The sequence below is a fragment of the Toxorhynchites rutilus genome, chromosome 3 (genome assembly GCF_029784135.1).
Source record: "Toxorhynchites rutilus septentrionalis strain SRP chromosome 3, ASM2978413v1, whole genome shotgun sequence".
Taxonomy (NCBI): domain Eukaryota; kingdom Metazoa; phylum Arthropoda; class Insecta; order Diptera; family Culicidae; genus Toxorhynchites; species Toxorhynchites rutilus.
The window spans coordinates 222,489,166-222,777,523 of NC_073746.1; the positions used below are offsets into that span (position 1 = coordinate 222,489,166).

Sequence of the window (288,358 nt, forward strand, 5' to 3'; positions counted from 1 at the left end):
TGTTACAGTCAACCGTCGCAATAAATATGTTATCATAAGCATAACGACGAAACAGATAAGAGCTACCATAGCATACTTGAAATCCATTATCAGAGTATTCGGGCGCCAGTCAATATAATTTTGTTGTCATATGTTGGATTTGGGAGACCGACAACTTGTTACGAGTGCTCATCGTTTGTCAACATTAAAAAAATTACCATATTCTCCCGATTAGCAATTTGAAATAAACGGACAGATAGAGCCAACCCAAAGAATACTCCGAAGACAGGCGAACGCCGCATATACAAATGGATAACTTCGATTCACAAATCGATTCTATGCAAATCATGTTGATAATGGTATGGTGAATTTTCGTTGTTCATTCCATCCTGTGTGTGTTTATCTAAACTTCTCTTAAGTATAGAGAAGCAAATGAGAAATGTTTATCTTTCCGTATTAATAAATATTCACATCAACTAAACAAAAGGAAGTCGTGAAAACGATCTGCAGAAAATTGGATTCCGAACACAAAAATAGAAATAGTATTGGTATTTGAACAAATGAACAAATCATCGTTCTTGTATGCGCGCAAAGAAAAAGAAACTATAACGCTACACAAATACACCTCTCGATAACTGCTAAATTAAGCTATTTATATCGGGGTTACTCACCATCTTTATCTTTACAGATTTCTTCAAACAGCTGCTCGCAGAATCGAAAGCGGAATTTCATGCTATGTTTAAGCGAACGTATGGTACAATCTATGAGCAGAACGCATATGTATTCGCCGATCTATTCACCGAACTAGAGCGGTACTATGCTAATGGCAAAGTGGATCTAGGTGAAGCAATGGATTCATTTTTCAACATCCTTTACCAAAAAATGTTCACCGTACTCAATTCGCAGTATAGCTTCAATACAAAGTAAGAATTGCAGAAACACTTTCTCTATAGTTTCGTTAACTCGATTTGACTCTTTATCAGATATCTTGGATGCGTAAGCGAACATATGAAGGAACTTAAACCATTTGGAGATGTTCCCGATAAACTATCGGTGCAGATAAAACGTTCGTTCGTTGCGACACGCACTTTTGCCCAGGCACTCAACTCGGCAGCCGATGTCGCCAAGAATATGGTCAATGTAAGTTTCCACGAGAATAATTCCAATGAGTACAGCAAAAGTGATATAACACTAACATTTCGCCCACAGGTACGGTTATCCGCGGAATGCACAGCCACTCTAACTAAAATGAGCACCTGCAACACATGTGCGGGATTTTTGGAAAAACCATGCTCTTCCTACTGCATAAACGTGATGAAGGGCTGCTTGCAAAATTACATAGAGCTCGACAACGAATGGGATTCGTTTGTGGCCACGATGGAGCGTGTATCGGATCGATTATTGGGTCCGTTTAATATTGTTATGGTAGTCGAACCCATCAATATAAAGATTTCCGAGGCTATCATGAACTTCCAGGTTTGTTTTGAATGAAAAAAATGACGGATTTCATGCCAACTCGTCTTAGGAGTGAAAGCTGTGCAGTGAAACGTTGTGGGTGTAAAGGCATGAGTGATTTCAGCAACTATGCATACTTGAAATCTTCAAAAAAGAATTAGACTATTTTTTGAAAACGGTGATTTTTTTGACGTAGGACTACGTCTTACATTAAGGGTGCCAAATCAGGAAACAGGTCACGTTCTTATGAAATAAAGTTAACTTTAATAACTATTTTTGCTGCGAACGGATTTCAATGATTTACATACCAATCGAATCGGAAATTTTCTAAGATTTGTTTAATATGCTATACATTACAATCCCACTGTCTGTATATGGTTTGAAATGATGAAAACTGCAAGTATTCCCATTTCCCCATACATTTGTTCTGTCCATTTGTGTGCTTTCCCGAGCTGTCAATAACGGGCAACTTATGCAGTCGCTAGAATAGAAACATCGAAGAGGGATAGCGAAAAGAGAATATTTGCGAAGTAAACTCCACTCATGCATAGTAAATTAGCTATCGCTAGCGTATATATATTGCATTTCCTCTGAGGAAAGTTCTCAGAATCTTTCTATGCCCAAAACAACAAAGGTCGCTTACTCTGCTCGTTTTGTTTTTCATTTTTCTCCACGAGCTGTGAACACTATCGAATATTTCACATGAAGTGTGTTTCGATGTTTCATTTCTATCGCTGCAACTGTGTGCATCTGTTATGGCGGGTTTACATTAGGGAGATCTATAGCTATAGATGGATTTATTCACGTGAAAATAGGTGTAAACGGGTGAGAATAAATATGATACACTTATTCGAGGTATATATAACATGAATAAGTTCAGCATATGTAAACGCTTGTGAATTTCTCACTGGTGAGAAATCACTAAAGTTGGATGCAGTTCTTCTTCTTCTTGAATGGCGTTCACGTTCCCTGTGGAACTTTTGCTGTCTCAACGTATGCATTAACTAGCGTCATTTTTAGTAATACTAAGTTGAGATTTCTTCAGCCAAATAACACGCCTTGAATGTATTCCGAGGGGCAAGCTCTAGAATACGCGTGACCACAGTGCAAGTCGAAGGAAATTTCTTTGACGAAAAATCCCTCCGACCAGAACGGGAATCGAACCCGAACACCCGGCATGATAATGTGAGACGCTAACCACTCGGCCACGGGTGCACATTGGATGCAGTTCTACTTCAGGTGAATAAATTCACCGAAAATATGAATATATTCATTATAGAAGTTCACGCTAGTGTAAACGGTTGATGCGATTTCTATAAATCTCATCATATTTCTTCACATGAATATATCACTAGTCTAAACCCACCCTTAGACGCGTGTTTGATGCTTGTTGAATGGCGATGCACGGAAGATGACTCTCGTTAAATACTCAGCGCAATGCGTGCATTGACATAAAGAAAGAAATTGCGACAACTGACCAATTAGTATATTGTTCTCGCAAAGGCAAAAAAGATTCGTTGCTTCTCGAAATGATTCTACAAAACGACGCAAGCCATTAAACATTTTCAGGCTCCTCGGAACTTTTTACTAAAAAGTTATTAATGAATTTTCGACTATTCGCAAATAATATCCGAAATGATAAACCAACAAGTCCTACGTCCTAGGCGGTCGTGTCTCGGATACAACCCATCGATTTTTTTTTCTAATTTTTTACAAAAAATTGTAACTTAAACACTATAATATCTACAAAATTGTGGGCAAAGTATCAGTAGTAGGATTTTTTTTATATATTTTCATTATAATGCCAAATTTTTTTTTAATTTGGCTGAAAAATTATTTAAATTAATTTTAATTAATTTTTCTAAAAAGACGTCAACCTTCTATCTTTTATAGTTTCTGGAATATATGGCATTTTTTAATGGAGACTTTTGAAAAAATAATGTTTCACTCGTAAGATTTTTGTGTGTGTAAATTCTTGCGTTTGACATGTTCTTGAAGTGTTTATAAATAGAAAAAGTTTGCAAAATATGTTGATCGCAATATTTACACGCTAAAATGGTACGAGTTAAACATTAAAAGTAATTTTTCAAAGAAAACTTGAAAAAGTTGTCAGAAAAACCTTTCTCTGTAAAAGTGCCCTTCTTCCGATGTTTGACTTGTTGGTAATTGTATGTGTTATTCATATATTATTTTATCGGGGAACCGGGGAACGTTCTTATGATGGTTCAAGACCACTCCCCCTCTCAGCCATTCAAAAGAAACAAAAATTCTGCATAACTCGAGAACTAGCCGATCAAATTGAACCAAATTTGGCAAAAAAGGTTTTAGAGGACAAGAAATGCTTCTATGGTGATTCGATAATCCTCCCTTCTCTCTAAAGGGGGCTCTGCCACACAAATTTCTGCATATCTTGAGAAATAATCAAGCAAATATAACCAGATTTGGTATGTGGAAGTTTCAGAGGGGGAGAAATGTTTTATGATGATATGGTAATGGTATTGAATTAAAGAGACTTTAAACTCTGAAAGTTCATTCGTCTCTAGCTATGATTATATGATATTCCTCCCTCCTTTCTACGGGTGGGCTGCCATACAGAAAAAAACAAATATTCTGCATAACTCGAGAACTAGCCAATCAAATGGAACCAAATTTAGCAAGTGAAGGTTTTAGAGGACAAGGAAGGCTTCTATGGAGATTCGACACTCCTCCCTTCTCTCTAAGAGGAGGGCTGCCATACAAATGAAACACAAATTTCTGCATATTTCCGAGATATAATCAAACAAATGGAGTCAACTTTGACATGAGAGAAAGAAATGTTTCTATGGTGGTTTAACACTCCTCCCGCCTCTCTACGGGTGGGGATGGTCTGCCATATAGAAGAAACAAAAATTTCGGCATAACTCGAGAGTTTTAGAGGGCAGGAAATATTTTTCTGATGTTTCGACACTACTCCTCTCCCTCTTAGGAGGGGGCTGCATAACTCGAGGATTAATCAAGCAAATGGAATCAAATTTGACAATAAATATTTCTATAGTGATTTGACACTTTTCCCCTCTCTCTAAGGGGGTCGCTACCATACAAATGAAACACAAATTTTTGCATAACTCGAGAACAAATCTAGCAAATGGAGCCAAATTTGGTGTGTGAGGGTTTTTGGGTACGATAAATATTTCTTTGATGGTTTTTCATACCTCCCTCCTCTGAAAGGGGGGCGGTGCTCCCATACAAACAAAATACAAATATCTGCATAACTCGAGAATGACTAGAGCAAATGTAACCAAAATTGGAATGTGAGGTTTTGAGAGTACAAGAAATGTAATGTAAATCCTCTGGAAGGAGAAGGAGGGTCCCATAAAAATATTACACATATTTCAACAAAACATATTAACAATTGAAAATTTTCGGAAAACTCTGAATGAAAATAAGAAAATTCGGAAAATAGAATTCCCAAATGTTCTTCAATAACATCTTGATAAGCGTTTTTAGTACATTTGATGCGCTAACGAAATTGAGCTTTGTTCGAAAGTGGAAATTGATTTTCAGGTGAAAAAACGCACTCCTATATCTTCTAACTGTATAAATAAAAATGGATCGCCGAATGTGTTGACAAGAGCAAAACTCGAGAAAGGAACAGTCCGATTTGAGCTTTCTTCATTTTATTATATTTTTTCTATATAAACATGTATTCCATGTAACGGAGAAACATATTATTTGCAAACAATTGAAGAATCTTGAACGAGGATTGTGTCTAAAAATAATTTTATAGTATAATGAGTTTTGGTAAAAGTACTAGGAAATTTATAGTAAAAAGAAATTGTAAAGGGTCAATTAGAAGATCAATTAATGCATAGTTCTGCGATGGGATCCATGAACGTTCGTTTAGTAGGAAAACGTGAATGTTTGAAAGTATTGATAACGAAAATCCATTTTGGGTGGGACGAAGTTTACCGGTATAAATATATAATTTGCACACAAAAATGTTAGGAGCAAAACATTATTGTTTCAAGAGCCTCCAAATAAAAATACCATATATTCCAGAAACTATAAAAAATAGAAAGTTGACGTCTTGGAGAAAAGTTCATATTTTAAGAAAATCTAAAATTTGTCGAATACACTATATTGCTATCTTTACTTTAGACAAATAGCCATTCCATGCCAAACCGATATAGTGGTTCTCCGGTTTTCATCAAAATTGATAGTGTTGTTTCTTATCGCAAAATATCAGACCCGTATTTTTTTATTTTTCCGTTAGGGTAACCATTCCGATTTTAGGGTTGTCCGATTTTTTTTTCAATTTTTTCCAAAAATGACTTTTTTCATATGAACCACTAAGCCGTTTCAAATGATCGGCTCAAAGAAAATAAACTAATCTTTTTTGAAAAAAATCTACACTTGCAACAAATTTGGATTTTGTTTTCGTAATTATTAATTGTATCTGTTTTTATAGTTTACATGGTTTTGGGACCATGGGCGCTAAATAAAAAACAAATACAAATATAAATATACAAATAAGAAGATTGAAGTTGATTAATGACTAATATCTTTATCAGTTGGCATGAAATTCGTCAAATGCAGAATTTTAGCTTATCCATTAATTTAAAAATAATTTGTTTGCATTAGGAAACCGGCCAGGATATATCAAACCGCGTTTTTCAAGGTTGTGGAAAGCCAGCCTTAGGGCGAAGAAGAAGGGATACGGGACCACTCGTTAAGCCGAAGATCAATGAGAACCGACCCGATCCGACGAGAGGTGTGCCTATCAAGTCGCCCTCATTTGATGATAGTGATTTATTTATTTTCGATGAAGAAAATTTCGTTGGCGATAAACAAATAACTAAACGATCAACACCGGACTCAACAAGCCGCGAATTGAAATACGACCCGGTGCAGTTTTCCAATGGGGAAATTCAATTCACGAACAGCAATAATCCGCCTACCCAACATCAGGCGCAGAATGAGAACACCAGCAACAATCGAAACAATAAAAGAAAGAACAATCGAAAGCAATCCAATGAGGAGGAAAACAACCGCGAGCCGATTGATAGACTCGTGAAAGACATACGTCAACGAGTTAAGGATTCCAAACGATTCTGGTCGAATTTGCCATACATGATTTGCAATAACGAGGAAATGGCAGCCCCACCCAGCAGCGATGGAAGTTGTTGGAATGGACAAACGGTTGACCGGTAAACGACCATTGTACTCATCTAAAGTTTCAATCTCTAATTTTTTCCATGAACTTTCCCAGATATCTCCAAAATATTGCATCCGAAAGTGACAAGAATCCGGAGTTTCCAAACCGCTCAACAAATACACGACAGAGCGCGATTGTACAACAGCAGTTGTATGTTTTACGCACGGCCATTAGTCAACTTAGGAATGCTTATAATGGCCACGATGTCGAATGGACCGACCAAGGTTTGTATGGCTGCATTTACACTTGCTTAGTACTCAAATTAAAAACTAATCTAAATTGCAGAAGACAATTACTACGGCAGTGGTTCCGGAGGAGGTAGTGGATTCGACGACGAAGATGAAGCAGGCTCTGGTTTAGGGCCGTGGGAAGTGGATGATCGTATCCACGATCGCATCCCGAGTGGTGCAGAATCTCCTAACGATGTGATCGAGGGTGAAAGAAACAGTAGTAATAATGGTAAAAATGAAATTGACTACACAAGTCATAGAAATATCCCAGCGGTGGTAGATGGCAGTAGTGGCGGAACATCTACTTCTGCAGGCAGCGGAAGTAAGAAGTCGCCACACTTGTCAATATCCCGGGCATTATTACAATTTTTCTTGCCACTCATAATGGCTTGGTTTGGCGGAATTTTTGCCGATTTGCTGTGATTTTAATGAAAGTAGTTTCGTAGTATGTATATTTTATCTCATTGGATTTTAATTTATACCAACTATCCAAAATGTCCGATTATAGGGGAAAAGCGAGATAACCTTTTATAGAATGCGATGCATAATTCAAAGAATGCGTTGAATGAAGAAGAGATGTGCATATATTTATAGCTAGCGTCCTTTTCTAAATTTCAATCCACGGTATTTGTTGCAGTACACGATGCGAAGTGATAAAAAATTTTGGGTTCGATCGAAACCCTTCCATTACGTACAAAGAAAATTGGATTCATTGACTACTTATTTCTTACCCAGTATTCGGAAAATTGTGCCAGGGTTACTTAATTCCATCCTCACAAGCAAACTTGAAAACATAGCATTTACTTTACATATAAACATCGCCATTTTGCGAAGCCATTCCGTTTGTTTTATCATATCGACAAATTTCTTTTACCTAAATGCATAGAAAGCATAAGTGAAATGCGATTTCATTACTGATATATTTAGGCCTTATTAAAACTCTAGTCAAATTATTTAAATAAAACTTACTTTCTTCGCGTATCCTAAAAATCTGTTATACAATCAACAAATAAGTTTTGCAGGAAGCAGTATAGGAATCCTACTTTAACCCGTTGTCTAGAACTTTACACCATATGTTCAGTTTAATTCTCATACGACTGCCCTTCAAACCTACTTATTGCCAATTCATTGGATAATGGTAATGATTTTCGTACGTTTAACAGTTTGTATATATCTAATTTAAGAAAAATAGATAGCTTGACGGAAACTAATATGATGAATTGAGGGAAATTAAATTGTTTGTTTTATTTATCCTTTCATTAGTAATCTTGATGTTCTCTAGAATATGTAGGCAATTTTTTGTTTAATTAGTGCTGAAGGCATTTCTTGATTTATTTTAGCGCGTTTCTCCAGTCAATAATCCAATATCGTAAAATAATGAATCCTGCTGCATTTAGGGTAAAATAAACTTGTTGAATTCATTATGATAATGAAAAGCACGTTTATAATACAGGGGTTCTAGTAATTTAAGCTATAAGTTTATGTGTGCATGAGTTTAAAAAAAGGATGAATGTTTAATAACAAGGCTACTTGGGGCGCAATATTTACTAAAAATGAGCGTACAAAGCAAAAAAAAACTTCAATTTTCTGTTAGATTATCCTTAAAGCTACAATAGTGAATTCATATCAATGTGTTTTGTTGGAAGTATACTTCAAAGTATAGAACCTCATCTGAGATACGCGATTGCATAGCACAAAACCACAAATCGAGTATAACTGACTTTTGTCCCACTTCCTTACCTAACCATAAAGCCTCTCAGTGATGTAAGGTGATAACGAGAATAGAATATGTATAATAAATTCAACAATGAAGAGTATTAATTATATAGAAGAAATACAAAAAAAAATAAATAAAACAATTTATGAGCAATTGAGATCAGCTTCAATTCTTGTCAAATATTGTGAAAAGTCTTTCTAAAACGTTGAGGCTGACTAGTTCTAATGCTAAATATAGTGGAACGCTTGCCGAAAGCCGGAAGCCGCAGCAACGACAAAAGGAGTGCCCAGTTTCACGTGGAACCATAACCTTCGTTCGAGGTGTCTCAAACAAGCAGGGAGTGTTGTCTACAATCGTGCATAAAGCTAAGAAAGCACGCCGGGGCTGTCGACTTATACGAATGTAGTGAATCCAAATTGCAACGATAAACAAAAAAAGACGTCCAAAACATGATCCTAACAACGGAACATCAAGACATATTTTACACAGCTTCCAGGGCAGGAGTTTCAAACGGCAATCGAAAAAGGAAAGGCCACAGGCAAGGTCAAGTACAGTAGAACCCCGATTATCCGTGGAATGGTGTGCCAAGGTTACCACGATCACCAACGAAAATCGCAGATAACGCAATAAAAGACCAAAAATGAAATGGAAAAAAATCAACAAGAAACTACACTCGTCAAAAAAACTGAAGGAACAAAGTGCGAAGTCTAAAATTTTGAGCGATTTTTGACATGCTGTAACTTCGTGAAACATCAGCGTATACAGATGAGATATATATTATTTTAAAGCTCTAACTGTCAGGCATTACAATATTTTACGAATATTTTTGGTGTGTGTAAATGTAGCGGGCAACAATATCGGAAAGAAATGAAAACTCGATTTTTTTCTGTTTTTTTCAAAGATTCTGTGAACTAACACATTGTTTTGCTAGCCAACTCAATAGCAAATCCAATTAACCTTATCAACCAGGTTTCATTTGGTTCCTAGAACGTTCCTGTAGGGCCTTTCCATACATAGATATTTTGCGAATATTGCATCAAGTTCAAATTTGCAGGAAAATGTTTAGCCTAGTGTATCCCCAAAACACCTGTGGACGTTTCATATTGATACGTTCAGCCGTTTTCCTTAGCCGATTTTTCAAAGTTTGGAGTGAATTAGAGGAGAGATATTCGTTTTTATGCGTTTGTAGGTACGAGGATTGCAAAAAGTGATGATACTAACACGTATACATACGCATTCCCATATATACACCCGCAAACTCATGAAAACGAAAGTTACGAATCGTTCATTTAGAGAGTCGTATAGCATTTTGTACTTCTGGTACGATTTGCGATTAAGTGCTCCTCTAATTTATTTCAAACTTTGAAAAATCGGCTAAGGAAAACGGCTGAACGTATCAATATGAAACGTCCACAGGTGTTTTGGGGATAAAAATTTACCTGTAAACATTTGAACATACTCCAATATTTGCAAAATTATAAAAGAAGTGACTAGTCTGTCGTCCTGGTTCAAAAACCCGGCTTACAAATTGTTGCATTCTGTAAAGATCCTCAGTTGAAGAAGAAGGAGAGAAGAAGTTGGGGTCGTTGGTAACCCAAAAGCTGCAACCTTACTATTGCTCAGTTCGTCCTTTTTCGTCTTTTCACTGAAAGTAGCCGTTTGCGGGTAACCCTACAGCAAAGTGGAGAGAATAGAGGAGAAAGAATAGACGAGAAACTATCGAAAGGAACTCTTTCCGTTACTTAGAACGTTCTTCTTTTTCTAGTGCGTTTTATCCGTAGCTTGCTTCCGGATGCGATGTACAGCATAACTATGGGATTTTTCGAGTTCCTTCTTGATGTCCTCCGTTTCAATGGCAGGAAAACCTCCTAGTACCACTTTAAACGGTTTTTTTCCGATGGGATATCATGAGTTTAAAAATAATGAATTTTTGATTCCATTAACGATCCGATTGTTTTGTATTGAACCAAATCGGGACTAATAATTTCAATTTTACGCTGCACATTTTAAAAACTGGGTGAATTTTCAGCGCTAACACTTCAGACTTCAAAGTTCCTATATTTCTCGGTGTTGTAATATAAGGTTTTTTTTCTTTTTTTTCTCTCTATTATAGTGACTTTCAACACATTTCGGCTGGTTCGTCACTTTTACTTCCATTTTTGGAAGGATGTCGGGAGTGAGAATTGAACTCGTGATCTCTGCGTGAGAGGTATGGATGTTACCACTACGCCAGATCGCCTCCTGTAATATAAGGTGATATTTTCATCTTTTACTCAACATTTACTTTCTCGGTAGCTCCCAGCAATCATTAAATCGTATAACTTGACACATTCTAAATCGTATATAACGTGGGATCGTATCACAATCGTACATAATGACTATTAAAGCATACATCGTGTACATCTAAAATCGCATAAAATGCGAAAAACCTGATATTTTTCATCACAACTGATTAAGTCGTAATTGGGTAAAATAAACATCATACATGCATCCCAGCAAACATTGAATCGCAAAACTTGGCGTATTCTAAGTCGCATATAAGGTTAGATCGAATCAAAATCATTTATAATATCGTTCAAAGAATACATTGCGTACATCTAAAATCGTATAAAATGCAATAACCTCGATTTTATTTATCACTACAAATTAAGTCGGTGTAACGAGCATCGGCTTATGATATACACTATCGTAAATTCCATCAATACGAAATCTTATAGCTCATGCAGTTTGTGAGTCGCATGAACATTCATTCTTATTCATAGAATCAATGTAGTACGGCGAACTGTCTAAAATTGTTCAACAGTAAATTATATTATATCGTAATTGAGCTCATATTACATCATATTAGGAATTTGACACATCAAGATCCGCTATGTCGTATGTACAGTGTCGACGTCTGGTAGTGATTTAGGGAAACAAATTAATCTCTACCAGATCAGTAAACTCGGAAGCAGCTTCAAATTAGTGATGCTGGAATGAAAAATTTTAACTTCACGTTATTTGATTACTTAAAACACGCAGTAATAACCTTATTTTACCATTGATCCAGACATTTGACAATGATTATGTCCGGATCATGCTAACCAACTTCAAATTAGAATCCAACATTTGGATGAACTTTGGAGGGATTTCCAGACAATTCAAGATCAAATCGAGGAGCTAGATGAGCCCGAGGAAGATTTTAGTGAGGATAGACGGTATTTTCAAAATCTTTACTTCGCACTGAAAGCATCCCTGTTGAGCAAGGTTCCAGCAACTCCTCAGATACCACAACATGCCGCTATAAACTCTCCACCTCCGACATCAGTGGCTAATCTCCGCCTTCCGGAAATAAAATTAAAGGAATTTTCGGGCAATTTTGACGAATGGGAATCATTTAGCGATCTTTTCATTTCCCTAATCGATTCGAATCATCAGCTGACGATGGTACAGAAACTTTACTATTTGCGAGCTTCAGTTACTGGCGAAGCTGCTCGAATGATATCTTCCCTCGACATCACCTCAAACAATTACTTGGTCGCATGGAATTTGTTGAAAGATCGGTTCGAAAATAAACATATGCTTATTAAAAGACATATGGGTAGCTTGCTTTCTATTTCTCCTCTCAAGAAGGAATCGGCATCAGATCTTCTCGACTTAGCCGATGAATTCAACCGCCATGTTCAACTTCTGGACAAACTAGAAGGCATCGAAGACCATTGGAATTCGTTCTTGGTCGAACGATTGAGTAGTTATCTTTATCCCGTCACACTCCGTGAATGGGAAACTCAATCTGTTGGCGAAATCAGACCAACTTACAAACAAATTCTCGAGTTTATTCAGAAGCGATCTCGAATCTTGCAAACTCTCAGGCTCTCCCAAATATGTACCAATTTAACAACGGAAAGCAAGCCCAAACCACGTGTATCTACGACTCACGTGAGTACATCAAACGACACTAAGTGCATTTGTTGCCAGCAAACACATTTCCTCTTCATGTGTGATAAATTTGTAGAACTTACACCACATGAACGCTTCAATTTGACGAAGAAACATAGCCTTTGCATTAATTGCTTGAAAGGAGCTCATATGGCGAAGGATTGCACCAGCGGAGTATGCAAAACTTGTGCAAAAAACAGGAAGTGGGTTATATCTATGGTATAACCGCAAGGGTGACGTAGGACTATCGTTGATTTAGAGATCATTTGTATGAAGTTGAATCTGAATTCATTCTGAATGAATGAATATTTGGAAAACTTCGAAAACGAGAGCGTTACGTTGGAGGCACAAGGTTTTATGCATCCAATATTGGATACGGAAATATCCTACTGATGGGGAAGAATAATCTTCAGAAGCTATCCTGTTAATTGCGATTGATTGAAAAACCACAAAACCAAATGTATTTGGTCACAGTGTTACATGGATAGAAAACATTCAATTAAACTCTTTCACATGAATATATTTTGAAAATTCCCAAAGGAACTGGTAGATTATTTTCAGTAACGATTAGATATTTCCACATTTTCCTCGATACTGGAAGCCCACCAGTGGTTAATGCCAACACGATAACCACCTGTTAATAGCACTTGATTGAAACATATTTGGTCACAGTGTTACATGGATAGAAAACATTCAATTAAACTCTTTCACATGAATATATTTTGAAAATTCCCAAAGGAACTGGCAGATTATTTTCAGTAACGATTAGTTATTTCCACATTTTCCTCGATACTGGAAGCCCACCAGTGGTTAATACCAACTCGATAACCACCTGTTAATAGCACTTGATTGAAACATATTTGGTCACAGTGTTACATGGATAGAAAACATTCAATTAAACTCTTTCACATGAATATATTTTGAAAATTCCCAAAGGAACTGGCAGATTATTTTCCAGCAATGATTAGATCTTTCCGGAACTTTCTCGATGCTGAATGGCATCCTAACGAAAAGAGTTCTGCGCGTGTATGTGTCGATCCTTCGCCGTCCACCTCCTCCAGCACGTTAGGCAACGATGTTGTCTTGTCGATGTCCTCACGAAAAATGAATGTGTCTCACCACCAGAATATCGCTTAAGTATGCTTTTTGTGTGTGATTGAATCGAGAGAAGGTGTGGTTTACGATGGCAATTTGGAAGGCAAACTAGAGGGGAATGAAGTCTCTGAGCTCGGAACTTTCGGCGACTGAGCAATAATCGATTGCGGGCGCATACAATATTGGATACGGAAATATCCTACTGATGGGGAAGAATAATCTTCTGAAGCTATCCTGTTAATTGCGATTGATTGAAAAACCACAAAACCAAATGTATTTGGTCACAGTGTTACATGGATAGAAAACATTCAATTAAACTCTTTCACATGAATATATTTTGAAAATTCCCAGAGGAACTGGCAGATTATTTTCAGTAACGATTAGTTATTTCCACATTTTCCTCGATACTGGAAGCCCACCAGTGGTTAATGCCAACTCGATAACCACCTGTTAATAGCACTTGATTGAAACATATTTGGTCACAGTGTTACATGGATAGAAAACATTCAATTAAACTCTTTCACATGAATATATTTTGAAAATTCCCAAAGGAACTGGCAGATTATTTTCCAGCATTGATTAGATCTTTCCGGAACTTTCCCGATGCTGAATGGCATCCTAACGGAAAGAGTTCTGCGCGTGTATGTGTCGATCCTTCGCCGTCCACCTCCTCCAGCACGTTAGGCAACGATGTTGTCTTGTCGATGTCCTCACGAAAAATGAATGTATCTCACCACCAGAATATCGCTTAAGTATGCTTTTTGTGTGTGATTGAATCGAGAGAAGGTGTGGTTTACGATGGCAATTTGGAAGGCAAACTAGAGGGGAATGAACTCTCTGAGCTCGGAACTTTCGGCGACTGAGCAATAATCGATTGCGGGCGCATACAATATTGGATACGGAAATATCCTACTGATGGGGAAGAATAATCTTCTGGAGCTATCCTGTTAATTGCGATTGATTGAAAAACCACAAAACCAAATGTATTTGGTCACAGTGTTACATGGATAGAAAACATTCAATTAAACTCTTTCACATGAATATATTTTGAAAATTCCCAGAGGAACTGGCAGATTATTTTCAGTAACGATTAGTTATTTCCACATTTTCCTCGATACTGGAAGCCCACCAGTGGTTAATGCCAACTCGATAACCACCTGTTAATAGCACTTGATTGAAACATATTTGGTCACAGTGTTACATGGATAGAAAACATTCAATTAAACTCTTTCACATGAATATATTTTGAAAATTCCCAGAGGAACTGGCAGATTATTTTCAGTAACGATTAGTTATTTCCACATTTTCCTCGATACTGGAAGCCCACCAGTGGTTAATGCCAACTCGATAACCACCTGTTAATAGCACTTGATTGAAATATATTTGGTCACAGTGTTACATGGATAGAAAACATTCAATTAAACTCTTTCACATGAATATATTTTGAAAATTCCCAAAGGAACTGGCAGATTATTTTCCAGCAATGATTAGATCTTTCCGGAACTTTCTCGATGCTGAATGGCATCCTAACGGAAAGAGTTCTGCGCGTGTATGTGTCGATCCTTCGCCGTCCACCTCCTCCAGCACGTTAGGCAACGATGTTGTCTTGTCGATGTCCTCACGAAAAATGAATGTGTCTCACCACCAGAATATCGCTTAAGTATGCTTTTTGTGTGTGATTGAATCGAGAGATGGTGTGGTTTACGATGACAATTTGGAAGGCAAACTAGAGGGGAATGAACTCTCTGAGCTCGGAACTTTCGGCGACTGAGCAATAATCGATTGCGGGCGCATACAATATTGGATACGGAAATATCCTACTGATGGGGAAGAATAATCTTCTGAAGCTATCCTGTTAATTGCGATTGATTGAAAAACCACAAAACCAAATGTATTTGGTCACAGTGTTACATGGATAGAAAACATTCAATTAAACTCTTTCACATGAATATATTTTGAAAATTCCCAAAGGAACTGGCAGATTATTTTCAGTAACAATTAGATATTTCCACATTTTCCTCGATACTGGAAGCCCACCAGTGGTTAATGCCAACTCGATAACCACCTGTTAATAGCACTTGATTGAAACATATTTGGTCACAGTGTTACATGGATAGAAAACATTCAATTAAACTCTTTCACATGAATATATTTTGAAAATTCCCAAAGGAACTGGCAGATTATTTTCAGTAACGATTAGATATTTCCACATTTTCCTCGATACTGGAAGCCCACCAGTGGTTAATGCCAACTCGATAACCACCTGTTAATAGCACTTGATTGAAACATATTTGGTCACAGTGTTACATGGATAGAAAACATTCAATTAAACTCTTTCACATGAATATATTTTGAAAATTCCCAGAGGAACTGGCAGATTATTTTCAGTAAAGATTAGATATTTCCACATTTTCCTCGATACTGGAAGCCCACCAGTGGTTAATGCCAACTCGATAACCACCTGTTAATAGCCGCGCGTGTATGTGTGTGTAGCGATGTCTTCCCAGGGATCCGTTTGAGGCATCACTCTCCTCCTGATAGATTCCCTTCTGGCCTAGGGTGCACAAACAGGCTCTTGGTGACACCGTTCATCCGCGCTTTCATGATAAATAAAGAGCTTCACCGCAACAGCGACAACATGCTCCAATCGCTGTTCAATTAGAACTGAGTGGATTTCCGAGCGCCGCTCGCTTATATACCGATTGGTGATTTCAATAGCCTGTTTTGAAAGCAATTTTAAGACTATTGAAAAAAGTTTTTGGATCAAAAAGTAACAAATATAACGCGTAGACATTTTATCTTTCGAATGAAGTGTTTATCATACCATTTCGTTCAGTTGTTTAGGAGCTATTAACGCTCAAAATCTCGGTCTCCGGCGTAACGCTTTCGGTTTCGAAGCTTTGATTTTACACCCCGGTATAGAAATGAAAGACGTAGTCCTACGTCAAAAACACCACACACTCTTACATCTGCCACCACTGACAACGTCTCTAGTTGGGCCCAGCGGCCGTCAGTCTCAGCACAGTTCCTTCGCGGGTGCAAGCGATTCTCAAAATTGCGAAGTGTCGGAAATTGGTTCGGTCGGTTTGGCAGAAAGCTCGCGGTCTTTTAACCTTCGAAATGCCTCACCACACTCGTCGTCAACTCTCGGTTACACTCCTCCCACGTCGGTTGTATCGTCTAATCCAAATCCACCTCCTAACGTCTGCCAAAGCGTGAAGATGATCCACGATCAAACTACAATACTTCTCTCTACCGCAGTGGTTACAACAATTTCCAGTTGGCCAGAGCACTTCTGGATAGTGGATCACAGCCCAGCTTCATTTCGGAAGCTTTGTGTCAGAGGCTTGGTCTCAAGCGGACAAAAATTAACACGCCGATTAGTGGCATCGGACAGTCAATGGTCAACGTACGTTATGGAGTGACGCTTCCGATTGCTTCTCGCTTTGGAAATTTTGAATCCAGCCTAGAATGCCTCGTTTTACCGAAACTCACCGTCGCGCTACCCAGCCACAATATCGATATAACTCATTGGCGTATTCCACCACACCTGCTTCTAGCGGATCCGCATTTCCATATCAGTCAGGGAGTTGATGTCATTATAGGCGCTGAACTGTTCTTCACATTGTTGGAAAAAGAGCAGATCAGTATCGACGTTGGATGTCCACTCCTCCAAAAAACTGTTCTTGGTTATATATTCTGTGGCAAGTTTACTGAAAAAGTCCCTTGCACTCTTGCGCTGGCGAGCCACTATTGCTCTGGTGAATCTCTCGACTCACAATTGGAACGGTTCTGGGAGATCGAGAGCTTTGATGACCACAAAGCTTACACGGCAGATGAGCAGTTTTGTCAAGATCATTTTCGTCAAACAGTTATGAGGGATAACAATGGTCGTTACATTGTACGACTGCCGTTGCGGGAAGAGCTGTCTTCGAAGATCGGTGATTCGTACACTCCAGCTCTCCGTCGTTTCTTGTCCATGGAAAAAAGGTTTGCCGTCGATGAAGGTCTACAGACTGAGTACACAAAATTCATGGAGGAATATGAGCAGTTAGGGCATATGGAGGTGAGTTCGCGCTCGTTTAACGGTCCACAATTTTTCCTTCCCCACCATGCCATCCACCGCCCAGAGAGCACAACCACGAAGATTCGAGTGGTGTTTGATGGATCTAGTCGTGCATCTAACAACGTGTCAATCAACGATGCTCTGTTTGTTGGCCCTTCGGTGCAACCTGTACTATACTCTACCGTCATCAATTTTCGAATGCCACGCTATGTTGTAACCACCGATGCAGAGAAGATGTTTCGGCAGATTTGGGTCCATCCGGATGATCGCCGATTCACACAAATCCTGTGGAGAAATAATCCGTCGGAACCGATTCAAGTATACCAACTCAAAACCGATACATACGGCCTCGCCAGCTCTCCGTTTCACGCCACTCGTGTTCTTGAACAGTTAGCTTCAGATGATGGAGAACGATATCCTTTCGCCGTGCCAGTAATTCGAAAAGGAATGTATGTTGATGATGTTCTGACTGGACACGATGATCTTCCTACTCTACAGGAAACCTGCAGGCAATTAATTTCCCTTTTGGCGGGCGCAGGTTTCGTGTTGCGAAAATGGGCTACTAATAATGTCGCAGCTTTGGCCAACGTTCCAACAGAGCTGTGGGAGACTTCCAACCCACTGGAGATCGATCGTTCGTCTGCTGTTAAAACACTCGGCTTACTTTGGTTTCCTCAATCCGACAAATTCGCATTCAAGATTCCAGCACTTCAGGATCTAAACATCATCACTAAGCTAGTGGTGGTGTCCGAGATGTCGAGCCTGTTCGACCCCATTGGCCTCCTTGGTCCTGTCGTCATCACTGCTAAGATGTTTGTGCAAACCCTTTGGGCGGAGAACCTATCCTGGGATACCGAGCTTTCGAAGGATTTTCAAGATTGGTGGTTGAACTATCGTACTGATATCCAGCAGTTGCGGTCTCTGAAAGTACCGAGAAGAATTCTGGCCAACACTGTTCGCCAATATACTTTACATTGTTTTTGTGATGCTTCCACGAAAGGCTACGGATGTTCCGTCTACGTCGTCTCGGAAGATGACACGGGAAAACTCGAAAGTTATCTTCTTACTTCAAAGTCGCGTGTCGCTCCATTGCGGGGTCATTCAGTTCCAAGATTGGAACTCTGTGCTGCTTTACTGGGGAGCCAACTCATTGATACACTTCGCAAGACGACAGAATTCACAGAACCAGCGTTTATGTGGACTGATTCGACTATTGTGTTACACTGGATCAAGTCGAAGTCCAATAACTGGAAGGTTTTCGTATCCAATCGTGTGGCTGAAATTCAACGATTGACGAAGGGATTCCAATGGAGACATGTGCCCACTGAACTGAACCCTGCAGACCGGATATCCCGAGGTGTCATGCCGAGTCAAATCCTGCACGATGACCTGTGGTGGCAGGGACCTAGATTCCTGCGATTTAGAATGGAACAATGGCCTGAGCAAGTTATTATGGTTCCAGAACGGCATATAGTTAACGAAGAAGCTCGGTCCGTTTTGGCACTACACGTTTGCGTCAGCGGAGATGAACTCTTCGATCGCTTCTCCGAACTATCAAAATTAATAAAATTCGTCACCTACTGTCACCGTTTTCGAAGTAACTGTCGTACTCCAAAAGATCAACATTCGAATGGACCGCTTTCGTCAGACGAATGCGAGATTGCATTGAAGAATTTGATTCGTATTGCTCAACATTCAGCCTTCCCATTAGAGGTTAAAAGCTATGCTCTTGCACAAGATTCGCCGAGAATACCGAAATCACCACTCCGTAACCTCAACCTATTAATGGATAATTTCGGACTTCTGAGAATTGACAGCCGAATACGCAACTCTAATGCTCCATTTGATAGCCGTTTTCCAATTCTGCTACCATCGAACCACAAACTTAGTTTCCTGATTGCACGAGCAACGCATCTCAAGACATTACATGGTGGTCCATCACTCCTGCTTGCCACGTTGCGTCAACGTTACTGGCCGCTCCGGGGTCGCAATCTGGTACGTAAAGTCGTTCGTCGCTGCGTGACCTGCTTCCGATGTCAACCAAAACCTACCACACAGATCATGGCACCTCTACCAGCAGTCCGCCTCACACCAGCCCGTCCATTCTCGTATACGGGGTTGGATTATTGCGGGCCGTTTTACGTTCGTCCATTGAATGGGAGAGGAGTGTCGGTGAAAGTGTACGTAGCGCTCTTTGTATGTTTAGTGGTGAAGGCTGTTCACATCGAAGTCGTCGTCGATCTCTCCGCTGCGTCGTGTATCAACGCCGTGAATCGCATCGTCGCACGCCGTGGCCGTATTATTGAGCTACATTGCGATAATGCGACCGCATTCGTCGGAGCAAATCGTGAGTTCATCGCGTCGCGTAACGAGTTCCTGCATCAGTTCAAGGGCGACGAGTGGCGACATCACTGTTTGCACAACGGAATCAGGTTTCGATTTATTCCTGCTCGTTCACCCCACTTTGGAGGACTCTGGGAGGCGGGAGTCAAGTCATTTAAGCACCACTTCCGTCGCATTATGGGACCGAAAGCGTACACAATGGACCATTTTCTCACGATTCTTGCTCAAGTGGAGGCTACACTCAACTCTCGTCCTCTGTCGCCTTTGTCGGACTCTCCTGATGATCTTGATGTCCTCACGCCGGCACATTTTTTAATCGGTGAGCCACTAGTTACGATTGCTGAACCCGATCTGAGTCACATAAAACCCGGACGCCTGGATCGCTTCCAGGAGATGAAGAAATCAACGCAGGATCTCTGGACCCGTTGGTCACGGGATTACCGAAGCCAACTGCACCAACGAACTAAGTGGAGAAATTCTCAAACCAACCTGAAGCCAGGACAGCTGGTTCTGCTAAAAGATAACACTCCGCCGCTCCAGTGGCCTTTGGGGCGCATCGTCGAGACCATCCCTGGAAAGGATGGCCATGTTCGTGTGGTCGTCGTTAAAACGGCAACAGGGCAGTATAAACGAGCTGTCACTGAGGTCTCTGTTCTGCCAACGGATCCTGATGCAGAAGACGAGTCAGAAGATGTCATTTCTGGTGCTCAAAAACAGTCGAGTGTCGGTTGAAACCGAACGTTTCAACGGGGGCCGGCATGTTTAGGAATAATCAATTGTAGCCGCCTGAACAATTATTGACTTACAAATTATATCTATACAAAATACAAAACAAACAAGAAAAAGAGAACACATCATACAATACATACCTAGTGCATATCAGCCTTCAGATTCACCCGTTGCCATGCCGACATGGTGTTTGTATACACACTTTTGTTCGAACACAATTTTCTCTTCGCCTTCACACACACACGCACACACTATGTAACACTCACTCAGCTTAGCCCACTTTTGTACGAACACACTTTGTAGAACGAACACGCTATGTGAAACTCGATAAATGAAAAATAAATTATTAGTTACCAGACCAGCAAACCAACAACACGTTTTTTCTACGCTAGTCCGAATCATTGTCAGCATAAAAGATATCGGTGTGACTTGCCCTGTAGAGCAAGTAGTTCCCGAACAACCATTTCTGTATAAATTTCAAGATATTTCCACTCAAATACAATAGACGACTGGGAATGACGTATACGTATGTACGAGTTTCAACTGCTCTACAATTGTATTCCAGATAGCCGTGCGAGATAGCTGTTGCTTATCATTCAAACAACCGGAGTTCGAATTCCATCGAAACAAATTTTCTTAACCATCATCACCACTCATCTATATATAAGTTATAGATGCTGGGCAACGTTCGGGTTTTTTAAAAAACTAACACTTGACTGCGCCAGGTCCTAACTAGAACTAACTAGATTTTATTTTCCAAAAGCATTTATTAATCACAAAACACTTCGTCAGCATTCCATGCCGTTGTTGTTGTCCGTCCGTTGTTTATGTTTATCCGATGATGAGAACCGATGCTGTCGAGATGTTTATGTTCCCATTTCCAGTCTCCGGGATCGCTGAATCTGCACCTCGCGCGCTTATCTGTTGGCGGCAATTATGCCGTTCGAATTTGATACCGCCATGGGTGGCGGCAATGCAGCTGCTGTTGATAATCTATTGTATGGTTCTCTGACACACCTGTCCGTAACTACTCCCCCCCTTGGAAACGCAACGTCCCGATGCGTTTGATTCAATAGTTCCATATTGAGTTGTGGCTCCTGATTATTATTTGAGGATTTTTGTGTAAATATCCTGATTCTGAGATTATTGTTTTTCAATAAACAAATTGCAATTATTATAACGAGCATAAAACTGCATGTGGAAATCCCCACTGTTGCTATAGTATGTTGCTTATGGTTTTGTGTTATATCTTCTAAAAAATGTCTATTTTCATTTTGCAGGTCATCTATCGTTTTCGTTTTTTCGAATTTCTGTACGGAAATTTGCAATACTTGGAGAAGTAAAACGATAGCTGATTTTTCTCCGTAAATTCTAGGCTTGAGAACTTAGTGTCGTTTATTTGAATGGAACAGTTATGATACTCGATAAGGGCCGTTCCTGTTAGGTTTCTTCCAGTAATTCCGCAGGTGGATGTCACATGTGAATAAGTTTCTTGTTTGATTAGTACATGATTATCTGTTATGGATTTAATCACATTGTCCGTGCTGCATGATTCAAAAGTGCAGTTACCTGGTAATCCACGTAGAAGTTTCGAAAAGCAATTATCTTTGCTGAAGTCCAAAACGCTATTTTTAGTACAGATTTTGTTTCCTTCGACTTGTTCGCATTCCTTCGTGATGAAATATGTCTTTCCTGTGCTGATGATGGCAATCTTCGATGGTAACTTAAGTGTCTTGTGATCTCTTGGTATTGTTTCTAAAATTAAAGAACTATAAGGTTCTTTTTCAATTACTGGAATTTCTATAACAAATGTTAATTTTGACTGATTAAAATAAGCGATGATATTTAGAAAATCATAAATTTGTTCATAGTTGTTGATAGCAACTCCCTTTTCTTCTAATTTTTCTAAAGCAAATTCTAATTCATCTGGATATAAAATGTGTTTTGATATTATTTTTTGTTTTGCTAAATGAATCGATTCTATGATGCATTCAATATGGAATTTCAGATGATCGAGGTTTACATTGATATTGAGTACTTCTTTGAGTACTTTCAAATCCATACTGTAGCCTGTTTCGTTTCTACTCCCTACTAAATTTTTTGTTATCAATGCCTGCTGATATTTCAATTGCTTTATAATGTCGTTTATTCTATCTTGCATCCTTAAATTGATTTTTATTTGCCTGTTGTTTTCTGTGATTAATTCTTGGTTGTTGAATTTCAGTTTATTCAAATCGTTAGAGATTTCAATGAAGTCCTCGTGATCCATATTTCCTGTGATTTCCTTTATTCCTGTTCCTACAAAATTTAGTAATCCTCTTTTGGTACGTTTTCTTGGGAGAAGGCCGAAATAGAGACTTTGAATATTACTAAATTTAATTTTTAAAATATTCGTAAGTTCTGAATAGTCTTTAAACGAGGCGAGTCCATCGATAATGACTTGCAGTTTATCGAAACTTGGCCGAAAGTCCTCTAAGTCTATCATAGGATAGATTTTGTGATCGCCGTCTTTTAAAAGGCTATTTCCTGTTACCAATATGAGCAATCCGGGATTGTTGCTAAGATCCGTGACCATCTACCATCTTGGTTGCGCATAGTGGGCTACTACAAAATACAAGATATAAAATTAGCTTGATGTCCATGATTATCGTCGCCTATAAAATAAAAAAACATTAGAATGTTGTTCGAGGAAGTAAGTTTGATATTATATTTGTTTTTATGATAGTTTTTTTTTAATGAGAAAAGGTTACTCTCGCTATTCTCTTACTCTTCGCATTTTTTCTTTGTGTAATTTTCTGTTATTTCCGTCTATGTAGGTTTGGTTCTTGTCTTCCGTTACAAGAGCAGCTTCGAACCAATTCTTGGTTTTAGCTTTAATGCCTTGTCGTCTGTTATAGACTACCTGATCAATTCCTAATGGTGGGGGATCTTCTCTGGAGGCATTATGCTGTTTGTGTTGCGTCGTCTGTGTTTTCGTAATTTGTTTTGCTGTTTCCTCATAGAATTTGTCGCGATATTCTAGGAGTCTGCCACGGTCAAGGGGCCTTTCTTCACCCTCTCTTATTCCATAAAACACTTCTCTTGGTTTCAATTCAGTGGAGCTATGGATGGTATTGTTATATAAACTACATGATATTAAAAACATTTCTTTACTAGAAACGTTTTCGTACTTGTGTTTGTTGCACCTATAAATTTCGCTTAAAGTCGAATGGAAGCGTTCAACGATTCCATTTACTTCACTGCGATCTGTTGGAGTGAAATATTGTTGAATACCTAATTTATCCAGCATATTTCTTATTTCAATTGATTTCAGGGCTGGTTCATTGTCCGAAACGATAAGTTTCGGCGACCCATACTGTGAAATGAATTTTACGATGGCTTTCCTAATGTCCATCGTTGTCCTGGATTTTATTGGAATTAGAAACCCGAATCTTGATAGTTTATCTACCAGACTCAAAAATAAATTCGGTTGCGAAATGAAAATGTCGACATGAACAATGTCGAGGGATTGCTTGGGAATTGGTGTTTCACCCAATTTCACTTTGTATGGTTTCCGTTCATATTTCATTCTATTGCAAATACTGCATAGAATGATGAATTTTCGGATTTTCGCCTTCATTTTTGGAAAATAATGGTGCTTAATAATTTCGCTGTGATTTTCCTTTATACCTCGATGAGAAGTCTCATGGGTATCTTCAATAATTTGGTCTTGTTCGGCTTCATCTTGAACGTCGTGTAATAATTTTAGCGAAATTTTTACCTTAAATGTTTTGCACCTGCTGAAATAGTTTTTATAGACAGTTTGAATTATGCCGATTAATCTTTCAGGACAGTGAATACAATTCGTCTTTCGTGGATCCATACATTCCTTGAAAATTCTTAAAATTGCGGGGACTCCAAAAATTACTTTCGTTACGGTCCTTCTATGGACATTCGGAAAAACTTCTTCGTATGTCTCAGAATCTTCTCCGATTCGAAGAATAATCTGATTGTGAAAAAAAATTACAGGTAGTTCAGTACAGGCTACGAATTCGGAATCATCCGTATCAGCGCTGTGTACTGTTGCATTGTCGGAAGAGGTGTCGTTTATATTCAATTCATCCATCTCAGGTACGATTCGGGACAAAGCATCTGCCACGACATTTTGCTTTCCTGGCCTATGTTTTATCTCAAAATCAAACTCCGAGAGTTGCAATCTCCAACGTACTAATTTAGAGTTGGGGGTCTTCAAATTCATGGCATATGTCAATGGCTGATGATCTGTGTAGAGCAGTGTTTGGATTTCGATCAAAATCAAATGATACACAATGTGTCATGCAAGTAAACTCTCACGAACATATAACCAAATATGAGAGGATCATTCAGATACTTGTATGAATGTCAGCAATCACTTTTGTAACATTTAGTGATTAAACTAAGAGAGGAACGAAGACTGTTGTTTGCATATTCGAGTTGTATCAAACATGGCACACTATTTTCGAAGCCTGCATACAAGTTTGAACCGCATATATCGTCTCATTTTACTATAGCGAAACCTACTGCACAGACAAGTGTAAAGCAATAATTGATACAAGAAAAATTACGTCATCATTACGTCACCATTTGCGGAGAGCAGCGAATGGAAAAAGAGATAAAACGCGAGAGTTTTTGCTTCTCACTGGAGCGGTGTTGCTAGTAAAACTATGCGGTCTATATGAATATACACATTTCAAGGGATAGCGGCGTTAAAAATGGAAAATATAATCTGACTACCCTTCCCTTAGCCTCTATCGAGCTAAATAATCATATAGTTTGCACTCTCTGAGACTTAAAAATCAGGATCTGCTACATTAGCTGAATATGAATCTTTCGCTTTGCGTTGTCCGTATGATCCTGCTGTTTCATGATGCATGGAGAGGTCAGTATGCATATGTTAGAGGCAAAGAAGAAAATAAGCTTTCTGCACTGAAAGCGTATATGATAGCTTTGCTTGCATGCTGGTGTGCAATGAAGTGCGAGCCGATGCAGAGTTGTGTCGTGATTTGCAGCACATAGCAATAATAGAATACCGCTGGGGGAAATGTTTCCTGAAAGATCATATTTGAACGAACGAAAGCGATTTTTTCAATGAGTGGATCATTTGGCAAACACTGGTGTAGAGAGTAAATTTTCTCCCAAACAGATACGGCCGAAAATACTAACAGGCCCACACAATTGCCAAGAGCTCCTTTTCGATTGCCGAAAAGTTCTCTTCGGACTTTTTCAACGTGCGGGATGCATATGCAATTGGTCTGTCACTACCAATTGGGCCTTGCGATAGCACGGAGCCAAGAGCAAAGTCGCTGGCATCAGTGGTTAAAACAAACGGTTTATCGAAGTTCAGATATTGCAAAACATCGCTGTGCGTAAGCAATGATTTACAGAACTCAAAAGTTTTCAAAAACAATGGGGTGTGTTCAATTTTTTCTCCTTTACGCAATTGTGAAGTTAAAGGCTTAGTAATCTTGGAAAAATCGCGAACGAATTTTCTGTAGTATCCCAAAATGCCCAAAAATCCTTTTAGCTCTTTTTGATTTCTTGGAATGGGCCAATTTTTTATGGCTTCTATTTTGTCAGGGTTTGGTTTGATACCTTCATCTGTTACTATGTGACCCAAAAATGAAACTTCTTTCTTTAGAAATTCACTTTTGGACAACTGAATTTTTAAATTGACCTTTCGCAAAGCTTCAAGAATTTTCTTGAGGTTTTCCAAATGTTCCTGGAGTGATGTTGAAAATAGAATTATGTCGTCCATATATACAAGACAACACTTTCCAATGAAATCCCTCAGCACGTGGTCCATGACTCTTTGAAACGTGGCTGGGGCGTTTTTAAGCCCGAATGGCATTCGAAGATACTCGTAGAGTCCGTGCTCTACTGAAAAAGCTATTTTGGGCACATCCTGTGGGTCAACCTCTATTTGATGAAACCCAGAGGTTAAATCTAATGTCGTGAAGTATTGACATTTTCCCAATTTGTCTAGAATTTCAGTAATATTAGGCAATGGGTACTTGTCATCTACCGTTTTTTCATTTACTTTACGGTAATCAACAACAAGTCGCCATTTATTTTTGCCTGAGGAATCTGACTTTTTGGGCACAATCCATATTGGCGAACACCAAGGGGATGTGCTTGGTTGTATGATTCCTTGTGAAGGCATTTTAGTGATTTGTTCCTGAACCTCTTGCTTGTGGCAATGAGGATACCTGTAGTTTTTAGCATGAACAGGTATTTCATCTTTAGTCACAATCTTATGTTTAATTGCATTTGTGAATGAAAGATCAGTGCCATCCTTATAAAATACATCTTGGTACTTCGAGATCACGTGCAAAAGTTTGGATTTTTCCTCTGCATTCAAATGGTCAATACGAAGTTCATTTAGCAAGTTCATTTTTTGGTTGGCCTGTTTTTCGAACATATGGAATGATTCAAAATTATTTATTTCAACATCAATAGGATTGGAAATTTCTGCAAATGCTGCTGAGCGATTTGTCACTAAGAGAAATGCTTTATTTTTATCAGCATGATAAAGACCTGAGTGAATGACGATGTCAGGGGAAATTTTGAGGTCATCTTCTAAGAAAAAATCTCCATCGTTCGAGATTACTGGTAGTTTAATAATTTTTGTTTCGTTAGCATTGAGTCGAACTTGTACTTTGTCAGCATGCTTTCTGAACATCTTGATTTTTGATCCACATGGGAAATGTAGTTCGTTGACATTTGTCATGATGTTAGCTTGAATTTTCTGCAGAGATTCATATCCTATCAACCCATCGAAAAAGCTATGAAACTCAAAAACATAAAAAAGTAATTTCTTAGAACTAGGTACTTGTGGTAATGGATTAAATTCTACAAACTGATTCACCACAAAAGTACCATTTACATTTGTAACTTGTGATGGTTGAGTGTATCTACATTTTTCAATATTTACATGCCGTGGGCTGATATAATTTTTATTCGCCCCGGTGTCAATCAGGAATTTCAATGGTCCCTTCGTACTTTGTATAGTTATAAATGGAATGAAATTATTCAAGTCACGGGAGGGTTCACCGCGACCATTTGAAAATTTAGGTCGTCGCACGCCGAATCCTCAGTTGGCTGCTGTTGTTTCGGGATTGGTTCATCTTTTTGTTCCGATTCAGGTTCATAATCAGACATTGATTCATAGTCATAATAATAATGATAAGGGTCATAATAATATGGTTCGTATTCATGTTCTGTATTTCTCAATTCCTCATTGCGGAACCTTGGTGGTCCATAACGCAATTGTGCACTTGTTCTTGGTCGGTTTATATAATTCATTTGTCGTGAACGTAAGGAGGGATCTACCTCCATTGGTTCCGGCTTTGGTTGGGGTTGAGATGTAGTATCTGGGCGGGGTGGAAGTAAATTTCTTGGAAGTGGTTGAGAGAATCGGTAAGGTTGTAATTGCCTTGGAGGCGGTTGAGATGTCGATGGCATTAGACCGGGTGGCGGAAAATTCCTTAATGGGGTTGGTAGACGTGCTGGGGTTGTTGAAATATTCTGTTTTGTGTACCAATTGGTCTAGGGGGAACCACTGGTGTCTGTTTAAAAGGGTGCTTTACGTAGTTGTAATTCTTTTCCTCAAGACACAATCTTAGAGCCTCTTTTAAAGAACTTGGGGATTGGGCCCTTATTATAGGTCCTAGAGGTTCTTTTAAACCTGCTAAAAACACTTTCAATCCCATTTCTTGGTAAAGCGCACTTTTTGCTGCTTTAACTTCTTCATTATTTGTGCTCAAGTTCAACAGATTGATTAGAAGAGAGATAATGTTGCACACTTCTCCGTAGAAGGTTTCGACAGTGGTCGTTTGGCAGAATTTGAACAAGTCTCTGCTAAGACTCACTTCGTCCCTTCTGTCGCTATAATGCTTTATCAAGTTGTTTTTTATTTCGGGCCAGTCTAAATTTGTCCCGTAAAGTTCGAGTACATTGTCTGCTTCGCCTTGAATTTTGGCTCTTATTGCTTGTATCCAGGCCCTATACACGGGGGTATTCCTAGCGGCTTCAAGTAGAGGAATAAGATTATCAATTGCTTTAATAAAGCTATGAAGTTTAACTGGGTTGCCATCAAAGCATGGCAAATCCCTAATTATCTGTGGAGTCTGTAAGGATTTCAAAATCCTCTCCACTGGAGATAATTCTTGATTAATGTTAGGTACTGCTGCTGCTGCTTCTATTTCAAGCTGCTGGATGTGGTCATCCCGGTCCTGAACCGCGGCTTCTAATTCAGCTACACGTTGTTGGAGCTGGTAAGGATCCATTTTTCAAAATTGGAGTTTTGTTTATATCAGTAGTAATAATGCTTTGGAACGTTTGCGTGCGGAGAACAAAATTGATAAATTCCCACTATTCAATGCACTGGTGAGTAAAAGCAAACGAAAAAAAACTTCGAGGAATCCACTGAATTTCTTTTACAAAAAACAAACAGACCGTATGTGGTTTATTTCAGAATGAATAAAACTTTTTCACCAAGGGAAATTTAATTAAATTTACTTTTTTTTTAAAAAAAGATAATGTTTTATTCAGCAACTAAAAAAAAAATTAATACCATTCACGAAATTCACCGGAAAATTTGAATTGATTAATTATAATTCACGAAGTTCACAAAAAAATCGTTGAATAAAATAATTGCAACTAATTACATTCACTGCAAAATTTTTCTTCGAAAACTGATTAAATTCACACAATTCGGTAATAATAACTAACACTCTAAATCAATCAATCAGTAATCAATTATTTCTGCACAAAAAAAAAATATACAACCAAATTTCACTCGGTTGGGAGAAAACTTAACACTAGCACTATAATCCGCTGAAAATAGCTGCAACGCTGGAAACACAACTTTTAACACCAACTACCGACACGCGCCAGTTATAGTTGCTGGGCAACGTTCGGGTTTTTTAAAAAACAGGAAGTGGGTTATATCTATGGTATAACCGCAAGGGTGACGTAGGACTATCGTTGATTTAGAGATCATTTGTTTGAAGTTGAATCTGAATTCATTCTGAATTAATGAATATTTGGGGGACTTCGAAAACGAGAGCGTTACGTTGGAGGCAAAAGGTTTTATGCATCCAATATTGGATACGGAAATATCCTACTGATGGGGAAGAATAATCTTCAGAAGCTATCCTGTTAATTGCGATTGATTGAAAAATCACAAAACCAAATGTATTTGGTCACAGTGTTACATGGATAGAAAACATTAAAATAAACTCTTTCACATGAATGTAATTTTAAATTCCCAGAGGAACTGGCAGATTATTTTCAGTAACGATTAGATATTTCCACATTTTCCTCGATACTGGAAGCCCACCAGTGGTTAATGCTAACTCGATAACCATCTGTTAATAGCACTTGATTGAAACATATTTGGTCACAGTGTTACATGGATAGAATACATTCAAATAAACTCTTTCACATGAATGTATTTTTAAATTCCCAGAGGAACTGGCAGATTATTTTCCGGATCTTTCTCGATGCTGAATGGCATCCAAACGGAAAGAATTCCGTGCGTGTATGTGTGTGTGTAGCGGCTGCTTCGATGGTCACCTTCTCTTCTCCTGAAGGTCAGGCTTCTCTGTGCTCCCTCACAGTTTCAAACAAACTGCTTGCGTTTCAGGGCAGATCTCGATCCTTCGTCGACCAGCACCCTCAGCAACGATGTTGTCTTGTCGATGTCCTCACGAAAAATGAATGCGTCTCACCACCAGAATATCGCTTAAGTATGCTTTTTGTGCGTGATTGAATCGAGAAAAGACGTGGTTTACGATGGCAATTTGGAAGGCAAACCAGAGGGGAATGAACTCTCTGAGCTGGGAACTTTCGGCGACTGAGCAATAATCGATTGCGGGCGCATACAATATTGGATACGAAAATATCTTACTGATGGGGAAGAATAATCTTCAGAAGCTATCCTGTTAATTGCGATTGATTGAAAAATCACAAAACCAAATGTATTTGGTCACAGTGTTACATGGATAGAAAACATTAAAATAAACTCTTTCACATGAATGTAATTTTAAATTCCCAGAGGAACTGGCAGATTATTTTCAGTAACGATTAGATATTTCCACATTTTCTTCGATACTGGAAGCCCACCAGTGGTTAATGCTAACTCGATATCCATCTGTTAATAGCACTTGATTGAAACATATTTGGTCACAGTGTTACATGGATAGAAAACATTCAAATTAACTCTTTCACATGAATGTATTTTTAAATTCCCAGAGGAACTGGCAGATTATTTTCCGGATCTTTCTCGATGCTAAATGGCATCCAAACGGAAAGAATCCCGCGCGTGTATGTGTGTGTGTAGCGGCTGCTTCGAAATCTTCCCGGGGAACCGTTTGTGGCAGAGGAGAGTGTCCTGATGGATTCCCTTCTGGCCTAAGGTGCACAAACAGGCTCTTGGTGACACCGTTTATCCGCGCTTTCATGATAAACGAAGAGCTTCACCACAACAGCGACAACATGCTCCAATCGCTTTTCAATTATAACTGAGTGGGTTTACGAGCGGCGCTCGCTTATATACCGATTGGTGATTTCAATAGCCTGTTTTGAAAGCAATTTTAAGACTATTGAAACAAGTTTTTGGATCAGAAAGTAACAAGTATAGAACGCGTAGACATGTTATCTTTCGAATGAAGTGTTTATCATACCATTTCGTTCAGTTGTTTAGGAGCTATTAACGCTCAAAATCTCGGTCTCCAGCGTAACGCTTTCGTTTTCGAAACTTTGATTTTACACCCCGGTATAGAAATGAAAGACGTAGTCCTACGTCAAAACTAACACTTGACTGCGCCAGGTCGTAACTAGAACTAACTAGATTTTATTTTCCAAAAGCTTTTATTAATCACAAAACACTTCGTCAGCATTCCATGCCGTTGTTGTTGTCCGTCCGTTGTTTATGTTTATCCGATGATGAGAACCGATGCTGTCGAGATGTTTATGTTCCCATTTCCAGTCTCCGGGATCACTGAATCTGCACCTCGCGCGCTTATCTGTTGGCGGCAATTATGCCGTTCGAATTTGATACCGCCATGGGTGGCGGCAATGCAGCTGCTGTTGATAATCTATTGTAGGGTTCTCTGACACACCTGTCCGTAACTTATATATAAATGGATTTCTGTCTGTCTGGCTGATTCTTATGGACTCAGAAACGACTGAACCGATCAATATGAAAATTGGTATGTAGGGGTTTTTGGGCCCGGGGTAGGTTTTCGTGATAGTTAGGGTGCAATAAATATTTATATGGTAGTTAGACTCTCCACCCTCCTCTCTAAGGGGGGGCTGCCATACAAATGAAACACAAATTTCTGCATTACTCGAGAACTAATCAAGCAAATGAAACCAAATTAGGCATATTGAGGTTTCAGGGTGCAACAAATATTTCTATGGTGGTTAGACTCTCCACCCCCCTCTCTCAGAGGGGGCTGCCATACAAATGAAGCACAAATTTCTACATTACTCGAAATTAATTAAGCAAACGAAACTAAATTTGGCATGTGGAGGTTTTAAGGTGCAATAAATGTTTTTACGGTGGTTAGATACTCCTCCCTCTTCTTTAAGGAGGGGCTGCCATACAAATGAAACACAAATTCCTGAATTACTCGAAAATGAATCAAGCAAACGAAACCAAATTTGGCATGTGGAGGTTTTAGGATGCAATAAATATTTCTATGGTGGTTAGACACGCCTCCCGCACTCTAAGGGTAGGCTGTCATACAAATGAAACACAAATTTCTGCATAACTCGAAAGCTAATCAAGCACAATTTGGGATGTGAGGGTTTTTGGGTATGAGAAATGTTTCTATAATGGTATGGGTCCCATTAAAATATTACACATATTTCAACCAAAAATATTCCAATATTCCAATATTCCAAACATGACAATTGAAAATTTTCGGAAAACTCTGAAGGAAAAAGAGAAAATTCGGGAAATTAAATTCCCATGTGTTCTACAATTACTTAGTGACAAGTGCTGTTAGTCCATTTGATGTTTTCTAGCGAAATTGATCTTTGTTCGAAACTGGAAATGGATTTTAATGTGATGAAACGCACTCCTATATCTTCTTCTATCTATACCAAAAAAAAAGGATCACCTGATGTCAGATTGATAAGAGCAGAACTCGAGGAAGGAATTGTCCGATTTAGGGCTGTCTTTATTCTATCATATTCTCTGTATAAAATATTTATTCCATGTAACGGAGTTGTTATTTACAAGTGGTTGCAAAATCTTGAACGAGAATTGTGTCTGAAAATGATCTGATATTATAATGATGAGTTTTGTTAGAAATACTAGGAATTTTATAGTAAAAAGTAAATTGAACAGAAACGAATAGAAAATCAATCAATGAACAGTTCTGCGATTGGACCCATGAACTTGCTCTTAGTAAGAAAGCGTGAATGTTTGAAGGTATTGATAACAAAAAACAAATGTTGGGCGGGACGAAGTTTGCCGGGTCAGCTAGTTTTAAATATTTATATTTATATAGGTTATATAGGTATGAGTGGTATGAGTTTATATTTATATAGGTTATATAGGTATAGGTTATATAGGTATGAGCTAGTGGCATCACAGAGGAATCTACTGCCGGTCGGGCCATCGCCCTCCTCCATTCGCGTGGTGTGTGTTTGGTGGTGTGATTTACGTCCGGTTGTACATGTTGTTATCTTTTAAGTATGCAATCACTGCAGCAATTGTGGATGTGTCATTGCCTAAAGCGTCTCTGATATTTTCAGGGACCCCGTGTAGTGTTCTTGACCCATCGTATTGTGGACAGTGACATAAAACATGTTCTACTGACTGGTGACTGCGGCACAAACCGCATTGAATTCGGAAGCTGTCTCTGTTTCCGCCCATGTTATAGGCAAAAGCGGCATGCCCGGTTCTGAGTCTGGAAATAATCTGCTGATCGCGGTGTCCCCGGGGATCCTTCCATTTAGAGATTGTCGCTTTAATCTTGCGTAGAAAGAATTCCCGTGTTCCACGTCGACCAGCGTCGTACCATTCTTGAGCCCATCTCTGCTCAATTTGTTTGGACACCCATGTTTTCACGTCATCTGCTGGAACTAGACTTGTGAAGTGTGCCCTTCGTCGACCCGATGCTGCAAGACGATCCGCTTCTTCGTTCCCGGGTATTCCAGAGTGGCCCGGTATCCACATGAATGTGGTATCTGGAGGTGTGTCCATGAGGATTTGTTGAATCCACGGGTGTGTCGGTCTTTCCGAGTCAATCGCTGATATCACACTGGCCGAGTCGGACAGCACCAGGACGGGACTGTCCGATGGATGGGTTGCAGCAATGTACGCTGCGACCGCCTCTGCTGAAAAGACGTTGCAAGCGTCTGGATGCGATGACAGGTAGATATGTCTGAACCTGTCACTCCTATCCCGACTCTTTTTGAGGCTTTGGAGCCATCCGAGTAGCGAACAGTGTGTTCCGCGTACCAGGTATTTAAAAGTTCCGCAATATGTTTCCGAATGGCTATGGGGTTAGAACCGGCCTTGTAGTGGTCCTTTATCGTTGTATCCATTTTTAATCGTTTCATATTCCAGCTTCTCGATCCATTCCATTGGATTCCGGATATCGGCGGAAGTTTCTGACCGGTTGTTTCCTGGAACCTTCCCCGTTCGATCCTTCTGTCTTATTTATAAATCCGATCGCACGGTGACATAATGTTTTCCTTATATAGAACCGGAACGGGAGTATGCCACACTCAGCGCAAGCTGCGTCTGCGGGGGTAGACGGGAGAAGACCGGAGGTAGTGCGGATGGCGCGATTGTATGTGGGGTCGAATTTGTCCAGTAGGGTCTGGATACCTAATACCGTGAGTTCCAATCCATAGGATAGGCGGGAGTTTACTATAGCATTACAGACGTTCATCCTCGTTTTCCGATTAGAGTTCGTGTGTCGACCGGCAAGGCATCTAAGTAAGTTGATACGACTTTGGCAATCATTTTTGACTCTATCGCAGTGCTGGCTGAAAGACAATTTACGGTCTACGGTGACTGCGAGAATCCGGATTGTTTTTCGTCTTGGGATGATTGTTCCTTGAATCCGGATCGGGGTGTTACTAATTCTGTGATTTGTATTACATATGTGGGTAAACTCGCTCTTAGAGGGAGATAGTTGGAAGCCCACTGAGGAGGCCCACTTCGCCACCCATGAAATGGCTTGGGCGAGCTTCCGTCTAACAAGCTTGATGGAGGCGCCCATTACCATTAGCATCACGTCGTCCGCGTATACGAAAACACGGATGCCCCTTGGTAGGTTCTCGAAAATGCTGTTCATTTTTACCAGGAAAAGTGTCACGGCTAACACGGACCCTTGGGGAACTCCGGTTTCTTCGGCGAATTCCCTCGATTTTTGATTTCCAACTATTACTCGGAAAGAACGATGACTCAGGAAACCCTTCACGAAGTGAAGCATGTGGCCTGCGATGCCCCATCTGTACAGCTGCTGCAGAACTGCCGGGGTCCAAGCTCGGTTATATGCTTTGGCAATGTCCAGTGCCGCTAGTTCTGTGTGCAGGTTTTCCGTCCTTGCCTCGTTCAGAGCATGGCTCAGGGTGTGTTGGTCCCGCAGCCAGATCGGAACGCGTGTTGTCGGAAGTCTAGCAGATGGTTTTCGGATAGGTGTTGAGTCAGTCGTTGAGTAGTCCTCTGGCGAGTGTCCGGTTTTGTTTGGTTTTTTAATCGGGACGACCAAGCTGCTGGACCATTCTCGAGGGAAAAGCAATTTCGACTTGCCTGTTGCGGTGAGTTTCTCAAGGAGTGGGTAACCAACATCGTCCGGTCCCGCTGATTTGCCCTTTCCGACGGCCAGCGCCAGGTTAAGTTCGCGGATGTGGAATGGTTGGTTGAGATTCGGGTTTGGGTCTATGTCTGGTATTTTGTATCTCCGTATTGAGTCTGTCTTGACATCGTTTTTTCTTTTGAAGTCTTCAGAGTAGCCATCCAACGCTGATATAGAATGGAAGTGGTTTCTCAGCGCGTTTGCGACTACGAGTGGATCAGTGGTAGTCTCGTTCATCACGGACAGGGTGATGCCTTTGCATTTCCTTTTCCCTGAGAGGGCGTTAACTCGTCGCCATAGCTCAGCCGATGTGCTTTCACTAGACACACCGTCGATGAACTCTCGCCAGCTGTTTGTTTTTGCGTTGCGTATCGTTTTCCTGCATTCGTTTCGAGCTGTCCGATAGAGTTCTACCGCTCTAACTGCTGCTACCGTTCTAACTGCTGCTTTTACATCGGGGGACCACCATCGGGTTGCCCTCCTGCCAGGGACTGAGCTGCTTCTCGGTATGGATGTGAGAGCTGCGTTGAACAGACCTTTCGAGAGTTGGTTCATGGTTGTTGGGCCGGGCTCCCGGTTGAGTTGATCCAGGAAACTTTCGACGTTGGTTTGATAGGCTGTCCAATCCGCTTGGTCATACTGCCTCCGTGGCCGCCTGGTGAGCACTGAGGGTTTATCATCAGTCCGAATGATAATCGGGTAGTGATCACTCCCCATCGGGTCAGAGTGTGTTCGCCACAATAGGCGGGGAAGAAGATTTCGGCTAGAAAAGCTTAGGTCTAAGGCTATTTCGATACGACCGTGTACGACTACTACTTTTAAGGTAGGAGACCCGTCATTTAACACTACAAGTTCCACCTCCTCCATGGCTTCTGTGATGGTAACTCCACGCTGGTTGTGGTTTGGACTTCCCCACGTCTCGTGGTGTCCGTTAAAGTATCCTAGGACGAGGGTTGAACCGGTGATATTGCGCAGTGTGTTAATGAGCTCATTTCGTAGGTTGAGGATTCTCGGATTTGGTAAATATAATGAAACGATAGTCACCGGAAATGGTTGGTGAACTTTCACTGCAACCGCTGGAAGCTCTGTGCATAGACTCACTTCGGTGAGCTGAAACGGTTGACGAATTCCTATTGCGACGGAATGATAAAAATTGGAGTGCACGCCTAGGACCCATCTGTATCGGCCACCTAGGGATCTGTTAAGTTTGATGGTATCGGCTTTGTGGACTTCCTGGATGGCTAACACAATTGGGCAGTACTTCTGAACCAGAATATCGCAGTAGTTGTTGAAGTAGCCGTTCATGTTCCATTGGATGGCTTGCGTTGAGCCTGTAAGGTGGCTGTTTCTGAGGTTCCGCTGTGGTACTGGGTCAGGTGACGACAGTGAGCTTGGCGATTGGACGTTCGAGCTTGTTAGGCGAGTTGCGGACCCCGACAGAGCTCCACCGATGGAAGCAGTCCAGGAAGACCCCGCTACCGGCAGAGGTGAGGGAGCCGCGGAGAAAGTTGAAAGTACTCGTGAAGGTCCAGGAACTGGTGTTGTGTAGTTTCCGATAGTTGCCCTCCATTGGTACTTTTTGGCATCAACTGTTGCGTCTGGTGGCATGGTATTCCACCCCGTAATTCTCGCAGATCGTCGGAGGGGTGGTTTGGTTTCTGTGACTTCTGCGCTAGGAGCGCTCCGGCTGACCGGGACTACGTATCTCTTATTTTGTCCCACGTTGTCCTGTGAGGAATACGGGAGTGGGACCCACTTGTCCGTCTCGCTTCCGATCTGTTTATTGAAGTTTCCTTCGTTGTCCTGCGAGGAATACGGGATTGAGACCCGCTTGTCCGTCTCGCTTTTGATTTGTATATTCATGTTTCCCTCGCTGTCCTGCGAGGAATACGGAAGTAAAACCCGCTTGTCCGTCTCGCTTGTTTCCATTGGGTGTCGAGGGTTGTCTGTCAGTTCCGGTCTTCCAAAGACATCCGCACTGGCAGGGCCTCGGCTACCCAAGGTTGTGTTGTCAGTGGTGAAATGGGAGTTCGTTACGTCGGTTTGGGTGTGTGCATTGTCCTCTCTGTGCTTTCGAGTGTGGCTTTTCGCTTTGTTACGTGTGAGGACCATTGATGATTGCTCAATTGTGGTCTATTGTCTTTCTATTGACTGGAGAGGACATTCCTACTGCAAGTTACGGCAAAATCTCCATATGTTCCCGTGTTTCATCGTCTTCTGGATCATCAGAAGAGACGTTGAAGTCCATGCTGAAATCTCTGACTGATTGAGAGTTTTCTGCCTCTTCGTCAGAGATTTGTATGGCCTGGTCGGCTGTAGAAGATGTGCAATTCTTGTACTTTTTGGGGGCGGGTTTGTTGAACGATGAATTGTTTTGTGTGGTACCATTATTGCAAGAAGCGAGCTCTGGAGGTCTTTCCGCATTGGAATTTTCGTCGGTCTGACGTCCTTCCTTGCCACGCTTCTGCGAGTTTGATCGTTGAGAAGATCGGGATCGTGATCTGCGGTTAGATGTTATCAGGTTACTAGTGATGTTGCTGGTCGAGGTTTTTTCAATTGAAACAAATTCCTTTTTGGATTCTTTCGTCGTTGGTGTACTCTGTTTTTTCGAGGCAGTTATGATTTTAGGGGTTGAAGTATGTGTATTGGTGGCGTTTAGGACGGCCTCCAACTCAGCAATCCGCGCATCCTTCTCGGCTATTTGTTTGAATTTTGCTTTCATTGCCGTTATGAGGGCATCCATTTTCTTATCGCGTTTCGTAGCTTCCTGTTGGAGGAGTTTAATTTGTTGGTCCTTCTTCATAGTTTCGGAAAGTAATCGTTCAAATTTAGTGTTGAGTTCTGCAAAGCGAGCATCGTTGCTTTCAGTGACTACGGCAGCAGTGGTCTTAGTTCGGTGGGACGAGTCGTACATTCTTCTAGCGGCTGGGTAGCCATTACCCTGGTCTACCATGAGGTGCTGAATTTCGAACTCTTTCATGTAAACTGGACATTTCCTGCTACTTACCTCGTGTGAGTTGCTTGAGCAGTGTTTACAGTAGGGATTAGCTTTGCATGGGGTCTCTGGAGTAATTGGGTGATTACCACAGCATATGCCACATACTGGGATTTCGGTAGGACAACGCTTCCGAGGGTGACCGTAATCATAGCAACCGTAGCACAACATTGGTGTTGGATAGTATGGCCGGGTTCGAACTCTGATCCAACCAAAATTGATGGTTTGCGGTACCACGGTTCCACTAATAGTCAGTGGGTGTAGGTACTACCATATCGCTGTCTTTTTTGGTGATTCTTCGGACGTCTTTAACTCTTTGATCTTGTAGCTCTTTTTTTATCTCTTCCGTATTATAGCTAGTGGTTTCCGGGCAGTTGACGACACATCTACATTGGTTCAGTGTGGGGTCGTCGTTTATTGACGTAGGACTACGTCAAACCGGAAGATATAGGGGTGAAATGGAAATCTAAGCACTGAACAAGTAGGAAAAAATGCAAGATTTGGAACGCTTATAACTCGAGCATTTCTCAATAGATCGCAAAGGTTTTTGCATCAATTGATAGGAAATATATCTACGCATCTATCATAACGAATAACATTTCGTTTTTCTTGAGATAAATAATTGAATAATTGTGAAATATCAACCATTGTCAAAATGCACTATGTGCCCATTTTTGATTGGTCCATTTTGTGCTCCTCAAATCGTACCGACCAAAACGGGCAACCAGAGCAGCAGCGAAATATAATGAAGCACGATTGGAAAGGAAAAAGAAAAAAATGAACGAAACATTGGTCGCAGTCTCACACATGCGTAATTCTCGAGCCAGCCAGTCAGCTTAAAAATCCCCGCTCCGCTGCCGTAACGATCATTCTCATTCAAACCGTACACCACATCGGTTCTCATCACAACACATCAACAAACCAACCCAAGCAGCCATGTCTGGACATGGTAAAGAAGGAAAAGTGAAGGGAAAGGCAAAATCCCGCTCGAACCGTGTTGATCTGGAGTTCCCCGCAAGGGTAGCTAGGCCGAGCGCGTTAGTACCAGTGCACCAGTCCACCTAGCCGTCGTTATATAGTTTCGGCCGCCGAAGTGATCGAGTTAGCTGGCAAAGCTGCTCGCGACGATAAGAAAACCCGCATTCGGAACAGAACACATTCGGTTCGGTGGACATCAAGACAACAGGCAGTTGCAGCGAGTAGCGAGTACCAAACGCAATCGAAAAACGACAGCAGGTAGCAGAAGAAAAAAGTTTGTTCTTTATACAAACTGCTTTGTTGGCAAATCCAGAACAAGGCGTCATCAAGGGCGTTCGAAATGGTTTTTTTCAAAACCACGAGTACTAAGTTTTCTAAATTGGAACCATTCCATAAAACAAGGCGCTTTTCAGGGCCATTAAACCTTCCAAAAAAGAGTTTAGGAAATACAGTTCAATGCTTTCTAAAACATTATGCAAAATAATAATAAAACACAAATTGATTTTTTCATCATTTGTTTGCCAGGATCTGATGAGTATGTGAATTTGGCAGTTGTTCTGAGCTTATTGATAGTTGGGGACTTTCCTGATTATTCAATTTTCACCCATTCTTAAATTGTTTCCAGATTGAAAGTACAGTAATTTACAATTAGTTCGACATTTAGCTAATTGGACGGACATGTTGTAACTAAACGTTGGGTTACAATGCAAAATTTGGTGGGAAGGCCAACCGTCTGTTTGGACCTCAGCAACATTGTAAATACATTTTGTAAAATATTTGTTTGTGCTGTCTTGTCATTTGAGAAATTTACAGTTCATGTCCACATCTTGTGTTTGACTTAATGTTATTTCTCATATGACAATAAAAAAAAGTAGTATTGGGAGTCTGTGATTAACTGTCGTAGAAAAGATGACGTATGAGTCCAATTATTGCAATAAACCAAATAAACAGTTAATCGCAGACCCCCAGGTTGGTGTTTCACAATAGATTATTTTTTTGTTAGTTAGTTTTATTGTATTTATTTATTTAGTAGTAGGGAAGAAAGATATTTATTTATTTATTTACTTATTTATTTAGTTATCTATTTATTTATTTATTTATTTATTTATTCATCTATTTATTCAATTATTTATTTATTTACTTATTTATTTATTTATACATTCAAAGTTTATTTACAATAGCGTGTTTGATTTATTCAGTTCATTGTTTATTTATTTATTTATATGCGGAAAGCAAGTGCTAGGTTTAATTGTCCAGGTATAGCATGCTACCTTGAATGTTTAGAAGATAGTCGTGACACCAACCGAAACCAATATATTTAAGTAGTGTGTGTTTGTCGGAGTAACCATCGTGGGCCTCGTCATCGCAGCGGAAGAGGGACAGGGCGCCTGCATTGGAAACAGGACCTAATGGAAAATTACCAGGGTACCTGAATAGGGTCAAGAGCTTCGATTGTTTAAAGGAATAAAAAAAAGAGGAGAAAAAAGAAGACAGAAAGGATTGAGATGAGTCAAATCGATAAGAATGGGGAAGTCTTCGCGAAGATCTGGGAGTGCACGGTCGCAAGTGATATCACTGCGAATTATTTTAAAAAGTAAAATCCCGCAACCTAAAAGGGATAATTATCCGTGCATGTGAGCTAGCGACGCAAATTTGCTAGGCTCTTGAGAAGTGTTTTCGGAACCGGAAAAGAGTGGATTTTCCCGAGTTATTCGGTGCGAACCAATCCTCAGCCGATTCGACCCTCTGATCGATCAGTGTCGCCGGCCACAGCGATATACGGCCGTGCCACGTGAGAAGTTTGTTCCCGTCGTGTGATTGTTATCCTGTCCAGCCGTCTCGTTCCCGCCATCGCCTGTTCCAGCCCTCGAAGGTAACCCGAAAGTGCACCAACGCAGCGATCGGCCGCAACGTAACCGGTGAGCTCGAGCCATAAAACCAAAAATTTATAATAAAAAAATACATGTACAGAGAAAGAGATTTATTTATTAAGTGTTCATTGTGTGGCCATCCAAACTGCGGTTTTCTTCGTTTTTCTGTTAGATTTTGTAGTGTAAATCTTGTTTTCCGCCATCCGATAAAAGTGACTCTGTAACGTGCTTTTCCACCAAATAGTCCGTCATTTTGTGTCCACCATTGTTATGTGTCCAAGTTCCCCCAGAGATTCCGCAGCAAACGACCCAAGCTGCGTCGAAAGAACCAGCTAAATCAAGTAGAAAACTATCAATGTAATGCGACTTATTTAGTTGGACATTTTTGTAAACATAGAGATCCAAATTATGACCCCACATTGAAAGTAGACACTGTACCACTGTCATCGCAAATGTTCAATTACAGGTTAAAATCGCCTCCAATGCGACACTGAGTGGCGCGTCGGTACGTCGCATTGAATGTAATTTATAGTACAACATAACACAAAGCTGGATGGGAAGAAATTTTCCAACTGTGAAAGCTGTGGCGAGTGGCAACAAATCGCTAAACAGGAAGGTTTAACCGAACAAGATGGGGATATCGAGTGATAACAAAGCAATAAACTCTTTAGATTGAAGATAATTTTGTGATCCTGAAAAGGACCCTTTTTAGCCTGCATGTGAATCCAACGAGCGAACAAATCGTAATGAATGTATTTTTTTGCCATCGCTCCCTTTTAACGCTCATTCGTTCGTCTCGTTGGACTCGCCCCTCTGGCTGAGTCTGCCGATTTGTCTCTACGCTGTGAGTGTGTACCGCTAGAGTATAAAACACGCGGACCCCAAAAACAATATCTTATTTTCTTTCAAACCGTAAACCCGTGTGGTTGTACGGCATCGGCATCGTGGGCGTAACAAAGGAGGACAAGTTAAGGGAAAGGCAAAGTCTCACTCGAACCGTGCAGGTCTCCAGTTCCCTGTTGATCGCATTCACTGATTGCTCCGCAAGGGTAACTAGGCCGAACGGATTGGTGCCGGAGCACCAGTATACCTAACAGCGATTATAGAGTTTCGGCCGTCGGAGTGCTCGAGTTGGCTTGCAAAGCTGCTCACGACAATTAGAAAATCCGCATCAAGAACAGAGCAGGTTCGGTTCGGCGCTCATCAAGGCAACAATTAGTTTCAGTGAGTGGCAAAGTGTTTCTCCGGCACGTCGCATTAAATGTAATTTACTGAACAACATGTCACAAGCTGGATGGGAAGAAATTTTCCAACTGTGAAAGCTGTGGCGAGTGGCAAACGCAATAGCTAAACAGGAAGGTTTAACCGAACAAGATGGGAATATCGAGTGATAACAAAAACACAACACCAAAGGTTCTTTTCAGAACCATCAACATATTCATAAAGAGTAAACAGTAAACTAATCCATTTTTCAGGTAGATAGGTAGGTATTCACATAGGAGAAGAAAATAAAACAATATATTTAAAATATATATTTAACAAAAGCTGTCCCCTTTGTATAGTCCTACGTCACTCCGGTTATGTCCCCGACATTACCCACCCGTCTTTTTTTTATTTCCGTTCCATCAATAAGTTTGGTCATTGTTTTGATGGTATCGATAAGCTTTTGATTCCGCATTTTTATGATGTAGGAAGCCCCTCTATTTTCGGGCCTCGCGTCAACAATTTTGGTGCGCAAGAATGTCTCTACTGATTTGCGTATCTCGAAATGTCTTTTAGGGAGTGCTTTTGACACACTCTCCAGTCGCAGTATTTGCATTTCACCGTAATCGCAATTGGAATCACCATATTCGGGAAAGGTACGTCCCGTATATGACCCTTCAAATTTGTTTGTTGGGCCGGGATCCCCAGGATCCTCATGAGGATTGAGGGGGGGAAAACCCCCCGTTGCCATGTTGCACGGCTACCGTTGGGTTTTGTTTGTCTGCCGAAACTCGATATAAAAGAGTAAAATACCCGCGAAAAAATGTCCGATTATAATTCGAAAGACTTCACTTTTTATTCTCTTAATTCTTTCGCAGTTCTAAATTCAAATTTATATCAGCTAGTTGAACTGATGAAAACGCACCTTAAAGGTGCGTGTCAACTGAACTGGCAACACGGGTTTGGATCAGATGTATGAATAGTAAATATAAACAAGAGTTATGGCGTATGTTCACTGTGTTTTCTTTCACCCACCGACAATATATTCGGGATAAAATCACTATCCCACGCGTGACAACAGTTTATTTACCGGTTAGGAGATGTAGTTCCAATCCGGTAATACCTTCCCGGTAAGTTTTTAACGAAATAACACGGAAGCACCTGATATTAACCGGAGTAAATCGCACCGATAGAGAACGCGTATTGTCGCAACGAATGCATCCAAGACGAGTGCGCAAGCAATTGTCATGTATGTATATCACCTCCACTTTTGCCTGTAGGCGCATCACCCAAAATATGGGATATGTGATGCTGTATATACGCTAGTTATGTGATTTAATGTTTGCTGTGTAGATGATGAGTCGCGGGTAGACAATCTGAAAAGATAAATAAATACCTTTTTTAAAAATCAGATAATAAATGAAGCTCCAAACGCGCCCGCTTCTGCCGGTGTGTGGAATGATGAAAGCAACTGCGAAATTTATTATATAATATTTGATTGGCGGTAGAATCACAAGGGGAGAGGTTTACGATTCAATGTCTAGCTTGTATTCAAATTATATTCCGCTGTTTCTCTGGTTGCTCCATTTGGTCCGAACCTTGGTCATGCGGAGTCAATGAAGTATTTTTTCAAGATTATCTTGGAACTTTTGCAGGACCATTTTAATAGCAATACGTTGTTCCAGTTCAACCGAAAAGTCGTACAAGAGGACTACGTCCATCACCAGCACGTTGCTCAGATTGTTTTGCCGCTATATTCAAAACCACGCGGATTTCATTCGGGAAGATCCTAATCCATGGAGTGACGACAACATCGCAGAATCTGAGTGTGAAATTCCGAAATTTTTTAAAAGCATTGCGAAACCCTACCCACCGGTCCGGGGAAAAGTAAAAACACCAAAATGTTGTGCCAAATATCAAAGGTAGTTTTTCTTTTTGTATGATACAATCCTGATTGATACATTAAGAATATTCTTTAAGAATGTGGCGGCAGAAAGCTCGGTTGGAAGTCGAAATTCATTCAGCTGAGCAAGCAGTTCGAAGTTCCATACCGCCTCACTAAAGTGTTCAATGAAGACCAAATTCAGATGGCACGATAGATGAAGTATGTTCATTTAAATATTATTCATTGCTCCTGATTTTTGTTTGACTTTTGTATGAACTGGAATGGAATAAATATTGTAATATTGTAAATATTGTAAAATAATTGTAACTTATAACGTTCGAAAACACACAAAAAATAATAAACTTTGGTAGAAAGTTGAATTATAATTAATTCCTAATTCTAAACGCTAGCATTCATCGATGTAAAAAGGTAGTTCGTTCATTTTTATTAATCTCGATTTATTTTACCTTTGATAACAATACTTCATCTGTGTAGTGGATCATTATGAGGAAAGTAATATCGTTTTTCCCCTCCTGATTATTGGATCTTTTTTGACATTGCTATTGGATTCTTTTAGAATCATTTTTCTAAAATTTGGACAACCAATTTGATTCTATCCGCATTTGAGGCACTTGAGCATTTGAGGAGCACGAATTGGACCAATCAAAACGTGGCACTTAGCGCGTTTGGACAATGCTTGACATTCCAAAATTATTCAAAATTTCTCAAGAAAAATGAGATGCTATTCATTGTGATGCGTAGAAATAATTCGTATCAATTAATACAAATTTATTTGCGATCTATTAAGAAATGCTCGAGTTGTAAGCATTCCAAGTCTTCCATTTTTTCCTACATGTTCAGTACATGTATTTTCATCAGTGTTTGCCAAATGTTCCATTCACTGAAAAAATCGCTTTCGTTCGTTCAAATATGATCATACACAAATCGTTTCCCCCAGCGGCATTCTTTTGTTGTTATGTGCTGCAAATCAAGACATAAAGGGAACGAGACAGCTCTGCATCGGTTCGCACTTCATGATACACCGACACGCAAGCCAAACCATCATATACGCTTTCGGTGCAGAAAGTTAATTTTCTTCTTTGCCTCTAACATATGCATATCGACCTCTCCATGCATCATAAAACAGCAGGATCGTACGGACTACGCAAAGCGAATGATTCATATTCAGCCAATATAGCAGATCCTGATTTTTAAGTCTCAGAGAGTGCAAACTATATGATTATTTAGCTCGATAGAGGCTAAGGGAAGGGTAGACGGATAATATTTTCCATTTTTAACGCCGCTGTCCCTTGAAATATGTAAATTCATATAGACCGCATAGTTCTACTAGCAACACCGCTCTCTTTTTCCATTGGTTGCTCTCCGCAAAGGTGACCGAATGATGACGTAATTTTTCTTGTATCATTTATTGCTTTGCACTTGTCTGTACAGTGGGTTTCGCTATAGTAGAGCGGGCCGATATATGCGGTTCAAACCTGTATGCATGTTTCGGAAAGGGTTTGTGATGTTTGATACAACTCGAATATGCAAACAACAGTCTTCGTTCCTCTCTTGGTTTAATCATTTAGTGTAACACAAGTGATTACTGTCATTCATTATTCTCATATTTGGTTATATGTTCGTGAGAGGTTACTTGCATGACACATTGTGTATCATTCGATATTGATCGAAAAAACACTGATTTTCATTTTACACCCCATATAATCATGTTAGACGTAGTCATACGTCAAATTAACACTATTGATTATGATTGATTGTTTGAACTAGACTTTCCGAGATCTCGTACAGCACGCAAAAGAGACAGTCCCAGCAAACATTAAATCGTATAATTTTGCACGTGCCAAGTCTTACAAGAAATCCGCATAAATCATAATCGCATATAATATCAATCCAAGTATGTATCGTGTATATTTGGAATAGCATAAAATATAAAAACTCGATTTTATATACCATTATCAAATTAAGTCGCAATTCGGTATAATAAACATCAATTTTATGATGTACATTGTCGTGAAATATATTTAATCCGCATCATATGCGTATATAGGAAGTATCCCGTGTCGGGCACAGGTACAGATCATTGAAGACAGCAACATCACAATTACGAAAACACTTGTAATACTAACCTCGAGCCAACCGCGAGTAATCGGTTACATATTACTAACATAGTTATAAGGCAAACATTGTCGAAATATTGACCTCCCGGCCCCGTCAGGTTGACGCCATATGAGCCTTAATAAAAATATATATTTTGGATAAAAAAAAAATGCGTATATTACGCTGATGCAGTTTGTGTGTCGTATAAGCGTATAATTTAAATCGATTCAATACTGTAGTAAATCGTGTTGCATGCCGAAGAAAATCATGAAACAGTAAATCATATTAGATCCTAATAAAAAACATATTACATCATTTTGAAATGTCAATGAAATGCTGATGCACTCGAAAGTTTTAACTGCTGTTGAATTAAAAAAAATGAAAATAATTCAGACGACCGGAGTTCGAATCCACATCGCAGCAGTTTTCACCAAACATCAGTCTATGCCATTTCAAACATCCATATTCCACTCCCAACACAAGTCAATCAAACAATTATTATTTCCACAAACATAAATCTATATATAAAAAAATGGAGTGATGTCTGTCTGTCTGTCTGATTCTTATAGACTCGGAAACTACTGAACCGATCGACATGAAAATTGGTATGTAGGGGTTTTTGGGGCCGGGGAAGGTTTTCGTGATATTTTGAGACCCCTCCCCCCTCTCTAAGGGGGGGCTGCCATACAAATGAAACACAAATTTCTGCATTACTCGAGAATTAATCAAGCAAATGAAACCAAATTTGGCATGTGGAGGTTTTAGGATGCAATAAATGTTTCTATGGTGATAAGATACTCCTTCCCCCTCTCTTAGAGGGGGCTGCCATACAAATGAAACACAATTTTTTGCATTACTTGGAAATTAATCAATCAAACGAAACCAAAGTTGGCATGTGAAAGTTTTAGGGTGCAATAAATGTTTCTATGATGGTTAGACAGTCCTTCCCCCACTCAAAGGGGGGGGGGGGCTGCCATACAAATGAAACACAAATTTCTGCATTACTCGAGAATTAATCAAGCAAATGAAACCAAATTTGGCATGTGGAGGTTTTAGGATGCAATAAATGTTTATATGGTGTTAAGATACTCCTTCCCCCTCTCTTAGAGGGGGCTGCCGTACAAATGAAACACAAATTTTTGCATTACCCGAGAATTAATCAAGCAAATTAAACCAAATTAGGCATATGGAAACTTTAGGGTGCAGTGAATGTTTCTATGGTGGTTAGATATCCCTCCTCCCTCTCTTAGGGGTGGCTGCCATACAAATAAAACACAAATTTCTGCATTACTCGAGAATTAATCAAGTAAATGGGCGGGACGAAGTTTGCCGGGTTAGCTAGTACTCATATAAAAATGGCGATTCGTGATGCTATAATAAACATTTCACGAAAATATTTTGCGCCATTTGTTTTTTTTCTATGTCTGTAATAAAGCGTATATAAGTATGGCAAAAGTCGTATTTGGTGCATCGCTGTACATCGCTCATGTTGAGGTGCAACAAGGTATTCTTGAGCGCATCTCAATATTTTACGAAAGAGAAGAGATGGAATCGAACCCAGGCTCGTGTGATAGAGCCCGGTCTCATCGCTTGCACGTGAAGAGGTTGTGAGAAGGAGAAAATCAATACTCGTCTCTCGAAATTCAGACGCGCATACAGGAAGTCTGAACACATCTCAATATTTTACGAAAGAAAAGAGAAAGAGCCAATCCCAAGCCCGTGTGCTAAAGCTCGATCTCATCGCTTGCACATGGAAGGGTTGTGAGGAAGAGAAAATCGATACTCGTCTCTCGAATTGATCAGTTTCAAGCACTGGCTCAAACACCATCAGCATGAACAATTATTGTTAGTAAATAATTATTTGTCGGAATTTCGTCAAAAATATCTTAGCACAATAGAAAATCAAACTATGGTTTTGAAATTATGATTTAATTTGAGCCGAGATTCATTCTTCTCGACCGTTCGTTCACTCTTTTTGGTGAACTAGTTCTTTTAAACAGTTCATGAACGGTTTGCCCATCTCTACCTTATTGCTCGGTCGTACTTTTGTTACAGTACTCCTGCGTGTGTGTTTACTTTGTGGCATTGTTTCAATGGTTTCAATCAATTCAATGGACTTCAGAGGCGAATGAACTCTATGAGTTTAAAGCCTCTATAATTCAACAACGAACGAACGTATTCAATGGAGAATAAGAAAACATTTATAAAAAATGGTGAAAACTGAGAGTTGTGCATTATGTTTTGCAAATAAATCGAAAGGGTTTCTGGATATATTCTGTGTGGAAAATCAATCAATGAATATTTACTCAATTATTTCTAAACATTTGTGGTTTGACGTAAGCGATACGTATTTTTTTAAAAGTCGTTCTAATTTATTTTTGTTTCAGTTGAAGCCTTCCGACCAGTGTTATGTATGTGCCGAATGCTGGAAAAATGTTTACGATTTCCATTTGTTTTATTGTAAATTAGAAAAAATACATTTGGTTAAAAATGAATCCAATTCTAAGTCTATTCAACAAATTGAACAACCGGGTGGAGAACCATTATGTATTTATTATGTATCCATAAATGATATTTGCTAATCCTCGCTTTTTCTAGTCGACGATGGTCCTGATTACAACGACGATGATGATGATAATAATGACACCGATGTGAAATATGCTACCGTAAAGAAAACAGAAATGGCCAAAACCGGCAAACGTCTAGGAAGACCACCGAGAAACACAACCACCAAAAAAGATTCGGAAACAAAAATCAATGCATCTGAATATAGCCAATGTTCGAAGGATGGCGAGGAAAAACATGAAACGAAAAAAAGGAGAAGATTTAAGAAGGAATCTAGTGATGAAAGTTCAGAATCAGATACAGTCTCCAACTGTGGTGACCAGAGAAAAAGTTCTGGAAAACGTACAAGGGATGAGAGATTGTTCTCATATATTTCGGAATTTATTTGCCATATTTGCCCGGAACGAGTGGAGTTCGAACGGTTTCATCATGCAAACCAGCACTATCATGAAGTTCACCAAGAACCGGCGTATTTGAAATGCACGAAATGTGATCGAAAATGTTTCTCTTCGGGGGGATTTATCAATCATATGGAGACTCATGATGACCCGGAAAAGAATAAGTAATAAAAAAAAGAATAATAGTTATCAACCGTGATCTTATGGTGATATTATCATTCACAGGTGTCCCATTTGTGGCAAAGTCACAGACCAGAGAATAACACTCAAAAAGCACATGAGAGCACATAGTCTCCAGATGGAGGAAACATTACCTTTTTCCTGCAGCCAATGTCCGCGTCGGTTTGGTTTGGAAAAGGCCAGAGATAAGCACGAACGGCTACACGAAAGAAAGTTTGTAGTGAAACGAGAGAAAGGGCGCGATGAAGTGCTGATAACTTTTTACAAGAAAATTTCGTGCGACATTTGTGATGAGGAGAAAAACGATCACATTACATACGACAACTTTTGGGATCTCAAAAATCATATGAACTCCGAGCACAATAAGACACCCTATCTGAAGTGCCCAATTTGCTTCAAGAAAAATATCTGTCGGCAACAGCTGATAGTTCATATCGACGTGCACGAGAATCCGGACAAATACAGGTGCCACTTTATATTTATTTGAATCCTGAATAAGTTTTTTTTGCTTTATTTAAAAAAAGTCACATAGTACTTTCCATCGTTAGTTATAACATCTCCAGTCCCTTCTATTGGGTTGCCCGAAAGATAATTGCCGATTTCAATAATTCAGCGGCAAATCCGATTAGCCTTATCAATCAATTTTCATTTGATTCCTATAACGATCCTGTAGGACTTTTCAATACAGAGATATTGTTGTTTGAATGAAATTTTTTCCCTTCGTCTTTGATGATTTATTGTTCAATAAATAACGATCGCATCGCAAATCGAAAGGCAGTTTTGAAAACTCTAACAAATTCTGTACAATGACAATTCGTTACATTGACAAAAAAAGAAATTATTTAAAAAATTTGCATCAATTTCGAAAAAGTTTTCAAAACTGCCTTTTGATTTGCGATGCGATCATTATTTATTGAACAATTGATCATCAAAGACGAGAGGGAATTTTTCCATTCAAACAAAACTATCTCTGTATTAATACGAACTGCACCAAGGTCCGACTGAGCTTTAGCGAGCATCGGACGGCAGACGTTTGCCTGGTGCATTTTTGTTTTGAAATACAGAAATCAATCAATAACTGAACCAGGAAAGTCCAGTTATCAACATTCGCTTTCTAGTTGGACCGGCATGTGAAACTTCAAATCAAAACGAGGAGAACTTCAATGAATTGTGATTGGTGTTGATCTTGAAATAGAATAAACAAAAGATCCTTTGTTTTGCATTGAATGCGATATATATGTAGGTAAAGGAATTATGAAATTGATTCGTAAAACTCAAAATATGCGGAAAAAGTGATGTTTAATAATATTGATTTTAAGATTTTAAGATTTGATTTTTTTTTTCTAATTTACAACCCGATATCAGTATATTATTTTTCTGTAATTTAAGCTTGCTTCAGAATGAGCGAAATTTTCACTTGCGAAATTCGTCATTGCAAAATGTTTTCGCTAAAGTCTATCACATTGACTACGAAATCGTGCGAGTCTGTCAAACTATCGCCCTTACAACGAAGCAAGTTGTACGAAATTGGTGAAACAAATTCATATTACTCACAAATGTATGTAGGTTCAATTATATCTCGAACTCGATAAATTCAATATTAGAAATTCCAGTAGACTATAAATATAAATTCGGAAGATTATTTATTATCCTGCAGCAAGCTTGAATGTTGAATATGAATATGAATATGAATGAATATATCTTTTTTGCGTTGTTCCAACTTTCTGAAGTGGGCAGAGGCTACTGTCAAAACAACGCAAATTCGTATTTTTTCACAGCAAAAGCTTGGGAGGTTCTATCTTTTTCCGTTCTTTCGCAAGAGGTCCCGCGCTTCTTTCTGATTGGTTGGCGAAAAAAGTTCGTAAAAATTCGCTTGAATTTGTCTTCATTGTGAAGGGTTGGAAAACAAGCTTTAATCAATGTTTTTGTCACGCGAAAACAATTTCAATTTTTATAACACCTTTTATAACATGCATTCGGTCCAAACAATCGGCGAGTATTTGGATCGAATGTTTATTGTTTCCAAAAACGCTTGTAATTTGGATGACGATGCGAGTATTGAAATTGCTGCTGTAGCAATTATACTGATATCGGGTTATAAATTAGAAATGCTTGAAATCAATATTATTAAACATCACTTTCTTCCGCATATTTTGAATTTTACGAATCAATTTCATAGATCCTTTATCTACAACTTGTCATCAAATCAATCTGTCAAAGATAGATTCGGATGAATTAGCTAGCAGTGTATCGAATGCCATCGAGTGTCGCATCGAACGAATGACAAAAATCCTCTGACTCGTGCCAAAAAAACCCTCAACGAACGGATTGCCTATATTCCACGGCGATATGGCTCTATAAAATATGCAGACACAATGAACCATGTGTCGATTAGTTGTACCGGGAGTCTTCCTTATATCATGAAATAGAATACATAAAATACTGTTTTTCTCACTAGCTATCTTATTTGTTCTGATAAATTATATTTGGTTATACTCGTAAAACTATAACTACTCGAAAAAATGGCAACCAAGTGCTATTAGTTACGCTTAATGCTTGTTTTAGAATGAGCGAATTTTTAAGGTGAGAAATTGGTTCTTGCGGAATGTTTTCGCTCAATTCATTCACATTGAATTACGAAATCATGCAAATCTGTCAAACTATCGTCCTTACAACGAAAACAAGTTGTACGAGACTAGTGAAACACATTTATATTGCTTACAAATGTGAGTTCAAGTATATCTCGAACTCGATACAATTCAGTATTAGAGAATTCAGTAGAATATAAATCGAAATTCGGAATCAGGTTGGATGTCCAGAATTTTTCCTTTTTCTCAAGGATGTTTTTATCCCTGGCTTGTCCAGCAGAAAATATCGTTCCCTATTACTCTCTTTCAAAATAGGCATAAGTCACATATTGCTGCTATGCAAGGAAAAAATATACTCCTGTTTTGTCTTCCACAAAATTCATTTTAGACGGCGCCAGTGGTTGTATGGTTAGCGTAACAGCCTCACAATCCGATCGGCCTGGGTTCAATCCCAGCTGGCGTCGTTGGGATTTTCTGAGGCGAAAAATCTCTGGTTACGTCTTCCTTCGGAGCGGAAGTAAAAGAAGTTGGCCCGGCTCATGAGTTGTTGAGTCTGATAGGTAGGAACAGGTGGAGTCGCCTCCCTGATGTCGGTGATTGGCACTAAAGTGGCGGAAATAGGCCGACGAAAAATAAGCGAAGATAAAAAAAAAAATAAAAAAAAATTCATTTTATTTCATTTTCATTTTATTCATTCATTATGCTTGTAGAGTAACCCTTATAAATATTCTACAATCGGATATATTGTTGTTCACACCACATTCTTTTGAAAACAATCTAGGTGTATGTTGACCATTTTCAACACTCTTTTTGCTTTTAACAGAAAACATTATCAAATCTACTATTTAAAATGATTCATTATTATAACAATTTATTAGAATTAGGAACATCAATTAACGGAATTAGGAAAATGATGTTTTTGTCGGTTGGAATTAGGACCAAAAGGTGTAAAATGTTTTCCATCATTATTGGTGGTATGAATACAGCAACGCTCTCATCCGTATGTTTATCAGTAGTGGAACAAATACCAAGCAAGTAGTACATTTAAGAACATTATTGTAAGATATGTATGACCAGCAGTTAGGAACACTGTTACCGACAAGCTATCGTACTCACAGCACAGAAGAAAAGTGAAAAAGGTCAAGGAATTGCCAGCATAGAAAATCATGAGCATAGAAATCATAACCTAAAATTAAAAATGAAGTGCTCCGCGCGATTCTTCAGCTGTGATTTCAATTGCAAATCGTCAAGAAAGCTTCCGGATGGGTATCCAACCATCGCTTGCCAAAGGAAACTATTCAACGTAATCAAAGAATAAAATATATGACTCCAAACCAGGGGTTAGACATCAATTGAATATAGGCTACCCAAAATCAAAATCAATACGGCGTCATTTGTTTACCAACATATCATTTGCGAGGATTGAAATCGTTGAAATCACGGAGATAGTAAAAAAAAAGAAAAATGCGCTGCTTTATTTCTAACTGCATGAGCGATTTTCATATTTCGGTTTCACATGGAGGTGTTCACATTTAACATGGAGTTTAAAGTTAGCCACTATTCGACTATATAATCGGACCGAGTTGTAAACAATAATAATTAACAGAACCAAAATGTCAGTGAACCGCAGCAATATTGGGTACACTGGAAATATGAGGGATTTGACGTTTTAGTCATACCTCTGTTCCAAACATCAAACAATACGTGAGCCCCCTAAACGCGAGCCCTGCTTTATGCTGCCTACGCTCAATTTGCATTGGATGGGATAGGGTTGCCAGAGCCCCGAAATAGGCTTTCAGCCAAGGCGCCTAGAAGTATATCCTTAGGTGGGCCAACTTGCTAGAACCACCATCTTGAAAGTCTACTGTGTTCTGTTCGTAAACAAACCACAATACGCTAATGCCGAAGCTCGCTCCTGATCAGTCTGTCTCTTTCGCGCTTCAAGCAAATAATTCCCCTTCTGCTTTCTTCCGTACTGTTTTCATATACCGCTCCCCTAACCAACTTAGTGACGAAACGACCTCACCTTGGGATATACTTCTAGGCGCCTTGCTTTCAGCCATTCAATTATAAAGGCAGGTTTAGAGCTCTCGTGAACGTGAACGTGAACTGGTGGTGAAAAAGTACGATTATTTCACGGTGAACAACATTGCGAACAAACATCTCAGAAAATAATGGTGAATCGAATGTTGTTGTTCATGTTCACGTTCACATTGAATGCTCGCCAGCAAACGTGAAGTAAATAAACATCGAGCTTCAATGGAGTAATTCGGATAAAATATGAAGTTACGAATCAATCCGAAGCAACGAAGTTTTTCAACCCGTGCAGAGATCCGATGGAATGAAATTGCATCTATATCGAGATTTTCATTGAAAACTTGAAAGTTGCTAAACATATCCTTTTACAGTTCACGGCGAAATAATTTTCAGAATGCCTTGGGAAGGTAGGTTTAGAGTTCCCGTGAACGTGAACGCGGACAAACACTTTTTTGTTAATAATTCATCAGTCCATATATAAAACGCGAGGAAAACATCTTGAAACGATAGGAAGAAACATTTTCTAGTTGAAAAACATGTTTAAACACAATTCATATTGATAAAAGTGGATTAATTCAATATTTCACAACGATTCTGAATTTCCACCGTGGAATCGAGATGTTGGTGAACTCACCATAGTTCACCGACTTCGGTGAACGTGAACGTGAACGTGAAAACAGTGGTGAATATAGACGTCAAAATATTTCCCCGTTCATGTTCACGTTCGAATGTCCCAAGGCATTCTGAAAATTATTTCACCGTGAACTTAAAAGGATATGTTTAGCAATTCTCAAGTTTTCAATGAAAATTTTGATATGGATGCAATTTCATTCAATCGGATCTTTCCGCGGATTGAAAAACTTCGTTGCTTCGGGTTGATTCGTGAACAACTGTATATTTTATCCGAATTACTTTATTGAAGATCGATGTTTATTTACTTCACCTTTACTGCCGAACTTTTAATATGAACGTGAACGTGAACAAAATCATTCTATTCACCACGATTTTTTTTAGTTGTTTGTTCGCAATGTAGTTCACCGTGAAATGATCGTACTATTCCACCACCTGTTCAAGTTCACGTTCACGGGAACTCTAAACCAGGCTGGACATTCGAACGTGAATATGAACGGGTAAATATTTTGACATCTATATTCACCACTTTTTTCACGTTGACGTTCCCGAATTCGAAATTCAGAATCGTTGTGAAATATTGAAGTGTCACAAGAAAGGTCATTTGAAAGTGGTGTGCGATTACCAGCGTAATTTTTATGTGTCAGCGGACGAGCATACGAGCCCAGAAGACGATGAGAGGGCAGGCAAGGTGTGGATCAAGTGGACTTACATCGAAATTACATACGTAAGGATGCTACTATCAGTTTGAATAAAATATTTGAAGCGGATAGGAATGTAGATTGGTACAAAATTGAGGTTAGAATAGGTGGGAAGAGCTGTATTATGGAATTGGATTCTGGCGCAGGTCTATGTGTGGTTTCGGAAGAATTCTACAGACAAAAACTATCTCGGTGGCGTTTGGAAAAATCAGATCTGAATTTTCAGTTGTATTCCAGAGAGAGGATGAAAGTGCTGGGAGTTGTCACTCCTACAATTGAGTACAATGATTAAGTTCGGCGAGTCTTATTTGCGGTAGTAAAAGAGCGTGGCCCACCCTTGCTTGGCAAGAATTTTATGAAAGCCTTGAATGTTAAATTGGCAGTGGTACATAATGTGAATCTAAGTGAGGAATTAAAACTATCGCAAATTCTGAAACAGCATTCGAAATTATTCGAGGAAGGTCTAGGGCGTTACGAATGCGGTCAAATTAGTCTGGAACTGATCGATAATGCAGTGGCTACTTTTAAAAAACCAAGACAGGTTCCGTTCAAGTTCCAGAACGAAGTATCGAAGGAATTGGATAAAATGGAAAGAGACGGTATTATTACAAAATGTGATAGCAGTCAGTGGGGGGACACCACTAGTTCCGGTGGTCAAACCTGATGGTGACATACGTTTGTGCGAAGATTACAAAAGAACGTTGAATAGTTTTTTGGAAGATGTGAAACATTCGTTACCAACGGCGAGGGAAATTTTTGTTAAGTTGAACGGTGGCAGAAAACTTTCTAAATTAGATTTATCGAAGACCTACAACCAGTTCGAGTTGGATGAACGTACAAAGGAGTTGGGTGGTGTGAAAGGAATTTCAAATTTTTCGGACGATGTTATCATTACTGGATTCACGGATGAAGAGCACTTACAGCGTGTCGAACAATCGTTCGGAGTACTTGAAAGAGCAGGTCATAAACTTAACAAAAACAAGTGTCAGTTTTTCAAGGGCCAGGTAACGTTTTTAGGTTAAGTTTTTACAAAAGATGGTTTGAAGAAGACTGATGAGCGAATTGGTATAATAAGAGATGCTCCCGAGCCGAAGAATGTGACGGATGTAAGGGCTTTTGCTGGTTTAGTTAACTACCACGCTTAGTTTATACCGGGTCTCGCGGATATCACGAGTCCACTATACGTCCTACTTCGTAAGGGTTCGAAATTTCAATGCAGCGAGGAATGCAAGAAGGCATTCCAGACCATCAAGGATGAAATTTGCAGAGACGTGACTTTGGCACATTTCAATCCGGAAGCGGAGCTGTTTTTAACATGTGATGCCGAGGTGTTTCAGCTGTGTTGAGTCAAAGAGAGGGCTGAAGCTGAAGTGAATTATCGACCGCGGAGCATTGGCTATTATCTACGACGTCAAGAAATTTTTCTTATTTTTGGCTGGCAATCAGTTCTGTATCCGAACGAATCACAAGCCGTTACTGAGCATCTTTAATCCGAAGAAGGGTATTCCTCCTATCGCGGCTAGCAGAATGCAGAGATGGGCTAATTTCTTATCCGATTTTATTAAAAAAAAAAAAAGCTGTGGAAAGTCATCGCATTTTGGTGGAAGTTTATGGTTACCAAGCTTATTTTGACTTGGAAGACGACGAACATTCCGGACCGCCAAAAAGTTTGAAGATGAAGAGTTGGAGGCTTTACTCGATCAACAAAAACGCAACAAGAACCTGCAGATACACTTGGATTAGTTCAGCAAACTATATACGATCGTTTAAAAGCAATGGGAATGATCCGAAAGATAAGACATTGGGTGCCGTATGAATTGAAGCCACGAGACGTCGAACGCCGTTTTTTTCACGTGCGAACAACTGCTCCAACAGCATAAAAGGTTTTTTTTGCATGCAATCGTTACTAGCGATGAAAAGTGGGTCCATTACAACAATCCTAAACGTCGGACAACGTATGGATACCCCGGCCACGGCCGCGCGGAATATTCACAGTCAGAAGGTTATACTGTCTATTTGATGGGACCAGCTGGGTGTGGTGTACTATGAGCTGCTAAAACCGAATAAAACCATTACGGGGGACCTCTACCGACGACAATTGATGCGTTTGAGCCGTGCACTGAAGGGAAAACGGCCACAATACGAGCAAATCCACGATGAAGTTATTTTGCAGCACGACAATGCTCGGCTGCATGTCACGAAACCGGTCGAAACATACTTGGAAACGCTGAAATAGGAGGTCCTATCCCACCCGCCGTGTTCTCCCGACATTGCTCCGTCCGATGAAGTAAAAGAAAAGATGGGAAAAAGCTGTGACCAGCGATGGGAATACTTTGAATATAAAATTTGTAACCATTTCTGCAGAATAAAGCATTAATTTTTGCAAAAAAAAAAACGAAGAAACTTATCGGTAATCCTATTATTATTTTTCAACCTGCATGTTATCACAGGCAGAACGCAGAAAGTTTCAACAGGATTACTGAATGTTGTTCCGCGCCATGAGTGGAGTTGATGTTGATAACTGATGAAAAAACTAACTACATCCAAACTATAAACTAATTCTATGAAGTACTTTCCTATAGAAGCACTACTATTTCAAATTACACACACATAGTTTTTTAAATCTCTGGAAGAGGAGCTAGAACGTATTCAGGGCCCCATTACAATGCACAATGTTAATTTGTTTTTCTTTTGATAGATGTGATATTTGCGGAGAAGTGTATCAATTCCTGGAGAAACACAAGTTCAAAGATCACGAACGCGAAGCAGAAACAGTCCTTAAAAGCTATAGTTGCGAGCACTGTGGTAAAATGTTCCGGTGCGAAGGCAACCTCAAGTATCATATCGATTGCGTGCATGGTGTTAAGGATGTTGTGTGCGATGTATGTAAAAAATCGTAAGTTTGCTACAACCATCCATGTGTGATATCCAATTCTAATATATTGTGTTTTAAAGATTTAGTAAAAAGGCAATCAGCGCCCACAAGCGATTAGTTCATAGTGATAAGATGTTTATGTGCGAACAGTGTCCAAAGATGTTCAAAAATCGCAACGGTCTGGAATTGCACAAGAGTGAACATGATATTGAGCTGCGAAAGCCAGTGAAATGCGAGCTATGTGGCAAAGAGATGCGTCGGGGTTCAAGCTTGGCGAAGCACATGAAGGTGATTCATTCACAAGAAGATCCAGTTAATTGCAATTTATGTGGCAAACAGTTTCGAACCAAGTTCCACATGATCCGTCATCGTACCAACACCTGCTCTGCAATGATAGACTCAAGGCCCTTCAAATGTGAGATTTGCGGAAAAGGATTCGCGATGCGACTTACAATGACCGAACACATGACAACACATACAAAGACAAGTCTGTATCAGTGTCCGTTCTGTTTCAAAACATTTGGATACATTTCCAATCTACACAAGCATCGCAAAAAAGCCCACCCGGAGGAGTGGCAGGAAGTTCAAACTAGACCTAAATTGCTTGTTCCGTTATGAACACAAGCAAAAGTATACAAATATTAACAATATACAGCATACGAATGTTTTACCGAAACTCCTTTCCATAATTTCGCAAAATTTATGCCCCGTTTATTATGTCAGCAAGGGATGTGCAAGAAGAAAGCTAAACGGGAGCTAATGCTGCGTCCAGCCTAAGACAAGACCAGACTAGTGATCCCCAATAATCGTTCGATTAATCGATTAATCGAATACTTCCTAAAGATATCGATTATTAATCGAACGAATACTGTGCAACCAATAATCGAAGCGAACGAATAATTTACGTCGATTAATCGATCCAAGGTACGGCCGTTGCAGTTTTACCCTGAAATTCAATCATTGTCTTTAATGCTCCGCTAAACTCGTAAACGAAGCTCAATGCGGTCAACAATAACTGAACCTCGTTTATCAGTTTAGGGGAGCGTATAAGATAATAATTAATTTTCAGGCGGAATGAACACTGTTTTGGTCTCAGATGGCTTTCTAGCAAACGAGAAATATTAGTCTAACTAATTATTTTTCTCAGTGTGACGATTAATCGATTAATCGATTATTTGGGGCGATTAATCGTATCGAATAACAAACTGCTGAAAAGTATTCGATTAGCTGTTGAACGATTAATTTCAAAAATCGGGGATCACTAGACCAGACAACTGGCTTCTTACTCTTCTTCGTCGTCCAAAAACGAAGCCATGACATGAAGATGCCAGAGCTGCCAAATATTATAAAATATCGGATTTTTCAAATTTCTATTTTAATGAATCGTAACATTTGGTTGGTGCGAATTCAATGATTATTGCATATTTTCAAATAGACAATCTCAAAAATATGCTTTAAAAGGATAAAATAAGTCTTTTAAATACCCATATCTATAATATAATCGTTTCCAAAACAAATTTGGGATTTTTTTTTAGCAAATAAATCTAATCTGACAACCGTTACAGCGTTATGCAGATTCTCATTGTCTGAACCAAAACATTCTATCTTATTATATGAGCAGGAATACAACCAAAACAACGTTAGGAAGCCATTTTATTCATACAAAACGTAATTCAAAAATAAAAATGAAGTGTAAAGCCTTAAATTGTGAGCGAAGGACGGATACTCATCCTGAGTATAAATTTTATCGGTTCCCTCAAGACAAAAATATTCGGAAAGAATGGATTCGATTTTGCGTGAACAGTGAATTAGAAGTTCCATTCTTTGAAATCAAATCAAGCACAAGAATATGTAGCGTAAGTATTAAAAACTAATTCTAAAACATATCCTAATACTAGTATATATACAGGCTCATTTTGTTGATGGGAAATACAATGAAAATGGAGTTACGAAAATTCCGACCTTAGCTGCATCCGCGAATGAGGAATGGGAAGAGATACAAAGTATTGAGAACAATTATGATTTGGTTGACGTATATGAAGGAGATAAACAACTACAGGAAGAAATATTTCGTTTGAAACATCAAATTTCCAAGCTGAAAAGGTAGTGTGTCAAAAAATATGTTATTTTCTAATATTTTATATTGATGTAACCGTTAATAGAATTGTAAAACAATGGAAGAAAAAATGCGGATATCTGACCTCGAGAATTCGTGGAAAACAACCCTTGAAGAAGCTTTTCAGAGAAGATCAAATTAAGCTATTAACAGGAGAGGTTGAAAAAGTGAAACGTTGGTCCAATGAAACGATTGCGGAAAATTTACAAATTCGGTTTGCATGTCAAGGTGGATACGACAAGCTTATTCAAAAAGGCTTCCCATTCCCATCCACGAGGACTCTACTACGCCAAATTGAAGGAGTTCGTTTCAGTCCTGGTATTTAATTATAATCATATGTCTCATCGCATGTTAATATATGAAATGATATTTTGTAGGTATTCTTGAAGATATATTCGAGCTGCTACAACATAAAGTCTCCACAATGTCGGTTGAAGAAAAGGACTGCGGATTGGTTCTAGACGAAATGAGCATAGACGAGGCAAATGAGTTTTGCCAAAATACGAAGCAGTTTGTTGGAACAACAACGCTTCCTATGTCCCAAACTTTAGCCTGTAAAGCTTTGGTATTCATGCTAGTTGGAATCGCAGCGCGCTGGAAACAGGTGGTTGCTTTCGAGTACACCGGCAACTCTATACAAAAAGAGTTTTTGAAGAATGCTGTATTGTCTGCAGTTTCAAGAGCAGAGGGAATCAGTTTGCGTGTCCATTTTATAACAACAGATTCCGGGTCCGAAAACCAGCGCATGTGGAAGGATTTGGGGATCGGTATTCGTCGCAAAAATGAGACATTAAATGCTGCGATACCTCATCCAAACGCTGAGAACAGAATGCTATAGATCATACCCGATCCCGTACACGTATTTAAAAATACAGTACATGGCTGGTTGAACAATGTCTACCTGAAAGTTCCGGATTGGTATGTTCGTGAAAAAAAGCTAACATCCAATATTGTTCATCGAGACCATTTAACCACAATCGTGAACTCCGAAATAAACAACACGTTGCGGCTTTGTCACAGACTAACGGCCTCGGATGTGTGCTTTGATAACAGAACATCTTCAATAGATAAAATGAAAGTATGCAACGCAACAAAATATTGCAACAGAACGGTGGCTGCAGCATTGAAGTTTCATGCGGAAATACGAGAATTACCGGAGCTTCTTACTACCGCATGCTTCATAGAAGACTTTGCTCGATGGTTCGAGCTTATCAATAATAGGGCAGAAGAAAAAGTATTTTGTTTGAATGATCCTATGAAATATGACGAGGATATCGCTCATCTGAAGACCATGGTGCGGTTAATGTATGATCTCCAAGTAGGACACGAACATTGGAAACCATGGCAAACAAGTGTAATCGTTTGCACGAATGCAATTGTGAGGTTGACAGATCGGCTTTTGCATGAAGGACATCCACAAATATTTACATCGCGGTTCGTCCAAGATTGTCTGGAGAGTCTTTTCTCATTGATTCGTGCAAAGCAACGACGCCCAACTCCATTGCAATTCAGCAATAACTTGAAAATTGTGACTCTTTCGCAATACATGACCGTAGTACCGAATGCTTCGTATACAGCCGATACACAACAACATCTTATTGGATTGATAGATTTGCTATCAAAGCGGCGTGAAGAATGTTCAGCCCAGAAATTGATGGACCATGAAGCAGCATCGACATCATATCGAATTTCAGCTTCATCTAATTCTAGTGATAATGTGGATGATATGAATATTGAATTCGACTATGAGTACACCGTCGATGAAGCGAAAACTTTTCTCGACAGAACAGAACAAAATTCGTTGTTCTATATAGCTGGTTTCATCATCAAAAAAATTATTCAGCGGGAAAGAACATGTCAGCAGTGTAACGTGAGATTGGTAGTCAGCAAAACACAACCTAGATTGTATCAACCGTCTCTTTTTTCATATTTGCGAGCTACAGCTTCTAACTCTCCCATCTGCATAGTGAATGATGAGACTTTTAATTTCTTCTTAGCAATGGAAATTCTATTCCGAAATATGAAATCGCATTTGGAACCTAACGAAGCTGATTTGCCGAAGAAAATGGCAGGAGAAATGTATGTTTTGCCATCCACTTTATTCCATTGTGAAAAAACAAGGAATGACATTATAAAAAAATTTATATCTTTTCGTTTAAAAAGCGGAGAAAACAAAAAAACAAGGAAACGAAAATTTGATAGCAGGAGCATGGCATGGTAGAAATAAAATATATTAGTATCAGAAACCAAATAGATTATTATTAAACTAAACTTATGTCCATTTCCATTTTAGTGTTGTCCGAAAACTCATTTTTTCCACTTTTTCCCAAAAATGACTTTTTCAAAAAATCATAACTTTTGAACCTCTGAACCGATTCAGATGATCAATAAATCTAATTGAAGCCAATGAGGTAGATTTTTAATAGAAAAAATATTGAAAAAAGTATTGAACTTGGAAAGAGGGTTCTAGAGAGGTGTTTTTTTCGTTTTAGAGTCATTATTTTGTAAATTTAACATGTTTTAAGTCTTCGTTCAATATTCTTATGTGACTAGATTAGACCTATGCGACTAGAATCCTATCTTTCCGGTAAGTGTGATATTTTTTCAAAAAAGATTGGCTTATTGGCTTCAATTTAATATGTCGATCATCTCAATCAGTTCAGTAGTTCAAATGTAATAAATTTTTGCAAAAAATTATTTTTGGATAAGAGTGGAAAAATGATTTTACGGACGACCGGTTAACTTTGAAAAGTCACTCAAAAACACAAAAAAGCCTATCTGATATCGAGATATGTTATGTAATAAATCCTCAGCTTTCAAGAAAAAACATAAAATATAAAAACATAAAAACAAAAAACATAAAAATAACAAAAAACAACTACAATCAATAGTTACGAAAACAAAATTCGATTTCTTGGCAAGCCTAATATTTTTCCAAAAAAGATTAATTGGCTTCAATTTGATATATCGATCATCTAAATCGGTTCAGTGATTCAAAAGTTATGAATTTTTAAAAAAGGCACTTTTAGGAAAAAGTTGAAAAAAATGATTTTTCGGACCACCCTAAAATAAGAAAAGGTCACCCTAACGAAAAAATAAAAAATACGGGTCTAATATTTTGCAATAAAGAAAGAAACTACCACTTTTCATGGAAATCTGAGGAGCACTATATCGGTTTGACATGAAATGGATGTATATATATATATATATATATATATATATATATATATATATATATATATATATATATATATATATATATATATATATATATATATATATATATATATATATATATATATATATATATATATATATATATATATATATATATATATATATATATATATATATATATATATATATATATATATATATATATATATATTTATATATATATATATATAAATTTTTCTATTCAATCAAAATATAGTAACAAAATAATTAGGTAAAACGTGTATACAATTCCTTCACATTTCCTCTAAACTAAGTATCGTAATATCAATTAAATTCATTTTTTTTCTAAATTCAATACAAACCCAACGTAATTTATTTTTATTGGCAACACTGGAAAAATCGACTTTGTTTACAAAATTTATCGAAATCGACCAATCAGAAATCAGAACGACTGACAGAAATTTGGTCCGTATCTGACAGAAATTTGGTCCGTAAAAGACCCCCTATTGTCTGATCTTATCTTAGCGTCCAGCTACTCGTCAGAATGTGTATCGATATGAACAGGCGTTCAACTTTCTAACAGTTGCCACAACTGTTTTCATCATTTAATATTTTCGGATTATTTAACTACTTATTCATTATTGGTGTGTTGTTTATTTATTTCTATTTATTTATCTACAATATTTTTGTGTATATAATTATTTATTTAGTTATTTATTCATATTCTTATTTATTTAATTATTGGTTTGGGATTGTTAGGTCAGATTCAAATATTTAAATTCGAAAACTCACACTGAAACATTAACAGTGTACCTTCACTAAGCCACAACCAAAAGTTAACTAAGAGATACAACAGAAAGTATAGGCTTAAGAGCTTAGGTTTCCCCTCCCACCTCCCTGGACCAGGGCGAAAGCTCAATCGCCAAAGTTGTTCGGCCAATAAGTGTCTGTTCGCGCCAAAGTACGTAGAAGAGAAGGTAGTCTCCTCCCTGCTTTGTTCAAGTAGTGGTAGGCAAAGAAAAAAAGCAAAAAATTGTAATAAACCATCGATTGAACTCATATAAATTCGAACATTTTTGAATTTTTTTAAATTGTAACAAAAGAACTGTCTCAAAATATGTTTCCAGGGGATGAAACAACAGTTTACTTAATCATTTTAAAATTAAAAACAGTGAAATTATCGCACCTGTATTATAAAAATAACGCAAAAAACGATGAACAAATGTGTGGAGAGGTTATATCGAAGCAGTGTCGTTCCCGCAATTTGATAATATGATGAAAGATGAACACTGCTGATTTTTTTGCCTTTCATTGAAGCATCCATCATGAATCATCGCGACGCTTTCATTGGTCTCAGTTTGGAGTGTTCAGCCGTAGTGGGGCCACTTAAGGGACCAAATTGGCGTTTCTGGAAAACGAGAAAAACATTTCCTCCATCCCGGATCATCTTCCGAAGTGATTGCAAATAAATATTTTGCACTTTCGCATGAAGTGAATGTATAAATTTGGAATTTCGTGTGAAACCATTGAAACGGAACGTTTTGGAAGATCCAAGAAGCGAATGCATGGAACAGCTGAAAACATCTCCGATTAGTTTATCTCATCACAATTTATATAAAACACACTTACCTCCAGTACGAAGACGTCTTCTTTGCTGATTATAGGTTAAAACAGTATCCCCAAAGAATCCGGCGAAAAATAAAGCGAACAAACAAATATGTTTCGCGTATCGAACGAGCTTTTGTATTCGAAAAAGTTTAACCATTTCCGTCTCAACAATTTGTTGGTCGGAAAATGGTGGAAAGTTATCCGACTTTCTTCAAAATTTTTCTGCTCCGGCATCGCGGGACGTTGCACTTCGACATATTTCTGGAGTAAACAAACACTGTTCAGTATGAAATCGATAAAAAATCACATCAAACCTTACCTGCAGTGAAAATGCGGTACACTATCGTGATTATCGTCGGCTCGACCTACGATTTGGTCAATTTTTACGATTTTTTGAACTTTTCAAAACAAGCAAAAACTTCCGAACATCGAACAAATTGAGGATTGTTCATTACTATCTTCTTTGTGTGCGCGCTCCGTGTGTATACACAGGTAATATCACTTACCTTCTACTCTACGTACTTTGAACCCTGCCGGTCCTTTTCGTTGAACGTATGCTGACGGGTCGTTACGTTGCTGGTGTATGTGAATGTTTTCATGAGAATTCTCGCGTAACTTTTGAAAAGGTCCTATGTAACATTCACATCAACTCGAGAAAAACGGAGTTGAAGATCGGAATATTGTTCCGCGAATTGTTTCAAAAGGAATCGATCTTTATCACTACTTTTACCACTAGCAGTCAATAATAACTCTGAAAAACCAATCGTAACTGTTGTCATGTGATTTTAGTTAGAAATTCAAGCCTTCGAGCGAAAAATGTTACATTGGACGTTTTGACTGCCCGCTTTGTACATTGGACAAATAACGTTGCACGATGAGAATCTGAAAATAACTACTAAACAACGATCCAAATACTTGCACTTCGTGCTAAAAGCAGATCATTATTGTTATAACTCGTTGAATTGAACTAAAAACGATATCAACACCCGAAAATAACAAAAACTTAAAATGACCGAAGTGCGATTTCGTTTTGTATTGGTTGCTTTGTTACTTCGGATGTATCGAGCGTCAGAGGAAAGTGGTGTCCGAAGTAACAGTCGAGTGCTTAAAATTCGAATCTGTACATTGGTCATTTTTTGTATCGGCGATAAAAAGGTAAAAAGGATAGATACTTGAACGATTGTTTTCTCAATGCATTACATGATTGGTAACTAATAGTGTGCATCCATTAACTCGATTTGTTTACATTTGTTACTTAGGACATTTTCAAAAGTTACGCGAGAATTGCATTGTAGAATCATTGACGTATCGTGACGTGACGGGACGTGAACGTGACGTGTATGTTGTATGTGAATCGCACTTAAAATGGTCGAAGAACATTATAGTCCTCAGATAAACCGCAGGGTATCACGCGATTCAGAGCTCAAGACAGTCGAAGACAATTTCCCCAAAGCCATCTCCTTGTGTGTATCTTGCTTCGACCAACTATCCTTAATCCATTAGTGCCTAGCGTATGAAATTTAATACGCAAAAATGCCCGTTTTTGCAAAAACTGTTTTTGATTAAACTAAAGCGCATTTTAAATGATACCACATGACAATTTAAAAGTGTTTTTTGTGTCAGTGTCATTTTTGTTGTTTTGTTGTGTATTGAACAGTGTTGTAAACGGTCGACATTTCTCTCAACCATCACATACCGCCCTTGCTCAAGAGTTACGGCTCAATATGTATTGCGAATGTAACCAAGAATGCATTGCTCGGTTCTAACAGTCACATCAGAAATAAACACACAGCCGCAAACACGACTATCAATTGAACGTTTATATGTTTTCTCTTTCTGTCGACCGTACCCAGAAGAGCGATGAAAATATGCTATTTCCATTCTACCATTCGTGCTCATAACCATCCCTCAATTCCGGCTAATATGACTATAGTTTTAATGTCATTTGACATTAAAACTGCAGTGGTGTGCATTCTTTTTCTCCCTTTATTCTGCATTCAAGCGTAGCTGCACATATACATCCACCTGCTCACTCACACATCCATACACGATGGATGGTATTCAGACGGATTGCTATATCAAAGCAACCGTCGAACTCTCCCCTATCAAGTGCGAATGTGTTGAATGAACGTTTTCAGCGGTGAGCGTTCCCCGTGAACACTGTTGTTTAATTACTGGGCGATGGATATCTAATGTATAGGACGAAAAAAAGCCGAAATGTCATATGACATTTTTAGTTCGACGGTTGTTTGACTGTTCATTTTATGATGTTCATTAATGACACAGCACATACGTCTCCATGAACAGTCATACGATGGTGACCATTAGCAATACTGGTATTGAAGCTTGCAAAGTTCGAGTTTCCCGCAAAAATCGCAAAGTAAACATAACCTACACCTGGGCAGTAATGGGTTAAATACAGCCTTCTCATTTCTCTCCCCAAACTCAAGGCCACGCTGCTCGAACACAAAGTACGTAGAGTAGAAGGTAAGTGATATTACCTGTGTATACACACGGAGCGCGCACACAAAGAAGATAGTAATGAACAATCCTCAATTTGTTCGATGTTCGGAAGTTTTTGCAATATTTCTTGTTTTGAAAAGTTCAAAAAATCGTAAAAATTGACCAAATCGTAGGTCGAGCCGACGATAATCACGATAGTGTACCGCATTTTCACTGCAGGTAAGGTTTGATGTGATTTTTTATCGATTTCATACTGAACAGTGTTTGTTTACTCCAGAAATATGTCGAAGTGCAACGTCCCGCGATGCCGGAGCAGAAAAATTTTGAAGAAAGTCGGATAGCTTTCCACCATTTTCCGACCAACAAATTGTTGAGACGGAAATGGTTAAACTTTTTCGAATACAAAAGCTCGTTCGATACGCGAAACATATTTGTTTGTTCGCTTTATTTTTCGCCGGATTCTTTTGGGGATACTGTTTTAACCTATAATCAGCAAAGAAGACGTCTTCGTACTGGAGGTAAGTGTGTTTTATATAAATTGTGATGAGATAAACTAATCGGAGATGTTTTCAGCTGTTCCATGCATTCGCTTCTTGGATCTTCCAAAACGTTCCGTTTCAATGGTTTCACACGAAATTCCAAATTTATACATTCACTTCTTGCGAAAGTGCAAAATATTTATTTGCAATCACTTCGGAAGATGATCCGGGATGGAGGAAATGTTTTTCTCGTTTTCCAGAAACGCCAATTTGGTCCCTTAAGTGGCCCCACTACGGCTGAACACTCCAAACTGAGACCAATGAAAGCGTCGCGATGATTCATGATGGATGCTTCAATGAAAGGCAAAAAAATCAGCAGTGTTCATCTTTCATCATATTATCAAATTGCGGGAACGACACTGCTTCGATATAACCTCTCCACACATTTGTTCATCGTTTTTTGCGTTATTTTTATAATACAGGTGCGATAATTTCACTGTTTTTAATTTTAAAATGATTAAGTAAACTGTTGTTTCATCCCCTGGAAACATATTTTGAGACAGTTCTTTTGTTACAATTTAAAAAAATTCAAAAATGTTCGAATTTATATGAGTTCAATCGATGGTTTATTACAATTTTTTGCTTTTTTTCTTTGCCTACCACTACTTGAACAAAGCAGGGAGGAGACTACCTTCTATTCTACGTACTTTGGGCAGAGTTTGTAGAAAAGAATAATTGACGGAGACGGACGGCTCGTTTGGTTTTTGTCTGAGATTTGTGTCTCGGCTTTTGTTTTGATTTGGTTGTACAGTAATTTACATCTACATCGACATTAAGCTAATTGAACAGATCTGTGATGCAACACGTTTAATTAGACATTTTTACCTCTAGTTGGACATTTTTGTGAACATTTAGTTTGGGGCCCAAATTATGACCCTACATTGAAAGTCGCCACCAGTCGCAAATGTCCAATTACTGGTCAAAACCGACTCCAATGCGACACTGAGTGGTGCCTCAGCATATCGCTTTATAAGTAACTTACTGTACTTTTTATGCCAACATATCTCTTAGCTCCAAATTTCGGAGTGAAAATCATTCGCGACTAGTTGAAAGAATTATTCTATTTATTATTATTGTTGCATAATGGTCGGACTACGGGGTTTAAGCATTTAAATAATTGAATTCAATGATTCTCATTGAATTTTTCAAAATTTAGAACTGATTCTAGGCATGCTGATTTGAAAGAGGGCATTGCAATTTAAAATTGTTGTAGGTGGCGACACCATGAATAAAATTAAATAAATCATTCGTTTGGCATTTGACGTGACGGTGCTGGTGGAAGCATTGACTGCATGTGTGAATTGGTGGAGACGTTGACGGAACGTAGACGTTCTTCTCCGTAACGTGCTATGTGAATCGCACATTACTTAGAACTGTCCGACATCGCGGAACCATTGTGCGTTTTGTTCGCGGCCGTTAATTGTAAGTTTCTTTGTGTTACGTGAAGTTTTGTGACTATGAATTGAATTGTTTTCAGTGTGAGCATTGTGTTTCGATTAATTTGATAATCATTCCCCTTTACTCCGCGCGGCGAGTGGGGTGAGATGGCTCAAGTCACTGCATTCCCGTAGGCGAATGGCGTGACTACAGTTTGTCACTTAGTGAGATTTGAAGTCGTGTCTAGTGATCCCCGATAATCGTTCGATTAATCGATTAATCGAATACTTCCAACAGAAATTGAATATTAATCGAACGAATACTGCGCAGCCAATAATCGAAGCGAAAGAATAATTTACGTCGATTAATCGATCCAAACCCAGAGAAAGGAAAAAAACATACGGCCGCTGCAGTTTTATCCTGAAAATCAAATGAAAATTAATCGATTATTTGGGGCGATTAATCGTATCGGATAACAAACTGCCGAAAAGTATTCGATTAGCTGATGAACGATTAATTTCAAAAATCGGGGATCACTAGTCGTGGCCTCTTATGTTATCGATTCGGGTATCAAAAATAAGCTGAAAAGTAATATAGCTTCCACAATGGAGCGAGAAACTTGCGAGAATCTCACGTCACTCGCCGCGTGGAATAAGGGGGATTATTATTAACGAGCTAAAAAGCAACGAAAGGTACATAGATTAAATAATTTAGGGACTTAGCCTTCTTCGAACTGACCGTAGCTTCCGGGTTGTCTTTGGAAACCCGGTCCGCTACAACTTCCGAGTTCGAGCACGACAGGGTCCGAATAAGTGGTAGTGTAGTGATTAATGGCGATGAGTTGGAGGTAGTGAACAATTTTTTCTTGGTTTAATGGTAACTGACAATGATACCAGCCGCGAGATCCGGAGGCACATTATTAATGAGAGTCGTGCCAATTATAGTCTCCTCAAACTCTTAAGGTCAAACAGAATCGAAATGTTCCCTGTACAAAATGCTCATAAGACAGTCAAAAACTATGGGTGGGTTATACCTAAGCTGTAACCGCAAGGTTGACGTAGGACTACTGTTCGCGACCGACAGCGCGAAAGAGGAACAAGTGTCAACACAGTATTTTCCCTTCCAAAATTTCAATCCTTTTTCCCCATCCGAGTCACTCCCTTCCTATCAAAACGCATTGAGTAGTGTATAGCACGAACCCAAACTGCATTTTTCGACGTACAATGTAAAAGCAGCCGAACACATACTAACAAAGAGGTGAAGTGCATTCAGCTCCCTCACAATGTCAATTTCCTCATTCCAAATTCAACCTTTACTCGAGCAAGTTCGCGAAATAAACAACCCGTGTTTGAAAAATTACCTAAGTGTTTTTCCATTCTCCAACAAGCCACATATCAAATCCTGAGCTATCATCCTGGCCTCCTTCAGCCAAAGGAACCGCCGCATTCCTCAATGGTGTGATCCACCAACTACCGTTGGCTCAGTAATCATTTGAGTGTATTGATTAAACCAGCGATTGAATGAAACAATTTCCGAATTCAATTGCGAACAAATCCCAATTTAGGTCAATTCATGCATTGTTATAGATTACGTTCTTCGTTCTAAATCTGACGTATGGCATGATGCCTTATTCATTTCATTTATTCATCGTGGACTTCCAAAATATGTGAACGGAAGAATTGCTAAACGATCAATGTATTTTACATTTCCTTCTCAAGTCATTGCATCTCCCAAGTATACGTACTTCTCGAACCGCAAATTTGTTTGATTTGATGAACTTCAAGCACTCAGTTTTGATTTTGACATGTAAGTTGAACACATATTGTTCTATCGACGTTATCGCAGCAAACTGGTATCAACATTTTGCCAAATGGTATACGTAGATGTTCAGTGAGCTGAAGACATGAAGGGATATCTTCCAATGCAGTCTTGAATAACTGAGCCAGAGCGTTGTGTTGATACCGCTTTTGAAGTCCGCACACATTCCGGAGTGCAAAAATGCATGCGGGTGCAAAAGTACCTTCCCTCTATTTTGCAATGTCGGTTTCCCAATTGGTTTCGAAATATGTGTTAGGGTAAAACACAGATTCCAGTGATCGTACATCATCCGCTGCGCAATCATAACTGATTTCCGAGCGGACATAGCGGGCATAGCCTGTTTTCAAAGTAATTTTTAACCTATTGAAACATAGAGCACTTTTTTGCTAATCGTACCAGAAGTACAACATTCTACGCGACTCTCAAAATGAACCATCGGTCCGGGGAAAAATCCAAATCCAAAATTAAAACCAAAATGTTGTGCCAAATATGAAAGGTAGTTTTTCTTTTTGTATGATACAATCGTGATTGATACAGTCAGAATATTATAATTACAGGAATTCGTGAACAGATTCACTAGACATCAACATTATTTTATGAAAAGTGTGAAATGATATATTGTTGTATGCAAAAAAAAACGTTTTTATAACGTCCAAAACACATAATAAATAATAAATTTAGGCGGGAAGTAATATTGTACTATAATTAGTTTAAATTATCTAAATAATACTGAAATTTCCTGTCAACATATCAGCTGGATCTTTCTGATTCTGGACGCTAGCATTAGGCCATGTTCTCACTGCAGCGGGGCGTGTTTTATGAAAATTGCCAATATGTGTGCGTAAGAATGACTGACGTTTGGTTTTGTTTTGTAATATTTTAGCACCGTTGAACGTATTCGGGTCAAAACCTCAACGACGAAAAACGTATTTTCTATATTATACGTAACGTAAATTCGCTGCTCGATTTTTTTACACAACGTCACATTCTTGACTGATAATCAAATCATAAAAAAAATTAAAGAAAATCTTTCGGTAAACGTAAAATAACTATGATCTGCACTGATTTGTTTGTACATTGCAGTGTCGGGTGATGTCGGAGTGACCATAATTGTCGATGAAATAAAAAATCTAACTTTCTTATTTTTATAGATCGAGGTAAACATATTTCGACAACGTTGTAGCTCCAATTATTTGAGACATCTTTGTAGAACAAAGTTTTTCTCTATCTCTTGAAATAACCGATATAGCACCTTTTTTTACATTTTTTACGTTAGGGTCACCATGAAAAAAACAGTTTTTTTGCTCTAACTTTTATATTTCAAATTTTACATGCAAACTGTCTTCAAAAGACTTTTAGAGCTTACTAATACAAACATTTTTCGATGCAGAACTTGTCAATATTTCAACGTTACTCAAAGTTATTGATATTTCTTTCCAAAAAACACGCTCTTTTCATTTGTTTGTCATTCTTTCTGGGGCAAACATAAAAAAAAAGTTTGTTGACGAAATTTGAAAGAATAGATTTCACTTTATATAATATGTGATTTCCAAAACTATGTTATTTTTTGTGTTTGAGTAAATTAAAATTGAAATCATGTGTTTTTGAATGAAAATCCATCAATAACATTGAGCAGGATTAAGACATTGACATGTGCTGCATCGCAAAATGTTGGTATTGGTATTGATAAGTCGTACAAAGACCATTTTGATGTAGAATTTTAAATATAAAAGTTAGAGTAAAAAACTCGTTCTTTCATAGTTACCCTAATGCAACTCAGATAAAAGGCACTATTATTTACTAGTGTAACTAGTGTTTTTGAAACCCGTAAAATCACCCAAGGGATATTATCAAAAATCGAACTTCGGGATTTAAATGACAAAAAAAATTGAGATGACAGTATTTGGCATTGGCATCACAATTTTTTTATACACTCCGATTTCACGTACTCCCCTCTTGGGTGATTTGACGATTTTCGGAAGACTCAAACTTTGGCGTCTTTGCAACAATAGGAAATAAATCCGATAGAGCTGAAATGTTGTATGGTGTATTTTTTCGTGGGAATCAACAATTTGAGATGACCGTCTAATACCAGGGACAGACATACAGCTGTACTAGCATTGTACGTGTACAGTGTTGTACAGGTACCATGATTTGGGCCGTGGAGTTGCCGGCCTAGAATAGCACTTCGGGTCTTGGTCCCTGTCCCTGTCGTATGAGGCGACTAATCGGGTGACAACGCGAGTAAGGGCGCGGTAAAGCCTATTGGAGATTGCACGGGGGAAATACCGTGTACAGGAGCCACGAAAGGAGTGCCAAGCACATCAGGATTGACGCCAGTAAGATCCTGATTACGACATACTGGTTACGACATAGATAACGGACACGATACGGAAACGATTTCAACACGACGCTAAAGGCTGACAGTCGTACTATCCTGTTCCCTGAGTAAGGAAGGGTGACACCGTCCTGAAATGGCGTTTGGGCTAATAGTGCGGTTGCCCCCGTCCCGGTAATAACTTGGCAAGTCTTCGGGTACGTTCGATGCTCGTCTAGGCCCAGGCACTAGGTACTAGGCGTCAGATGTCACATTCCTGATTTGCGCTGATCTGGCTCTGAACACGGTCCCCATGAAGGACCGTGTCAACCCCTGCATGGCCTCACTGCTTGTATAGATAACCATGGGATCACTGGTAGCGACTATGTACAACGAGCGGAGATAGCGGCCCGAAGTTGGGACCCAGAAAAATATGAATAGTTGCAATAACACACCAACAAACGATGGAGAGGAGAATGTGTTCGCGAGAAGCGGACAAATGCTGAGGTCACCTGTCACTCGAGTAGCCACAACGAGTACAAGCAACACAAAACTACAAGAAGTGTTTGCTGCCCAAGCATTCCAAGGAGATCTTGGCTCCGTACAGAGCCAGTTGTTTACGCTGACCTCAAGCGCATCCCAAGAAGGGCAACTTGGGAGGCTCAGCATCACGGACGTTAGGAAAAAGGTCAACGAACTTTACGAGTTCGTAAAGGACAAAAACAATGTCCACTTAAAAATAAAACATCTGGTGACGAGCATCAGATCGGTCGTCATGGTTGCTGAACGCGAGCATAAGGAGCTGCAGATGAGAGCAGAGGGTGCTGAAAAGGCTCTGCTCGAGGCGAATGAGAAACCCGTCGAGATACTTGAGACGCCGAAGGGTCCTCTGAACACACGATCGGACAAGAGAAGGAGGGACACCCCAGGAGAAGAAGAAGAGCTGAAAAAGGCCAAGAACGATCTGAGTAACGCGAAAGGAGGTGAAAGCAGTGAATGGCGTACTGTCGATAACCAGGCAGAAAAACGCAAAAAACAGAAGGAGAAGAAGAAAAAAGTTGAGCAGGAAAAGAAGAAACTCGGACCTCGAGTGGAGCGAATCAAGGGCGATGCTTTGATCGTTGAAGTGACAGCAGGAGTATCGTATGCAGCTATCCTTCGGAAAGTGAGAGACGATCCGGAGTTGCAGACACTGGGCGAGAACGTCGTGAAAACTAGGCGCACGCAGAAAGGTGAGATGCTCTTCGAGCTTAAAAAAGATCCAGTGGTTAAGAGCTCTGCTTTCAAACAACTCATTGAGAAGTCACTAGGGGAGGAGGCGAAGGTGAGAGCTCTCTCTCAGGAATCAACCATCGAGTGCCGGTATCTGGACGAGATCACGACTGTTGAGGAATTTAGAACTGCGTTACAGTCACAATGTGACCTTGGCGATGTGCCAATGACAATCCGGCTGAGAAAGGCATACGGTGGGACACAAACGGCCTCGATACGGCTCTCGAAACAAGCTGCGAATAAACTGGTGGAGAAGGGTAAAATAAAAGTGGGGTGGTCCGTGTGCCCGATGAAAGCTCCCCCTCGTATGGCCAAGCAAATGGAGAGATGCTTTCAATGCATGGGCTTCGGTCACCAGGCGAAAAACTGCGGTGGTCCTGACAGATCGAAATTGTGCAGGAAGTGCGGGACGGAAGGTCACGTTGCTAGAGACTGCACAAAGCAACCGAGGTGCATGTTGTGCAAAGAGGAGGACGGAAACGACCACGTCACAGGTAGCTTCAAATGTCCGGCGTACAAAAAGGCGATTGCGGGTTCGCAGTAATGGAGGTTACCCAGCTCAACCTCAATCATTGCGACATAGCACAGCAATTGTTGTGGCAGTCAACAACTGAAACTAAATGCGACGTTGCAATGATCGCAGAACCGTACCGAGTTCCTCGCGATAACGGAAAATGGGTGGTGGATAAAGCAGGGATGGCTGCAATACTAGTGATGGGAAGGTACCCCATCCAAGAAGTGGTGGAAAGCTCACAGGAAGGTTTCGTGATCGTCAAAATCAACGGAATCTTCATGTGTAGTTGCTATGCACCCCCAAGATGGTCAGCGGAGCAGTTTCACGAGATGTTGGACGTACTCACGGATAAGGTCAGCGGCCGCAAACCAGTCATCATCGGAGGAGACTTCAACGCCTGGGCTGAGGAGTGGGGAAGCAGATGCACCAACGCCAGGGGGTACAGCCTACTAGAAGCCTTCGCAAAACTAGACGTCACACTTCTGAACGAAGGCACTAGCAGCACCTTTCGAAGGGACGGCCGCGAATCCATCATCGATGTAACTTTCTGCAGTCCATCACTGGCGGCTAATACGAAGTGGAGAGTGTCGGAGGGATACACACACAGCGACCACCAGGCAATCCTGTATAGTGTCGGCCAACGGAATCCCGCAGCGGTACGGAATACAAAAACCTTTGAGCGGAAGTGGAGGACAAAGGTTTTTGACAAGGAGCTTTTCGTCGAAGCACTACGCATAGACAGCAGAACTCTTAATCTGAGCGCCGACGGGCTGACAGGAACATTGGTGAGGGCATGCGATACAGCGATGCCGAGAAGACTGAACCCGACGAATGAACGACGTCCAGCCTACTGGTGGAACGAGACACTCAGCATCCTCCGCGCTAACTGTCTACGAGCCAGAAGAAGAGTCCAGAGGGCACGAACCGATGTAGAGAGAGAGAGGAGCACCGCGCGTCTTTCCGAGCGACCAGAGCCGCCTTGAAACGAGAGATACGTAGGAGCAAATCGAACTGCTATAGGGAGCTGTGTCGAGACGTCGACGCAAATCCTTGGGGTGAAGCATATCGAATCGTGATGGCGAAATTCCGTAATTCAACGACTCCCATGGAATTATGTCCGGAAAAACTCGAGGTCATTGTGAATGGACTCTTTCCGCAGCACGACCCACCGACGTGGCCACCCACACTGTACGGTGAGGACGAAGCAGAGAACGCACAAGTCACCAACGAAGAACTCATCGCGGTGGCAAAAGGTCTAAAGTTGAAAAAAGCACCCGGCCCCGACGGAATCCCCAATGTGGCCCTGAAATCGGCGATCCTTGCTTTCCCCGACATGTTCAGGGTGGTGCTGCAGAAATGCCTGGATGACGGTCTCTTCCCTGCGGAATGGAAGATACAAAAGTTGGTGCTGCTCCCGAAACCAGGAAAGCCACCTGGAGATCCAGCGTCGTATAGGCCTATTTGTTTGTTGGATACTTTGGGAAAGCTCTTGGAAAGGGTTATTCTCAACAGACTGGTGAAATGCACGGAGGATGACCACGGATTGTCGAAAATGCAGTTCGGGTTCCGGAAAGGAAAGTCGACAGTGGACGCTATTCGGACAGTTATCGAGAAAGCTCAGGTCTCGCTTAAACAAAAACGAAGAGGCAACCGTTACTGCGCGGTGATTTTGATTGACGTGAAGAACGCCTTCAATAGTGCCAGCTGGGAGGCCATCGCCGAGGCGCTACACAGATTGAAGGTCCCTAGCTACCTGTACAGGATACTGAGGAGTTATTTCCAGAATCGGATCCTGGTATACAACACAGACAGGGGACAGATAGTGAAGAATATCTCGGCGGGAGTTCCACAAGGTTCCATCCTAGGTCCTACGCTTTGGAACACGATGTACGACGGTGTTCTAAGGCTGAAGCTACCCAGAGGTGTGGAGATCGTGGGCTTCGCGGACGACATCGTAACAACGGTAATCGGCGAGACGCTTCAGGAGGTGGAAATGTTGGCGACTGAGGCTGTAGACATGATCGGTAGTTGTATGGACAGCGTAAAGCTCCAGATGGCACATCACAAAACCGAGGTGCTGTTAGTGAGCAATCGTAAGGCAGTGCTGCGGGCAGAGGTATTGGTCGGAGGACATACCATCGTTTCGAAGCGGGCGGTGAAGTACCTCGGAGTCATGATCGACGACCGGCTGAACTTCAACCAGCACGTCGACTATGCATGTGGGAAGGCGTCAAAGGCCATCAACGTGGTGGCGAGGATCATGCCAAATAGCTTTGGCCCAAGCAGCAGCAAGAGGCGTCTCTTGGCAAGTGTATCTTCGTCGATACTGAGGTATGGTGGCCCTGCCTGGTTGGCGGCTCTGGAAACCCACCGAAATCGGAGGAAGCTGAACAGCACATTCCGACTCATGGCCATGCGAGTCGTAAGTGCTTATAGGACCATTTCGACAGAAGCTGTGTGTGTAATCGCCGGAATGATTCCCATCTGCATCACTCTGGCGGAAGATAGCGAGTGCTACAAGCGACGGGAAAGCAGAGGTATCCGGAAATTGATGAGAGCGGAGTCGTTGGACAAATGGCAGTATGAATGGGATACGGCAGAAAATGGTAGATGGACGTACAGGCTGATACCGGTACTTTCGACCTGGTTGAACAGGAAACACGGTGAAGTTAACTTTTACTTGACGCAGTTTCTGTCTGGGCATGGCTGTTTCAGGCAATATCTACACCGGTTCGGGCACGCAGTTTCACCCATCTGTCCGGAGTGTGGAGATATGGAGGAAACACCGGAGCACGTCGTTTTTGTCTGTCCCAGGTTCACCGAAAGGCGCGAGGGGCTGCCTGCACTTCATGTCGGGAATATTGTGGAGGAGATGTGTCGCGACGAGATGATCTGGAATGCCGTGAGCAGTGCAATCACACAAATCATGTCGGAGCTGCAGCGAAGGTGGAGGGCTGACCAAAGTGCTGACAACGTCCGACGGTGAAAGGTGAACAACGGCGACGGCTGTTGCAAGAGATGGTACCTCACGAGAGTAGCTGTGACGGGGTGCGCGTTGTGTTGGAGGGCACCACCTAATCGGCTCTCCGCTGGGAAGAGAAATCCTGCGAGGGTGACTGTGACGGGGCGCGCATCAAGTTGGAGGGCGCTTCCTAATCGGTGCACGTCTTGACAGGTAAACGGATGCCGATTTAATAACTACGACGGAGTGAGTGTCAAGGAGGGCGTCTTCAAACTGGTGTATACCCCACGAGAGCTGCTGTGATGGAGTGCGCGTCATGTTGGAGGGCACTACCTAATCGGCGCTCCGATGGGAAGAGAAATCCTGCGAGGGTGACTGTGACGGGGCGCGCGTCAAGTTGGAGGGCGCTTCCTAATCGGTGCACGTCTCGACAGGTAAACGGATACTGCCGCGGAGAACAGCAAAAGGCCTGCCTGACAACGCCTGATCGTGGCCTGGATGGAGGAACACCGCGAACATTTCGAAGGAACGAGCATCAAGTATGAAGCCACGATCAAAATGGTGAATACCCCACGAGAGTAGCTGTGACGGAGTGCACGTCAGGTTGTAGGGCACTGCCTAATCGGCGCTCCGTTGGGAAGAGAAATCCTGCGAGGGTGACTGTGACGGGGCGCGCGTCAAGTTGGAGGGCGCTTCCTAATCGGTTCACGTCTCGACAGGTGAGAAACCCCGCAGGGTGGCTGTGACGGGTTGCGCGTCAAGTTGGAGGGCAATTCCTAATCGGTTCACGTCTCGACGGGTAAATTCAAAATGCCTGCGAAGAGGACATCAGCGCAGTGGAATTAATAACGAATGGAAAGAAAAAAATATTGAGAAAAAGGGAAGGACAACGCTAGTTAGCGTTGAAAACTCGAGAAGTGCATGAGCACAGCCGCCCCCTGAAGTAGTCGCCTAGATGTGGTCCCAGGGGGAATAAGGCAACGAGTAGAGGGCTTGGTTTTTGTGGGTGCGATCCCCACTCGACGTCTGGGTTAACCCTTCCCAGGTAAGGCTGGTAGAGCGTTCCTCACCTCTTTAAAAAAAAAAAAAAAAAAAAAAAAAAAAAAAACAGGTACCATGATAGCATGACACACATACTTTGGTTGTACATTGTACCGCATTTTTGAGCCGTGGAGTTGCCGACCTAGAATAGCACTTCGGGTTTACGTCCCTGTCCCTGTCGTAGAAGGCGACTAATCGGGTGACAACGCGAGTAAGGGCCCGTGAGGGCTATGGAGAATGCACGGGGGAAATACCGTGTACAGGAGCAACGAGAGGAGTGCTGAGCACATCAGGATCGACGCCAGTAAGATCCTGATTACGACATACTGGTATGACATGGAAAACGGACAAGACACGAAAACGGATAACATGCGACGCTAAAAGCTGACACTCGTGCTACTCTGCTCCCTGAGTAAGGAAGAGTGACACCTTCCTGAAATGGCGTGTGGGTTAATAGTACGGTTGCCCCCGTCCCGGTAACAACTTGGCAAGTCTTCGGGTACGTTCGATGCTCGTCTAGGCCGTGGCACTAGGTACTAGGCATCAGATGTCACATTCCTGACTTGCGCTGATCCGGCTCTGAACACGGTCCCCATGAAGGACCGTGTCAACCCCTGCATGGCCTCACTGCTTGCATAGATAACCATGGGATCACAAAAAGGCGACTATGTACAACGAGCGGTGATAGCGGCCCGGAGTTGGGACCCAACCAAAATGGAGACAACCAACAATCGCCTCTTTGTCCGGAGTATGGAGATGTGAAGGAAACACCGGAACACATCGTATCACACACATGTCCCAGATTCACCACAGTGCGCGAGGGGCTGCCTACCCTTCATGCTGGGAACATCGTGGAGGAAATGTGTCGTGACGAGGGCATCTGGAACGCAGTAAACAGTGCAATCGTACATATCATGTCCGAGCTACAGCGGAAGTGGAGGACCGATCAGCATGCAGATAAAGCCTGACCATAAAAGATGAACAACTGCGAGGGTTGTAGCACCGGATAGTACCCCCCGAGAGCCGCCGTGACGGAGTGCGCGTCATGTGGGAGGGCACTACCTAATCGGCGCTCCGCTGGGAAGAGAAATCCTGCAAATTTCCAATCTGAGTAATAACTCGAGAGAAAATCAATGAAACGAATATTTACCGAGTGTTTTGAATCGGTTTGTTCATGCTACCCACCACTACCCGTCTATAGCGCTGCGCACAGTTGGAATTGACAAACTGTAGCCATGTACAGCGGTAAAACAGGTCGGTACAGGTACAACGATTGTACCGAGTTGCTTGCATGGTTCTAGCGCTGTACATGGTGACAGACATAAAATTTTCGAAGTACAACACTAGTACAGCTGTATGTCTGTCATAAGTATAATGTACATCATTACTTATGAATTTGTTTTTAGACCGAAAAAAAATCATTCGTCAAACAAGTTAATAAACTTAAATCTATTCTGCGATAACATCGTAACATATGAAGATACTAATTTGACATCTTTTGAGAATCCACGGTCTCCTTATTTTGTATTCTTTGCAACAATCTCAACACTCCTACCCCAACTTTTCCTTTGCCTTACTACGTCCATGATTATTCGAATGATCATATTATATATGATACACTATGGATAACCGGATTTGAACATACTAAATGGACCCTGTTCATCCTAGCTACACTCATGTTTCATTAAATTATCATATTAGGTATGTTTAAATATTAAATCAATGTATTCATTTAAATTTGAAATTTGTAGCGTATATAAATCTACTGCGGATAATCAAAACTAGTTGTATGGAACAACCCCTATCCCAGCGTCATCCTCTACCTAGTTACGTTCAATTTTGTTCAAATAATCATATTTATAGAGTATATTAGTAAATTATTCAAAGTTTGTGAAAAAAAAACAAAACTGAAATACTCCGGATAATCGAATCCGACCTGTAATATCAAAATGCAGGCATGTATCTACATTCGGCAAACCTCCTCCCACATGCGCGTAGTTATAAGTTATGTCACTACTACATACAAACATATGCAAGAGAAAAGCGAAGAAGTATAAATATCGCCGGCGTGAAGTGTTTTCGTTTGCACGCCTGCAACAGGCCAACACCTCGCTCACGGCAAGTCGGCATAGTGTGAACACATAGGTGAGAACCACCTGGGTGACGTCTTCAGAAAACCCCTATTGAACTGACAGAAGCCAACATATCGAGTATCCCACTGACATTTTCCCTTTGTTTTCACACGAATTGGGTATCCCACTGACAGTTCTGCTTGAGATTTTGCTAACAATCCTAGCACCAATCATAGCACCCGGCTGGTGAGAACACACACGATTAATCGTAAGCGTCACACGCCCCGCCCAAGCCATGCTGTCGTCCCACTGCACTGAGAACATAGTCTTAATTGATGCAAAAAAGGGTTAATTAGGTAAATTAATAAAAAATAACAATTTTTTTTTATTAATTTTGATTTATTGTACCAATACTTTCTCCATGTAGTGGATCATTATAAGAAAAGTAAAGCTTTTCTCCCTTTCTCCTGATTGTTGGACATTGACATATATGTTGATTTTTTTTGACACCCAATTTGATTGTACAGTGCATGTTCGCTAATTGGGAGATGATTACTAACGAATATCATTCGCTAATTGGAGGGTATCGACAAGTGTCAAAATTGAGCTAGGAGCGCTCGAATTGTTTGTTTTGGCTTATGTTTTCGTTCGCTAAAGTTGATAAGTATTGGGAGTTCGCTAATTGGGGTGCGACCCAGATAAAAAACGGTCATCCGTCAGAATCATATGTCTGTTTTGCTCTGACGTTTAAAAATCATTTTTGTTATGGGTCTTTCAAAGTTTAGCTTCAAAAATAAAAACAAAATAATATTTTGTAAAAAGGTTACAACTCAATTTTATTCTTGGAATAATAATACAATACAATCAAATGCAATGAAATATAATAATTGAACTACGTTAGGATCTACGTTTCTTCCACTGTGCTTCCAGCATTTCAGACCGTAGGATTTTCTGTTTCAACGTTTGTGTTAGATTGTTCTGAACAAATTGCGTTTTTCTTCGGTGAATCCTGCGATATCGGTAATACATGAATTCATACGTTAACTTTATGTATTGGAGAATATATTTACCTGAACTTTATTCAGTTCACACCATGGACTTAATAACGTGATCACGCTATTAAGTGACATCATCGAAGTTGAGAAAACTATTCAGGTTCCACTTTTTAGCCTACACAAACACCTCCGTCCGTTGCGGTTTCCAACCGTTTCTACTCCTTACTGACTTATTGATCCGTGTCTGCCTGTTGGGCAGAACAAAGGGACGATTTCAGAAGTCTCCACTGTCGACGGTTATCTGCCATGACTATCACTTGCGGCCAGGTAAGATTGGCATCAACAGTTTGGAAGTCATTGGTAAGGCTACGCCGCCACGAGCCTCTGGGTCTGCCTCTTCTGCGCTGTTCTTGTGGATTCCAGTCGAGGGCCTCTCTGCAGATCTCGTTTGCTCCTCTCCTCAAGGTGTGTCGGATCCACTTCCACATCGACGATGGAGTTCCACATTGGATATCCAGTTGTGAGGCCACCATGCTCGAATTATGTAACGCACGTTTAACGAAAACCTGAAGTTTTTGCGTTGTCTCTGCCGAGATGAACCACGTTTCGCAGGCGTAATGTGCGATTCACATAGAACGTTACGGAAAAGAACGTCCACGTTCCGTCACCGTCTTCACCAATTCACACATGCACTCTATGCTTGCAGCAGCACCGTCACGTCGAATGTCAAACGAATGATTTATTTAATGTTATTCATGGTGTCGCCACCTACAACAGTATTAAAATGCAATGCCCTCTCTCGAATCAGCATGCCTAGAACCATTTCTAAATTTGGAAAGATTCAATGAAAATCATTGAATTCTATTATTCAAATGCCTTAATCCCGTAGTTCCGACCCTCATTCAACAATAATAATATATAGACTATTTTCCTCAGCTAGTCGCGAATGATTTTGACTCCGAAATTTGGAACTAAGAGACATGTTGGCATAAAAAAAGTCAAAGGAGGGTTGTGTCCGAGACACGACCGCATAGTTGACGTAGGATTCCGTTAGGCTTTCTGTTGATTTTAGATGTTTGAATTATTACATCGTTAAACTCTTTGACTATGATTTGGGCCATTTTTTTAGTTGTTGGGTATTGTTTGTTCACTCCACCAGAGTTTACCGAGTGATGATGACAGAAGGATGGTAAACAGTCGTTGGATGGTGCGTATCAGATAAAAGACACAGAAGTGGAACGAGATATGATAAAAACCTCTGTGATTTTGGACGAGATGCCTCCTGTGTTATGTATGGATGAAATGAAGAAAAAAAAAACTCACCAATGTGAAAATTAACACAACAAAACAGACAGCTTAAACCAAACGACCCGTTCTCAAGCGGGAACATACCTTGGTTTTCATTTATGAAAATTGAAATAAATCGTTTCATATATCAATCATTTTTAACTGCTACCATATACAATTTTACACTTACACTTGTGCTAAATTTTTCACAATACACGATCGATCATTGATATGAAATTTCACGAAGCAACCCACATTTAATTTCCAAATTTTAATTTTGTTTGCTAGAATTAATCGTATCACACCTTACTTGCAATATAAAAATACCCCCGACTTGCATATATTTGCAATGTCGATTTCCCTCGGGCACCTTGGTTTTGATGTCTCAGTTAGGGAATACATTTCGGCAGGAACGAAAACTCCTACTTTCATGTATTTGCAATGCCGATTTCCCCTAGGCAGCTTGGTTTTGATGTCTCTGTTAGAGACCCGCCGCATGTGTCGTCAATTTCGACCAATCAGAAGTGGGTGTTTCCGTTAGGATAGGGGTTGAGGTTCAATTGTTCGATAGTCAGTTTCATAAAATATATTATTTTCTTCAATATAAAAAATTGTGTGCCGAAATCGATTGACGCAAAAATTTCATCAATCCATCATGAAATGACTGAGCAATAAGCGTTTGAAATTGGACAATTTTCACGATGTGCTCGATTTTAGATTTTCAATTTGTACCTCAATATGTTCCCGAAAAACGTAATCCTACGACAAAAAACATTATTTAGCACTTCGATGTTTATTCAAAATTATATTTGACGTAACTTTTATCGATGTCTGGTCAACGAATATTCGCCCGATTAATCGAATACTTATAGACATTTCCACGAATGAATCGGTTATTGCAATATGCCCCTACGAAAATTTTAGACATTTCTAGACGTGATATGATGGTTCCCTGTTAGTTGTTAGTAGAAAATGTAAAAATAAACAGTATTTTTGATCATAGTTTTATATAGTTTTTGTGGTAAGTGGAAAACAGTAAAATAAACTCTTTTGTTTGAAAACAAATTGATAGTCCTGAGAAGGACTGGAATGGTTTAATGGGTTGTACGGAATTCGCTTCGTTTCAGTCAGATGTGCAGTTTAGTTTTGGGAGCGGTAGCTTTTACGGATTCGCTGATGCCCCAATATGTTCCCGAAAAACGTAATCCTATGTCAAAAATGCAACCAAAATCAAAACAAAAGCCGAGACACAAAGCCCAGGCAAAAACCCAACGAACCGTCCGTCTCCATCAATTATTCTTTTCTACAAATCCTTCCGGTCGTTTTCGTTGAACATATGCTGACGGGTCGTCACGTTGCCGGTGTATGTGAATGTTTCCATAAGAATTGCATGGGAGAATAATTGACGTAACGCAACGTGACATGACGTGAACGTAATGAGGATGTTGTATGTGAATCGCACTTAAAGCAGTACGGATTTAACGTAACGTGAATCCTGCGATATCGGTAGTAGGGGAAGGCGGGGGAAAACGGCCACCAGGTGTAAGATGACCACTCTCTAGATTATTGAAACAATCCACTATTGGACAGTTAAAATACATTATTTTAGTGTGTTGCATTACCCTCAATTATGTATAGTTATTTTGACGTGATACAAACTTAACGTAGAATATTAGAGCCCCGTCAGACTGCAGACTGACTTGTCGGTCGATAGTTCGGTCGGCTCCTTAATCAGTACGGAGAGGTATGCATATGCGCACATTACACCGATTCAGTTGGGTCGATTTTTGCATCAGTAGGCCGATCAGACCAAACTATCGGCTGAAAAAAAGTCTGTATTGTGCGGGTGCTCTTAATTGGATTGCTGAAGTATGGAACGAAATCACCCAGTTTACCATTGAGAGCTCTGGGAAGTTATTCGATGAGTTACCAGGATATGAATGGAACATTTCTGAGCAGGTGGAGAATTTTTCTGTGTGTATAACATCCCTTGTAGTCAGTGTTGAAACATTTAAATCTGTACCAGAGGGGTCAAAAATCTTTCTCATCTGTCCTTTTTTTCGAAAAATCTGTACCATCGAAAATATTTGTGTAGAGAAAAAAATTATTTATTAGCATTAAAAAAATACTCATTTATTGACTACAAATACTACATTTACATTTGCAAGTCATTCATGTGTTTGATGATGCCTATACATAGTTTTTCTGAATCTAGATTGCATACTATCATATTTTAAAATTTTCGAGTTGCCACCACGATGTTTGACCAAATCATTTGATCTCAAGATAGCGTTCATCATATCGTTGCTGAGCCGATTTCAAAGCTTATTTTTGTTCTGATTGTATCAGAAAAAAATCGCTCGACAGTTGCCGAGGAGTGAGGGATAGTGAGAACGTTACAAACAAGGCATCGAAGCGCCGAAAAGGAGAGCGAATCGTCAATTCTTTTTAGACATCTAATTTTTGTCCACCAACCCTGTACATGCTCTATTTTAGAAATTATGATTTCCTTACGGAGTAATTTTATCTTTAGGCTACAGAATTAATTCTTCTCGTCTTGTACATTCCCATTGTAGAATCCTGGAAACGCTTCTAAAACAACGTTAATGCTAGTAAAATTGGAAATGTTTTGGGATTTAACATTGCCGTAGACTTGAGCGTCGAGTCATCAAAATCGAATCTTTTTCTCAATCATTGCATTGTAAATGCTTTTAAGATCAGCAGCACCAAGCGATACTACGACGAAAAAGTCGTCATGTACCTCAATGTTGCTTTGTTCAAATGTAAGAAATTTCACAAATGGAAAAAATCTGTACCAATCTATACTTTTTAACGAAAATCTATACTCTATATCGTACATAATCTGTACCAAAAATAACGAAAAAATCTGCACCATTCCAGATAAATCTGTACGTGTGGTAACACTGCTTGTAGCATCGATAGCTGAAACAAACACGAAGGACGAGTAAATTCGACTGTGGCCTGAGGATAAGTTACTAGATTACGATAGCAAACCTGTTTCCATGACCACTGAAGTGTTAACTGACGAAGCAATAGTCAACTCTGTTCTAAACAGAGAAGATGATTTAACTTCTGTGGAGTAGAAACGGTTGGAAACCATCACGAACGGAAGTGTATGTGTAAGCGAAAACAAGGAGCCTGAATAGATTTCTCAACTGCGATGAAGTTACTTAATAGCGTGATCACGCTATTAAGTCCATTGTGTAAACGGATTAAAGTTCAGGTTAATATATTCTCCAATACATAAAGTTAACGTATTCATATATTACCGATATCGCAGGATTCACCGGAGAAAACGCAATCCAATACAAACGTTGAAACAGAAAATCCTACGGTCTGAAATGCTAGAAGCACATTGGAAGAAACGTAATTCCTAACGTAGTTCAATTATTATATTTCATTGCATTTGATTGTATTGTATCATTATTCCAAGAATAAAATTGTGTTGTAACCTTTTGACAAAATTTTATTTTGTTTTTATTTTTGAAGCTAAACTTTAAAAGACCCCTAACAAAAATGATATTCAAATGTCAGAGCAAAACAGACATATGATTCTTTTTTTTTTTTTATCCCATTTATTTATTAGGCTCATTAGCATTTAGCTGTAACAGAGCCGGGTTTAATCGTGTACATGTACATATGTTTATGTTTCTATGAATTGTGAATTACACAGTAGTTAGTAGTAGCCATTTAGGCGTTAAGTTTTCTGTTCCATTACATTATGGTAAATTACACAGTAGTAGCCATTTAGGCGTAAGGGTATTCTTTCTGTTCATCCATTGTTCAGCAGACCGGACAGCGGAGACAGTTGATATTGATCATTGTTGAGTTATTTATAGAACAGCAGCCCGATGTTTCTTGCAGAGCAGAGCAGTTGTATGGATGAATCGATCTTTGTTCCACCGTGGATCGATTTCCATCGCTGATGATGGTTGCGTGAACGTAGTTATTCTATAACAACACAAAGATGGTCAATTGAGGGCCCTGAGTTTGAACTCATGATCGATCGCTTGGTAAGCGAACGCGTAACCAAGTGGCTACGAAGACCCCCAGACATATGATTCTGATAGATGACTGTTTTTTAATTAGGTCGCGTCCCAATTAGCGAACTCCCGATTAAAAAGCATCCCAACCAAAAACCTCCAATTAGCGGACGAGTACTGTATCCGCATGACCACACTGAAAGAAATACTTAGTAAATCTAACGAATTTTTTGGTAAATGCTACACTGGAGAAAAACTTTAGTAAATGCAGCTACCAAATATTTAGTAGTCGAAACATTAGTAAAATGTACACATTTCTTGTAAATATTACCAAAACTTTGTTAAACTGATATGTAATGTAAGATGTAATGTACATCCCTACCAATGATTCGTACATTTTACTTCATAGCATGTGTAACCTTGAGTATTTTCATTTCAAGCAACTGTGTGTGAGCAACCGCCATTTCTCTAATGGAAGCGAAGCGATTCGGAGGTAAGCATTCGGTTTTTATTACGATTCATTCTACCTAAATATTTTCCTTTTTCAGCCTAAAATCGTTCAAATTCATAGCAAAGGTTTCACGCAGCCGTAAGCGTTTAGATAAACTAAACATCAGAGGCCAAAAATGGCAGATGTCGCTGTGCACAATTGATTGATGATCCGATTATTATTTGATTTTTCCCCTTATTCTATTATCCGCAGATCGCAACCAACAGCAGCAATGGACCGCCTCTCGATCGATTCGTTGTTCGAGGAAACGAAGGATATCAGTTGGGCCAATCGTCCGTCAGCAGCGAGGAAACCAACAACAACCATTTCACGCTGAGCAATCAACAGCTAGAAAGACTACCAGCTCCGATTCGGACAACATCGACTCGGATGAGAAGAAGCAGCAACAGCGCAGATTGTCGGTGTTATTCCAGTCATATATGTACTGTCTGCAGCAAAAACTCCACTAGCTGATGAACGATATGCCACGGCGAAAGTTTCACAATTTCAAACACATCGTTACGGAAAGCGATATGTGTCCTATTCGCGACACAATTTCCTCCACAAATCACGACTTCACGGAGCTCAACAACAGAAAATCCACGTCTGAGGATGGTGGGGAGAGTCAGTTTGCTTGGTAAATTTGCTTCAAGGCGCTTCGTTGCTGGATCGGTACATGCTGCCTCCGCTCGAATTTGGAGCGTCATATCAAGCAGTAACATGTTTAATTCTGGTCGTATTGTCAGCTCGGAGGCAATCATTAGAAGCGCGACTGGAGCATTTGATCGGCAATGAAGCAATCCGCCAAAGGAAGGAAGTAGACAAAGGTAAAGATCCATTGGTAAAGGCGGTCAATAGTGGCAATAATGAACACGATTTGGTGCCGGTTTCGAAACCGGTCGACAGCGCTACGAACCTTAGCTGTTTTAGATAAATTTCGTAGTTAGATGTGTGAAAGATTTTTGGAATATTATTAATATTATAACAAAGGTTTTCTTCCGGCAGATTTTGTTCGGGCTCGGGCAATTATACGGTGGACTGTATTTGGTATGTATGGAATTCCATAGACCTTTGTCGAATGTAGGTGTCCACACAGAATTACCACGGGTGGGGTTCTTGTGTGGATCTACAATCTTGGTCGGAAATGAATGACACTGTTCGGACTTGTTTCAAATTTATTTAATTGTTGTTGTCTTTAAAAAGGTTGGAATAAAACTGAAAACTTACGTCTGTACTAACTCGCTTATATAGCTATCGCAACCTATTCGATATGCTACCATCGGTTAATGAGGAAAGCAATGTTGCCACGTTTGCGCTACAAATGTTACCGAGGAATCTTACTGCTAAAACCTTACAATGTATATTTTAATTCTTCCGTTTAGAACGGAACATACTCCCCCCGAGTGAGACGTTATGTTTCACTGCTCTCCGGTTCGCGTTGATTGACTTCAATGGGCAAAACTGAAAGTTTGGTGATGGGATGGCGATAACTTGTACCTCCACTGCAGACATTCACAACGCGAATTAAGTTATCAGATCCAGGATGAACTGCTACTATTCGACCTAACTTCCACTGAAGTGGTGGACGATTCTTATCTTGTAAAAGCACTATCATTCCTGGTTGTATGTTTTCTGAAGTGATCCAATTTTTCTTACGAAGTTGTAGGCTGTTGAGATAGTCATTTGACCAAGCATTCCAAAAATGTTGGCGCATCAGTTGAATGTGCTGCCAACGGTTGAGTCGACCAATTTTTTCATTTGTGTAGGATGGTTCTGGTACAGCTGTTAACTGCCTACCTATGAGAAAATGTGCTGGCGTGATAACTTCCGGATCCGTTGGGTCGTTAGAGATAGCAAATAGTGGTCTTGAATTAAGGATGGCTTCAATTTCGCATAGAATAGTAGCCATTTCTTCGAATGTTAACAAAGCATTTCCAAGAACTCGCTTCAGGTGTGTCTTTGTGCTTTTTACGGCCGCCTCCCAGAGGTCGCCGAATTCGGGAGCGTCTGGCGGAATGAAATGCCATTCCATTTCTCGGTTCAGGCAAAACTTCTCTATTTGGTTGACTTCATTTTGATCCTGGAACAAGCGAAACAATTTGTGAAGCTCGGTGGAAGCACTTCGAAAATTTGAACCGTTGTCAGAATACAGCTCTGACACCATTCCTCTTCATCCTACGAAGCGCTGAAGGGCTGCAATAAATGCCTCTGTCGTGAGATCTGATACCAGCTCTAGATGGATGGCCTTTGTCGCCATACAAATAAAAACTGAGATGTACGCTTTCACAATCTTGGGTCTATACTTTCCTTGCTTTACCATAACAGGACCGGCGTAGTCTACACCAGTGATATTGAACGGAGGGGCAGGTGATACTCTTTGTTTCGGCAAGTCTCCCATTAATTGAGAAACACCAGTTCTGAAACATTTCACGCAGCTTCTTATGATTTGTCTTACCGTTGAACGAGCGTTGATAATCCAGAAGCGCTGTCGAGTTGCTGATACCAACCCTGAAACTCCAATGTGCAGAAGTTCGTTGTGCATTGTTCTAATTATTAGTGCAGTCACAATGTTCTTGTTCGGAAGGATGAGTTGATGTTTTGATTCATTCTTTAAATTGAAGTTTTTCAGCCTTCCACCCACACGTAGTAAATTGTTGACATAAATTGGATTCAGAGGGCCAAGAATCTTGCATTGAAGACCAGACTTGAGACGCCGAATTTCATCTCCAAACTCTATGTGCTGAATCACTCGTATGATTGTTGTCGTTGACTCTCGAATTTCTGCTACTGTCAAATGGCGTTGAATGATATGATTTTGATGACAGTTATTTTTGAATCGTAGAATCCAACCGATCACTCTTTGCAGCTTTCGGAAACAACTGTACTTGCTAAATACCGGAAGCAATTCCAATATTGTTGCTGAATGACTCATGATCACTGGTTTCATTTCAGGTAAATCTTCTTCCGGGACGTCGTTCAGTGTTTCAAGAATGATGGTTGATGTGGTAAGGAAATTGGGACCATTCCACCACATGTCGTTCTGTGCAAGGATCGTTGGTAGTTGGCCTCGGGACACCACATCTGCTGGGTTATCACACGATTTCACATAGTTCCATTGATACTCTCCCGAACCATTGCGAATTTCCATCACGCGATTTTTGACGAAGGTTTGCAATCGGTCGGGATTTTTCTTCAGCCAAGCAAGTACAATTTGGCTGTCAGTCCACAACATTATCTGAGAAAAGTTCATTTCTACAGCATCAATAATCTTCTTCGCCAGTCGTGTCAGCAGTAACGCGGCGCACAATTCCTTGCGTGGAATCGTCAATTCGTGTAGCGGGGCGACCTTCGATTTTGAACTCACCAGTCGACATTTTGCTGAGCCATCGGGAAACAAACTTCGCACGTATACACATGCGCCATAAGCTAAATTGGAGGCGTCTGCAAAGCCATGCAACTCAAAATCAATAGCTCCGTTGTATGTCACTTGACGAGGAATCGTTATTTTCTTAAGATGAGGAAGAGTTTGTTTTATATTGCACCACTGTTGAACGAATGATTCTTCGACTGAATCGTCCCAGCCGATCTTACATTTCCAAAGCTGTTGCACGAGTTAGCTAACACAACTGTTGGGGAATATAATCCCAATGGATCATACAGCTTTGCTACCTCGGAGTATATTCGTCGTTTCGTAGTTCGTCGTTTTTGATCTTCAATATGTTCTAACTCACCAGCAATCAGCAGTTCGTCGGATAACGGGTTCCACGTCAGACCAAGTATTTTAGTCACACTATTGATGGATCGGTCTTTCCAGGGCTTCAACGTTTCTTGTTCTTCAATAGGACGATTGTGCAATAGTTGTGTTGAATTGGAGCACCACTTGCGAATTGGAAAACCACCTTTCGCTAGCATTCTTCTCAGTTGATTGATAGCTTCGTTAGCTTCTTCGAATGTATCTGCTCCAGATATCACGTCGTCAACATAACAGTCCTTGCGAATGATATTGGATGCTATGGGAAAATTCGATTCTTCTTCTTTTGCAAGCTGTATCAGACATCTAGTGGCTTGAAACGGTGCAGAGGCAGTACCATACGTTATTGTTGTCAGCTCCAATACCTTTACTGGGTCGGATGAATTTTCTCGCCAAAAAATTCTCTGGTAATGAGTGTCATTAGGATGCACACGAATCAGTCGGTACATTTTCGTAATATCGCCCGTAAATACATATTTATGTTTCCGGAACTTCAAGATGATTGCCAGTAATTCGTGGTTTTCGCATCGGCAGCAATGTTGTCCATGATTGATTTGTTCCTATCGGGTTCGTCGGGAAATCCTCGGAAAATTTCAGATTCTCCTTCGTCTTGGTTCGTCTTTTTCGGTGAATGTTGGATTGGCATCATCAATTGATTTCACTCGTCTTCCGTGAAACTCGTTTGTGCACGGCTTCTTTGGCGCACTTTTCGGTTTTCTTCTTTTCGGGTACTTTTTCACATGTTGACGGGAATCGCACTCAGTAATCCATATCCGGCTCGTTCGGACCAATGTTCGGGCTCGGGCAATTATACGGTGGACTGTATTTGGTATGTATGGAATTCCATAGACCTTTGTCAAATGTAGGTGTCCACACAGAATTACCACGGGTGGGGTTCTTGTGTGGATCTACAATCTTGGTCGGAAATGAATGACACTGTTCGGACTTGTTTCAAATTTATTTAATTGTTGTTGTCTTTACAAAGGTTGGAATAAAACTGAAAACTTACGTCTGTACTAACTCGCTTATATAGCTATCGCAACCTATTCGATATGCTACCATCGGTTAATGAGGAAAGCAATGTTGTGTAGCGTGCAGAACTCACAGCTACGGTTTCGCCACTGTTCCGGGGATTCTTTAAAGGCGAGTGGCTTAAGCGCCACCTCTAGGAGGACCACTCACGCGAGATTTGCCCGGCAAAGGACCAGTCTTGAAACTGGCCTCTGAAAATTGTTGAAGAATCGCTCGAACAGTGACTCTTTACAAAATGTTTCCTAAATGCGTTCCTATGACTTGCTCGGCTACTCGCTCAAAGGATCGGAGGAAATTCGCAGCTGAACCTGGATAAAAAGGCACAATAAATTGCTCTTCACTCGAATCCTTCTGCTGTCCAAATATTACCTCTCGTTTCAGAAACAAGAGTGGGACTCCAAACATATACCCAAAAAATCAAACAGACTACAGTATCACGAACGATCATAAAACGTACGGTTTCTCCAAATAACAAAACTAAATATCATTTAAACATTTATTAACTAGCTAAATTACAATTTCATTTTCCCTAACATCCCTAACAATTCCGTGCCACGTGCGTCTCCATTTTCTTAAGCGTAAACTTTATTTCAGTGTTCACTGTCTCATCAGTTCCAAGTTTAAAAATACCCACCCACATGCGCATGTTATAACGGGATGGGTACTCACGTTTTGACTTTATCGCTCTGCTTGCTCTGTCCGGAGTGCTGTAGTGACGTAGCACTCCCTTCCGACGGAAATAGGCTTGTCGGGAAACTTTGACTCCAACCGTGGGGTCAGAAGTGCGTCCGGCTGATTGAGTGCGATGCACCGAGCTTCCAAGGAGTGTCTACCTGGGAAATAATCCCTAACAAACAGCCGTCGAACGGCTGTTCGACGCAATAAGAATTTGAACTTATGGCTTACAAACTAAACTTTACCTGTTTGAGCTTTATTTCACAAGCACAGACACTTAACGGATATCTAAAGTCTTCGAAAACTTTCGTTAAATTCCCTATCAAGAACAAACAACATTAAGCACATTTGAAAAAACCGTTTATACAGAATTTACTTGTAAAGTCACACCGCGACGCGATTTTGAAAAATCGCACTGCTGCCTCTTCCACTGATTGGATCAAAGTGGACGAGCAAAAGCGTTCGAGTCCCTTGAAACAATTAGCCTTTTTACTTCAGGGGAACAATATTTGCCGAAGCAAATAATGTTCTTTTTGAACCGCGAATTTCCTCAAACCCCCAGTCACGCAGCCAAACAAGTCATAATTGTCCGCTCTTTTTTGTCAAGGTTGAGCTAATTCTCGCGATTCTTCCACGAAACCTGGTTTCTTTATTTTCCTCGCGCATGAGTGACCATTTAGAGCGTAGCTTAAGCTACTCGCTCTTAGCATATATTGGTGTGGCGGAACATGAGCTTTACTCGCGCTCTTCGATGTGGTGTTGCGTACAACAACACAACGATTTCATCTTCTTCTTCTTGTATGGCGTTAACGTTCCCTGAGGAACTTTTTGCCGTCTCAACGTATGCATTAACTAGCGTCATTTATTAATACTTAGTTGAGATTTTCTAAGCCAAATAACACGCCTTGAATGTATTCCGAGGGGCAAGCTCTAGAATACGCGTGATCACAGTGCAAGTCGAAGGAAATTTCTTTGACGAAAAATCCCCCGGCCTGAACGGGAATCGAACCCGAACACCCGGCATGAGATTGTGAGACGCTAAGCACTCGGCCACGGGTGCACCGCATTTCATGCAATATATGAAACCCATTGCGTGCAATTTCCACGAAGAAAAAGTCCGTTTCATTTATACTGAATCATTATGTTACAGTAGAAGTTTGGCAAGTGTGAATAGGAAAATTAAATCATGCACGGAACAACATTTAAATATTAACATTATAATTCCACCAACGAATAAATAAATAAATAAATAAATAAATAAATAAATAATTAAATAAAAAATAAATTAATAATGAATAAATAATAAATAAATAATAAATAAATAAATAAATAAATCTACCAAAAGTGGGTGAATAATATATAAATAAATTATCTAGAAAGTAAGTGTATGCACAATATTGAAAATAATTACATAACACTTAACGGAATATTTACAAGAAATGTTAAACACTACAATACACAAATGTACACCTGTTACAGTTGCCACGTTTGCGCTACAAATGTTACCGAGGAACTTTACTGCTAAAACCTTACAATGTATATTTTAATTCTTCCGTTTAGAACGGAACAGATTTGATGTTCCGCTGTCACAAGATTAAAACGACGAGCAGGTGCTGCAGACTTCCGGCTCGGCCTCCGGGAGTAACAACTCCGACACAGAGATCCAATTCCATCGTCGATACGGCAGAAAAAAAATCGTCTAAAGCCTAGCGTCAAACCGAGTCAATTGCCCCTACTGGCATGTTCCCCTCGGACAACAACATCAACATAGGATCGGAAAACAACAGTCCACTGCAGAAGACTGCGATCTCGTCGAAAGTATTACCCGTGACATCCATTATCGAGGGTTATTGTTTCGATGTCCCGTTCGAGTACGCACGACGTGGTGCCGATTTCCGGCGTCAAATCATCTTCGAAGATGAGAACGAATTGATGCAATTTGCGATCTAGCAAAATTTCGCAAGTGTCCGAAAAAGCGCACTTTTGAGTACTGTGATACCCAACTCGCCTGTTAAAAGCCTGCACGAAAATCTTTTCAATATTTTATAAAAATAAGAATAGAATAAGAATATTTTTTTTTTTTATTAATTCGTTTATTTTTACAGGCTCAGTTACTTAAGTTTAAAGGAGCCGAATTCTTAAATATAATTTTAAAACTATATATATAAACAATTTTCTTACATCTATGGTTAGTAAGGTGGAAAACCGATTACTCGCGGTGTACTCGAGTTTAGGAGGGTGACATATTTTTAGGAGAAGGATGGGATATAAGGAAATTGTAACAATGTTGATGAACACTCAATTTATAAATCTATTCGTATATCTATAGTGTATTTACATTTCAACTTATTCTACTATTTATAGCAAGGGGACGAATTACCCGCAAAGGAAGGGAAGGAGGGTATGAGGATGTAGGGGCAATCACACACGAAGATCTATAGCTTTAAGGAAAACATATATATGGGACATGTAATCAAGGTCTAACCGAGCCAACACATCTCTCACCGGCACATTGGGCTGTCTTCCTCGGGCCCGAAGGGAGTTTTTTAAATTCGATCTGGCGACCAGATACACCTCGCACGACCAAACAATGTGCTCGATGTCGTGATAACCTTGGCCACAAACGCAGAGATTGCTGCTGGCAAGATTGAAACGGAAGAGTAGTGCATCTAACGAACAGTGATTGGACATGAGTCGGGAGAAGGTGCGAATAAAGTCCCGACTCAAGTCCAGACTTTTGAACCACGGTTTGAGGCTAACCTTAGGGATAATCGAGTGAAACCACCGGCCCAATTCATCTTCATTCCACTTGCGTTGCCAGTTAGCGATGGTATTTTTGCGGACTAAAGAATAAAATTCATTGAAGGCGATTTGACGCTGATAAATATCGCCTTCAATTGCACCTACCTTTGCTAATGAGTCAGCCCTCTCATTACCCGGAATTGAGCAATGTGAAGGGACCCAGACAAAGGTAATGACATAACAGCGTCTGGATAAAGCACTCAAAATTTCTCGTATTCTCTCAAGGAAGTACGGCGAGTGCTTTTCCGGCCTCACTGAACGGATAGCTTCGACAGAGCTAAGACTATCCGTTACAATGTAATAGTGTTCAACAGGTCGTGAGGCGACGCTGTCCAGCGCCCAATGAATTGCTGCCAATTCAGCAATATACACTGAGCAAGGATTCTGAAGACTGTGTGAGGTGCTAAAAAATTCGTTGAACACTCCAAATCCTGTGGACTCGTTTATAGTGGACCCATCAGTAAAGTACATATTATCACAATTGATACCCCCATACTTTTCATCGAAGATCGTTGGAGCGATCCTCGATCGTTGGTAATCTGAATATCCATGGATATCTTGCTTCATGGACAGATCAAAATGCACAGAGGAATTGATGTAGTCAGGGAAACAAACACGGTTGGGAATATACGAAGAAGGATCAACCTGCATGGAGATGAATTCATGATATGAACTCATGAAAAAATTTAGCTCGATCAGCTGCTCAAAATTTCCGATCACCAATGGGTTCATGACCTTACACCGGATGAAGAACCGAAGAGATAATAAATTGAAGCGATCTTTTAGTGGGAGTAGGCCTGCCAAAACCTCGAGACTCATGGTATGCGTTGAGGGCATACATCCCAACGCGATACGGAGACAATAATACTGAATTCGCTCGAGTTTAATGAGGTGTGTTTTGGCAGCTGATTGAAAACAGAAACTGCCATACTCCATCACTGAGAGAATAGTTGTTCGATACAACATTATAAGATCTTCTGGGTGGGCTCCCCACCAGGTGCCGGTAATTGTACGGAGAAAGTTTATTCTTTGTTGGCATTTTTTACTCAGATACCTAATATGGGCCCCCCAAGTACATTTGGAGTCGAACCAGACCCCAAGATACTTGAATGACATAGCATGAGTGATCGGTTTACCCAAAAGTTGAAGCTTTGGTTTTGCTGGTCTATGCTTCCTAGAAAAAAACACCATCTCTGTTTTCTCCGTGGAGAATTCGATCCCTAGCCCAATGACCCAGGTTGAAAAATTGTTCAAAGTATCTTGTAAGGGTCCTTGCAGGTCGGATTCGTTTGATCCTACGACAGACACCACTCCATCATCTGCAAATTGTCTTAGGCTGCAATTTTGTGTAAGGCAATTGTCGATGTCGCTTACATAGAAGTTGTACAAAAGAGGGCTTAAACATGAGCCCTGGGGGAGGCCCATGTAAGAGACCCGACTTACTGCCGAATCTCCGTGAGAAAAGTTCAAATGTTTCTCACAAAGCAAGTTATATAACATATTATTCAATAGAGGCGGCAGACCCCGAGAGTGTAATTTGTCCGACAAAACCTCTATTCAAACAGAATCGAAGGCCCCCTTTATGTCCAAGAATACTGAAGCCATTTGTTTTTTTTCGGCGTAAGCCATTTGAATTTCTGAAGAAAGCAACGCAAGACAATCATTCGTCCCCTTGCCCCTGCGGAACCCATATTGTGTATCTGAGAGTAGGCCATTCGTTTCAACCCATCGATCAAGGCGAAACAAGATCATTTTCTCCAACAATTTCCGTATACAAGACAGCATTGCTATTGGGCGGTATGAATTGAAGTCGGACGCGGGTTTTCCGGGTTTTTGAATAGCTATAACTCGTACTTGTCTCCAGTCATCTGGAACAATATTATGCTCCAGAAACCGATTGAATAAATTCAACAAGCGATGTTTCGCCACATCAGGGAGGTTTTTCAGCAAGTTGAACTTAATTCTATCCGATCCCGGAGCAGAATTGTTACATGAAAGGAGAGCAAGAGAGAATTTTACCATCGAAAACTCGGAATCAAGATCGCACCTACCTTGTGGTATATCTCGAACAATTTTTTGCACAGGAGCGGAATCAGGACAAACCTTCCGTGCAAAATTAAAAATCCATCGATGTGAATATTCTTCGCTTTCATTCGTTGAAGAGCGATTTCTCATGTTTCGAGCCACTTTCCATAATTTTTTCATTGACGTTTCTCGTGACAAACCTCCCACGAAATTTCGCCAATAAGCACGTTTTTTCCCTTTGATTAAGTTTTTAAATTGATCTTCAAGGGCTAAATACGTTTGAAAATTTTCAGGGGTTCCACGTTTCCGAAAAGCTTTAAATGCATTCGATTTTTCTACATAAAGCTTGGAACATTGGCTATCCCACCATAGATTGGGAGGCCTTCGGGAAATGGTGGAACCTGGGATGGGTTTTGTTTGAGCGCGAACCGCGCTGTCATAGATCAAACGAGAAAGGAAGTTATACTCCTCCAATGGAGGTAAACCATCTCTGGAATTGATGGCTAGAGCAATCGCGTCCGCATATTTTTTCCAGTCAATGTGTCTTGTGAGGTCGTATGCAATGTTTATTGATTCAGAAGAATTCAACCCATTGGTGATAGAAATCTTGATTGGCAAGTGGTCACTACCGTTGGGATCCTGGATTACATTCCACTTGCAATCTAACGATAGTGAATTCGAGCAAAGCGAGAGGTCAAGAGCACTTGGGTTAGCAGGAGGTTTAGGTACACGTGTTGTTTCCCCAGTGTTCAAAACGGTCATATTGAAGCTGTTACAAAGGTCATATATCAACAATGAACGATTGTCGTCGTACTGTTCCCCCCAGGCAGTTCCGTGAGAGTTGAAGTCTCCCAAGATCAATCGTGGCTCAGGAAGGAGTGAGCACATGTCATCAAGTTGTTTGCGGCTAACCGCAGCTCTCGGAGGCCAATACAAGCTGACAATACAGAGGTCTTTGCCTCTGATGTTTGCATGACAAGCAACAGCTTCGATCCCTCCAATAGGTGGAAGGTCAATTCTAAAAAATGAGTGGCACTTATTGATCCCCAAAAGCACCCCTCCGTATCTATCATCACGGTCCAAGCGTATAATATTAAAATCGTGGAAAGAGATATCATCTCGCGAAGAAAGCCAAGTTTCGGACAGAGCAAAAACATCACAATTGTAGTTATGAATTAAAATTTTGAATGTATCCAATTTAGGGATAAGACTACGACAATTCCACTGTAAAACAGTAATAACTCCGACCTCTCTATTTGAATTAGACATCAAGACAGATAATCATTGCAAGGAGGGGCCATGTTTGCATCAATTGTTGCAAAATTGTCTTTAATACTGGAAGCATTGAGATGACAAGGGTTCAGATGGAGTCGGAAACATTAAAACACTTGAAGATTTGGTCCAAAAGGTCAGACAACTTTATAAATCCCGATTGGGAAGTTGAACTGGACGGAATAACAGGGACAGTTGGGGTTTTTGATGTCCCCTCGAGTGCTGGGCCATTCGAAAGTGAATTATTCCCACGGAAACCAGGAGGAACCTGATTTTGCTTGTCCGCTGCACTCGATTTTTTAGGCATGCTAACAGGGGGTATCACCGGAGGGGCTTGTCCTTGAACTTTGGGAGTGGTCACATTTTTGCGCCGGGGATTCCCTTGGAAAATGAACGGTGTGCCCCCGTTAGCTGTGTCCGCTTCTATTTCGTCAACGGGCAACGTGGCGAAGACATTTTGTGTGTTGATTGGTTGTTGTTGTTGGGCCAGTGGAGAAGCGCCCTTTAAAATATCCGCAAAAGTGCGTTTCGAGCGTTCCTTCAAAGAGCGCTTCTGTTTCTCCCAGCGACTCTTGTAATTTTCACAAACTGAGAGCTCGTGTGGGGATCCCCCGCAATATGGACATTTATGCTCAGTCGCACTTCCCTCATGTTGCTCTCCCCAAGTGGCACAGCGCTCCTTGTTGGCACAATAATCCGAAGTGTGACCAACTGACTTGCATTTGTTGCAAGTCATGGGCTTTGGCACGAAAAGTCGCACAGGTAGTCTCAATTTGTCCACCATAACGTAGTCAGGGAGGGCGGCACCAGCAAAGGTGACTCGAAACGAGTCGGACGGCGTAAATTTAGTTTGGTCCCCATCATGGGAAAGTTTCCCGAGTTGGCGACAGTCCAAGATTTTCACTTCCATTGAGGGGAGCTTCTTGAACTTGCCTTTTCCTTCTGCTTTAATTTGTTCGCTCGTCAGACCCGTTTCAGTTATCACCCCCCCAATTTCTACGTTATGGGAGGGTATAAATGTTCGATATTCGAGAGTGAAATGTTGATCAGCAACAATCTCGTTTGCATGTTTCCGTTCATTCACGACAACTCGCAATTTGTTCGGTCTAACCCTGCGAATTTCAGATATAGAAGTATATCTGGCCAGATCTTTCATGATCTGAATCACGTTAAGGTTTTTTCCTTTCGGTTTTGGCCGGAGGAAAACAACCCAAGGGCCAGTTCCAGGTGCATCTTCTGGATAAACTCTGACACGTGGAGCGGTGACAACAGAGGGGGAAGACGAGGATGAGGACGAAGACGAGGATGAGGATGAGGACGAGGACGAGGATTGGGTTGGATCGGAAGCATCAGAAGGGGGAAGCGAAATCGATTATGGGAGAGGGGGAGTGGAAGTAACAGTGGGTTGAGAAGGGAGGCTTGCAATTTTCTTAGAGGGGGGCTTGGTAGGATGAGCGGATTCGTCCCCAGAAGAATTATCTTCCTTATGAGGGACTCGTTTATGTTTTTTCCCAGATCTTGTATGAGATTCATTATCGGAGATCTCCATCTCTGGAGATCCTCCACTATTCTCCATTTTACAAAAATTTCTGTCTTATTTCTAAATTATTATTGATTTTAACAATAATCTTAATATATAAGTTGTTCCAATAATGCGCTCTACTGCCCTAATCAGGGAGAGACAGAGGCTACGCGCTACGGAGACAACACAATAGCGCAAGAATAGCTTACGCAGCCACGTGATGATGAATCCCGTTTGCGACAGTCACGCGATGGCGATCCCGTTATGCCGAATCAGTTCAACAGCCGCAATCCGGCTCGCTGCAAGAGCGCTGCTTCCTTTGTTCCTTCGTTCCACTTCACAAAAGGTCAGGTCGAAAGCGGACAGCAATGACCTTCACTCGTACACGATTCACTCGTACCAATAGCACAATAGCAAAAGTGGCAACGCACAATACCGACACTGAACTTTACTCGTCAAGAGTTGGATAGCGAATGGAGAATATTAATAAGAATAAAAATATTTGAAACAAAAATTCTATTGAACCAATGGAGGGCCAACAAATCTGCCATTACTAAAGCCGAAATTGAGCCAACACTGGACTTACAAACCATTTGTTTGACATTTGTGTCTATTTTTTTTTTCGTAGGATGTACCAATGATTAGTAGGGTAGAAAATGACTAGCGAATTGGTAATATTTACCAAAAAATTGGTCATATACCTAGCAGTGCGGACTGAATCAAAACGGCTGTCAAAAAAGATCCAATTGAAATGTCAAAAGAGATCCAACGATCAGGAGTGTTATTTTTCTTATGATAATCAACACTATAAAAGAGGTATTGTTGTCAAGGGCAAAAATAATTAAAATTATAAAATGACCGAACTACATTTTTCCGTCAATTGTTCAATTAACCATTGCATCTCTGAAAGAGCATCTAAGCCTTTCACTGAGAAACGCATTTTTAATGTCCCCTCTCTTTGACATAACGTTTTTTCCGAACGAAATAAAAACAAACGAAGTCAGAGTCACGTAAATGTTTACTCCTGCGATTTGAAAATATTCGATAAAAAGTGGAAAGAAGAGATGCCAGATGATTTTTAGAAAAAGTCTGTAAAAACATGTGAATGTCTGTTAAAAATGGGGAAAAGTCTGTAAAAGTTTGCAGATCTATAGAAATGTCTTTTAACGTTAATTTTCACATATTCATTAATACTTTGTACATCGCGCCAAACCAATATAGTGGTTCTCAGATCTTCGTCAAAAGTTGTAATTTTGTTCTTTATCGCAAAACATTAGACTCGTATTTTTTTAATTTTTCATTAGGGTGCCCATTTCCATTTTAGGGTGATCCAAAAAATCATTTTTTCCACTTTTTCCCAAAATGACTTTTTTCAAAAATTTATAACTTTCGAACCACTTAACCGATTTAGATGATCGACACATCAAATTGAAGCCAATGAGTTTTATTTGAGAAATATTGAACTTGTAGATAATATGGATCCTATTTTCGTAATTATTGATTGTAGTCGTTTTTTAATGTTTTCATGGTTTTGGAATAGGGGGCACCATATTTTTTTATATTTTTTCTTGAAAGCTTAGAATTTTTTTTCATAAAATATCTTGATATCAGATATGCTATTTTTTCGTTTTTGAAATATGATTTTTCAAAACTAATCGATGGTTCGAAAAACAATTTTCCCCATTTTTCCCATTACAAAAAGTCATAACTTTTGAACTATTGGACCGATTCATATCATCGGTATATTAAATTGAAGCTTACGAGTAATTTTTCTTTGAAAAAATATTCCTTCTGCGAAAAAATTGAATTTTTGCTTTTGTAATTATTGATTGAGTTAGTTTTTCATAGTTTTCTCGGTTAAAGATAGGAGCGCTATATTTTTTTATATTTTTTATGGAAAGCTGAGGATTATTTACCTAGCATATCTCGATATCAAAGATGCTATAATTATCGTTTTTAAGTTATAATTTTGTAAATTTAACATTTAACATATTCATATGTGACTAAACTAGACCTATGCTACTAGAATCCAATCTTCCCGCAAGTGTGATATTATTGGCTTGGCTTATTGGCTTCAATTTAATATATCGATCATCTAAATCGGTGTATTCAATTTAATCAAATGTTATGATTTTTTGCAGAAAGTTATTTTTGGACAAAGGGGGAAAAATGATTTTTTGAACCACCAGTGAACTTTGAAAAATCATATCTAAAAAAACCAAAAAATAGCATCTCTGATATCGAGATATGTTATGTAAAAATTCCTCAGCTTTCAAGAAAAAATATAAAAAAATATAGCGCCAAAGTCATAAAAATGAAAAACGACTAAAATCAATAAATACTAAAATATAATTATTCTTTTCGCAAGTTAAATATTTTTTAATAAAAGGCTAGGTCATTAGTTTCAATTTTATATGTCGATCATCTAAATCAGTTCAGTGATTCAAAAGTTATTAATTTTCGTTTGTCATTTTTGGGAAAAAGTGGAAAAAATTGATTTTTCGGACCACTTAATAACTTATGTGTTGTAAGTGTGTTTAAATGTTTCAACGATCTACATATACATACATACACATACATACGCGTTGTTAATTTTTATAAAATTCATTATTTCTTCGTTGATATATTGGACATCCACCAAGGCTTGCGGTCTTGTCGTTGATGAAATTTATAAGAAAATGCAGTGTATACCATCCGCCATGCAAGGTTATACAAGTTTTAGATCACCACACGGCCATGAACCATGTCTGTGGTAACAATATCGAACAGTAACCCATATTTCGTCATAAGCAGACCCAAAAGCGAATGTAAATTGTTGAAAATAGAATGAAAATTTTTATTCGATGTTGTTCAAATACTTAGAAGACATAGTCCTGACCCTAACTTAACTATTTTCAATAAATCTCCTTGCATTTCAGCAAAACAATCTTATCTAGAACAGAAAATAATTATCAGAGACAATTTTCGTTCAAGATTTTTCCTTAACTGCATAGAATGCAATTTTTCATTAATTGTTTATAACCGTATGCTCTCTTTCGTCTGCAATGATGTCAGGGCAAAAGTACTTATGTGTATGAGTTCCAAACTTTATACACACCAGATGGGCCAACCAGAAAGACTGCCGGGCCGCTGATTGAGTATCGCTGGTCTAACGTCATGTGTATTGATATAAACTAAATATAATAACTTTTCTGTATTAAAACTGTGGAAAAATGTCATATGGTGAGTCAAATATTTTTGATGTGATGGATAGAGCCTCTTATTTTTCAAAAACCTGTGAAATATTGTTATATCCAAAAAGTCTAAAACAAAAATAGAAAGTGTTTTACAGAAATGTCTGTAAATTTACAAACATATTTGTAAATCTGGCATCTCTGGTGGTCTGAGAATTTATTGCAAGAAATCGCTTGAAAACATGCATGAATTTGCTTGAAAATGAAGTAAATTGAGTCCGCACCACTTAGGTCATATGTACTAAATTTTCCTCTCAGAGTACCAATCTATAGTCATTTTCTACCGTACTAATAAACATATATGTCAAGCAGAACCATGATTCGTAAGCCCAATATCGGCTACATTTTCCCCCAAAAATGCACGTATTAGAATTATATCCTTTTTATACCTCCGTATTGCCTTATGGCAACAATACAAGTTTTCAGATATGACAAGATCCATGTTTACTAATGTTATCGAGCAAAATATACTAACCGTTGGTAGGGATGCCGGTTTGTTGACAATATGTACAAAAAAAATAGTACATTTTACTAATGTTTGCATTACCAAATGTATTTGGTAGTTTTCGACCGAGGATTTTTCTAAGTGCAGGTAAAAACAATATTTTTTAACAACTTGGTCATTAATGGGTTAAGCACCTGTCGTGTTCCCGTTTAAGCATCGTTGAATTCCAGTGACCGTTTCTGCTAACTTTATTCTAGAGACTGACGTTCCATCGAACTAGTGGCATGCATCAGCCAAAGAGATATTCTTTAATTGCTCATTTGTCTCATTTTTATTAGCTGATACTCTTTCGGACCAATGGTGCCAATGTTTCCGAATTATTTTACTTTTACTTCTAATGCATCCAGATAATTGTAAAAGACATTTGGCAACGTTGATCCGAACAGAGACAAATTAGAGCTTTTCTCATTTCGCTCTTATATTATTTTCTCTCCTTATTTGTTAAGGAATGTTCTCACGACTTGCTTGCGTGTATGGGTAATCCAAGAATTCACTTGCATACAAAGCCAAAGCTTTACCAAAGATCATGAACAGATGAAACAAAAGGATTTTGTAATCGATTTACATTTACATATACCTATATTTCAATTATTTCGCATTTCTTCTCTTATCTTCATCTCATCTCCTACAGCACCATGGACCAAGGCACCTAGAAGTATATCCTAAGGTGGGCCAACTTGCTAAAACCACTCTTCTGCCATCTTGGAAGTGTACTGGCTCGCTCGTGATCAGTCTTTCTCTTTCACACTCCAAGCAAATAATTTCCCCTTCTACTTTCTTCCGTACTGTTTTCATATACCGCTTCCCTAATCACGAAACGTCCTCACCTTAGTATATACTTCTAGGGGCCTTGCCATGGACACTAGACAACCTTCATTACACGACCTTTTGCTCGGTCGTACTTTTGTTACAGTACTCCTACGTATGTGTTCACTTTTTGGCATTGTTTCAATCAATTCAATGGAGAATGGGAAAAAATTGATGGAAAATGGTGAAAACTGAGAGTTGTGTATTATGTTTCGCAAATAAATCGAAGTGGTTTCTGGATATATTTTGTGAGGAGAATCAATCGATGAATATTTCCCCAATTATTTCAAAACATTTGTGGTTTGACGTAAGCGATATGAGTTTTAAACAGACGGAGTCGTTCTAATTTATTTATTTTGTTTCAGTTGAAGCCTTCCGACCAGTGTTATGTGTGTGCCGAATGCTGGAAGAATGTTTACGATTTTCATTTGTTTTATTGTAAATTAGAAAAAATACATTTGGATAACAATGAATCCAATCCTAAGTCTACTCAACCGGGTGAGGACCATATCATTATCCATAAATGATATTCACTAATTCCTTCTATTGCAGACTTTGAGTTCCATCCTGTTGACGAAGTAAAGATCGAGCCACTTGATGATTACGAAACTGAAAAATCAGTCATCACGACGACTGACCCAACAAGTGCAGGAGTCGGAAATGATTCATCTGAAGCAGATGAACTGTTAAAAAGACGTTCGCCCACAGCTTCTACACAGAAGCCGGTGATCAGTGAATCAGAATCAGGGGAAGACGATAACGATTTCCTAGCCGAAGATGGTCCTGATTATATCGACGACGACGACGACGATGATGATGATGATAATGAAACTGATGTGAAATATGCTACCGTAAAACAAACAGAAACCCCCAAAACCAGCAAACGACGAGGAAGACCGCCAAAAAATGCAGCCTCCAAAAAAGATTCGGAAACAGAAATCGATGCATCTGAATATGGCCAATGTTCGAAGGATGGTGAGAGAAAACATAAATCGAAAAGACGGAAGAGATTCAAAAAAGAATCTAGTGATGAAAGTTCAGAATCTGACTCAGGCTCCAATTATGGCGACCGAAGGAAAAGTTGTGGAAAACGTACAAGAGATGAGAGATTGTTCTCATATATTTCGGAATTTATTTGCTACATTTGTCCTGAGCGAGTGGAGTTCGAACGGTTTCATCATGCAAACTTGCACTATCGTGAAGTCCACCAGGAACCGGCGTATTTGAAATGCACGAAATGCGATCGAAAATGTTTCTCTCCGGGTGGATTTATCAATCATATGGAGACTCATGATGACCCGGAAAAGAATAAGTAATAACAGATTTATTAACCGTGATCCGGGTGTTCATGTTATTATTTTTCGCAGGTGTCCCATTTGTGGCAAAGTCACAGACCAGAGAATAACACTCAAAAAGCACATGAGAGCCCATCGTATTCAGATGGAGGAAACATTACCTTTCGCCTGCAGCCAATGTCCGCGTCGGTTTGATTTGGAGAAGGCCAGAGATAAGCACGAACGGCTACACGGAAGAAAGTTTGTAGTGAAGCGAGAGAAGGGGCGCGATGAAGAGCTGATAGCATTCTACAAGAAAATTTCGTGCGACATTTGTGACGAGGAGAAAAACGATCACATTACATATGACAACTTTTGGGATCTCAAAAATCATATGAATTCCGAGCACAACAAGACGCCCTATCTAAAATGTCCAGTCTGCTTCAAGAAAAATGTCTGTCGGCAGCAGCTGATAGTTCATATCGAAGTGCACGAGAATCCGGACAAATACAGGTACCGTTTATTCGTCGTAAAAATTGTATGTACCGGTAGCAGCGGCGTAGTGATGGTAGGCAGTGCCCCCGGCAAACTATGAAAATGGCGCCCCAAAAAATACCATTTTTTTCGCATTTTAACACGTTTTGAGATTGTGATATTTTGAGTAAACTACTCACTTATACCAATGTTCACTTCTAGCTATTTATTCGTATTTAGAAGTCAGAAATGAAGAAATACGAACTCCGCTTATTCTCTAGTCAAATTTTTGCCTTGCGTGTTTTAGCTGGAGCAAAATGATCATCAATTGCATCTAAATCAAGGTCTGTTAGCGATTCTATCTCGATCGAATTACCAAGCCATTGAGTACGATCTACGCAGATACTTTTTAATCAGTTTAATCTGGTTGAAAACGCGTTCGCACGATGCCACTTTTAACAAGAAAACTCGTTGCGCCGTGTCGATGTTAGGATAAACTGGCTCGAGAGAATATCTGAGAATAATGTTCAAGATGCCTAAAGGCGTCGAAGAGTTCAGGTCAGGCAATATGTCCTTCATCTGCCGCTGGAACACTTCTACCTCTGAAACAAGTTCCTCTGCATTAACATCTGAAGAATATTTCCGTCCGAAATTCGGCGCAGATCCATGCTCATAAAACCAGTTTCAGTTAGAATTTGGTCACATAAAGTAGGAATATTTCTCAGCATAGGAATAACGTACAAGAAAAAGAAAGGTGTACTTTTGTAGGTTTCTTAATGATCTTTAAGAGAAAAACATGGAAATTATTCGTCAGCTGTTCGAATGAATTTTCGAACTTTTCGTGTGATACTACCCATCATTTTTTAAATAGTACTGCTGGTAATCATATTTGCTATCTTGTTCTTTTTCCATTTGAGTTGTTTTTATGGTTCTGCCACATTTCTTCAGTTTGCCTTTGATAATTGCCCAATATCTCTCGATGAGACGAAAATCCGTACAATTTGGAAATGAAATCTATCTTATTTTCCTTGTATCACTTGACGACATCCCGGCTGTAATGGCAGCTTGCCAAGTCAGGCCAGGACTTCACCGAACGTTTGTGTAATCGAATGAATGGTAAAATCCTGTTCTGAAGACATTCCTCCTTGTAAACTTTTCCATTCATTGTTGCCCTAGTAATGGAAGCCTTTGTCTTCTCTCCACAACTACAACAAATTTGAAACTGCCTGCAATATCCCATCCACGCTTGGCAAAGTAATAGTAAGTTGTCCGAAATCCATTTTTACGTATGTTTCATCGTCCATCAAAATGCATCTTTTGTACTTGGTCAACACTTGCTCGTATAGCTTCCTTGCACGGGTTTTAGCAACCGTGCTTTGTTTCAGCGTCCTGTTGGGGTGTTTGGTGGCATGATACGACTGCAAGCCTTCTCGCATCCAAATTGGCTGAACTGTACTGTGGCTCGTCGTGAACTTTTTCGCCAAATCCCGCAAGAAGAGCCCAGGATTATTGTGGACTGTTCGACTCACCTTTGCTCGTAGATTCCGGTTATATGTTTCATCTCTTCGCCTGATTGATTTCGTCCGATCCAACGTAAGGGTTCCCCGGTAACGTTTGAGTACGATACTTACAGTTAATTTTGGAAATTTTCATTAATTTTACGATCTTTTCTCCTGACCACGTCGGGTTCTCAAAAATAAAAAAAATTACTACTGAATGAACAAACCATCCGAGTCAAAACGCTATCAATAGTTTCTCGATATGACAACTAGGGACGCTGCTGTGAATAAAAATAAACGACCAAATTCTATCTGAAACACACTTTAGATGTTATAGTCCGTCTCCCGTTATAAATGAAAAATCTGTTGCTATATCCGCTATAGTTTCTCCGTGCTGCTCCAATGCAATATTATTTACTCAAATACAGAGATAACCTCCAGCCGAAAACTATCTTCACTCGTTAGAGGTGCTGTGGAGTTTCGTTCTTCGTGGTCGAATAGCTTCAAAATTGTCTGGGATACCAAGTTGAATACACTTTTCTTTTGCTTACTGAATGTCATGATTAGATGCCTCCTTCTTCATCTCCTCGAATGATACACGCAAGGCTTTAAGGAATTTACTATCTACGTCTAAGGTCATTCTTTTTAACCCTTTCACGTACAACATCGAGTCTCACTCGATATGAAATTATTGTGCCAAAACGTACAATATTCAGTCTCTCTCGTGGTGCGCTTGCATATCACAAGGCGCTAAGACGCTCAGTAGAGTAGTAAAATTATTCAATGCGTGATCCATCGAAGCGTTCGCATTTGGTCCGCTGTTTTGAAAATTAAATCGTACGGGAAGGGGTTAATTGTAATGATCCATTCACTTTGTCTATACTATTTAGGATACTTTCCCAATATTCCAGAAGACAAAGAAATTCAAAATCTATTTGATTCAGTAAAACTTCAGTCCCGTACACGGTGGCATTGTTGTGTTTGATCGAATCTTTCAAATCAGTGAGAACAAAAAAGATGAAATAAATGAACCTTTTCAACGCTAATATCGTTGAATCCAAGACGATAGAGCTTAGCTATTGCAATGTCGTGGTTGATTAAATCGAACGTTGCAGAAAAATCGGTGTACACCGCATCAATTTGATTTCGAGATTCTAGAGAGCGGGTTATGTACGAAGTATACAGAACGAGATTTGTAGTCGTTGATCTTATAGACATGAATCCATGTTGTTCATCTGCAATGTAGCTATTGCAAGCATGGAAAATGTAATCCAAAATAATTATCTTAAATAATTTGGAGATAGCTATTCAATTGAAAGATGAAATAGAATACGGGGAATAAATTCCTATCGAAAATTCTTGGATTTAGGCGCTCCAAAGAGATAGCGCCCCGGCAAATGCCAGGAAAATCTCCGGCATCCCTCGCCGCGACTTGAAGATGATCCGAGTAGCAGCGTCTCGGATATGCAGGGACCTTTTGGTGCGGACGTTACACTCCCACAGGAACTTCTGGATCACCGCTGCAGCCTAAGGACGAAGAGCCAGATAGACGATGCAGAAAATCGGAACTCTGTCATAGCCACCTGTGGTAGTGCGAACGATACATCCCCACCGGTACTGCCGGATAACCCCCGGCGATAGAGAGCGGAGCTTTCGACTGGAACGCGGAAAACTCGACAGATTTTCTGGTGAGAGCATGCGACACTACCATGCCGAGGAAATTAGACCCTAAGAATAAACGACGCCCAGTTTACTGATGGAACGAAACACTCCGCAGCCTTCGCGCTAGTTGTCTTCGAGCCAGAAAAAGGGTCCAACGAGTGAGTAATAGCGCTGACAGAGACGAGCGTAATGCGGTACATCGAGCAGCTAGAGCCGCTTTGAAACGGGAAATTCGAGCAAATCTAACTGTTTTAAGGAATTATACCGAGATGTAGACGCCAACCCAACCCGAAGAGAATGCCACTGAACGTTCACGAGTCTCCAACGAGGAACTGGTAGCAGTGGCGAAAAGACGGCCTTGAAAGTGGCGATAGAGACGTTCTCGGACATTTTCAGGACAGTGCTACAGAAATGTCTGGATGACGGTTACTTTCATAAACAGTGGAAGATACAGGAGTTAGTGGTGCTGCCGAAACCAGGAAAGCCCCCGGGAGCACCATCATATAGGCCTATATGCCTGCTGAATATGCTCGGAAAACTCCTGAAGTGCTGAAAGGCGTGAAGGTCGTGGGCTTCGCGGACACCGTCGCACTAACAGTGACAGGAGAAACGCTCGAAGAGGTGAAAATGCTAGCAACCGAGTCCATCGTTACAGTACAAAACTGAATGCAAGCAGCGAAACTGCGGCTTGCTCACAACAAAACGGAAGTGCTGTTGGTGAGTAACTGCAAAGCCGTGCAGCAGATGGAAATTACAGTCGGTGAACACGTTATCAAAAATTAACAGCGTATGTTGAAGTACTTGGACGCTATGATCGACGACCGACTAAATTTCAACAACCACGTCAACTACAACTGCGGGAAAGCAGATGCCGAACAACGCTGGACCCTGCAGTAGCGAAAGGCGTCTTACAGCTACTGTTTCCACGTCAATTCTCCGGTACGGATCGCCTACCTGGTCTGCGGCACTCGAAACCAATCGGAATCGCAGAAAACTGAGCCGTACGTTTCGGCTCATGGCGATGCGAGTTGCGAGCGCGTACAGGATGATCTCGTTGGAAGCAATATGCGTTATCGCCGGCATGTTCCTGATAGGCATCACCCTGGCGGAAGACGGTGAATACTATATATGGTAGAAAACCAGCGGTATCCGAAAAACAGCGAGAGCAGGGCATTATTGGAGTGGTAGCAGGAATAGGACACGGCGGAGAACGGCAGGTGGACGTATGGGCTCATACCGGTACTACCGACCTGGGGTGACATTTCACGTTTCGAAACGAGTGATTTTTGTTCGTTTCGACCACTTTTGCCATTATGAATTTCGAAGCGAGCTCGAAACGAGCGAAATGAGTTAGGCAGTAGTAGAGTTTCGAGCAAAGTTTGACATTACGTAACATTGTGTTCGAGCATTTTTTAACTCGAAAAGAGAACAAATGTCGTATGGGAAAATGCTAGTGAAACGTTGATTTTAATACTAACCTTACATCAAGGAAAATTTCAATTACATTTCCTTTGGTTTTGACGTACCAATTTGTACGTATTTACAAGTGTGTGAGTATGTACAAGTATTTGTACAAGTGTGTGAGTATGAATACAATACTTTTATTTCAGCACTATGGAATTACGAAAAAATACAATAAGCATCATATTTGCAGTACATTTGTTCATTTTCCGTATGCCTAGGAATGGGTATATTAGTACCATCAGTACACAGGGTATCTTGAATTTGTCGAAGAAATATTGGTTTGTTTCATTAATCCATGTTGTATCCAATTCGATCCATTTTTCGCATAAGCTTCTTTCAGAAGTGGTATCATTTCATTGAACACAGATGAAACTGTTGGTTGAGCCATACCAAGTGAAAAGTTTACCAGAAACGGCTGCTAATTTCAAAGCTGCAGGAGTGGCAGTACTTCTGAAAGTTGTTTTGAAAACGGTTGTATCAAAAATATTTTTAAATGCTTCTCGGCTAAATCTGGTATACTGCCGAACCTTGAAACAAAAGAATAACTATTATCATTTATATCGGAGATGTATATGAGCCAAACTCACTCATTTTCACTTAGCGAAAGAGAGTCGCTTTTATCGCCCCAACTCCCGCCTCTGTGAATAAGCGTGCTCTCTTCTTTACTATCGCTGTCGTCAAAAAATATTTCGCGATCTTTTCTGTTTAATCACAATTCTAATATAATGTCAAATTAAATATAATATCAATCTAAATTAAATTGATATTTGCAATAGCTGTGGATTTTGCTTTGTTTACAAACCCAAAAAATTGACATTTCTCTTCGAAACAAATTTTGCTCGAAATCTAGTACACTGAAAATATTAACTCGAAAAAGATACATAATACTAAAATCAATTCGATTCGAGTTTGAGTTATCTCGATTCGAAATGCGCAATTTCACCCCTGGTTTAACAGGAAGCACGGAGAGGTCAACTTTCACTTGACGCAATTCTTGTCCGGACATGGCTGTTTCAGGCAATATTTATACCTGTTTCAGGCAATATTTATACTCTATCCGGAGTGTGGAGATGTGGTGGAAACACCGGAACACGTCGTTTTCGTATGTCCCAGATTCACCGCGAGGTGTTGCCTGCCCTTCATAATGGGAACATCGTGGAGGAAATGTGTCGTGACGAGGGCATCTGGAACGCGGTGAACAGGTGAACATACTGGCGACATAGAATGTAAGCGTAGTTTCGAACATCAAAATGCCTGCAGAAAATACCTGGGGTGGCATTTCGCATTTCGAAACGAGGGATTTTTGTTCGTTTCGACCACTTGCCATCATGAAACTCGAAACGAGTGGAATGAATAAGGCAGTAGTAGAGTTTCGAGCAAAGTTTGACATTACGTAACATTGTGTTCGAGCAATTTTCAACTCGAAACGAGAACAAATGTCTCGATAAGAAATGGTTGATCGTCGTGTGGGAAAATGCTAGTGAAATGTTGATTTGCTAAACCTTACATCAAAGAAAATTGCAATTGCATTTCCTTTGGTCTTGACGTCTATTTGTACAAGTATGCAGTGTTTGGATTTCGATCAAAATCGAATGATACACAATGTGTCATGCAAGTAAACTCTCACGAACATATAACCAAATATGAGAGGATCATTCAGATACTTGTATGTATGTCAGCAATCACTTTTGTAACATTTAGTGATTAAACTAGGAGAGGAACGAAGACTGTTGTTTGCATATTCGAGCTGTATCAAACATGGCACACTATTTTCGAAGCCTACATACAAGTTTGAACCGCATATATCGTCCCATTTTACTATAGCGAAACCCACTGCACAGACAAGTGCAAAGCAATAAATGATACAAGAAAAATTACGTCATCATTACGTCACCATTTACGGAGAGCAGCGAATGGGAAAAGAGATAAAACGCGAGAGTTTTTGCTTCTCACTGGAGCGGTGTTGCTAGTAAAACTATGCGGACTATATGAATATACACATTTCAAGGGATAGAGGCGTTAAAAATGGAAAATATAATCTGACTACCCTTCCCTTAGCCTCTATCGAGCTAAATAATCATATAGTTTGCACTCTCTGAGACTTAAAAATCAGGATCTGCTACATTAGCTGAATATGAATCTTTCGCTTTGCGTTGTCCGTACGATCCTGCTGTTTCATGATGCATGGAAAGGTCGGTATGCATATGTTAGAGGCAAAGAAGAAAATAAGCTTTCTGCACCGAAAGCGTATAGGATAGCTTTGCTTGCATGCTGGTGTGCAATGAAGTGCGAGCCGATGCAGAGTTGTCTCTTTCTCTTTTGTGTCGTGATTTGCAGCACATAACAACAATAGAATACCGCTGGGGGAAATTCTTCTTGAAAGATCATATTTGAACGAACGAAAGCGATTTTTTCAATGAGTGGATCATTTGGCAAACACTGCAAGTATGTGAGTATAAATACAATACTTTCAGCACTATGGAATCACAATTCATTTATTCATTTTCCGTAGGCCTTAGAATGGGTATATGAGTACAATCAATACACCGGGTATCTTGAATTTGTGGAAGAAATATTGCTTTGTTTCATTAAGCGATGTTGTATCCAATTCGATCAATTTTTCGCATAAGCTTCTTTCCAGAAGTGGCATCATTTCATTGAACACTGATGATACTGTTGGTTGAGGCATACCAAGTAAAAAGTTTTCTCCTTCATTACATTGATTTGGTAAGGCCAGAAACCAAAAGATTCAAAACGGCCGCTAATTTCAAAGCTGCAGGAGTAGTAGTGAAAGTTGTTTGGAACACGAAATATTTTGAAATGCTTCTCGACTAAGTCTGATATACTGCCGAAACCTTGAAACAAAAGAATAATTATTATCATTTATATCGGAAACGTATATAAGACACTCACTCATTTTCACTTAGCGAAAGAGTCACTTTTATGTCCCAACTCTCGCCTCTGTGGAATAAGCGTGATCTCTTCTTCACTATTGCGAGCGTCAAAAAACATTTGGCGATCTTTTCTTTTTAATCACAATTCTAATATAATATCAAATTAAATTTGTTTTTCGGCATTGATATTTGCAATAACCATGAAGTTTGCTATGTTTACAAACCCAAAAATTTGACATTTCTCTTCGAGACAAATTTTACTCGAAATCTAGTACACTGAGAATAATAACTCGAAAAAGATACATAATACTAAAATAGATTCGAGTTTGGATTATCTCGAAACGAGTTACTCGTTCCGAAATACGCAATGTCACCCCTGATTGTGGACTGGAAGGATGACACTGCGAGGATCGTTTCTTCAGAGCGAGTGTTAAGGAAAGTCGTCTAATCGGTGCATACCCACGTGAGTAGCTGGATGATGGAGGGCACTCACAACGGAACGTGAATGAGATAGATAGAGAAAAAGGGTATAAACAGCGCTATTCAGCGCTGGAGACTCTTGAAGTGCATGAGCACAGCCGCCCCCGAAGTAGTCGCCTAGATGTGGTCCCGGGGGGGAAGATGGCAACAATTAGAAAGCTTGGTTTTAGTGGGTGAGAGTCCCACTCGACGTCTGGGTTAAACCTTCCCAGATAAGGCTGATAAAGCGTTCCTAATCTATTTAAAAAAAACAACCCCGGCACCGGGCGAAAGTGGCTTCCGTTGTACGAGAAATCCGGACGCACAAGGATGACATCACCCGTTCCCTAACGGACCACGTGGGAGTCGTATGTGATCTCGGGACTCACAAGAGCGGAAAAGATTACTGAATGTTCAGTAATGACGATGTACTATTCCGTAACCTGAGTGAAGTTGAAGTTGATAACTGGCTATGACACTGGCTAAGATACAAACTATGAACTAAATAAAAACAAACTGTAAACTAATTCTATGAAATACTTTCCCATAGAATGTTGGTACATTTCAAATTACACGCACGATTTTTTTCTAATCTCTGGGAGAGGAGCTAGAATATACACCAAGGTCCCATAACAATGCACAATGTTAATTTTGTTTTCTTTCGGTAGATGTGATATTTGCGGGGAAGTGTACCAATTCCTGGAGAAACACAAGTTCAAAGTTCACGGACGTGAAGCAGAAACGGACGATAAAAGCTATAGTTGTGAGCACTGTGGTAAAATGTTCCGTTGCGAAACCAACCTCAAGAATCATATCGATCGTGTGCATGGTGTTAAGGATGTAATGTGCGGCATATGTAATAAATCGTAAGTTTGCTACAACCATCGATGTGTGATATTTTATTCTACTTTATTATGAGTTATAGATTCAGCAAAAAGGCAATCAGTGCTCACAAGCGATCAGCTCATAGTGATGAGATGTTTATGTGCGAACAATGTCCGAAGATGTTCAAAACTCGTAGCGGTCTGGAATCGCACAAAAGTGAACACGATGTTGAGCTGCGAAAGCCAGTAAAATGCGAACTATGTGGCAAAGAGATGCGTCGAGGTGCAAGCTTGACGAAGCACATGAAGGTGATTCATTCACAAGAAGATCCAGTTAATTGCAATATGTGTGGCAAACAGTTTCGAACCAAGTTCCACATGACCCGTCATCGTACCAACACCTGCTCTGCAACGATAGACTCAAGGCCCTTCAAATGTGAGGTTTGCGGAAAAGGATTCTCAATGCGGCTTACAATGACCGAACACATGACAACACACACAAGGACAAGTTTGTACCAGTGTGCATTCTGTTTCAAAACTTTTGGATATATTTCCAATCTATATAAGCATCGCAAAAAAGCCCACCCGGAGGAGTGGCAAGAAGTTCAAGCTAGACCTGAACAAGGAATAGCTACCGTTATAGAAATGAGAAACTAGTTTAAGCCCGATTGAAATCAAAGAGTGATCATAGTTTTAGTGTTGCTAAGTTCAAGTGATGAGATGTGTTGTAAATATACAGGGCATCTTGTTTTTTAACACAAGCAAAATAATACAAATATCAACAACATACACCACACGAATATTTTACCGAAACTCCATTCCATAATTCCGCAAAATCAACGCCCACTTTATATCAGTTATGAAAAATTTAGTATCTTTGATTTATATGAAACGTGAAACTTGATTTTTTTTCAGCGGAGCAGTTAATACTGTAAGTAAAAACAACCAAAAAACAAAGTAAAGTGATATTGCTGCATGATAACGCTCTATCATACTACAAAATCGGAAGTGATAAAATATATCCAGATCACTATCGAAGATTTCAATGCTCGGATTGGTAAAGAGGAATAGTTCCAACCGGTAATTGGTATATATATGTATAGTTGGCTAATGAAAACGGCCTAAGCTTCATCGATTTCGCTACCTTCAAAAATATGATTGTACGTAGTACGATTATCTTCCAACACTAATTTCTCCACCGATACACCTGGAGAACATCCGATGTAGCATAGTCTAAGAAGAACCATATTCTGATAGATGGTCGGCACTTCTCGGACATAACTGACATCCTTAACTGACGAACCTATAGAGGCGCAAACATCGATTCGGACACTACTCAGCAAATACGCGTTGTAAACAACAGCGCGGTTCAAGCAAGCAGGTGTCGCCGAAAACGACGCACATTCGCTCGAAGAATGGACGGGAATGGACGAACGTGACGAATTCACTTCCTCTTGAAAATTGTTGCAACATGATTAAAACAGCCATCAATAGCGTAGCGGAGACACTAAATATAGATACAGACAAAATACCCATTACGGAAAAGATCAACAGCGTCTAGCTCGTAATAAGCAATGTGGAAAAATGTTGCACATTTCGCTCGAGTGCGCCGGTCAACGACGAAACGAATGCATGAAGATCCATTTCCATATCCTGTTCGTAAAAAAGTAAAGCAGGTTGTCGACTACCTGGGAAAAGTTTGAAAAACATTGAAAACCAATTCCATGGAATTTGGAACACGAAATTCCGTCACCAATCAGGGAGAAATGCAATTCCACCGATTAGTATTTTTATTACTGACTCAATTAAAGTGAATTTAAAAGTTAATGATACCAAAAAAATGTATTTGAATAGTTTGACTATCTGTAGGTTTTTAATTATATGTTGTTCGCTTTGCCTGTTGGTGAAGTTAGTCCTTCCGAAGGGAATCCAGAATAGGGGTGGAAATCATAAAGTTAACTGGCAATCTTCCCGACCACCAATTGAAGAAAGTAAAAATCGCTCTAGAAAACAACTGCTACTTTCCAGATAACTTTGAACTGTATCAATAAATCCATTTTTTTAATCATTTAACACGCTTCTCAGTCGTCGATTAACTCAATCAAAAATCGCAAACAATTCATTTATTGGAAGATATCATCATACGTTCATAAAATTTATTGTTTTTTGCTAAATAAATGTTTTAAGAATTACAACTACAGAACAAGTGAAAAATTTCATTACTGCTCTATATATGGAATTTCTCTAAAAAATTACCGGTAAATCGGGGAATTTTTTTCGGTCTTTGAGTCGATATCCTGTAAAATTAATAAATGAATGTATGTTGAATGAATGTGTGAGTATGAAATCAACAGAGAATGAAAAAAGTTCGAGCTTAATTTATAACCACCCTAATTCTGGAACACGATCGGGTTTGAAATTAGCAGGAAGTTTCATCTGTAACGAACGAGAACGACTTGTGAAATCCATCCGAGATTCAAATATTCTGAATACAGTGGAATCCGTTTATAATGACATCGAAGGGAATTGACAAACACGTCATAATAAGCGGACGTCATACAAAGAGTTTTGTGATATTTTTATATAAATATGTACTTAAATATTTTAATAAGGCTTATAAAATAAAACTAAAAATTACACGTAATATGTACGATACATGTATTATGTATTGAAAAAATTTCCAGATTTCCGGTGCTACTAAAGAATCTGAATTTAGGTTTCGTGGCCACAAAGATAAAGGGACGTCATCTTCTTCATCAAAATCATGTTCTGCTATTTGAACAGGTAACTCGTCGTGGTTTTCAATGAATCCTGCATGTTTGAAACAGTTGTGAATGGTACTTTGTGACATTTTATGCCAGGCATCATTACACATCAGAATTGCATCTAGCACCGTTATTTTTGTAGACGATTCATTACCATCAAGACAATTAATCATTTCGAGCACTAAGTTCTTTCTAAAATTAGATTTGAGTGATCGTATTGTTCCCTGATCCATTAGCTGTAGCACTGATGTTGTATTCGACGGAAGAAAAGCAAGTGTTATAGACCTTAAATCAGTAACTTTTGGATGCGCCGGGCAATTATCAACCAACAATAAAATATTTTTCTTCTTCTTCACCAAATCCCACCGATCCCAATCACGAAGCCATTTTTCAAAAAGTTCTGACGTCATCCAAGTTCTACGATTGTTATAGCGAATTCGTTTTTAAAACTGAGTCAGTGCCAAACTGACTCTGTAATAAAAAAACGTTTTCAGTTTCACGAATGCGGTGGTTTGTTGGTGTGCGTTATATAGTCTGATTTGTTTATATTTACGACGGCAAATGTACAGTGCGACGTCTGGTGGTGATATTAGTGCTTGGGAGGTAAATTGTTCTCCATCAGATCAGAAGGGCCAAGTGCAGTGTAAACATATAAAAGTTTGAATGAACATTTTTACTTAATATTGTTTGATTACCTAACACATGTAGTTCTGACACTCACTTAACCATTTGTCGATGCATTTCCTGTTTGTTCCACAAATAATTACTATTATAATATAAAACCATCATTAGACACAGTTTTCGTTCAATATTCTGCGATATCGGAAAAAAACTTTTATTTAATCACATAAAATAAATATTCGATACGTTAAAGTAAATTTTCATTCATAATTTTGATTTTGAAATTTATTCCACCTGAATATCCATCATTATTTTCACCTCCCAATGAAAGCACACGTAGCTTAATGCCGTCTACTCTACTCTTCAAAATCAGAATCCGAATTGGATTACGATTCCAATAATACAAAAGCAAAAGCAGCAGGTTTTCCATTTTCATAGTCTTTATTTTTAGATTTTCCAAAACAATATTCGGAACTTGACAGTTCAGTATAGTTGTATTGGTGAACCCGAGTGCCAACCCGTGAAACATCTCAGTGCGAAACTAAAGGTGGCCGTACACTGTTTGCCCGGAGGTCAAATATTTGATATTTTTTGACAGATAAGGTTTGATTTGATATTTGTACAAACACTATTTTGTTTGCCACTCTTCAATTTTAAACAGTAGTAAATAATATCAAACACCGAACATGGAAAAAAAATCAACTGAAATATCCAAGGTAACCTAACCATGTACCGACAGGTTCGAAGAACAGACTGAAAAAATATTTTAGGCATCCAATAATTGAATATTTGCTTGTCGTGTTTTGTGTAGAATATATTTGATCAGTACACGTTGACCAAATTTTATCTGTCAAAAAGAGTCAAATATTTGGCTTCGGTCAAACAGTGTATGAGCACCCTAACAGCTTTCGGGGCGAACTAGTGCGACACTGAGTGCGAAACTGAGTGAATAAAAAAACGTTTTGACAGCAATTAGTGCGGCACTGAGGTTGAAACTGAACAAAAACGAATTCGCTATTAGCATAATCGACAGGTAACGATTTGACACTGCTAAAACATCTAGGTTGTTGTGACTTTCCAATAACGAGCAATTTCTTTTTCTCTGTGCCACTCATATTTGCTGCTACCATAACGGTTATTCTATCTTTCGACAACTTGCCTCCACTACAATTCTCACCTTTGAATTTTAAAGTTTTGTCCGGCATCAATCTGTAAAACAGTCCAGTTTCATCATCATTAAATATCTCATCATCAGAAAATTGTCTACGTAGATTCGGCCACACAGATATCAACCAATTTATTGTTGAGTTTTGATCAACAGATGAAGATTCACCAACAATTTTCCCCGCCACAATGTTATGTCGAACTTTAAATCGACTGATCCAGCTTGCAGAACAATTGAAGTCAATAATACCGAAACGAGCGGCAAAAACTTTTGCTTTTTCTTGTAGCATAGCACCGCTGACAGGTATTCCTTTGTTTCTCGTGATTTGGAACCACTGAATTAATGCTTGATCAACATTTTCTTGTCGCGATTTTCGAAGCCTCTTCGGTTTCAAAACATTCGAATTGAACGATTTGCAACGCTTAATCCGGTTCTTGTTTTTGAAAATCATTGAGATTGTCGAATGACCCACGCCGAATTCCTTCGCGAGCGATGAGTTCGTTTCTCCATTTTCTAATCTGCATATTATTGCATCTTTCTCCTCAATCGTGAATGCTTTACGGCGTTGAGATGACATTTTTCCACAGAATAACTCTAAAATCAATGCGTGACCTGTAACCGTCAATTAGGGGAAAAGGGGAGAATTTGGACCACCTAAGTGAATCACCTAATATTTCCAAACCAATACGGTGTAAATAAAAAATGTCACATTGTATACTGAGCTACAGTCTTCCGAAAAACACTTACACATGTCTACGCGATGTGAAAATTCCATGTTTTTGTTTGAATTCGAACATGATTCTCGCTAGTGTTGAGTGTCTATCCCCAACACGAACAATGATACACAAACAAAGACATGTGAAAACAAACACGATGTTTATAATTCAAGAACATCATGTACAAACATATCACCCGATGTCGCAGTATTCATTGCTTTCGTTTCGTTTCTTTTCATACACGGAAAGAAATTATTCATCCCAAAACATTTCTTCGTAGAATACTTTTTCACAGAAACGAACTTTAAATTTAGTTCGCATTTCAAAAATTGCACGAACTAAGAGGCTATAAGTTCATGCACCAAAATATATATTTTTATTAAGGCTCATATGGCGTCAGCCTAACGGGGCCGGGAGTTCAATATTTTGACAATGTTTACTTACAATTATGTTAGTAATATGTAACCGATTACTCGCGGTTGGCTCGAGGTTAGTATTACAAGTGTTCTCATAATTGGGATGTTGCAGTCTTCAGTGCTCTGTACGTGTGCCCGACATGGGATACTTCCTATTGGGATGAAGCTGACCGTTAATCAGCAACGACCCCCTAGTCTGTACCCCATATCTAGCGTGGTGCGTCTTTCTCGACTCGAGGAATCCAGGATAGAAAGATCACTAGCCGGCACAATCATCAGCTCGTGTAGAGTTGTCATGAGCGGTACAACCTTTGGCTCTTGTTGAATCATCAGTGGACTGCACAACCTTCGGCCCGTGTATCTGTAAAGAGTGTGTGTATGTATTGCCGCGACTAAGTAAAAGTTTATAGATCGTTCATGCACATTTTGCAAGTTTTGACGTAGGACTACGTCTTTCATATCTATACTGGGGCGTAAAATCAAAGTTTCAAAAACGAAAGCGTTACGCCGGAGGCCGAGATTTTGAGCGTTAATAGCTCCTAAACAACTGAACGAAATGGTATGATAAATACTTCATTTGAAAGATAAAATGTCTACGCGTTGTTACTTTTTGATCCAAAAACTTGTTTCAATAGCCTTAAAATTGCTTTCAAAATAGGCTATTGAAATAACCAATCGGTATATAAGCGAGCGCCGCTCGAAAATCCATTCAGTTATAAATGAACAGCGATTGAGGTACCATCGCAGGAATGAATGGATATTTCCCTAACACAGACTTTAAAACCATGGAGCCAGGGGAAATCGGCATTGCAAAATAGATACAAGCAGCGTTGCCAATGTTCCAGTTTAAACTGGATTCTTCCAGTTTTTTTCACTAGATCCAGTCAAACAGTTGAACCGTAAAATCTTCCAGTTTTTTCAAATATTATCCAGTTTTATCCAGTTTTTTATATGTGTGCTTCACTTTTACCCATTGTATGTAAAATAAATTCAAAATGTATAAACAATATCCCTCACTCACTCTTCCTATCCCTGGCCCAATTTAGTTTTTTTACATTTATCGTTCGTTCGATACTATTTGCTTTTACCTTTCTTTCTTTTTTTTTCTCTTTTATAGTGACTTTCAACACATTTCGGCTGGTTCGTCACTTTTACTTCCATTTTTGGAAGAATGTCGGGAGGGAGAATTGAACTCGTGATCTCTGCGTGAGAGGTATGGATGTTACCACTACGCCAGATCGCCTCCACCTTTCTTTTATTTCACACTCAACTCAGTGTTATTTTTTTCTTGCTTACACTTCCGAATTTCTAGGTCCTCCTAGTTGAGACTAATTGAAGTACCATTTCAATTAGCAATGTTCATAGTCTTACCCAAATATGTTCATAGAGCCCGTGTGCTATGCTGGCTTTAAGTTTATATAATCATTTGAAGACCTTAGTGTCATTGAAGTGCATATTTCGAAAAAAATGCAGGATTTGCATAAAATACATAAGCACTATAGTGTTTATTTAGCAAGTATGTATACTATGGATTTTTCCAAAAGTATATAGCAGGAGGAAATACCTAAGGATACTTCATTTTGATCTTGATACCCAAATTTAGTTTGGACAAGTCTGATATAAAAGTAAAATACTAAAGAATAATATCAAAATTGGAGAGAAATAGCTTTTTAATACCAATATTTTATAATTTTCAATAACACTTGAGGAGCGTTGCTTTGGTATTGAATGTATTGAATGTTTCAGTATTAAAATAATATTATGGGACCCTATGAAAAAATATTCCAGAATTTTGATACATAGACCACTGCATAAATTAGTGCACGGAGACGTCTGTTTGGCAGTTTGTTTGTTTGAGTTCCCGTTCGTTGCAATTTTTAATGTCCGTATTCAAATGTTAACAAATGGGAGCTGAAAAAAACCACGCAAGAACGTCGAACCCAAGATTTATTTTTCTTATCCTACGTTCTTCGTAAGTGAGAAAAAGATAACAACAAATATGGTCAAACCGAACACTACAGAAATCAAAATTCGCGTTAGTAGAAAAAGAACAGAACATTGGAGTTAAATTCCGTGTCCCTATGCACCTCAATTAATCTGGCACATGACATATCGTGAAGGACATGATGGACACGAAGCAGAAAATACGAGATTTTTGAAGTTTTACTGCGGAATGCGTTTTGCAAACACGGTCTACAAAAGTGGGTACAAATGCAACGCTTTGGCTCGGTTATTCAAGACTGCATGTCCCTTCATGTCACCAGCTCACTGAACGCATACCGTTTGATGATTAGGCAAAATGTTGATAACTATTTGCTGCGATAACCACTACCATAATGCATGAATTGACCTAAATTGGGATTTGTTTGCAATTGAATTAGTAATTTGTTTCATTCATTCACTAGTTTAATCAATTATTTAATCAATAGCTCTGCGCAGTGGCGATATAGTACCCAATGAGGAACATTCCAAGTGCGATTATTGCTAATTGAAAAAACACAAATGATTACTAAGCCAACGGCAGCCCTACGTCAACCTTGCGGTTATATCATAGGTATAACCCATCCATAGTTTTTTTTTTGCGTGCATGTTGGCAATTAAAGTCTGGGGAGCCGACTGCATAGCGGGCGACGTCGTACAAATGCTAACCAAAAAAATAAATGCCCAAAAATTAGTTTTAGATGCAACCTTCAGCGGCACACAGCGGAACCAGCAGAGAAATTTCAGCGGCTAAAATACACCATTAATTTCTCGATGTTATCACAAACTGAATGAAGGAAAAAACTAAAAGCTACACTTACACTGCACTACATATGCTATGTGTGCATGCGATTGCATCATCCTTTCTTCTCCTCTTCTCCGCTCGTTTTATAGCTCGGGTCGCGATCGTCGCGAACAAGCAGTATTGGCCATTTGTATTCAAAGATCCAGCCAAAATTGTTGCTCCCGTGGTCGAGTGGTTAGCGTCACGCCTAATATGTCACTGCTGAATAATTCAATTTTAGTACTTGTTCAAACAGCTAATAATAGCGAATGTTACATGAATTCAATATATAAATTGATGCGTGCATTAAATAATGATATCAAATGTGAAAAACTCTCATATCAATCGATGTTTATTTTGTTCAGAACAGAAAAAGAGGTTTTTTTTATTTGCCCAATATTTTTGATGAAGCACCCATTGTCATGAAAGGAAAGCATTTTTTCCATGTCAACATACCAACACACCACGCGTTGAGTGGTAGTGGTGTGGTGTCCGATTCGCTTCTTCTACTCTACGCACTGCCGGTGCTTGGGGTGAAAATGCAAGAGAAACTGTACACCATGTTCGAACATCATGTGAAACATTGGGATTAAACATCGTATGTCCAAACATACCACGAATACAAACATGTCACATTTTCTAACATAGGTACGAAAAAATTATGTTTGTACTCAAACACAAAACTGTGAACAGCAGCGTGGACATGTTTATTCTGGACGCAGTGTTTTTTGTGAAACATGGAAGACTGCTGAGCTACACTTTGCTTTCTCTCAATAAATAATGTTTAATCATTATATAAAGCTTCAGTCTACCAAATATATCATAAAATAAAAGAGATGATTTTTGGACATTAAAATTTGATGTGGGGTGATTTGGTCCAGTGTATGTTTCATCGAAAAAAACATACTTATGTTTATGTAAAGTATTTTGGGATAATGTTACAATCAGTAACAATATTTTGGGATCGATACCTGGTGTTTTGGCCAGATTCCAGACCAGAAAAGTTGGATTGAGACCATCTCGAATTCTGCATGAATCTTTTCACTGTTGGTCGAGCATTTTCAAACACTTTTGATGCTTGGGTTCTCGATGGCCTGCGTTGCTCTTTCAAGCTCCTGCTTCTTCAAACGTTGTTTATCCATCCTCTTTTTGTAATTCAGCGGCATCTGGAATCAATCAGACCAAAAAAAAGTACCAAACCTGTAGGACCAATTCAACCCACATAAACGTGTCCATGTCAATCCACACAACATGCAAAAAATAAAATGCAATTAATTTCATTTATTGTTATCAAACGTATAGTTTCGCTACATCAAATTATTCCTCTCCTGTAGGCGAACAGAACTGTACTGCACAATACACTAAAAGTTAGTTTAATTATCGGGAAAAACCTTAAAACCACTATCGGAAAACTCACATTTATTGACGATCAAAGTGCTTGCTGTGTTTATGCTGCCGTTTCCCTCTACTTGTGAAGTTTTACCAAAGTTTTTTTACTTTAGGTACATACGGTTCAACAATAGAAGGAAATGACATTATAAAAAATCCAAGTTGAGCCGTAGTTTTTGAGATAAAGGGGTGGTCCAAATCACCCCATATGACCAAATCACCCCGTGTTACCCTACTATCTGAGATTCAAAACAAAAACGAGCTACGTGCCGAACATCGTCGGGAATCATCGAACATTATCGAAGGTGTAAAGAATTATATCGGTCATTACAACCGGACATAATTTATTAAAAATGGGTCATAATAAGCGACATTTCACCGTAAAGGAGTCATTATATCCGTCTTTTCTACAAGGAATTTTATATGAATTCCAAACTTCGTTGTGTAAGTACGTTATAATAGGCGGTTGGTCAATATAGGCGAAGTCATAATAAACGGATTCTACTGTATATGCAAAAGTGGCTCCATTGCCTTGAGGCGAAACAAAATTGTGTGCGATAGTAATTTTATATTATTGATAAAATTTTAGCGGAAATACTTGGAAAATTATATAAAAACTAGCTGACCCGGCAAACTTTGTCCCGCCCAAAATTTGTTTTTTGTTATCAATGCTTTCAAACATTCACGTTTTCTTACTATGAGCAAGTTTCTGGGTCCAATCGCAGAACTGTTCATTGATTGATTTTCTAATCGACCCCATTGAATTTAGCTTTTACTATATTTCCCTAGTATTTCTAACAAAATTCATCATTATAATATCAGATTATTTTCAGACACAATTCTCGTTCAAGATTTTTTAACCACTTGCAAATAACATGTTTCTCCGTCACATGGAATAAATGTTTTATACAGAAAATATGATAGCCCTCAGAAACGTGGGAGGAGTGTTCAACCGTTTTAGAAATGTTTCTTGCCCCCTAAAACCTTCACATGCCAAATTTAGTTCAGTTTGCTTGATTAGTTCTTGAATTATGCAGAAATGTATACTTTAATTCTATGGTAGTCAACACCTTCGCCACACACCCCCCACCCCCCCCCCTCAGAGAGAGGGGTGGAGTGTCTATTCACCATGGAAAAGTTTCGTGTCCCCTGAAACATTCGCATGACAAATTTGGCTCCATTTTCTTGATTGGTTTTCGAATTATGCAGAAATTTGTCTTTCATTTGTATGGAAGCTCCCCCTTAGAGAGGGGGATGGAGTGTGTAACCACCGTAAAAACATTTATTGCACCCTAAAACCTCCACATGCCAAATTTGGTTTCATTTGCTTTATTAATTCTCGAGTTATGCAGAAATTTGTGTTTCATTTTTATGGCAGCCCCACATAAGAGAGGGGGAGTATCTAACCACCATAGAATCATTTATTGCACCCTAAAAGCTTAATATGCCTAATTTGGTTTCTGTTGAGGAGTTTTCGGACGTCTTTTGAGCGCTCACTGGCGAATAATCAGCCGGTTATTTTGTTAACGAGTCGCTAAAAGCTAAAGAGCTTGTTATTATTAAATTTAATAAATTTTACAATTAATTTTCCTTACATTTATTCGTAACCTCTAATTCCTCAAATGATTTATTTTCCGACAAGGTATTTCATCAATCAGCCTAGATATGTAAGTTATTATTAGCCATAATTTTTCTAATTCATTTTCTTTTCGTTTAGGTACTTACAATATAATTTTACAATGTAATTAATAGCTATTTCACAAAAGATATAGTAAGTAGATTTGTGGGAAGTTATCAGGCCGGATTCATGCCCGGTTGCTCGACGACGGACCAGATTTTTACACTGCGGCAGATCCTCCAAAAGAGCCGCGAGTATCAGGTCCCTACACACCACATCTTCGTCGACTTCAAGGCCGCATATGATACAATCGACCGACGACAGCTATGGAGGATCATGGACGAACACGGCTTTCCCCGAAAGCTGACAAGACTGATTCAGGCAACGATGAACGGTGTGCGGTGCAGTGTGCGGATCTCAGGTGAGCTGTCGGAATCATTTGAGACTCACAGGGGACTTCGACAAGGCGATGGAATCTCCTGTCTGCTCATCAACGTGGCACTGGAAGGTGTTATGCGGAGAGCGGGCTTCAACATGCGGGGCACGATTTTCAACAAGTCTAGTCAGTTTATCTGCTTCGCCGACGACGTGGACATAATCGGAAGAACATATGCGACGGTAGCCGACTTGTATACCCGACTGAAACACGAAGCAGGGCTGATTGGGCTTGAGATCAATGCGTCTAAGACTAAATACATGCTAGCAGGAGGGACTGATCGCAACAGAGTTCTTCTTGGTAGTAGTGTTGTGATCGACGGCGACGAGCTCGAGGTGGTAGAGGAATTTGTCTACCTTGGCTCGTTGATAACAACTGACAACAACAACAGCCGTGAAATTCGAAGACGCATTGTCAATGGAAGTCGAGCCTACTATGGGCTCCGCAAATCCTTGAGGTCCAACAAACTCCGACCCCGTACGAAGTGTACCATGTACAAATCCCTAATTCGACCGGTTGTTCTCTATGGGCACGAAGCATGGACGATGCTTGAAGAGGACTCACAAGCGCTTGGAGTTTTCGAACGCCGAGTGCTCAGAACAATATACGGTGGTGTACAGGAAAGCGGAGTATGGAGAAGGAGAATGAACCACGATCTGGCGCAACTCTACGGCGAACTCAGCATTCAGAAAGTCGCCAAAGCTGGACGAGTGCGATGGGCAGGGCATGTTGCAAGATTGCCGGACAGCAGCCCTGCAAAGATGGTGTTCGCATCGAATCCGGTAGGAACAAGAAGGAGAGGAGCCCAGCGAGCGAGGTGGTTGGACCAGGTGGAGCAGGACTTGGCAAGAATCGGTGCAGCCGGGAGTTGGAGAACTGCAGCCATGGATCGGGATTATTGGCGAAAAATTGTGAAGAAGATCTAATCTCTCAATGGGATGTAGTATCATTATAAATAAAAAAATTATAGGAGGTTGTGTCCAAGATACGACCGCATTGTTGACGTAGAACTACGCTGTTATTTTATATAAGTCGCTTGTTTATACCTTCGGATATTATTCTATAATGCTGTGAAATTTTAGAAACAACTGCTTAGAAGAATTATCTCTGAAATGGTTTTTTCATTGTAGAATCAGTTGACGATAATTGATTGATGACTCATTGTTGCCCTCGCAAAACAACACACTAGCTGATCGTATGTCGGAATTTATTTCATGTCAATGCATTGAAAATTTACCTCGAACGCTATTCCGATGGCCTTTTTCGCAATTGACATAGACTCGGCTTCATTCGATTATATACATTATTTCACATCTCATAACTACATCAATATATTTTTGGCACCGCATGGAAACAACAACAATGACAACACTTGCAAGTATCAAATATCATGCTACATGTTATTTAGTATTGCCTCAAAGGAATCGCACCTCTAGGCATCGTTTGTACAACGTAAACCAAGCGGCAAACAAACGTTCGCCATAGCATGCATACAGAGCCATACATTGGTGGCTTGAAAATACTAGGAATATAAACACTTCTCATCATTTTGCGCTATTCTCAAAAGAAATGCTCCTGTACTTTCTTGGTGACTAAACTTACGAAATAAACTCTTTTTGTTAATAACAACCTCGAAAACAGTAGCAATGCTTCATTATGATTAATATTAGCGCAAATGCAATCCTAGTTGAAGACAGTTTTGCGACTGGCACGCGAACCCAAATAACTCATAACATTCCAGTAAGACATTTGAGGTGCTTGGTATTCCCCAAATAATTTTTTGTCTGACAACCCTAACGCCTGCTTCGCCATAACGTCAATTTAATGCATTGATGCATTCTCAAAGGCACCAACGAAGCCCTTATGATGACGGGAAACAAACAATGATAACTGCTTGGAAAAAGACTGAATTATGCCACACAGTTTGTACTCTGCTGTAACACTCATCGATGCGAATTCGCTGATGAGTTTGTCAAGAGCGACCGCCTTCACCACCAGAGGGGGGAACTTGATTTTGGTTGCTGCCTGGGTAACAACGTTTACATTTTCGACCGACGCGCCGAAATCGCCTACTTCGCTGTTGTTCAATGCGGTGTCACACTCGCGAAGGCTCGGTTCAGTGCGAGCGCTTTTCACTGCACCAACATCGCGTGCATCATTAGATGACGCTTGCCTCGAAATTTTCTTGCCCCTGGCAATGCGTTTGTTTTTTGCAGGGCTCGAGCCTGCCTTCCTCTTCTTCTTGCTCATCACACACTACACGAAGCGTCCAATTTATGACGCGGAAAGACAAACACACGATACGAATAACGCGAAAAACGAACAGAAAAACCAAACGACGATATCCAAGTTGAATTACCACTGGTGGGGTCCAATCTTAGATCGAAGTGCAGCGAAAGCAAAGCGAACTGGATTGATCAACAGTTCGATGCCGAATGAAAGTTTGCCTCAGCGAGATCCACTGTTTATACTCTAGGCAAGTATTCCCCTTCATTCTTCTGCTTTTCCTTGTTCACGGAGACTTTTAATCCTACGATTTCCCCTCCGTTGGTCGTCGATAAGTTGATTGTTATTGATCGCTCTGTTCGGGAAGGCACACAAATGGACAGAACAAATGTATGGGAAAATGGAAACGCTTAGTGTTCATGAATTTTAACCATTTACAATCCAGGGAATTCTAATGTATAGCATATTAAACAAATCTTACGGAATTTCCGATTCGTTTAGTATGTAAATCGCCAAAATCCGTTCACGGCAAAAATAGTTATTAACGTTAACTTTATTTCATAAAAACGTTTTCTGATTTGACACCCTTAATGAAAGACGTAGTTCTACGTCAATAAACAAAAGTTTTTTAAACAAATTTCACGCAACGTGTTCGACATCGTTGGCAATGCTGTCGCTTGACAATTCATCTTACTCTTTTGAGGGGTCTTCGAATCCACAGCTCCCCTGCCCGTAAAACTGCTAATTCCACTCAGTTTTACTTGTCTTCAATGTCTAGCAAAGCCAATTTAGACACCGGTCTGCGAAAAACACCATTGGATGTCTGAACCCTTGCTCTTCGGATTCGTCCATCCGAACCTCTCATCACCTCGACGATTCGGCCTCTAGTCCAACCAGGTCCAACCATTCCACATCGATTGGTCGACCACGATTACCAAATCTCCTTCTGCGATATCCTTAACGTCATCGAACCACTTTGTTCGACGGGCAATAACGGGTAAATACTCCCTTATCCGATGACGGCATTTCTGAGAAAAATCTAGATTCGAACTCCATTTGGTGCCTTCATCAGCAATGTTGTCTTTCGTGGAGACCCAATGCCACTCCTGGGGTTTTGACAGCGTTAATATTTCTCCTAGACGACAAGAAACAAACTGTCGATACTTGCGGGGATCTGATGCATGGATCCAAGCTAGGACAGTTCTTGAATCACACCAAAGCACATTCGACGATACCATTAATTTCAGCTCGTAGGTAAGCCACACAGGCGTATGCTTCCTCGCTCGCGTCACAAAATACGTGTAGCTGTAGGTTTTTTATTTTTGTTACCTTCTCAGTAGTCAAATAAATTATAAAAGCTTGAGGATTTCATGTCTTTATTAGTTGGAAGGTAAAACTAGAATAAGCATAAATCTAAAAGCATGTCACTCCTGCTTCTGGCATGGCTACTGTGATCTATCAACAGTCATGGTAGCCAAGGTAGCATCTCCCCCTCTAATTTGGTAGCAGTGGTAATGTTGAAACTTGATTGGTGGCCGGGTTGATCGCACGGGACGTTGCAAAGGTGTCGATGTCAGAATCGGCTGGGGAACATCCATTGACAGTAGAGTTTCATCTCCTTCACTCGACAACGTATCTTGAAGATCAAGAACCTCGGCTGACTCAACGTGCTCCTCAAATGTTGGTTGATCCAAGTTCAGGACTTCATTAGGTGTTGGTTGATCGTTCTGGATCGAAGATTGGGTTCTGTCCAGCTGAGGTGTTGGTTCAGCTGGAGTAAGTCCAAAGTCGTCAATCAAGATAGATAATGGTGCTGGTGCAGGAGCAACTTCTTCCATTCCCGTTCGGAGTTGATCAATGTGCGAATGTAGCACTTTGCGTCGACCAACTTGGCAGTCCAATAATATGTTGTAGTTGACGTTGCCAATAGCTTCGAGCACAATACCGGGCATCCACTTCCACTTATCGTTTGCAGAGTAGACTTTGGCATAAACTCGAGCACCAGCTAGGAAACTTCGCTTGACTGGTTTATGTTGCGGGTGAAATTCTGGTTTGGGTGACGGTCGTAACAGGTACAAAGTTGTCCTCATCTTGCGTCCAAGCATTACCTCGGCTGGAGATTGTCCACTCAGAACCGCTGATGGAGTGGATCTGTAGACGTACAGGAACGTTTGAAGCGCAGTAAGGGTTGACTTCTCTCCTCCGTCGACAATTTTCTTCAGCGATCTCTTCAAGGTGTCCACAAACCTCTCCGCTTGCCCGTTTGATTGTGGATGATACGGAGCTGTACGGAAATGGACGATCCCAAATTCTTCGCAGAAATCACGGAATTCAGCACTGGTGAACTGGCTTCCATTGTCCGACACAATGACTGTAGAAATTCCAAATCTTGCGAAGCATTCTCGAAGAAATGTAGTCGTTGTGGAAGTAGTCGGGTAACGAGTTTGCAGTATTTCCGGCCACTTTGAGAAAGAATCCACCACAACTAAATAGTATTCTCCATCCACAGGTCCAGCGAAATCGATGTGGAGTCGTTGCCAGGGTCCTTCAGCTCGAGGCCACGGTTGTGGTTGAGCATGTGGTGGAGATTTTGCAGCATTCGCACAGCTTGGGCATCTACGAACGTAGTTGGTGATGTCTTCATCTATTGTCGGTCAGAAAACGATTCCACGAGCGATAGCTTTTGCCCGTTCGATGCCAGGATGTCCTTGGTGAACTTGCTTGAGGATCCTTTTCTGCAGGCTTTTGGGAACTACAATTCGATCCGCCATCATGATACAGTCGTCAATTACGGAGTAGGAATCTCGACGGCTGAAGAAAGATCGAACTTCTACATCTTCGATACCTTCGCACCGTGATGGCCAGGAACCTTGTGTGTAAGAAATTACCTTCTGGAGCACGGCATCCTTCTTAGTGGCGATCTTCAGGCTCTTGTGGGTGACTGGAAGATCTTGAATAGAGTCATGGAAACAGGAACTAACGTCATCTTCGACTCGAACCATAGCGATGACTGCTTCTTCGTCGGGTTTCGGATGGTTGTTGATAAGCCGGGAAAGTACGTCAGCGTAACCGAAATCTTGAGTTGATACGTATTCGATGTTGAAATCGTATCCCAAAAGTGTCAGGGCCCATCGTTGGAGCCGATTTGCGGTATGTACAGGAATGCCCTTTTTGGATCCGAAAATTCTCAGCAATGGTTGATGGTCCGTTTGAAGCGTGAACCGGCGACCCCACAGCAAACGATGGAACTTCGTGCAAGCAAAAACCAATGCCAACGCTTCTTTTTCGATTTGGCTATAGTTCTGCTCTGCTACAGTCAGCGATCTCGATGCATGTGACACAGCCTTGATGATGCCGTTCGGAAAACGATGAAGAATAACTGCACCAATGCCAGTTTTTGACGCATCTCCTGCCACGATAATCTCTTGCTCTGGATTGTAGTGGGTGAGCAACAGACCAGATTGTAGCACTTTTTTGATGTTTTGGAAAGCGTGCTGACACTCCTTACTCCAATCGAACTTCGTATCCTTTTTCAGAAGGTTGTCTAACGGATGGCGTAGTTGGTGCATCTCGCGGACGAATTTGCCGTAAAAGTTGACTGCACCCAAGAACGAGCGCAAGGTGGGAACGTCGGTTGGTGCGGGCATTTCCGAAATGGCTGCAATCTTGGCTGGATCGGGTTGGATACCTTTAGCAGAAACGATATGTCCAAGGTACTTGATTTGATCCTGGTGGAATCGGCACTTCTCCACACGTAGACGGAATCCATAGTCACGAAGACGGTTGAAAAGCATGTGGATGATTCGGTTATGATCCACGAGAGTCTTGCTGTGCACCAGAATATCGTCGAGGAAAACTTCCACACCACGTAGACCCGAAACCATTTTCGCCATTAGCTGCTGGAATGCACCGGGTGCTGACTTGACCCCTGGAGCCAATCGGTTGAAACGGAATAACCCACGGTGGGTGTTAATCGTCAACAGCTTCTTGGATTCGTCATCGACCTCCACCTGAAGGTAGGCATCCGACAGGTCGATGATGCTGAAGACTTGACTGCCGGATAGCTTGCTGAAGATCTCCTCCGGGGTAGGAAGAGGGTGGTTGTTGGTCTCCAGTGCTGCGTTGAGCCCAGTCGAGTAATCGGCACATACACGCACTTTTCCCCCCGGTTTCTTGACAACGACGATGGGTGCTGCCCAGTCCGAAAAATCGACCGGAGAGATGATGTCCAACCGCTCGAGTCGATCCAGCTCCTCTTCTACCTTTTGGATGGCATGAAAAGGCACCGGTCGCTTTGGTCGGAAAACGGGTTGAGCATCCGGCTTCAGAGACAGTGAAATTTTCGTCTTCATGCAGTGGCCCAAACCATCCTGAAAAACTTCAGGATATTGCTTAAGGAAGTGCTGATCAGAGGAAGGTGAAAAATTGGAAAGATTCACCTGTTTGCAGTTGGCAGCAAGTGGCTTCGACCATAAGTCAAACGCGTCCAACCAGTCCAGTCCGATGACGTTCAGATCTTCAACTGATGTGATGTAGCAGACCGATGCCATCGTAGTTTTCCCGATAGTAACCGGGCACGTGAATTCACCAACTAATTCGAGTGGTTCCCCAGATGCCGTTGATGCTTCTACGCTAGTCACCGTTGATGACGGTGAGCCAATCATTTTCCACGTGTGTGTGCTGATAACGGTGATGTCGGAACCACAGTCCAATTGGAGCTCGGCCGATTTTCCGTTGAAATTGACGGTGATGAACCTTCTACGGCTACGAACCTGCTTCACGATTTGAATAACCTTCGTGTTGAAAGGCTTCTTCTTCTTGGAACCAGCTTTCGACTCCGTAGTCGATGACTTGGAAAAACAACCACAGTAGCCGTCTTTGTGGCCCACTTTCCCGCATTGTTTGCAGGTGTGCTTCGAAAATGTGCAGTCCTTCACAAAATGCATTGCGCCGCATTGCCAACATGGTGATGGAGGTGTCTTGATGTCTGCTGATGACTTCATCTGGTTGTTCGGCTGCTTCTTTGACTGCCGAACTGCCTGGACCGCTGAAGATGTCGGTTTCTTCTCGACCAACGCCGTGTCGTGTTTAAGATTCGACAGTCGTTGGCACTCGGTGACCAGTCCTGCCAGGTTGATGGTTTCAGCTTGATCGGACTCGAGCTTCGACAGAAGTCGGGTCCTGACGTCGGTGTCCTTCGATGACTTGAAACCGCAGATGAACACCAAGCTCTTGAACTGATCCACGGTGAGCTTCTGAAGTTCAAAATCCTCACATTGACGGTTGACGATTCCAGCATACGTTACGAAATCGTCGGCTTCGTTCTTCTCAATATTGAGGCAGTCGTAGCGCTTGCTGAACAGAGATTTATGCTGACCAAAAATCTGCTTCATCTCGTCTACAACTTCGTCGAAGGTGAAATCGCGTGGGTGGGACGGCAGCAGGTAGTTGAGGAATTTCTCGAGCACCTGAACACTGAGACTCCGCAGCAAAAGTCTAACCTTCGCGGCATCGTCCAAGCTTCTGCCATCCTGCCTGAATAGATCCTCGTACTTAGAAAACCAGCGATCGAAAGTCAACCCGTTCTCCGGATCGAAGTGAAACTCCTTAAGGTTGGTCGCAAGGGATTCGAGAATTTTCTCTGGAGCGTTTTGCTGTGTTGACGTTGCTTGGTTACCGGTGAACTGTTCCAGTAACTTCATCAAACGGCTGTTTTGCTCGGCCATTTGCTGCATCACAACGGACAACGGAATTTCTCCTCCACTTGCTCCAGCTTCAGATCCGGCTTGAGTTCCATATTCGGTGGTCATCTCGGAAGAATCTTCAGGCTTCAACCTCGTCGCCAAAAATGTTACCTTCTCAGTAGTCAAATAAATTATGAAAGCTTGAGGATTTCATGTCTTTATTAGTTGGAAGGTAAAACTAGAATAAGCATAAATCTAAAAGCATGTCACTCCTGCTTCTGGCATGGCTACTGTGATCTATCAACAGTCATGGTAGCCAAGGTAGCAATTTTGTCAGCTGGATGCGCAAAATAACAGCGTTGAATTCGTACGCAATCAAGCTGGGTGAGTACTCCCAACCATCGGGAATAATGATTACATAGTTCCTCGTTAATGGGTTCGTCCCAATCTGCTTTGGTTCTCCAAATATTTTGGATAAGAATCTTTCCATGTATAATAAAAAATGATAAGAGTCCAAGAGGATCAAATATCTTCATGACCGTACGGAGCACTTGTCGTTTCGTAGGGTGATTTATCGGTGATGGCATACACGTCACAAAGGTAAATACATCCTCTTCTGGGCGCCAATACATGCCTAGTACGCGCTCTGTTGAATCTAGAGATGTGCCATCCGCTTATGAGCTGTTCCGAAGAATCGACTCTTTGAAGTGAGTTGACGCGGAACAGCTCGCAAAAAAAATCAAACAGCTCTTCAGCTCACTTTGATGATGATGAAGGAGAGAAAAGAGCTGTAGAATTGAAGAGAGTGTGTGAGCTGTAATATTCAAATGAACTGACCGTCTCTCGCTCTCCGTGTTATGATATCAGTTCAGTTTAATTTGTTCCTTGTCTTTTCAACTGTTATATTCGGGTTGACGGAATTGGGCTTTGTTTTAGGGGGCGCCAAAAATAATAATTGACTTTCAGGCAGAATGAGCACGTTTTTAAAATTGAAATTATGAATGAAAATTATTAAAAATTGTTTGTAGGCGGTGAAAAAATCTCAAAAAATTCTTCTTGAAGACAATTTTATATTATAATGAAAAGTCTCAGTAAAAATATCGGAAATGTATAGACCAAATTGAAAGTCGCCACCAGATGTCGACTCTGACAACTGAGCTGAAGAGCTGTTCATAAAGAACAGCTCTTCTAGATGAGCTGAGCTGATCTGAGCTGTTCATCATGATGAGCTGGATTGCACACCTCTAGTTGAATCCAAATGTCCGAATGTGAGATTTTTCTCCAAGTGATTTTTCTATTCTCCGATTCGCGAGAGAAATTCACCAGAGTTTGATATCCATCCTCTCAAATGGAATCCGCCACGAGCATGAATCAATTTTACTTCCGACGCTCTCCGTACTGACTCATCTACACTGTCGACGCTATCAAGGTTCCATATAATGTTTTTGGGTGATAGAGTGAGCTGCCTTTGGGTATTCATTTACGTACTCCGACGCGTTCATGTTCTTAACGAACTGGGCGGAGCACGGCGGAGCATGTGGACCCGAACGTGGCTACGTTCATGAGATACACTTGTGGTTTATGTTTCGGATCTCTCGGAAACTCTCGCAACAGAAGCCTCTGCGAATGCCGATCTTCTCGGCGAATATAAATCTGATGGAACATTTCCATTAAATCAGCAGCGAACGCGATTCGGTATTCGCGAAATCCAAAGAGCACGCTCAACAAAGATGTCAATAAATCAGGACCTTTAATCAACATGATGTTCAATGAAACGCCGTCTACTTTCGCAGCAGCATCACAAAATATACGGATTTTCGATGGTTTCTTGGGATTTATGGCCACACCCAACGGTAAATACCAAATCCGACGGGGATTAGCCTCCTGCAATTCCTGTGCAGTCGCTTTATGAATGTACCCCTTCGTCTCGTATTCTGCCAATTGTCTCCGAATACTCTGCCCGATAACCGGATCCTTACTCATGCGTCGTTCCAAACACTGCAAACGTCGAACTGCCATCGTGTAACTCTCTGGGAATTTGAAGTCATCAAACTTCCAGTCCAGTTTCATACTTATTTCCGATGCGTGTGGTCGTCTCTCGCAGAATTCTATTTGCTCGTTGCACCTCTTCAGACTCTGGACATGTTGTTAACGAAACACCGAGGTTATCAATAGAAAAATATGTGGATACCATATCATGCAGCTTAATGTCCTGCTCACATTCACATATGTGAAAGCTATGAACGTGACGAGCGGATGAGCTTCGGTTTGATCCGTATATCGCCCATCCCAATCGGGTTTTAACTGCTACAGGATCCTCCGGCATACCTTCACGAAGCTTGAGCGTTGCCGTTAAATGAGCGTTATCACTCCCTATCAGTATACGTGGCGTTGCCCGATCGTAGTCTGTGATCGGCAGTCCTTTCATGTGTGGAAACACTTCACATATTTCATTATAATGAATTGATTGTAAGGGTAGTGTCGCGACCGCCAATATACTCATCCGTTTTTTTCGATAGGTGAGCGCTCCAAACACGAAGCCTCAGCCCAGAAGTTGCATCGCTGACTGAAATGAAGAAACTCTTCAAATCTTCTTCTGCGGTGGATTAGTACGTGGTTGTTAGGCACGTAACTAGTCCGAAGTTAAACTTTATTTTTACTCTTTTATTGATGCCAAGAGAGTGCGTTCTCACTCTTTTAGCAGAGAGGTAGAGCGTTCACGAAACGTTCTGCTCATCTCGTTTGCTGCTACCACTAGTTGCGTACCGATACGAGACACAGCTCGATTTGTTGGACTCGATGTTCACCGCTGCTGCTGTTGTTGTTGCTGTTGCCCTTGAAGTTCGTTGCTGTCTTTTTCCGGTGTCCGTAAAGTGCGTTCTCTAATGGAGAGAGCGTACCCGAAACGTTCTGCTCGTGATGTTTGCTGCTGCTAATGCTGCCACGGAATCACGACGTGGGGCACAGCTCGCCTGTCCGCCCCTCAGCTTTCATGCTCGCCTAGATGTCCACTGCTTCCACTGCTGCTGCTTTCCAAATGATGTTATCCTTTCCACATCCGTTGTAAGAATGCCCGCTGCGCGGAATGGCTCACGCTTTTATAGCTTGGCTATACTTTTCCTTTCATCTGATTGGTCTATAGTTTCCATGGCATGCTTCTTATGTTCCTTCATTATTATTTTATCACTCTATACTGTACTCTACAGGTAGGTCCAAACTGCCCACCGTCCTTACGTCTCTTATAGTGTATCTGTACTGATAATCACGTCCAGAAATTTCCAACTCCACACGCTGAGAATCTACTTCTGCCCTGGTAACTCCTGCCGTCCATTGCAAGCAGAGTGGCTGAGCCTCTCCTTTAACATCCAATTCCCTTACCAGACATTCTTCCACCAGCGTCTTCGATGACCCATCATCCAAGAATGCGAAGGTGTTTATTGAACGACCATTCGCGTATAACGTAACCGGTATGATTCGGAATAGAACTGCGCGCCCAGTGTAATGGTGATTTGATACAGCTCCCGAAACGATAGCACTATTTTCCTGTTGATGTCTATGTAGCAGTGGATGATGTTTCGCCTGACACCCATCCTGTCCACACGATCGTTGCAGTTTGAATGGCCGCCGTCCATGAGCCCCTAGACAATTCCGACAGAGCTTATTTAGTTGTACCGTCTTCCAACGTTCTTGCTGACTCATATTAGCAAAATCTGTACAATCTTTAACACGATGGTTGATGTTTTTACACACAAAACATGAACGAATGAGATCACCGCTAACGTCCTTTTTTTCTAAATTTATTTCGGCAGAATGTGCACCGAAGAATGTTTTTTCTTTACTTCTATCGGCCCTGCCTGAATGTAGTGACGGCTTCGATTCAATCGATAAGGTTACGTCGGCAGCAGCCCGCAAAAACGTTGACATGTAGTCCGCAAAGGTGCTCATATTTACCACGGAACATCTCTGTTTATGCAACGACCACTCTAGCTTTAGATTTGCTGGCAGCTTCTCGACCAATTCAGACAATAGCATTGGGTTGTGAAGGTGCTCCTCTTGTCCACCTGCTGTTAGATGGTCACAAAAATTTTGCACAGACATACCAAACGCAATAAGCATGTCAAGCTTATCCTGCTTCGGCGAGGGAACGGCCCTAACTTTTTGCAAAAGTGTGTGAATAATTAACTCCGGTCTACCATACAGGAACTTCAAGGTTTCCATCACGTTTGGTACGGATTCAGGAAGCAACAAGCGACTGCGTACGGATTCAAGCGCGTGTCTTTTTAGGCACCGTTGCAGTCTGGTTAAATTTTCTACATTTGAGTACCCACAAGCTTGAGTAGAATTGGCATAAGCACTGTAGAACAATGGCCATTCCTCAGGCTTGCCACTAAAATAAGGCAAATCTTTCGCCACTACGTGTCTCGCAGCGAGCTGTTGTGCTGACGGGACAAAGGCACTATCATACAACATCGGTCTACCGGCAGATAAATTTCCTCCTCGCACAGGCAACGGAAGAGTGGTCACATTGCTCTGGGCTTCATTCATCAATTCGTCGTTATGTGGTCTTACGTTATTCATCGGAATCTGATTACATTCAAAATTCGCAACGCTTGGAATTTCTCGACAAGCTTCTGGCGCAGAGCATAATGTTGGAAAACAACGAGCACTACAATCGGGAATTTGATCTACTACACTATGCCTATTTACTCTTGGCTCATTTGTCATTGAGCGTTCATAGTTCCTGACTACCTGACAGTTCTCTTGACGCGCATTGGCATTATTTGTTTCTACTAAACTCTGATTTTGAATAACTGGTTTTAGGATACTAGCTTCACTAATCGTTACTGCGCCCAGCGCATTTATCGTTTTCGATACACCACCAATCTCATGTTCGGTACTTATCGTATTTACGTTAACCTCGATGTCACAAGACATTTGATTCATCGGATCGTGAAAGGGAACTTCACACTGCTCCTGCTGCCATTGCTCCACCTTTCCCTTGCTGCTTTGTTGCGGTCCGGAAGCTATAGACTTGTTCTCATCATCGTCTATTTCTCCTTCTCGTTGGCGGAATGTGGCGTCTAGTAACTGCTTTTCCATGTGTAGTTTCTTCCGTTCGATTTCGGATTCCTATTCGGCTTTCTCCAGCTCGTGCCTTCTATTCTGCTCTCGTCGCTCTTGCTCCAACAACTTCTCCATGAAGGACTTTTCAGCTGCAAGCTTCTCCAGACCTAGGCGAGCCATCCGTGCGGCTGCACTCGAGGTGGATGAAATACCGGATACACTGGCAGCTTTCTTCGTATAACCTCCTTCTTTCGCTTTGCGTGAAATTGGTGACGGTTTCATACACTTCAGACAAGTGAAGGTGCAATCTTCTTCGCTGACGGTATCGTTCACTCCTGCGCACTTATAGTGCCACCATGAATCGCAATGTTCACATTGGACCATATATTCTGTATCTGGATCTTTACAATGCTGCCCAGTATGTGTCGGGCTATGATTACTGCGTGGCATCGCGGAATAAATCTTTTAGATTGTTGAGGAATTTTCGAACGTCTTTTGAGCGCTCACTGGCGAATAATCAGCCGGTTATTTTGTTAACGAGTCGCTAAAAGCTAAAGAGCTTGTTATTATTAAATTTGATAAATTTTACAATTAATTTTCCTTACATTTATTCGTAACCTCTAATTCCTCAAATGATTTATTTTCCGACAAGGTATTTCAGCAATCAGCCTAGATATGTAAGTTATTATTAGCCATAATTTTTCTAATTCATTTTCTTTTCGTTTAGGTACTTACAATATAATTTTACAATGTAATTAATAGCTATTTCACAAAAGATATTTAAATAAATTTCACGCAACGTAAGAAAATGTGTTCTGCTTTGTATCAATTGGTTTTCCTTTTTTCTCTAGTTTTGTGTTCGACATCGTTGGCAATGCTGTCGCTTGACAATTCATCTTACTCTTTCGAGGGGTCTTCGAATCCACAGTTTCATTTGCTTCATTAATTCTTGAGTAATGCAGAAATTTGTGTTTCATTTGTATGGCAGCCCACCCACCCTAAGAGAGGGGGAGGAATATCTAACCACCGTAAAAACATTTATTGCATCCCAAAACCTCCACATTCCAAATTTGGTTTCATTTGCTTGATTAATTCACGAGTAATGCAGAAATTTACTATGTTTTATTTGTATGGCAGTTTTTCGAGGTTTTCGAAATTTTTTTTTTGATGCCAAATGTCTTAAAATGGTATGAACACGTCGAGATCTAGTGTTATCTCGAAAAAAAAATTTTTCGGCATGCGAAACGAAAAGTATGGTTTTGGGTGACAATAAAAATAGTTATCTCGATTTTTCATTCGGAACTTGCTGCGAAATGTTGATTTGCACAATAATATACCCTATGCAAAATATTAGCTCATTCGGACTTCATTTACTGGTGTCACAAACGTTAAAGTTTGAGTTTTTTTGAAAAACGAAAAATCACCGAAAATCGAGGTTTAAAAAAAAATTTATGCCAAATGTCTTTAAATTGCATTACTTGTCGGGATTTACAGTTATCTCAAAAAAAAATTTTTGTCAAAAATTTTTTTTTGCACTTGCTCGTTTTTCCGTCTGAAAAAAATTATTTTTGAAAAAAAAAATTTTGAGATAACTGTAAATCTCTACGTGTCATGCAATTTTAAGACTTTTGGCATCATTTTTTAAAAAAAAAAAACCCCGAATTCCGCTGATTTTTCGATAACTCAAATTTTAACGTCTGCGACACCAGTAAATGAAGCCCTAATGAGCTAATATTTTGCATAGAGTATATTGTTGTGCAAATCAACATTTCGTAGCAAGTTCCGAATGAAAAATCGAGGTAACTATTTTTATTGACACCCTAAACCATACTTTTCGTTTCGCTGCCGAAAAAAAACTAAGTCCCAGAGTGCCGATTTTTAGCAACGGAACGGAACACTGCCGTATTGAAAGGGTTAAAAGCTGAGAGCTGAATAAGGTACAAATACGATTTTGCGTGCGTATGGCTGTAACACGAAACCTTTAGTTGTTTTGTTTTTATTCTGTATTTAGGAGGCTTTCATGCTCCTGGGCTGGTTCGCCTTTGTAGCGACGACCGCCTTGCCGCAAGGTTTAGTTACAATAAATTATTTAACATAAAATTGTAGCATAAAAATTTAAACTTGAAATAACACAAAGATTAAACACATATCAAAACAAGGATCTTCGTGGCTGTTTTTGGCATTTTTTGAGTAGCAGAAAAGCATTGCTATTCTCGCTGAATCGTCGCTCAAGATGTCTCGTACACTCTCGCTGATTTCATAGCGATTTCGCAGATCATCGTATTTCGGGCATCCACACAGGAAATGTTCGACGGTGTTTTGAACTTGGCATTGGTCGGAAAGTAGAAAGAAAAGTCCTATGTTGAATCCGTGTGAGACCATGCAGTGGCCGGTCCCCAGCCTGGACAAGATTCGTTGTTCTCTCATGTTTATGTTCTCGACCCTGGCAATCGAGCCGTTAACTTTTTGAAAGAACTACCATCTCTCTGCAAAACAACTTTCGATTCTAAAGGTGCGAAAAGAGTTCATGATCCCCGAATTCTCGTTACCAAGCGGCACCTCTCGAGTGAAACAGTCAGTTGTTACCGATTCCGGAAAATCGGTCGTCCGCTTCATTCCCTGCGATGGTGCTGTGTACGGGAACTCACATGGGCGTAGTGTCAATAGGTACTTCCTGATGACCTATACCCATGGGTGATTGGACCTGGTCGCATCAATGGCACTCGTCGAGACGAAGACGACCAGCAGCGGGCTTGGAAGCCAAAAATACGTTCAGTTGTGTCACATGTTCTTGAGACATTTGCTGTTGGAAATGGACACAATGTTTGAAAGGAAATATCTATTTTCTAATTCGTCGATGCAGGTACTCAATCGTTGTTGGGAAAGGACATCGAGGAACGCCTTGGCGTGTTTTTGGACTGAAAGAACCAAATTAAACAGCATTATGGCAATTGGAACAAAAATTGATCCGATATCGATCTCAAGTCGCCGAAGTGACGCAATCCAAGTTGGTCGTCGACCCGCCGTCGGAAGCGGCGGTCTCTCGCAAGCAAACCTGTGTTCCTTCGTTTGACTGGTTAGTACCGTAAGGTCCGATTTGCCGTTACTGCGAGCTTGAAACTACCTGAGATGTAGCTGAAGATGTAGTAGGAGTAGCTTGCCTTCAATTTTTCGACTAGACCGATCAACGTTCTGTTTTCACTCACTCATTTCGCTCTTCTGTTGTGATTTTTGAACGTTTTTCCTCATTTGCATCCCACGAATCACTAGGAAAACATCGGTCCACTGTCCACTGCCTTGCGGTGCACAGTAAGTGCATACTGTGAACTCCCACAGCGAATAAACCTTATCCTGTTTTAATTCCGTCACGCATCGAGTGACTTCGCAGCTCTGCTGAGCGCCCTGGCGCCCTATATGATACGAGCTTGACGCGATATTGTAGGTGAAGCGGTTCATGAGGGTTATACTTTCTGGATATATACTTCCTTATGTTATATTCGCCACTGCTAGCAGATTTTGATCAAATAAATCGGAATTCATAGGAAATTATAAGAAATACCATTCGGAAGGAGTTCTTCACATTGAAATTACTTGAAGCGAGACAAGTTTTACTTTTTTTTGAACTATTATTTATTTATCCATAATTTAACCAACATATGGAAAAATCAGCTTAAGCCGATGATTTAGCGGCGGCAGCAGCAGCTGCAGCCTGTGCCTTCTCCTCGCGAATGCGATCCTTCTTGAGAACGCCATAGTAGGCGCGCTTGTCAGCCGGAGTTTGGAAGCGACCATGACCAATCTTCGACGATGTATCGATGAACTTGAGATTGATCTGTTCCAGGGCAGAACGCTTCGTGTGCACCAACAGTGACTTGCGCAGCGTGATGATACGACGCTTGGCTCCGATACAACATCCCTTGATCATCAGGAAATCATTATTGATTTCACCATAGAATGGGAAGCCTCCCATTGGAGTGATAGATTTGTCCGTCAAATCATACTCGGTGGCGGCACTGTTCTTGATGACCTGTAAAATAAAAATTTAAATTAGTTTGGATGCATCTTCAGGATTTATCATTTCTCTTTGATCATTACTGATCAGTCCTATCATTATGTACACATGATATTTCATCGAAATGTAGTAAAATAGATTGATGTCGGCTACATAGTTTTTCATCATTCAAAAATTAAGAACAAAAGCAGTGAATAAAATTGTTCTAATTACCTTGCCGTCCTTTGTATGGATTCCAGCTCCAATGCGGTAAATCTTCTTGTTGATCTCAGTACGATGATGGTAACCCTTCTGACCAGCACGAGCAACGGTGAATGCTACACGCGATGGATGCCAGGCTCCGATACAGGCAACCTTGCGAAGACCTTTGTGCGTCTTGCGTGGCAGTTTCTTGGTGTGCCAACGGCTGGTAACACCCTTGAAACCTTTACCCTTGGTAACAGCCACACAATCGATCATTTCATCCTGTGCAAACACCTGCGAAACTGGCACTGGTTTTTCCAAATGCTCTCTAGCCCAGTTGACTTTGTCTTCAATGGTTCCGCCGTTCAGTTGGATCTCGATGATGTGAGCCTTCTTCTGGCCCTGCTTGATGAGACGGATCTGAGAAAAAAAAAAAGTTTTAAAATCGAGTACACAAAAATGAAGGAACGTTTGTGGCTGATATGGTTTATCTACAACGTCACAGCCCAGGAGCTACGTGAAGGATCAGGAATATATCATCCATTGCCTCCCGAAGGGCAATTTTATATACGACATTGAGGAACAGCCGTGCATGGTGAGGCAAAGCCGGCCCCCGATTTTAGATGGTTCTATCATCCGAAGACGACAGATCCATCCAGGTGATGTCGTGATTATTTAAATTTCGTTTGAATACAACTTACCTGCGAGTGGGCGATAACACGAATGGATTTGCAGTAACGAATCATTTTCTTGAAACTCTCCTCGATTTCCTTCTTTCCCAGGTCATCGGTCCACTTCTTGGATGCCTTAACGAAAGCCTTCTTCTTGCTCGCATGCCTTTAGATCGAAGTTCAATAGAGTTAACGAAGAACATAAAAAAAAATAGAGAAAGGCTCTCATCAAGATGTTTGCTCTTGAGAGGAGAATCTGTTCCCCAAGCCATGTTCACCAGTATCTCTTACAGTGCAGAAATTGGCTCACATGACAACTTGAAGTCCTCTCATATAGATCCAAGGACTATAGCATGTATGATTAGCACAATTCGTATAAACACTTAGAATCTATAAGTGAACGAAATTGATTCAGAAGGAAAGCAGCAGTGGATAAGTTTCAAACAGGATTGTTCAGACATCTTGTTGAACAAGTAATTTTCATCATTCAATTCGTTCACTTTTCTATGGAAGGTATCAATCTCCCTTAAATTTTGCAGCCAAACTTACCAGTTCTTATAGAACCGACGTCGACATTCCTCAGATAAATGTTGCGCCCAGACATTGCACAAGGCACGTGGGCCGAATGGAGTTTCAATGTATCCAACAGCACCAACAATGACAATTGGAGGTGTTTCCAAAATGGTAACGGCTTCTACCACTTCCTTCTTGTTGATCTCTGTAAAATGGAAAATAAGCTATAAACTAGTGCACCATATAGAATCGATCAATATTTCGACTTGTAAACGTCAGACAGCCCTAGTTCTAAACTGGTTTGTAATCATAATTGATCAGAAATAACCGTAAACATTGAATTGATCATCATTAAAAAAAATAACATCAAATGAGGTTATGAAGCGTAAAATAACTCACTTGAACCAGGACGATCGGCTTCTCGCACGATATGCGTCATGCCGGCTTTATAGGCCAGGAAAGCAGTCAAGTGCACTGGTTTGGATGGATCGTCCTTGGGGAATGCCTTTATTCTACCCTGGTGGCGGGAGGCACGCTTCCTGGGGCAAAAGGCCACAGAACCATGGCGAGGCGCCGAAAATTTACGATGAGACTGCAAATAAAAAGATTACATTTAATTTCATAATTATATCTGTACGATGTAGTCAAATTACAATAGTAATAAAACCACGATAATTCAAGTTATCAGAAAATTTCAGATGTAAAAGGAAAACATGGACGCCAGACCGCATGGCACATACTAAGCTATATTTTTTTTTTAATGATCTGAACTACTTTGACTTTATCAAACAGTAATAAAATAAGAGAATACTAATAATAAAGCACTAAGAAGAAATAAAGGCACTCGCAGCACAAAGTATTTATTGAAATAACTCACCATTTTGCCTACAGTTACGTCCGACTTCCACGAAGTACAGATTGGAAAAGAATGATGTCTGAAACTTGTGCCCCATCAACACTTCCTGGCTGAATAGGGCTGGGCATAAATGACACAACTCATAACAAGGGGTCCCACGATCACCAAGTTCTCTGTTCGCTCTTAGCATATAAAGGTGATATTATATTGAGGGTGCTCATACACTGTTTGACCCAAGGTGATATAATAAGGTGGAACGTTATGTCAGAACTGCTGTTCAGCCATTACTTGAGTTCGAATTGACAGCGGCCAAACGAACGGCTACAGTTTTCCGAGAAAGAGGATAACAAATGGCATGCAATGAGGAGTGCATGCCGCTATGTGTTTGCTGCGCATAAATGTTGGTTTTGTTTACGCTGTTGGCATCATTGTAGTGTTTCGGTGACTGCTGCAAGTTATTGTCTGCATTGCTGTTCTACGGGACGTGAGGGTTGTTGCCGTTGCTGCTGGGATTGGAAACTCAGCGATTGTGGGAGCTTTGCTAGTGGGTATATAAAAGAGGTGGCTCTTAATAACCGGTGGGCTTGTGCCGTATTGCTTTAGCTGAAGACTCGCCTGATCGTTCGGGTTGTGAGACACAACAGCTAGTTCGATTGAAACCAGCCCAGCGTAGGTATATGTTGGTGGGGACCGCTATGTAGCATAAAGATTTGATCTACTTTGTTTATAAACAAAAAAAGCCGCTGTCATTTTTCATCCCCTCTCGCATCATCCATGCCTTATCCTCATACTGTCGAAAACGAACCACCTGTCAATTCCAGCTCCTTGGTTTGACCGAAGCCAAATATTTGAATATTTTTGACAGATAAAATTTGATCAACGTGTACTGGTCAAATATATTCGACGCTAAACACGACGTGCAAATATTTAGTACTTGTTTGCTTAAACTTTTTTAAACCAATTTGTCAAACCATGTACCGACGTACGTTAAATATTTCAGTCAATTTTTTTATACTTTGATGTTTGGCATTATTTGCCACTGTTGATAATTGAAGAGAGGCCAACAAAGTGGCAAATGGCAAATAAAACTGCCGAAAGGGATGCCAGATCTTTTTATTGTAATTTGTATTCATTCGTTTTTAAATCAGTAAAAATCTGTGTAATATGTATTTTCTATTTAAATTGTTCAGCTTAGTTTGTCATTTTTTATATTTCATCAACCTCAACGAAATTATTCAATGAGTTTTAGGCCTGAGATATGTTAAAAAATTGAGCAACACGGATAAATCTGTGCACCTGGCATTCATGCCCGAAAGTAAACATTAGTAAACATTCCGCAATATGGCCGTTAGTTAAGTTTATTAATCTCTATAAAAGATTATATTTTTATTGCTATGTTTTAGAACACAATAATCATTCAAGATGAGGCGCACAACCTGCAGACAATGTGCGAGGAGTATACATCAACACGATTCGAATCATCCAACATTGCCCTCTGTATTGGTGGTATCAACTCAGTGATGCAAAATTCACTGCCAATTCCGAACGGCTGTCCAAAGAAATTCAATATGCGCCAACTGACTTGGATAAAGGACCTGTTAATCAGGTTTGGAAATGTTTTGGAAGATGTTAAGATACCATCCTCACAAGGAGGAAGAACGTTTTGAGGAACGTATATGTATATTTGAACTTCTCGAGTTTGCTGGTTTTTTTTTTGTTTTATTGGTTTCATGTTCATAGTTTCATAACATTCAATGAATTTCTGTTTTCAGATAAAAGAAACCAACTTTGAAGTTTCAACCGATCTACTGGATAATATAATTCAATACATTGCGTAAGTCTCCCGGAAGAGCTGGTTTACGCCCCGTAGGGGTTTGCAAAACTTCGCGGAGTTCCTGGCAATAGTTTTTGCCGGTAAGGGGCCGTCCACATACCACGTGGACAACTTTAGGAGGGGGTAGGGGATATCAAAACGTCCACGCTTATCCACGGGGAGGGGGGAGGGGGTTTTAAACTATATCCACGTGGACACGAATAATAAATATTTTTTCAAATATAATCACCGATACATTCTAAAATAAATAAAAACTGTTCCGTGATCAAGAATTTTAAAACTCCGCCCAACCTGAGTATTCCGTAAGTATCAATAAAATGATTGAGTTGACTGAGAGTGCTTCATATATTTTTACTAAATCATTGGACTTCTTCACGGAAATCCATATTCTGGAAATGACTCACGTAAACTGTGAACGACCGAGCTATTTCCTATGATCCTATGACTTCTATAGTTACAGGCTACTCATAGACGTTTATAATCAAAAACTATAAAAATTAAACAATTCCATAATGGTTGAGTTTTCATGATATTACGAATATGTTTTTTTCACCAAATATAATTTTCTGTAGATTTTGTTCTATTTCGAAAACAGTTAGTCTTAGAATAAAAATGTCTGTATAGTTTTTCATGCGGAATGACGTGTAAAATTAATTTGTTGTATTACTTTTCTCGAAAAGTTACAATTTTTCAAAACATTGGAAAATTTGTTTTCAATTCCTAGGATTTAATGTGTAAGTGTAAATTGTGTATGATGATTCATGCACCACAAGTCGTCATAATTTCCCTTGAATGAGATCGTATTATCTCTCCACGCTAATAATCTTTTGTTTACACCGAGTCCGTTGTCTATTATCCATAGAAACTGCGTATTGATTCGTGATCAAATTCTCTAGACATTGAAATTCGTACAAATGAAGTGTAAATTATTGCATGGGGTAGGAAAAAGTATTTAGTATGATTGCTTGCTATGGTGGCTGATAGCAGACATACGACCGCAAAGAGTTAATGAATTGCAGAATGGTCGATAAGGATTTGAAAAATAATAAAATTATAAATACGCTTTCAATACCCTCTGAAAATTTTACAAACTATGGCGGAAAAGGTTTCGTATTGCGCTACCGACTAAAGGTGAATCGGAAATCCAGAGTGAAGATGAATCGGCATTTGCTGTGATCGATCATATTCCGGAGTGGGCAAAGATCTGCACTCAACAAAAAAAGGACCAGAATGCGACATCGAAAATTTTGAGTGGGTTTTGGAACTCTGTAACTCTGTCATAAAACGATGCATTTGTCAAAGCAATAACTGGGTCTTGTATAGCACATTTCACAACTGTCCATCGATTTGCTGTGCGATGAAAAATTCATAATCCAAAATGAAAGGATAATTTTTCATCCGATCGAGAATATCTATGTGAAAAAGGAATTTTCCGAACTGGAATTTCATATGAAACGAATGGAAGCGAATCAATCAGGTTAATTGGATTCCCAGCAAACATAAAATCGTATAATTTTGCTCGTGCCAAGTCTTACAAGAAATCCGAATAAATCATAATCGCATATAATATCAATCAAAGTATGTATCGTGTATATTTGAAATCGCATAAAATGTAAAAACTCGATTTTATATACCATTATCAAATTAAGTCGCATATCGGTATAATAAACATCAATTTTATGATGTACATTGTCGTAAAATATATTTAATCCGCATCATATGCGCATATTACGCTGATGCAGTTTGTGTGTCGTATAAGCGTATAATTTAAATCGATTCAGTACTGTAGAAAATCGTGTTGCATGCTGAAGAAAATCATGAAACAGTAAATCATATTAGATCCTAATAAAGGACATATTACATCATATTGAAATGTCAATGAAATGCTGATGCACTCGAAAGTTTTAACCGCTGTTGAATTAAATTGCAGATAGCCGCGCGAGATAGCTAGTGGATGATAATCCAGACGACCGGAGTTCGAACCCATATCGGAGGAGTTTTCACCAAACATCAATCTGTGTCATTTTAAACATTCATATTCCACTCCCAACACAAGTCAATCAAACAATTATTATTTCTACAAACATAAATACTCATATATAAAAATGGCGATTCGTGAGGCTATAATAAACATTTCACGAAAATATTTTGCGCCATTTGTTTTTTTTCGATGTCTGTAATAAATCGTATATGAGTATGGTAAAAGTCGCTATTATAGCCGGTCAAAGTTGCATATTCATCCAAACAAATTCGGTAAGCATTTGCCATGTATGTATATGGCCTCCACTTTTGCATGCATATGCCAGTTAGGCGCATTATATGCCAACCAAATTTTAGGGCATATGATGTTATATATACGCTTGTTATACGATTTAATGTTTGCTGGGGTATTACTGGTGAATATGTTCCAGATGGAATAAGTCCCATGATGCGGATTAAATATATTTTACGACAATGTACATCATAAAATTGATGTTTATTATACCGATATGCGACTTAATTTGATAATGGTATATAAAATCGAGTTTTTACATTTTATGCGATTTCAAATATACACGATACATACTTTGATTGAAATTATATGCGATTATGATTTATTCGGATTTCTTGTAAGACTTGGCACGTGCAAAATTATACGATTTAATGTTTGCTGGGTACACTTCTGAAATAAAGCTGTGAACTTGAATTAACATTATTGTATCTATGTATTCTATGTGATATCATCACATTTTATTGCAAGTGTTGAAAACATCCTGAATTGTATTAAAAAAAACTCACAGGAGGGTTGTGTCCGAGACACGACCGCATAGTTGACGTAGGATTCCGTTAGGCTTTCTGTTGATTTTGGATATGTTTAAAAGATTACATTGTTAAACTCTTTGTTAATGATTTGGTGGCCCTTGAAAGGGCCGTTTTGTTTGGTTGTTGGGTATTGTTTATTCATTCCACCAGTGTTTACCGAGCGATGATAACAGAAGGATAGCAAACAGTCGTTGGATGGTGCGTATCAGATAAAAGATGCCGAAGTGGAACGAGATATGATAAAAATCACCCTCTGTGATCCTAGACGAGATGCCTCCTGTGTTATGTATGGATGAAATAAAGGAAAAAAAACTCACCAATATAATATAAGACAATTACCAATACCGAACACAATTATCTCATCAGTGTTTACATGTTACTTTAATATAGAGAAAACATATTTGAAATGGAAAAGGTAATTTTCTTTTAAAATGTTCACTTTCTGAGTGTTTGTTCAACCCAATGCGAATTTTTACTGGACTAACAGCACCTAATACAATATGTAGATAATATGGGAAATCACTTTTTCTAATATTTCTTCACTTTTCCATTTTTTCTCGCCGTATAAACTTTCCTTGGGTGAAAATGAACACAACAAAACGGACAGCTTGAACCAAACGACCCATTCTCGAGCAGGAACACACCTTGGTTCTTATTTATGAAAATTGGAATAAATAGAGTCATTTTAACACAACTGCTACCAAATACAATTTTACACTTACACTTGTGCCCATTTTTTCACAATACACGATTGATATGAAATTTCATGAAGCAACCAACATTAAAGTTCCAAATTTAAATTTAATTCGCTAGAATTAATCGTATCACTCAACTTACTTGCAATACAAAAATGCCCCCGACTTGCATATATTTGCAATGCCGATTTCCCCCAGGCAGCTTGGTTTTGATGTCTCTGTTAGGGACCCGCCGCATGTGTCGTCAATTTCGACCAATCAGAAGTGGGTATTTCCATTAGGATGGGGGTTAAGATTATTCAATTGTTCGATAGTTAATTTCATGACATATATGCCGGAATCGGTTGACGCAAAAATTTCACCAATCCATCATGAAATGACTGAGCAATAAGCGTTTGAAATTGGACAATTTTCACGATGTACTCGACTTTAGATTTTCAATTTGTACCCCAATATGTTCCCGTAGAGGTCACGTCAAAAATAATTTTCAATCCACTTATTTTTATTCGATTGGCGTTTGCAATCACAATTAGTAAATCTCAAAATCAATCTTTAAAGTTGTGTAGCTTATATTCAGATGCCGCTTGTTCTTCACCTGCTCAACTGTACATTACGAGTTTGCGTGTTAGCAAACTAGATAGCCTGCATATCTTCGCTGATAATGGTAAAACAAAAAAATATAGTTTACCCACATAATTTCAAAATTAAATGAAACATGTGCTTTGTTATTTCTCTACCATTTCTCTACCGTACAACAACAATGAACCACAGCAAAGCTGGTACAACAGGATACAGCTAGTAAAATTTGAAATAAAATAAACTTAAATAGAATTTAGGCGCAATTCAGTTATTTCCTTAATTATTTTAATCAAAAAAGGAAAAATGTCCACGTGGACAAAGGGGGTAGGGGTATGAAAATGTCCACGCTTGTCCACGGAGGGGGAGGGGGAGTCTAAAATCGTGTTTTTTCTGTCCACGTGGTATGTGGACAGCCTCTAAGGGTCCCCAGTACAGACAATCGATCGATAAATGTTACAAGATGTACATTGATCTGGAGTTTGTGATTCAGCTCATGTAAATCGACGATATTTATTTACGAACAGAGCAAAGAGTGCTGAAGCCTGTTCTGTTGGCGGTCGTACAGAATACCGCCGCCTCGCACGGCGCCCAGGCGAAGTGTTGTATGGCTTTGGGTTTACTCAATTTCCTTGGTTCGGATGATATTGGAGACTTGCTGCCACTGATGAAGTGCTTCGAGGGAATTCAATGCCGATGCTGCTGCTCCTTAAAGTTACGCTCTTAGCGCTTAGCGCCCTACTGCTCACGCTAGTTCTCTCGGGGGATTTGGTTCCCCTTGTCAAAAGTAACAACGTCATGATACCATTGATCCAAAAATTCGTCGGAATGCTACATAATTCCCGTCTTGACGTAAGAATGGCTCCAGGGGAAACCATCGCACTCATCCTGGAGAGTGGCCGCTCTCACGAAGACTGCTTCTTTGACGGGGAACTTTCCGATTTAATCGAAGCCACCAATGCCCACAAGTATCGCGCTAAATATGACCGCTAGGTGCAGCGTGCGACCATTCGTCCACCGCTGCCTGGAGGAAAACATCTCGCCGGAGATTTGTATCAATTTCGACTAGAAATCCAGCAGCAGATGGACACGTGGTCTCTCCACTAACATTAAATATGTCTCCGGAATGCGCTAGGTTTCGGAATGAACGTGCATCTGTCGGAGTACGGCTTTCTGCGGGATGTGCTGCAGCTGGGATGCAGAAGATGGCCAAAGCGGAAAAGAAGTTCAAGGTGCACAACCATCAGCGGGAAGAATCGTGACCTGTTATCAATTATACGGAGGCGGGCAGGTGCATGTGTATGTGTATATGTGTACATAGGTGTGCAATATATTTTTAAAAAGAATAATCATTTCTATTTGAACACAATTAAGTGACTTTAATTTGAATAAATAGTAAGAAATAAAAAAAATCATTTCTTGGATATACGTTTAGTACAAAGTCGACAGAATTAGAGGGCAAGATAAATATATTTTTCACAGACTCATCCTTTAATGCTGTGAAAATAGCATCTAGTACCTTGGGAACAATACGGAACATATGTAGTTGTTGCTGGGATCCTAAAAAGGTTCTGTAGCGATACGAAACTGTTTCCGGTTGCCAAAAATCTTAATGTAAATACGTAAAATCGAGTTTTGCGCTTTTTGATCCACTCGTTCATCCGCATGCTGCGGTTATGGACCCTTTTTTGTTTTTTTTCTGATTTTCTTCAATTATCGTAGGTGCAGTGGCTAGGACAACTGTCATATCACCATATGACGTCTTCAGTGGCAGTAGCCATTTTCATCTCTATTTTTTTTTTTTTGAAAAATGACAGCGGACGATGACGGGACGGTGTATGTGTTGCGCACCTAATACGGGTGCTTAGACCAACTCTTTCAATTCCGTCTTTTACTCCTGCAGACGCTGATTTCTTTTTCCCAGTCTCCTCCACCACCAGGGAATTATTTTTATGCTTCAACCGTAAAGGGTTTAGCATATTCGATGAATTTCGACGAAACACCATGACGGTTAAACAAATTTTAAACTGTATTTAAAAAAAATGGTTCCCTTTTTCATTAATCGCAATTACTGTGATAATTATTCGATGTATTCATATTTTGATTTTTCATTATTCGATACAAAATTACTCGATTAAATTTGCAAATATTCGATGATTTTTATTGATTATTCGAACTATTAACCGACGTCTCTATTCGACTCCGCACAAGAGCAGAAAACAAAACATTGCTGCAAACTGTTTTTGATGTAAATTAAAAAAAAAAGAAATGGATTTGCAAAAGTGTAAATTGTGCGCCTCTGAAAATGCTATTGTTTATCTTGACATATTTGGTGAAATGAATTCACATAATAATATTCCAGCAATAATTTCAAAACACCTGTGGTTTGATGTAAAAAAAAAGATAAAATGCAAAAGTTACCTATTATCTATTTCACATTTTATTTGTTTAGTTTAAGCCATCGAGTGAATTGCAACTGATCTGTAACCAATGCTGGAACTCGCTGTATGAATTCAATATGTTTTATAATACCATATCAGAAATACATCGCAATGAAAAAGTTTGTTTCTCTAAGGAGGATGTCTTGGACGACTCAATTGGGACAGATCGTTTAGCAAAGAATGATAACGGCATTGATTGTAACGCAAAGTCAGAGTTTTTGGAAGTAATAAAGACAGAGCCCTGTGATGATTTGGATCGAAATGTCACGCTCGATATAGATGTGTTGGGTGAAAATGGCTTAAATGCTACGAAAGAAGAACCATTGACTAAAGAAGACAAACAGGACTCATCATCACGGAGGCCGAGAAGAAATAACATCAAGATGATCTACAATGACAAATTGACTTCTAATAAGGAAATTGCTGGACATGTTAATGAACAAAAAACTGCTTTTATTGAGGTGAAAACTACGTCACAAAATGCCCTTAGACGGAAACGTTCCGAATGGAGTGATGAAATAACAGATAAGAAGTTGATGGATGGTACCGATGTCAAATCGGCGAAAGCCAAACGTAAAAAGGATACCAAACTGTTCGAGCATATCGATGAGTTCATATGTTACATTTGTCCAAATAGAGTCGAGTTCGATCGATTCTATCATGCTACAGTACATTACAAAGAATTTCACAAAGAACCAGCTTACGTAAAATGTAAACTGTGCGGCAAACGATGTTACACTCCAGGAAGTTTGATCAGTCACGTTGCGGTGCATACTGATCCGGACAAATATAGGTAACAATGCAATCGTATTTGAAAAGAAAACAATGATGATTTTGTGGTCCAAAGTTATTAACTTGAACTATTTTGCTAGGTGTCAGATTTGTGGCAAAAAAAATGACCATCAAGGGGCTCTTGTGAAGCACATTCAAATTCATCGTAAAGAGATGGACCAAAAACGTGACGAACACGAGAAACACGATAGCGCTGAACCAACGGAGATGCTAACAGTAATGATGGGTGGCGACGAAGAAATATTGGAATTTTACAAACGGATAAGTTGTGAAATCTGTGACCAACAGAGAATGGTAGATGATAATATAGCGAATGTAGAATACGCAAAGATGAAGGATTTGAAGAAACACATGCGAGAAATACACAACGATAAAGGGTATTTGAAATGTCATCTTTGTGATAAAAAGTGCAACATCCGTTCGGAACTTTTAATCCATAAAGACTTTCATCTCAATCCTGAAAAGTATAGGTAAGTCAGTAAATTTCTTTTATTCGTTATCCTTTCGAATTGTTTATTGGTAGGTGTAGTATTTGCGGAAACGTTTACCAGGATTTACAGAAACATAAACAACGTGCTCATGCGTCTCCTGGAGAGGCTTCATTTTGTTGTGAACATTGTGGTAAAGCTTTAACAAGCGAGAAAAGTCTGAAGTCTCACGTTGAACGCAAACATGCTGTTAAGGATACAATTTGCGACATTTGCAACAAACCGTAAGTTACGGACTGAAACAAAAATCAATTCTGGTTGATTGTTCACATACTTCTAGGTTTAGCAAAAGCATGTTTGAAATCCATAAACAGATTGTACATGAAAATGCATCGCACATGTGTGCTCATTGTCCTCGCATGTTCAGGAGCAAATTTGCTTTGAACCGTCATCTGGAGAACCATGAGGATAAAGTTAAAGAGAGAGTTAAATGTAAGATTTGTGGTCTAACATTCAAGCACAAGTATGGTCTTACCAAACATATTGGTTCTGTGCATACAAAAGAAGCTCCAGTATCTTGTGATGTCTGTGGTGAGCCCAATAACTCTATCGCAATTATGATACATGTTTTTTTTTAATAATTTATATTATTTGGAACAACAGGTAAAAAGTTTAAATCTAAACATCATTTATGGAGTCATAAGACTGATACTTGCAATACTCGCAGATATGATTGTAATATTTGTGGACGGGTGTTTAAGGTTTGAAAGTTATACTTCGAAGATAGTACATTGAAAGTAATTTTTTTCTCATATAGGTTAAAATTCGGTTGACTGAACACATGACCACTCACACCGGAATAAGTCTGTATCAGTGCACGTTCTGTCCGATGACTTTCAATTTTCAATCTATACTGTATACTCACAGAAAGAAAGCACATTACGAACAATGGTTAGAATTACAAGCTCAACGCGAGGAGGGCGTCAAGTTGAAGGTCTTGGTAGCTTCTACTTAATGTTGTATAAATATAGATATAACGATTTATTATGTGATCTTTCTATTCCAAATATATATGAACGCTAGATCATTAGCTGAGACATACAAACATTGGGTATTTTTGTTCACTCCACCAATGTTTACAATCGAGTGATGATGATAGAAGGATGGGGATTAGTCGCTGGATGATGCGTATCACGATAGAAGATGCCGAAGTGGAATGGGATATGATGAAATCCACCCTTTGTGGTCCTGGACGAGATGGCTTCTGTGTTCTGTATGGTAAAATGAAGAAAAAAAAAATTATAGGAGGTTGTGTCCAAGATACGACCGCAAGGTTGACGTAGAACTACGCTGATATATTTTTTTTTTTTTTTATTAATCCGTTTATTTTTACAGGCTCAGTTACATAAGTTTAATGGAGCCAAACTCTTAACTATATTTCAACTAGCATATATCAACATGTTGTTTCCTTAATTCTATGGTTAATGAAATAGGAAACCGATTACTCGCGGTCGACTCGAGTTTAGAAGGGTGACACATTTTCATTAGGAAAAGGATGGGATGTAAGGAGATGTGTGTTTACACTCGCACTCACATTCACATTCACATTCTCATTCACACTGACACTTCACACTCAATTCTTAAAACTATCCTTACATCTAATATGTATTTACAATTTAACTTATTCTAATGTTAGTAGGAAGGGAACCGATAGCTCGCGAAGGACGAAAAGGAGGGGAAAAGGATGTATAAACAATCACACTCGAAGATCGATAGCTTTAAGGAAAACATATATTTGGGACATGTAATCAAGGTCTAACCGAGCCAACACATCTCTCACCGGCACATTGGATTGCTTTCCTCCAGCCCGAAGGGAGTTTTCTAAATTCGATCTGGCGACAAGATACAACTCGCACGACCAAACAACGTGTTCGATATCGTGGTAACCATGGCCACAACCGCAGAGATTGCTGTCGGCAAGATTAAAACGAAAAAGCAGCGCGTCTAACGAACAGTGATTGGACATGAGTCGGGAGAAGGTGCGAATAAAGTCCCGACTCAATTCCAGACTTTTGAACCACGGATTGAGGCTAACCTTAGGGATAATTGAGTGGAGCCACCGGCCCAATTCATCTTCGTTCCATTTGCGTTGCCAGTTAACGATGGTATTTTTACGAACTAAAGAATAAAATTCATTGAAGGCGATTTGACGCTGATAAATTTCGCCTTCAATTGCACCTACCTTTGCTAATGAGTCAGCCCTCTCATTACCCGGAATTGAGCAATGTGAAGGGACCCAGACAAAGGTAATGACATAACAGCGTCTGGATAAAGCACTCAAAATTTCTCGTATTCTCTCAAGGAAGTACGGCGAGTGCTTTTCCGGCCTCACTGAACGGATAGCTTCGACAGAGCTAAGACTATCCGTTACAATGTGATAGTGTTCAACAGGTCGTGAGGCGACGCTGTCCAGCGCCCAGTGTATTGCTGCCAATTCAGCAATATACACTGAGCAAGGATACTGAAGACTGTGTGAGGTGCTAAAAAATTTGTTGAACACTCCAAATCCTGTGGACTCATTCATAGAGGACCCATCAGTAAAGTACATATTATCACAATTGACACGCCCATACTTTGCTTCGAAAATCGTAGGAACGATCCCCGATCGATGATAATCTGGAATTCCATGGATATCCTGCATCATGGACAGATCAAAATGCACAGAGGAATTGATGTAGTCAGGAAAACAAACACGGTTGGGAATATACGAAGAAGGATCAACCTGCATGGAGACGAATTCATGATATGAGCTCATGAATCCAGAATGAAAATTTAGCTCGATCAGCTGCTCAAAATTTCCGATCACCAATGGGTTCATAACCTTACACCGAATGAAGAACCGAAGAGATAATAAATTGAAGCGATCTTTTAGTGGGAGTACGCCTGCCAAAACCTCGAGACTCATGGTATGCGTTGAGGGCATACATCCCAACGCAATACGGAGACAAAGATACTGAATTCGCTCGAGTTTAATGAGGTGTGTTTTGGCAGCTGATTGAAAACAGAAACTGCCATACTCCATCACTGAGAGAATAGTTGTTCGATACAACATTAGAAGATCTTCGGGATGGGCTCCCCACCAGGTGCCGGTAATTGTACGGAGAAAGTTTATTCTTTGTTGGCATTTTTTACTCAGATACCTAATATGGGCCCCCCAAGTACATTTGGAGTCGAACCAGACCCCAAGATACTTGAAAGACATAGCATGAGTGATCGGTTTACCCAAAAGTTGAAGCTTTGGTTTTGCTGGTCTATGCTTCCTAGAAAAAACCACCATCTCTGTTTTCTCCGTGGAGAATTCGATCCCTAGCCCAATGGCCCAGGTTGAAAAATTGTTCAAAGTATCTTGTAAGGGTCCTTGCAGTTCGGATTCGTTTGATCCTACGACAGACACCACTCCATCATCTGCAAGTTGTCTTAGGTTGCAATTTTGTGTAAGGCAATTGTCGATGTCGCTTACATAGAAGTTGTACAAAAGGGGGCTTAAACATGAGCCCTGGGGGAGTCCCATGTAGGAGACCCGACTTACTGCCGAATCTCCGTGAGAAAAGTTCAAATGTTTCTCACAAAGCAAGTTATATAACATATTATTCAATAGAGGCGGCAGACCCCGAGAGTGTAATTTGTCTGACAGGACCTCTATTGAAACAGAATCAAAGGCCCCCTTTATGTCCAAGAATACTGAAGCCATTTGTTTTTTTTCGGCGTAAGCCAATTGAATTTCTGAAGAAAGCAACGCAAGACAATCATTCGTCCCCTTGCCCCTGCGGAACCCATATTGTGTATCTGAGAGTAGGCCATTCGTTTCAACCCATCGGTCAAGGCGAAACAAGATCATTTTCTCCAACAATTTCCGTATACAAGACAGCATTGCTATTGGGCGGTACGAATTGAAGTCGGACGCGGGTTTTCCGGGTTTTTGAATAGCTATAACTCGTACTTGTCTCCAATCATCTGGAACAATATTATGCTCCAGAAACCGATTGAATAAGTTCAACAAGCGATGTTTCGCCACATCAGGGAGATTTTTCAGCAAGTTGAACTTAATTCTATCCGATCCCGGAGCAGAATTGTTACATGAAAGGAGAGCAAGAGAGAATTCTACCATCGAAAACTCGGAATCAAGATCGCACCTATCTTGTGGTATATCTCGAACAAATTTTTGCACAGGAGCTGAATCAGGACAAACCTTTCGTGCAAAATTAAAGATCCATCGATGTGAATATTCCTCGCTTTCATTGGATGAAGAGCGATTTCTCATGTTTCGAGCCACTTTCCATAATTTTTTCATTGACGTTTCTCGTGACAAACCTCCCACGAAATTTCGCCAATAAGCACGTTTTTTCCTTTTGATCAAATTTTTGAACTGATTCTCAAGGGCTAAATACGTTTGAAAATTTTCAGGAGTACCACGTTTCCGAAAAGCTTTAAATGCATTCGATTTTTCTACATAAAGCTTGGAACATTGGCTATCCCACCATAGATTGGGAGGCCTTCGGAAAATGGTGGAACCTGGATTGGGTTTCGTTTGAGCGCGAACTGCGCTGTCATAGATCAAACGAGAAAGGAAGTTATACTCCTCCAATGGAGGTAAACCATCTCTGGAATTGATGGCTAGAGTAATCGCGTCCGCATATTTTTTCCAGTCAATGTGTCTTGTGAGGTCATATGCCATGTTTATAGATTCAGAAGAATTCGACCCAATGGTGATGGAAATTTTGATTGGCAAGTGATCACTACCGTTGGGGTCCTGGATTACATCCCACTTGCAATCTAACGATAGTGAATTCGAGCAAAGCGAGAGGTCAAGAGCACTTGGGTTAGCAGGAGGTTTAGGTACACGTGTTGTTTCCCCAGTGTTCAAAACGGTCATATTGAAGCTGTTACAAAGGTCATATATCAACAATGAACGATTGTCGTCGTACTGTTCCCCCCAGGCAGTTCCGTGAGAGTTGAAGTCTCCCAAGATCAATCGTGGCTCAGGAAGGAGTGAGCACATGTCAACAAGTTGCTTGCGGCTAACCGCAGCTCTCGGAGGCCAATACAAGCTGACAATACAGAGGTCTTTGCCTCTGATGTTTGCATGACAAGCAACAGCTTCAATCCCTCCAATAGGTGGAAGGTCAATTCGAAAAAATGAGTGGCACTTATTGATCCCCAATAGCACCCCTCCGTATCTGTCATCACGGTCCAAGCGTACAATATTGAAATCATGGAAAGAGAGATCATCTCGCGAAGAAAGCCAAGTTTCGGACAGAGCAAAAACATCACAATTGTAGTTATGAATTAAAATTTTGAATGTATCCAATTTAGGGATAAGACTACGACAATTCCACTGTAAAACAGTGATATCTCCGACCTCTCTATTTGAATTAGACATCAAGAGAGATAATCATTGCAAGGAGGGGCCATGTTTGCATCAATTGTTGCAAAATTGTCTTTAATACTGGAAGCATTGAAATGACAATGGTTCTGATGGAGTCGGAAACGTTAAAACACTTGAAGATTTGATCCAAAAGGTCAGACAACTTTATAAATCCCGATTGGGAAGTTGAGCTGGACGGAAAAATAGGGACAGTTGGGGTTTTTGATGTCCCCTCGAGTGCTGGGTCGTTCGAAGGTGAACTATTCCCACGGAAGCCAGGAGGAACCTGATTTTGCTTGTCCGCTGCACTCGTTTTTTTAGGCAAGCTAACAGGGGATATCACCGGAGGGACTTGTGATTGAATTTTGGGAGTGGTCACATTTTTGCGCCGGGGATTCCCTTGGGAAATAAACGGTGTACCCCCGTGAGCTGTGTCCGCTTCCATTTCGTCAACTGGCAACGTGGAAAAGATATTGTGTGAGGAGATTGGATGTTGTTGTTGTTGGGCCTGTGAAGAAGCGCCCTTTAAAATTTCCGCAAAAGTGCGTTTCGAGCGTTCCTTTAAAGAGCGCTTCTGTTTCTCCCAGCGACTCTTGTAATTTTCACAAGCTGAGAGCTCATGTGGGGTCCCCCCGCAATATGGACACTTATGCTCAGTCGCACTGCAGGATTTGCCCACATGTTGCTCTCCGCAAGTGGCACAGCGCTCCTTGTTGGCGCAGTAGTCTGCTGTATGACCAACTGACTTGCATTTGTTGCAAGTCATGGGCTTTGGCACGAAGAGACGCAGCGGAAGCCTCAATTTGTCCACCATAACGTAGTCAGGGAGGGCGGAACCAGCAAAAGTTACTCGAAACGAGTCGGACGGCGTGAATTTTGTTTTTCCCTCTTCCTGGGACACTTTTCCTAATTGATGGCAGTCCAAAATTTTAACTTTCGTCAAAGGGAGCTTTTTAAATCTGCCATCTCCCTCTTTTATTAATGAGCTCGTCAGACCCGTTTCTGTGATCACCCCCGAAATTTCTACGTTATGGCAGGGCACATAGACGCGATATTCTAGTACGAACCTATTGTCGACAACAATCTCGTTAGCTTGCTTCCGATCAGCCACGACAACACGCAGTTTGTTCGGTCGAACCTTTCTAATTTCGACCACGGAGGAATAATTTTTTGTCAGATCTTTCATGATCTGAATGACGTTGAGCGATTTCCCGTTGGGTTTTGGCCGGAAGAAAACAACCCATGGGCCAGATCCAGATGCATCTTCTGGATAGACCTTGACACGCGGAGAGGGGACAACTGCGGGGGAGGACGAGGTCGATTGTTGAGCGGGAGCGGGAACAGTTGGGCTGGGAGGCAAGTTCGGGAGATAATCGGAAGCGGGAGCGGGAGATTGAGGGGGCGAAGTGGAAAAGTTTGCCAATTTTCTTGAAGGGGGCTTGTTGAGGTTGATTAACTCTTCCTCTGAAAAGACATCGTCTGAGGGGGGAACGCGTTTAAGCGACTTCCCAGTAGTTAGTGAGGAGGAAACATCAGATTCAATGTCCATATCAAGAGGATCGCACTCTGCCATTATGGCAGATATACAATTATACTTTTTCTTTTTTTTTTTTTAAATCCTTAACCTAATATATATATAAACTAAAAACCTTGAAGCGCACGGTGCGGATGATTTGTAACGGTGCTCCAATCGAACCACGTGATGATCGCTTGGCACAACAGCAATGGTGTATCGCACCACAATACGATGACGAGGAACGGCACACGCTCACAGCGCCCGCAGTGGAGGACTTCTCCCTCCCGCTGGTTGTGATTACTTATCACTTCACTCTCGCAATAAAGAAAACACCGTTAGAGCGACACAATCACTTCAGCGAAACCGATAACGGTATTGTTCCAACACAATAACGGACACGAACAACTTTGCGTCCGGCGGCTTCGGACTCCGCGAGCTGACTGATATTTTATATAAGTCGCTTGTTTATAACTTCGGATATTATTTTATAATGCTGAGAAATTTTAGAAATAACCGTTTAGTAGAAAGGTTTGATCGTCCTGAAATAGTTTTTTGACTTAGGACTATGTTTTTGATTTCTTTATAGGGGGGTCACTTTACGAAAAATGTAACGATTCATTAAGAGTTTTCAAATGCATATTACTCAAAATCGTTATTGCGATATATTATGTGTTATATACCATTAGGCAGGAAATTCATCCAGCAATATTTTGATTGATACACGAACAGAAAATATAATAAAAAAAATAAACAATTCGAGAATTCAAAAGGGTATGTTTTTTCGATTGCACTAACTACTCGCTTTCCACCCCGACGCAACAAGCAATCATTTTGCCTACATTCGGGCGTTAGTTCACAATGTTAATCGATGCGTATTGTGAATTATTCTCCATTTGCCGTTAACAGGTATCTATCGGCTGTTGTAGAGAGCACTCATGGCCGTATGATACTCAATATACATCACCTGGTTATATACACCCCTATCCTGTATTTCGAACGACTTGATAAAATTTCATTCTGTATTCCGTTTGAGTTGTTTTTGCATTTCGTTCGATCTGTTTCTCTTAGAACATTAAATGGGCAAAACGTTCGAAATAAGGAATGCGAAATTATAACTCGAACGAAATTACGGTTTCGAACGAAATGGAAATCCGTCGGAATACAGAATAGGGCTGAAAGTTAGTACAACCCCCTACAAACAATGTTCCGAGCAACGTGGAACGAAGGAGTGTTCGGACTAACCTAGAACACCAATTTCAACAGCAGCGTTTTGTTGTGAGCAGCTTTAAACTGGAATATTTTTTTATTATTTTCTATTTCTTTTCAGGTTCATCTTTTAACTTACATTTATAGTTTTTCACCTTATCCTTTCATTTCTTTATTTTCAGGTCAGCTATAGCGCTCGCGATTCCAGTACAGCTATAATTTTTCTGGTTTTCAATAAATGTTTCCAAATAAACGAACCCTATATATTTTTTTACCTTACGCTTCTACACTTCTACGACTACTACTTCTTCGTAGCTCTTAAATTCTGCGTCTCTCCACAAATCTGTTTCAATTTAATTTTTCACTCTAAACTTTCCAATTCATTTAGCAATAGCAATCCAATAAATTTTCAGCCATTACAATTTATTTTTGTTTACATATTTGTTACGCACACACCCGCATTATTCTGCTGAGCGAGCGTGATGAATTATAGAGGTTTTAAACTTTTCAGTTCATTCGCCTCTCGTATTCCGCTGACGTTCAGCACCAACGTCTTAAGTGCGATTCACATACAACATACACGTCACGTTCACGTCCCGTCACGTCACGATACGTCAATGATTCTACCATGCAATTCTCATGAAAACATTCACATACACCAGCAACGTAACGACCCGTCAGCATACGTTCAACGAAAACGACCGGCAGGGTTTGTAGAAAAGAATAATTGACGGAGACGGACGGCTCGTTTATGGCCCCACATTGAAAGTCGCCACCAGTCGCAAATGTCCAATTACTGGTCAAAACCGACTCCAATGCGACACTGAGTGGTGCCTCAGCATATCGCTTTATAAGTAACTAACTGTACTTTTTATGCCAACATATCTCTTAGCTCCAAATTTCGGAGTGAAAATCATTCGCGATTAGTTGAAAGAATTATTCTATTTATTATTGTTATTGCATAAGGGTCGGACTACGGGGTTTAAGCATTTAAATAATTTAATTCAATGATTCTCATTGAATTTTTCAAAATTTAGAACTGATTCTAGGCATGCTGATTTGAAAGAGGGCATTGCAATTTAAAATTGTTGTAGGTGGCGACACCATGAATAAAATTAAATAAATCATTCGTTTGGCTTTTGACGTGACGGTGCTGGTGGAAGCATTGACTGCATGTGTGAATTGGTGGAGACGTTGACGGAACGTAGACGTTCTTCTCCGTAACGTGCTATGTGAATCGCACATTATGAGGTCGGACCCGTCGCAAGATATTTATATGGTGCTCGGAGGTAGGCACAGAGAGGATGCTATGTTTACTATAATATATTTCTGTAGCCATAGATTTAATTGACTTAGGCTTATATTTATTTAGATCTTAACGTAGATCTAACGTAGATCTTGACGTAGGTTAGTATCCTACGTCAAAAACAACGCCATCTATTAGAAGAACAAACGAGCATTGGTTGGTATCCCAATATCTGAACGCCCTAACTGCCAAGTTTTGATTGGCCCGGTTTACGGTTTCCCCAACACAGACTTCAAAATCAATGTGCCCGGGGGAATCCGCTTTGCAAATACATGCAAGTCGGGGGTATTTTTGGTGTTGAGTACTTTTGTACTCGCTTGTCGTTGTGTAGACCGGAATATGTTTCCCTGAAACGTACTTTTAAACTGAGAAGCCTGAGAAAATCGTCATTTCAGATACTAGAGGTGAATGAACTTTCGCGGTTTGCGAACTACGTAAACACGAGATGTACAATAATTTCAGAGGGGAATGTAAAATATAATGATATTTTGACAATTCTTCCGTTCACATAGTTTTGTAGTCCTGGGCATAATATCAAATTTATTTGTAACGAAGAACATAATCTATTACAAAAATTTCGATGCATTCTAAAATAATATTCGAAGCGGTAAACAAGTGGACTGCATAATATAATTGCGTAGTTCTACGTCGAAAATATGCGGTCGTGTCCTAGATACAACCCCTTACATTTTTTTGTTTGCGCAGTTGCGGTGATTGAATGGAACACTTGCTTTGTGCATATTCTGGAAATGCATTCTGAAGCAAAATTGTCTTACGGTTGGTTCTGTGCAGTTCTTATTATTAGGTGATTTAAACAAGATGGTCATTAGTGTCTACTGGTGGAAGGTCGGAACAAACGTTGTATTAATTGTGTGGTTTATTTATTTATTTTTTTTACTTTTGACGATGGTTAGTTACAATTGCTTTTTCAATGGTTTTCATATATCCAAATTGTGCTTTGCTGCTACCTTAGCTGCTCGTTCTGGTCGGTAGACTTTGAAGAACACAAATTGGACCAATTAGATCGTGGGATTTACATTTTGATCTAATGTTCGATTTTTTCAATTGCACTTTATTATTTTGTGTGTTTATTTCAACCAATTTATAATTTTCTTTGAAGGGATATATTAGGCTGTCAAAAAAGTCCTGCGGTATTTCCGCGAGGTGTCGTTGTAAGCGCGTAGTTCTAGTTGTATTCATTGTATCGAGTCATACTATAGCTTGTTGGAAAGGTATTTTTGCGCGCTATAATATAGTCCTTGACAGTGTTTTGTTTGGTTAAGTCGTTTGTGAGTTATAGTGTCGCAAATATGGAGCAAAATAAAGAGAAAATCCGACATATTTTACAGTACTACTATGACAAAGGCAAAAATGCATCTCAAGCTGCCAATAAAATTTGTGCAGTTTATGGACCCGATACAGTTTCCATTTCCACCGCACAACGATGGTTTCAACGTTTTCGTTCTGGTGTAGAGGTCGTCGAAGATGCGCCACGCTCCGGAAGGCCTGTCGTCGAAAATTTCGACAAAATCGCTGAATTAGCCGAGAAAGACCGGCATATTAGCAGCCGTAGCATCGGCCAAGAGCTGGGGATAAGTCATCAAACCGTTATTAACCATTTGAGAAGCTTGGATTCACAAAGAAGCTCGATGTATGGGTGCCATACACGTTGACGCAAAAAACATCTTTGACCGTATCGACGCATGTGAATCGCTGCTGAATCGCAACAAAATCGACCCGTTTCTGAAGCGGATGGTAACTGGCGATGAAAAGTGGGTCACTTACGACAACGTGAAGCGCAAACGGTCGTGGTCGAAGCCCGCTGAAGCGGCTCAGACGGTGGCCAAGCCCTCATTAACGGCCAGGAAGGTTCTGCTGTGTGTTTGGTGGGATTGTCAAGGAATAATCTATTATGAGCTGCTTCCCTATGGCCAAACGCTCAATTCGGACCTATACTGCCAACAACTGGACCACTTGAAGGTAGCACTCATGAAGAAGAGGCCATCTTTGATAAACAGAGGCCGCATTGTCTTCCATCAGGACAACGCCAGGCCACACACTTCTTTGGTGACGCGCCAGAAGCTCCGGGAGCTCGGATGGGAGGTTCTTTTGCATCCGCCGTATAGTCCGGACCTTGCACCAAGTGACTACCACCTGTTTTTGTCCATGGCGAACGAGCTAGGTAGTCAGAAGTTAGCCACAAGAAGCATGTGAAAATTGGCTATCCGAGTTAATATTAGGTAATATGTGAAATGAAAATCTAATATTTCAACATGCAAGGAAATTACAAAAGATTTCTAACGCTATAACTTGCATCAATCTATTGTAAATGGCCGTCAAAAAAGTCCTGCGGTATTTTTTTTGAATTTTCATTTGTTCATAAAATTAGTTACAATCATCTGTTTTAAGTCAAATATGCGCCTCACGAACGACTTAACCAAACAAAACACTGTCAAGGACTATATTATAGCGCGCAAAAATACCTTTCCAACAAGCTATAGTATGACTCGATACAATGAATACAACTAGAACTACGCGCTTACAACGACACCTCGCGGAAATATCGCAGGACTTTTTTGACAGCCATTTCCAATAGATTGATGCAAGTTATAGCGTTAGAAATCTTTTGTAATTTCCTTGCATGTTGAAATATTAGATTTTCATTTCACACCCACTCAAACGCAATCCTAGGATGAAATGTTATTTCAGTGGATGATGATCTAAAATGCCACATATCATATACAGTAATTCACATTTAATGCGACATGCCGAGGCACCACTCAGTGTCGTATTGGAGGTGATTATTTGGACATTGGCGATGAGAGTGGTACAGTGTCGACGTCTGGTGGCGACTTTCAACCATGATTTGGGCCCCGAACTCGATGTTTACACAAATGTTTGACCGAAGCCAAATATTTGACACTTTTTGACAGATAAAATTCGATCATTGCGTACTGACACAAAACACGACAAGCAAATATTCAGTTATTGGAAGCCTAGAATATTTTTTCGATCTGTTCTTCCAACCGATCGGTATATGGTTAGGTTACCTTAAATATTCCAGTCGATTATTTTCCATGTTCGATGTTTAACATTGTTTGCCACTGTTGATAATTGAAGAGTGGCAATCAAAAAAGTGTTTGTACAAATATCAAATCAAACTTGATCTGTCAAAAAGTATCATATATTTCACCTCTGGACAAACAGTGTACGTTCGAGATGAAAAATAGAAGGTGGAAGATTCACGGGTTTTGCTTGTGTTAAACTTTGATTGTATTAGTAGCCAGGAAGATAAGAAGTTCACACACCAGGCATAACAGTCAGTTACTCAAATGGTACAAAATTGATTGTGTCAACGAATAACGTTGAAAGAGGATATACAGAAAATAATTACATATTTCATTTTTGTTATTTCTTCTTATATCAGAATTAGTATTCTAATTTTTACTATGTTTGGATTTTAGAGCATCTTCATGGTAGTTTATCTCTTGTTAGCAATTGTAATTCCTTTTTCCACAATTAGGGTGCTGAACACTTCATTCGTCTAAAACTAGGATGGAAGCATAAAACTTTTCGTCTCAATTTAGGTCATATGGAGTCTATTCAATTATTTTTTTTTACCTGGAAAAAAACTTGCTACTTTTTTCTCATGCGCTGTAAAATGTTTTCCGCCAAAGGAAAAAACGATTTTGTAACTCTGACTTTGTTTATTTACGTTTTTGGTCGATGTAACGAGAAATAAAATAAAATTGAAATAAAGTTTAGAACACCTCAACAATACTAAAATTTCAGTTTCTGCTAAAATTTCAGTTGGGCCCCTATGATTTTGAACGCTAGCATTGAGTTAAGAAAAAATACTAATTTGTTCATTTCATCTGCTTATTTTTACTTTTAATAACAACACTTTTCTTATGTAGTGGACTATTATAAGAAAAGTAACATACATAAACAAAATCTGTGACGTCACAGATTTAAAAATCTTCCCACCTTTCATTTTCCATCTCGGTGTACGTTCACCTGAAAATGTATGTGTCGTAAAATTGTGACTCCAGCATAAGTTTTCACATATTCATTGAATCAACAATGCATACCTTTAAGTAATATGTTTAACCTTTGAACACGAATCATAACAGAAGGAGTGATATTTTCAAAAGATCAGATGCATGAATGGATAATTGAAAACTATCAAAATGTATTTTCAAAAGTGTAAATTGTGCACATCGGAGAGTGCTACGGTTTATCTTGACATATTCGGTCAAATAAACTCACACAAAAATATACCTGCAATAATATCAAAACATCTGTGGTTTGATGTAAAAATTAAATATAGATGTACATAGAATACATTTAAAACTTTCTTCATCCAGTTTCAGCCGTCCGATGAACTGCAATTGATTTGCAACCAATGCTGGAATTCATTGTATGAATTTAATACTTTCTATAATACCGTAGCTGAAATACATCACAATGAAAAAGGCTGCTCCTCTAAAGACGATGAATTGGACGACCCATTTGGTCCAGATCTTTTGGCAGAGAACGATGATAGCACCGATTGTAACACAAAGTCAGAATTTTTGGAAGTAATAAAAACAGAACCCTGTGATGATCTAGTAAAAAGCGTTGCTCTCGATATAGATGTATTGGGTGAAAACGTTCCGAATGCTACGGAACAAGGAAACTTGTTAAATATTGAACAGCAGGACTTATCGTTGACACGGGAATCAGTTCCAACAACACAGCGGCCGAGAAGAAACAATACGAAAGCGATCTACAATGATGAACTGACTTCTGACGAGGAACAGGCTGAGAGTGTGGCAGAACAGAAAAATAATGACGTGAAACCCATGTCCCAGAATGCCTCTAGACGGAAGCGTTTAGAATCTAGTGATTTTGAAGACGAAGTAACAGAGGGAAGTGTGATTGATGAGATTGCAGTTAAACCAGCGAGAGCAAAACGCAAGAGGGACACCAAACTGTTTGAGCATATCGATGAGTTCGTGTGTTACATTTGTCCGGATAGAGTCGAGTTCGATAGATTCTATCACGCTACAGTACACTACAAAGAATTTCACAAAGAACCAGCTTACATAAAGTGTAAATCGTGCGGTAAACGATGTTACACTCCGGGAAATTTGATCAGTCATGTAGCGGTACATACCGATCCAGACAAATACAGGTAACAACGTATTTGAGATGCAAGTATTTTCTACAATAGATTGTGCAAATTGTGCTATTAGAACTCTTACTCTTGCTTCAAAGAATGAATTAATTGATAAAAAAAACTTGAATTAATATTCAGCTCGTGTAGAGTTGTCATGAGTGGTAGAATCTTCGGCTCTTGTTTAATGATCAGTGACCAACACAACCTTCTGAAAAGATGATATAATTCGAGATAATTTTAAACTGTATTAATAAATCTAATTTTTTTAATTTTTGCGACGCTTCCCAGTCCACGTTTGACTGAATTAAAAATCACAACAATTTATTGGAAGATATTGTGAGACGTTTATAAATTTCATTGTTTTATCCAATTAAGTGTTCAAAGAACTACTACTACTGAACTAGTTGAAAATTTGATTATTAGTCTACATCTGGAATTTCTCTGAAAAATTACTGGAAAATCGAGTAATATTATGGCGGGTTTACATTAGGGAGATCTATAGCTATAAATGGATTTATTCACATGAAAATAGGTGTAAACGGGTGAGAATAAATATGATATACTTATTCGAGGTATATATAACATTAAAAATTCAGCATATGTAAACGCTTGTGAATTTCTCACTGGTGAGAAATCTATGCAGTTCTACTTCAGGTGAATAAATTCACCGAAAATATGAATATATTCATTATAGAAGTTCACGCTAGTGTAAACAGTTGATGCGATTTCTATAAATCTCATCATATTTCTTCACATGAATATAGCACTAGTCTAAACCCACCCTTAGGCATCTTTTTTTTCGAGTTTTGAGTCGACACCCTGTCACCAGTTTGTAATTCATGTTTCGTAATAATAATGTCCAAGCTCTACCGAAGTGATTTTGAAGATTTCATTGGAAGCAGATTTTTCCCTTTATTATACTGTCATGGATACTTACTAATTTAAAGTGTTCGGCTAGGTGTCAGATCTGCGGCAAGCAGAATGACCAACAAGTGGCTCTGGTGAAGCATATGCGAATACATCGTCCAGAGATGGAAGAAAAGTTGCCCATTCGATGTAGGTTGTGTCCCCGAAGGTTCTCCACGGACAAGAAACGTGACAGACACGAAAAACACCACAGCCGTAAGCCAATGGAGAAGCCCCCAAGAGTTATGGGTCGTGACGAGGAAATATTAGAGTTTTACAAACGGATTATCTGTGAAATATGTGACCAACAGAGAATGGTAGATGATAATATAGCGGACGTAGAATATGAGAACATGCAGGATTTAAAGAAACACATGCGAGATGTACACAATGATAAAGGGTATTTAAAATGCCACATTTGTGACAAAAAGTGCAACATTCGTTCGGTTCTTTTAATCCACAAAGATTTTCATCTCAACCCAGAGAAGTATAGGTAAGTTAGTAGACTATAATCATTCGTTCCTTGTTCAGATTTGCTGAATATATTGACAGGTGCAGTGTTTGTGGAAACGTTTACCAGAATTTGCAGAAACACAAGCAGGGTGCTCATGCGTCTCCTGGAGAGGCATCATTTTGTTGCGAACATTGTGGTAAAGCTTTAACAAGCGAGAAAAGTCTGAAGTCTCACGTTGATCGGAAACATGCTGTAAAGGATACCATTTGCGACATTTGTAACAAACCGTAAGTTAGGCGTCAAAAAATTTACTGTAGTTGATCGTTGATTTACTTCTAGGTTTAGCAAGAGCATGCTTGAAAGCCATAAGCGCGTTGTGCATGAAAACGCATCGTACATGTGCACTCACTGTCCTCGCATGTTCAGGAGTAAATTTTCATTGAACCGCCATCTGGAGGAGCATGAGGATAAAGTTAGAGAGAGAGTTAAGTGTGTGGTTTGTGGTCTCACATTTAAGCATAAGTATATTCTCACGAAGCATATCGATTCTGTGCATACAAAAGAAGCTCCAGTGTCGTGTGATGTCTGTGGTGAGCATAATAACGCAATGGCAATCCTGAAACTTGTTTTCTAATTTACATTATTTGACATAACAGGTAAAAAGTTTAAATCTAAACATCATTTATGGAGTCATAAGTCTGATACTTGTAATACTCGCAGATACGATTGTACAATTTGTGGACGGGTGTTTAAGGTTTGATCAGTTATTTTTCTACGATAGTACATTAGAAGTATATATTTTTTCATCCTTACAGGTTAAGGTTCGATTGACTGAGCATATGACCACTCACACCGGAAAAAGTCTGTATCAGTGCACGTTCTGTCCGATGACCTTCAGTTTCCAATCCATACTGTATACACACAGAAAAAAAGCACATTACGAGCAATGGTTAGAATTACAAGCTAAACGCGAAGAGGGTGTAAAGTTTAAGGTTTTGGAAGCCCCTACTTAATATCATGTAATTTAGAAATAAATACGATAATTTATTAGCAGAGTCTTTTAAAGACATATCAGTTCTAATTCAATAGATCGACTAATTTTTCTCATTGGGTTATTTGTTCCTCCATGCATTACATCTGTTCCAGTGGTTTGATGAATTTGTTGGTTTATGAAATTTGTTTCTTGTACTCGTTGGAAAAGGATTTGGAATCTCGATTTACGGATTTCGGAAAATTTTCAATTGTCATGTTTGGTTGAAACATGTGCATTATTTTTATGGGACCCCCTCTCATTTTCAGAGGAGGAAGGGGTGTCATACTATCATAGAAACATTTCTTGTACCCAAAAACCTCACATCCCAAATTTGGCTCCATTTGCTTGATTAGTTCTCGAGTTATGCAGAAATTTGTGTTTTATTTGTGGGAGCCCCCCTTTAGAGAGGGGGGAGTAGTGTCGAACTACCATAGAAACGTTTATCGATCCCTAAAACCTCTATATGCTAAGTTTGATTCCATTTGTTTGATTAGTTCTCGAGTTGTTCAGCAAAATACCCCCCCCCCTTCTTTAGAGAGGGGAAAGGAGTGTCAAACCACCATTTATTGCTCCCTAAAACCTCCATATGCCAAATTCGTTTCTACTTGCTTGATTAGTTCTCGAGTTATGCAGAAATTTGTGTTTCATTTGTACAGCAGCTCCTCCTTAGAGAAGGGGAGGAGTATCTAACCACCATAGAATCATGTATTGCACCCTAAAACCTCCTTATGCCAAATTTGGTTTCATTTGCTTGAATAATTTTTGAGTAATATAGAAATTTGTGTTTCATTTGTATGGCAGCCCCCCTAAGAGAGGGGGAGGAGTATCTAACCACCATAGAATCATTTATTGCAGCTTTTTAGAGAGGGGAAAGGAGTGTTAAACCACCCTTTATTGCTCCCTAAAACCTCTATATGCCAAATTTGGATCCACTTGCTTGATTAGTTCTCAAGTTATGCAGAAATTTGTGTTTCATTTGTACAGCAGCTCCCCCTTAGAGAGGGGGAGGGGTCTCGAAATATCATAAGAATCATGCTTTTCCTGTCCACGTGGTATGTGGACAGCCCCTAAGTTATCACAGTCCATCCGTAATTTAAGGCTCGAGGCACAGACAACGGCGTGGATTCCATCGAAAAGGGTATCAATTGGGTAGATGTGAAAAACTAGAATATTGTAAAGCCTTTATACTTTTCTCTCTATTACGCAGTCTCACTCCAGTCAGCGAGCAAACAACAGACTTCCTTCATGCCAGCGTTACACACAGCGGTTACGCTCGATACAAATTCCAAGAGCAAAATTACTTCTGGGGTCGATATGTGTTGTGAATGAAAGATGTCGCACACGCCGCTTGATCGCCGCTTCAAATCCAAGGGTTTGATCTCGATGAAATGATGCACCGCGTCGGTTTCCATGTTGTCTGGTGGAGAGTGCTGGTATGTTTTTTGTATCACACGCACACATTGTTGTTTTTTGGGGCTGTACATATATCTCGTGGGAACAAAAAGGTAATTTTCTTTCATACACCTTTATTCCGGAACACGATCGGGTTTGAAATTAGCACGATGTTGCATTGTGTAATAGTTAAGTTAAGGGTGAGAAATACGTGTTTGAATAACAACAAGGAAAAATTTCCATTCACATTTTAATAATTTAAAACTGCATTGGGGAATGCTAATTATCACATGGCTTCACAAACATGGATGAATTATTTTGACGTTCGTTTGGGTCAAGGGGATGCTGCCACTTTTGAATATGTTGAATGGGTTCGAATCTCGGACGAATTTTAGAATGAAGAAGTCGATATCGTTCGGGTTGCAGAATGAAAAGTCGATCTCGATTGAATTGCGAAATTTCCAAACTCGGGTTCAGGAATAGAGGTGAATGTTTGAGATTTATATATTGTTTGATAGTTAGTTTCATTAAACATATTATTTTATTCATTTTCACTGTAATGAATTGTTGTGGAGCGTTCAGATCAATTGATTAAAAACTCTAGTATATCAGGAAAGGGCTGATCAATAATTGTGAGTACAAGAGGAAGCTTGCATCTTCGAATTCGGCCAATCAGAACGCTGTATTTCCGTTCGATAACAAATTATTTGCAAGATTATGAAGAATAAACATTTTTTTTGATTTTTTTGTGAACTACATATATATGTATTAACTCAACAATGTATTTTAATGTGATGTTTTTATATAAAAAATATTTTGTCGTTTGGGACACTTATGTGATTATTCAAATAACGTGAGACTTTTATACAAACAGTAGTTCTGATACTCATGAGCAATCTTTTCCATCACACCAAAGTGTTACAATGTTATGATTTTTGTCCCACATTCCTATGCATTCAACGCACTGTTCGTTATCTTTGTTTGATACTGAGTATCGTTATCTATTAAGCCGGGTTTATACAGTGCGAGTAAACATACGAGTCGGCCTAGTCTGTTACTGCAGTATAGCTACTCACACCGTGTGAACGCTTCATGCCAACTAGTGTCAAGTGTTATCCGGTGTGCGAGCTACTTCAAAGTTTTTTGATTTTTACTCGCACTCGCATCCCTCAAAATGTCAAAAACAGCATTTAGCGTTCGAATCAGGGATGCCAAATGTAAAGAAATGTCTTCATTTTGATGATATTTAAAAATATGCGAAAATAGTAACAGACTTGAAAATTATTGGAAAAAACATACAGTTTCTAAACGAAATCGTTGTTATTTTGTTTTGCACGCTGGAGTAGCATGCTTTCTTTTTGAGATAGTTTTCTTGAAAACAAGAACATAAGCCATCCATGAATTTCTCTACCAGATTAGTATTTTCGAAGGCAGTTTTGAACTGTTCAAATTTGCTGTTTCTGATGATTTGATGGACATTTGAAAAATCATCTGGCATCCCTGGTTAACCCGTGCTGTAATATCTAGTTTCTCGTCAGCAGCTCACACTGTGTAAACGGACAAAGCGAGATAACTAATTGTCAAGCGAGTTCACCAGGTCAGTAGCTGTTCACTGTCAAGTCAGCTACTAGCAACGTATAAATGAGCCTTTACTCATAGGAGCACTGTATTGATTCGTGAACAGTTTCACTAGACATCATGCTTCGTTTAGAAAAAGCCTAAACTGGTACTTGGTTGAGTAAAATATAAGATTAGCAAGGTTTTTTGCTGTGGTGACTGAGAGGAGACAAACGACCACAAAGGGTTAAATTGATGATAAACTTACTGGAAATAATGACGTAATAATTCCGAAGAGGCAACGATCTCAATCTCACACTTCGCCACTTCACCACCTACATATAGATTCACTGGAGCAAACAAGAAAACAAATTGTATGATGTCATAGATTTTGACAACTAAATAAGTACGGCTTTATTTACTATCTCTTGATATATGAAACAATTCAGTTCATCGGATTGTAAACAATGGAAGAACAAGTTGATCTTATATTAGATAAAGTGTAAGAATGTGGTAAAATAGAGAATATACATTTAATTAATATTTGTTTGTTGATTATTGTAGAATGGAAACACCGGGAAATCTAGGGTGTCTCATAGCCAATAATCATGGGCTATGCATTGGAGGTAATTAATTTTTGCGTAAAATCATATTGCATGGTTCAAATTAACATGTTTTACAGCAAGAGGAAATGCGACCGAAGCATCCGCTGGAATTATTGTAGCAATTTCTGAGCAAGCCTCCAAACTGGATCCAAACTGCAATGCTCCTGTCGTATCGTTGGAAGTTGGCGATAAGTAATTCATTTTGTTTGTTTTTGCATTTTTTCATCGACTGATTATATTCACTTTTAGAGTTTGCATTATTCACAGAAATGGAATTACTGGCGCTGTGTATAAACAGAAATAATAAAGCAATGTTAATTCTATTTGAATTCGTATCTTGTTTAAAATGAGCATTTGATGCGGAAATAATTTTGCTACCTAAAATGTCCGTTGAATCGAACATACGAAAGAATATTAGTTCCTTCTCAGATTGGAAATCAATAATCGAAAAATGTGAATATATATTCAGACCATTCGGTCCTAGAGAATTCAACTATCAGACGGTTTTCTCTGGAGCTCAAATATAACTGCTTAAAATGTTGCTGAAATGAGATAAATTTTTAAGCGTGATCATCTACCTTCTTCATCAGTAATTCCACCATCCAATGCATCATCCTCAATTTGGCCGTAATATTAGCCATTGCATACCAAACCGATATAGTAGTTCACAAATTTTCGTTAAATTTGGTAGTTTTGTTCCTCATCGCAAAATATTAGACCCACATTTTTTATTTTTTGATAAGGATGACCATTTCCCTTTAAGGGTGATCCAAAAAATCAACTTTTCCCCCCTTTTTGCAAAAAGGCCTTTTTTTCAAAAATTCATAACTTTTGAATTCCTAGACCGATTCAGATTATTAGTTAAAACCGACATCGACACCGAGCCTTTTTCGAAAAAATATTACACTTGCAAAAAATTGGATTTTGTTTTCGTAATTATTGATGCTATGTGTTTTTTATTGGTTATATGGTTTCGGGACCAAGGGCGCTATATATATATATATATATATATATATATATATATATATATATATATATATATATATATATATATATATATATATATATATATATATATATATATATATATATATATATATATATATATATATATATATATATATATATATATATATATATATATATATATATATATATATATATATATATACGGCTGCCAAACAAATGAAACACAAATTTCTGCATTACGCGAGAATTAATCATGCAAATGAAACTAAATTAGGCATGTGAAGGTATTACGGTGCAATAAATGATTCTATGGTGGTTATATATTCCTCCCCCCTCTCTTAGGTGGGTCTGCAATACAAATGAAACACAAATTTCTGCATAACTCGAGAATTAATCAAGAAAATGAAACCAAATCTGGCATGTGGAATTTTAGGGTGCAATAAATGTTTTTACGGTGGTTAAATACTCCACCCCCTCCCCCCTCTCTAAGGGGGAGCTGCTATACAAATGAAAGACAAATTTCTGCATAATTCGAAAACTAATCAAGCAAATGGAGCTAAATTTGTCATGCGAATGTTTTAAGGGACACGAAACGTTTCCATGGTGAATAGACACTCCTCCCCTCTCTTTGAGGGGGGGGGGGGGTCTGCCATACAAATGAAACTGCATTACTCGAGAATGAATGAAGCAAATGGAACCGAGTTTTGCATGTGGAGGATTTGGGTTGCAATAAATGATTCTATGGTGGTTAGATACTCCTCCCTCTCTTCGGTGAGGCTGCCATACAAATGAAACACAAATTTATGCATAACTCGGAATTAATCAAGCAAATGAAACCAAATTTGGCATGTGGAAGTTTTCGTTTCTACAGAGGTTAGACACTCCACCCCCTTCTCTGAGGGGGAGCTGTCATACAAAATTCAACGAGGTCGATTAGAAGATCAATCAACGAACAGTTCTGCGATTGGATCCATGAACTTGCTCTTAGTAGGAAAACGTGAATGTTTGAGGGTATTGATAACAAAAAAACAAATTTTGGGCGGGACGAAGTTTGCCGGGTCAGCTAGTGTGAATATAACATTATTGGGCTAATTGCCGAGCTGTTAATTGAGTTGAACGGCTCTACTTCTCGATATTGATTTCTTCATACAAGAAGGTCAAATTAACCCAGATTCAGGCAGGACAGGTAAGTAAAATTTTTGAAAATCATTTCAATTTATATATTTTTGATACATATTGGACAGCCAAGCAATGACCCGTGTTCGTCTGCTGCGGGAGAATGCGAAGACATTACTATGCTGTCGGTTTAGTGCAACTTCATAAACGATCTGCCGACGATTGTGATCGGTCAATTGGATGTGTTCCGGATTCGCCAAGACGGAGGTTTCGGGGTGTTCTTCTAGGAGAGATTAAGCGTGGAAACACACTAGACGGCTCACCCGCGCGATTTTCGCAATGACAAGTCGCAGCAGGAACTTGAAGTAAAACACATTAAGCGGCTCTCGGCTTATTATATTTTAGACGGATGCAAGACGAGTCTATGATACAAGGTACAACTGTTTGGATAGTAAGCGGATGAGAGATGCGGTATATAAAGACAGAATGGTGGAAAACGGAAGAGGGGATGTTTACCTGAGCAAGAGGGAGAGAGAAGTTGATCACAAACGTCTAAAATATTGCATTTCTCGACAATTTGGATGGAATTCGAGTATCCGCAGCTACATGACCACAGAATGATTTTCACGTATTGGCTCACCTGAGAGTACATTTCTTATTGCCTTGCTTTATTTACACCTATCAAAAGCGCATAAACACTAATACTCCCACAAAACCGTTGCGGCGCATCATCTCCATCGACCCACCGCAGCGTATGAGGAACCTTACAACAGTGATATTGGAACCGCACACACCCGCCCCGCCTTATGTGTTTTATCTCATTCACATTTCATTATCGAGGCCCCGCGGCGATCTGTCATTGCAAAATCCGCGCGGGAGAGCCGTCCAGTGTGTTCTTACGCTAAAAGTAAGAATTGAGTAGTTCATCGTAACAGTTTGTAGTAATGATTGTGTACTTTTTCCTAATGTGTAGCCGCGAATCAGACCCAATCGATGCAGGATCAGATGTCGGGCGCTGCAGTATAATGAATGCGTTGGCTGATGTCGAACCAGAACTACTGGCTCATGAATGCTGTAAATATCGTATTTAAGATAGATAAATGAATAATGAATAAAGATACAATAGCACAATAATCACTAAATAAATTGGTAACAATACATACCTATAGGTTGGGTGAGCATAACCTGTTTAGGGAATATGTTGAACCAACGTTGAATCGACGGCTTATACTGGGTTATACTGGCCGATTTGACGATTTGTTTATCATTGTTATCGCGTAATATGTACGAATAATTCGTATTGCAAAAAAATACTAATCATTGGTAATATTTACCAAACATTCGTCATATATACTAATTTCTCGGGAGAGTGTAGTGATCCCCGATTTTTGAAATTAATCGTTCATCCACTAATCGAATACTTTTCAGCCGTTTGTTACCCACAATCCAATCGACGAAAAAATCATCGACCTAACACCGACCGTAACGCTGGAGCCTATTCGGTACGATGTTGACATCTGGATACGCCATTAGTTTGTATGAGGGAACCTATTCTCTATCAGATTAGTCGGCCCGAAGGCAGTTTTAAATTGGTAGAATTTGTATGAAAATTGTTTCTTGGCTTTATTTATCTACTTGAAGTACGTTTTCCTGACCTTAGTTTAAATTATTTTCTATAAATTTTCAGATATTCTCACAAAAACTTACCTTTATAATATAAAATTATCTTTAGGCATAATTTTTGTATGACGTTTTTTCATCACTTGCATGCAATAGTGATTTTCATTTACATTGAGTACTAATTTCATTTGAGAAAAATAATGTTCATTCATAATTTTTATTTTAAAAGTGTGTTTATTCCTTTTGAAAATCCATACTGTCATGCCTATTCCCCAAATACGTAACATCGAAAATTCGTTGGTCGAAAATACAGAATGATTAACAAAACGAATCGGCATCACTTTTTCTTCAACGATGAACTGTCATCTCACACCAAAACAACCGGATCATATAACTGGTGAGTATGAAATCTTTTTCTGTTTTTCATTTTATATTTTTTTTCAGACCCATCTCAACAGATTTTCCTCTAGTGGAGTTTGTGGAATAGATAGGTTTTTACTTTATGAATCTGGAAGATTGCTACCGGCGGCATTCCTGAACCCAATTGGGTCCAACACGGAAGCTAAACTAGTTCATATGCATCCGGACAACGTTGCCCAGAAGCAGGCACAACAAGCAATGAATTTCGATACGGAACAACTGAGCAGATGCATATCAGTGAAAGTTTATTCCGTTCTGAGACATTTCTACCAACGAAGTAAGGACACGAACGGTATTGAATTGAATGATGCTAAGCCAGATCAACAGTGTGGGGAGACTGACGGTGTAGATTCACCACAGGTGGAAATTAATCACAAACGCAAGATGTGACATTATCAGATTCTCCCAAAGTGGTTTCTTACCAGGTATACTATTAGATAGCAGACACTTTAAAATACTAATTATTTTATTTTATCTCAGCTATGAATACACCCGTTCGGATGATGTGGCTTTTTTGCTTCCATCAACTGGTGAATGAGAAAAATGAATTCCCCCATCACCACAGTGCTTATTTCCACTTCTATTACAGCAGTCAACAGCATCGGCTTTCCCGTAGCAGTATCCTGCAAGCCATGGTGGCTGTACCAGGGGACAACATTAACAGCAGCAGCATCTGGACCTGACCATCGATAGTGTTTCGAGCAACTTTCCATATCGGAGATCTCGTGCTTCGCGCACATTGAAGAAACCTCCTCAGCCACATATGTGTGTCAAGGAGAAAAAGGAGCTGGATTCGAATCGTCAATCCAGACAACCCGAATGCACCGATTGCATTATATATCTTGTTTATATTTTATATGCATTTTGTGTTTTTTTGAATAAAATGATTAAAATCGATCAATGTTTTTTCCTTTTCATGTTTCATAACAAACCAATACAAACAAGAGACGATCAGTGTTGGAAGCAGCGTTACATGCAGGTCGACGCCTTGCACATGTTGGCAAAAGAGTGGCGTCAAGTTGTTCGATGAATGCATATGAAAGGTCGATAAATCGATTGCAAGGTGGCAGCATTTGAGGTCGATTGTTGACATTTCATCGACCCGATCTTGGCAGGCAAAACGGATTGTGGGTATTCGATACGATTAATCGCCCCAAATAATCGATTAATCGATTAATCGTAACACTAAGAGCAATAATTAGTTAGTATTCTATTTTTTATTTGCCAGAAATTGTTTGCCGTTTTGAATGCTTGTAATTGTAATTTCGAACCGTTATAATTACTTGTATTTGTCGTTTAAGCTGCTAGGGTGCTGCGGTAAATGGTAATGGGGCGTATGAAATATAAGCTAAGCATTGTGCATCAATCAAATTTATCCGAATTCCTATTGAAACATATGAATTAAAGTTTACCTTTCCACCAAAAATGCATTTTATATAATACGATAACACGATCTTTTAAAGTTGATGAAAAATTATTCAATTTTACATTTATTTACATTCTCGTATATACATTCCTAACTAAATTCTAAATTTCTTATTACATATTTAACATGTTTTAATACATACGTATTATATACATTTTCTTATACAAATTATATACATTTTCTTATACATATTATATACATTTTCTTATACATATTATATACATTTCTTAATACGTACTATACAGGTAAACCTGTTTTTGTGCGGTACTTTTTTGTTCGATTTCTCGTTTGTGCGACCCTTTCTGTGCCATTTTATTATCAATTCAGAACTTCACACAATCTAATCGCTCAGATAATAAAATCGCGCAAAAAGGGTCGTACAAACGAGAAATCGTACAAAAAGTGTCTTTCTCTGTGCAGTAGACACTAAAACGATGCAACGTAATATCGCAATTTTTCAGCTATCTCGCACCTTTACGAAAACCAAACATTTTCATCGATCGATTGTAGGAATAATATCATGTCTAAGTTAGAACCGGACAAGCGATTTCTTTGCTTAGTCAAAGAACAAACGTTCCGAAGGAACAGACGTCGCTGAATTACATAAAAATTGCATAGCAATTTTATGCACGTTTGGATACTGTGCTCGTATTTCATTCCACACTATAAGTGGGTCACAGGTCCTCGGAGCGAGTGTAGTATTTAAATACTGCCTCAGTTCAATGGGAATTCCTCCGGCGCTGTCATTTCCATGCACACGATTGCTTTCAGCTACCATGGAATCATGAATCGCCCACAAGTGGTGTTTGTTTCTGGCTCTCCTGATATCCGAAGATCGTTTTCGAATTCAGGTGACTCTTCCGCAGCTGTTCTGACAAATTCCCCTGTGAAGCAACATAAATATTGCCGATAAAATATTTTGTTTCTGTCCTGTTGTGTATTTTTTCTCAATAGGACAAGCAAGAAAAGACTAACTCACCAACCCATGAAATAGCGGGGGCCGCCGTGAGAGGACTTTCAAAATATATTTTCTTGAATCGGGGATCAAGAAGCGTTGCGACCGCGAAGAGTTTTCTTTTTCCTACATCATTGAAATATTTCATGATGTGCAGCATAATGCTGTTTTTTACAGACATAGCTTCAGCAGAATCAAACTGCATACTTGTATAGCTCTGAAATTGATGAAAAATATTGTTATTACTCGAAAAGAACCGTTGAACCAGTCAGGCAGAGTTATTATTTAAAAAAAATGTGAAAAATTATCGAAGAACTAAAAAGTTGTTCAATAGGCTATGTCGTTCGATAAGATTAGGTTCAACGGTATGTTCTTCTTGAACAAATTTGAGTAACGAAGTGAGTGATTGTTCAGAAATACACCAAAAATCGTGAGAATCAGTAAAACTTATATTAAAAACCTCCGACTTCTGGCAGTTCTCAAATCTCACTTCAGGCATGGAGTCCATAAACTAGAAGATTGTTTGGGCAAGTGTATTGAAGTTCAGAGAAATAACCATAAATTGAATTAATTAGGTTTCTAACTATATATTCGTTAAATTCCCGTTGGCAGTTAAATAGAAAAACATAATAGAGTAGAACCCCGATTGTCCGCGGAATAGTCTGGCAACGTAACCTCGGATAACAAAAATCGCGGATAACTTAATAGAGGGACAAAAATGGAATACTAACGCGAAAAAAAGATATTATGAAACGACAAAACATATTAAATACTGTGATGCTTATTATACAAAAAACACTTACGATTTTTAGCAACCGAACCAACGGGATAATTTTACTGATCGTCACGTACTTTTCAGCTGACATTTCGGTAGTTACTGTTTCCAATGGGTGGAGAACTTTGCAGATTCCCTTCAAAATTGACAACTCATCTGCTGTTAACATAGTTGGTTTTTTAGGAACAACGAGCAGTACCGTTGAAATATAGTGTGCCATTACAAGGAATCTTTCTATCATTGCCATAATCGAATTTCATCGTGTTCGGACATCCAACACTAGTCCTAGACATTGTCCTTCCTTTTTATTATCGGCCAACTGCAGTTTTATCAGTTCTCTGGTGGCTGTTTCACTTGCTTTGAAGAACTTGATTATTGTTTTCATCTTCTTGATTATATATATCCTATTTTTCTCTGGTGTAATGGAAACCTCTATCGTACAATGATCCTCAACACCATCCAGTTCATCGTCGTTATCCTCTTCTATGACCGGCTCCATCCGAGCTGCGTATGCTTCTTTGTACAAGGACTGCTTTGCTTGTATGTTTGCACCGAGTTCGGTCGTTACACAAGAAATTGTTTCGTTTTTAATACCCCAATCGTCGCAGCAAACCCGCAACAGATTCGCAATGTATTCTGATGTTTTCGATTGTTTGCATTCAACAACTCCTAGCAAAACGGAGTGTAGTTGAGAATCTAAACGAAAAATGGTTCATCAAAAAGTTTGAAGGAAGCCATGCTTGTAAAAAATACTCTGAAAATAATAAAATATTTTACGACCGTAAAGGGATTTTCAGTTTAATTCTCAATCGGAATTAATCCTAACCGAAAAAAGCAATCTTACGCAACCTTTTTTTATATAAGCAAGCATAGCTGAAATTCGAAATCATTTTTTTTTGTTTTCTTCTCAATCTCTCTGTATGATTTGGTGGTACACCTTTAATTTTTTCTTAAACAACCGTAATCGAACGCGGTGTCGGTGAGCAGATTCACAACTCACAGACAAATTGACTCAAATGTTCATAACATGATAGCGATATGTTCAGTATTTGGGTTTCTGTTTGCATTTTACCCTAACCAATCAAGGGTATAAATGTATGTAACTTAAAAAAATAGAGATAAGTATTATTCAAAATGAACCGCCCTTTGCATCTCAGGTAACAGTAAAATTTTATTGTTTCTGAGCATCGAGAGGTGAAGGTTTTCAAAACAGCTAGATAATCAATTAATTAGTCTTAATATTTGGAATATTTTAAACATATTTAGCAGTGGAAGAGTTTTCCTCAGGTATGAACAAGATTTATCGTGGTACAACTTCTTTGCATTTATACAGTAAGTTACAGCTAATTCGACATTTAGAGGCACCACTCAGCGTCATACTGGAAGCGGTTCTGATCTTAGACAAGACGTGACAACTGGCTTTTTACTTTTCTTTCTGCATTTCGTCGACCAAGTTCTAGATAATAGGGAAGTGAGATTTGAAAGTTGCCAAATTTCATAAAATTTCGGAAGATTATTTTCCCATGAAAAACATGAGTTCTTCGTATCATGTATTTTCTGAGCTGCACTATTTTTTTGTATAAATTTTTTAACCGAATGTCACATATTTCAAACAATAAGTATTTCTCGTTATTTTGGTATGCAAAAAAAATGTGAAGAGATAAAGAAAACTAGAAAACGTAGATTTGATAGTCGGAGTATGATATGTTGAAATACATTAATTAAATTCATAGTTCGTTTTACCGTATATACTTCACGATGAAAATGAAAAGAACGGCACGCCATTAAATTTCGTTTTGCGAGTTAAAAAAAATTATGGGTTTTCGTGTAGAATTAATATTTTTCAAATAGAAATTATGAATGAAAATGAATTCTCCGCATCAAATTAGTGTTCAGTGTGAATGGAAAACTTTGCTTTCTTCATTAGTAAAAAAATCTCGTACAAAAATTGTATCCGAAGATAATTTTATATTATAATGAGAATATCGGAAAGTGTATAGAAAATAGGTTAAGTTAGAGTAAAAAAGGGGTGCTTCGAGTAAATAAATAACGCCAAGTAAATATTTTCGTTCAGGAACTGAACAGCTGACGTAATAGAAACGAAAATATACAAAGAATCCATAATAGATATTATCGCTAAAGTGATATGTGAATGCAACTATTATTCAATTTTGAATATATTTGGCAATACTGTGAAAATGTTGGAAATCCCATGTTTGTGTATTTATCTTTGTCAATTATTTTCCTCATCAACCAATTAGAAGCCGAGTTGCAAGTTGTCCGAGTTTGACAGAAAAAGTGGTCCGGAATCGGCCCCCTATTATCATGTCTCGTCTCAGGTTCTGACCTGTAATTCACATTCGTGATGACAGTGGTACAGTGTCGACTTTCAATGTGGGGCCATAATTTGGGCCCCGAACTCGGGGTTTACAAAAATGTCCAATTGAACGTATCGCGTTACAAATCTGTCCAATTAGATGTAACTTACTGTAGAACAAAGTTATTCAGTTTCACTTGTAACAAATTTAGACAATTCTAAGATGTAACAAAGATAAGTTATCCCTTGGAATTAGAATTAGCCTGTACTACAAGATGGTTCTAGCCAGAGACGCTATACTATATAATATTTATATAATATTTGATACTTTTTTTTGAGTTTGGTTTGAGATTTGGACAAACATACGAACACTATTTTATGTTTATGTTTTTTTAATTTTATGTTTTATATCAATTATCAACAAATAACTGAATATTTGCTTGTCGTGTTTCGAATATATTTGATCAGTACAAGTTGATCAAATTTTATCTGTCAAAAAGAATTAAATATTTGGCTTCGGCCAAACAGTGTATGAGTACCCTAAGTAATGAGCGAAATTAAAAATCTCATTGCACTCGCTCCATCCTAGTCCTAAATCCTAATATTGTCCAATTAATCTAATGTTAGATTTAGTGATATTGTCGAATTTTGATCTTGGATGGTTAAATTTTATTTACTGAGCTAATACTTTAATAAAAAATGATCAAGCTTACCATGAATAAAATGCCCAGTGATCCCCAAGTAGCTTCTGACGTTTAACATTTCGGTCCAAACATCTGTCGTTAGACAGATGCTTGTGATCGATCGGAGGCGGTTTCTGACAATTTCTTTGCTTTTTATAAATTTATTTTTCAGGATCTCGCGAAACTGTGTCTCGTGCGGCACATTATATAGTGGGCATACAGTTTTCATTAGTTGACGAAATCCTTTCTTGTCTACTGTACAAAGAGGCATGTTATCCGTACACACCATGTACATGACACAAGTTGTTATTTCTTTTCCTTTGGTACCGCCAGCTAAAAATTTTAGTTTTCATTACCAAGTGACCAATTTGAACTATGATTATTTTTAGATAACTTTAAATTCTCTCTCATTCAACATTTTAAATCTCAAATTGAAAACCGCTTGTCCATATTTTTACAAAAAAAATCAAAACATGCTATTGGAAGAACGAAAATTAATATTATTTTAATATAAGGAACAACTCTAAATGCTATACAAAAATTAATTCTAGGCACGATGAATTTCATCATTTGCTAACCCTTCTCTGCATGATTTTGCTTATTGGTGAAATAAATCAGGGTGGTATAGTTCAACTTGAAGTGAACTTGTTCTTTTATATAATTCTTGGGCATTCAATGTTATGATGAAAATTTCCACCATTATGCAAAGAAGAGTTAACAAAAATTTATTTTCGTGGCCGCCATCATGTATATAAAATTGAATCAAGTGGGATTACCTCCGTATGAAAAAGGACGATCGAAAGCCGATGTAATAGTTTGTTGCCGTGGACCCATTTTGGGAGTAGTATCAATTCAAGATTCTTGTGATGCTGTTCTTTTTCGTCCTTGAATTTAGATGGCCAAATTTTTATGCTTGAATGTCAAATGATTGAGCATGTTGCTCGTGTTGCGGCAAAAACTTAGAATATGCAAACATAATTTACATTGTACATTGTTCCCGTCAATTTTTTTAAAGAACTCCCAAGCCGGACTGATTTTGGATTTTTCTTGATTTTTTGCCGAAGGTATTTCTGACATCGCGAATTTTTCCCAATTAGGCTTCTTCGGTTCCAATCGATATTCAATCTGAAAAGAATACACCAATTTTAATCACAGAGTGTCGGCTATCTAGAAAAATCTTGAAAATCAGGGAATATAAATGAATTTAAGCCCTGTCAAAAAAAATCGCGGAGTTTCGTCACCAATCAGAATTACTATACAAGCCTATTGAATTTTATATAATGGCAGTAATTGGAAAGTTATTATATATATTTTTTATTTTTTATATTTTTTCTGTGTACATTTACTTTGGTGCATGTTGCCTGCCTTTGTCTGTGCGCGAAGGTAAAAGACAAACAACGCGAAAGCAAAGCATACTGTTTGGTATGTGCATATGAATTTTTTGGTGACCGGAATAAATCGCCACAGTAAACAACTGCAACAGAAACAACCGCTTAGAAAAAGTGTAGTAGGCTAGAAATATTTGGCGCGGGAAAAACATCATGTGCCTCACATTTCTATTATAAATTTATTCTCTTGTTCTCGTTTTTCGAAATTTATTCTGAGGACAATGTAATGGGGACGAAGTCCCCATTTGGCGAGGATAAGGAATCGAGGCGGCCCATGCCGCCAAGATGACGCAATCCGAGTCCACCGCCGACCCGCCGTCGGAAGCGGCGGTGTCTCGCACGCAAACCTGGGATCCACTGATTGCCCGGTTAGTTTGAAACATAGGATACGATCCTTTAGCAATGTCCGACCGAGCTCTAGCGAGCGTCGGACGGTATACGTCTGCCCGGGGCGTTACGTTTGCCTGGGGCGATACGTTTGCCCGGTTAATTCTTGTTTTGAAATACAATACCGCGCCACAATATTTATAGCCTACTACACATTTTATAAGCGGTGGTTTCTGTTGCAGTCGTTTTCTGTGGCGATTTATTCCGGGAACCGAATTTTTTCCTACAACATATGCAAACAGGTTCATATGAATCATATGAAATCAAAAAAGCATACACAATAAATCAAGCCAGTTTCTTTCAAACATCTAACATGTCATTTACCCAAAAGCTCATACCAGCCATCTCCTGGGATGTTGCAATCAGCGGTGCCTGGAAACAGTCGTGTGTCACAAATAATTTCGAACTGTTCAGAAGGACATGATCGTATTGGAAAGATTCACGAGGATCGTTGAGAAGGTTCAACTCGGCCGTGTTGGAATAAGCTACATGATGACGTTGGGCACTGTCCCGTATTATAAATCTGCTCAAAGAACTGTTGAGATTCTTTGCAAGTTTGCTGGTAATAATCAGAAAAAAAATTTAACCAACATCAGATTCCTTCGTCGACGTAGTTCAATGCTTGGCGTTTCATTTTATCAAATGATTAATCCATTAGCAACTTCTAGTTATTTCTATTAAATTTTCTGTTTTTATCCATGAATGATGGTAATGGAACAAAGAACCATTTATCAGAGAATGACATTTGACAATGAAAAAAACTTCGAAAAACTCGCTAATATTTGATGACAAATAAATTGTGATTTCGTTTGGAATGAAAAGGAATGTTGAATACACTAGCTTTAACCTTCCTATACTCGCGCATAGGTTTGACAGGCTGAATTAAATAATTATTAAAACTGAATGAAATTAAAGAAAAAAAATCCGGAGTTTTGGAGTGAGTATACCAGTTACGATTTTGCGCGGGAATATAGGAGAGTTAAAAATTATGAAATTATCGCCGTTAACATATCTTTTGACGAAGTTCGCATTCTCCCTTAGGTATTCCGTCGTTGATTTCTGTTGAAAAGCAGGATTCGAAAAGGTTTCGACTATATTAAGCTCCAGCAGAATACTCATGTTTCGAATTAGTTTCGTTGTGTTGAAATATTGAATCACAATGAACAGGTAATGATAAAATTGAATATAAATCGATTTAGATCGGTAAACATAAATGATTCAATCATTCGGAAAACTCTAACGTGCTTATTCTTAATATGTTCAGTGCATAATTACTGGAGATGAAACGGATATTCAAAACTATCCGGCCGGATACCGGATATTAGGAAAAAAAAATCATAAAAATAAGATAAATTATAACACAATTAGCATATAAACATCATTCATACATAATTAAAAATAAGATTTGATTACTTATTTATTAGAAATGTTATTAAAATTAAATTATTATCAACTCATAACAGTATTAATTTATAAACAATACTCAAAATTAACCACTGGATAATTATGATGCATGAATAACAAATTTTCAGCAATTGCTAACAACCATTTACGCTTTGCTTTGCACACCAGAGTAGCTACAGAGAATAATCAGTTTTTTTTCCTAAATCCCGGTTAAAAAGAAAAATATAATGCAGTAGAAACCCGATTATCCGCGGAATAGGCTCTATAGAATTACGGGCTCACTTCAACGGATAATCGGGGTTCTATTGTACTACTAACCAGCGACTAACGGTACTCCCCCGGGAAGGCATTGATGCTTCAACTCCATCGCCTTTGTCGAAGTGACCTTAGACCGTGGTTCCGAATGGTCGAAACACTTTTACCAGCAAAATTATCGTCAGAGAACCTTTTTATAACCTATTCTAAATTACCTGTAAAAACGCGCTCAAAATGGCCGTGAAGAAAAGGCAACGCTGTCTTTTTTTCTCTGGAACAGGATTTCAATCTCCCTGGATATCTGAACCTGCGAATAAAATAAAATTCAACACTTTTTCAAATAAAATATAAGATATTTACAATACCTGCAGTATTTGTTAAATTTTCTCCGCAAAAATATTTCTTTCACTTTCGCTTCCAATTCACTTTTTGCGCCATAAGTCGCGATTACAGTCTAAACCCTAGCACTGTTGAAACAAAATGACTAATGACAAAGCCCACTGACAGGGGGGGGGGGGGTCTCCGTAGCCACATTGGTTGCGCGTTCGCTTAGTAAGCGATCGATCGTGAGTTCAAAACTCAGGGCCCTCATTGACCATCTTTGTGTTGTTACAGAATAACTACGTCCACGCAACAATCATCAGCGATGGAGATCGATCCACGGTCGAAATAAGATCGATTCATCCATACAACTGCTCTGCTCTGCAAGAAACATCGGGCTGCTATTCTATTAATAACTCAACAATGATCATATCAACTGTCTTCGCTGTCCGGTATAACTGGACAATGGAAGAACAGAACGAATACTCTTACGCCTAAATGGCTACTGTGAAATGTAATGTACCATGTGCAATGGTATAGAAGGAATACTATAACGCCAAAAAAATGGCAACTGTGCACTATTAAAATTCGGCTCTGTTACAGCTGAAATGCTAATGAGCCTGAAATAAACGAATGGGATAAAAAAAAGCCCACTGACAAGACATGCAGATCAAGGTGTTTACGAAGTGGGGTGAGGCACTACATGGTAAATCCAATATAATCAAAATAAGTTATAGAAAAAATAAAACAGCTGCGGTCGTATTTTTTTTTTCTTCTGGGTTTGGATCGATTAATCGACGCAAATTATTCGTTCGCTTCGATTATTGGTTGCGCAGTATTCGTTCGATTAATAATCGATTTCTGTAGGAAGTATTCGATTAATCGATTAATCGAACGATTATCGGGGATCACTAGGAGAGTGTAGCTTTTTTGGTGCATGAAATTTGTGCCGCAACAGCTAAACTAAGATGAAGTTTATGGGTCGAAAAAAAATATAAGCTTTCTGTACAAGTTATTTGTTATTTGATTTGGGAAACTTGTGCTGCTGTAACAACATAAAGAAAATCTTCATTATAGCGGCTATCAGTCGTAGGCTGGTTCGTTTCTCATAGAATTACTATATTATATGAAAATATTAGTTTGCTTGTGAAAAAAAAATAATCAGGAGGGTTGTGACAGACACGACCGCATAGTTAGCGTTGGATTACATTAGGCTATCTGTTGGGTACTTATTTTGGACATGTTTAAAAAACTACATTAATAAACTTTTTGATAATAATTTGGTGGCCCTGGAAATCGACTACGTACTGAATAAATGATATGATTTCATCCTTTCTTTCATTTATTTTATTTCTTTAAACCATCTAACATACACTTGGTCTTAATGATTTCCTTAAAACTAAACGACAATACTAAATCAAAATACAATGATCGAACAAAATTAAACAATGCAAAAAAATGTCATCTACGAGTGAGTCGTCTGTAAAAGGTGTCTGAAGAGATATTAAAGTTTCTGGTACGAAGAATACGTTCAGGCTCATACATATTAATTTGCGCCAACAGTGCAGGGCAGTCGATTTCTCCGGTCAAAAGTTTGGCGACAAACATAGTCTGAGCGTTGAAACGTCTCTTTTCCAGCGTGTCCCGTCCCAAGAGTTGGCAACAAGCCTCGTACGGTGGCAAGTTTAGTGGATCTCGCCACGGAAGATTCCGCAGAGCATGTCGCACAAATTTCCGCTGAATAGACTCAATCCTACAAATCCAATTAGTTTGAAACGGGCACCAGACAACTGCGCTAAATTCCAGTGTAGATCTAACAAGCGAGCAGTATAGAGACCGTAGACAGTGTGGATTACGGAATTCGCTCGTAATTTTAAGAATGAATCCCAACTGCCGGTTGACTTTAGCGATAATTTCGTTGAAGTGCAGTCGGAAACTGAGCGCATTATCAAGGATCACTCCAAGGTCACGGATGTGGCTCACTCGCGACAGGACTTGGCCAGAAATGCTAAACACAATTGGCTTGAGCTTCCGATGAAACGAAATAGTGCTGCATTTCGAGATACTGAGCGACATAATATTTCTCAATTAATATCTCTCAATTATAATATTTCTCACCATTCTTCAAAGCTGTTGACCAGACCCTCAAGCCTATGACAATCTAGTGCGTTCCTGATTGCCATATAGATTTTCACGTCATCGGCGTAGAATAAGCGGCACCCAGTTGGAAGTATCAAGGACACTTCGTTGATGTGTAGTGAGAACAACTATGGACCTAGGTTGCTTCATTGGGGCACTCCAGAAGGATTAGAGAAAGTCGCACACTGTACAGGTCCGATTTTGACACACATCTTTCAGATACGAGTTCAACCATGTCGTAAGTTTTGATGCAACCCGAGTTTGTTCAGCTTTGCTAGAAGGACGCGGTCGAAAGCAGCCTTATGTGCGATTCACATAGAACGTCATGGAGAAGAACGTCTACGTTCCGTCAACGTCTCCACCAATTCACACATGCAGCACGGCAGTGGAACTTCATACAAATCAGTCGTCGAAAAGTGTCTCCTTTTTCACCGCTTGTTTACATCGACGAATATATTTTTTTCCACTATGTTTCGTAGGAGAGTGTATGCATACTGACAGATTTCTACTACGAGGTGTTTAATGAAGGATGAAAGGTGGGAATGTTTATGTTTATATATGATTTATCGTAGGATTTAATTGAATGCATAAAAGTTGTCAACAAAACTGGACTTAAGCACATTTTTAAATTTGAACAAATATTGATAAGAGATTCCCAGCAATTCTTGATGTTATTTGCTTGACCAATTACTGTATAAGTTGTTTGAAACGAAGGTTTAGTATAATGTAATTTTATTTTGAGGATTATATGACGAGTATGATTAATATAAATTTCATGTATACATGCAAACGTGGAGGCGATATACATACATTCTAGAAAAAAATAAATCGTATATTTATCGTTTATATTACATCATATACCCCATATACATGTCTATGGCCTCCAATTTCATATGCATATGCCAGTTATACACATCATACAAGTTATGTGTCTTGGATGTATGTATATCGTCTCCAATTTTATATTTTTGACGTAGGACTACGTCTTCCATTGAGGGTGCCAAATCAGAAAATAGGTCTTGTTTTTATGAAATAAAGTTAACGTTAATAACTATTTTGGCTACGAACGGATTTAAACGATTTGCATACCAATCGAATTGGAAATTTTCTAAGATTTGTTTGATATGCTATACATTACAATCCCATAGTCTGTATATGGTTTAAATTGTTCGCTTATTCTGCTCGTTTTGTGTTTTATGTTTCTTCTCGAGCTGTGAACGCTAGCGAATATTTCACTTGAAGTGCATCTGGCATTGCAATTAACACAACCATCCGAGTCATGGCAAAGCAGGCGAAAAAAGGGAATAGTGCAAAAGATTATAGGTCGCTTCTAAACATCAGTGTTTGGTTTTGTGTGTGTTGCTTGTTTTCGTTTCGCGAAACTTAGAACTTGTTCATTTCCTGTACATGTGAATTGCACACCTTCGATACTTTTAGTTGCCATTCGTATTTGGTCTCGTGCGCATCGGTTCTGTCCGACTAGCTTTGTTGACGGTTTTGACCGAGAGTCGAGAAACGATTTTTCATAAACGGTCATTCTCGCGATGTTTCATTTTTAGCATTGCAACTGTGTGCATCTGTTAGACGCGTGTTTGATGTTTATTGAATGGCGATGCACTTCTTCTTCTTATTCTTCTTTTGAATTATAGAGACTTGAAACTCAGAGAGTTCATTCGTCTTTGATGGCGATGCACGGAAGATGCCTCTCGTTAATATTCAGTGCAATGCGTCCATTGATATAAAGAAACAAATTGATATGAAGAAAAAAAATGAGCAATTAGTGCATTGTTCTCGCAAAGGCAAAAAAGGATCGTTGCTTCTCGAAATGATTCTACAAAACTACGCAAGCCATTAAACCTATTTATGAAATTTCGACGTAGTTGAAACATAAACATAAACGTAGATATTCGAAATGTAAACCATCAAATTTCAAAAGAAAAAAGATTGCGTAGTCCTTCGTTCTAAGCGGTCGTGTCTTGGATACAACCCCTCCATTTTTTTACGATTTAATGTTTGCTGGGCAGGCCCGATGGCAGTTTTAAATTGTTAAAATATGAATTAAATTTTTTACTTCATGTTATTTGATTACTTGAAACATGTAGTACTGAACTTTATTTAACCATTTCTATATAAATTTTGCGATATTTCCACTAAAGCATAATAAACAATGACGTATGACGTATCCGAAAAAAAGTTCGTATCATATGTATCATATGTAAGAGCTTTAATTACCCTAGAATCATATTTCAGATAGCCGTACGAGATAACTGCGGCTTGATAATCCAAACAACCGGAGTTCAAATCCATTCGGAGCAATTTTATAACCGTCGCCACCACTCATATCAAACATTTATATCCCTAAAAATCAATTGAATAATTCCTATTTGAACAAACATAAATGTTTATAAAAGTTCTATATACATACAAAAATGGTGATTCCCCGGACTGAACATTTTACTTTAATATTTTCCCCCTTTTTTATGGCAGTGATGAATCGTATATTCGTATGGCAACAGACTTAAGGCCCATTTATACGTTGCTAGTAGCTGACTTCACAATGAGCAGCTACTGACCCGGTGAACTCGCTTGACAAATGGTTGACTCGCCTTGTCCGTTCACACAATGTGAGCTGCTGACAAGAAACCAGATACCACGACACGGGTTTACCAGAGATGCCAGGCGATTTTTCAAATGTCCATCAAATAGTCAGAAACAGCAATCAGGTCCGAATTTGTCAGATGATTGATCCGAAATCGGCTTCTTTATTGGCAGTTTTCATCTTAGGTTTTCAGTTGAATTTATCATTACACAATTTTATAGCGAAACACACGCTGGCCGTGTTTAAAAATACTTTGTGCTGAATTTATTTTATACTGAAGGTACTATCCGAAAAAAGCAGAAAGAAAAAAAAAAAAAAAGGATTCGGGCCAGGAATTGGATGCAAAGAAAAGAAGCAACAAATACAATATTGAAGTAACTCTACAATGATGATCTCCGAGAGTACAGAGCAGTGTTGAGAATAACACCTGAAAAAGTGAGAAAACTGTTGGATTTAATTGCTCCACAAATATAACGCCAAGATACACTCATGAAGGATGCTAAACCTACAAGAGTGAAACTAGAAATGATGTGCCTTTCTTCTGGAATATCGTTCAGATTATTGTCGAAATTTTTTAAAATCTCGAAAGCATCCATAGCTAAAATAATTCCGAAAGTATGTGGTGCTCCAAATGGCAGTCTAAAAGATTTTTCAAAATTTGATTTATTTCGCCTTGACAGCAGCTTCGTGTACCAATTTGTGAAATAAAAATGTTAGTAGATTTGCAGGAGCAATTAATACGCCTCAAAAACTAAAATAATGAATGAAAATCTACTTTTTCTAAATCGAATATGTATTCTGTTTCTTAGAACAATACTTTTTTGCAAGTTTTGAGTGAATTTTGAATTAAAATCGTGCCCGATAATGATTTTATATTTAGATCCCCAAGAAAACTATTTTTAAAAAACGTGCCCCGTCAGCGTGCAAAACTAAATAATAACGATTCCGTTTAGAAACTATGAGGGTTTAATTTGTTCTTCCAATAATTTTCAAGTCTATAAATATCTTCGCATATTTTCAAATATCTTAAAAATAGAGAAATGTAAAGACAATGTCAAGATTTGGCATCCCTGATTCGAGCGCTAAAATCTGTTTTTGACGTTTTGAGGGATGCGAGTGCGAGTAAATTCAAAAAACTTTGAAGTAGCTCGCACACCGAATCACACATGACACTAGCTGGCATGATGTGTTCACACGGTGTGAGTAGCTGCACTGCAGTAACTGACTAGACCGACTCGTATGTTTACTCGCACCGTCTGAACCCGGCTTTATTATGGTATGAGGTATTGACTAATAACCTTGCATGTACAGTAAGTTACCTCTAATTTGTCATTTAGGTTATTGTACAGACCTAGGTAGTGCGGACTGAATCAAAACGGCTGTCAAAAAAGATCCAATTGAAATGTCAAAAGAGATCCAACGATCAGGAGTGTTATTTTTCTTATGATAATCAACACTATAAAAGAGGTATTGTTGTCAAGGGCAACACTATAAAAGAGGTATTGTTGTCAAGGGCAAAAAGAGGTAAAAAATGAACGAACTACATTTTTCCGTCAATTGTTTAATTAACCATTGCATCTCTAAAATAGCATCTCAGCCTTTCACTGAGCAACGCATTTTTAATGTCCCCTCTCTTTGTCATAACGTTTTTGCGAACGTAACAAAAACAAACAAAGTCAGAGTCACGTAAATGTTTACTCCTGCGATTTGGAAATATTCGATAAAAAGTGGAAGGAAGAGCTGCCAGATGATTTTAAAAAAAAGTCTGTAAAAACATGTGAATGTCTGTTAAAAATGTGGAAAAGTCTGTAAAAGTGTGCAGATCTATAGAAATGTCTTTTAACGTTAATTTTCACTTATTCATTAATACTTTGTACATCACGATGCACGTAAGATTGTATTCTGTATATATATACAGCCATTCCATGCCAAACTAATATAGTGGTTCTCAGATCTTCGTCAAAAGTGGTAATTTTGTTCTTTATCGCAAAACATTAAACTCGTATTTTTTTAATTTGTCATTAGGGTGCCCATTTCCATTTTAGGGTGATACCAAAAATCATTTTTTTCCACTTTTTCCCAAAATGACTTTTTTCAAAAATTTATAACTTTCGAACCACTCAACCGATTTAGATGATCGACATATCAAATTTAAGCCAATGAGCTTTAATTGAGAAATATTTAACTTGCATATCTATAAAAAAAAACTCGATATCAGAGATGCTATTTTTTTCGTTTTTGAAATATGATTTTGCAAAACTAATCGATGGTTCGAAAAACATTTTTTCCCCATTTTTCCCACTACAAAAAGTCATAACTTTCGAACTATTGGACCGATTCATATCATCGACATATCAATTTGAAGCTTACGAGTTATTTTTCTTTGAAAAAATATTACTTTTGCGAAAAAATAGAATTTTGTTTTTGTAATTATGGATTCAGTTAGTTTTTCATAGTTTTCTCGGTTAAAGATAGGAGCGCTATATTTTTTTATATTTTTTATGGAAAGCTGAGGATTATTTACCTAACATATCTCGATATCAGAGATGCTAAAATTATCGTTTTTAAGTTAGAATTTTGTAAATTTAACATGTTTTAAGTCTTCGATCAATATTCATATGTGACTAAACTAGACCTATGCTACTAGAATCCTATCTTCCCGCAAGTGTGAATTTTGCTTATTGGCTTCAATTTAATATATCGATCATCTAAATCGGTTCAGTAGTTCAAATGTTATGATTTTTTGCAGAAAGTTATTTTTGGACAAATGGGGAAAAATGATTTGTTTTTAAAAATCATATCTAAAAAACGAAAAAATAGCAACCCTGATATCGAGATATGTTGTGTAAAAAATCCTCAGCTTTCAAGAAAAAATATAAAAAAATATAGCGCCCTCTAGTCTAAAGTCATAAAAAATAAAAAACGACTACAATCAATAATTACAAAAATATAATTATGTTTTTCGCAAGTTAAATATTTTTTTATAAAAGGCTAGGTCAATTTTATATGTCGATCATCTAAATCGATTCAGTGATTCAAAAGTTATTAATTTTCATTTGTCATATTTGGGAAAAAGTGGAAAAAAATTATTTTTCGGACCACTTAATAACTTATGTGCTGTAAGTGTGTTTAAATGTTTCAACGATCTACACATACATACACAAACATACGCGTTGTTAATTTTTATGAAAAACAGTATTTCTCCGTTGATATATTGGACATCCACCAAGGCTTGCGGTCTTTTTTTTTATCTTCGCTTATTTTTCGTCGGCCTATTTCCGCCACTTTAGTGCCAATCACCGACATCAGGGAGGCGACTCCACCTGTTCCTACCTATCAGACTCAACAACTCATGAGCCGGGTCAACTTCTTTTACTTCCCTTCCGAAGGAAGACGTAACCAGAGATTTTTCACCTCAGAAAATCCCAACGACGCCAGCTGGGATTGAACCCAGGCTGATCGGATTGTGAAGCTGTTACGTTAACCACACAACCACTGGCGCCGTCTTAGGCTTGCGGTCTTGTCGTTGATGAAATTTATAAAAAAATGCAGTGTATATTTTCCATCCGCCATGCAAGGCTATACAAGTTTTAGATCACCACACGGCCATGAACCATGTCTGTCGTAACAATATCGAACAGTAACCCATATTTCGTCATAAGCAGACCCGAAAGCAAATGTAAGTTGTTGAAAATAGAATGAAAATTTTTATTCGATGTTGTTTAAATACTTAGAAGACATAGTCCTGACCCTACTATTTTTCAATAAATCTCCTTGCATTTCAGCAAAACAATCTTATCTAGAACAGAAAATAATTATCAGAGACAATTTTCGTTCAAGATTTTTCCTTACCTGCAGAGAATGCAATTGTTCATTAATTGTGAATAACCGTATCCTCTTTTTCGTCTGCAATGATGTCGAGGCAAAAGTACTTATGTGTATGAGTTCCAAACATCATACAAACCAGATGGGCCAACAAGAAGGACTGCCGGGCCGCAGGTTGAGTATCGCTGGTCTAACGTGATGTGTATTGATATATACTAAATATAATAACTTTTCTGTATTAAAACTATGGAAAAATGTCATATGGTGAGTCAAATATTTTTGATGTGATGAATAGATGTGATGAATGTTTTACAGATATGTCTGTAAATTTACAAACATATTTGTAAATCTGGCATCTCTGGTGGTCTGAGAATTTATTGCAAGAAATCGCTTGAAAACATGCATGAATTTGCTTGAGAATGAAGTGGATTGAGTCCGCACCACTTAGGTACAGACCTGTAACGGGATACAAATAATTGTACATTTTCATCTCTAATTGGATATTTTTGTAAACATCAAGTTTAGGACCCAAAGTATGGCCCCAGATTGAAAGTCGCCACCAGACGTCGACATTGTACCACTATCATCGTGAATGTCCAATTACAGGCCAATCACGTCTAATGCGACACTGAGTAGTGCCTCGGTATGTCGAGGATTAGAGGTAACTTACTGTATATGCTATTTGGGCGCATCATATACCACCCAAAATATCAGATATTCGATGCTCTACATACTATAGTTATACGATTTAATGTTTGCTGGGTTGGCGTATTTGGCAGCTTGGTTTGTCAAGTTCATAATCTCATGTTTAGAGTTTTGAGTTAAGTGCAATTGAATGACGAAGTTGAACTAATTTATTTTTGTCACTATGTATATCAGAACGCAAAAGACCGGCAAACAGATAATCTTTCGTTATTAAAAGTTAAAAATAAAAAATAGCAACTTTAACTTTCACTTCTCTTTTCCGCTATTGGTTTTTTTTGGTACTCTGTAGTAAATCGTATATACGCATGACTATAGTCGTACTAGATACATGTATAAGTCCATCCATCCAATCATCGGGAATACTGTTGCAAGTGGAAAATAAATGTGTGTTCGTTGCTTATGATGCGAACATAAATAACAATATAATACAGTAATTTAAATTTAATACTACATGCCGAGGCACAACTCAGTGTCGCTTTGGAAGCGATTTTGGCCTGTAATTGAATATGGCGATTTGAGTGGACGTCTGGTGGCAACTTTAATGTGGTTCCATAATTTGGGCCCCGAACTCGATATTTACAAAAATGTCCAATAAGAGATAAAAATGTCCAATTAAACGTGTCACATCACAGGTCTGTCCAATTATCTAAACGTCGCATTAAATGTAACTTACTGTATATAAACAATATTTATTCCCAGCTGTTTTGAAGCATCTCGCACAAATTGCCAACATCATTCAGTTGTCAGTGCAAGTCAGTGCAATTTTTAGAGTGTAAAAAAAGTTCACTGTTTACATAAAAGCAATCTCGAATTGGTCCCACTTTTTTGCTTGAAGTTATAGCTGATTTACACATTGACCAGTAATTGGCGCCAGTTACTTGAACGTCAACGGCACGCCATATTTAGATCACCAGTTGACTGGTGCTGTGCGTTCATACACATTTTCAGCAACTGTGCAGCTTGGCTGTCACTTTATCCTCGATGACGAATGACCTTGTCGACGTCTGGTGGCGATAACCATTTTGGGAGGCAAATTAATCTTTATCGGTTTTGTAGGCCCGGAGGCAGTTTTAAATTGTCAAAATTTGAATGAAAAATTTTACTTCTTGTTAATTTACTAATTAAAACACGTCGTACTGAACCTTCATCAGCTGTTTTTATATAAATTTCCTGATATTTCCATGATTTCATTGTCTATTATCATTTTCGCTTCACAATTCGAACACATGAAGCACAATGCCGTCAACGCGAATGATGATTCTTCCATGTATACGTTGAGGGAATTGAATTTGATGTTCCTTGTACCATCGAACCATCCAGTGTTGGCAAATGTACAAATTTATCCGGAAAGGTATATTTTTTCAGTTTTTTTTTGTTTTGTTTTGTACGGTAAGAACACAGATTTTTCTCATAAAGCATAGGAACTGTTTTTAAACGGTTTTATTTAGCTTGCCCTGTAATTTGTATGTTTGTATGTTTGTATGTTTATATGTTTGTAACATGTTTGTCTGTAGCGCTTTACCACATGAATAGAAATTTGAGCCCCTTCCTGTTGACCGATTGATCTGAAATTTGGAACACACCTTTATCTCTGCAGTCATTATAAAACTGGGTATTTCATGATTTTAAAACTCCAAGATGGCTGCCGCTACAAAATGGCGGATTACATATTTTCCCAAACTCCTTCAATATGGGTATCAAATGAAAGGGCTTGGTTAGTAGAACACAATTATTCATGAGGAATGCAAATCCAAAATGACATCTTTTAGCGGCGGCCAAATCAAATTTTCCATGAACATGGAATACGCAGTTTTATAATGACAGTAGAATTAAAAGTATGTTTCGATGTTTGTTGGGATTTTTCATGATCTACTGTGTTTTACCAGTCAAGCACCTTCATTTGATACCCATATTGATGGGCTTCGAAAAAGCATGGCGCCATTTTATGATGGCGGTCATTTTGGATTTACATTTTTCATAATTTTCCATAAATTTCTGAAAATATGTAATCCGCCATTTTGTAGTGGCCACCATTTTAGATTTGCATTTTTCATAAATAACAGTATTCTACTAGTCAAGCCCTTTCATTTGATACCCATATTAAAAAGGTTTTGAGAAAATATTTGGATTTGCATTTCTCTTGAATAACTGTGTTCTACTAGTCAAGCCCTTTCATTTGATACCCATATTGATAGGGGTTTGAGAAAATATGTGATCCGCCATTTTGTGGTGGCGGCCATTTTGGATTTGCATTTCTCATGAAAAACTGTGTTCTACTAGGCAAGCCCTTTACTCTGATACTCATGTTGATGGGATTTTGAGAAAATATGTAATGCGCCATTTTATGGTGGCGGCCATTTTGGATTTGCATTTCTCATGAATAACTGTGTTCTACTAGTCAAGCCCTTTCATTTGATACCAATATTGACCGGGTTTTGAGAAAATATGTGAACCACCGTTTTGTGGAGGCGGCCATTTTGGATTTGCATTCCTCATGCATAACTGTGTTCTACTAGTCAAGCCCTTTCATTTGATACCCATGTTGATGGGGTTTTGAGAAAATATGTAATCCGCCATTTTGTAGCAGCCGCCATCTTGGATTTTTAAAATAATGAAATACCCAGTTTTATAATGACTGCAGAGATAAAGGTGTGTTCCAAATTTCAGACCAATCGGTCAACAGGAAGGGGGTTAAATTTCTTTTAATGTGGTAAAGCGCTACGAACAAACATGTTACAAACATACAAACATACAAATTACAGAGCAAGCCAAATAACACCGTTTAATAATTGTTTTCACCATAGCCGAAAAAGATTTTTCCCCTTCCAGTACAAATAAATATGTGGCAACACTGAAACTACCTGGCATTTCGATTTCACAAAAATGTCTAATATGACGTACTGTTTGGAAGCAATTGTCATTTATCTGTTGGCGCCAGTATCTAGAAAATTTTCTATTCGCTGGCGTGGCCAATTACTTGTGCGATACTTGCGCAAGTAACTGGAGCCGGGTGTTTACATGGCTCTAATAACTAGACTCTAGTGATTGGATTCTTCTACTAGCGCGTTGACTGGCACCGTCTAAATCAGCCTTTACTATCCCCTGCATGCAGTCAATACTTCCACCAACCCGTCACGTCAAATGTCAAACGAATGATTTATTTAATGTTATTCATGGTGTCGCCATCTACTACAATTTTAAATTGCAATGCCCTCTTTCGAATCAGCATGCCTAGAATCAGTCCTAAATTTAAAAAAAATCAATGAAAATCATTGAATTAAAATGCTTGAACCCCGTAGTCCGACCCTTATTCAATAATAATAATATATAGACTATTTCTCTCAGCTAGGCGCGAATGATTTCACTCCGAAATTTGGAACTAAGAGATATGTTGGCATAAAAAGTACAGTATGTTACTTATAATGCGACATGCCGAGGCACCATTTAGTGTCGCATTGGAGGCAATTTTGACCAGTAATTTGACATTTGCGACAGGTGGCGACTTTCAAAGTAGGGCTATAATTTGGGCCCCGAACTCAATGTTTACAAAAATGTCCAATTAGAGGTAAAATATCTAATTAAACGTGTTGCATCACAGGTCTGTCCAATTAGCTAAATGTCGAATTAGATGTAAATTACTGTACAACCAAAATCAAAACAAAAGCCGTGACACAAAGCTCAGACAAAAACCAAACGAGCCGTTCGTCTCCGTCAATTATTATTTTCTACAAATCCTGCCGGTCGTTTTCGTTGAACGTTTGCTGACGGGTCGTTACTTTGCCGGTGTATGTGAATGTTTTCATAATAATTGCATGGTAGAATAACTGACGTAACGTGACGTGGATGTTGTATGTGAATCGCACTTTAAGATCCCTATACACTGCGTTCACCTTTGTACCTTGTTCCATGTTGCGCAGACGGATTGGGAATAAAGTAGACCAAATTAGTTGCGACTGACCTTTTTGGGAGAAACCGTGCTGATCCGATGACAGATAGTTCTTGCAACAGGAAAACACAGCATCAAAATTTTTGAACAGGCGCAAAGTGATGTGATTCCTCGGTAGTTTTCTATGTTATGTTTGTCTCCTTTCTTGTGTACTGGGAACATCACTGACTGCTTCCATAGCTAAGGAAACATACTCTGCTGTAGAGAGCAAGGATGCAAAATTTCGAAAGAACATGTTGAAATCGAAAAGCAATTTTTATCAGTGCAAAATATCTCCACCGACATTCTTCACATTTTTCTATCGCGATGCCGCTGTGCCTATGACCGATGGCTCACCATCTCGTTTGTTTTGATATAGTTTTCGTTCCATCAACAGAAATATCAGTTCATTCTCGATGTCAGTGAATGCTCAAGCCGAAAATATCACCTTTCATTGCGTCCTGGTGAAATTTTCGTTGGTCATACACCCATAAACTCAGCACTCAAATGTGCCGTTGCCCATCGATGTGTGTGCAATAAGCGGCAAAAAAATGGGACCGGGGCTAGAAACATACCAGGAAAACATACACACGAACACGCGTTTAAACGTCTGACGCGGTGTCAGTGAGATGATATTTCCTTGTATGGAATTTTGTTCCCTTCCACTGTCAGCTGATCGAAGATGCGTATGAAAATTTCGGGCGTAAATTCTCAGTGCGACAGTGGAACGAATGAGTGTGGGGAATAATGCAAAAACCAAATGTTCCACGTGACGGAGTGTCGGTTGCATGTAATTAAAGGCTGATTTAGACGATGCCAGTCAGCGCTCTAGTTGAAGTATCCAGTGAATAAAGAATAGACACTCTGTTCAAGTTAGAGGCCAATTACTTGTTCGATACTGGTACAAGTAACTTGGACAGAGTGTCTGTTCTCTGTTCACTGGATACCTCAACTAGAGCGCTGACTGGCATCGTCTAAATCAGCCTTAAGTTTGGTTCATTTGTCATGAACTGCAGGGGCATTGGTGGTTTATTTTGATGTTGTCTCAATATCTTGCGCTGTCAGTAAAGTGAGTGTGAGATTTTGCAACTCTGGTAGAGAGGTGTCGAATAGGACCGATAAAGGGTAGGCAAGACTTGGTGCACATTTTGACGTAGATCTACGTCTTTCATTAAGGGTGCAAAATCAGAAAACAGGTCACGTTTTTATGAAATAAAGTTAACGTTAATAACTGTTTTTGCCGCGAACGGATTTTGGTGATATAAAAACCAAACGAATCGGAAATTCCCTAAGGTTTGTTTGATATGCTATACATTACAATCCCATAGTCTGTATATGGTTCAAACTGATGAAAAGTGGAAGCATTCCCATTTCCTCATAGGGGAGCCGCGGATAAGACGGACAGTGGGGGTATAATGGACAGGTGATTGATTTGTATAGTTGCATTATGAATTTCAAATTTCTGAAATGGAAAGTCACATCCAATGCATGATGGAAAAAGAAGGGAAGAATATTCATCTCTTTTTTTATATTTCCTTTTTTTTTGTTATATTTCAGTTACTGGACACACAAACACTGAGAGTAAAATTATTCCTCCCGCGAGCGATAAACCTCTACGCTTCGTATATTATGAACATGTCCATATTCCCCCCACTACATGTCCATTATACCCGCACCGATAAAAATGTTTCACTTTTCGGCTTGTTTTAATTTCAGTAAAAAACATGGAAAACACATTTTTATTAAACATTTGGCCTGTTATTTCGAAAACCAGTATATTGAAATGTAAAAAAATTGCTTTTTAATTTTTGAAAACATGAGTTTCCAAAGATACAATTGAAGTTTTCCTTAACATGTCCGTCTTACGCCCAACTCCCCTACAATTGTTCTCTCCATTTGTGTGCTTCCCCGAACAGAGCTGTCAAAAACGAGCAACTTAGGACGAGCAACGAAGGGGAAATCGTAAAATGTAAAGTCTCCATGAACAAAGGAGAAGAAGAAGAACGAAGGGAAATATTTTCCTAGAGTATAAACAGTGGATCTCGCTGAAGCAAACTTTCATTCATCGTGAGTAGTGATCCCCGATTTTTGAAATTAATCGTTCATCAGCTAATCGAATAGTTTTCAGCAGTTTGTTATTCGATACGATTAATCGCCCCAAATAATCGATTAATAGATTAATCGTCACACTGAGAGAAATAATTAGTTAGACTAATAATTCTCATTTGCTAGAAAGCCATATGGAATCAAAAAAGTGTTCGTTCCGCCTGAAAATCAATTATTATCTTTTACGCTCCCCTAAAGTCGTAAACGAAGCTTAATTCGCGTTAACGCCATTGAGCATCGTTATGAACTTAGGGGAGCATCAAAGATAATGATTGATTGTCAGGATAAAACTAAAATCTACTTGACTATCACAAAGCACCACCTTTCAATGGATAAGTGTCGAAATTTGATAGCAATCGGTCGATTGGTTCGTGAGTTACAGCATTGAGAGTGAAGCAACTTTTGTTATTGTGAAAAAAAAATGGAAAAATTCGAATTTCGTTGCAATGGCATTTTGTCTAGATTTTTTTTAGTTTAACTGGTCCGAAAAGTTTTTTAAAATACTCTCCGGTCAAGGTTTTACCGGTTTGAATGTGATCAATTAACAAAATTCTTGACTTCACCATAATCCTCTTGGGCGATTTTGACTTATTTGCTTACTTTGGATCTGAACTGAAACCGGTTATGTTCACTCTGCAGTTTGTTGTCGCAGTTGTAGTTCGTAGTGGTGTACCCAAGTGTCATCCATAGTTACGAATCATAGTGCATAGTCGAATACTACATGTTGGCAACAAAACATTAAAATGTATCTTTCTGACATTGTTGTCAAATTGAGGTCACGTTAGCGACATAAATGGTTTCGTAACGAGCCGAAAGTTCCCTCCGTATGTATCCATAGAATCACACGTATGAACAAACTTGATAACTGTCCATATTTGCTATGAAATGCTAACCAAAAAATGGGAAAATATACCCGACACTGCACTTAACACAAGGAGTAATTTTACGGTGCCAAACGACGTGAAATATGATTCAAACACTCACGTCAGGTCTGAACTTCACAAGTGTTCCGTTTTTTGTCACTGTATCCTTTCGGTGGTGATTTAAAGCATACCACTGAATCTGTAACGAGTCTTGACACTAATTCCTTTCAACTTTCATATTTTTTCAGTTACCCTCCGAAACCACATTTTCGCTTACTCACTTAGCTCATCTTTTTTCCGTTCTGATCATACAATCCGTTCATACAAAGCATAAGCTCACCGAATGTACTGCATGCTGGAGAATAGCTTCTGTATAATATATTTTAATGATTTCAATTTGTCACTATTTATAGCAGCGCCGAGTCAAACGAATAACTTTGTCATGGTCCTTCACCGTCGCTGCGGGAAAACTTTTTCATCACCGGTAAACGAGCTTGCGGCAACTTGTGACAACGATTGGCATCGAAAAATTGGATTTAAAAATTATGTAAAATTCTCTGTTTAGACAGATGCAAATTGAATTCATTGTAATCCGCTTGATGTTGTCCATTCGGTTTGTTCGAGAAGAGAATTGTGTCTGCAAATAAGCATTACGGATGTTAGAAAGGGAACAATTCGACCGACGAATTAGAAACGAAGTATTTTCATTCGCACAGATAAATTGCTCTTCTTGGATGAATTAATCGGAAAATCATTGACTAGGTTATAGTTAATTCAATTAAATTAGCATGGATTTGTTTCTGCATCACCATCAGAAGCGCACACTTGTGTAACGACGAGTTTCAACTGCAAGAGCCAAATAAATAGAGTTAGTTACCATTTTGTTTCAGCATATTATTCTACACGTGATCAAATTCACGCATTCGTAATTATGGTTTTCTTATTTTACCGGTCCTGACCACTTTTTTTTTTATAATAGTTTTGTTTATTTCAAATGTTTTTGTTTTTGTACAAGAATTGCTTTAACTTTAAAATTTTACACATTCAAACTTAGATGAAACTTTAACGCATTTACATCGACGTTACTGTCAGTACTATTTACAAAAAATATATAATTAACAATTGTTTTTAGGAACTTCGTCCGTATGGTAGGTTCTATATTTATTAGTGTAGGGCGCATCAACTGCTCGAAAGGTGGTCTCTGCCGGCCGCCTAGTATCGCTGTTAGTTTCCGTTGTAAAAATGTCCACGCTGCTACTACGTGCGGGCACTCGCTGTCTCCACCGCTGCATTACAGTGCAGACAGTTTGCTCCATCTGCACGCTGCATAATATTCATCAGCCTTCGATGTTCGACTTTTCCATTTACGAAGAGGTACAATAGGCTTCGCTGACTCGATGACAGTCGTTTCGATGCTATGTTTCTCCACACTCGTCGCCAATTCGTTGCTGGATGATTTTGTTCCACTCTGGGCGGTTCCGTTTTTTGTATGTAAAATTGATGAATCAGATCACTGGACGGGCTTCGTTGTATAGGAAATGGAAGGAGGGGAACTTGTCTAATTATTTGTCTAAGACATGGTAGATCTGCAAAGTGAGAATTAACTTGAGTACGACTAGCACTGTAGAATGGCATAGAGTCTTTATCTCGGAGATGCCAGTTGATGAGCAGCGCTCTGCATTTTATCGCTGGTAGTTGCAAACCTAGTCCACCGAGTTTCTTGCTTCGCGCCAATTGCTGCATCGGGACACGAGCTGGTACGCCTCTCCACAAGAATGATCCCATGGCGGATGTTATTTTCGCTATGTGAACACTGTTCGGTTCGATATTTGATGCCAAGTACCACATTTTCGAAAAAATGAGTGTATTCAGCAACGTAACTTTTTGTGTTAGTGTTAGTGTTCGGAGCGAATGCATCCAGATACTCTGCGCTATTCTCCCTGATACCGCATCCCAATTGAGTTTTGACATTACACGTATTGAATTGGTGAATACTGTTCCCAGAATTTTTATTGTTGCTCCCGTTTGAAGCCATGGCACAACCAGCCAGTTTTCGTCTACTTTTCCAACGTCAATCACTGTAGTTTTACTCCTGTTCAATTTTGCGCCAGCAACCGGGGCTCTGGCAACCCTATCCCATCCAATGCAAATTGAGCGTAGGCAGCATAAAACAGGGCTCGCGCTTAGGAGGCTCACGTATTGTTTAATGTTTGGAGTCATATATGTTAATATTTGATTACGTTGGATAGTTTTTTTTTGGCAAGCGATGTTTGGATACCCATCCGGAAGCTTTCTTGACGATTTGCAATTCAAATCACAGCCGAAGAATCGCGCGGAGCACTTCATTTTGAATTTTAGGTTATGATTTCTATGCTCATGATTTTCTATGCTGGCTACTGAAAGGCGGCCATCTTAGCAATCCCTTGCCAGCAACCAGTTCGAACCGACTAAAAAGTTCGTTCATGCGTTCGATTTTGTCTGCGGATGTGGCGATCACGTTGAATCATCTGCGTAAGCTACACATAGATCCTCATCGCAGATGAGCTCAAGCCGTGTCAGGAGAGGATGGAGATATATAACAAACAGTATCATCGACATCGGATCTCCCTGCCTTACCGATCTCTCGATAGGGAATTCTGGCGAGAGATTCCCATTTACCAACAGGCGCGATGTGGCTCGCTCGGAAATTCGTCGAAGCAGCTCAACAAAGCTCTGGTTTATCCCGAGTGATAACATTGTACGGTATAAGAAGATGTGCGAAACCCGATCGAACGCGTGATCCAGATCGTATGAAATTAGTTTTCCTCTTCTCTTTCTTGCTATGAGCTCTGCGATACGATCCTTTATAGCCAGTGTGGCTTCGAATATTGAGTGAGGAAAGTTGCTGCTCTTCTGCGCATCGCACGGTAGCCAAAGGTTTTTGACGCACGTGCTCTAAGCGAGTCTTCATTACTCGACTTAGAATTTTGAAATCAACATTTAACAATGTTATTGGTCGGTATGCTTTTGCGGTGCCGACGTCGTTTCTTTTTTCAACCAACACGATGGTTCCGCTTACAAACTCGGGAGGTAGTTCGGTAGTCATAGCTTCGTTGATTACAAGGTTTAACTCTCTGTGTATCACGTCGAGGGTTCTTTAATAGAATTCTTTAGGTAATCCATCTGCTCCTGGAGATTTCTTTGCTGCCGGAGATTCAAACATATACTGTTCGACTTGTTGACCGTCTTGTAGCAGTTCGCCTCTCCCAGTTCTAATCTCTGTGATCGTTGTTTTTTTTTACGTCGTCTCTCCCCCAGCTGATATATCGAGACGTTTTCACCAGCTACGATGGTGTCGTTTATCCGCAAGAAATTTTGCGCGAATTTTCGCTGAAGCGCAAGCATTTGCGCTTCCACATGATTAATGGTCGTCAACATGGAAGGATTTTTAAAATATCCGTCATAAGCGAGTCGAAGCTGACTATACAGACGTTGGTGTTCTGTATGGAATTAGGCGTCGTGATTTTGTGCATTGAGCCGATAGTTGATAAAAATATCCAAAAAAAGGATTTGACGAAAACTCTAACGAACTGTGCGTAAAGCGTAAACTTTCTAATGTTGTAAGTTGTTACGAAAATAAAATTATGTAAATTTGATGCAAAAAACTCGAATTCAGGCAGCTCGCACATCCTTTTAAAATTGAGTCCATGAGGAAATGCGTTCGGAGAACAGTGCCTTCCTGTGCGAACTGCAACGTATTTTGAATGCTTTGATGCTTTATCATCTTGGCATAGGAAACACACCTCTTTCGGTCCCAGAATCGAAGCTAGCTGCTCAATCATATAGGGCTGCGTGAATTTATTTTGGAATAAAACTAGAATTTTGTTACCTCACGAACACGGCTAATCCCCTTCCTCCTATGTCACATTATCTAACGCAACCTTGACCCTCCTCGTCCTTCTCGCGTTACGTAATTTGTACACGACGTCTAACAGAAAATGGCGTCCAAGCAAGAGAAAATTCGAAAATCCGAGCTATTCGCACGTTCAGTTTGTGAAATCGCGAGAAGCAACGAAGACAAAATGACGTTCTGTGACAAATGAATAAGGTGATTATATTAAATCTGATGGCAGGAGATAAACAAAAAGTTCGGCCAACAGGAAGCTTGGCTTTTTGAAATTAAAAAAAAAACAAATTGATTGCTTAATGAATAAATTTAATCAATTTAGATATGAATGCATTGACCATGTTACAGAAACGGTTATAGGAAGTTTACGATGAAACCTTTTAGATGGTTTATGAGAAATAAGTTTAGGAATGTTTTGTAGTGTTGCAATGATATTAGGCATGGGTGAAAATGAGTAGCAATATAGCATATGACTCCTGGCTAGTTTGTACACAAATGCATATTTCTAGTAATGCATTTTTGACGGTTTGGCGGTTTTTGACGAGTAAACGTCCACGTACGTTGTATTCTGATTTATCACACGAATAAACTTCGCTTTTTTGCAGTAGTAGCCAACACCAACACTAAATGTGCTCCGCCTTGACATTTTTGGCGCGGCAAGCGTACGGACCGCAGAGGAAATTAAAATTCTATGCATGGATCCCATCCTTGATTTAAATGTGAAGTGATAAAGCTGCTAGCGACTATAATGAAGCGTTAAATTATGCAATATTTCAGCACACGAACATCTAGCAGCTGGTCCCGCTGAAGCTGCTGCACAGAGGCTCTGTCGTGTGCAACGCGTATCTGCAAGAGCCGCCAGGGGAAATATTTTTGTTATGCGCAACTGTTGCGGGACTGTTTTTCCATATCTGCTTTTGCTGGCATAATTTATAAGTATGGTTAATGTCAGAAACATAACACGCAAACTAGTAAATTGTTGCATATTTTTGTTCTATTTTTTGAATTTATATGTAACTTACAAAACCATTTACTTATGTTATCGTGCAGAAAGTTCCAAATATTTCTAAAAATAGTAAAAATCATCGGTAAGGTTTTGTAACAAAGTTTGACAATACAAGTTGCCAAGCTACCAAGACAAGCACTCGCTGAACAGTGCTTCACTTTTCACGAAAATGAGAATGGCTTGACTTTGAATTCACTTTTCATCTGAAGAGGAATTGCGTTTTGGCGTGGCATCCACAAATTGCCCTCGAGATGACGGGGTACAAACGTGTCAACCTGAATATGCAATGAAATCTGGCACAACAAGGGAAAATGTTGTTATAATTATCTGTTGAGAGGATTTACAAGTATTCGGGTCGAGCTGCCCCTATCCTCTCTCTGGTTTCCACATTAAACCCCTTGGAACGACTTTGTTTTATTCGATCAACAATTCTTTTGCTTTTGTTCAATCTTACGTTTCTCTATGTTTGCCAACGTGCGCGGGCTCAAACTATTGCAGACTTAACAATTATTTTTTCAATTGAATTGACTTCTTCTTGAATAGTGTTAACGTTCCCTGTGGAAGTTTTGCCGTCTCAACGTATGCAATTATTAGCGTCATTTATTAATATTTATTATTAATATAATTTAGAGATTTCTTAAGCCAAATACCACATCTTGAATGTATTCCGAGGGGCAAGCTCTAGAATACGCGTGACCATAGTGCAAGTCGAAGGACATTTCTTTGACGGAAAAATCTCCCGGCCAGAACGGAACCGAACATCCGGCATGATAATGTGAGACACTAACCACTCGGCCACGGGTGCACTCCAATTGAATTGAATAACTAAGATGAAAATACCATCACCATCACCATAGTCTTAACATGAAAAAAAACACACGGACACACAAAACACAATAATTTCTTCGTTTTATTAAATAAAGAAATAATGATGATGGTCACCTCAAAAAGTTTGAGCTGTACGAGTTCTCTTGTTGATCATTATGTAACAATTGTCAAAATAACCATTAAGCACATTGAAGTAAAAAAACAAACGGACTGGTTATATCACAAACATAGATTCTTAATCGGAGGAACAATTTATGTTATCAACTTAACGTATTTATTACATGTGTTGAATTTCCTTGAGATGAAACAATCAATTTCCGAATTTTTAACCACCTTTATTCCATGTCTTTTCGCAGGTTTCAGGTAAGTATAAAGGTAAGTTAAATTATTCCTACAAATAACAGTTGTATAGGTAAGTAACAGGTAAGTAACAGATATTATAACTTATTACAACTTACGTTTAGTTTCTATATAATGTTTTAAATTCAACTATTTCTTATAACTTTATTTTCAGGAATCAATTCTATCAATCTGGATGCTATTCTTCAATTTGTATAGATCACTGTTTATATTTTTCTAGCATGTTGGTAGGCCAATGCTCTTGATGGGAGTTGCGTCGACTGTTGCAACACCATGATATTTCTTTCGATGATGTACCGATTACACAGACGTAACAACATGGCATGTCGAGAGAATTTTCGAGTTCTAGCAGCTGAGCAAACCCAAGCCTAATTCTAGTCGATACTTCAGGCCCATTACTTTACATATCCCAACGCACGTCAAGAAATTTTCTAACCCGAAAAATCCTTGACCGATCAGGAATTAAACCCAATACCTATGTCAGCATTAGCTTTGAATTTACAAAGGAATTCTTGCTTTACTAGATACCCGATAACGGTCTGCTAATGTGATTGTTTTCGAGACCAGACAGCTGACCAAACCTAAGCCTAGTTCGAACCGATACTTCAGGCACTACATTCAACCTGGGATATAAACGTGTCAACCCGAATCTGCAATGAGATCTGCCATGACACAGAAAAGTCTTGATATAATTATCAGTTGAGAAGATGAATTTACAAGTATTCCGTTTGAGCTATCTCTAGCTTATCTCAGGTTTCCTCATCAAACTCATTTGAATACTTTAATTTTTTTATTCAAAAAAACATTGCTTTTGCCTATGATCTGTCTTAAGTTGTCTATGTTTGCTAACGCGCGCGGGCACAAGCTATTGAAGATTTCACAAATATTGTTTAAGTTAAGGGTTATAGCTGAAGGAGAAAAATATTTGACAAAAACCATTATCATTATAGTCCAAAGATAAAAAAATACAAATAACCGTTGAAACTTCGTCATCTTACATACTAACATTAATTATATTCTGGGCCAAAAATCTAAATCAAGCTTCAAAAACTCTTTACAAATACTACGGAATAATTGTTGCTGTCTTTCCTCCATTTGGTAATGTGTTATACAGGCGATATCGTTTATAAACAAGTATGTTTTGAGTACATGACATTCGAAAGTTTATGTTTATTTTTGAGCTGCCTTGTTTATAGTATAGTTTATATATCGTCGAAGCGCAGCGTTTCGCCAAGGACCCATTCCATTAGGTTATGCACCAATGAACCAAATTTCAAAATTAGTTTTAGGAGAAAATCGAAAACGTAATTTGAATAAGCACTAGTTATATAATGAATTTCTTGAAATTCATTTGATTTTTATGCACTAACCTTTGAGAGAGGCGAATTTAAATAACTACATAATTATATTTAAAATATTTTAGGTTTCCAGTATTTTTATGTTTCTTGAGATATCTCTGCACTTGCCTCATCAAAATTCAATGTCTATATACCATTGAATGGATAATTAAATACTTGTTTGAAGAGCCGTGAGTAGATCTAGCTTTCATTTTGAAATTTATAAGAAACAAGCATTTGAAAAAGAGGTATTTTGAAGCGTTGTCACGTCACAAAATTAGAGCATTTTTTTAATTTATTAGTTGAACCTAAGTTCAAACTTTTTATACTTGGATTTCTCTGAGCAAACCCTCAAAATTTGGTTAAGATCGGTCCACAAATAGAGGAGTATCAACTGTCTCTAGAAGTCGTTGTCAAGTCACGCAAAATATATGATCCATTCCAGCGTGATGTGGTTATACTTTGGCTCAACGCAAACATTTTTTTGGCATTTTTATGTATGAAACACACAAAATTAAACCATGTTTTAGTGAAATTGAGAAAATTTACTATAATAATCATCAGTTGGAGAATGCGATCGTTAATGGTAGCGTGGCTGAGTGGTTAGCGTCATAACTAACATGCCGGGTATTCGGGTTCGATTCCCGTTCTGGTCGGGGGAATTTTTCGTCAAAGAAATTTCCTCCGACATGCACTGTGATCACGCGTATTCTAGAGCTTGCCACTCAGAATGCATTCAAGGCGTGTTATTTGGCATAGAAATCTCAACTAAGTACTAATAAAAATGACGCAAGTAATACTACGTTGAGACGGCGAAGTTCCTCTAGGAATGTTAGTGCCATTGAAGAAGAAGAAGAACTTATTTTTTCCCATTTCAACCATTCTTCTAAGTTTTGCAGTTCACGGTTCATCTTGACGTAGCAATCTTGCAATGTCTTAGCAACAATGAATATTACTATGTTGTCAGCAAACAAGTTTACGTCACTCCCAATTTAACATCTGTCATTAATATAAAGCAAGAAAAGCAGCGGCCCCAGAACACACTTCCTTGAGATACACCCAGATTCACTGTCCCTGTAAATATTAATTTGTGTTCGCCCGTTCAGGTATCTTTCAAAGCAGTTCAATACAGGTCCAGTTACATTATAATTGGAAAGCAAATTTAGTAATTTCAGTCGATCTATTGTTTCAAAAGCCCTCTTCAAGTCAATAAGGCGTCGTGCACAAATTACGTAACGCTAAAAATCCGGATTTTGGACCCCCTCCCCCCTACGTTACGCAATTTCCTATCTCTAATACACAGAAAGTAACGCAACCTCGACCCCTCTCCCCCCCTTTAACGCGTTACGTACTTTGTGCACGACGCCTAAATAGAGCCAATACTATTTTCTTCGTCTCTATAGCCTGTTTCCATTCCAGGAGTAATAAATTGAGAGCCGTTACACAAGAGTGGGTTTTACTGAACCCAGACTTTTAATCCATTTTTCGTTATATGTTCCAACAGTTGATTTTGATAACGATTTCGAGGATCTTTTCGTATAATGGCAACATATTAACTGGACTTCTATAAACTTCTCCGGAGCTTGCCACTCAGAATGCATTCATGGCGTGTTGTTTGGCATAGAAATCTCAACTAAGTGCTAATAAAAATGACGCAATTAATACTACGATGAGACGGCGCAGATCCTCTAGGAACGTTAGTGCCATTTAAGAAGAAGAAGAAGAAGATTTTCTTTGATTAGATCAAATGGTCGGTGTTAAGTCAGAGGGGACCAAGTCGCAAAATTTAATGTAATGTAGGGGAAAAGGGGGGAATTTAGACCACCTGAGCAAATTGCCTAATATTTCCAAACCAATACGGTCTAAATAAAAAATGTCACATTGTATACTGAGCTACACTTGTTTTCTCTCAATAAATAATGTTTAATCATTATATGAAGCTTCAATCTACCAAATATATCATAAAATAAAAGAGATGATTTTTGGGCATTAAAATTTGATGCGGGGTGATTTGGACCATCTGTGGGGTGATTTGGTCCAGTGTGTGTTTCATCGAAAAAAACATACTTATGTTTATGTAAAGTATTTTCGGATAATGTTACAATCAGTAACAATGTTTTGGGATCGATACCAGGTGTCTTGGCCAGATTCCAGCCCAGAAAAGATGGATTGACACCATCTCGAATTCTGCATGAATCTTTTCACTGTTGGTCGTGCATTTTCAATCACTCGATCACTTGCTTGGTCAAAGAAAATCCGTTCTCGATGGCCTGCGTTGCTCTTTCAAGCTCCTCCTTCTTCCAACGTTGTCTGTCCATCCTCTTTTTGTAATTCAGCGGCATCTGGAATCAATTAGACCAAAGAAAAGTCTCAAACCTGCAGGACCAATTCACCCCACAGAAACGTGTCTATGTCACCCCACACAACACGCAGAAATTAAAATGCAATTAATTTCATTTATTGTTATCAAACTTACAGTTTCACTACATCAAATTGTTCCTCTTCTGTAGACGAACAGAACTTTACTGCACAATACACGAAAAGTTTGTTTAATTAGCGGGAAAAACCTTAAAACCACTATCGGAAAACTCATATTCTTTGACGATCAAAGTGCTTGCTGTGTTCATGCCGTTTTCCTCTACTTGTGAAGTTTTACCAAAGTTTTTTTTTTACTTTAGGTACATACGGTTCACCAATAGAAAGAAATGACATTATAAAAAATCCAAGTTGAGCCGTAATTTTTTAGATAAAGGGGTGGTCCAAATCACCCCGTGTTACTCTACTGCTGAGAAAGGTGTCAGCCCGTGATTTTTATTTATTTATTTATTTATTTACTAGTCTTCGAAATTGATCGTACAGACAGATTAGCTTATTCTATTTTTAAATACGTTCTTGGAAACGGTAAAATCAAAATTACTAAACACTTCGTTAAAACGGCAACAACATACATCAAACGGGTTGTTCTGTCCAAAGATAGTACGATGCATTGGTAGACGGAGGAAAGCTGCACGCTGCGTTGTTCTGGCCGGAATATTGATGTTAATGTTTCCCAACAGTATCGAGCAGTCCACGTTGTCGTTGAAGATATCGAAAACAAATAGCCGCTGCAATAGAATCCGTCTACTCGCCAAGCTCTGAAGTTGTATCAGAGCACAACGTTGCTCGTACGGTGGCAGCCGAACAGAATCATTCCACGGTAGCAAGCGAAGCGCATATAGAAAGTTTCGTTGAATTCGCTCAATTCGGTTCTCCTGAACGGCATGATATGGCGCCCACACGAGCACACCATATTCAAGTACACTGCGTACCAGCGCGCAAAAGAGTGTCTTCAGGCAATATACATCTTTAAACTGCTGCGTGTTCCGCTTTACGAAGCCAAGCATCGAATATGCTTTGGCTGTTGTGGCTGCTATGTGCTGAGCAAAATTCAGCCTACTGTCGAGTAGCACACCGAGGTCCTTGACAGTGCTGACTCTGACGATGCTCGTTGTGGACATTCTGTAGTCAAAGACCGTTTGATTTCTTGTCCGACAGAATGAGATTATATTGCATTTTCTTGTGTTGACCTCCATTCCGTTTAGCTCATACCAGTTCAGCAACGCATCAATGTCAGCTTGGATTGCACAGCACTCAACTACTGATGAGACTACACGGTAGAATTTCAGATCGTCGGCGTACATTATTTACGGAGAATTGATGGAATGGCAGAGATCGTTGGCGAATAGCACAAATATAAGAGGGCCTAGGTGACTGCCTTGAGGTACACCGGACGTGATGTCAAAAGGGACCGAGTTAACTCCATCAATGCGTACGTAAGCCCGACGTTCGGTGAGGTAGGAAAGAATCCAGCGAGTCAGCCAAGCGGGTAGGCCCATTCTGCACAATTTGTCCACCGCAAGAGAATGTGGAACTCTATCAAACGCTTTGGTGAAATCGATATAGATGGCATCAATTTGCTGACGATTTTCCATAGCGGCGACCAACGAAGAGACATAAACCATCAGGTTTGTTGTGGTCGAGCGTTTTCGTACGAAACCATGCTGGTGCTCGGAAATGATTCGATGCACGTGCGGGTAAAGCAAATCGTGGATGAGACTTTCGAAGGCTTTCGGCAAACAACTCAAAATAAAGATGCCACGGTAGTTCTCGACGTCGTGTATACTGCCAGATTTATGTATGGGAGTGACAGCCGCAGTTTTCCACAAGCTTGGGAAAATACCCTCCTTAATGGAACGATTGAAGAGGATGGTAGTGGGAACGGTAAGCGAGTCGGCGCAATTTTTTGATAAAAAGCGGAGATAGTCGGTCTGGTCCCGCGCCCTTGGTAGCATCTAGTCCCTGCAGTTTGTCCAGCACATCGCCGACAGAAAAGTTGAAAGACGCCATATTAAAATCATATCGAGGCAAACTGTCTAGATACGCTTCAGACGAAGGTGTTCGGTTTTTAGTTAGCACACTGCTAAAGAAAGAGGAAAACAAGTTTGCCGAGTCGAGTGGAGTCTCGGCTGAAATCCCATTGTAGAAGACATGATGAGGAGTTCCATTTGCCTGCTTTCGACTTTTCACGTACGACCAGAACGATTTGGGATCTTGTTTGATACTGGCTTCTGTGCGACGAATGTAGCTATTAAAGCATCGCGCATGTAAAGAATTATATTCGCTCTCTAAGTCACGTAGCTCGACCTTGCACACTTCACTTCTCGACCGAAAATAACGTTTCCTGGCTTTGCGAAGACGATTTCGTAGATGCTGCAGCGTGTTGTTCCACCACAGGTGTCTCTTCCTACCGCATCGGCGTCGTTTTTTCATTGGGACGATATCACGGACTATTGCGAACACTCGTTGATAGAATTTGGCAACAGCCTCGTCGATGGTGATAGAGACCGCATTCTACAACCAGCTCTATCAAAGCGATTTCTTGCTCGGAGGATGCGTTTACCGGTAACAAAGAATTTATGTCCTCATCATGCATCCAACACAAGTGGGGAAGATTGTAATCTCCTACAACCAATACACGTCCTTTATCGCCGGCAAGTTCAATCAATTTCTGGACACAAGCAGAATGATTCTCATATAAAACCGTTTCACTGTTGGGTGGGAGGTAAACAACGCATACAAATAACTCGAACTTCGGTAACGTAATGCGAACGACGATGTTCTCTAGTCGTTCACACCCAGCAACAACGACCGACGCACCCTGCAGTCCGTTTCTCAAGCCGATCAAAACTCCTCCTCCTCGCTGGAAACAGCTGGTGCTTGAATTTCTATCGCAGCGATAGATCGTGTAATTCCGTGTAAGCTCAGAATTTTGGATGTCGCTATTGAGCCAGGTTTCAGTGAATGCGATGACGTCGTAGTCACTGTTGGACAAGGCGAAAAACAGATCGTTCGTTTTGGTGCGGAGGCCGCGTACGTTCTGATAATAAAGTGTAAGCGTTGCGTGTTCGGTAGCTTGCAGATTTTTCCGAGGATCGGCACTTGTCGAGCTGAAACAGTGAAATTGATCAGGCAGCGCACGTGTTCCAGAAAGTGAGTACTCGCCTGTTGGGAGATTTTGGAAGATCTACCACGACTTCAGGGCCAAGACGACTTTGTTGACTGGAACATGCGACAGACGATACCACAACCGATACTGGTGGCGCGACTGAGTCGGGAGAGTTGGAGACTTCCTGCATGCTTACTAACGTGCGTCTTGGTGAAGTTGCGGTGAGGAGAGTAGTAGCTTCCATAAGCTCGGCAGGATAGCATCTCGGTGATAAGTCTCTATTATAGTGACTTTCAACACGTTCCGGCTGGTTCATCACTTTTACTTCCATTTTTGGAAGAATGTCGGAAGTGAGAATTGAACTCGTGATATCTGCGTGAGAGGCATGGATGTTACGACTACGCCAGATCGCCTCCAGCCCGTGAATTGAATATCTCTCAGAAGACCGTTCGTCATGTTTTGGTTGATGTTTTGGACATGAGAAAAGTCGCAGCATGACTAATGCCGAAAGAGCGTAATTTTCATCAAAAATTTCATTGCAATCAAATGGCTGGAGACACACAACAACAACATTGCAATGCAAGTATAAATATACCATTCGCGATTGCAAATCACAGACTCAATCCTGCTAGCGAGCGAACAACATTCTTTCCTGATGCTGAGAGGATTTACAGAGGTTTTGCACGATACATAGAAGGAATGGAAGAAAATGTAAACAGCGGAGTAATTTTGTTCGATGGAGTTCCGATTGTCGAGTGTGCTCCTGTATTTTCGCATGTCACGCACCCTTTGTGTGTTGGTTGCCAACTGTAATGTTCAATCTACAATTGGATAACAAAGATGCAGTAATGGAGGATCGAATATACGAATATATGATAGCGTTCGCGATGAATTTTTGCTGCATTACTCTAAGTAAACTAATTGCTTGCGTATTGCTCTTGCGAGGATAAGAATGAATGATCAATCAATCATCTTCAACTATTCCTTTTTCAAAACCATCCATCGGATCTTTTAAGGTCCTTAAAACTTTCTACTGAAGAGTTATTTGAAATTATTCGACAGATTCCGAAGTTATGCGGCATAATAAGGACCAAATTGATTCATTCCTTTCCTTTCCTTTCCTTGTGAGCTTGTGTTGCAAGAGTGTGTTCGGACTTATTGGTGATGCACTTTCTACTATCGATCATTTATTTTTCGTGAATTCGAGCATTGTTTCCGAGTTGAAAGAATCGCCGGATTGCAGCGTATTTCAAGCCGCATGCTTGGCAACCTGTTCTTGGGTGTGCTTTATTGGGAATTTTGCCGAGGGGAATTTCGGTGGCACATTTCGATCCATACGTATTATGCGCTAAGCTGAAGAGAAATATTGTAGCATAAGCACCCCCCTTTTCTTTAATAGTTTTTGGTTAAGTGTAAATATTGAAATGATATTCCAAGTGCAGCGATTGCCACCAACATTCTATTGGTGGTAATATAGATGCCACGGCCTTATAAGGGGTTAAAAGATTATAATGGCTTTAGAATGAATAAAATCATTCACCTCAATAACCGCCTTATTAAGGGTTTTAAACTTCTGATTGTCCGTGTGTTTGTGCTCACGAACCAAACGGCTGAAAATGGCACTTTGGGCTTTGGTTCATGTTTTATGTGCATTTGAATACTTGCGATATGCAGTCGGATAATATTTGTCGTATTCGTGAGTAATCCCCGATGACGAAGCTACCGTGTCGACAAACGATTTACTTCCTATAAGATTAGCAGACCCGAACGCAGTTTCAAAATATTAGAATTTAATGGGAATTATTCTCTGATTGAATTAGAATCAGAGATCGAAATCCTCGCTCGGATGCACGATAAATATTCAATCAATCAATCTAGTTTTCGATGAACCGTGTATTGTTGATATTTTCGTCTCTTCGTTTTCACCGAAAATTCGAGAATGGTTTTTCGTCTCTCATTTGGTACTGAAAATATGGAGCGAAAAATCATAGCTAACTTTACCAACGTTAATTTGTTAGGACAGCGTCCAAACGATTTGCATTTGGACAGCGTCTGAATTGTACAAATATTAATCCATCTCATGTTCACTTCACGATGAAACCCAATATTGCCGCATATTTTCATGCAATGTTTTCAGCTGTACTGAAGAAGTGAAAAACCATTATCGGCATCAAGGAGGCATCACTGAAAACGAAACCATTTTTCGGCAATCATAACTCACCGAAAAATAAAAATCGGCTTTGCGTTTCTCGCGAGAATCGAAGTGAGCGTATAATATTCTCTCGCCTCCTATATTCTCAGCTATTTTTCCCAGTGGGTGAAAACGGATGTTTTTCGTCTCAAATCGGCGAGCATTTCAATCTCTGATTAGAATACTTTCTTAGAATTTCAGCTAAAACTTCATCATTACTACGTTAACTGATTCATATAAATCGTAATCTTTCGCACTTTTTCACGTTAAGGCTTGGAACGTTTAGAATCCGGAATCACAATAACAGATGAATCTCGGGATAAATTAAAGGTACAAAAAATGTTTTTATATCAAAATGCAGATAACTTGTTGTTTCCTGAAAAAGTATTTAAAAAAATATCTCGGTATAGTTTTGTATTTTCATGTCAGCAGCATCCCGAATCACTTTGACATCCTTCTTCAGTTTTTGCTTCATAATTGTCCAATATTTTCCGACTGGGCGGAATTGGAGGCAATTGGGAGGATTGAGGTCTTTTAAATGTGATCGATCCCATTGTCATGGTACCACTGAAACACCTCTCGATTGTAGTGGCAGCTTGCCAAATCTGGTCAAAACTTCACCAGATCATTGGCAGCCTTCATAAACGGAAGGAGACGTTTTTGCGGGCACTCTTCCCTATATATTTTCGTGTCCATCGTCTTGATTGTTACGAGAACCTTGATTTTCTGTCCGCAACTGCAAACCTCTTGCCAAACTTTCTGTTAACCAGGGAAAACGAACTATGATACGAGCTAGGCGTTACTAAAGCAGATGTTTCAACACGAGAGACCCAAAAGGAAAAAAACAGATATTACACAAACCATTTCGATTTCACGATTTTCTTGCTTATATGCCAAAAACGAATTATCTTCTTTGGAAAATCGTGACTAGCGATGAAAAGTGGATCTACTACAACAATCTCAAACGCAAGAAAGCATGCACGTTGCCTGCGTGACACAGTGGAGTGGTAACCTTTAAAAATGTTACTCAACATATTGAGCCCAGCGTCGGTCCCTAGAGGCCGACGTTGAGCTTTTTGGTAAGAAAGCGCTGACTGACTGGGACTGCGGTTACAAAATACGCAAATAAAAATATATACGGTTTGTTTTCGGATGTTTTTCAAAATCTAACTACTTTCTAGTCGAATCTCTGACTGTTTTCTACCTACACAATAAGTATTTTTGGGATCTGGGACCGACACTGATATTGTGCAAACGCTCTTGATGCGCGCTGAATGGAAAACGAAACAAGAAAAAATCGGGGCTTAACGTGTTAATTTCACTTATACGAGTGGTCTACAATTGTATTCAGATTTTCTCATCTTTTAAATGGGAATAAAAGAATTGTTCTAAATAAGGTTTTTTTTCGAATTCTAATCAGTTAAGTACAAACAGAGCCCAAAAAAGAAAAGTTCAATAACCTTTGCATAGCTGAGATTTGATCATACGCGTAGAAAGATTTTTTCATCAAATTCCCCTAATTCCGGATCAGCTTCCTAACACCCTGTATGATGATGTATTGAAACATGAATATGATGCTTTGTACGGAATATACAAGAATGAATTACTTCATTGCTTTCCTTTTTTATACCGCGGATAAGAATTCAATTGAGGTATTGTAAAGTCTTGAAAATTATTGATCCCTAGACTGAGTCGATTTTAATTTTTGAAATATTACTGGGTTTAATGTTAGAGTCGATAAATCGATAATTTCAAGTCATGTAAGAGTTAACTCACCGCAGAATAGTTGCAGTATCCATTATACAATGCATCATCCCTATGGTTTTATAGAAGGGATGTAAAATGTTGAAATAAGCAGCAGTATCCTGACATTGTAATCATTTTGGCTGGTTGCTACGCGCTTCAGTTCAGTTTCCCTTCTAGCAAACAAGCCAACCCACAGATTCCGCTATTTGCTTCCAATTTGCGGTTTACAGAAACTCAACAGTTGTGGGTTTTTGACTCCACACGCGGCACGCATAGTTCGAGAATGTGTGTACATCATCTTTGTGCGGAAAACCCGACAGAAATAAAGCAAACAAGTTTCGTTCTTCAATTTTATTTTCAAGGGAAATCACGCTCCGCTGCCTACACGGTCCCTCACAACCGGGCAGGTTCTGTTTTCCTTCTGTGTACGCCACAAAACCACAGCGGCAACAGCGTCAACATTATTTACATTTATATTAGAAAATAAAGTCTACGATTTCAATTTAGATTCAATCAGCAGCGAAAAATGTTCCCCCGTTGGAATGATGTGGGCTAATATTTACATTATTCAAAGCATAAATAGAATCAATTGATATGAAGCTTTTTCATCACTGTTGGGGGCTGTTGTTTCCACAGGATGGATCTATTCGATGAATAAACCGTGAATATTACGTTATGTACGGTTTTGATCTGATACTGTCTTCGATTAATGTTTCAACTGTCACGGATACCCTCGATAATGAAATACAATGACAATTTTGTCGGCCTTAATTCGTGCTGCTTCGGGAGGTATCATATTTCTTCGAGAAAGTGGAGGACATCTTCGGATCTATTCAATATTCCATTTTTGAAAGAATGCCGAGAGTGGGAATTGAATTCGTGACCTTTGCGTGAGAGGTATGGATGTTACAAACTACGCCAGATCGCCACCACGAGTTAGTAGTCTTGAAAATTCTAGAACATTGTGAAACGGCAGACAATGTATCGAATAGGTATAGCAATATCAACCAGTATGGTACTCATTTAGACTGACCTCATGGGCTCATGGAAAGTGCTTCCGTGGCCGAATAGTTAGCGTCACACCTAACATGCCGGGGGTTCGGGTTCGATTCCCGTTCTGGTAGGGGGAATTTTTCGTCAAAAAAATTCCACCGACTTGCACTGTGCTCACGCGTATTCTCTAGAGCTTGCCACTCAGAATGCATTCAAGGCGTGTTATTTGGCTTATAAATCTCAACTAAGTACTTATAAAAATGATGCAGGTAATACTACGTTGAGACGGCGAAGTTCCTATAGGAACGTTAGTGCCATTCAAGAAGAAGGAGAAGTCCTCATGGGCTCTCTGACTGAAAGATATTTCCACTTGGTTGTCACCATAAATTCATCGGTCAACACATTACATTATTCGCAGCGTAGTTGATTAGTAGTTTCCATGGGATTTAAAGTATAAATAAATGGGACAATTTTTCATTACGCGCCGCGGCCATAACAAGAGTGGTCAAGACATACTTCAAAATTTTGAAATAAGGGCTTTATTCAAATCCAGCTGAATTTCAGAAACTTCACGTAACGGGGAGTTCTCTCGGATAGAATTAATGCATTTGCGATTCTCAGATCACATTACATCTTCTTGATATTATAAGTACATTATTGACCTCAAATCCATGCAATTCTGTGTGTGCATTGAGCATGCCAACCTTACGCTTCAATGTGTTCCGTGTTAAACATACAAATATGTATGAACTTGAATTGTCACCTCAGAGTATGAACATTCATACACCGGAGGTGATAACAGTGTAATAATAATGAATAAATAATATCGCTTATTCAAACAGAAAGCTCAACTGCTCTATATACTTTCCATTACGAATGAAAGCGGCTATTTGTAGTTACATATGCAAGCCGTTAACAGATTAATCCCAGTCACGGAAAGGGACGAAATTAGCACTTATTATGCTGGTATTCTATTGTATTGATTGTTACTGAAATCGTGGGGTTGATTGCTTGTGGGATTCATTGAATTCCAGATTAGTTCAGCAGAATGGGGCGCCATGAATGTGGTGATGGAAAATAGAAAGTATCACCTGTTTGAATAAAAGTCATCTATATTGCCTGCAAATTTCACCGCCAACATTGTGTATGAAATTGTAATACCTGAAAATGCGGAGGAAATGTCACCATTGTATCCCGCCAGAAAATGGAAATGAATAATGTTGTGCTGTGCAGTGCAATTTACATTTTAATTGTCAGAAAATTTGAGCTCTCCCAAACGAGTTCATGGAAATATACAATTTCATGAAGTGGTATTTACGAAACTCTGTAGCCACAGTCTGTTTCGCAATCAAATTATTATCAACTTTATCAACTTTGAATCAATAACATGTGGTTGGATATTTTTACGAGGGTTACTACATTCATTCTTGAGAACGCTAAGTGTTTTAGGTGCCGTCTTGAAGCTCAAATAATTAAAAATAGAACAGATTTAAATGTGTTTATTTCGTTCATGATTCAATGAATCGGAAAGAAAATGCTTGATTTCAGGTTAGAGACGAATGAACTCTCTGAGTTTAAAGTCTCTTTAATTCAATACCGTTACCGTTGATTTCAGAGAAAATACCTAACTTTTACGTTAATGCGATTCGGAAGCTGGCACATTCAATTTTCGGTCATCTCCTTACTGTAATGGCAACTAGCTGAATTTCGCCAAAACATCACTGGACCATCGAGGGACTTGGTGAAGTCCGATTTTCGAAACTATTTCTATTTCTATTTTCTATTTCGAATTATTCTGAATTCATCGTCTTATCCTACACAAGAACTCTGGTTTTTATTGCAGATTTTTTTTTCAACCTCGAGGTCTAGCAGCATGATATAAAATATTGCACAATCATTTAACTGTGGAAATGATTTGGTATTGTTAAGCGGCCTATGGGCGACTTTCAACATTATTGATCATCAATATTGAATATTTTGGTTTGAGCAATATAATTGTGATTGATGATTCAACGGCCGGTTTGGCGATGTTGAAGCGTAATCGAGTGGACTTCTTTAGACGTTTTGTGACAATGGATGAAACGGTGATCCATTACCACACTCCTAAGTCCAACAGGCATTCTGCATAGTGACACTGAGGTATATTTCGATGACTTAAGCCAGCGCTACACGATGCTACGAACATCCTCGAATGCTGGATGCTCGATGATTCGATGCATCGTGTAGTCGACTGACGAGCTACGAACCTCCAATGTCGAGTGTCGAATATTCGCGTTGGAAGGTAATCCGTTCGTTGTGGATTACCTTCCAACGCGAGTGGCACGAGTCAAAGGATTTTTGTCATTCGTTGATTCGGCACACGATGACATTCGATACACCGCTACACGATTCGTCCGAATCTATCTTTGACAGATTGGTTTGTTTACAAGTTTTAGATGAAGGAACTATGAAATTGATTCATAAAATTCAAAATATTCGGCAAAATATTCTGGTTTACTAATGTTGATTTCAAGCATTTTTAATTTACAGCCCGATATCAGTACAATTGCTACGGCAGCAATTTCAATACTCGCATCGTCATCCAGTTTCCTAACGTTTTTGATGGTAAATATAAACAATAAACATTCGATCCAAATAATTGCCGAATGTTTGGACCGAGTGCATTGAATCGAACATTCACTTCACCGTGTAGCAACACATTCGTCACAACATTTGTCGATTCATCGAGCCAAATGTTTGAATCCAACATTCGAGTGAAACGTTGGACGAATCGTGTAGCGCCCGCATTAGACGTGTCGTACTACGGAAAGGGAATTGAAATGTTGGAAACACGCTATACCAAGTCTATTGCCCTCGAAGGAAACTATCTTGAGGAATAAATACAGTTTTTTTTTATTAAAAATCTCGGGACTTTTCAGCCCATGAAATGGTACGAAGGGATGACAACCTTCTTACAAGCGGATTTGTTGGACTGCTTATTTGTTTATTCATTTCGCTAATAAATCGGATCGAAGGATGCAGATCCCTATCCCAGAGCTACACTAATTCTTTGTCAAGCCCTGCTCCATCTGACACAACCACCTCACTCGCGGGGCTCCTATTCTTCTTGATCCTACCGGATCCGATGAGAACACCATCGCCTTGGTAAATTTCAGGATACTGGGTTTGCCGTAGAGTTGAAGTAGTTCGTGGTTCATCATCCTTCTCCACGCTCCGTTTTCCTGTACAGCACCGTATATTGTTTTGAGCACTTGGCGTTCGAAAACACCAAGTCCTTTTCGAGTATTATCTCTTCGTGCCCGTGGAGGACTACCGGTCGAATAGGAGACTTGTATATGATACACGGTTTCCGTTGACTATGCATCTTCGATTTTCACGGCTGTTGCTGTTGTCGGTTGTTATCAACGAGCCAAGGATGACACAACAGAGGATTTTTCTCAGGCTCTACTGATAGCTTATATTTAGTCTTAGACACATTGTTCCCAAGGTTCCTGCTTTGTGTTTCAGTCGGGTATACAAGTCCGCATGTGTTGGTTTTCAATTAGATTATATTTATGTCATCGGTAAACTAAATAGATTTGTTGAAAATCGTGCCCTGCAGTTTGTGTCATAGCGAATTTCTTGTTCAACAATTGAAATGTTTTCAATACATATTGTTGCTTTGATATGTTTTAAATTTCATGAAATTTTTTTTAACCTAACCTACATTTATTTATTTTTAATCACACCCTTTTTTAAAACTTTTTAATTCTAACTAAATTTTGTGATATTTACCCTAGATTTACATTTTATCCTCTACAGATCACTGATTATGGTTTTGATTTACTTAAATCTTGGATAAAATTCCAATATTAAAAAAATATGGTAATCAAAATTTGCTATAGCTTTTCTCACCAAAACGACAGTTTGCATAGTTTTGAGCTACGGCGGACAGTGTCCACTTCAAAGCTTATGTTTTTGAATCTGCAGAGCGTTTCAAAACAATGTATCGTCATTTGGAGGAAGTGTTTATTTTGACGTAGGACTACGTCTTTCATTTTAATACTGGTTGTAAATTCAAAGTTTCGAAAACAAGAGCGTTATGCCGGAGCAACAATATTTTGAGCGTTGATACCTCCTAAACATCTGGACGAAATGGTATGATATGTACAATCTCTAGAATCTGTGTGTTATCGCTGTTGTGAAGAAGCTATCTTCGTTCGTCATAAAAGCGCTGATGAGCGGTGTCACCAAGAGCCTGTTTGTGCAAACAAACGGCATTGGTGCGCCGAGTTCATTAAATATTCCCCCTAAGGCCAAAAGGGAATCCGTCGGAAGAAGGTGACCAAGAAAGCACCAGCATCGAAAAGGCTTGAGGCATAGAAGACAGCAACCTGGCACCCTAAACCATACGTGCAACGTGTTAGTGAAAAACGTAGTCCTACGACAAAAGCAAGGCTCGAGGAATCTAACATACCAATATGCATCCCAAACCGATAGTTCATGAGGGTGTAATGATCATCCAAGAGTTTGTTTGTTGAGTCATTGAGCAATAAATGTGTCCCATTCGAAAGTAGGTATGAAAATGACAAACCTGACTGTTTTTTTTTATCCAAACAGTTTATTTTATTAGGCTCATTTAGCATTCAGCTGTAACAGAGCCGAATTCATTCGTGTACATTTTTTCAAGATAACTTTTGTTGTATATTACACTGTTATCATTTTGAGGCGGAAGAGTATCGCTATCTATCGATAAACATTTGTTTTATCTGGAACACCATCGTTTTAGGCCGTGTAGGCACAAGAGAATTCCTATTCTATCGATGCACAACACATGTCGCCTTTTTCCGGCGTAAGAATATTGTTATTGTTCGGATGTTCACAGTTGGGCTGTTCACAGCGGGACTGTTGATATGAGGCTTCCTTTGTTGCGTTATCAATAGTGCCAATTACCGATGCAGTAGACCGAAAATGTGAGCGGTAAGGGACTGGGATTACCAACACATGATGATTATTGCGTGGACGTAGTAGCTAGAATAACACACTAAGATGGTCAGTTGAGGGGCCCTGAGTTATGAGCTCATGATCGTTCGCTTAGTAGCCGACTCGCAACCAATTAGTCTACGAAGATCCCCCAAACCTGACTGATGTTTTTTTTTCGATTAACACAAATTTTGTGACCTAATCAGTTTATTAGTTTTTTTTTTTAATATATCCTATGTGAATTTTTGGTATATACTCAAAAAATTTGTTCCGCACTCAAACGGTGCCAAGTATTGATTTTCATTTAATGTAATGTAATACACCCAGGTTTTTTTTACGCGGGGGATACGTACCTCGTAAAAAAAACATAAAAAAACCGCGTTAATTGGAAAATCCGCGTAAAAAAAACCATGTCACTTAATGATAGATATCACATGGGACTATCCTTACGAAGAACGGAAGTGAAAAATTGAGTGTTACTCGTTTCCGAAAACCCGTTGTTTTTCCCTGCAATTTCGTTGGTTACTGATAGCTATAGTTCGGTTTTTCTCACAAATGAGGACATCTGCTGTTGCTAGAAGATTCCCTTGTGATTTGTACACTCTACTGCCGATGCACGTGCAGTACCACTGTTGGACCGTCCAGAGCTAAGTAGACAGGAAAATCCATTCACGAATCGCTGAATGGCCCGTAAAAACCCCGCCCCGTTGTACAGCCCGGTGAGCTACCCGTTACCTAACACCTAAAATCCACGTAAGAATCGTGATAAGGAGCGGCACTAATTTCCTTCATAAGCTCTAAGCTCCGTTACAAGCACTAATTACCGTAATATGCTCAGAGGGAAAATAAGCGAAAAATGTGAGCTGAGGGGGAGATGTGATATTGCACTGGTCTTTTTAACGGTACCGCGTAAAAAAACCGCGTTAATTGGAAATTCCGCGTAAAAAAACCTCGTAAAAAACCCGCGCAAAAGAAAACCGCGTAAAAAAAACCTGGGTGTACCTGAACAAACCATTCCAAATGACCAGATAGATTTTTTCAAATAAGGAAGCATTTCATCTGGACATTTGGAATGGTTTTTCCGGCTGTTCCGCAAAAAAAAACTGACAACTGATACTTGTTATTTGGTTTTTCTAATGCTTCCGTGAATAAATATTACATCCTATCATTGCTCAATACAATGAATGTATGAAATGAGTGTTTCATTGTCTACTTCAGTACATTCCTTACAAAATAGAAATTGAATGTTGTTTTCATATTTCCATTCGGATGACTTGTTTTCCTACCACTTGACCAACATAGCCTAAGTGTGACATGACAAGTTATTAATCATTCTGTTTACCTTACAGCGTATAATACAACGTAGCGCAATTACGCTGGGGAACCCCTGTGCTCACGACATCTTTCGTGTTTCGTGAAGGTCCCATTGTCTAATTAATAATTAAGACAAATAGGCCGCCGGAGGAAATCATTTTGCACAGGTCATTCCTGTTGTGTCTCATTATTATTTATGATAACAGAGAATGGACGGAAGCTAACATGCTGTTACGTTCTGCGTTCCTAGTCCTAAATTCATACGGGTGATTTTGATATGAATTGTACATGTTATTATTTCATTCCACTTTAGTTTTGTTTATAGACGCATATTTTGCGTTCACAGACGTGGGAACATTTTACAGGTTCATTTTGGTAAAGTAAGCAATCCACTTATATCCGCAATGAATCGTTCTAGTATCCTTGAGAAATTAGGAAGTGAATGGGTATGTGATTGTATCAAAACATTATATGAACAGCGATTAATCTGATAAAAAATAATGGAAGAAACTTTTTCAAGAATTAAGTCCTTGTTCTTAGATCTTAGTATCGTCAAATTTACGCTGCAAAATGTAAACAAAAATTCAATAAACGTCCAGTTTCTCCAAACCATAACATTGTTACTACCATGCAGTACTAACGATTTTTACTGACTGGTTTCATGAATTCAGGCAAGTCTATGATTTGCGGGACTCTATAACTAGTCCGTTAGATCAAAAATTATTTCATTTGCTCTAATACGTGCATATAACCTTCAGTCAGAATTAATCCGGTTCATTTACGTAATGTTGAGCGTATTCCAATCGCATTTCAATAAATATGAAAGACTTTTCTCACGCATCGTATTCGCGATATCCTTCTTTGCAAATAAGCTACCTTGGTGTAGGTGTACCCCTAAAACTGTCGACTATTATGAGAGCACTCAATTTGAGATTTTTGTATGCTTTATTGCTTCTAGGGAGAGAATACATCAGAGATTTTCTTTTCTGGAATCATTCAACAAATTGACGATAGACGATTGATCTCTGACTTTCGGTTGGGAAAAATCATTTTTATTCATTTCTCTTGCTGCAGAGAGGTCAGATCCATACATTTGCACTGTTACTTCTACTCTACACTAATTAACTCATAGCGTATTCCATGATTTATAATTCATATTTTAGTAATCGAGTCGTTCCGGGTTACTAGTTGTTATTGTCGAGAGTGGAAATCCTCCGCCTTTTCTATATTGGTTGACGTCACATTATGATGCCTAACTGATAGGTTATTGTATTATTTGTCTCTGCTCATGTTGGTCAGAATGATTAACCAAATCATTAACAGAAATAAGGTAATTCCCGCGAAAATTGCATGAAACATGAAACCGAATGGCAAGTCACCGAATAAATACTTAATTAGTCATAAACATTTACGATTCTCGTAATATCGGGCCGGTCACTGTCAGAAATGAATCAGCTGTGATAGCCGTAAACTTCCGGTTACGGCATAAAGCGGCGGCTTTTTATTATCGCGCTGCTATCTGTTGAAGCATTTTAGTGTCTATTATGGCTGAACCAGTGAACCAAAAATTCACATAACCGGATTGATGGTCTAAATCACATTTTGCCATATTCCCCAGATTTCGTGTCGTTATGCTCTCGAAACGAGCATGGCTTCTGATTGCCCCGAAAGTACGTTGTAACTGTAAATTACTTATCGAAGGACAAGTGTGAAAACTGCGAAGATCGAAAGGAAAGGAAGGATGAATCTTTTGAATATGGTTTTGATAAAAAGGGTTGCCCATATCATTATTTTGTATAAGAGCCTGCCAGAAAAGGAAAGCTGGGAGAGTTAATCGCATCGATTTGAAAAAAAAGTTGCACAATTTGTAAAACTGGGAGGCAACGATAGCCCAAATTTAATTCTTTTTAGGGTTCTGTCCCGTAGAGGCACTATTAGGCCGTGTGAATGGCCTCGCCCGTGATTCAGTTGAAAAAAATATAAATGCTGTGATATAGCAAATGACATAAGTTCGAACATCTTAATCATGGTTAGACTTTATCTAGACGATTGAAATTTCTTGTGATGAAAAATCACTAAAAAAATAAATCTCGTAGAAGCAATTGCATATAGATTGATCCCGATTATATACAGAATTAATTATGTATGACTCAATTATATACAATTTTAGATTTTATTTATTTCTTTATATAGTAAAGTGAAAGTGAAAATTTAAATAAAAATACTAATTCGAAATATTTTTAATTAAGAGATATACTCTCTTTACTCGATACTTCACAGTGCAGGTGTTTGAAGGTGTTTGAAGGAATTGAATTCTCCGAATTTTCCCATTTTCCTTCAGAGTTTTCCAATTGTCATGTTTGGTTGGAATATGGTTGGTTGAAATATGTATATTATTTTACGGGACCTCCTTTCCATTTCACAGGAGGGAGGAAACATCATAGAAATATTTCTCGTTCCAAAAAACCTCTACATGCCAAATTTGGTTCCAGAAGTGGAGGCGATCTGGCGTAGTGGTAACATCCATGCCTCTCACGCTGAAGGTCACGAGTTCAATTCTCACTCCCGACATTCTTCCAAAAATGGAAGTAAAAAGTGACGAACCAGCCAAATGAGTTGAAAATCACTATAATACAGATAAAAAAAAAAAAATTTGGTTCCATTTGCTTGATTAGTTTTCGAGTTATACAGAAATTTGTGTTTGATTCGTATGGTAGCCCCCCTCTAGAGAGAGGGGAGGAGTGTCAATTCACCATAGAAACGTTTTGTGCCTCCAACCTCCACATGCCAAATATGGCTCAATTTTCTTGGTTAGTTTTCGAGTTATGTAGAAATTTTTGTTTCATATCTATGGGAGCCCCCCTTTAGAGAGGGAAAAGCAGTGTCGAACTACCAGAGAAACGTTAATCGATCCCTAACACCTCTATATGCTAAGTGTGATTCCATTTGTTTGATCAGTCCTCGAGTTGTTCAGCACCCCCTCCCCCTATTTAGATAAGGGAAAGGAGTGTCAAATCATCATAAAACATTTATTGCTCCCTAAAACCTCCATATGCCAAATTTGATTCCATTTGCTTGATTAGTTCTTGAGTTATGCAGAAATTTGTGTTTCATTTCTATGGCAGCCTCCCCTAAGAGAGGGGGAGGAGTGTCTACCCACCATAGAATCGTTCAATTAGAATAAAACCTTCACATACCAAATTTGGTTTCGTTTGCATGATTAACTCTCGAGTAATGGAGAAATTTGTGTTTCATTTGTATGGGAGGAGGGGGAGGTGTCCCGAAGTATCATAAGAACCTTCCCCGACTCCAAAAACCCCTACATACCAATTTTCATGTTGATCGGTTCAGTAGTTTCCGAGTCCATAAGAATCAAACAGACAGACAGACAGACAGACAGAAATCCATTTTTATATATAGGGTTGGGGAAAAAGAAATGTCATATTTCTGATCGAAATTTGACGCTTTATTTAACATACTTAAAATTATCCAATTTAAGTCAAATATGCGCCGTTTTGTTCGCAAACTTGTTGCCATTTAGAAGGCAACTTCATTATCCCCCCCCCCTTATAATACCCCCCCTCCTTATTTGCAAAAAACTCAGGCAGCCAATTTTCGCAAGCCTCTTTCGAGGCCAACTTAGTATCACCAAGAGCGTTTTGCATGGACCGGAAGAAATGATAATCACTTGGAGCCAGGTCCGGACTATACGGTGGGTGCAATACGACATCCCATCCGAGCTCCCGTAGCTTCTGGCGGGTCATCAAAGATGTGTGAGGCCGAGCGTTGTCCTGGTGGAAAACAACACCATTCTATTTATCATTTCTGGCCGCTTCTGGTCAATCACCTGCTTCAAACGGTCAAGCTGCTCACAGTAGAGAACCGAGTTGAGAGTCTGGCCATAGTTAGGCAGCTCATAGTGGATGAATCCCTTCCAATCCCACCAAACACACAGCAAAACCTTCCTGGCCGTCAATCCGGGCTTGGCGATGGTTTGGGCCGGCTCACCGCGCTTCGACCACGACTTTTTTCGCTTTAGGTTGTCGTACGTGACCCACTTTTCATCACCAGTTACCATCTTCTTCAAAAATGGGTCGAGTTCGTACCGTTTCAGCAGTGCATCGCAGGCGTTGATTCGGTCTAAAAGATTTTTTTGTGTCAACTCGTGTGACACCAGCTTTTTTTGGAATCCAATCTTCTGCAAATGGTTCCGAACGGTTTTATGGTCTAAACCCAGTTTCTGGCAGTTCCGAGCGAGTGCTCACATACCGGTCTACTTGGATGATTTCAACGAATTTTTTCGGCCGCCTTCGTTGCAGTTTTACCTTGCAGGTAGTAAAAATATGGCGAATTTCTTGCTTGGTGGACTCCATCTTTGACGCGGTATAACTTGAGACTGAAAAGGACAATTACAACGCTGTCAAAACGACACTTGTAGCACAGATTGTCGTCTTTAAATAGCCGTATAGTATGACCCGATGCGATAAGTACAACGCAAGATATGTTTAAGTGTTGCCATATATTGACAATATACGACATTTCTTTTTCCCCAGCCCAATACACTGGAGTCGCTTTTTACGCGTAAATTCCAAAATCCGCGTAATAATAAAACGGGTAGTTTTCAAAATCCGTGTAAAAATCTAACAAACAGTGAATTATTAGTTTAAAATGTAACCCATATTCCAACAACTGATTACCTTTTTTTTTTGCATGCTACAATTCTGCTAACTGTATCTTCTTTTATTTTTCAGCTACTAATCAGTGATACAATATAAAATTATTTCGGGAAAAGTCACATCAATTAGCACATTGAATTCTACGAGGTTAATGCGTGCCGCGTAAATTTCGAGATCCGCGTAAATTCCGAAATCCGGGGAAAAAAACCGCGTAAAAAAAGCCGCGTAAAACAAAACCGCGTGAAACGCGACTTCAGTGTATATAGATTTTCAACATTTGACTGTTTCATGCATAACCGGGTGTCTTGACCCATTAAGGACCGCACGTTTTGGGGCAAAGTTGTGTGCTTCATTTGTTCGGATTCCACGAATGAGATCGTTTCCTTCGGTGTGGATGAGACGAAGGCAAACCACTGGTAGGCCTTGTGAGATTCTTGGCAGACCAAGGATTTAACCATCAAGTGTAGAAAACAAGAGTTATTTCGTGTTCCATCCGTAACAGACAAAAAGCGAAACACAAGAAATCTCGTGAGCGGTCTGCAAAGTGTTAAGTAGCTTCATATGTTCTAAGAATAGAATAATCAAGAGAAGTATCAATTAGTTTTTAGTGAAATTATCGAAATTCAAGCACTGGTTCATTTTACCACTCCGGTTCATATTAACCGCATTTCCACTACACTAAAAATTGTGTAATTAAGAACAAATCGTATGAAAATGGATCGCCCCGTCATCGTACCGTGGCCCGTCACAGCCACACTCGCAGGATTTCTTTTCCCAACAAGGTGTCGATTAGACAGTGCGAAAAGAATTCAGTTTGTTCAAAAAACAATTAAACAGTGATGTCACCTTTTTGTGGCGTTGTAAGTGTTCGTGAAGGGCGGGACGTGCTTCTATCATGTCATCAATGTTACATCGAAAGGGTTCACGTAAACGTTCCTGGTTACACCAAAACTTCTTCGATGGGGTGAAATAGAATATAGTAATTTAGACAATGGTCTGGAACAATTTCTTTTGATGAGACATTTTATGCTATTTATTCAACCGCAAGTGCACCACCACCACGCCTTGAGGTGCATCCCCTCATTATTCCAGAAAACGGAACCAACAGGAAATATGTAACTCAACGTCAATATGGGTATAAATGTAGTTTATACCCACGGTGACCTTTGGGTCAAGTTTCTAATAAATGAAAAAGAAGCAGAAACAGGACGATAGTACAGTTTGATTCATGACAGCAGGGCAGTAGCAGCAGCTCTGTTTTGAGCTTCTTGGAGTTAGGTAGCAGCACACTCACACACAAAAAAGTATTGGTGTCACGTGAACGGACGAAACAGGTAAGAAAAGATGTTGGGTTCACAATGAAAATTAATTTCTTCCATTTAAACAATAAAAATCTGGAAAATTATCAAGAGATTTTTACAATTGGCGATTTGATTTTCGCTTATAGGCGCGAGGCATTCTTTAGAAATAGATTTAACAGAAGTATCAAAAAAATTTCATGGTCCATCTTACTTCTATTGGTTTTCTAGTTCACTCCACCAGTATAATTATGTCAATCAGATTATTATTTCACTTTAAAATAAAGATACCTGTTTGATATATACCTAAAATCGCTTCTAATTTAACTCACATTCCTACATATAACCATCAGTGAATTGAATTTTAAACTAAACAACTGAAAATGCTTAATATCTTAGCTGCAAAAATTACATCCGCGCACAGCATCAATTGTGATTTTCTGTTTTTGTACACCTTTTACATTTCTAACAGTTCGTCAATATAGGGTGGTTCAAATATAAGATAACATAGAAGATAATTCGTGAAGTTTTCGACATATGTCAACAATATCCAATTGAAAATATCAGAAGTTCCATGCAGCCAGTATTTTTTTTGAATGTTTAAAATAGTAGATTTTGTGCTTACGAACTACGATCTGCGGACATCGTTATTTTTATTGCTATAGACTAAACAAATCCGCCTTTTACTCGCATAGAAGTGGAACTTACGCCGAACATCTATCGACAAATCGAAATGTTATTAGTGATTCAAAAAGTTTGAAAGTGTGAACTTGGACGAGGGACGTAGAAAATCGCCCAAAGTGTTTGAAGACGTCGAAAAACGGTGAGATTGTTACCGAAAACAATTTATCGAATTGAGTCGTGTTCTGATCCAAAAACGACCGGAAAATCAGAAAAGCCAATACAAAGCAATTTTTCTTGATGCCAATGCCCCGTCACACCCAGCAATATCGGCCAGGGGAACGGTCGTGCTACTCATTTTTGATCTACTACCGAATGCGGGTTATTCACCACACATGGTACCTTTTCTGCTTTTGCATTTCTTGACTAGGTGTACCTAGCCAGAACATTCCACCTGCCCCCGGGCTTCTTAATACCAAAGGAGAACTAGGCTCTGTGGAATGTCAAGTAGCGGCAAGCAGCGCATCGTACTCTATACGGACAAAATAATCCCTTGGATGTTTGTTGACAATGGCTCAATGAAGTGTATTACCTGTTTGAATTCGATATGTCTAGAAATGTGTTTATTATAGGGATTCAATAATTGAATTTTACTCTGTCCGACAATTTCTTGACGAAAACTGGATAAATATATAAATTAATGTACGTAACTGCATGCCAGTGCTGTTTAGTCCTGACCAAGCAATTGTCGGACAATAGCGTAGGTGCTAAAGAATGATCGACTTTTGAATTTCGGCCAATACCTCCTTAAGCGCTTTCAGAAGCGTCTTCGGGATAATTTCAGTTCCAGAGAGAACGACTGGAACAATTCTTGGGACCTCCTCGCGTTCCCACAGTTTCTTGAGTCCCACGGTCAGTGGTAAATTGGTAAGTGGTAAGTGGTAAATTTGCGACCATGGGTCTCCTAGATTTTTAATTCAGTGCAATAGTGACATCGATGATAGTTACTTGCCGGTCACTCCAGTCGGAAACTCCTTTATATCTGGACAGTTGTGTTGGATCGAGAGATCGGCGTGATTCGTAGCGTAGACCTTGAGATCGCCATTGTAAAATGTTTGGGTCACTTCTTCGTGCGTTCTATGGTGGTTCAGTCCCAGGCAATACTAAGCCCGCCTTAGTATATTATTAGTATTATTAGTATTATAAAATAGTCTAGAATTATGGAAAAAAAGTCGTGGAATATCTCCCTCTTTATATGCAGCGTGTTAGCCTGCAACACATTTTTCCCATCACAATGAAAAAATATGGAAAGTGGCTCGAAACATGAGAAATCGCTCTTCAACGAATGAAAGCGAAGAATGTTCACATCGGAATTTGATTTTGCACGGAAGGTTTGTCCTGATGCCGCTATGCTGTCTTGTATACGGAAATTGTTGGAGAAAATGGTCTTGTTTTGCCTTGATCGATGGGTTGAGATGAATGGCCTTCTCTCAAATACACAATATGGGTTTCGCAGAGGCAAGGGGACGAATGATTGTCTTGCGTTGCTTTCTTCAGAAATTGAAATGGCTTACACCCAAAAAAATGAAATAGCTTCAGTATTCTTAGACATAAATGAGGGGCCTTTGACTCAGTTTCGATAGAGGTCCTGACAGACAAATTACACTCTCGGGGTCTGTCGCCTCTATTGAATATCATGTTATATAACTTGCTTTGTGAGAAACATTTGAATTTTTCTTACAGAGATACGGCAGTAAGTCGGGTCTCTTACATGTGCCTCCCTAAGGGCTCATGTTTAAGCTCCCTTTTGTACAAATTCTACGTAAGCGACATTGACAATTGCCTTACACAAAATTGCAGCCTAAGACAACTTGCAGATGATGGAGTGGTGTCTGTCGTAGGATCAAAACAATCCTACCTGCAAGGACAATAACAAGATACTTTGAACCATTTTTTCAACCTGGTCCATTGGTCTAGTGATTGAGTTCTCCACGGAGAAAACAGAGATGGTCGTTTTTTCCAGGAAAAATAGACCAACAAAACCAAAGCTTCAACTTTTGAGTATACCGATCAATGCTATGTCTTTCAAGTATCTAAGGATCTGGTTTGACTCCAAATGTACTTGGAAGGTTCATATTGAGTATCTGAGCGTCTCTGGAGCGATTCTGGACTGGTCAGCTTGTTTTCCAGATCAAAACCCTATCAAGAACTAATGAGGAGTGATCGTATGAATAGTAGATGCAGCTTACAAGCAGTATGATATATTTGAAGAGCTTAAACGAGCAGTATCCTCTACGTAGAAAATGATACAAACTACAACATGGCGCAGCTTGGTCGAACCACACCGAATAAGTTATTTGAACTGATTGAGAACTAAAGATGGCCTAAGAATTAGAAACTTATTGTAATTCATGTGAAATTGACGTTAAGTTTGTAAAGGAGTGAGATTTTTTTCATCTGGTTCTATAGTCATGAAACACTGCAATTTTAGTTTTTTTATTGTTTCGCGCCTAAACACAACAATAAAGTTCAAATGGTCCGTCTTTCAAATGAAGATAGTTATTAAATCCTACACTATATACTTCGATTCAACAGACTTCTTACATATCTCTGGAAACTCAGAAAAAATGAGTGGTTCTATAGTTATGAAACGCAGTGTATATGTTCTCCTTCAAACTATCGATCTTCGTGTGTGATTGTCCCTATATCCTTATACCCTCCTCTTCTTCGTTTGCGAGCAATTGGTCCACTTGCTACACCCAAAGTTAATTTTTAGGACATGTTCTGGCATCCTGATTTATTACATTAAATGACGTCGTATGGACTTTTTTTTTGCACAATCCCAAATGAAAAGTGAAAAGAAAACAGAAAGAGATGTCTGCTCGCATACATACAAACAATTTTTAAGCTTTAGAAATAACTCATTATTTGCGCATTTGACTCTCATGCACAGGAAATGGCATCTTTTCTGCCAAAGATGACATGTTTTCTGCCAACGTTAGTTTGGGTGTATAAACAGCAGAATAAGTTGAAATGTAAATACATATTAGATATAAAAATATATTTAAGGACTTTGTGTAATCATCAACATTAGTTCAATCTCCTTATATTACGCCTTGAATGTATTCCGAGGGGCAAGCTCTTGAATACGCGTGACCACAGTGCTAACCACTCGGCCACGGGTGCACCAGGGATATGTACAGGAATCCAATCGAAGAGTTAATGGCCTAAACGAGTTTGAAGCAAGCAACTGTTGTTGTTCTGGGGAAAAATTGAATCGTAATAAACAAGAAAACCTCCCAAAAAGGCTAAATATAGAGGAATTGCAGTTTATAAAACATTCAGAATATCTAGCTTTTCAGAAGAGTATTTCAGTATCAGTTGAAAAAATCTCTTATAAATTGTCACTTATGGATTTCTCGAGTTGAGACGTGGTCATGCCTATCCCAAAAAAAAAGTTTCCGCGTCGGCTACTAACAGGAAAATTTTAGATTGTTTAATTATGATGAACCAACAAAATTGTAATGCTAACCTCAAGACAACCGCAAATAATCGGTTATGTATAATTAATGTAGTATATAAGTCAATTGTTGTAATTGTTACGATATTGAATTATCAGCCTCTCCAGATCAATGCCAAAAGAGCCTAAAGTAATTGAAAAAGTGTTACGTGGGGCCATTCATTTTCAACAAATCCGAACTGAGTTCCGACGAACTGTCACCATACTTTGACTGTTAAGAGACATAGTCCTTTCTAAAACATTTACCACATATGAGGTTTCAACTAATCAAACCAGGAACGAAACAGTTACCCTTACCAGTTTTGATCAACAAGTAACCTACATAATCTAGTGGATATGTTGGTCGCAATTAATTATGTTCATATTTTTCGTACTGCTATGCCGAGCCTAATCCGCTACCAAGACAACGAAAGCTGAATGAGCTGCTGAAGCGTGCCGAGTTCGCGTAATTCAGACATGCTTCAAAGACTTTGCCATCGCATATGGTGTAATGTGAAAGTTTTGCACGAATGACTCGGAATGGAAGCGCATGCGATCAAAGGGTGGATTCGCGCTTCCGCCATTTTCGAGACAACGAACACCGGTACAAATGTGGGCGAATGCTGCATGTCATGTAGAAAAAAAAATGATTCCAGGATCTCGACTCCTACTGAGTTATGTTTCACATCTGCTCCACCAGTGTGTATTCAATGGGAGACGGTTTCACCGTCTACCTTAAGCCGTTTTTGATGTGGGAATAGGGGAGTAGAGAATCACATAATTAAAAAAGTAAACACGTGCTGGGAATACGTTCCGGTATAATTTATCCATTTCGGCGCTCCTTCACGCGGGTTTCCCGTAAATGTAATTATTCCTGCGGTAGCATATACTCTCGTATGTTCATAACTTCCATGCGTGATACCAAGATCTTGAACAAAGATTTTTAATTTACGCTAATGTGTGGAGATTTTCTTGTAACACACCTTCACAATAAAGATATCGCGGGCTTTTCCGCAGCAGCTCTGTTTGAATGTACAATGTGTTGACGAACGTGACACAAGAATTTGGCGTTGAAACAAAATGATGAAAAACATTCCAGTTCTAGAGAACTTTTTCACATAAGACAAAAAAAAAACACAAAATTGCAGCCGTTTTTCATCTCACTTTCTGGTTACTGTGTATCGTGGTGTCACATTCTAATGCATTCTTCTGTTTGGAAGTCATCTGTGGGGATTTTCATTAGCTTGGAGACGTTGTGCTTGTGTTTATGTCCTCATCTCTCTCTAATCTATATTTGGGTCGGTCATTCTATAGAACATGCCGGATGCGGTCTATTTGGCTGCGAAATTGTAGGTGTGTAACGCATATAATAAAAACATACCGTATACCACAATACATATTAGACAGATCGACAAATACGAGCTTCTATAATTCGAATATAATATCGCTGAGAAACCGCTCGATTCCTAGAACGAGATGGATTCGGTGATATTCACTAATAGTTTTATCGGCATTCTGTTTAAAATGAGAGATATTATTTAACGCTTCATCCTTAATGAAGAATCGTTCGGTTATAACGGTAATCTAACCCGAAACTACCATCTCGTATTTCCTGTTGCAGCGAGAACTGATTTTTTTCAGTAGTTATTTTGAAATTGGGTTGTTCTTTGTGCAATTTTGATAATTAAGTTTGACTTGTGAGATCGAAGTTTGTTTTAGCTGCAGAAGAAATAAGTGTTAGTTAGTTGCATACCAATTCGACTTATTTCAGAATTACCATAAATTACCATTACAAATTGCTACTCTGAAGTTGTAAAGTAGAATCGGAAAATTATTTTTAGAAAAAATACTATGTTTCTGCAGTATAATTTGTTTCCAAGCATGACATTTTCCACATTTTAATTGTATTATTGATACCTCGTTCTTTAATGGTACTTTGATGTTTCAATTTTCCAGCATACCTCAATACGCCCTCAACCTCTATGGTGGCGTTTTCGTGCTGTAATGCAGCACAAGATAAACTAGTTGTGCTACAAATGTGTGTCACTCCGCGTATCATATTCCATCAAAATTTGTTTGTTTGGATAAGGGGGGAAATCAAGTTAGACGAACGAGAAATACCGCCTAGCATAAATCTTCGGGATGTGTAAACAATTTGCATTTCTGATGCGCAAAGACATGTTAACAAATTACTCCCAAGTGAGCAATAAATATATCAATTACGATGTTTGTGCCTTCCAAAACTGCACATAACATATTACCGTATATACAGACTAGTGCTGTTACAACGCCGTGTGGGTTACCAACGCGATCGCAAATGATGGTCTTTTATGGCCCAGGGTTAAATCACTGCGGAATGTGAGTGTATCAGATGTGGTGAGCTAATGTTCGACTCTAAATTCATTTTAGTGTTCATAATATGTTGTGAATAATATGAAAACCATTTTTATCGATTTCAGAGTATCTTAAATAATTAGAAAATTACTGAAATTCAGTAATTCAAATTTCGGGAACTTGTCTATCAGTGACATTCATGCCAAATATCAAACCACAAACCTCACGTTCTGATTGGTCTAATCGGTGCTCCTCAAAATCTGAGAGAAAGGAGCCAGTTGAATGATAGACAGTTTGTTTTCTCCTTATTCTTCTTACGTTTTTTTTATCAAGAAAATTCAAATCGGACAATTTCCATCAAGTAAGTTGTTGTCATTCATTTTCGGTTAAAGTGTTCAAACATGACGTGAATCTCTGTTTGTGAGATCATTTGTGCGGTTTTTATCCGCGATTTGATTTTTGACGTAGGACTACCATAACAATATGCAAGTCTAACAGGAATATATGGGGAGCAAAATGAAATCTGATGAACACTGATCATGTATGAAATAATGAAAGACGTACCAGGACAGCCAGCAGTTGCGGACCATTGCAAACAATTTTTTTCTTATTTCTAAAAAATTCGATATAGTTGTACAAAAGAACTATTTCGATACATCCTAGAGCAATATCTGAAATAATAAGCAAATTGACTTTTATGATTTGTTTGCCGGTGGAGATCTCGTTTGAATTTATGGGTGTTTTGGGCTCATTTGTGACTTTTTACGATCGTTCATTCAATTTCAATTTTCCTTTCATTGTTTCCGAGTTAAGAATCAAGCTGGAGGCGAAGAAAGCATTTTCCAGTGGCGAAAATTATTTTCTCCGATTGAAAACAAAAGGTGAAAATTCGTTTCGCTGCGGTTGCTATAACTATACCACCTGACATAACCGGTTCGGTCCGAACTTCTGTTGCCGTTCAATGAAAGGTGGTGCATAGACAAATTTGAGTATTATTTATTTGGGAATGATGTGTTCACTCTGGACACCAAACAATCAATATACAAATGTTGAGACTGAGAGTTAATTTGGAAATTTTATTGCTCCGCTACTCTGATAATGGCTTGCGCATTTAGTTTGTCTATATCAATCTACACTGTATATAAATATGAATAAGAAGCCAAACTATGACTTATGTATCTACAGTTTATCTGTAGTGGGATAACTTGATCAAAATTCGAACAAATATAAATGTAAATGTTGTGCTCGCTCTGCCCTTCTTCACAGCACTCACTTTCCGTTTGAGAAATTGTTGGATGGACATTGTTTGTGCGAGAGTGAAGCGGAAATTAATTCTCGCGTGACTTTTGAAAAGATCGATTCCCTTCATCAACATATTTTTACTTTTAATGACATTGCGATAGAAGCATTTCCTGATGTGCTCGAAGATCAGGAGTGTAGAAGGTATCCTCGTTTATCAATCTATATAACATAACTGACACCAAATATGTCTGCAAGGTCGTGGTTATTGAAAGAGAAAGTCAATAAAGAGAATCGATCAGTGTAAATAGGTCCTTTTCAAAAAATACGCGAGTTTCTTAAGATTCATTGTACCCCTAATAATTTGATATGATTTGACTCTTCCGCTTCAAATCAATTTGGAGTGCGGAAAAGAACTGCATTTAATTTGCTGAAAACACAACTAAATCTCTCGTGTTGTGCGTGATGCGTGTCGACGGTAGTCTTTGTTTCGAGGCCGGTATTGATTTCTAAGGCTTCGGCGTTTTCAGCTTCTGTGCAGCGATTGTTGAGGATTTATTTGACTTTTGCTTTCGGTCAGCCGCACCAGCAGTAGCAGCAGCTTTTTTCTTACTGGTTGCCTTCTTCTTAGCAGCAAGAAGTGTGGGGTTTTTTTTGCAGCAGTTACTGTGTTCTTCTCCTCGGTAGCATTATTTGATTATTTTCCAGCACCGATGACATTTTTTAGATCCTTCTCGGCGGATGTCTTCTATGCCCTGCCCTTATTTCCGGAAACGCTAGCCTTTTCGATGCTGGCGCTTTATTTGTTCGTCTTCTTAGTGGTAGGGGAGATGGGGGTAAAACGGACATGTTAAGAAAAACTTCAATTGTATCTTTGGAAACTAATGTTTTCCAAAACTTCAGAGCAGTTTCTTACAGTTCAATATACTGGTTTTCGAAATAATTGGCCAAATGTTTTATAAAAATGTGTTGGGTTCAATATTATTCCCTTCACTTTCCATCATGCATTGGATGTGATTATGGATGTGACTGTCCATTTCAACCCCACCAGTGCAATTATTTCAATAATTTAAATTTACCACTTACGAAAGAATTTACCTTCCCGTACATACCTCATATCGCTTTTCTGTCAACTCACAAACCGAAACATAATCATCAGCGAATTCAATTTTGCAATTAAATCACTCAAAATGCTTAATATCGAAGCTGTAAAAATTACATCCACACGCGGAATCTTGTTTGATTTTCGGTGTTTGTTTCCCTATTTCACTTTTGATCAGTATTCATTGTCATACGATGGTTTAAATATTCTAGAATAGCATGTAGAAGGGGTTCCCATCAACAGAAATTTGAAATTCATAATGCAACTATACAAATCATTCACCTGTCCATCATACCCCCGCTGTCCGTCTTACCCGCGGCTCCCCTACTATTCAATTCTAAGGTGGATTCTCCTTTTGGCCTTAGCTCGAATGTTTGAACGAACACGACGCACCAGTGCCCTTCGTTTGCACAAACAGGCTCTTGGTGGTGACTCCACTCATCAGCGCTTTCTTGATGAACGAAGTTCGCCACATCAATCTTGAGCAGCGATAACATGCTCCAACCGCTATACAATTATAACTAAGCGGATTTCTGAGCTGGCGCCTGATTATATACAGATTTTTGTAATTTGTTTCTCCCAAGTAACGCTCTCGTTTTCGAAACTTTGAACTTACACTCCATTATAGAAATGAAAGACGTAATCCAACGTCAACATCATTTTTACATAAAAAGTCTTGAAAAGAATGTCATGTTAAAATTTTCTTCAAATTTCTATACTTTCGTTTGGTTCACCGTGACTGGTTAGTGCTGACATAAGAGCGATCACAACAAACGCGAGCTGGCTCCTCTCTCTCAGCTCAAAGTATACCGAATAAAATAAGCAACTAAAGTGTCATCGAGGCACAATTTGAATACATCCATACCATTGTTAACCATCGGACATCATTCTACTCAAGGAAACAAAAGAAAAAAGAAGGAGAACAATAAATATGACCTTTGTTGTGGCCAACCTTCAGTTTCTGCATTGCTATCTTGATGAATGAACGTGTTGTTGGTTTCAGAATGCATTTACAGAACACGTACAAAGCAAGCTCAGTTTAGCGCGTGAATTGTCGTGAACAAAACAAAATAGAAATTTAAAAAATAACTAGGTTCCGTGAGTGTGAAAAAAAATTGATTTGCAATTTATTTCTAGTCTTACTTCAGCCAGCGAGCAGATAAAAAGCCCCACACAGATGCTTTGCCCGACGTGAAATCTGAGAGCGTAATCGTCTGGAGGATCGATAGTGTGTTATCACCGGAAGATTTTTTTTTTATATCTGTATTATAGTGATTTTCAACTCATTTGGCTGGTTCGTCACTTTTACTTCCATTTTTGGAAGAATGTCGGGAGTGAGAATTGAACTCGTGACCTTCAGCGTGAGAGGCATGGATGTTACCACTACGCCAGATCGCCTCCTCATCACCGGAAGATGTCCAACTGCAATGCAGTTTTGACCCTTTCTGAATTGTGGATTAATCATCTACAATTACTTGCACAAACCCACGCAAACCATCGGCCATTTCGAGGGTAACCATAACCTTTAATTGAAGCATTTTTTCTGAAATTTCGACGCATTTTGAAATAGGTGATAAACAAACGAATGGGATAAAATAATTGTGTAGCCCTGAGTTGATAATGTGGATATTTTTCATCACAACCAAACTACGAGGTATTGAACACCCCTATAATGAATCCGTTTTGAGAGTATGGACAAATTTTCTGCCTACTCGTCTTAACAGTTCGGCTGAAAAGTTTATAAGGTAACACAGTAAAACTATAATTTTTTGCAAAATTCAATTTTATTATTCAACATAATTGCCTTCGAGGGCGATACAGCGACTATAGCGATCTTGCCACTTTTCGATACCATTTTTACAATACTCTTTCGGTTTTTCCAAAATAGCCCTCAGTTTCGGTAATCACTTCATCATCGGTCTTAAATTTCTTGCTAAGCATTCTCTTTAGGTCTGCGAACAGAAAATATTCGCTGGGGGCCAGATCTGGAAAATACGGTGGATGCGGAAGCAATTCGAAGCCCTATTCATACAATTTTGCCATCGTTTTCATTGATTTTTGATTCTTCCATTTTTTCACAATAACAAAAGTTGCTTCACTCTCAATGCTATAACTCACGAACCAATCGACCGATTGCTGTCAAATTTTGACACGTATCTATTGAAAGATGATGCTTTGTGATAGTCAAGTAGATTTTTGCAAGAGGCGCCATCTAGACGTGAACCATATGAACTTTTCCGAACTGTTAGGAATAGGCAGAACAATCTCAGATTACAGTGAAACGTTGTTGGTGTAAAGACATTGTTCATTTGAGCTTCAAATCTAAAAAAAGAATCACTTCAAATTGCAAAAATTTCTAGCTCAAAACTATAAGACATAGAAATTTTGGCCAAAGAATGAAATTGAAATTTTGAAATTTTTTGTCATATACTTTTTGAGTTACAAAAAATGACCCTTTCGAAAGACAGCGTTTTTTTTCTTCAATTTTCAAGTATGTGAATTTGCTTGAATTATCAAAGTGTCTTCACACCCAAAACGTATCACTGTGGTCTGAGAGGGTCAGTCGAGTTGGCGTAAAATTCGTCTTTGGCGTTAAAACAAAAATCGTTAGAGGCACTGACAGTGGCGTCGTGAAGTTTTTGCAGTTTTTTTTGTTTAAAAGTATTCTTAAGGCAGGAAGATTCAATCCAAATTCGTATGCCATTAAACCGTTGAATGTGTAACTATCTTTCCATTCAAACCATTCCCTGTCTCGTGATAGATTGGGGTTCAATCATTCTATCTTCCACTAGTTTTGGTAGAAGGGTAGAGACAACGTTGCAACAAGATAAGATATTCAAAATTTCAAGCGATACGCAAGAAAAATCGTTTCCTGTTTGTATTTTTTTCAAATGGGGATTGGGAACCCAACATATCCTTTTTTTGGTCCACATTGCTGAACATATTAAAAATCAAAACTCCGCGTGACAATAGGTGTACTCTATGCAAGTACTGTCGTTTAGCTAAACGTGCTCCCATCGCTTTTATAATTCTTTGGTGCTCCTTCAGAAAAATCATACATAGTTTCGAGAAGGAAAGCTTAACACGTTGGGTGCCACGGTTTTATAGCGATTGGATGGACATTTTTAAACGTATCAGAACCATCGTTTCTTATCTATTTCTGTTCGAAAGGGAATGCTTATGAGCTTATGAGCTTATATGCTTATATTATTTACCTTTATTATCATATGTTATACTGTCAGTCACCGGTGACTGACGCGACCTGAACGATAACTCTGTGTCAATCACCGGTGACTGACGTAGCAGTCAACGCGTTAACTGTTCGATCTGCATTCTGAAGCTCATGGAACAAACCTTTTCGATGTTACCAAACGCACAGCATTTCCTTCGTTCTAAACTGTTTGTATTTCTCGTATAGTAATGATTTGATGCTAAGAGCAGCATCGTTGATGATGAGAAAGTGAAACTTTTTTTTGTTTCTCTATCTGACTGTCGTTCACCTGATGTCGGATACTACATTTCGTTTTCCTGCCATTTTGGATCTTTCTCATGTCAAGCTAAACATAACAAATGATTCGGTGACCAACACTCAACCTACCTATAATTTGTCGATGAATTAATCTGGGCATTGTCCGTCGAAATCACACTCGGGCGTTTCGTGTTCTTAATGCTCTTTATTGGGATCATCTCATAATGATAAAATCATATCGGAGATTGCACTGTGAGCTTATCCTTGTTTACGAAGTCAATTCTAGTAAAACTTCAGAATAACAAACAGCCATATCGTGTAGGTAAGATAATCTGACGCATTATGTGCACTGTTTTGACGTAGGATTACGTCTTTCGGGAACATATTGGGGTACAAATTGGAAATCGAAAATCGAGCACATCGTGAAAGTTGTCCAATTTCAAACGCTTATTGTTCAGTCATTTCATGATAGATTGATGAAATTTTTGCGTCAATCAATTTCGGCACTCCATAACAATTTTTTATATTGAAAAAAATAATATATGTCATGGAACTAACTATCGAACAATTGAAAAATCTCAACCTCTATCCTAACGGAAATACCCACTTCTGATTGGTCAAGATTTACGACACATGCGGCGGGTCCCTAACAGAGACATCAAAAGCAAGCTGCCTGGGTTGAATCGGCATTGCAAATACATGAAAGTAGAGGGAGCTTTTGTTCCTACCGAAATGTATTCCCTAACAGAGACATCTAAACCAAGCTGCCTGAGGGAAATCGGCATTGCAAATACATGAAAGTAGGGAGGACTTTTGTTCCTACCGAAATGTGTTCCCTAACAGGGACATCAAAACCAAGCTGCCTGGGAGAAATCGGCATTGCAAATAGATGAATGTAAGGGGGACTTTTGTTCCTACCGAAATGTGTTCCCTAACAAAGGCATTAAAACCAAATCATTATCAAAGTGTTTAACGATGTAATTCTTCAAACAAATCCAAAACCAACAGATAGCCTAACGGAATCCTACGTCAACTAGGCGGTCGTGCCTCGGACACAACCTTCCTGTAACTTTTTTTTTGAATAGATTGTTCTTTGATTTTAATGCATTATGTATTTGTCTTTCGGTTTAACGTTGTGAGATCATTGCAATGCTAAGGGTGCTCATACACTGTTTGACCGAAGCCAAATGTTTGACTCTTTTTGACTGGTAAAATTTGATCAACGTGTACTGATTAAATATATTTGGCACAAAACACGACAAGCAAATATTCATTTATTAGATGTCTATAATATTGTTTAGGTATGTTCGTCAAACTATCGGTACATGGTTAGATTACCTTAATTATTTCAGTCGAACTTTTCCCATGTTCGATCTTTGACATTGTTTATTGATGATGATAATGAAGAGTGATAAACAACAGTGTTTGTACAAATTTCAAACCAAACTTTATCTGTCAAAAAGAGACAAATGTCAGACCTCCGAACAAACAGTGTACGGCCACCTTAATAAAGAGTTTCTCCTTAAGAGCTATTGTATTCAATATTGAAAAATCAGGCGTACAAGTATGACTTTACAGATTTATAATATGAGGTAAATGACCTAATGTTGGCATTAAGTTGGCTACCTCTTAGAAAGGCGTGTGCTTCAGCTTCCGAACGAGGTACAGTGATTGAGGTTTAAACAACTAATATGTTCATCGCATTGAAAATGTCGATTTTTAAAAATGTTAATTACGAGAAGATTTATTGCATTGTTTGCTTGTGAAGCATACAAATAATATAACCCATCGGTAAGTATTTGTCAAAAGTTGTATCAATGATTCAGAAATTATTTTAGAATAACAATGAACGCGGAAAGCCACGGAAAAAATCCAAGACACTTAATTGGAAACCCCCTATACTGTCTGAAACTATCAATGGAGCGGAGAGTTACGGAAAAAAACGACCGGAATGGGAGAACAGACGTGACAAGATAATTTTACAGCGTGACAACGTCAGACCACATGATCATGAATTTATTTTCATATTTTCAAATTCATATGATTCTGTTTATATCAATAATTTCGTTAAATCCTGTGGTTAATCTTACTTTTTTCTTGAGCATCAGGTCGAGGTCGAGTTAAGATGAAGAGCTATAAAGGGTGTGTGCATACGGGAGAAGAGATAGCTAAAGCACTGTCACTTCTGCGAGTTTTAGATTTTGTCAATAAGAATTATCCTCAGCATTAGCATCGAGCAAGTAACACAATATCGTAGGTGGTTCGCACGTTAATACCTCTGTACCGGCTGAATGGAGCGGTATAATAATCACTTCATCCGAAAGATAAAATGTCAACGAGTTATATGATTGTCACTTATTGGTCCAAAAAATCGTTTCAATAGCTTGAAAATTACTTTGAAAGCAAGCTATTGAAATTATCATGATGTTTGGTGATCGTAATGTGTTCCCGAACACGGACGCAAAATCTAGGCACCTGGAGAAACCGTCATAGCGAATACATGCAAGCTGCGACTTCTTTTGTTCGCTTGCATTAGTGGTTGAGAAACCATAGCGAACACATGCAAGGCGTGAGTACTTTTACTCGCATTAGTTTCTGTTCTGCTCTCGCATGGAACAGTCATGAAAAATTGTTTGCGTGTGAATGCGTCCAAGCGAAGGAATATTCGCATTTGCGCATTCGACTCGGTGTTCCCGTGATGCAATCCAATTGACGAATTTATACAAAACTGAATTAGCTCATGCGACACCTACATTAGGGTTCAGAACCACAAAAGTGATGATGTTTGTTTATTCTACGCGCTGAAAAGCAAGATTCGGTCGAGATTAATCATTTTATTACTATTTAGATTCATTTCAACCATTAAATGTCCTCAGTATATGGTAAGAGAGTTAGGGCTTTGTATATTCACGATGATTTTTATTTTTTATCTGTATTATAGTGATTTTCAACTCATTTGGCTGGTTCGTCACTTGTACTTCCATTTTTGGAAGAATGTCGGGAGTGAGAATTGAACTCGTAACCTTCAGCGTGAGAGGCATGGATGTTACCACTACGCAAGATCGCCTCGCGATTGGAACAAAATCATTGATAATCTTCGAAAATTTCGAGTTTGATTATGCATACAGCTTATGGATACTGTGGATAATGGTGATGAAATCGTAATCGTATTAAGTTGGATTATATCATTGATAATGTAACCGCCGATACAAGAAGGATTTGCAGTATTTTTAGCGCAACACATGCTACTCATCGTTTATCTAGTTGAAAAAAAATTAAGTTACAATACTTATACCAAGCCGTTCTTCAAAATATACATACCACATTGTAAAATGGCGATTTTCTAACCTTTTTGGCGTAGAAAGAATACGTGAAACCGGGAAATTTGAAGATAAATTCTGATTTTTCTACAAAATTTGAACGACCAAAAAAACAAAACATCATCATTTTACTCGCTGCGCCATCTGGTTGTAAATCTAACGTAAATTCGTCAATAGCATCAGTTTCTGATCTGCTTTCGCATGGAACAATATTGAAAAATTGTTAATAACGATAAAAACGAAATGAATTTTATGCAAGGTTATAATAGACTTTATTTCGTTTTCACCGTAAAGTGGCGCCCTCGGTTTCTATTCTGCGCATGGAGTGATCATGAACAATCTCGTGTTATTCTCACGAAAACAAAAATGAATCATGTATCAAACATCTTCATTTGCTTTTGCAAGCCCACTCAAATTTCATCGGTTCGTTTCGGGACCACCAACAAGTTCGAAAGAGTTGAATTTTATATTAATAACAATTCCATACTTATACTCATAAAACCACACACTAATAAGAAAAACTTTCAGCAATTTTTCAAAATATTCATTCATTAATTCATTTAGAATTGATTCAGATGCAATTTCAAATAAATGATTACCGAGCCAACGGTAGTCCTACGTCTACCTTGCGGTTGTATCACAGATGTAACCTACTTCTTGTTTTTTCACTGTATATAATCGAGTCAAAAACATATTTTTTATTCGTTTTTTTTGCATGTATTTTTCGATTTTTGAATAAAAAAAAGAATTTCATTTTTGATGAAATCAAAGTCAGTAAACACCTTTCTTATATGGAAAAAATAATTTTATCCAGATTCTCTCAGGAGGTGATAGACGATCATATTTGATGAAAAAAATCCTACGCAGATGTTATTTATTTATTTAGTCTTCGATTAAAAACACCGCACATACACTTATGAACTAATTCTTAATCTAAACACATTTTTGGAAATGTTAAAGTCAAATTGGTCATCAACTTCGTTGAATAAACGGCAACATATATCCAATGGGTTGTTCTGCCCGTATTGAGACCGATGAGTTTGTAGTCGGAGAAGCTCAATATGTCGGGTTTGTCTTAACGGTGCGTGAAAATTAATTTTATCAAGTAGTTCGGCACAGTCGATATTGTTGTAAATTATGTCAAAAATTAACTTCTAATACTTTCAATTCTCCTGATGTGAACGTTATGGAACGGCGCCCATACTGGAACGGCATACTCTAGTACACTGCGAACTATAGAGCAGTATAATTTTTTCATGCAGTACACGTCTTTGAAAGATATGGTGTTCCTACGTATGAGTCCCAACATCGAGAAAGATTTGGCGATAGTTTAGGATACAAGCTCCGTGAATCTTAATTTGTGATCCAGGTATACACCGAGCTCTTTTATTGTAGTGACTCGTTCAATGCTCGATGATAACATTTTGTAGCGGAAAGTAATGGGTGAAAGTGACCTCGAGAATGTTATAACATTACATTTCCGTACGTTAACTTCCATGCCGTTTATGTCACACCATTCAGTAAGAACTTCAACATCCGACTGAAGTGCGCAACAATCCAACATAGATGTTATGCTGCGAAAAACCTTCAGGTCATCAGCGTACATTAATTTAATCGAACTGTAAAGGTCGTCGATGAATAAAACAAATAGGAGTGGGTCCAGGGCATTTCCTTGAGGCACTTCGGAAGAAATATCAAAAGGTGCAGATTGAGTGTTCCCAATACGTACGAATGCACTACGTCCTATCAGATACGTTGAGATCCACCGGGTAAGCCAACCAGGAAGGCCAAGACTTTTCAATTTCTCCACGGCAAGACGATGAGGAACCCTGTCGAATGCTTTGGCCAAATCTACATATATGGCATCCACTTGTTGTCGTTTTTCAATTTTTCCAATCATATTTGAAACATAACACATTAGATTCGTTGTGGTAGAGCGTTTCCTAACAAAACCACGTTGTTCCTTGGCGATGATGTGATGCACGGACGTATAAAGTATCATGCACCATGCTTTCGAGCATATTCGGCAAACAGCTTAGTATCGAAATTGATTGGTAGTTACACACGTCGTTGATACTACCACTTTTGTGAATTGGAGTTATTGCAGCTATTTTCCATAAACTCGGAAAAACGCAGTGTTCGAATTTCAACAATGACAGAGCTATAGAACTTTTTTTGTTTCGAACTCTGTTGCCTCAAACTGACTCTACATTGAAGTACGCTATGGAAGACGATTCTGTTGCTTTCATTTAAATTATGAGAAAACTTAGCATAGGATATAGAAGTCAAACATCTAAATTAGTGGATTTTAATAACATTCTGGAACTGAAAAACTTAAAAGTCAATAATTTTTAATGTGTTATTATTAATTTTATCCTAAAAAAATATATTATACTAGGTTGTTTCTATCAATTAAATTGAAGCTCTCTAATTGCTCTTTGACACCCAACTTCTATCTTTCTTAATTTGGCTGCAATATCGATATATACAATTTATGGGAAAAATTCAAGCAAAATCTTAAAAAATCACGATTTTTACCCCACTGTACATGTAACAGCCACCTAAATTTCACATTAACGTATAAGGTTACATTTCTTCTTGAAATAAGTCATATTTGAAATATATAAAAAAAATTTATATATTTCAATATAAACTGTATATAATCGAGTCCAAAATTACTATTACTGTTACTATTACTATTACTATTACTATTACTATTACTATTACTATTACTATTACTATTACTATTACTATTACTATTACTATTACTATTACTATTACTATTACTATTACTATTACTATTACTATTACTATTACTATTACTATTACTATTACTATTACTATTACTATTACTATTACTATTACTATTACTACTACTATTGCTATTACTATTACTATTACTATTACTATTACTATTACTATTACTATTACTATTACTATTATTATTATTATTACTATTACTATTACTATTACTATTACTATTACTATTACTATTACTATTACTATTACTATTACTATTACTATTACTATTACTATTACTATTACTATTACTATTACTATTACTATTACTATTACTATTACTATTACTATTACTATTACTATTACTATTACTATTACTATTACTATTACTATTACTATTACTATTACTATTACTATTACTATTACTATTACTATTACTATTACTATTACTATTACTATTACTATTACTATTAAAGTCTCAGACACAACTCTCCTGTGACAAATCGCCTCCTGTGAATGATTTTCACCGAAGGAATGTGAATGTGTGAATTACAACTCGCTCAGCTTTTGAGACGTGCAGACGTATTTTATCGATTGTGCTTATCACAAAGTAAAGCATCCACCGTTGAAAGTTTCTTTATTTTACTGTGCCGCGTTGCGCGATAAGTGTTCCGCGATGAGGCGAGAAAACACATTTAAAATCGATTACTCTCAACTCGTCGTGAAGCCGTCAGTTGAGAAACTTTTTGGTTTTTGTACATCGGTTCTCGGTTTAAAAAGAGAAAACATCAAACGACTTCAATGTCACAGAGGTGAAGGCTGTGCTTTCGTAAGAGTCAGTGACTTGGCGCTCGCACACAAAATCGTCGACGAACATGACGGGAAGCATTAAGTGGAGAGTGAGGGGAAAAAAACACAAACTTCGAATCACATTGGAAGATGGTAGTGTTGAAGTGCGTGTTCACGACCTCCCCGAAGATGGATCGGAAAAAAAGATCGTCAATTTCCTAACGCAATTCGGTGAAGTAATCTCGATCCGCGAAGTGTCGTGGAGCGAAAACACCGAGGCCGAAGGCATACCACTCGGCATTTGGTCTGCTCGAATGCTAGTGAAGCAGTACATAGACTCGTGGGTCACTATCGACGGAGAACAGGCGTTTATTGTGTACAAGGGGCAACTTCTATACAAGAAGAGTTACGCAAACGTGACGAAGCAATCGGGAAAGGTTAACAGGCCAACGACTGGTCAACAACTCAGAAAATCAGCTGGGGCGAGACTAAGAGACACGAAGCTACTCGATCATAAGTCCGCCGCTCCACCACTAACATCATCGAAAGATTTCCCAGAACTACCGAAAACCACGAACCAAGATGATCCGTCAGGTTCGAAAACGCTCAAAAATAGCCAGCCCGAAACCGTCACGGGGTCGAAAGCGAATACAAGCAGCCAGCCTGTAGCTCAAACGCAACGAAACAAAGCATCATCGTATTTACTAGCGCCACCACAGGCTGTCGTGGCAGTCGACGATTTTTTCAAAAAGCCGTCGCTACGATCGCAAAGTAAGAGTAGCAATGGTAATGAAACTGACGATTCTACCACATCCATAAGCAGCAAACAGAACCGAGGACGACCGGCTGGTAAAAAACCCCGCCGGGTGGACACAGACGACGATAGGATTGAGTTAATACTGATTTGAATGGCTCTCACGTCGTACAACATCTAGTCTATCAACATCGCCACTATTACGAACTCCACGAAACTAAATGCGCTACGAAGCTTCATCAACAGTCAAAGCCTAGATATCGTGTGTCTGCAAGAAGTGGGAAACGAACAGCTCTCCTTGCCCGGCTACGTCGTTTTCTTTAATGTAGACCACACGAGAAGAGAAACGGCTATCGCTTTGAAGGAATATATACAGGTGACTCATGTCGAGAGAAGTCTGGACAGCCGACTGATCGCGCTACGAGTGCAAGACACGACGATCTGCAATATTTACGAACTTTTTTCACGAAACGCTTCCCTACTATCTTCGTCATCACACACCGCATGTAATCTTGACTGGCGATTTCAACTGCGTGCTTCGAACCTGCGATTCAAGCAGCCCGAATGCGAGTCCCGCTCTCAAAGCAGTCGTCCAACAATTACAGCTGCATGACGTATGGGAGAAACTGTGCCCTCGTGATAATGGCTTCACATACGTCTGTCGCAACGCTCAGTCGCGCCTAGACCGCATTTATGTCAGCAGTGGTTTGCGCGACCATTTGCGAGTAGCACACGCCCACGTTTGCTCATTTACGGACCACAAGGCACTGACACTCCGACTTTGCCTCCCCCATCTTGGTTCAGAGCATGGCCGTGGCTTTTGGTCTCTCAGACCATATCTTCTGACCGACGAAAATATTGCGGAATTCCAGTACAAGTGGCAGAACTGGACTCGTCAACGCAGAATTTATGACTCATGGGTTGAATGGTGGATCTTGTTCGCTAAACCAGAAATAAAACGTTTTTTTCTAATGGAAGTCTCGAACCGTTTTCGATGCATTTCACATCGAACATCAGCGTCTCTATAGTGAGCTACGGCAAGCTTACGACGGGTACTATCAGCATCCAGAAATGCTGACCACCATCAATCGTCTAAAAGGAGAAATGTTAGCACTTCAGCGACGTTTTTCTCACACATTCATGCGGATCAATGAAACGTACGTGGCAGGAGAACCCATTTCAATATTTCAGTTGGGGGAGAGGAGGTGAAAGAAAACTTTCATAACACAGCTGCAGACAGAGCAGGACGAAGCAATAACAGAGCCGCGAGCGATTGAAACGCACATGGTCACATATTTCTCGACACTCTACTCAGAAGAAGCGAGTGGAAATAAAGGGTGTGTCACATCAAATTGCATCACAGAAAAAACGCTGTAGAAATTCGCCCAGTAGACCGATCCTTTTGAAAATTTTAGACAGTAAAATAAAAACTATTAAACAACTTTTTGCATTTTCTTTTTATTCATACTTCGAGCCCAAGCCCGTATGCTCGCACCTTCCTCTTTACCCCGTCCATAAGGTTCTGTACAACGTCAGGTTGTAGTTTTTTTTGAACAGAAATCCATTTTCTCTTGAAGTCCGCCTCCGATTTGACAACTTTTGGGTTCTTCCGGAGGGCCTGCTTCATAATCGCCCAATATTTCTCTATTGGGCGAAGCTCCGGCGCGTTGGGCGGGTTCATTTCCTTTGGCACGAAGGTGACCCCGTTGGCTTCGTACCACTCCAACACGTCCTTTGAATAGTGGCACGAAGCGAGATCCGGCCAGAAGATGGTCGGGCCCTCGTACTGCTTCAATAGTGGTAGTAAGCGCTTCTGTAGGCACTCCTTAAGGTAAACCTGCCCGTTTACTGTGCCGGTCATCACGAAGGGGGCGCTCCGCCTTCCGCAAGAGCAGATCGCTTGCCACACCATGTACTTTTTGGCAAACTTGGATAGTTTCTGCTTGCGAATCTCCTCCGGAACGCTGAATTTGTCCTCTGCGGAGAAGAACAACAGGCCCGGCAGCTGACGAAAGTCCGCTTTAACGTAGGTTTCGTCGTCCATTACCAGGCAATGCGGCTTCGTCAGCATTTCGGTGTACAGCTTCCGGGCTCGCGTCTTCCCCACCATGTTTTGCCTTTCGTCGCGGTTAGAAGCCTTCTGAACATTGTATGTACGCAGGCCCTCCCGCTGCTTGGTCCGCTGGACGAATGAACTTGACAAGTTCAGCTTATTGGCGATATCCCGGACCGAACTTCTCGGATCACGTCTAAACTGCTTAACTACGCGCTTGTGATCTTTTTCACTGACGGAGCATCCATTTTTGCCGTTCTTCACCTTCCGGTCGATGGTTAGGTTCTCGAAGTATCGTTTTAGTACTCTGCTGACCGTGGATTGGACGATTCCCAGCATCTTACCGATGTCCCGATTTGACAACTCCGGATTCTCGAAATGAGTGCGCAGGATTAATTCACGACGCTCTTTTTCGTTCGACGACATTTTTCCAAATTTACGAAAAATTGACAGTGAAGCATGGCCAATGTGATCTATACACTCTTATCTGATTATAAGCGAAAGCTGAAGATATAATTCCTAAAAATTAAATTTCTACAGCGTTTTTTCCGTGATGTAATTTGATCTGACACACCCTTTAATGAGAACAGTTTTGCCTGCGAAAGTGTTATTCCACCAAACGACGAAACGTGCATGAGTGAAATTACGACGGCAGAAATCTGATCTGCGATAACAGCGAGCGCACCACGAAAATCTCCTGGCTGTGATGGTATACCGAAAGAGTTCTACTACCGCATGTTCGACGTCATCCACCGCAAGCTGAACCTGTTGCAAAACGAGGCGCTCAGCGGCAATATTCCTCCAGCTTTCGTAGAAGGTATCATCGTGCTTGTTAAGAAGAGAGGCGGCTACCATACGGCTCGATCATATCGTCCCATTACACTACTAAACATGACTACAAGCTCTTGTCTCGGATCCTCAAATCCAGATTGGAACGAGTGATGAGAGAACACCACGTGCTAAGTGATGGGCAGAAATGCTCGAACTCAGAGCACAATATCTTCCAAGCCACTCTTGCTCTGAAGGATCGGATAGCGAGTCTCCGTCATAATCGTCGTGCCGGATTAGTTTTGATCTCGATAATGCTTTCGATCGGGTTCGGCACTCTTTCCTCTTCGAGACCATGCGTGCGCTCGGTTTTAACCATGATCTCATTGCTATACTCTCGCGCATCGCCAGTCGATCCACTTCTCGGCTGTTGATCAACGGTCATCTCTCTCGTTATTTCGAGATACGAAGATCAGTACGACAGGGGGACCCGTTATCAATGCACCTCTTCGTACTGTATCTTCATCCGCTAGTCTACAGGCTCGAACGGGTGTGCAGCGACGATTTACTGGTGGCATATGCGGATGACATCAGTGTGATCGTCACATCTTCGAGCAAAATTGAAACGATGAATGGGTTGTTTTCTCGCTCCGAGAGAACTGCCGGCGCCAAATTGAATTTGCGGAAAACGATCGCTGTTGATGTTGGGGTTATCGAAGACGGAACTATAAACACTCAGTGGCTGCACACAGCTGAAGTGGTCAAAATTTTGGGTGTCACCTTCACAAACTCGATTCATTCAATGACAATGTTGAACTGGAATACGTTGGTGGGAAAATTTTCCCAACAAATGTGGCTGCAATCTCTGCGCACGCTGACGCTGCATCAAAAGGTGATCATGCTTAACACGTTTGGTACTTCTAAAATATGGTATCTTGCGTCCATCATACCACCTTTGGGAGTACATACGGCGAAAATAACACAAACGATGGGAAATTTTCTCTGGAGAGGCACAGTTGCTCGTGTCCCGATGATACAACTTACGCGCAGTAAGGAAAATGGAGGTCTGAAGCTCCAACTACCAGCGCTGAAGTCTAAATAACTTACAATCAACCGTCATCTACAAGAAATCGAATCCCTTCCTTTTTATAATTCCCTTCTTTCCCAAACAAATCCTCGACCACGAATCCCAATAGACCTTCCCGACCTAAAATTAATCCTTCCACATATATCCCAAATTCCCCACCAAATCCGACAAAACCCCACCGCTGATCAAATCCGTCAGCATTTTGTGAATCAAACCGAAATACCAAGAGTGGAACGAAATAGCCCAGCAATAAACTGGCGGCGTACGTGGCGAAATATTGCGTCGAGGCGGCTTAGTTCAGCACAGCGGACAAATCTATACTTGCTTGTGAACGAGAAAATTGAGCATCGTAAATTGTTATTCGTGATGCGACGAGTAGACAACGAGATTTGTTTAAACTGCGACAACCAAACTGTAGAAACACTCATTCACAAATTTTGCACTTGTGTTCGCGTTAGACCGGCTTGGACGGTATTTCAACAGAGGATCTCAGGCATCTTAGGTGGATGGAGGAGGCTCGATTTCGAGGACTTGGCTAAACCTGCTTTAGCAGGAATGAACGAATCGTGTAAAGTGAGAATTTTAAAACTTTTTAGTAACTATATCTGCTTCGTTAATAGATATAACGGTAGAATTAATGTAGCCGAATTAAATTTTCATTTAGATGTAGAAGCTTAACGAATTGATGAACAAACCAAAATGTTGTAAAATTAAATTTGACAAATAAAACTATTTAACTATTTTTACAAAAAAAAAAAAATTAGGAGCGTGTATTTTGGTTCTGAGAAAAAGAGTTGCCGCAAAAGCTATTTTTCATAGAACAAAACATTTTTTTTAAATTCTAAATGGCGTATCCCTGTTACAAATGTGAGAAGGGTTCAAACTTGGGGACAAATTTCAGTTTTGACCTAAAACTCATTAAAGATCATAAAAAAGATAGGATGAAATAGCGATATTAAAATAGCGAATTGAAATTTGTCAGGTTCTATTATATACGCACATTTTATTAAGAAGATTTTGAGTAACAACCCTGGTCCGCGCTTATTTCCGTGCCTTTCGCTTTGTCCATGTTGGCGTACGGAGCGTTCCGGGGAACTCATGTGTTAAGGATGTTAGTAAATGTCGCAATACATAATTTATCATCATTGATCATGCACTCACTTTCTTTTGTGGCGCTGATGTTATAATCGACCGTGGAGAAATTCGTCTCCGATACGACCAATGCTATCCGGTGCGTTGTGCCGTCTGTTGATACAGGAATGGTTTGTTTTCTTTCGTTCTGGATAAGGTACTTGACCACATAGACGGGCGATGTTTTTATGAACATCAACCCACTTAGTCGTTTTCGCGCTGTATCACCGGAAGAGCGTTAGCGTTAGACTAGTTTAATAAACTGGTACAAAACATATACACAATAAATGGCAAAGCAGTTTGTGGCCCTTTATTGCTGCCATGGATATAATAATAATTTCTCAATATAATGCCCCGAAATTTATCATTATCGGGAAAAATATATCATTCTTACCGAGCGAACATTACGACATCCTTCCTGTGGTGCGCGAGCTTTCCTCTCACTGCGTTAAGATTCAGGCTTTGAACGGATGAAAGCGACTTTATTTGCAAACGTTTAAAATGAACCCTATGGGGCATGATTTATTATGAGCGCTCGTAAATATTTCGCTTACAATATAGCATATCATTAGGATTATGGAATTATCGAGCCCAAGTTCGCTTTGAACTCATATATTTGTAGCGACAATTCTAATGGAAAACTTTTCCACCGCGTGATATATGACTGGCAATAAATAGGAATGCCTGTGGGCGCATTTCTTTCATTTCAGAAACATTGTTTAATGGATTTAAAAATGATTGAGGAACCGCAATTCTAGATATTAAACGCACGGATTGGCTGAAGCGATGAAGGGTACAAATGAAATGCTACCGAACGTATTTGTTTTCCGTGTTATGTTTACCATCACTATAATACGGGTTCAGTGCCAGAAAAATGAAAACTTGCTATTTCGGCACATTTCAATGGTAACTGCTGCAAAGGATTTCCAAGTGTAGCTAAATGGATTTTCCATGTTAAGTCAATTAGAATTAATGTTCAATATCCTACAAATCTGCCCTGTTCAGATGAACCAAGCAGGGATACCGCATTCAAAAATATAACACTTTAATTACTAAGCTGGGAACTGGTAGAAGCTCACTCTGCACGGAAATACATATCTCATGCGTCTTATTGTAAAGGACACATTGTCATCAGTGGATGATCATACAACACATGCTCGAAGATAAAGCTGGGTGGCATACAATTGAAAGAATTTGTTTGTCACCGATTTGGTGGTTGGAGTGTGCACACAGAGGACGACATGCTTCGAAGACGTGTAATGAACACATTCCATATGCTGGGTCTATCTGGCAGCATAAACCTCGACACATAATGAAAGGGTGGTTGTACCCGTCGACCAAGAGGCGTTGCATTACAAGCACTTGGTTTTATAGTGCTGAGTCTGTGTGGCCTTTGTTCCTGCGGGTATTATGGGGAGCGGCTGTCCTGGGCACACGAGAATGATCATAATAAACGGCACAAGTCACTTCAGCTGTGTTTGTGTCGCTAATTGATTTCACGTAAATTGCTTCTGGCCACCAACGGTTCGACATTTCCACCGAAAACCGCCAATTAGGATAGCTTACAGCGGAATATAACGGCGGAAAGGTTTGACAACATCCTGTGAAAAGAGGACCGAGAATATCTTGATTCGTTGTTGTTCTTAATTTTTCGATTCATGTTGTATGTATCATCACTCTCAATTGAAACATGAAATATGAAATATGGTGTGTGGTGCTGTCTAAAAGGTCGAAAAATAATGAATTTTCGTGATTTTTTTTCGGATGTTAGGAATCAAGTGCGGTGTTCGGCTATTATGGTTATTGTTTAAGGTATATTTGGAAATGTATTTTGCATTTTTTGGGTGCATGGATAATGATTATTACTCTGTTGACAGCGGGATGCGTATATGCTGTCTGAAAATGGGTACCTTTCTGGTGGTATCGGTTCTGAAGCAACGAGGTTTCACAGAACGAATCGATGAATATTTTGAAACTTTAGGACAATATCTAAGGCGTTACATAGGGGTTTTTCAAAATTCGAAAAATTGCCAAAATGGTAGTCATTTTTGTTAAAAAGACGGGTGGGTAATGTCGGGGACATAACCGGAGTGACGTAGGACTATACAAAGAGAACAGCTTTTGTTAAATATATATTTTAAATATATTGTTTTATTTTCTTCTCCTACGTGAATACCTACCTATCTACCTGAAAAATGAATTAGTTTACTGTTTACTCTTTATGAACATGTTGATGGTTCTGAAAAGAACCTTTGGTGTTGTGTTTTTGTTATCACTCGATATTCCCATCTTGTTCGGTTAAACCTTCCTGTTTAGCTATTGCGTTTGCCACTCGCAACAGCTTTCAGAGTTGGAAAATTTCTTCCTATCCAGCTTGTACATGTTGTTCAGTAAATTACATTTAATGCGACATGCCGGAGAAACACTTTGCCACTCACTGAAACTAATTGTTGCCTTGATGAGCGCCGAACCGAAGCTGCTCTGTTCTTGATGCGGGTTTTCTGATTGTCGTGAGCAGCTGCAAGCCAACTCGAGCACTCCGACGGCCGAAACTCTATAATCGCTGCTAGGTATATTGGTGCTCCGGCACCAATCCGTTCGACCTAGTTACCCTTGCGGAGCAATCAGTGAATGCGACCAACAGGGAACTGGAGACCTGCACTGTTCGAGTGAGACTTTGCCTTTCCCTTAACTTGTCCTCCTTTGTTACGTCCACGATGCCGATGCCGTACAACCACACGGGTTTACGGTTTGAAAGAAAATAAGATATTTTTTTGGGGCCCGCGTGTTTTATACTCTAGCGGTACACACTCACAGAATAGAGACAAATCGGCAGACTCAGCCAGAGGGGCGAGTCCAACGAGACGAACGAATGAGCGTTAAAAGGGAGCGATGGCAAAAAAATACATTCATTACGATTTGTTCGCTCGTTGGATTCACATGCAGGCTAAAAAAGGGTCCTTTTCAGGATCACAAAATTATCTTCAATCTAAAGAGTTTATTGTTTTGTTATCACTCGATATCCCCATCTTGTTCGGCTAAACCTTTCTGTTTAGCGATTGCGTTTGCCACTCGCCACAGCTTTCACAGTTGGAAAATTTCATCCCATCCAGCTTTGTGACATGTTGTACAGTAAATCACATTCAATGCGACGTGTCAAAGCGCCACTCAGTGTCGCATTGGAGGCGATTTTAACCTGTAATTGAACATTTGCGATGACAGTAGTACAGTGTCGACTTTCAATGTGGGGTCATAATTTGGATCTCTATGTTTACAAAAATGTCCAACTAAATAAGTCGCATTACATGTCCGTCCAATTAGCTAACTGTCGAACTAATTGTAAATTGCTGTACTTTCAATCTGGAAACAATTTAAGAATTGATGAAAATTGAATAATCAGGAAAGTCCCCAACTATCAATAAGCTCAGAACAACTGCCAAATTCACATACTCATCAGATCCTGGCAAACAAATTATGAAAAAATCAATTTGTGTTTTATTTTTATTTTGGATAATGTTTTAGAAAGCATTGAACTGTATTTCGTAAACTCTTTTTTGGAAGGTTTAATGGCCCTGAAAAGCGCCTTGTTTTATGGAATGGTTCCAATTTAGACAACTTAGTACTCGTGGTTTCGAAAAGAACCATTTCGAATGCCCTCGATGCCGCCTTGTTCTGGATTTGCCACCAAAGCAGTTTGTATAAAGAAGAAACTTTTTTCTTCTGCTACCTGATGCCGTTTTGCGATTGCGTATGCCACTCGCCACTCGCTGCAACTGCCTGTTGTCTTGATGTCCACCGAACCAAATGTGTTCTGTTCCGAATGCGGGTTTTCTTATCGTCGCGAGCAGCTTTGCCAGCTAACTCGATCACTTCGGCGGCCGAAACTAAACACGGTTCGAGCGGGATTTTGCCTTTCCCTTCATTTTTCCTCCTTTACCATGTCCAGACATGGCTGCTTGGGTTGGCTTGTTGATGTGTTGTGATGCGAACCGATGTGGTGTACGGTTTGAATGAGAATGATCGTTACGGCAGCGGAGCGGGGATTTTTAAGCTGACTGGCTGGCTCGAGAATTACGCATGTGTGAGACTGCGACCAATGTTTCGTTCATTTTTTTTCTTTTTCTCTTCCAATCGTGCTTCATTCTATTTCGCTGCTGCTCTGGTTGCCCGTTTTGGTCGGTACGATTTGAGGAGCACAAAATGGACCAATCAAAAATGGGCACAAAGTGCATTTTGACCACGCTTGATATTTCACAATTATTCAATTATTTATCTCAAGAAAAATGAAATGTTATTCGTTATGATAGAAACCTTTGCGATCTATTGAGAAATGCTCGAGTTATAAGCGTTCCAAATCTTGCATTTTTTCCTACTTGTTCAGTGCCTAGATTTCCATTTCACCCCCTATATCTTCCGGTTAGACGTAGTCCTACGTCAAAATCGCTGTTCGGAAGCTCATAAAAAATCGATAAAATTAGATATCAAAAAACGGTTATGTAATGCTTTAGATAATTCATTTTTACATGGTGATAAAAAAATTCAGCCAAATCGGTCGAGTAGATCCTGAGATATCGATACCACCACTTTTCCAACGAAGTCAGATATCGACAACATTTCTGAGGGTATAAATTTCCCAAAGATAAAAAAAAAATAAATTCGATTTTTTTCGATCTTCCAGACCAGGGTCCCCCCCTAAAGTTTAAAAGTATCAAAAAAAGTTATATCCACCCATACTGGCATTTACTCAAGCGAGAGGCGAGTTTGTTTACAATATGTATGTCACAGCAATATACGAGCAATACAGAAAAGCAAAATAAGAGAATCTTTGCAAATAAGTACGCATCAAAGGTTGCACACGTAGGTGAAGTCCTAATTGAACCCCTATTGAACTGACAGTAGCCAACATATCGTGTTCGCCGTTGACATTTTCCGCTTGTGTTTCCTCGAATTGACAGTTGTGCTCAAAATTTTCCTAACGATCATCATTCATAGAACCCGGATTACGTTGCACGTTAAAATACGCTCTCCGTTTTATTCTCAGCAAAAAAAAAAACTCTCTCGTGTGTACTTATAAGATCCAATTTAATTTGAAAATGTGATGGGTAGTCTTCACATTCCGTGATTATGATTATGTGAATACAAAAATATATATCCAAAAATTACCTCTGTAAGTCGTATTAGGCGAAACAAAGCGGATACAACCAACAACAAGCGAAACAAGAAAGATTTGAAGGCTGAAATCAGTTGAAATACGATCAATTAAAAAAAGTTCCAGTGATGATTTTGCCAATCCCACGATTATCGTTCAATTTCGGTAGGTCCGTATGTGCTCATTATCTACGCCATTAGGACCATCCATGGAACTCTTTGCTACGAGATAAATACTTATAATCGTAAGACTTACCTTATCAATTGGAGCGTGGCTCTTTTTTGACCTTCAATTCTACTGGTACTGGAAAAGATTAATTTTTTGATTTTGAATTTGATTCTGTTTTCGAATCATATCTGAGGAACTAGCTGAAGATTAGGATCGCAGCCAACTAACATTTTCCGGATGGAGATTATTGTAACACAAAAAGTGCGAGAAAGACAAAGATTGTCATGTGCAACCAGCGATCCAGTTTTCCTCCCATAAATTGTGAAATAGTGATCGACGGGTAACGTTTTAAAACTCCTTTGATCATGATATACCGCGCTCATTTATACACTACGTGTTAGAACTTTAGAACCACTCGATTTGTTTTGAGTTTCCAAAGATGTGCAGAGCTCGGTTAAAATGATGTATATAGTGTAGGATATAACACACATCCTGGTTTATGAGACTGGCAATTTGATCATTATTGCGAAACAATAAAAAAATAGAAATCCAGTTTTCATGACTATAAAAACAGATCGAAAGCTATCGCTCCTTTCGTCATTCTTTGTGTGGACACCGACTGGACAACATCGTTGCTGGACGAGCTGGACGGCGAGGGATCGAATGCCTTTCTCAAGGCAAGAGGGCAGAGGTGGTAGCGCTGGAGTAGAGTAGAGTAGAGTTTTCAAAGGGCCTTTCTCAAGGCTAGAGACGAATGAACTGCAAAAGTTTAAAGTCTCTATAATACAATACCTTCCTTCCTTCGCTCCTTTACAAAATAATTAGCAAATTTCGCATGAATTACAACAAGTTTTTAATTCGTAGGTAATCATTAGTTCTCAATCAATTCAATCAATCCATTCGACGTGCTTTGGACCAAGTGAAAATTATTATCTCACTTCATGCAGAGTTAGCCGCTCGTTTAAGCTCCGTTAAACTCTCATAGTGGAAGTGGGGGTAAGACGGACATGTAAAGAAGTACTTCAATTTTATCTTTGGAAACTCATACCCAAATCTTGATTGCAGTTTCTTACAATTCAATATACTGTTTTTCGAAATAATCGATCTTATGATTTAAAAAAAAGGGGTTTTCAATGATTTTTACTGAAGTTAAAATAGACCAAAAAGTGGCATATTTCTTTCGATGCGGCTAATATGTACATAGAGTGGGGATGTACGGACAGGTTTGTAGTATACGAAGCGTAGAAGTTTATCGTTCGTTAGAGGAATAATCCAAGAATCAACCAAGGTCTGACCTCATCACGAACGTCCGATGAAAAAATTGTATTAATCCACCTAGAAGTGATATTGTGCGTTTCAGCAGTATAAACAGACAGACCCAGAGAACAGAGGTTGTGAGGAATAGCGTTAGAATCCAGCCAGCCTTTGTTCAATCCCTGCTTGGCATCATTTGGTTTTCTTTGTACAATTCCAAACTGACATCCAATCTGATAGAATGGGAAATCTGCTCCATACATACAAACATTTTGACACTCTCAAAAATAAGTGCCTTTGTATGTGCATTTGACTGTGAAGCACACGAAAAAGCATCTTTTCTGCCATCGCTAGTTTGGGTGCAGAATCTGAACCTCTTGGTAAATAAACCATGCCATGGTCGCCAGAATTTTGTAAACTGACTTACGACTCCAAAGTTGCAAGTCGAAAAATAACCAATCCGGTTCCAGCTTTGGTGTGATCTTTTCTGATGAATAGAAAGACAACCTGGATGGTATCATACTGGAGAAAATGATGTCTCGATGCAACTAGCAAGCAGTTAATAGCCTTTTTTCCAGGTTAGGGGAAGAGTATCCGTAGTAAAATAGTTGCGCATCCGCTTACTATGCGAGCGATCGAAACATCATTGAAAATATTCTAAATGATATTTGAGATTCTGTGAGACTGAAATTGAAATTGTAAATGATGGATGAGTAATACCGATAACATAATTGAAGAGACGTAGGACTACACCAGAGGCCAATTTAAATATATTGTTTAATATCCTTTCGGGGTTGTGTGGTTGTGGCGGAGACATTGGCAATCGCAACGGGACAAACTTTCACCTTCAATTTTTCATCATAGAACATAGCTCTCACCGCTGGAGAATACCTGCTTTAGATTTGGTTTGAAATGTGCTTCGACGCCTCTTTTTATCCAGAACTTGCGATAATTTAATGTTCGATCGGAAAAAGCCATCAATGAGTCTAAAAATACTCATTGAAGCTGGAAAATCAATTTGCTTTTCATTATTACAGATATAACTTTAGAATACGTCGAACTTTTTTAAATTGCAAGTTTTGGTGGCCCTGAAAAGGGCCAACAATTTGTATTGTTTTATGGAAGCAGCTTCATTGATGATATAATCTTGCTCTTGCGAGAACAATACACAAGCTGGCTGGGTTTACTTTTCCATGTTCTTGAAATCAAAACAAATATTTTTGCGCGCTGACTCAATCGGTCTGAAAACATTGATTTTTTCAATAATATCGAATTGCACATCAGGTATAATATAGGTAAAGTAGGGATTATCAAGTGGTTTGGTTTTGAAAACTGATCTGAAATAGGGATTATCAAATGGTTTGGTTTTGAAAACTGATCTGAAAAATCTTTTTCCGTATAGCTCTGCGCATTTAAACTCACCACATGTTTTACTCAACCCTGGGGCAAGTTGAAACCAGTGAAAATCGACTATTTTTTAAACATTGCTGCAGATGCCGGACGTTATTTGTGGGTGATTGTTGTATTAACGAATGATGATAAATTAAAAAAATGAGAATCATTCATTTTTCGTTCCTCAGTATGTTCTACAAAATGATACAAGTAAAATTTGTTGATTTTGCAACTAGGGATCGTTCAAATATTACGTAAAGCATTTTTTTACTATTTTAGACTCCCTTTTCTCTTCATTATATGTAACAAATGGTCACGTTTAGATTTAGTTGGATTTATTTCTAAGCAAGTTTCCACAAGGCATCCCCTCCTCCTTTTCGGAGCGCGATACGTAATATTTGAATATTTGAATGATCCCATAAACTTTATTAGTGGCCGTTTCGAGTGGCTCTACTCTGACATGAAAGCGTTTAAAATAGTATTCTTGATGTTATTATTTCGTATATTAATTCCTAGTATGTAGTGTCCATTTTGTATGTCCATTTTGTATGTACTTACTCCCCCACATCTCACGTGTACCAAAACCCTTTTTTCCAAATGTTGTAATTCCTTTAACTTAGTGTTCCATAAATCAGTTGTAGATAGTTCGAGAAGCAAAACCGCATATTAAACTCATGATAGTTTCGCGTTTCAACTTACCCCACTCTACGGACAAGTTGAAACAATGCATATGAAAACTAAACATTTTCAAAATTGGTATTTTTCGGAACATCGAGTGTGAATCACTATTTTTTAACGAAAGTCATCTGTTATGCCTTGTATATGCTGCAAACAGATTTCAATTTAATGATTTAGTGATTTTTCAAGGTAACGTTCAAGTTGAACTTCGAAAAAATCGTTTCAACTTGCCCCGGAGTATCTTATCACTTCACCTTCGTATAGCGTCGTTTCATTTCACGTTCATTTCTTTCATTCTTTACACTAAAGCGAGGTAAAATAAAAATGGAAGGTTCTTATATCGGATGAAATTGTCTTATTTCAAATGAGAATTTCGTTGGAGGTCGAACTGTGTTCACTGAAACTGATGAAAATGACGATGTGAAAACATGTGCAGTCTGCCAGAAGCGTAATCAGTTATATAAGTAAATATGCCCTCATATGCCTTTTTTAATTCACTTTTTCATTGAAAGACTGTCCGGGAAAATTCAGTTTGGAGAATTGAAATCGAATGAAACTTTCAATTGAAAGCAGTGATCGTCCTTTCACATGGGAAACTGATAGTGACATATAGTCCATTCAAATGAAAATGAATAGGGCAGTTTCAATCGCCTAGTGGAAGCGTCTGCCTTAAACTTCATAGGAAAAGACAGCAGAGCGAAAACAAAAATAAAGAATAGAAGTTTCAGTATACGTAGTGAATACACACAATCGAAATTCAAATTGGATGAAGATGAAGAAAGAAGTCATTTTCTTCTTTGAGTTTGGTAATTGGTAAGCCCTGATTTCATATTTGTACCACCACCATGGACAACGCATAAAATCAAAAAGGCTTCCGTGTGATTTAATTATACACAAACACTCCTAACAGTATGAAAATCGACGCGAAGTGAGTTTTCAGAGAATCTTCATCTCAGATTTGAAACGGAGACGGAGCGTTGTGCACTTTGTAGTTGCTCTACGTTGCTCTGATAGGAACCAGCGAAGTTGCACAACGAACACACCGAAAGACGCTTGGGAGTAGCAAATCATTCTCATTGTTTCGGTGATTCGAGCTTTAAATAGTCAATTAAGACGCCGGCCACGTCTTTACAGTAACCAGGGGAAAGGAAGGAATGTTAGTAAGATATCCGCCGCCCGAGGGCCAGACCGACCGCATCTGTAGCGTGGTTCCCTAGCGTTTACCAAGGAAGGGGAATGCAAGAAAGAGGATTCACTGTGGTGAGTGAAGTGATAAGAAATTTATCCATGTCTTTCTTAGCATAATTATCATTGATAACAGCTATTACAACCATCTGCCTTAGGGGCGTTGGACCCTCTGCTCTGGTTCTCAATAGTAGTAGCGGAAGCTTCAAATTTGTTTGTTTACAGGTTTGTGGAACACGTCAAACCGATATCGTGGATCTCAGATTTTCTTGAACATTGGTAGTTTTATTCCTTATCCTAAAATATTCGACTCATCGCCTAAACAAAGGGTCGGTTTAGGACCACCCTTATATTTTTAAATTAATGGCATGCCATGTACTACAGGTAACAGGTAAATTCAACTTATATGACTTTTTTTGATGAGCAGACCATAAGAAATTGAAATTGCATAGTTTTGTAATTTTTCGACATCTAAAAGAACATTTAACTTCATGTCCGAACAGGTCAAACATTTATATTTTCCTTTTTTTGAAAAAAACAAAACTACGCCGAAATGATAGAATTTTCCAAATTTTCAGCGTAAAGACACCTTTCAAAAATTCGGTAGGAAGCGCCATTCCCGAAATCCATGGGGTGGTCGGTTCAGGGCCATCGGTTGAATTGAGAAAACCTTCCCTTACTGAAATGAAAATCACCGTAAAGTATAAGCCAACTTGTTGACTAAGAACATTTGATCTACTTTGAGTTAAGGTGAGTTAAGGTTTTATTTCTTTTTTGTCGTAGAACTACGTCTTTCATTAACCCTCCTGTACTCGCGTGCAAAATCATAACACGTATACTCGCGCACAGTGTCACAGACCGAAAATTGAACTTCTCTGTAATGTTGCCATTGTGTATTTTTCAGGCTTTATTGGCATTTATTTGAAGATGAGGGTAAGATTGAATGAAAAAACTCAAAAAAATATGTTTTCTTCGTCTTTATTATGTTTTAATAGTCATCTAATTCAGCCTCCTCAAAACAGAGTAATTTTTGATACTCCAACACATATATCGAAATTCGAATTTTTCACTGTTATTAATTAAAAAAAACAACTGAATATTCATAGAAGTATAAAGAGCTATAAAAACGTATTTAGCGATTGTGGTTTCATTGGAGTAAGAATCAGAACATAGTATAATTGCATGCTCGAAACAAACATATTTTTTATATTCCATGTAGTTGTTGCGTGTTTTTCGGGTCTTTTATCGAACAGAAGAATGTATAACGACCTTCTATAATTACCAGATGATAAAGATTCTGGAATATAAAGTTTGAATATTTCTAATATTCTTTGTCTCTGTATTCTTGGTAAACTAAGAAGTAATGCCTTTTTTAGATGGGGCATAAAAAGATGATATAAAAGGATTTCTAGGAACTTATTTTTCTTGTTTTCTTGTCGATATTGTTCATTATAAAAAAATATCCCCGAAACTGTAATAGTTAAAAATTACCATAAGCCACCGATTAGTTTAAAGCAGGGTTTCTCAAAGTGGTCGATAACCCCCGGTTTCCAAGGGGTCGACGAGGTCTGACAATCGACCCCTATTAAATAACACAAATTATTATTTGAAACTTTCAAGATTCTTCATAAGTTGTGTGAACCACCTTAATATAAGAAATTTTAACAGAAAATATTTTTACTGTTCTTTTTAAAAACTAAGGAAGACGATGAGCGTGTGCGCAAGATGAAAAGAAAAATACAAAAGTATACAGATACATACAGATTCGTAATATAACACGAAGAGAGATTCAAGTCATTACACCAGACTTAAGCACGAAGTTCAACGGCTCAAATGTTCTGTCGACAATGTCTACGTCATCAGCGAAGCAGATGAATTGACTGGATCTATTGAAGATCGTACCACGCAAGTTAAACGCCGCTCGTCTCATAACACTCCTAGCGCAATGTGGAACAGCAGGCAAGACAGACCTGCCGCAAGGTGAAGATCTGGTCAGTAGTTGACCGACTTTCGATGAAGCCGGCCTGATAACCTCCCTCTCGAATCTGTTCGTAAGTGGCGATAGACGACGGAATATGATTTGGGAAGGTACTGTGTACGCGGCATTCAGGACGGTGATTGCACGAAAGATCTCACAGTCTAGTTTGTCGCCTTTCTTGAAGATATGGCAAATAACACCATCTTTCCACTCATTCGGTAGCTGTTCTGTTTCCCAAATTCCGCATCAGTCTTTACAATATTTTATGCGTTGAGGCAATTCTTCGAACTTTCGATTATTTGCTCAGCTATATGAAAAAAAAAAAACATTCACAGTTTCCGCATTTGTCAAAACTATCACAAAAGCTTCAAGATCATGTTTTATTATAATTTGTCATATGGACGCATTACACAAAGATTTTACTAAGATATTTTAGGATATTCAAAATTTTCAAATTCCTCAATGGATAATAAATCCGTACTATATCACAGCCGTGGAATGAGTCAAGGTGATAATGCAAGAAAAGTTGATTATCATCAGCACAGATGAGAAGGTCAAGCAGGAGTACAACCAAAGTTGTCATAAGTTCTGGTTACAACGCAACATTGAAACTAAGTATCCTGCGTTGTGGGACATTGCTGAAAATCTTCTCGTTTTTCCATCATGATACTCTTTCGAAAAAGGCTTCAGTGTGGTTACAAACAACCCGAAACCGAAGAAATCATTTGAAAATCAACGAACACGGAAATTTAACTGTAACTAACCAATATTGAACCTTATTTTGATTTGAATGTTTTTATAGTTTGTAAGTAATTCGTATTAATAATTGTTAATTACACTTGATATTTACTAAATTCTATGTATTATTTTTTACTATGAAAAATAATGCTATGTCTATTTATTGAATATGATTAGAAAATAATGTCAAGTTTACTCATTGAACTAACTTCAATGTTTCTAAATTGATAATTATTTAGTAAAAAAAAATTAAAGATAGGATTTAAAAAAAAAATTTCTGGAAAAGGGGTCTATTGCTCAAAATAGTTTGAGAACCCCTGATTTCAAATTTACTGTTTACGATTCTTCCACAAGTGAAATTCCTTCACAAATGTGTATATGTATTACCATTATATTTAGCGAATAACTATACGAAAGTCAAACATTTATATTTTGCTTTTGAACGAATGAATTTAACGACGAATATATCGACCAATAGTTAATATATGGATCCGTTCAATCCAGTTACAAAAGGGACTGAAATCAAATAAGAATAGTCCGGTAATGATCTTATGCATTATATTCTATAAATATTCCACGCCACTAACAATAATTTATACATTTCATTCAACAGTATTCTAGAATACGAAAAAGGCATTTGTCTAAAAAAGATACTCCTATACTCGCGTCTGTGTGTCAGACCGAAAGTGTTAAAAAAGTGGCACACGTCCCCTTTGTACCAACACATGCGATACGCTAAGCGATGACGAACGACGAATAACGAAGCTTGAGAGAATCGCAAAATCGTAGTGTTGATATTTTCTGAGAAATGAACGAATTATTGATTTCTCGGTCTGACAGACCGATGCGCGAGTATAGGAGTGTTAAGGGCGAAAATCAGAAAACAGGCCACGTTTTTATGAAATAAAATTAACGTTAATAACTATTTTTGCCGCGAACGGGTTTTGACGATTTACATACCAAACGAATCGGAAATTCCCTAAGATTTGTTTTTATGCTATATATTACAAACCACTGATGTGTAAACGGTTTAAATTGATGAAAACTAGAAGCATTTTCATTTTCCTTCCTTCTGCTCATTTGTGAGCTTCCATACCCATGCCGTCAATAACGAGCAACTTATCGGCGATCAACGGAGTGGAATGATTCCGTCTCCGTGAAGAAAGAATAAAAGAAGAAGAAGAATGAAGGGAAATATTTGCCTAGAGCATAAATATTGGATCTCGCTGAGGCAAACTTTTAGTATCATTCTAGATACGAAGCAATGAAAATCGCTTGTTCTTCTTTGTTTTGCGTCATCGAATGTCTTCGTTTCGGATTGAGCTGTATAGGAGTAACTTTTGCGTGCTTCATAACCCGTATGTACAAATAGCATATCTTCGCTACGCTGAAACCCCATTTGTATCTGCTCCCGTGTGCTTTGGCCCTGTCGCGATGCAACAATCACCTAATACTCTGATGCTATGATGGACGATTGTTTGGTGGTGCAAATTATACAGTCGCGATAATAGATGTAAACAAAGAGGGAGGTAGCGGAACAGGAATATTTGCGCTAGGGTATGAATAATGGATCTCTGCTGAGGCAAATATTCAGACTTTTTCTTTATTCGAACCAGTTAACATTGCTCGTTTTCCGTCATCATAAGGGCTTCGTTGGTGCCTTTGACGTTGCATCAATACATCGAACTGACTAAGGTTGTACGCCACATAGTCATTTGAGGAATATCAAGTTGTGAGTTATTTGGGTTCGTGTGCCAATCGTAAAACTGCCTTCAACAAGGATGTCGTTTGCGCTAATTTTGTTCATAATGAAGCAATGCAACTCTTCTAGAGGTTATTGAGATTAACAGACAGAATTTACTTCGTTTATTTCTTCTGTAGGAGCATTGTACAACTGCGACCTATTGTAGTGAATTTCGAAAATAATTTGGTTTCGTTTGCCAGTAGCAAAACTATCTCCACTAAGAATAACAGCTGCACTTATCTCGAGCATGAAAAAGTAATGACGCTTTTTTCGAGGTCAGTTATATTAACAGAAGCGTTTCTTTTGAGAATAACGTAAAATGATGAGAAGTGTTGATATATATATATAGTCTTTTCAAGCCACCACTGTATGGCTCTGTATGCATGTTTTGTTGAACGCTTGTATGGTGCTGGTTGGTTTTCGTTGTACGAACGATATCTAGATGTGCGATTACACTGAGACAATACTAAATACCATGTAGCATTATATTTGATACTTGCAATGAAAACAACAACAATGTTGCATTATTGTTGTTTTCATTCGATGCCAAAGAATGATTGATGTAGTTATGAGATGTGAACTAATGGTGCTGGTGCAACAAGTATATAATCGCCTGTAGTCGAGTATATGTCAGTTGCGAAAAAGGCCACCGAGGTAAAAATTTCAATGCATTGACTTGAAACAAAGTGCGACATGCGATCAGCTTGTGTATTGTTTTGCGAGGGCAAGAATGAATCATCATTCAATTATCGTCTACAATAAACAACAATTTTAGGGCGACCAAACCATTCTACTAAACGGTTATTTCTGAAATTTTGCAGCATTCTAAAATAATATCCGAAATTAATAACAAGGAACTTGAACAAAATAACATCGTAGTTCTACGTCAACAATGTGATCATGTCTTGAAACAACCTCATATAATTGAATAATTAATATTGTTGATTTTAGTTTATTGAGTTTTAAACATAATTGAAATCAGTGATGACAGTCAAAATTAATTCGACTCGAAAGTAAACTCTTTGGAAAAGACGGTGCATCCAATAGAACACATCGCACTCGATTGGAATGAAAGATGATTCTCGATCAAACAGAAAATCTTCCAGTTTTGATCCAATAAGCAGCGAATCCAGAGCTTCTCGGTTCATCGTTATGAATTGTAGATAGGTATTCGTGTTTGTCTTCAGACTAATGAAGTTTGATGTTGTACATTCATCAGCGTTCGGTTTTGCTATCCGCACGTTGGTCGATACTCGTTATTAGTGATTCGAAGCAAGGTTTGCGGTGTCAATACTTTCCCATAATTCGCTCTAGTCAAAATTTGTGCGGGGCTGAAAACACTCTAATTAAAAAAGTTTTATCATAAAATTGATTTATTCATGACGGCTGGCTGGATTAAGGCGGGCAAATCGCACCATATTGCGTATGTTGGTTTCGTATCTAACGAATTCATATCGTGTGAGAATTTGTGGCGAGGATTAAACTTTAATTTTAATGGTTTAACCCATTGATTTGATTGATTGAATTGTCTATATTTATTGTGTTTTTGTTTCAATCTAGAAACACATCTTTGCCTTGACCACATTGTCTGTGTGATGAAAATAATTGTTATTGACTAATTGTGATTTTAAATGAATTTTTCTTTTTTTCAAATCTGATTTACGTTCATATATATTCAGCGGAAAGTGCAAATCAATTTGCTCCTATTGGATGCTATCAATAATGATATCATGCTTAACTTCCAACACTACACAAAAAGGGAGTGAAAAATCGAGTCATCGTCGTGATCTCGCGGTTGCATCCGCTTGTACTGCAGAAATATGTACATATAAGTCGCTAGCTTGACGCGAAAGAAGACGCCAGGAATGTCACGCTCGACAGCACTCCACCCTTCATCCAACTAAAGCAGTCTTGTACACACACCATTTTCGCAATATAAGTTGCCCTATTCGTTGGAGGAGTCGCCGAGCTAACATTCCACGTTGATCGAAATTAAGTTTTCGTCCTTTCCATTTTCCGGCAATCGATCGGATTTATTCTCCGCATGTGGATGCATGTGGTGGGAAAATTTATGCGGTTCAGGTTCGTACTCTGCTCGGAGGACTAACAAAAACATGAATATATTCACTCGAATCAAATTGTCGTTCATCATGGGACTCAATAATAATAATATTGACACTAGCTGTATTTCGGCAATTTTGAACCTTGAAAATCTGGCCTAACCACATATAGGGCATTATGTATGCAGTTTCGGACACGAAACAAAGTAGGGACATTTGTGAAATGCAAAGCTTGTAAAATGTACATCTTGTGACATGTAAGTGCCGAGTTTTACATTAACTTTTGCGAGAAGGAGTTTTTGTTCTCCGCGACAACAGAGGAAGGGCTCAAAAGCAAATTCTTCATTCTAAGGAATATGTCTATTTTCAGTGCTCACATTTCGCTACAATCCTCGATTTTCGGAGAATGTTGTAGCTTACATAAATGCTGTTCAAACGAAAGCTGGAAACTGGGAAAACCGACAATAATATATATTTCCTTATAAGAAAAAAAGTTAAATGGAATATTTTTTAGTGTAGGGTTAAAATGATCACCTGGTGGGGTAAAATGGACACTTTTGCATCTCATGCTAAGTGGGATAGATTTATGCTTTGTTTTCTTGTCTAAATTTGCTTAAAGCATTATTGAAATAGCAGGTAAATGTATGAAAAAAGCTGGGCCTGTTCACTCTAGGTGAATTATTGAGTAATTGAAATTTCCTCATACGTACAAAAACATAATAAGAAACATATAACGCTTCAAATGATGCGGTTTGGTTTTGGTTGCGACGGTTTATTTTCCCAGGGAACAAGCAACAAGTGACTCACTCAAGAGCAGCATGTGATAAGAGTCTATCAGTTTCAGTCAGATATGTCAACCTTCCTGATTTTTCAGGATTTCCCAGACTTGTTGGAACTTTCCCTGATATCCTCAAACACTCAATTTCGCCTAATTTTACAGAAATGATCCTGATTTTACCTAATGTTTGTACTTTTCACATTATCAGAATGAAGATCATTCGTAAAAAATATACTGGGATCCCTGTCAAAGTTTTCCTGTTTGGAAATGAGAACTGTCATAGCTCATAGCTCTCCGGTCCGCACATGTATAATACATACATTGAATTAAATTCTCTGTATACAAAGACAAAGACAAAGACAAGAAGAAACCTCACCGCTCCGAATGATCGCCCTATTGTGTCTCAATCGGTAAACACATCTGGGTCGGTAGTTAGAGCAACATATTTATCCGGCTATAATTCTGCTATTGTGAATACTACACCCGCGTCCTCCCTGCCTGCACTTTCTGTCGCTCCTTCCGGGAAACGCTCTAAATGGTTTCATATAACCCGTTTCCAACCTCATGAAACGTGCGAAAATATAGCTTTGTATATTTCTGCAAAATGTAAATGCGATCCAGCCTTGATCAGGTGCTATAAACTAGTTCGTCAAAATAGGGAGGATAGTAGACCGATAACTTTTATATCGTTCAAATTTAATGTGCCTCAATCGTTGGAAAGCTTGATAAATTCCAAGAATTTCTGGCCATCCGGTATTTCGATTAGTCCTTTTTTAGAGCATCCGCCAGTGCGTGCTCGCAGAAATCTAACGACTCCTCAAACTCAACATCAAATCAATGTCCAACATGTCCGTCGGTTGAGCCCGAACAGTACCCCAGCGCATTCGGAACCATTGGCCAATCTAGACCCGCAACGCGCTCTCCCTCGAATAGTACCACCCCCTCCACCGCAACTGAACATTTTGAGAGTAACGAGAACGAGTCTGGTGTGAGCTATCAACTTCTGATTTATTATCAGAATGTAGGTGGTATGAATACTTCAACGGCTGATTACTATCTCGCCTGCTCCGATACCTTATTTGATGTATTCGCTTTCACTGAAACGTGGCTCAACGATAACACGCTGTCGCAACAAATTTTTGATTCTTCGTACATGGTATACCGTTCAGATCGATCTGCTGAGAACAGCAAGAAAGTAACTGGGGGTGGAGTTCTGCTGGCAGTCCGCTCGAATATAAAATCCCGTGAATTATTCCCCCCCGATGGGCGCACTATTGAGCAAGTTTGGGCAGCTGTTTCGTTGCACAATCGTACGATTTTTATTGGTGCAGTTTACATCCCTCCTGATCGAACCAATGATTCAGCTGTAATAGATCAGCATATCGTGTCGCTTCGCTGGATCACACAACAAATGGAATTAAGTGACAACATAGTCTTGCTCGGAGATTTTAATTTACCCGGTATCGATTGGATACAGAGCGCCTCGGATTACTTGTATCCAGTTCATTCACATTCTACTCTGAATCGTTTGTCGGAACGGCTTCTTGATAGTGTCAGCACGGCCGGTTTATGCCAGAAGAATCATATCTTCAATAACAACAACCACATTCTTGATTTGTGTTTCATCAGTTCAGAACTCGCTCACAACACGGTAGTCATTGAAGCACCCGCTCCTCTGGTGAAATTATGTCGACATCATCCCCCACTTCTGATATCTATATCTATTTCGCCACCGCTCGTCTTCGCCAACACTGCTGAATCAACTTATTACAATTATCGAAAAGCTGATTACTCGTCAATGAACCGTTATTTTCTTGGTATCAACTGGAATGATATTTTGGAGAACCAGGATATAGACAACGCCACGTCATCAATGTCCAATGTTTTACTTTACGCGATTGAACAGTTTGTTCCCAAGAAGAAGGCTAAGAAGTCGCTCAACCCTCCGTGGACAAATGCTAATCTCAAACGCTTGTAGTCACTGAAAAGATCATACCTTCGAAAATTTGCTAAGTGTCGCAATGATTTTTGGAGAAGTCAGTATTCTTTTGTGAACAGAACCTACAAACGCCTGAACAAAGTTTTACACGACGACTATTTAAATGGCATTCAAACGAATCTGCGTGCCCACCCAAGTGGGTTCTGGAAATACGTCGATAAACAAAGGAAAGAGTTTGGTTTACCCACTGTGATGACACGTAACGATACTGAAGCTTCCACCAGTGAAAGCATTTGCGAGTTGTTTCGTAAGCAATTCAGTGGTGTTTTTGTCAGTGAAAGTCTTGATAGTGATCAAGTCTCTGCAACCGTTAAAAATGTACCCAGCCTGTCATCGGTCGGAGCCTGCCCTACGATTAATCGTAATGTTGTACAAGATGCCTGCTCTAGATTGAAGAAATCTACGAATGCTGGACCCGACAGCATTCCATCTATCGTACTGAAGATGTGTTCCAGTAGCCTCTCGCTACAGTTGAGTATTTTGTTCCACCGCTCCATCCTGAGTGGGACTTTCCCGACTGCTTGGAAAAATTCTTTTGTTTTCCCTGTCTTCAAAAAAGGCTCTAGGAAGGATGTAACTAATTATAGAGGAATCGCGTGCCTTTGTGCCATCTCCAAGCTATTCCAAATCATCGTATTGGATTTTATCACCCATGTTTGCAACAATTACATCGTCGAGGAACAACATGGTTTCGTGTCTAAACGGTCGACTTCCACGAATCTTCTTCTGTACACATCATACATCGCAAATCGATGCGGTATATATCGATTTCTCCGCAGCATTCGACAAAATCAACCACAACATCGTTGTAGCTAAGCTTCAACGTCTTGGTTTTAAAGGTCCCTTCTTATTCTGGCTACGGTCTTATCTCACTGATCGTATTATGTCGGTGAAAATTGGAGACACTATATCTTCTCCTTTTCGTGTAACGTCTGGTGTTCCGCAAGGGAGCCACCTCGGCCCATATATTTTTCTGCTATACCTTAATGACATTAATTTTCGTCTGAAGTGCCTGAAGCTCTCCTACGCCGATGACTTCAAGTTGTTTTTCCGTGTGAATTCCACTGGAGATGCGGAGTTTCTGCAAGAGCAGCTGAATATTTTTGCTGAATGGTGCGCAACGAATAGAATGATTTTAAATCCATCCAAATGTTCGGTTATTTCGTTTTCTCGAAAGCGCACATTGATATGCTTTGAATGTAGACTGCACGGTGAAATTTTGAAACGTGTGAACTTTATAAAAGACCTTGGAGTTATGTTAGACTCTAAACTAACCTTTTGTGATCATATAGCTTACATTACTTCTAAAGCATCCAAAGTCCTCGGCTTTATTTTCCGTGTCACGAAGCAATTCACAGATGTACATTGCATCAAGGCCATATATTGTGCATTGGTTCGATCCGTTCTAGAATATGCTTGCGTTGTATGGTCACCATATTAGTGTACAACGTATTGAGTCGATTCAGCGAAAATTTGTTAGATTTTCCTTGCGTAATCTGCCATGGAATGACCCATTTAATCTGCCCAGCTACGAGGATCGCTGTAGTCTCATAGGATTGGATTCATTGGGCTCTCGAAGGAATGTTACCAAAGCGCTTTTTGTATCTGATATTATTTTATCAAATATCGATTGCCCCGAATTGCTATACTTAATTAATTTTAACATTAGTCGTCGCAATTTGCGTACCCGTAACTACTTGTACCGTCCACCATCTCGAACAAATTACGGCTACAATGAACCCGTAACCAGTATGTGTCGTGTGTTCAATCTTTGTAGTTCGTCTTTTGATTATTACCTTTCCCGTTCGTCCCTCAAAGCGCTCTATTCTGCTATTCTTAAGTAGTTATAATTGTTATAGGTTTAATATTTAGTTCTATAGTTTTTTTTATTAGTTTTATTATTTACTAATTAATTCTCGGTCATTAGGGCAAACATGTTAAGCCTGTTGATGTTTGTAAAATAAAAAAAAAAAAAACAGACATAGTTATAGCTGTCGCCTGAAAGTATATCTTAAAGGTGCAGTATAATATTTTTTCCTGAAATACTATCAAAATACCTTTTATTTGCAAGAACCGGTAAATCGGCCAAGCGGTTCAAAAGATAGAAATTTTCTAAAATGACCTTAGGGTGAAAAAAACAGAAATAAATAAATAGCAAGCATTTTTTACCAGTAGATTTTTTTCATAGATTTTCTGTCCACTTAACCAGAAATATATTAGTAATGTATTTCATGGCAAACAAATCTTTGTTTTTTCGTTTATCTCGAACATACAGTTTTTCAATAAATTTTCCGTCGATGGTCAGAAAATGTGACTGTGTCAAAACGGGCAGATAGCTGATACTCCGTACACATTTTTCCCAAATAAAATATGAAAAAAAATATATTAAATTATTTTCTAGCTTAAACAGGAATATCCAATGACTTTTATCAGATGTATCAATCGATTGAGTAAATGTCGTAGGTACGGGAGCAAAGAAACAAAACGATACATCGATATCATCTGTAACGCAGCGTATGTTCAGCCAAATGTGAGTATATAAATGCTAATGTCTTCGAATGTTCAATATTGGGAGAACACCGAACAAAATTATTATTCAAGAGTCTCCCGCTTTCCGCTGACAACAAAACGCCATTATACTTAAACTTTGCATAATGTTTGATTTGTTGCATATTATTCGGTTTATTCTGGTATTGAATCCACATGCTCACATAATCTGTTGAATTGTGGCAACGCCATTGCCCTTTGCACGCGAAAGGAATCTGTGGTATTGTGGATGTCACGAGTTCTCGCAGAACGGGAAAAGAAACGAGCATGACCGGAAATTCAATTCCGTATGCTGTTTCATGCAAGGATGTGAACTGCAAATTCATTGTACTACTGCTTCGGGAAGGCTACAGCGAAAGCATGGCTCCGTCAAGCATAATAATCAACGGTCGATTGTTTTATTGCAATTGTGATTCCTTATCGTGGTTTCAAGCTATTATATTCCGCTGGAAAGTTTTGTGTTCTTTTTTGCTTCTATGTGTGCCTTTTCCGCCGCATAAGACCGTTGTGGTTGCAAAAGTGAATCCAAGAAACGCTGAATACAAAGAAACAATAAAGTACGTGCTTCCAAGCAATCGCGACGATATTTAACGGCTGGAAGAAGGAAGAGACTAAACATCATCTACATGAGCGTGGCATTGAATATCAAATGGTTCTATTGTTGATTCGCTTACGAAAAATCGAGATTTTCTTCTCTACAATATAATTTCTGCTCTCTGCTTGTTGTTGTTTTGTGTCGAGAGTTTGAATCGAATATATATGTGGTTTTGAAACATTTAACGAATTATACTTTGATTCGTTCAAATACATTATGATTTGCAGTTTTGGAATTTTGTTTGATGACACATAGGAATTCTAGTTATTCTCTGTTCGTTCATAAATGATGTTATCCTAAATTTTGTGGATATGAATCAAGTCTCGCGTAGTTTTTCAATAACACTTATCTGTCTTGATCGATTTCCGTCATCGACATCTCTTTCGGTGACATGTTCTGAGAAAAAAAATACTTTTGACGAAGAGGCTTAGAAAAAAAAACTACGCAATATACAATCATCTGTTTTTTTTTATTTTCAAACATAACTTATTATTGAGCTTACAAAAGTACATTGACTTCCTTCCTGGCATAGCCATTTAAAAAATTGATGTTGGGATATTTTCTAGCTCCATTTTCGACTATTACTAAATTGTGTATTGACATGTCATGTGCAAAAAAGTTGTAGAAATAGGTACTTCTTTCAAGATTTGCACACACATTTTCATTTGGATGTTATTGAGGCATATTGGCGAGGTACCATTGGGTACCACTGAATCACACAATCGAGAGACGCTGCATTTCGTGTTAAGACCTTTTTGGGTGTTGAGATGATGATAATTCTGAATATCCGCTGTACGGAGCACGACGACACTCGTACACACAGGTCATCGCGCGGATATCGTCTATAGACGACGCTCGTATCGAAAGGGTTAATAAGCCCCACAGTTTGATTGCACCAATTTGTGTTTCTCAAATTGAACCGACCAGAAGGGGTAACTAGAGTAACAGAGGACTACTAATTTGAATACATCAATACTACTGCGAAAACAATCGAAATAAGAAACTCAGGCTTATCATTCTATCCAAGGGGAATGGAATATGGAATATGCAAAATAAGACAACGAAGTCAACACATGCACAATATAACGAGCTGTTGTCTGCTTTCCTTTTTTTCCTAATGCTGCCGGTACCTAAAACTGGTTTACTCAATACAATGGAAGCTGAAAAGAAGCGAAACATTGCGTCGCAACCCCCAGTTTTGTGTGATTCTACACTCAGTCAATTCGGATTGTAAGGGGGGCTATGTAGCCTAATTGGTTGAGTATCCGCTACTAAGCGAACGATCATGAGCTCATAACTCAGGACCCTCAATTGATCATTTTTGTGTGTTATTCTAGCTACTACGTCCACGCAACAATCATTATGTGACGGTAATTCCAGTCCCTTACCTCTCACATCAGGGTCTGCTGCATCGGTAATTGGTATTATTAATAACACAGCAATGGAAGCCTCATATCAACAGTCCCGCTGTGAACATTCGAACAAAAGGAATACTCTTACGCCGAAAAAGGTGACATGACATGTATCATGTATCGATATAACAGAGTACTCTTACGCCTAAATGGCTATCGTGCAATATATAAAAATGTTTATCGATAAGATAGGAATACTCTAACGCCAAAAAATTGCTACTGTGTAATATACAACATGAGACAAAAATGTACACGAATAAATTCGGCCCTGTTACAGCTGCATTGTTGAATGGGCCTGATAAAATAAAAGGATCGGATAAAAAAGCATTATCTAAACGCACTAAATCCCATGTTTAGATTGGCCCAATTTGTGTTTCTCTAATTTTACCGAAGAGCGACTAGGGTAATAACGAAATAATAGTCCGGCTGACAAGTCCATAAGGTTGACGTCTAGATGGCGCCTCTTGCAAAAATCTACTTGACTATCACAAAGCACCATCTTTCAATGGATACGTGTCAAAATTTGACAGCAATCGGTCGATTGGTTCGTGAGTTACAGCATGGAGAGTGAAGCAACTTTTGTTATTGTGAAAAAAATGTAAAAATCACAAATAAATGAAAACGATGGCAAAATTGCTTGAATTGGGCTTCGAATGGCTTCCGCATCCACCGTATTCTCCAGATCTGGCCCCCAGCGGCTATTTTCTGTTTGCAGACCTGAAGAGAATGCTTGCTGGCAAGAAAATCAATACCGATGATGAAGTGATTACCGAAACTGAGGGCTATTTTGGAAAAAAAACCGAAAGAGTACTAAAGAAATGGTATCGAAAAGTTGCAAGACCGCTTTAATCGCTGTATCGCCCTCGGAGGCAATTATGTTGAAAAATAAAATTGAATTTTGCAAAAAAATAGTTTTACTGTGTTACCTTATAAACTTTTCAGTCGAAATGTTACAAATTGAATGCACCAATACCACTGCGAAAACAAATGTAACTATCCATCGTGTATATCATTCTATCCAAAGAGAGTAGAAAATTAAGACATGAAGCCAACGTAGAAAATATTGACCTCACTTTGGACAACCCTAGTCTCGCAACAGTTAGCGAGCAGACTACAGACTGATATCACATGCAACGTATCAAGCAAAAAACAATGGCAGATATCGCACATTGTCCATTGCCTGAAGAGAAGTAACTCCACCTTTGTACAATTTTCCTGGTTTTCACACCCATGTCTCGTTGCCAGTAATTATATGTTGGATGAATTTGTGTTCGTCGATTGAAAACTGAAGATGAGAAGTTTATTCCACATCGTTTGATGCCGTCGTGATCACCGCTACACAATCGATTCTGTTCGTTGTAGCCGTTTAGCGTGAGGTACTGCATGTTTTTGGTAGCGTTGGATGCAGAATTAAATTTCTGTATAACTCGAGATGTAATTGAACAAATG

The 288,358-nt window shown here is 39.2% G+C and overlaps 12 protein-coding genes, 4 long non-coding RNA genes and 1 pseudogene across 28 annotated transcripts in view; 10 read left to right on the top strand and 7 right to left on the bottom strand.

Annotated features, from left to right (window-relative positions):
* The window catches only part of LOC129777080 (glypican-6), a 51,610-nt gene extending 42,890 nt beyond the window's left edge, over positions 1–8,720 (top strand). For both annotated transcript variants that reach the window (XM_055783145.1, XM_055783146.1), the window contains exons 4-9: positions 668–902; positions 963–1,119; positions 1,189–1,455; positions 6,055–6,620; positions 6,683–6,852; positions 6,914–8,720. In XM_055783145.1, coding sequence (XP_055639120.1) covers positions 668–902; positions 963–1,119; positions 1,189–1,455; positions 6,055–6,620; positions 6,683–6,852; positions 6,914–7,281 — 1,763 coding nt within the window. In that variant the 3' untranslated portion in view covers positions 7,282–8,720. The remainder of the gene's footprint in view (positions 1–667; positions 903–962; positions 1,120–1,188; positions 1,456–6,054; positions 6,621–6,682; positions 6,853–6,913) is intronic.
* An 8,268-nt stretch (positions 8,721–16,988) lies between these two features.
* On the top strand, positions 16,989–20,729 carry LOC129773955 (uncharacterized). The gene has a single exon (XM_055777633.1). The coding sequence runs from the start codon at positions 16,989–16,991 to the stop codon at positions 20,727–20,729; it is 3,741 nt and encodes a 1,246-aa protein (XP_055633608.1).
* A 22,877-nt stretch (positions 20,730–43,606) lies between these two features.
* On the top strand, positions 43,607–87,583 carry LOC129775338 (zinc finger protein 227-like). 6 transcript variants are annotated; one of them, XR_008742933.1, is made up of 8 exons: positions 48,697–48,955; positions 49,007–49,166; positions 49,218–49,746; positions 49,808–50,227; positions 58,417–58,614; positions 58,674–58,881; positions 87,053–87,395; positions 87,453–87,583. XR_008742933.1 is itself a non-coding variant. In XM_055779993.1 (7 exons), exons 1-7 carry the CDS (start codon positions 48,830–48,832, stop codon positions 67,987–67,989), a joined length of 1,686 nt encoding a protein of 561 aa, XP_055635968.1. In that variant the 5' UTR covers positions 48,697–48,829; the 3' UTR covers positions 67,990–68,004. The 6 variants fall into 6 exon arrangements, 5 of the variants coding, with proteins under 5 accessions (XP_055635970.1, XP_055635967.1, XP_055635969.1 ...); XM_055779993.1 differs by lacking the exons at positions 87,053–87,395; positions 87,453–87,583 and adding an exon at positions 67,945–68,004; XM_055779992.1 differs by lacking the exons at positions 48,697–48,955; positions 49,007–49,166; positions 87,053–87,395; positions 87,453–87,583 and adding exons at positions 43,609–43,746; positions 43,810–43,865 and having other exon boundaries at positions 58,674–59,263.
* Positions 43,970–44,842, top strand: LOC129775340 (uncharacterized). The gene is made up of 3 exons (XR_008742935.1): positions 43,970–44,237; positions 44,302–44,538; positions 44,597–44,842. It is a non-coding gene; the product is annotated as an uncharacterized LOC129775340 (long non-coding RNA).
* On the bottom strand, positions 64,592–66,071 carry LOC129775339 (uncharacterized). Its single transcript, XR_008742934.1, has 3 exons — positions 65,814–66,071; positions 65,516–65,755; positions 64,592–65,460 (listed from the first exon to the last, which is right to left on the bottom strand). It is a non-coding gene; the product is annotated as an uncharacterized LOC129775339 (long non-coding RNA).
* A 1,822-nt stretch (positions 87,584–89,405) lies between the features above and the next one.
* Positions 89,406–92,845, bottom strand: LOC129773957 (uncharacterized). Its single transcript, XM_055777634.1, has 4 exons — positions 92,237–92,845; positions 91,101–92,153; positions 90,443–90,725; positions 89,406–89,566 (listed from the first exon to the last, which is right to left on the bottom strand). Exons 1-4 carry the CDS (start codon positions 92,843–92,845, stop codon positions 89,406–89,408), a joined length of 2,106 nt encoding a protein of 701 aa, XP_055633609.1.
* Positions 92,846–93,903: 1,058 nt separating this feature from the next.
* On the bottom strand, positions 93,904–94,699 carry LOC129775341 (uncharacterized). The gene is made up of 3 exons (XR_008742936.1): positions 94,480–94,699; positions 94,349–94,422; positions 93,904–94,297 (listed from the first exon to the last, which is right to left on the bottom strand). It is a non-coding gene; the product is annotated as an uncharacterized LOC129775341 (long non-coding RNA).
* Positions 94,700–106,303: 11,604 nt separating this feature from the next.
* LOC129780477 (zinc finger protein 708-like) lies at positions 106,304–117,606 on the top strand. The gene is made up of 6 exons (XM_055788794.1): positions 106,304–106,576; positions 106,635–106,767; positions 106,822–107,581; positions 107,637–108,056; positions 116,664–116,861; positions 116,921–117,606. The coding sequence occupies exons 1-6, from the start codon at positions 106,451–106,453 to the stop codon at positions 117,474–117,476; spliced, it is 2,193 nt and encodes a 730-aa protein (XP_055644769.1). The 5' UTR covers positions 106,304–106,450; the 3' UTR covers positions 117,477–117,606.
* A 1,574-nt stretch (positions 117,607–119,180) lies between these two features.
* Positions 119,181–121,335, bottom strand: LOC129780481 (tigger transposable element-derived protein 4-like). Its single transcript, XM_055788800.1, has 2 exons — positions 121,226–121,335; positions 119,181–120,013 (listed from the first exon to the last, which is right to left on the bottom strand). Exons 1-2 carry the CDS (start codon positions 121,333–121,335, stop codon positions 119,434–119,436), a joined length of 690 nt encoding a protein of 229 aa, XP_055644775.1. The 3' UTR covers positions 119,181–119,433.
* Positions 121,336–133,572: 12,237 nt separating this feature from the next.
* LOC129773958 (uncharacterized protein K02A2.6-like) lies at positions 133,573–136,745 on the bottom strand. The gene has a single exon (XM_055777635.1). The coding sequence runs from the start codon at positions 136,743–136,745 to the stop codon at positions 133,590–133,592; it is 3,156 nt and encodes a 1,051-aa protein (XP_055633610.1). The 3' UTR covers positions 133,573–133,589.
* Positions 136,746–145,289: 8,544 nt separating this feature from the next.
* On the bottom strand, positions 145,290–148,061 carry LOC129780480 (60S ribosomal protein L3). The gene is made up of 6 exons (XM_055788799.1): positions 147,940–148,061; positions 147,462–147,654; positions 147,099–147,267; positions 146,580–146,715; positions 145,909–146,298; positions 145,290–145,710 (listed from the first exon to the last, which is right to left on the bottom strand). Exons 1-6 carry the CDS (start codon positions 147,940–147,942, stop codon positions 145,354–145,356), a joined length of 1,248 nt encoding a protein of 415 aa, XP_055644774.1. The 5' UTR covers positions 147,943–148,061; the 3' UTR covers positions 145,290–145,353.
* Positions 148,062–149,259: 1,198 nt separating this feature from the next.
* Positions 149,260–155,202, top strand: LOC129773959 (interferon-related developmental regulator 1-like; annotated as a pseudogene).
* Positions 155,203–156,021: 819 nt separating this feature from the next.
* Positions 156,022–158,591, top strand: LOC129780479 (zinc finger protein ZFP2-like). Of its 2 annotated transcripts, none has more exons than XM_055788796.1 (7): positions 156,022–156,216; positions 156,278–157,059; positions 157,139–157,528; positions 157,582–157,770; positions 157,827–158,077; positions 158,150–158,247; positions 158,304–158,591. In XM_055788796.1, the coding sequence occupies exons 1-7, from the start codon at positions 156,094–156,096 to the stop codon at positions 158,499–158,501; spliced, it is 2,031 nt and encodes a 676-aa protein (XP_055644771.1). In that variant the 5' UTR covers positions 156,022–156,093; the 3' UTR covers positions 158,502–158,591. The 2 variants fall into 2 exon arrangements, with proteins under 2 accessions (XP_055644771.1, XP_055644772.1); XM_055788797.1 differs by having other exon boundaries at positions 157,833–158,077.
* Positions 158,592–171,009: 12,418 nt separating this feature from the next.
* On the top strand, positions 171,010–174,546 carry LOC129780478 (transcription factor grauzone-like). Its single transcript, XM_055788795.1, has 7 exons — positions 171,010–171,252; positions 171,307–172,115; positions 173,059–173,499; positions 173,559–173,747; positions 173,800–174,050; positions 174,117–174,214; positions 174,276–174,546. The coding sequence occupies exons 1-7, from the start codon at positions 171,130–171,132 to the stop codon at positions 174,471–174,473; spliced, it is 2,109 nt and encodes a 702-aa protein (XP_055644770.1). The 5' UTR covers positions 171,010–171,129; the 3' UTR covers positions 174,474–174,546.
* Positions 174,547–177,612: 3,066 nt separating this feature from the next.
* LOC129780482 (uncharacterized) lies at positions 177,613–178,376 on the top strand. Its single transcript, XM_055788801.1, has 4 exons — positions 177,613–177,944; positions 178,007–178,068; positions 178,125–178,239; positions 178,297–178,376. The coding sequence occupies exons 1-4, from the start codon at positions 177,910–177,912 to the stop codon at positions 178,349–178,351; spliced, it is 267 nt and encodes an 88-aa protein (XP_055644776.1). The 5' UTR covers positions 177,613–177,909; the 3' UTR covers positions 178,352–178,376.
* A 911-nt stretch (positions 178,377–179,287) lies between these two features.
* LOC129780483 (uncharacterized) lies at positions 179,288–183,069 on the top strand. 6 transcript variants are annotated; one of them, XR_008743937.1, is made up of 5 exons: positions 179,288–181,039; positions 181,106–181,206; positions 181,561–182,597; positions 182,653–182,702; positions 182,762–183,069. It is a non-coding gene; the product is annotated as an uncharacterized LOC129780483 (long non-coding RNA). The 6 variants fall into 6 exon arrangements; XR_008743934.1 differs by having other exon boundaries at positions 179,288–181,206; XR_008743936.1 differs by having other exon boundaries at positions 181,106–182,597.
* A 2,515-nt stretch (positions 183,070–185,584) lies between these two features.
* LOC129773960 (uncharacterized) lies at positions 185,585–192,269 on the bottom strand. Its single transcript, XM_055777637.1, has 5 exons — positions 191,978–192,269; positions 191,826–191,922; positions 189,105–189,453; positions 188,359–188,661; positions 185,585–186,024 (listed from the first exon to the last, which is right to left on the bottom strand). The coding sequence occupies exons 3-5, from the start codon at positions 189,160–189,162 to the stop codon at positions 185,585–185,587; spliced, it is 801 nt and encodes a 266-aa protein (XP_055633612.1). The 5' UTR covers positions 189,163–189,453; positions 191,826–191,922; positions 191,978–192,269.
* Positions 192,270–288,358: the final 96,089 nt, after the last annotated feature.

Excerpts from the sequence above, each read along its gene's own strand:
- LOC129773955 (XM_055777633.1), top strand. The coding sequence starts at position 16,989 with ATGGTCAACGTACGTTATGGAGTGACGCTTCCGATTGCTTCTCGCTTT.
- LOC129775338 (XM_055779991.1), top strand. The coding sequence starts at position 48,830 with ATGGTGAAAACTGAGAGTTGTGCATTATGTTTTGCAAATAAATCGAAA. Across the intron at positions 48,956-49,006 it reads CTAAACATTTGTGGTTTGAC|TTGAAGCCTTCCGACCAGTG; the intron begins GTAAGCGATACG and ends TTTTTGTTTCAG. Across the intron at positions 49,747-49,807 it reads GATGACCCGGAAAAGAATAA|GTGTCCCATTTGTGGCAAAG; the intron begins GTAATAAAAAAA and ends TATCATTCACAG.
- LOC129773957 (XM_055777634.1), bottom strand. The coding sequence starts at position 92,845 with ATGTACCGACTGATTCGTGTGCATCCTAATGACACTCATTACCAGAGA. Across the intron at positions 92,154-92,236 it reads CGTGCAACAGCTTTGGAAAT|AAAATAACGATTCCTCGTCA; the intron begins GTAAGATCGGCT and ends CCTCATCTTAAG. Across the intron at positions 90,726-91,100 it reads TTATCAACGCTCGTTCAACG|GATCAAAATGAAGTCAACCA; the intron begins GTAAGACAAATC and ends CGCTTGTTCCAG.
- LOC129780477 (XM_055788794.1), top strand. The coding sequence starts at position 106,451 with ATGGTGAAAACTGAGAGTTGTGTATTATGTTTCGCAAATAAATCGAAG. Across the intron at positions 107,582-107,636 it reads GATGACCCGGAAAAGAATAA|GTGTCCCATTTGTGGCAAAG; the intron begins GTAATAACAGAT and ends TATTTTTCGCAG. Across the intron at positions 116,862-116,920 it reads TGCGGCATATGTAATAAATC|ATTCAGCAAAAAGGCAATCA; the intron begins GTAAGTTTGCTA and ends TATGAGTTATAG.
- LOC129780481 (XM_055788800.1), bottom strand. The coding sequence starts at position 121,335 with ATGGTAGCAGCAAATATGAGTGGCACAGAGAAAAAGAAATTGCTCGTT. Across the intron at positions 120,014-121,225 it reads TCGTTACCTGTCGATTATGC|TAACAATCGTAGAACTTGGA; the intron begins TAATAGCGAATT and ends ACGAATTCGCTA.
- LOC129773958 (XM_055777635.1), bottom strand. The coding sequence starts at position 136,745 with ATGACCACCGAATATGGAACTCAAGCCGGATCTGAAGCTGGAGCAAGT.
- LOC129780480 (XM_055788799.1), bottom strand. Across the intron at positions 146,716-147,098 it reads CGTCGGTTCTATAAGAACTG|GCATGCGAGCAAGAAGAAGG; the intron begins GTAAGTTTGGCT and ends TTCGATCTAAAG. Across the intron at positions 145,711-145,908 it reads TCCATACAAAGGACGGCAAG|GTCATCAAGAACAGTGCCGC; the intron begins GTAATTAGAACA and ends TTTATTTTACAG.
- LOC129780479 (XM_055788796.1), top strand. The coding sequence starts at position 156,094 with ATGGATTTGCAAAAGTGTAAATTGTGCGCCTCTGAAAATGCTATTGTT. Across the intron at positions 156,217-156,277 it reads CAAAACACCTGTGGTTTGAT|TTTAAGCCATCGAGTGAATT; the intron begins GTAAAAAAAAAG and ends TTATTTGTTTAG. Across the intron at positions 157,529-157,581 it reads CTCAATCCTGAAAAGTATAG|GTGTAGTATTTGCGGAAACG; the intron begins GTAAGTCAGTAA and ends GTTTATTGGTAG.
- LOC129780478 (XM_055788795.1), top strand. The coding sequence starts at position 171,130 with ATGTATTTTCAAAAGTGTAAATTGTGCACATCGGAGAGTGCTACGGTT. Across the intron at positions 174,051-174,116 it reads AGTGTCGTGTGATGTCTGTG|GTAAAAAGTTTAAATCTAAA; the intron begins GTGAGCATAATA and ends TTGACATAACAG. Across the intron at positions 174,215-174,275 it reads TTTGTGGACGGGTGTTTAAG|GTTAAGGTTCGATTGACTGA; the intron begins GTTTGATCAGTT and ends TCATCCTTACAG.
- LOC129780482 (XM_055788801.1), top strand. The coding sequence starts at position 177,910 with ATGGAAGAACAAGTTGATCTTATATTAGATAAAGT. Across the intron at positions 177,945-178,006 it reads GATCTTATATTAGATAAAGT|AATGGAAACACCGGGAAATC; the intron begins GTAAGAATGTGG and ends TGATTATTGTAG. Across the intron at positions 178,240-178,296 it reads TCGTTGGAAGTTGGCGATAA|AGTTTGCATTATTCACAGAA; the intron begins GTAATTCATTTT and ends ATTCACTTTTAG.
- LOC129773960 (XM_055777637.1), bottom strand. The coding sequence starts at position 189,162 with ATGGGTCCACGGCAACAAACTATTACATCGGCTTTCGATCGTCCTTTT. Across the intron at positions 188,662-189,104 it reads TCGTCCTTTTTCATACGGAG|CTGGCGGTACCAAAGGAAAA; the intron begins GTAATCCCACTT and ends TAAAATTTTTAG. Across the intron at positions 186,025-188,358 it reads CACTGGGCATTTTATTCATG|ATTCTCAACTACACTCCGTT; the intron begins GTAAGCTTGATC and ends TTTTTCGTTTAG.